The 241830-nt window shown below is 43.2% G+C and overlaps 3 protein-coding genes across 5 annotated transcripts; 1 reads left to right on the top strand and 2 right to left on the bottom strand.

The window, feature by feature from the left end:
- Positions 1-16675: 16675 nt before the first annotated feature.
- On the bottom strand, positions 16676-147854 carry cacna1ha (calcium channel, voltage-dependent, T type, alpha 1H subunit a). Its single transcript, XM_069675908.1, has 38 exons — positions 147573-147854; positions 146097-146536; positions 84784-84895; positions 84005-84138; positions 83611-83708; positions 77626-77785; positions 73402-73726; positions 70300-70392; positions 67809-68047; positions 66896-67443; positions 63798-63964; positions 63462-63656; positions 54902-55053; positions 52526-52711; positions 52298-52415; positions 51206-51361; positions 49397-49484; positions 48954-49228; positions 46345-46704; positions 43222-43325; positions 42878-43001; positions 41001-41069; positions 40721-40905; positions 40451-40577; positions 39875-40000; positions 39638-39727; positions 37671-37884; positions 34167-34318; positions 32738-32847; positions 32510-32643; positions 32306-32376; positions 30089-30167; positions 27224-27345; positions 25381-25539; positions 25052-25192; positions 24775-24943; positions 21338-21489; positions 16676-21255 (listed from the first exon to the last, which is right to left on the bottom strand). Exons 2-38 carry the CDS (start codon positions 146510-146512, stop codon positions 19891-19893), a joined length of 7515 nt encoding a protein of 2504 aa, XP_069532009.1. The 5' UTR covers positions 146513-146536; positions 147573-147854; the 3' UTR covers positions 16676-19890.
- A 55935-nt stretch (positions 147855-203789) lies between these two features.
- b9d1 (B9 protein domain 1) lies at positions 203790-207159 on the top strand. The gene is made up of 7 exons (XM_069675876.1): positions 203790-203957; positions 204108-204176; positions 204687-204798; positions 204885-204981; positions 205095-205157; positions 206298-206365; positions 206741-207159. Exons 1-7 carry the CDS (start codon positions 203895-203897, stop codon positions 206905-206907), a joined length of 639 nt encoding a protein of 212 aa, XP_069531977.1. The 5' UTR covers positions 203790-203894; the 3' UTR covers positions 206908-207159.
- A 59-nt stretch (positions 207160-207218) lies between these two features.
- On the bottom strand, positions 207219-230829 carry epn2 (epsin 2). Of its 3 annotated transcripts, none has more exons than XM_069675872.1 (10): positions 230683-230829; positions 223171-223879; positions 221570-221724; positions 216440-216552; positions 216186-216290; positions 215576-215732; positions 213722-213871; positions 213430-213522; positions 210721-210948; positions 207219-210630 (listed from the first exon to the last, which is right to left on the bottom strand). In XM_069675872.1, the coding sequence occupies exons 2-10, from the start codon at positions 223596-223598 to the stop codon at positions 210281-210283; spliced, it is 1779 nt and encodes a 592-aa protein (XP_069531973.1). In that variant the 5' UTR covers positions 223599-223879; positions 230683-230829; the 3' UTR covers positions 207219-210280. The 3 variants fall into 3 exon arrangements, with proteins under 3 accessions (XP_069531973.1, XP_069531975.1, XP_069531976.1); XM_069675874.1 differs by having other exon boundaries at positions 213493-213522; XM_069675875.1 differs by lacking the exon at positions 213430-213522.
- Positions 230830-241830: the final 11001 nt, after the last annotated feature.

Genomic DNA, 241830 nt, shown 5'->3' with positions numbered 1-241830 from the left:
ACTCGAAGTTGACGCGTTGGAAGCCGGAAAATGGGAAAGCGTAAGGATGTGAGCGACTTTGAGAAGGGCCAACTGGTGATGGCTAGATGACCGGGTCAGAGCATCTCCAAAAACACAGATCTTGTTGGGGTGTTCCCGGTCTGCAGTGGTCAGTACCTACCAAAAGTGGCAACAAGGAAGGAAAACCAGTGAACCGGCGACAGGTTCATGGCTCATTGATGTGTTTGGAGCGACGGCCCATGTGGTCCGATCCAACAGAAGAGCCACTGAAGCTCATATTGCTTAAACAGTTAAGTTGAACGTTCTGCTGGGAATCTTTGGGTCCTGCCATTCATGTGGATGTTACTTTGACACGTACCACCTACCTAAACATTGTTGCAGACCAAGTTCACCCCTTCATGGAAACAGTATTCCCTAATGGCCTTTTTCAGCAGGATAATGCGCCCGGCCACACTGCACAAATGCTCCAGGAATGGTTTGAGGAACATGACGAGTTCAAGGTGTTGACTTGGCCTTCAAATTCCTCGTGCATCTGTGGGATGTGCTGGAAAAACAAGTCCGATCCATGGAAGCCCCACCTTGGAACTAAACGTCTTGGCGCCAGATACCTCAGCACACCTTCAGAGATCTAGTGGAGTCCATGCCTCAACGGGCCAGGGCTGTTTTGGCGGCAAAAGGAGGTCGTACACAATATTAGGCAGGTGGTCATGATGTCATGGTTGATTGGTGTATATAGGAAGACTTTGAGGATATTGAAATGGGAGATTAGAAATACTGCAGGGAAGTTGCAATGCCTTTGAGCATTGACATGCAAATTGAATAGATTGAATAGAGAAGTAGAAGGAAATAAAAATGCATAAAGTACCATCAAGTCAACATAGTGCTACAACAGATATATTCCTTCTCCACATAGGAATATAATAACACACTTCCTGTGCCTTGACTTTTATTGTTTACAATACAGTATCATTGTAGCCTGTTGTGTAACCGTCCCACAGTGCATTGCAGTCGGACAATCTACTGTATCCTCTTTCATTATTGATTTGACACATAAATGGAGATGCAATAGCCTACATTTGACTAGTGACCTGTTTGTCATTTTCATTTAATAGACAGTAAGCTGGAGGGTATGCAGAACGCAGACTCTGTAGGTCCTTTAAAGGGTCACAGTGAGGCGTACAAGAAAGCACGCTGGACAGATCACCCGTCTAACGTGACCTCCAGCAGAACAGAAATGCAACACTCAGCAACGTCTTTGTGTTCTATTTACAGTGAATTAAATACACTGCTGTTTGAGTTGTATTGATTTAACGTGTTCTGTTTTTTATTTAGTGTGCCAATAAAAAGTTTTAAAGGCGATCGAGTCCATTGTTTACTCGAGTTTTATCGTCTTTAAAGATTATGTTAAAGCCATCTCTGTTTCAGGAGATAACAGGCTGAGTGACAGATAGTAAGCTAAGTGGCAAAGTCATGAGTCAGATTCTCATCTATAAAGACAGCAGCAGGTGTTACAGTATGACAGAGCAGAACAAAAGGTTAGCTTAAGTGTGGGAAATAGAATATTCAACCACAGATGGTATCGCAACTTCTTCGTTTTACATTGTGGTTATGGAGTCGCAGGAAATTACCTTTAAAACCCGCCAGAACTTTTCCCTAAGTGCAACTGGAGGATAAAAATCAGCATGTCTTGTGTCCGTACCTGATGTGAAGGTGCTTTCTCGCTCTGACTCATTCTCACTCTCACTCGCAAACTGCTTCTGTGCAAATCAGCAATCATGGTCCACTGAAGCCAGAAGGACAACGTCAGATGGCGCCCTAATGCCTTCATATTGGACTCTTTCCAGACAGTTTGGCTGCACCTTCTTGTTCGTATGAACCACTGACAGGAATCGGGGCAGGGCACATCCTTAGAGGCGAACATACAGTGAATGCATTAGACTAAATGCCAAGTAGCTCGAATAATTCCTTCAGGAAGTCCCTCTGGATTACACAGGTAGCATCGTTACAAGCTTTGCAGAAATCCCGGAAACTAGCATAGAGGATTGGCAAACTCCCACAAAACTCTAATTATCTGCAAAAGGATATATTAAGTAAATAATTAACTATTTTAGAAAGTTCTTTTACTTTGGTTTCATCCCCATAGCACTTCCCAGGAAGTGTAAAGGCGGCAATATACTCTATTAGAACTGCGTGTTGTTATAATAGCCCATACCTTTCTGATTTTTGGAACCCGCTGAGAGGTTGATAAAAAGCCAGGGTCTGAACTTCTCTCTCCTCTTCTTCAGAACTTCTGTCTTGTCTTTTTTCCAACCAAGCCCAAAAACTTTGAAAAACCTTCTTGGAGAGACTGTCTGATGTATGTAAATGTAAGCCCCATATCTAGACTAGCTTCTTAACCTAACTAGCTAGCTTTTCCATCTCTCTTTGATCGTGACACCTGTACACACATCAGCTGTTATTGATTGGACATCTTGAGGTACGAACCAGCCTTTATTGTCGAGTTTGTAGTGCTAGTGCTTTCAACAAGCCTTGATCATTTTGTGAGCGCCGCATTCATTGAGCGCATGTCGCTGTCGTGTACTCTCTTGTGTTGCGTGATGAACCAGGCACAAACAATCACTTTTTGGCCCCGACATGCTGTTTATTCTGAAACAACAAAAGCAGAGAGTCGTATGGTCTAGAAATTGCTAAAACACAGACAGAAATAAATCAGCTAACTGTCTGTCAAGATGAATGATGACGCTATCATCAAGCTAGCTAAAATAATGATGCGGTGAGCTTAAATTACTCTACAACAAACCATTATCATTATTTAAGTTTTTCATGTTAAATTTGGTGGTTCTATTAAACATACCACATGGTTTATTGAAACTTTTACCTACGAAAATGAACTAATTAAAGTGTATTAGCATAGCTTATTAGAAATCAACCTCCAACACAGACAGGATACAGCAGAAATGGCTAAAACACATAATTCAGCTAACTGTAAGTAAATCACTGAGAATAGTGATGACGCTACAATCAAGCTAGCTAGCATAATAACGCGGTGAGCTTAAATTACTCTACAACAAACCATTATCATTATTGTCAAGTTTTTCATGGTACATTTGGTGGTTCTATTAAACATACCACATGGTTTATTGAAACTTTTACCTACGAAAATGAACTAATTAAAGTGTATTAGCATAGCTTATTAGAAATCAACCTCCCACACAGACAGGATACAGCATTAATAGCTAAAACACGTAATTTAGCTAACTGTTAGTAAATCGCTGAGATTAACGATGACGCAACTATCAAGCTAGCTCGCATAATAATGCAGTGAGCTTAAATGACTCTACAACAAACCATCACAAAAGTGCTTCATGTTAAATTTAGAGGTTCTATAAAACATGCCACATGGTGTAATGATTATTTTACCCACAAAAACGAACTAATTAATGTGTGTTAGCATAGCTTATTAGAAATCATCCTACCACATGGACAGGATACAGCAGGCTGGTAGCAGTGCACCACACAGGTTTGCAGGGGCTCCAGTACATACTAAATACCAGTCCCAGTGGAAAACTGTAAAGAATACATTATAAACAACACAATTAAAAGAGAAAACCAATGTCAAACTCAACATGTTCACACTCCTATGGTTATGTAACACGTTCCGACATTTTGTTTTTAGCAATGGTACATGTCCTAGCGCTGTCTGCCTTTAACTATGTTTTATTTTGGCTGTATCCCTCTGAGTTATCAGTGTTGATCTGCAAATCTGTGGCCCTCAGTACAGCAGTCTCCATGCAAGATTCCTTTTCAAACATTTGTCCTCAAGAACCATCCAGGCAAAACTGTTCTATTTCTGGTGTCAAATGTCAAAAAGCTGTCAGTGACAAAGCTGGACAATCAGAGCGGTGAGTGGGTGGGATTGAAGGTGTCTGCATGTGATTGTGTTCGAGTGTATAGGAGTGTTATGGCTTGGGGATACCAGTGGTGGCAGACGTGCTGGGCTTCCATGTGTGTGGGAATGTGTGTGTACGTGTTGGTGACCTGCTGGGGGAGGGAAAGGAGGGGTGTTACCAGGTCACCAAACAGCTGTCTGGGAGACAGAATGGCCGCGAGGGGTGAGCAACGCACACACACACCCGCCCTCACATAAACACACAAAGGGAGGGAGAGAGGACAGACAGGCAGGGAAACAGATGCTACAGCATCTATCGCCCCCCGAACACACACTCGAACACACACCACGGCAACACAACACATGGAGATCAATTAGTTTCCTTTGCATTTCCTGATCTTTTTATTGAGAGTACAACTCAGCGCGTCCTGTGGTGTTTCAGATGCAGTAATCTGATCATAGAAATCAATTCTTCATTTCTCTCTCTCTCTATCTCTCCCTCTCTCGCTCACACACACACACACACACACACACACACACACACTCACAAATAGTGTACAGTAGTCATTGGTGCTTACAGTGCACATGATCAAAAGCTTTCATTTAGCAAACACAAACTTGCACACACATAAAAGTTCACACCCATACTGCATCCTAAAAGGGGACTCTCCGACATTAAGGGGACGATAACATTTTGAATGATTTTTCCTTTAAGTTTAATTTGTCTTTTATACAATGACATTCACCATTTAAAAAAATAAGCAATGCCTTGTTATGATGATAGACTTTAATAAAAAGTTAAAGTTTCTTTCGTGTTTAAAGTGAAGTCAATGTGGAGGTGCCTTAATGGCCAGCAGGGGGCGACTCCACTGGTTACAAAAGGAGTTAAATTACATAGATGTCTATGACAAAATGATGGTGCTTCTTGCGTGATTCATAACTATCCATTCATCCATTAATTATCGCAGGGGTGGGGGTGGGGGTGGAGCAAATCGCAGCTGTTATTAGGCAAGAGGCGGGGTTGCACCCTGGACTGATCGCCAGTCAATCACAGGGCTGACACATAGAGACAGACAACCACTCACGCTCACATTTACACCTACTGCCAATTATTTTGGAGTCACCAATTATCCCAACGAGCACGTCTTTGGACTGTGGGAGGAAGGAACCCATGCATGCACTGATTCATTACCCCGGTAATATTTCCCTTTGACCTAAATCTCTAGTTTCAAGTCTTCTTCAATGCAGAGTGATTCTGTAAATGATGGTCCCATCTAGGATTGGATAGATTTAAAATAAAAGCATGGTATGCTTCAGGGAGTAGCTACCTCGTCATCAACCCTATGCTTTCTGAATCAACCCTCTTATTCGAATATGGTCACTCCGGGCCATTTTGGTGCGCTTGGCGAGTTCAGGATTTGGCGCCTCATACCGCAAATGGTATATCAGTTTTTCTGCCACACAATATCTTTTTTAATTTTATGCCATTTTGCAATATCATTTGGCCATTCTGTCTCCAGAAGAGATCTGATTAGTAGATTTGATATTTTAATAAAGACTAAGGTTATGCGTTAGGATACGAGGACATTGTCGGGCCTTGGACCACAGTAGGTGGCTCTGGAGGATTCTCCCCCAGAATGTACAATGAACATCGAATCATATATGAATCAATCAAAATTATTGAGAAGGTACTACAGAGGCTAACTTCTTACCCCCCTCTCTATTAAAAGGTTGAGTTTTTTCACCTGGACCAGAACGTATCTCTCCTCTCCTCTCTTGTTGGAGAGGTTGTAACTTCCTAGGCGACCCTCTATATCGCCTATGTCTTGAGCCGGCCCTGCTTCCTGCTCCAAAAAGTCAAGATGGCAACGGCAAAAATACTAGAATTGAGATTTCCAAATGGTGGTACCCAACCACCAAAGTTATCAGTTTTCAACATCAATACATCCTGAACGTATATACACTCTATGGTTCACTTACAAAAAATGATTGAAGAAAAAAGGATATAGGCTAAATGAGGCACCACATTTCAAAGTGTTAAATTATCTTTATGTGCCCCTAAATTGATTTCCAGTACTTGAAAAATGGACCCCAGAAATGGACTCTGAAAATAATGAGTTTCAGCTACTCGTTAGGAATCTCATTGCAATGTAACCATTGGAGTGAAACAACTTCTCCTATTCTTATTTTGTGTTGCATTGGGTATTACAAGATGTCAGGTATTCTTCCACCCACACCCTCCTCGGAGCATTTCCAGACTAAGCACCTATAAGCCTCATTAGCTACCAATGCAATAATATGATGAGATCAGGAATTATTCCGCTTCCCCGAGCAGCATGACTTCATCCTTGATTGTTACTGCGCCACTGGTTGCATCACGAAATACCACAAGTCTTGACCTTTTTGTCCCTGCATCCCGGCATAGTTTATTCTGTGAACTTGAAGCATTTGCCTCTCCATGCCACCAAGCCCAAGGTTCAGTTGTATTTCATAAAAGCAATATAGCCGTACTTGCTGGAGAAGGTCCCAATAATTCCTGTAAAATCTAGAAGAGAATTTAAAATCCTGCGTCTCAGCTACAAAGCTCTTAGCGGTCAGGCAGCATCATATCTTAAAGAGCTCATAGTGCCCTCCAGAACATTGCGCCCTCAGAATGCAGGCCTGCTTGTGGTACCCTAAGTTTTTAAAGCCTCTTTCGCACATGCACTCCAGACAATTTCCAGTAATTTCAAGGCAGTCTGCCTGTGAAATTTTCTTGCCCTTTCACAAATGTTCCTCATAGCAGGACTCCTGAGGCACATGACGTAAAAAGTAGTCCCTGCAACTGGCAAACAATTTCGGCGTCGGCCCTCACAGCCAGAAGCTCCGGAATCGCGTCATCACCCTAATTTGCAGACGTCTTTGCTACTGTCATCTTGTAAACGATCCTTCTTCCTCAGCCTCGGATGTTTTTAATCATCCTGTTATGTGTCGTTCTTTTGGTTTTGCACCGATCACATTATATAAACGTCACCACTCCGTCCACTGGCTCATGGTGAATGGTCCTGACTATTACCTGCTGCGTTCACATTACGGCTCAAGGGGCTTAAGACTAGTATGAGAAGTAGAGCCTTCAATTATCAGGTCCCTCTACTGTGTAATCATCTACCAGTTTAGGTCCAGGAGGAAGACCTTGGGCCCTATTTAGATGGCGGAAGGCGCACAGTCTAAAGCACAAGGCGTTAAGTGATTTAGGGCTGTCTGACACACTTTTGCTAGTTAGACGGTGCACAATCTAGGCGCAAACCGAGGCGCAAGGCACAAAGAGGTTGGCTTCCTGGATTATTCATAGGCGTGTTTTCGGCATAACATGAATCAAACCAATCAGAGTGTCAGCTATTTACATGGCGGATTTCAGTCTTTCTTCTTATATTAACCGGACCCCGACTGGCATATTTAAATTATTTCTTTCCACTGGGCCTCTGCACACGCACGCACACGTGGGCACAATTGTGGGTGCCACAGGGAGTTATGTTTGAGTATGGTTATTCATTTACCTTTTAGTTGCGTGTGTGTGAGTGTGTCTCAGTTTCTGCTGTTTAAAGAGCGTGTGTCTGAATGAGCGTGCAGTATGGAGAGCTTTGTGTCGGTCTAAGTAGTTTTTGGCCTGTGCGCGGCTGGAGCAGGAATCTCCCTGAGGTGAAGCAGGTGTGTGTGGAGGCAGCAGTGAGCTTGTCCACGTCTTCCTGCACTTCTCAGCAGATCGTCAACAAACTGAAAACAGTGTCATGATTTAAGGAGACGGGGGAAACAAAAGCTTGCAGTCTGTCCCGTAGACAACGTTTTTTTCACTGTATCTGCAAACACACTGTTTTTTCCTTATGAGTAGAAGTGCTGCTGTGCGTCCCCATGTGAGTGTTAAGCAGGCTTGTGTTATAAACTCGCTGATGTATGTCCATAATGCGCCCTCTAAATAGCAATCACAGAGTGCGCCACAGACTTTAGACCAGGTCTTTGTTGGTCTAAGGCGCAGCCGCTTTCTGCGTCCGCTCACGGGTAATAGTGGTGCAATTACTAAAACGTGGGCGCTGGGCGTGAAAATGATTGCTGCGCTGGATGGAAGATAGAATGATGATAGGGCCCACTGTCTCCATTGGGCTGGATAGGCTTGCCTTGGACCAGCAACTACATAGTTACACTATGAACTCGCTACACCAAGCTTCTGTCTGCTCCCCCTCTCTTTCTCTATATGCATTCATGTTCCTTTAGTGGTTTGATCATTCATATAGAAAACCTGCCACATCTTGTCTTTCAGTTAGTGCAAAATGTCTTGGTAAGTGGTAAGGCGCACAGAAATGTACACACATAAGACATCGTCCCAGCGTCCTCAGTTTGACCACCAAAAGTATTAATCGACCAAATCTCACCTCCATATCTGATGTAGTGTTAAAGCTGGGACCTTATCCTCCGTGGGTAGAAGCAAGGTCTCACAGGTGTCATTTGTAGCCACTTCCCCTGTTCTGGCACAATCAGTATTCAAGCAGCTTTAATAGAAGCGAGGAGAGAAGCACTGGAGCTTTAAGAAAATAACCGTCAAGTTAAAGAGGGTGGGGGTGGGGGGGCGCTTATTTTGAGCGTCAGTAGGGTGAAGCAAAAGCCAAGGAGGGACGGCAAAGACTCCAAGCAATACAAGCGAAATTACTCATCTCACTGGTATAAGACGAGGATGACACTTTGCCCTCTGATACAGCAGCCACAACAGATGTGAGTTATCCTCGACCCCAGAGGAAACAGACAGTTACATTCACTGAGCCTCATGACCAGACAAGATACAGACTCCTGGATGTGCTCCCTCCCAAGTATATTGACTGATAGCTAATACCAGAAATACAAGCTTATTATCGCTTTATTGCTAGTTGTTCTCTATCAGCCCTGTATTGAATGAATGGTAGCAATAAATGACCGAATAACGATCACCAAGACAGTAGTAGATATTCATTCTGCATGTACAGCAACACTTTCTGCAGACAGAATCATGTCATCATAATCATAATGCAATTATTTTTATGACCATAACCCTGATTTCCCAAGGGAGCTTTAAGCTAAGTGTCCCTCTTGCAGGTAAGTAGCTGCTCACTTGTTTCTGTTGTTATGTGGGAGAGTGTCTGAAAATGGTCACTTGGGGCCGTGTGAAGACAATCCGCTCTAAAGGAGTCACTTTGAACAATGTCTCAGTGCCGGATTTTAACTTCTTTCACTTCATATTTGACTCTTTGATGGAGGTGGTTTGAGTTTGTTTTTGTCACAGAGGGTTAATTTGGAAAAGCACCGTTGTCTAAATCCCCAGGAACATTTGATTTTTTTGTTTCCCTGTTGTTCAAAACGATTCGTCACAGATTGAGTCCTCATTCAAAGCATCTCAGCGCCCAAGGCCTCAAATTGTCTGGATGGGCTATGGTTTTTCAGCTAAGGGAGGTGAGGATTGTTTCGATGGTGCAATATGAGTGATCAGTAGTCAGGTTAACAGTCCAACAAAATGTATTTGCTCTGGTATTAGAATCCAATGGTGGCGGGAGGGGGAAGCTAGCACAAAAAGCCTCCCACAATAACTTCTTGCTAATCAACTGGGCCCCATTACTTTTGTTATCGACAAGAAATGAGGGAGAGCAGATGATGTCTGTGGCAATAAGCACAGAATGCTTATTCCAGCACTTACGCTGATATTTGCCAACGAGTACACATCAAACGAAGGATAATGAGGACATTGAGACGGATAAAAGAGAGGACATTTTGACTTTGCTGCATTTAAACTGTAAGTTAGCATCATGAAAGTAAGCTAGTGCAGTGTGCCTTGGGCTAACATAAGCTACAAAAAGCAGTAAGCTGCAAGCTAGCATGAGACTCATGTTGGGTTGCTATTAACCATAAGAAAAGACAGGGTCTTGTTCAAACTATAAGTTCATGAGCTGAAAGTAAGGTCGTGCAGTGTGCTTTGGGCTAATGTTAGCTACAAAAAGCTGCCAGCTAGCATGACACATGTTGGGTTGCTACCATTAATCAAAAAAGACAGGGGCTGTTTAAAACTGTAAGTTAACATCATGAGCTGAAAGTAAGCTAGTGCAGTGTGCCTTGGGCCAACTTTAGCCACAAAAAGCAGGCAGCTGCTTGCTACCATGAAACACGTTTGGTTGCTACAATTAACATAAAGAAACAGCGGCTGGTTCACACTGAAAGCTCATGAGCTGAAAGTAAGCGAGTGCAGTGTGCCTTGGGCTAACATAAGCTACAAAAAGCAGTAAGTTGCAAGCTAGCATGAGACTCATGTTGGGTTGCTATTAACCATAAAAAAAGACAGGGTCTTGTTCAAACTATAAGTTCATGAGCTGAAAGTAAGCTTGTGCAGTGTGCTTTGGGCTAATGTTAGCTACAAAAAGCTGGCAGCTGCTAGCCAGCATGAGTCGGGTTTCAACCATTAACCAAAAATTGACAGGGACTGGTTCAAACCGTAAATTAGCATTATGTGCTGAAAATAAGCTAGTGCAGTGTGCCTTGGGCTTATGTTAGCTACAAAAAGCAGGCAGCTGCTAGCTGGGGCTGGGGCTGCTTAGGATTCTGTCTCGCTTGAGGACACTTGCAAAAAAGTTCCTCGCTGTAACAGAGATTTCCACCCTGGTTTTTCGAGCAGAGGCTTACTGCCCTGCTGCCAATCTGGATGCGAGGTTTATTTTGTCACTTTATAACTGCTCTCCCAGCGGGCAAATCTGCTACATAACCACCTGACAAAGCTGCTTCACAGAATCTAAACAGGTGCCGAAGGAGGAAACTTTTCCAAAGAGTGGTATGACTAATCTTATGTGGGTTTTTTTGCTGAACAGCCAAACCAGGAATGAAAAAGCTGATAATGGACGTTTTATGGCACCATGAAGATGGAAAACCTGGCTCAGAACTGACAGCAGACTGTTACCAGGTGAGTGACTTTTTTGAAGAGCAGATAAGTGAAGCGACATATGGAGATGCGCGTGTGTATCTGCAAGGCTGTCTTTTTAAACCTCGCTTCAGAGGGAGCATAAGCCCCGAAAAGAGAGATGTTTCTTTAATGGTCGCAGGCAAAGTCGGTCTTTGAATGCAGCTTTGACCGGCTCATTTCAGTCGTGTAGGCGCAGAGCTGCATGCGAACCCCGAATCTGTCTGTTAACACATCAAGGCACGGCTGTCTGAAACGAACCAAAAGCCTAAGACTGATTTTATTACAAGTAGGCGGTGAATTAAAATTGAAATTGCAATAGTAAATCCATCAACCCGTCAAAGGCTTAAATTAATATTGACATTTTAAAAGAAAAGCTATTAGCGGGAACTGGGGCTGGTGTCAGAGGAGGAGGGGACGGGGGCTGGTGGGAAGCGGAGGCTGCGTTTTTTCCCCCAGTGAATCTGTCATCTTGACCTTTACTTCTCCGAGGAACACATTACAACTGACATTGCTTCACTAACACACACACATGAATACTCTAGCAGGCACACACTCGAAGCCTGTTTAGCTCCAGAGGTTAGGCTCGCATATCATGTGGAGCAGCACCATCTAGTGGACGTTTTGGAGTCATGAATTCACAGTCTGGAGGGAACATGGTGCAGCAAAACCATGTGAGCTGAAGGGCTAAAAATACAACTTTAGGGCTGTGGTTGCTCCTTTCTGTCCAATCAGTTCTGGTTCAGATGAATTGTCTAAGAACAAATGACCAACTGATTGTGATGGTTTTGGCAAAGATTTAAGAGCTATAATTTATCAGAGGAAATAGGAGAAGTGAGCAAATATAATGTATATTAAAGAGGGACAGAACTGCTAATTCAGCTGCCCTTGGCCTAACATTTGATGATGAGAATCTTAAGTGTTTTATAATGATGTACTCTTAAGTCTACATTTGGCTTCAGTCAGCTTATTCACCTCTTATTTGACAATCAAACATCGCCATCTAGTGGTTCTGATGGCTCCCTACAGAGGCAAGTTTATTCCTGTAGCACCTTTTAACAATAAAGCAAAAACAGAATTAAAAGACACACAAGGTTACATAAAATTAAGATGAATTAGAAAAACCTCAGAGGCAAACAGAGAAGTATGAAGTCCTTGAAAGTGGACATTTTCTGAATGCTGCTTCTCCATGATTAGTTTTGACTGTAGACCAGTCACAGGTGATCCAACAAGTATTGTTCCATTTGTCTGAAATAAGAGGCGAAGTTGGTGAGGTCGGCCCTCAGGTGGCTGAGGGAGAAAGGCCCAATCCCAATCTCCACCCAAAAGCCTAAGCAATGAATCCTCATAAGGCTTTAATGACGTCAGGCTTGCAGCGCGTGAGTCTGTGAGGACTGTATGAAAATAAGGGTAAAAATAAATCGAACCTCCAGCAAGTAATTGTGTGACAGTGTTTACATATTTTAACAATCTATCAAATTCAGAAAGGCTTTAATGTTCATCCTTTTTAAATTTAACTGAAAAACACAAACATCTCTAAACTTGTGCTATAAATAGCCACATAAGTGATTAACTACATGTTGTTACTTGCGGTTCCCGTCACCGTTGTTTTAGTTCAAACTTTAGTGAGTACTACTTCAAACATTTGTTTACATTTAGTGGGGGGCTGGACAATCTCATTTGTATACCTCACCAAGTTCGCAATGAACACTGGGTAACGACCAAAGGAAAGTCTGCAATTTGGCATTGAAAAGTCTGCATCAGAGCCCTCACGCACTGGGACAGCACTAAGCACTCACACACTTACCGGGAACACGCCGTGGAGATTTGGGTTGTGCTTAAGTCAACAATGTGCGTGGGTTCCCTCTGGGTACTCCGGCTTCCTCCCACAGTCCAAACACATGCGGTCGTCTGTCTCTATGTGTCAGCCATGTGACTGTCAGCCGCCTCTCGACCAATGACAGCTGGGATAGGCTCCAGCCTCCGCAACCCTGAACATGATAAGCGGTATAGATAATGGATGGATGAAAAATAGTGCACATAGTTGCCATAAATGGGGAGAAAAAACTTTGTTGGTTTGGGCTAAGCCCCCAATTCTTACAACATCTGCCCTGCCTCTGGTTTACATTTGAGCATAACTATTAGTCTTTCTGGCAGGCATAGACACTTACGGATTTAAAGAAGGTTTTTTGGCATTAAGATGAAAGCCCAACGTTTGAAAGTTTTACTTAAAGGTATAATAAATATGATTTTCCTAGAAAAATAAAATATACACTTAAAACAAATATAATATAATATAAATCATCACTTATGGGCTTCTATACAAGTGTGTGTGAGTGTGTGCAGACCCTTGTGAGACCCTTCCCTCTGCATCTATTCTGTTGTTTTGCTTTACACGGGACGTTTTCAGGAGGGGCGCGGTTGTGTTTCCCTGAGCCAATCACAGCGTATAGGTGAGTGTGGGAGTGGTTCAAATTAGCAACTGGACCCCATTCAATGCAGAGTTGGCCTTCTTTCTGTTAGACAGGTAGGTGCCTCAAACCGGGTAGGACAAGCTAGCTGGCAGTTAGCATGCTAGCGCAACGTTAACTTCCAGTTAGCATGCTAGCACAACGTTAACCAGCAGTAACCGTGATGCTGTCTGTGTTAGCTCGGTGGGGTGGGCGTGTTCTTGCACGAGACAGTGAGAGTGAGCTTCTGGTGACGAAGAGCCCAGGAGGAGGGGTAGGACAAGCCAACTGGCGGTTAGCATGCTAGCGCAAAGGTAACCATGACGCTGTCGGTGTTAGATCGGCGGGGTGGGCGTGTTCTCGCACGACAGAGTAAGAGTGAGCTTCTGGTGACGAAAAGGCCAGGAGGAGGGGTCCAGTTTGAATGTGTTGTTGACAAAATGCAACTTATTATACCTTTAAAGAGGGTGTATTAAGCTGTTACACATTTTAAGACATATATATAATGTTACAATGTTGGATGTCCAGACGAAACGTGGGTTAAGTTTGACATCTGTAGGTTAAAGTATGTTGGAGTAATCCCGAGGCTTCTCAGCTCAGTCTGCAGGCTGCTGTGAACGACAGGTTTCACACAGTTTTTTCTACACGCTGCACTTTGTGACGTCTCAAAGTGCAGCCTCAGCAGGCTTCGGAAAGCTGGCCAATCAGAAGAAAGCAGGCTTGTAGGGGCAACAATAGGGCCTTAAAGGGTAAGAATGAATCATTAAAGGGTAAATTCATCAACATAAGAAATAAAGCAGACAACGTGTCAGGAATAAAAAAATCTTGTATTTTTAATTGACAGGGAAACATCCTTCAGGACAACGGTTGGTCATCACACAATAATCAGCAACGATACAATGTAGAGAGTCCGACTGTGTGTCGAGCCTTTAAACGCCTCCCCCGGAGGAGGGTTTATTATTGCAGACACGTTGGCTCTCCTGACAGACAGAACACACCTCCTCCCCTCCTTGTAAGGCTTGGGGGGGTTTGGGGGTGGGGGGGGGTTGGGGGTGCCCGGGTCAATCACTGAAGGGTTGTAATAAAAAAAAGAAAAAGAAAGAAAGAAAGAAAACACAAGGCGTCTGATTCATCAAAGTCATGTTCTATCACAGTTTGAACTCTCGGGAGTCTGCGGTTGTCAAACCAGAAAACACAACGTATTATTACGATCCTTATCTGTCAGTTACAGAGCATCAGGGCTGAGGCTACTCCTACATAAAATATACATCAGTTAATTAGTTTCACCATCACCAGAGTTCTATATGTTTAGAGTATCAGGAGGAAAAGAAGTGAAAAAAGGTTCACCTCGACATTAAATAACGTCAGTTCTGAACAAAATAGAACCGACTACGTTTCCATTTCTCTCTATAAAACTGTATAAAGAGGAGCTCTGTCCTCATACAGCAAATAACCACCCAATATTGCATTGGACAATAAAGAAAAGGGTCATTTAATCAGTATGTGTCAGATACCAATTAATCAGAGCCCAGTGCAATTAGGTAGTCAATCTACAAATGGAAACATCTGAAAATGCAAATATCAAAATCTCTAAAACATCCAGATGAGTCTTTCCCAAAAGTTTTTTTTTTCTTAAATCAGAACATGCAATAGTCAAAACTGTTTTTCCTCAAAAACAGGATTTAAATACTGAGATCCAAAGATCTGTAAGAACAATTATGCAGTCACTCTACCAAACTGTGTGGAGTAATATGGCAATATGCTGTAGATGGGGGGTTGTCTGCACTGTACGTCAAAAGAAGTGAGGCAGAAAGAGGCTGTCCTTCAGACAACTTAAAACCTCCCGTTGCTGACAATCTGTGCAGGAAGAGGAGATGGAACAAGGACAAAGCAGTTGCACAATAACTAGTGTGTTCGTGCCACAAACAGGAGGGAGGACGACATCTCAGAATCCCACATCAGCTGTGCTTCTGTGTGTCAGAGCTGGAAGAAGAGGACTATCGAGAGATGAACGAGCTGCGTTCATCGCCAGCAGCATTTTCAAACGGTCACGAGAGCTTTCCATTCTGTGTGTCAAACTTCGACAACCAATCATAGGCAAAGTGATGCAAGCATACAAGAGTGTCCTACTTTTCCTTACATTTTATCTCAAAATTCTCCCCCCCTACATGCAACCTGCTCGAGAGACTTAGAACTAATATGATGACATGATGATCTATGAGGATCTGGACCGTCTTTTCATGGCTGACATGTTAAAAGGGTTTCTGCAGGTACAAGTATTCTCTCACAGAGAAACCAGTCTAATGTTGTTTCAAATTTTTAGCAACCTCCAAAGAGTCTTCATCGGCCAGTTAAAGGGACAGGTCAGCTTTTTTGAATTGGGGTTGTATGAGGTACCGTAAAGTTTGGATGCACTTTTAATAATTTTTTTCCATCTAAAAAGTGGGCTGCATCTTATAAAACAGTGCGACCAATATACTAGTGTAAAATGCAGAGAGGTATCTTATTGTGTGACGTACTTTACCCAGACGATGGCGCTATAATCTAGCTAATGCTTCGTTACGGACATGCGCCGTCATGATCACCAGTGCAGCCGCCACAATCAGCGTTAACGTAGGCCGAGCTCTACTACAGCACCGGTAGCTAGCCGGACTGCAAACTTGACATGGCGAAAAAAAGAATTTGTGTGTTTTGAATGTGTTTCAATTGAAAACAAATTGAAATAGTGTTGAAATAGCTTCTATACATGTTATTATTATTATCTACAGAAAACCTTTTTACTCTCTGGAATCCCCCCCAAAACAGATTCCAGTGCGACTTATATTCCAGATTTTACGGTAATTCTTTGGGGCAATTACATCTAAATATGCAGCCATGACTTGTCTCCTCGCTGCAAGATTTCAAAGACTCACTCCTGAGCGGGAGTTTACTTTCCAGCTAAATACTGGAATACCTTTTCGTGAACCTGTCAGACACTATGAAAAACAATATGAGCCAGTCAGTTGCAAAAAAAAAACACTTTTAGTGGACTTAACCCGCTCACTTGTAATTGCCCCAAAGGATTGCATTGCAGACAGACAGACAGACTATAATTTGTATGTTTTCAAATGAAAATTAATTGAATAAGTGTTGAAATGACTTGTATACAAGTTTTTATTAATATAGAATTTATTAATAGAAAATATTTACCTCTGGAATATCACCTAAAACAGACGTTAGAAGATGTTGAAAGCTGCCAGAGTTCCTACACGGAAGCGAAGCACCGCTGCAGATGGGGCTACAAGTACCATGCACTTTAGCCACTTAAAAGAGTCTTACATTTAAAAAACCAGATAAGTTGTTTAAGCGTACGTTGTATTTTTTATTTTTGTCACCACTTCACCTTGGCCTTTCCCTCGGCACTATGTCTTACTCCACACAATGGCCCTGTATCCCTACGCATGCAGCGCATGGTATCACATCAGATGTTCGGTTCAGCGGGTTTGTAGAGGAGACAACAAATGAAAGAAAATACAATATGGTGGAAAGGATCAAGTGCCGCTCAAGGTGGAGAAAGTGTTCATGGTACTCGAGAACCCGTTTGCAGCGACGCTTAGCTTAGCTTAGCTTCCGTGTAGGAACGCCGGCCTGCTTCTCCTAACAGGGGCCGAACTTCCTGCCTGTGTTGACCCTGTCACATCCCTTCTGCTTCTACACTGCCCCTACTGTTCATGTGCACACTGCATTTAGTTTAGCGTTAATTTTTGAGGATGCGCACAACCGACACTCAACGCATGTCAGCAGTTAAAAGCAAGTTCATCTCCAGCTTAAAAGCGCTATTTAAGTACAGTCCATTTACAACCCCACTTCTAAAAATCCGAACTATCCCTTTAATTTATCACAAAAACTTTGAATTAGTTGGCCATATCTACAATTTTCCATTGCAAAAGTATGTGAAATCCTGGCTGAAAGCACTTCGGCTGTCAGATTACTGAGATGCTCATCAGCACATATAAAGACGCCGTCCCAGCCAGCGGCCTCTATAATACGAAGAGATGCTTTTTTGTGTGCCGAACAAGGCTGTGCACAACACACAATCAAACACACATTGTGCTGCGTTGGAGTAAAGGTATGGCTTGGTCAGAAAACATTCAGCCACTGGAAGGCTCTTCATTCTCTGTCATTCACACCTGGGGAGGTAACATGAGTCTATATATGTAAAGGATATGCAGGCAACAGATACAGTGTGAATCTCATGCTGATCGAAAAATAAAACCAACGTGTGATAAATGAGTCCTCAGCAGAGACGCAGGTCACTCTTCTTGGTGGGTGGGCCTGAGCTTTTAGAGAAATCTACACTACCTAGCACGGCTTCATCCGCACCCACGCTCAGGGGGCAAGTCGCTAAAGTAGCATGAACGCTAGAGATACTCTCAACCGTCGTATAAAAATGGGTTTATATCATATATAGTACTTCTACAGTATGTACGAACACAAGAATGTGGTTGTTTTATGTAGTGTGGATGTTACTATATTCTTCACAAGTATATATTATTATTGCACTCTGGCTACACATATTTAGTAAGTTAGTTAGTTTGGTTGTCTTTAGATGTACAGAACACAAAGTGGTGTCAGAGCATGAAAACAGGTAGAATGGGGCTCAGTGATGGCAGCTTTTTGTTCTTGTTGTACATGTTCTACGTTCCAACCCTCACCTTATGAGTCACACGGGGAGTGACCGAAAGAACGAGGTCGCTGAAACAAAAGAGTTTCCTCCGCAGGGTGTCCGGGCTCAGCCTAAGAGATCGGGTGAAGAGCTCGGACATCCGGAGGGAACTCGGGGTAGAGCCGCTACTCTTTCGCATCGAAAGGAGCCAGTTGAGGTGGTTCGGACCTCCCTTTGAAAGTTTTCCGCGCACGTCCAACTGGGAACATCCAACCCCAAGGTAGACCCATAGATTGCTGCAGGGATTATATATCCTGTCCGGCCTGGGAACGCCTTTCTTTCTGCATTGCATATATATTTAGCCTCGTGTATTTTAGTCCACGTCAAGGGCAATTTGATTCTTTTGTAATAATCGCCAAATTTGCATTTGCGAAGAGACCGCAAAGACATTGAGCCAGCAAAGTACCAAAACTGAACGCTCCATAAACAACTTCTCAAGGCCGGCCCGCAATGATGTTGAATATGTGAGAGAGCCCACACATGTCGACGACGAATAAAGATATAGCTAATGGATTTGTTACAGTCGTGTGTGGAGACTCTCACAACTGGAAATCTCGCAAATTCTCTCGCGGTCAAACGTGACTTTAGAGTAAACAAACATGGCGGATGATGGACTTCTTTACTCAGCTTGCGTCCCACTTAGCATTTGGTTCTGTGTGACAATCCACAGAGTGCGTGCTCGGCTGTCCTCGGGGTTCCCCCTAAAGCAACAGGATATTTTATAGTAAATATTGAACATGTTGAATATTTAGGATTTAAAATCGTTCTTCTGAGCAGATCACAGGAAATATCTTGCCAGAAGATCATCTTTAGAAGCGTCAAGAAATCAGGACTGTGCTCACTTTTGTCTGAAGGGGGGAATCAGGCTCACGCCTTCGAATGAATTTGGTGTGCATCACTGAGCCCACTTCTTAAGCCCGTTTCTTTTAGACATCAAATACATAGAAATCTGAGACAAAGCTACAGAAACACGTCACCCCTGCTCTCGTCCTTCTCTTTTTCAAAATAGAAAAATAAAAATCCCATTCCAGCCTGCCGAGAGGAGCGTCGAGCTCCTCCACCGCTCTCTCTGTTTTGAAAAGAAACATACATTCACAAGAGGACAACAGAGGAAAAACAAGCAACTTGAAATTCAAATTTGTGTGCAAAAACATTTTAGATCTCTATAAAAATATGTGCATATGGATAGAGCTATTTTTAATCTCACCAAATACAGTATTTTCCTTTATTTACACTGCACAGATACACAGAGAAACATACACTACAGCTCTGCCCTGCTCCCCCTCTCTGTCGTCACAGGCGTAATAAGAAGAACACGGCCCACTTCCATGACAACAGAATTTTGACGATATACTCGCACATAGGAAAACGCAGACACGCTCACTCACACGCACGCGTCTGCTCCGATCAATGTGATCGAGGAGCAGAGGAGGGGCAAGCAGAACTTCTGTAGAAAACCTGAAGTTGCATATCCCACAATTCCCCGACCCGCGCTTCGCATTTCACAAACCGCTTCCTGTAAAAGGTCAGAGGTCATCAGCCAGACGCTGCTTCCTGATTGGCTTGCGCGGGTGGGGTGTGTCAAAAAAACTTTGGCTACGGAGTTAGGTGGCTTTAGTCCTGGTGTGGTGTTCGCAGGAGTCCCAAACACACCATGTACAGTGGGTACAGCCTCTGTTGATCTGCTGTCCTTCACGCTGGGTTTGGTAAACGGATCCGTTGTCTTTTTTTTATAGGACGGGACTGTACCAGCGTCTCTGGAAAAAATGTCTTTTCAGTATTCATCCACGCAAAAAAAAATCCCTCTCCAAATAAACTTCTTTTCAGTTTTGCTCCCGAGTATTTTCACTCCAGCTTCGGAGATTTTGGACCGATTAATTCTCTTTTAGGCATCGCTCCACGTTCACTGCGCGGTCCTCCGATTCTTTGCACTGAATCCTGCACTGCTTCCCAGTCTGCTGTCAAAAGGGGAAGAGCACGTGGCGGTCTCAGCGTCTGATAGGCCGGCTGACAGCCCGCTCATGTATCTGGACTGTGGTTGGTCGAAGGTAAACTGGGGGAGGGGGATGTAGTCCCCTGCGAGAGGGGACCGCCTCGCAGCCGGGGAGAGGGAGCGCGTCTGAGTGAAAGGCATCGCGTTCGGGACGAGAGGAGCGTGAGGCTGGATGAAAATGTTGGGGCTGATGGGGATGTGCGGGTGCGTGGGTGTGGATGCATGCGGGGGTGTGTAAGTGTGAGTGTGTGTCGGCGAGTGTGCTTGCAGTGGTACGTGGATCGGTGTGAGCACCGTGTGCATCGGGGAATGCACTGGTGAGACGTCTTGTGTGTGCGTGTTTGACTGTGTGTGCGGGGTTAAGTCATAGGACGGCGTCCTGCGCCGCAGCATCATGCTGCAGTCCGCCAGTTTGGGGGGTGAGGCGACCTGTGGGTGCTCCCTCTCTGAGGGCGGGTGGATGGAGATACAAGGAGGGCTCATCTTCTTCTTTCTGTGGCCGCCCCCGACTGACTGCACCCTCACAGGAAACGCCTGACCTTTCTCCAAACGGTGCGCCTCGAGTGTAAAGTTGTCGTCACCGGGGATGAGAACCTGCGGGAGGCAGACCTCGATGGAGTGCCGCCTCTGGTCGTCAGGGAAACCAGCAGACAGTGATGACGGCTCGTCCAGGAAGCCCTGGTTGGTGGCACTCAATCCCTTCCTAAAGTCCCGGTCCTTCAATCCCACACCAAGCAGACTGAGCGCGCTCCTCGAGGAGGAAGGCGGTAGTGGGGGAGGAGGATGGGAGGAGGAAGCGAAGGAGTCAGGAGAGTACGTGGTGGTGTAGGGGGAGAGGGAGTGGCTGCGTCCGGCCTTCCCTCTGCTCTCCTGCCCTCCGCCCTCCTCGTCTCTCCACCTTTGGCGCGCCGAGCTGGTTATGTGATACACCTCCTCATCGGCGGGGTCGCAGAGGGAGGCGGCGGAGGGCGGCCTGGGCCTCCGAATGCTCGGAGGGCGCAGGGGGACCCGCGGGGAGGGAGGCGGAGGGAGAAGAAGGGAGGCAGAAGACGGCGGGGGAGGCAGAGGAGAGGGAGGAGGGAGGGGGAAGGCGGAAGGGGAACAGGGTGGGAAAGAGAAGACGGAGGGGGAGGATGGAGGAGGAGGAGGCAGGGGAGATGGGGTGGAGGTGTGAGGAGAGAGGGGAGAAGGGGAGTACGGTGGCAGGTGGATGGGGTTGGGCCTCTCCTGTTGCTCACAACCCTGGGACTCCATGGAATCCACTTTCACTGCCACCTGCAACAGAAAACACACCGCCATGACACCTTTGATCGATTAACAGGAACTAATGTGAGCGTTTAGCCGCAGGGTCTCTCACCTGTCTGTGCAGGGGGGAGGGGCTCGGCGTGGGCGGGGCGATGCGGGGCAGGCTGAGGGTGGGGGTTGAACGAGGGTGGACCGGGGAGACGTCGGGGACTTGCAGCAGCGCGCGGATCTCACATGGCTGGGAGCGGACGGAAGTCACTGAGCCTGAAGGGACAAAACACACGAACTTCGTACATGTAGGAACTCTTCATGGGAGCTCGTGCACACATGAAACACATGCACGTTCAGCATACAAACACACGTTTTTCCTTTTACTTCAGGGTCATTTAAAGAGATTAACACTTTATTTTGAAAGAATATTTGATACGAGCAACAACAAGAACCGTTGAATTAAGATTTAAATATATTTCAAATTGATTCAAATTCCCTTTCAAAATAAAGTGTTTTCGAGCACATGGAGCGGACAGCTCATCAGATGTTATCAGTAAAGTGGCAGCGTTGAGCAGATCGTCAGGACTTTATTTGCTGATGTAATACTCTGCATTAGATCCTGGTTACATTAACAGCTCCATGTTTAAATATTCTAATGATGATTAAGTCTTAAGTAGAAAACTCTTAAGGGGGGAATTCACTGAAGGATTTTGCAGCTTTTGCGCCCGCTAAACGCAGAGGGTGAAATGCACCCCAAAGTGCGCTGCAGAGCAAAGCGCGTCTCTTTGCTCTGGGGTTTACATGTATTTAAATGAGTCATTATGCAGACTTTCGAGGCAAATTTGCGCCCCTTTTTATGCAAATGAGCCCTGTTGCAAAAAGCGTCTAATTCACGAACAGCAGTGCCGACAGCAGCGCACAGTCAGAGTGAAAATAGTACCGTCTGCAGAGAGTGGGTGGCAACTGCAGCGCAGTCACGATCTGAGTTTCCACTGATCATGACGACAGTCGCACCTTTTGTGTGATCAAAAAATGTAGGCCTATTTGTGTTATCTACAAACTGTGCGTGCTTGTTTAAGTAAATGAAGCTGCGTTACAGACAGTTAAACTAGTAAACACCTGTCGAGTCTGGACTTTACAATAAAAAAGGCTGCACCCTCCTCCCCCTGCTCATCATCGACCTGTGCGTGGAGTTGAGATCCGTTAGTGTGCGCTCAACTAACGAGAGCGCAGCAGAGAGTGGAGGTGCAGACAGCTCCTCTTCACAATCAGACGCAAAACAAGAGCAAACTGCACGGGTCTGCCAAACTTTATGGGCGTGTTTGCGCTTCAATATCATCAGTGCAATTTGCTTTGTGAATCGGACCTTGAGACGGAGCAGATGATGCGCAATTGATGGTGCTATCAGCGGCTGCAATTCATTCTTAGTGAATCCCCCCGAAGTAGAGTATGATTGCAAAGAGATGAGGAATAAGCAGTTCGATCTGTGTTGGATAACTGCCACGAGCTGCGTGTAACCAGGCTCTGAGGCGTTCTGCACACACAGGTTTCACTGCGCCTGTGAGTTCAGATGTCATTAAAGTTAAAGAGGTTAAAAGGTTGCAGAAAGTTTGGTATTAAAAAGGTTCATTTTAGGTTTCAAGCCAAGCTGTAAAGCCATTTGATTATAAAGATAATTGTTTTTTTTCTGTGATGACATTTTTGTTTTGTTTAATCTTCTGACTTTGCAGCTTGTCCATGAAGTCATTCTCGTTGAGTATTCAGTCATTCCACAGCTGAGCAGATGAGCCTGTGTGAAGTTTGCAGAGGTTCACGTGATTCAGCTCATCCACTACAGTCAGTCAGTACCTTCGGACAGAGCTGGGCCTGTCCACAGCCTGGCCACAACATGCCATTAGAGTCTGACTGCAGATAAAACAGCGCTCGTCAGTGCCTTAAGAAGCATTCTCAGCATGTTTTAGGTACGTGAAAAGTGATTTAAGGATGTATAAATATGTGAACATAAGGTTAAGTCAATGTAATTCAATAAACTCTACATCATGAAGACAAAAGAACATTCTCAACTAATCAGAAATAAGGAACACTTTCTGTCGAACTGTCCTACTGTCGTTCTTCTTCCTCCCACTTGATTAGCACTCCTTCAGCTTCTCAGCAGCAGCGTGTTCAGCGAACCTGTCTCTCTGCCAGAGCCTGCACCTGTGCCTGCCTGCCTGTCTGTCTGAACAGCTTAAATCTACGTCTCTGCCATTTCTTTTGTAGGTTTATGTTTAATTTCTAAGCTACAATATAACATACTGTATATCATATATAAGGTAAACATAACAGGTATATTTTGTTAGCATTCAACAATTATAGCTCCCATGATCCTGTGCAAATAGCTAACGCCGGGGGCCACAATGCACACCGTTGCTTCTCATTTTGGCGGCCATGTTAGCAGGTTAGAGCACAGTCAGCATGATCAAGGCGTGCAGTGTGTTCCCAGTGTTAAGACTGGGAAATCAAAGACTCAATACAAACCACAACATACTTGAAACTTCAGTCCAATTACAATGAAACCATAGCATTAGCCTGTTTTGGCTTTACATGTTACATTATTTCATTTAGCAGACTCTTTAGTTTAATGCATTAGGAAACAATCTCAGTCCATGGGAGGTCTATTATACGGAAGCGGACATGCATCCATACATTTTATTTACTCCGTTTCCCCGTGATAACAAGTAATTTTCGTTTATTTTCTCGAGATCTCGACTTATTTATTTTTGAATCAAGCGCCACCGTAACGTCAGATGATCATAACTTGTGTCCCCAGAGCTGCAAAAGCACAAAACAAACATATAAACAGGCTTAACTTACCTCATTTTATACCAAGATAAAAAGATGAATAAGTCGAGATCTCGAGAACACAACCGGAAATTACTGGTTTTCACCGGAAAGAACTTTTCCCATCAATCTAATCCAGTACTCTTCAGCAGCGGCCCCACTTGGTTATGGGGTTCCGCAAGGCTCCATTCTAGGCCCAGCTCTTTTTTCCCTACACATGCTTCCCCTGGGCTCCATTTTTTTACTCTATCTGCCAAAACAAACAAACAATGATTCTATGCCAGCCTTGCTGAACTGTCTTAAAGACGTTAAATCATGGATGGAGTTAAACTTCTTGAATCACAACGAAGACAAAACTGAAATCATTATATTTGGAAAACCTGAACTTCTGGATGGTGTTGATAGTGTTCTTGGCCCTTTCGCCTCCTACAGACGCCCTTCTGTCAAAAATCTTAAATAATTCCAGTTGAGCAAGTATGTTTTCCTCGTATTTATTTTGTTTTTATTGTTCATTTTACTCTTTTTGGTTTTTTTATTTGATAATGTGTTTTAAGCCTGTACAGCACTTTTGTCAACCATGGTCGTTTAAAATGTGCAGTATAGATAAAGTTTGACTTTGGAAAACAGAGAAAATAAAATCAATGTATGCATGTCTGCTTAGGGCTTCCGTACAATCAAACATGATTAGCACCTGTGTCCGTTAGAGCTAAATTAGAGATGTCTAAATCCTGTACCGACCTGAATGCTGGTGCTGGGGACTGAGCTCTATCTCCTCCAATGGGTAGGGGGCGCTGGCGGGCCGCACAGGTCTGAACATGTAGCTGTCGTTAGGCAGAGAGTGCATCCTGGATACAGACATCTTCCTTGGTGATAGCAGGTCCTGGTCGCCGTACCGCACCTCTTCCTCCTGCGGGGGGAGACAGAGACCACAAAGCTCCAACACCGCTCCTCTGTATTATGCAGGGATGGAAGAATTAGACAGGTCTACTGACTGACTGACAAGTGTGTGTCCTACCTCTCCAGGTGAATTTGGACATGGCCCAACATACGTCCCTTCTGCTGAACTGTTGTTGGAGGTTGTGCTTAATTTGCGTTGCCTTTCCATGGCCATTTCCAAGGCGATCTCTGCATCCATCTCTGCATCCTCTTTAGCCTCCTGCAGAGTAGATAAAGTAATGATATCCATTAAAAAATATCCATTTGTTTCTACAGGGGTAAAACTACATGGAGACAGTTACTAACACATCAGATGTGTGTGTCCTTCGGCTGTTAAAACACAGTGTTTGTTCATGTACATTTACCAGATGTGTCCATCTTCCTGTATGTCTCATCTAGTTACTGTACCTTGTTGCTCTCCTCCAGGTGTTTCATCAAAACAGCCACCACCACGTTGACCAGCACAAACTGGGCCATGAGCACGAAGGTGACAAAGTAAATGGGAGACACCACGGGCAGGTAGGTGAGGCAGTGGCGGTCCTCTGGATGACAGTCCCTCAACGTGTCCTGGAAAGAAAACGGAAGAGGGACAGAAAGGAAAGAACGGGAACAAAGAAACAGACACACATCGTTGGTTATTACAGCTACTTGAGGCTATATTAAAAAAAGCTATGAAAGCATATTATACGGAGCAACATTGAGAACATTACAAAATTAGAAAGAACACCCAACTCCCAAAGACAGACAGAAATTACCCACCAAATTCCAGTAAAGAAGCAAATTTTAAGTTTAGTTTGATGCAAAATTTGTACATGAGCCAGAATGCAGAACAAAATGGAACTGAAAGCTGTTTAATTGAATGTACAATAAAAAAAAATGTTGTCCCTGAATTTTCATAAAATGCCCCTTTTTCTGTGAGTGCGCGCAGAGCCTGAAGCAGAAAGCCTGGGGTAATAGTGAAAGTTCACAACCACCTTCGTGACAGCCGTTACCTCTGACCGGGTTACTGAGTTACAGGGGAAATATTATGTATTTTGAATGTCCAACAGCCCACCACCAACATTTTAGTCCTGTTTTGTCTCGTTAATGAAACGATCAACAAAAAGATAGTTGTTGTAAACAAAATTAACACTGTGTCTCAAGTCTTTTTTTATCGTATGCTGCAAATTTTGTAATTTTAATGTCAATTTTGGGTAAAATCAACAATAAAGCAGGGTGGAACTGTGACCTGTCAACCGGGATAGAGTTGGACTATTTGTATCCACCCTGTTGTCCAAATGTGGCCACCAGTGTTGTGACCAAGTCATCTTTGCTCAAGTCCCAAGCAAGTCTCAAGTCATCTTTTCTTGGCTCAATTCAAGTCAAGTCGAGTCCTTAGTTAGGGCAAGTCAAGTCACTTTTTTTCCACCCAAGATCCAGCACTCTAACCTGTAGTATCCAGTTTTTATAAAGAGAAAAGACAAGGTATTAGTAGCCCGTCTAATAATGATATTATTGGCCAATTTATATAACCTGTTGAAAAAGTATGACAATGAATTGTATCTGTTTCATCTTGGCACAGACGCAGCCATGATGATGGTCTGGTCTGAGACCGTATTGAGTAGTAATGAGTACGACTGATGAGGCTTCTCTTTGGGGGCTGTGATGTTGCTTGTTGCCATAGCGAGGCGTTTGACTGACAGCCAGTCTTCCAATCATGTTGATCACATACCGGGGAGCTTTTTGAGTCGACCAATCATGATTCCCAGTTTGCGCTGCATACATACTTGATAGGTTTGAATTATATCATTTTATATTTAACAGCTAACATTCAATATTATGAACACACTCAAGTCATCCGAGTCATCATGCCTCAAGTCCAGGTCGAGTCTCAAGTCATTTATTTTTTGTCAAGTCGCAAGTCATCAAAACAGTGACTTGATGTCGAGTCCAAGTCACCAAGTCTCAAGTCCACATCTCTGGTGGCCACTCTGGATCACAAAAAAACAAGATGGCGACGGCCAAAATGCTGAACTCCGGGCTTCAAAAGGTGTGTTCCCAAACAAATGGGTTGCATCACGTTGGCTATGTCCATACTGGCCACCCCTGGGCCCCTGCAAGATTGCTGACATCCCCAAATGTTCTGAATTCATTTAAATGTAACGTTATTGCATGAAAAATGTTAGAGGTCATTGCTCTCTCTGCTATCATGGGATAACGGTGTTACATTTTATATGACTGTGTGTGTGTGTGTGTGTGTGTGTGTCCATACTTTCATAATCCCATTCCAGTTATCTCCAGTTGACACTCGAAACAGCGTGAGGAAGGCCATCCCAAAGTTCTCAAAGGTTGCGTGACGACTCAGCCCCTCACATGGGTTGTTGTCATTGCACACTAACAACACACAAACATAGACAGACATTATTTTACTCCACTGTATATGTACACGGTGGTTTAAAGCAAAAACATCAGGGATTAAAATGAGCATATCAGTGTCAGTGTAAAGCTGTGAGTCGTTAGTCGGATGCACGCAGTGCGCACTGAATGAACACACAAACAGCTGCTTAGCAGTGCGTCCCTGCAGACATGACAGAGAGGAGATAACTGCGTTCTGGAGGACAGGGTTAGGCTCGATCAGTCTCAGGGTCAATTTGACAGAAAGCCCTCAGGAGCCTGTTAACGAAATCATAACAGCCACCAGAAGAGATCTTCCTCCGCTTCGAAGCTCAGGTCACATTAGCAGGAAGCGAAAGAGGAAGGAGACCGTCCTTGGAGCATTATGTACCTAGTTTCTTATTCTGAAGATCAACCACCCGGAGAGAAATGAGACGCTGTAGCTCAGAGGAAATAACTTTCTATGATATTGAATGGAAGCAAACTTTTCATACTAGACTGAATTACAAAAACAGTGTCCATATCTTGGGCTGCGTTGGTTAGCGCTGTCGGCTTTCTGGGCCTTTCTGTGTGGAGTCTGCATGTTCTCCCCGTGCATGCGTGGGTTCTCTCCAGGTACTCCAGCTTCCTCCCACAGTCCAAAGACACGCTCAGTAGGTTAAATTATGACTCTAAAATTGCCATAGGTGAGTGTGGGCATGAAAGGCTGTCTGTCTCTATGTGTCAGCCCTGTGATTGACAGTCGATCAGTCCAGGGTGTGCCCCGCCTCACGCCCAATGACAGCTGGGATAGACTCCCGTCCCCCGTGCAACCCTGGTATAGACAATGGATGGATGGAGTATCCTTATCTTCATTAGACAAGACAATAATATCATATTTTTAACATATAAATAGTCTGAGTCATGGCCCAGCGCTAAGAGGATGGGGGTGGAAATACTCATTTTAATTTTATTTTGATTCAGATTTAACTTAAAACATCTTTTATGCTAAAAACAACAGATTTTGGCATAACAGCTTAAGAGCCTGTGTCCACTAACGGCATTTTTTGCGCCGGTAGTGCCCACGACCTCAATCTCAGAGCGCTTCTCAGCGCTGTTTACTGTTGCTAAGTTACGAAAGTTGTCTGGCAGCACTTGTGCTTCCCGTGGTGGTGACTGTTAAAGCTCCTGTGAAGAGTTTGTTGCTGGTTATGAAACAGACTGAAATTAATTCTGATGACTCTATGTGACCTACAAAAGCAAACCAGACCAAAAGCAAGAAGATTGATTATTTCTGTATAGTTATTTTTAATGCCTGAAACTGCTGGCGGGGGGGCGGGGGGGGGGGGGTAGGTGTCAGACGAAGCAATTAACTGCACGCTGCCTTTGTTTACATTTTCCAGGGCAGACATTTAAGCATGTACAGGACAAAATCAGCCAAGAGATAAGAGGTACGGCTTTGTCCACAGGGGGCGCCAAAATCAGTACAAACAGGAAGTTCCTTAGAGTTACTCTAACTCTGTTTTAAATCGCACTGTAGGCTTCATATTTGGCTTTATTCAAGGACATTTTACAAAGAAAACATAAAAAACAATGGAAAGGAATCGTATCCTGGAATTGTTGACAAAGTTGATATCGGAAGTTTCGGCCCTTCTTGATTTTGATTGTTTGCTGAGTGAGAAGTGACATTGCTGAGTGTGGCGGTATTTCAGTAGCTGAACTATTTTCAACAGAGAGCGCTGTGAAAAAACAGCAGACACAGAGGACGTTTTTGCGCTGAGGACGCTGCATTAGTTTTGTATAGAAAATAGGCGCTCCGGTTAGTGGACACAGGCCCTAAATCCAAAGCTGTAAGTTTTAACATTCCCTCTGTCCTTCCCCTTTTCTATTTCCCTTGTCTGTGACCTTTTCTTCCCTCGTCTCAGACTGTGGACGCCACGGTCACAGAGCTGAGCCGGACAGACAGTTTCACCCATGTTTTTGGCCTCCTGAAGAAATTTCAGATCTTTGTTCCTTTCTGAAGGTTGAAAGATTTCATGAGCCATTTATCAGTGGCCAGAAAAACATGTCCGTGCATGTAAGGTCATACAACTAGTTTCCAAATCCTGCTACATTTTCCATCATATTTCTCGACAAGCCTTCACCAAAATATGATTCACTCCTTCAGCTTTGTTAGCCCTAAAACAGTATTTAAATGTAGAACCACCAGGGAAAAGGAAGCGTTCAGACATCAAAAAGCTTTTGTCGGCAGCTTGGGGAAAAGCAAAAATCAGAGCAGAAATGGAGAGGGATTTTTACTTTACAAAACTGGAAAACAGACACCCCTTCGTTTTCCCAACGTGTCGGGCAGAAGCAAAATAATACTTGAGAGAATGCCACCTCTTCATCACGAGTTGTTTTTATTTTGTCCTCCCAGATGCCTTTTTGCTAATCCTTTTCCTTCACACATTGTTGCGCTCTCAGAGAAAATGAATTGGATGGAGCTAGCTTATTGAGGCAGCAGTATGTAAATAAACGTGATCATGCAAATGTGATCTCTTTGTGGAAACGGGCCCTGTGATGTGAGAGCGTTGCAGAGAAGGAGCGACGGGGAGACAGATGGAAGGAGAGAGAGAGGATTCGGCAGAGAGGGTTCAGGCGGGGAAATGTGCTGTAAGTCGTGACTGTGCTGGTAACGAGCGGATTCGAAAAACCTTTTTTCTGCTGAGGCTTCTAGACTGTGGTGCATGTGTGTTTGTGTGTTTCTGCCAGAAGTGTGACTGACCCAGTTTGCCAAAGAGCTCCACTCCCAGCGCTGCATAGATGAAGAAGAGCAGCATGAAGAGGAGGCCAAGATTCCCAACCTGGAAGTAATACGCATGTTAGATCCTCCTCTGCACACCAAACAGTACAGTGTGAATGTTGCTTGTATAAAGCTGCAGGGAATAAAAGACATTAAGATGCATTTCATTGCATTTATTCCATTAGACAGTTTCCTCACTATGCATTATACATAAGAATACATGAGGAAAATGTCTTGCACTGAAGTGAACTTTTTGCTCTTAAAAATAAACACACATTAGCATTTGTCTTTTTCAAGCTGCATTTGGTTACACACTTATGTGCTTGCTAGCAGGTGTATTCAAAGCCTTGAGCCTGGGCTCTAATTTTATATGTATATATATATATATATATATATATATTATTTTATATATATTATATTTATAGGTTAAACCCAGCAGTGACATGGCTGTGATGGCTACAATGTAAGCCTTTGGGGCAATTACGTCTGCAAATATACAGTCATCGCTTGTCTCCTCCCTGCGAGATTACAAAGACTTACCCCTGAGCAGGAGTTTACTTTCCAGCTAAATACTGTAGGGATCCTTTTTGTGAACTTGTCAGACACTTTAAATAACAATATAAGCATATCAGTTGTAAAAACAAGCACTTTTAATGGACTTAACTTGCTTGGCTGTAATTGCCCCAAAGGATTACATTGTAGACTTTAGAGCTGTGACGCAGCTGAAAAGTGGGCTGCGTCCTATAAACTGGTACAATCAATATACCAGTATAAAATGCAGAGAGAAGTATTTTATTGTGTTACGGTATTTTACCCAGACGATGGCTCGATAAGCTAGCTAAAGCTTTGATACGGACATGCGCCGTCATGATTGCCAGTGCAGCCGTCATCCTCAAAACAATTAATGCAACCGTAGGCTGAGCTCAACTGCCGCACCGGTAGCTAGCAGGACTACAACATCGACATGGTGAAAGCAGATCGTAGGCTGTAATTTGTGTGTTTGAATGTGTTGAAAGTGTTGAAATAACACTACACAATAATTTTTTTAATAAATAGCTATAGCTAAACCTTTTTTCCCTCTGGGATACGCCCCAAACAGACGGCGTCTTATATTCTAGATTTTACGGTAATTCTTTGGGGCAATTACATCTAAACATATAGCCGTGACTTGTCTCCTCCCTGCGAGATTTCTAAGATTACAGTTTTTACTTTCCAGCTAAATACTGTCGGGCTCCTTCTTGTGAACTTGTCAGACACTTTTAATAACAATATGAGCCAATCAGTTGCAAAAACAATTTCACTTTTAGTGGACTTAACCTGCTTACTTGTGATTGCCCCAAAGGATTACATTGCAGACATTAGATCTGTGATGCAGCTGAGGAAGAAATCTTATGAGGAAAAGACCAGACTGAAAAATATCAAAAATAAGGACCCAGGTTGAAAAATGGAGGAATTCCCCTTTAGGAAAGGAACTTTTAAACTTTCAGCTCAGTACATTTAGAGATCTGTGTGCTTTAAAAAACAGGGATTTTTGGGTGGACCCTGTGAGCTGACTGCATTTGCTTCATACAGCCTGTTGTCTTTTTTATCCAGGTCCTTAAAATCTGTTCCTGTGCTCTCTGTGCCCTGATGGTTATATCTGTACACTTGACATTTTGAAAATAGTAGAACAATGGAGTCTGTCACCGCACGTGCAGCACAGTCCCTGGTGCAGCTGCTCTTTGCCTAAAAGTGGCAGCAGAACAGAGGGACCTGAGATGCTCCCACAACGTCGTACTGTGGACGAACTTTAAAAGGAGAATATAGAAAATCCATGTCGGAGCTCAACGATCAAGGTTTTGAATCATGAATGTACCTTTGTTCATTGTTTTATTGCATCTTATCACATTGTACCCTGCTCAATAATGTTACTTCATGTCCTTGGAGTTATGTGATGTGTTAAGCATTTATTGTCCCGTACACGTGTGTAGCTGTAGAGCGGAAGGAGAGGGAGTGCACAAAAGGCCTTTTAGGGTCGGAAAAGTAACTCTGTAATGCAGACGGATAAGAGTTAAATATTCATCAACGAGCATTAAAATTTAAGAGAGCTGTCTACACTGCACAAAGCTTTCATAATGACATTACATTCATACAAAGAAAAAAATCATTAATAAAAGAAAAATCACTCGGTTTTTTTTACCCAGTGGTGTCTGGTTTTACCTGTGGCAGCGCTTGCATGACAGTATCCAGCAGAGCTCTCATCCCCGTGGCCATCTTCAGAAGTTTGAGCACTGCAGACACAGACAGGAGGAGGAGTCTAACACAGCTGGTTGTTGATGATTTTAGTTGGTTTATGTGCTGCAGGATTTACCATTTGCTTTGTGCATTTGTGTGTTGATGGTGTGTGTGTGTGTTTGTTTCTACCTCGTGCTATTCTGAGCACTCTCATGATCCTGATGATGGTGGGGTTTATGGGCAGGGCTGCGCTCATTTTGAGCTCCTCCAGGGTGATGCCCATTATGGAGAGCGCCACGATAGCTATATCCAGCTGATTCCACCTGAACACACAAAATAAACATCGTTCAGGTTATTCAAATAGAAACATCACACATTAAAATAAATAATAACTATCACATATCAGGTTTTTATTACCTGTCTTTGAAGAACCTGTGGATGCCGAATGCTGCAAGTTTAAGAAGGGCCTCGACAACGAAGATGCAGGTGAACACGTAGTTACAGTACTTCAGGACCTCCTCTAAATACTGAACACACACATACACACAGAGTTATTTCATAACATCTCTCACAGACTGGATATTTACATTGTCAGTGGCATAGCTCCTTTATAATACAGTAATAATATAAGTAAGGGAAAGCACTCAGCAAGGTGTTCTTTATCAGGATATATCCACACATATATTCCTGATAATGGACACCTTTAAGGGCGTTATTGTGCGTATACCATGGTCACTTGTTGGAGAAAGAAAATAAGACCATAACTTTATGTTTTCATGTTGTAGCAAATCAAAATATAATGTTTTTAACAAGCTGTTTACATCAGTAGGGTATGACTAATACCTGATTAAGTCATTACCAAACCATTAAGTTCTAATGCAACAGAAACAATGTTCACTATTCCAGTCAACAGGCCCCATCTTCGACACGACTTGGCAACAGGATATATTTCCAGTCAGCCGCACAATTCAAAGAGAGCTTTGGCTAAGCTACAAGCTAGTAAGCTAACGGTATGCTAGCTAGATTCAAAGTAGATAACATTACCTAAGTTTGACATTTAGAAAATATCATCTGACAGTGTATTTAAAAATATGGTTAGCTAGCTAACCAGCCATGTCTCCGTATCATCACCAAGACTTCCATGAACAAATATAATGCCATGTTTTGTGTGTGTTTCTACATCTTAGGTGTATCTTTAAAGGAGCAGTTCGCTCCTGGAAAAAGCAGCTGTCAGTCAAAGCTGGTGTTCTCTGTAATCAATAGAAGCAATAATATTTGAAATTGGCGCCACAGCTGTGGAGAAAGTTGTACAAACAGTTTGTGGTTTCGCCCATTCTACATTCCTACAACACCCAGCGTGCATTGTGCCCCTCCCTCTGAAAGGAACGGCCCAGCGAGAGACGCTTGAGTGAAATACTACAGTTTCACTGCAGGAAATGGCTCAGAGCGGTACAGAATCTGAAATACGACGAGAATATACCGGTGGATGGTCTAAAAAATCTTAAGTTACATTTCAAAGCTGACGATTTTGAACGAGACATGACATCGGAGGCGGGCGTCCTAGATTGAGGAAGTGTAGTTTAGCAAGCTCCCTGGCCTCCGCCAGATGACGTGTTTTACATAGTCAGGCGGAGGTTTTCCAGGGCCTGTTGGAGAAGCGGATAGCGTCCTCCAAAGGCACAGAGCCAGACCATAATAGCATTAGCTCCCCATAATAGCATGATAGGACTGAGGTTGAAAATCGGCGAACTGGCCCTTTAAGCTAAAACCAGAACAATCTAAGTCGTTATTCATCTATACATCCAGCTTACTTTAATGTTTGCGTCTGTATGTGCAGTAACATTACCTTGGGCTGATTGTAGTGCTCGATGCTCATGGTGAAGACGTTGATGCAGATGATGAAGGTGATGAAGAGGTCCAGGTAGTGGCTGGTGCACAGTGTGTGGATGGACAGACGGAGGGGAGAGTAGTCGGCGTAGTAAGGCCTCTGCTTGGCCTCTGGAGCACACACACACACACACACAAACACACGCGCAGACGACACAAGGAGAGACAAATAAAGACAGACAGACAGAATGCAAAATGAGTTACTCTGCTCTGAAATTTAAATACTGCATGTTCGCAGTGGTGCGCACAGGAAGGTGCCGGGGCTACAAGAGGGAACCACCAATTCTCTTTTTGCTCAGGCTGCAAACACTTTTATTCAAAGAGGATCTGCTCGTGCCTTAATGGCAGTCCAGAATGATTGCCTCATTGAGAAGCCAAGTTATCTCAAGTACGTTTCTACTATGAAAAAAGGAGCTGTAACTGTAACCCTGATCACTGCGGCGGGGTCCCTTCCTGCCCCTCAGACAGACTGTGCACACCACTGCTTTGGTGGTATGTTTAAATAAAACAGGACATGAGAGTCACAGGTAGGCTTATCTTATTCATAAGAGACGGTCCATTAGCCTAAATGTCTAATCCTCTGACACACATTAGATCTTCTCCTCAACCCCAGCCCCTGCAGGAGCGCCGCCATAGACGCTAAGCTATGCAGAGCTTTGAATGAGCTATCTCTTTAAGGTCAGCATGTTTTAGATGCTACATGCCGTCACTGCTACTAAACGCCTAAATCCACACGTTTTTTATCACTGGTTTGGTCGCACAGCGAGATAAGAAGTGGCGCACAGAGAGTCTGGGAGCTGTTGCAAGGCCTGTTTTAATGGATTCTCCCTTCTAACAGTGGGAACAGATCCCTGACCTAACCCAGTATTAAACACACAGGAGTGCATCTTAATGGGACTATTTTACAAGATTATAATAATAGTATTCTTGTCAGGTTTCTGCTGTGTATGCCGACCACAAAGGAAGGTTCAGTCCACTTAAAAACCCAGACTTCACTTTTTGATAGGTGTGTTGCTGCGATAAGCAGCTTTACTGCGTATGAATAATAAAGAGACTTTAAGTGGAGCTTTTATCCTAAACACAACTAACCACTGTACACCGATCAGACATAACATTATGACCACCGACAGGTGAAGTGAAACACATTGATTATCTCCTTATAATGGACCCTGTCAATGGGTGGGAAATGTTGACGTGTTGGAAGCCGGAAAAATAGGCAGGTGTAAAGATAAGAGCGACTTTGAGACGGGCCAAACTGTGATGGCGAGACGACTGGGTCAGAGCGTCTCCAAAACTGCAGCTCTTGTTCCCAGTCTGCAGCGGTCAGTACCCACCAAAAGTGGTCCAAGGAAGGAAGAGCAGTGAACCAGCGACAGTCATGGGCGGCCAAGGCTCACTGATGCGCGTGGGGAGCGACGGCTGGCCCGTGTGGCCTGATCCAACAGTAGAGCTTCTGTGGTGTCAGAACACGCAGAGCATCGTAGTTTGGTGCGTATGGAGCCGCGTAACCGCAGACCAGTCAGGGTGCCCATGCTGACCCCTGTCCACCGCTATAACTGCCTACAATTGGCACGTGAGCATCAGAACTGGACCACGCAGCAATGGAAGAAGGTGGTCTGATGAATCACGCTTTCTTTTACATCATGTGGATGGCCGGGTGCCTGTGTTTGGCTTGCCTGGGGAAGACATGGATGCACTATGGGAAGAAGACAAGCCGGCGGAGGCAGTGTGATGCTTTGGGCAATGTTCTGCTGGGAAACCATTGGTCCTGCCATTCATGTGGATGTCACTTTGGCGCGTACCACCTACCTAAACCTTGTTGCAGACCAAGTACATCCCTTCACTGTCAACGATAATGGCAGTGGCCTCTTTCAGCAGGATGATGTGAATGGTTTGACAGACACAACAACGCGTTCAAGGTGTTGACTTGGCCTCCAAATTCCCCAGATCTCATTCCAATGGAGCGTCTGTGGGATGTGCTGGACAAACAAGTCCGATCCATGGAGGCCCCACCGCGCAACTTACAGGACTTAAAGGATCTGCTGCTAACGTCTTGGTGCCAGATACCTCAGCACACCTTCAGAGGTCTAGTGGAGTCCGTGCCTCGACGGGTCAGGGCTGTTTTGGCGGCAAAAGGGGGACCTACACAATATTAGGCAGGTGGTCATAATGTTATGGCTGATCGGTGTATGTTTTCACAGACTGTGTACTCACATGTCCATATTAAATGGTTATGATTGCATTTGAGTGCGTGCATGTTTAATTCACCCCTTCCATGCCCTGTCTATCTACTGCATGCTTACATGCCTGTGATGTAAAATGCCTATGGCTGAGGAGGGGGCTGCACAGGGTGCGTTCAGCATCACAATTAGTCACAAACAGGGTAATTACATCGTGATTCTTGGTGAATGATCTTTGAATCCATTTTTTAACACATTGAAATCATCTATCCGTGTGCTGTGATGTTAAACACACACTGCAGCCTCTTTTCTCTTGAATGAAATCACTACAGTTACTACATGTCTTTATAGACCAGGAGGATGATGGCCAGCACTTTGGAGCACATTTGTGTCGTCATATACTAGCTTCTTGGGTTATTCTGAGTCTACCAATATTAAACCATGTTTAATATCTAAATATCTCTTTCCTTAAGCACAACATAAGAGAACACACTGCAAAGAACAAGCCCTTACAAGATACTTGATTCTAATGTGATTACTCAGACTTGTTTTTGCGATAGGTAGCGTGTTCTTCTTCTTACAGCTCTATTAGTGCAGGTATAGCAGCCAAAACGTCTGCTATGTTTCTGAGTATGCCCGTCAAAGCATGGTCACAGGAAATGTCCTTCTTTGCACACGTGTCGAGAGACGCCTCAGGCTCGGGGCTGGACATGCACTCGGAGGATGGGAGGGAGGGGGTGTGGGGGGGCTTTGGCATTTCAGCGATCAAAATGTTGCAGACAAAATTTCCCGAGACAGATGGAGGAGAGCATCAACCTCAGTCAGGTCACATGCAGAAAGATGCTGTATGACAAAATCTGTTTTATTGCAGGTTTTAGTCAAATCTGGCGCATCCAAAAGAGGAACTACTTTCTTATAGCAAAAGTCCTTTTTTGACAATATAGTTCTGCTGTTTAAAAAGTGGGCGTAAACATTTTTAAATCGGTTTTTCTTTACTAATATTAAGTGAAAAAGTTGGTTAGGTTGGCCCGGTTTCGTGCAGTGTTCGGGAAGGTTTGGGGGGAAGGGTTGCACTCATGCAGTTGCATGCATAGACTAGCATAGCCCACGCCTCCACTCAGTGATCAATCACTGTGTGTGTGAGCTAGCGAGTCTTTTAAACTCTCCCTCTATTTTTAATCATGAAGTCAGATTACATGTCCCTGTTTTCTCTCTCTGTCATTCTCTCTCTCTCTTTTTCAGGCTCTGAAAGCAGGCAGTGCTCAGAAAAATAGACTACCGACCAGCCCCTCCATTCTCCTTACTCCTGCGCTTTTTCTCTATCATTTTGAGCCTCTTCTCCTCCCGTAGGCGGGCCTCCTCCTCCTCCTGGTCCTGCCGGCACTTGTGGAAGTTCTCCACCACGACGCCGACGAACATGTTGAGGACGAAGAAGCTGACGATGAGCAGGAAGGAGATGAAGTAGAGCAGCATCCACGGGTTGTGGTTCCTTACGGGCTGAGGGGAAAAGAGCAGATGAAGCTGTTTTTTGGTTTGTGCGTACGGTTTAGGTGAGGCAGAATTAAAAGGCAGCAGCTATGTTCTGATGCTTGTACTTTTGACTTTGTAGGGAAGAGACACAAACGCCACACTGACAGTGCAAAGCCTCACAGTTTGTCATCACACGCTGTCATTGCGTACCCTTGGATAAACTGTCCAGAAGTCAAAAGGACTATTTCACCGTCTGAGTTTTCTCTGTGATGTCACAAACAGAAGTTTTGGTCCTTTGCTTTAAAATGTGACTCACTATTTCAGCACATTACACCACCCGCAGTCCTGGATCTGAAACAGCCTCATCAACTGAAGCTTTGAAGTGCAGGTTATAAACTCACCTTTTTGACCGTGTGTGAAGTCATTTACGTCACTGAACACTTTTGTTCAAATTATTATAATATAATATTCAACTATTCAAAATATGGATCCCCTGAGCTCTGCAATGTTGTATATACATTTTATACTGTATGAGAGTCATTGTACAGTAGGGTCACTCACAATACGATAGGATACAGTGCTATATGATACTATACGGTGTGATACGATACAGTGCGATACGGTGCAATATGGTGCAATACGGTGCGATATGGTGCAATACGGTGCAATACGATACGATACGATACGATACGATACACTAAAGTTGATGCGATACGTTAGATTATGATCAGTACAATGCAATACGACACGGCGCGATACGGTGCGATACGGTGCAATACGATACCATACAATACCATACAATACGATATAGTGCGATGCGATGCGATAGATTATGATCAGTACAATGCAATATGATACGGTGCAATACAGTGCGATATGGTGCGATACGATACAATACAATACAATACAATACAATACAATACGGTACGATACGATACGGTACGGTACGGTACGATACAGTGCGATACGATATGCAATACTTGACCCACGATAACAATTATATCACGATACAGTGATTCTGGGTTAATCAATATATTGTAAGACAATCATATAATGACACATCACGATATCTGATTAACTGAAGAATACAAAAAGCCCCTTAAAAGATAAAGTGCAGGATTAGTGTATTTATTCAGTGTAATTTGGTGTCAGTTTCACAGAATTTGACACAAATTGAGATTTAACAGCGACGAGGTGAAAAAAAATATGGATATTTGGTGCCAGCCTATCGCCAATTGCATCGCACGAGTCAGGATGAGGATATATTGCCATATTGATATTGGGTTTACCCCTATTGTAGAGTGAGATAGTAAGCCGAAATAATGAGTAGAGCGGCGTAAATGTCATAAATAATGTGTACATTCTCCCTTGCACATATGGATAGCATTAAATGTGCGCGTGCAGTGAGAAATGAACATTACATGGCTACTGACTTTAGTGTCATTCAATTTGTACACATTTAGAGTCTCGTCACGGAAAACGACCGGAAGTGATGTTAGAAGAGAAGCAGCTCGCTTAGCCAATAAATGGCTTTTTTTGAGTGTGTGTCCCGGTCGCTCACAGTGGATGTGTAATGTGTTAAACAGGGGAAAAAAAGCCTCAAAACGTCACAACTTTCACTGCAACTTTTTAAAAAAGCTGCCGCGACATCCTGTCGAATCCTGGAGGGCCTGATTAGTATTTTCTGAAACATATAACTGCAGGGTGCAGAAACTCATCCTTAATAAATAGTTTGAAACCAGCTCTATTGAAGAGCTCGCCACATGCCTATCATCCTTACCTGTTGGTCCACTCCCACAGCATCCAGGCCATCATACATGATATTGACCCAGCCGTCCTTACAGGACAGCACGAACAGAGACATCAGAGCCTGGATAGGAAACACAGAGATGTCAAAGCCCTTTAAAAAGCAAAGTACATTTGTTTTTGTAGATTGTGTTCCCCTCAACACTAATCGTGTTTCCAACTCCCTACATCCCTCTCCTCCACTTTCCCTCCGTCAGTCCATTCATCGCACCTGAATCAGGTTGTCAAAGTTGTATTTCCTGCGTATCCAGCGGTAGTTGGCCTGCAGACAGTCCGACTTGTTGGTGATGTTTTTGGTGTCCAGACCTTCACAGTGGTAAAACTTCCCTTTGAACAGCTGGAGAGACAGAGAGAGCCAGACAGACCGATCAGCATCCATTTACATATTATCTCAATTGCAGCGGAGCTTTCAGCGTTTTAAAGTCCGGCTATTAATTCCAGAAATAAAAGGACATTTCATGGAGCGCTTCCCATCGGAGGATTTTCCTCAGAGCTTGTCTAAAAGCTGCCCCGAGGTTCATGTTGTCCCTTTTCACACTTAACTTAATTGTCATTCAGGCGCAGGAGTTTATTGTCAATTGGATATTCAAGCCACATCCAGTCAACCCTCAAGCCACAAACGCAGCTGCTCAGCAAGACTGGCATTTTTCTGCTGCAAAGGGCAGAACACTTTGTCTTCAAGCTTAGGAAAAGCAAACAACAAAGCAGCATCCTCGGCGCGCTGGCGTTTTTATCTCTACATCGGTGATGTTTGTGTTCAGTTTGTATGCGTGTAAAAGCAAACTACCTGCACTCCCAAGATGCCGAAGACAATAAAGAAGGCGCAGCAGATAAGGACGATGTTCCCGATGGGTCGGAGAGAGGTGATGAGCGTCTCCACAACCAGCTTCAATCCAGGGGCTCGGCTGATCACCCTGGAAAACACACATAACAGCGCATGCATGCTAAGTGATAGAAATATTCACATGCTTCCTGTGTTTGTGATGCTGGCATGTAGACATAAACTACATATGCAATCCACACAAACCAACACCCACACACACAAACACACATGTACCTCAGTGGGCGTAGTGTTCGTAGCAAGCGTAGGACTCTGAGGATGCCCAGGATCCTGTTTCCGCCTGTATACGCCAGAGAGACCAGAATGTCGACGAGAGACACGAAGACCAACAAACCATCGAGGACGTTCCAGCTGGACTGGAGGTAAGTCTGCTTCCCGAAGCAGAAACCGAGAGCTAAAACCTGTTGAAACCATCGCAGATTCATGGAATTATAAAAAAACACCCTGCTGCTGTATGTTGTTAATATTAGTTGGATACTAAAGCTGTGATTTTTACCTTCATGGCCATCTCTGCCAGGAAGATCACAGTGAAAACGTAGTTGGACACACTCAGAAACACTCGCTCCTAAAGGACGACATTAATGTAAAGACACAAAGACATATAAACACAATGTTAATTAGGTATAAGGTATTTTAAATACAAAGAAACAGCTGCTGCTTTGTACAATTTGCTTGTCACTTCATGAGAGTGAGATGTTTTAGCTAACATTTAGCCCTGATGTTGCTAAAGTAGTGTCTACAGTTTGTCCCAAATACCTCCAGCCAGTCAGATTTAGAGTCAGACCGGAGATATAAGGCTTGTTCGAGATGACTGCTGGGTCGCCTCGACAACAGACAACAGTAGCCTGGACTCTCAAGCCTCGCACAATCAGGTTTTCAGAGCAAGTCGGACAACAACCTGTGTCTTGAATGTAATTGTTGACATACTTGTCTATGCACTGTGTCTGTTACTGGAGGATACCTCGCCAGGGCACACCAGAGAGCTCAGACCGCATGCAATAGAACTCGAGTTACTATGAGTCACTCACTGAAGAGAGTCGGGTTTTTGAGTCACTTGAGTCAGTTACCCAGAGCTCAATCTCGGATCCCGTCAGCTACAGTCTGAGATATAGATTCTGGGATCACCGGTGAACGTGCCGGGCGGTAAGCGATAATCGACTTCCCCTCAAGACTTCCTTTTCCGCGTGCTGCATCGTTACAGAAAGACAAACCGTTTTCTTTTGATTTACTTCTTATTATTATCTTGTTAGATTTGTAAGAAGTAAAAATTCAAACTTTGTCAGGTCTGTCCTCAAGAGGAGAAGAAAACTTAAAATGCTCGTTTATTGAACGATCTGATGCATTCGAAGAAGTCGGGAAATCTGAATGCTGAACGCCTTTCGTGACACAGCGTCAGGGGAATTCATCTCAACTTAAACTTTAGATGTAGAAGCTGAACTTGCTGCTGATGTCTGTTTGTAGAGATTAAGAAGAAGCTAAATCGTTGTCAGATAACGCTGATGGGAGCCGGGATGTCATTAGGGCAGATTACGTTCCGCCTGCTTTTGCTCTCCTCACGAACTGTTTTTCCTGCGTACGCCGCAGCCTGCTGATACGTGATTGGTCAATATTACTCGGACTACTATTATGTTCATTCTGAATCCTCAGGGGCCCAGCTCAGACGACTGATGACCAGAGGACAGAACACACCGTCGGCACCGTCCCCGCTCCGTGTCTTTCCTCCGTGCACGGATGTAACAGTTCCGGACTTGTTCCATTTAGTTTTTCAGGTTGCCACATCGACGTCTAAAATGGAACTTATCTGTCTCCAGCTGTTTTGACAGGCATGTTTGTCGCTGTGCAGCGGCAATGACACATTGCACTGATGTGTCTTCGGAACTTTCTGCCATTGTTGTCCCTGCTGTCACATCCCCTCGGCCTCTACGTACTGCATCTCGGGTAGCTCCAAACAGACGCGGGGCACGCAGGGCAGCCATCATGCGAACGTGCAGATAAAAGTAAGTACATCTTCAGCCTTAAGCTACAGTTTTCTATTGGCTCAGGTGACACATTTAAGGACCATGTTACCGGTGGGAATTGGTGAAAAGCTTCCCTAGATATTTGGACAGAATCATTTAAAGCTGCTGAAACATACAGTTTCAAATGTTGTTTGCTGGAAATACTGAACCCAAAAAAGACAACAATGTGCAGTTACTCAGGTAAAAGCTCTGGAGGCTTTAGCTTGTCATGTTGTCTGTCAAATATTAACATGTAAATAACCCAGTTTGGTTAACTGTAAACCGTGGGTAAAGCTTAATTCAACATTAAGATAGAGTTTCAGACTGTTCAGTAAGCGAGAGTGTGCGTGACGACGTGTTTGTCTGTGTGTCTTACCGGGCTGTTGGACTGTATATCAGGTCTCTCGAGAGCAATGGTGATGCAGTTGAGGAAGATGAAAACCAGCACCACATGGTCGAACAATCTGTGAGAGATCACACTTTGGCACCACACCCGGCATCTAAACACACATACACGCGCCCACACACACAGACATAAACACAGTTATCTATTAAGAGAAGACGGTTCGTTGACGCTATCGACCAAACAATTAGCAGTAAAAACAAGAAGAGAAATGAGAGCAGGTAACCGAGATGATTAAATAAAGAAGAGGAAAGAGGGGAAGGAACTGGAACCATACAGACAGGTTGATGTGTTGTGTATGTCTGTGTGAGACTCACAGGCTCTCCGGGGAGAACAGATACAGATTCCAGTCTTCGTGCTCTCTGCACCAGCGGGGCTTCAAGTTACGGAGCTCCTTTTTGATCCAGTAGCAAAAAGAACTCTGCACAGGTGAGAGGTCAAATGTCAAACTAAACAAGGAACAATTTCTTTGGAATTTATAGTTATATTTAGTACTTATAATATTACTTTCCCTCTAGCCACAACAGCTCCAAATAAATATTAGTTGTTGATTTTAAATATGTACACAGTATGAAACCCTCAGCGGTTGAGTAAGTGTGTCTCCACCTTGAAGAGGAACTCCTGCTGTTCACATAAATATGGGGGTATAATAATAATAAAATAAAATGCTTCAAATCTTATTAAAGTGCATGGTGTGTGTCAAAGAACACTGAGGGCCTTTTATTTGTAACAAGGCACATTGCAAAGCGCAAATCGTAAAAGGGTTCTATTAAGTCTCTTAATTATTCATAGGTGTGTTTAGCGCTAATCAGAAATCGAACCATCAGAGTGCCCTCTCCTTCCTTTAAAAGCCAGGCACATTGCTTTTTATACAGCCTCTTTCTATTAAATATACAGGGTGCTCATCTAACCTCTCTCCTTTCACTGTTCCCCTCTGCACGCAAAACACACGCAGGCCACTGCATGACGCATTGTAAAGATTGAAGCCATATCCACGATATGAGCATCTAACCATCAAGAGAGACACTTTACCCATACGGTTCAGTAGTAGAACTTCATTGATTACTTAAATATCAAGCTAACAGGTTGCTTCTGGAGTGCTGCTGTGCTTCCCTGAATGTGTAACAAGCAGAGCAATGTGAACTTATAAAGGGGAATCTTTCAACGGCAACCTTTAAATAGCAGGAAAATACTGCACCGTTAAGTTTAAACCATGTTTTTTTTTGCCAATGGTGCAAGTGCTTTCTGCTGCCTCAATGCACCACCAAGGTGCCTGACCACAACTCTGTTTCAAACCATAATGCATGTGGGCGCACAGACGGGCACAAGTAGCACTGGCATGAAAATGAGAACTGTGTCGGCTGGAAAATAGCACATTGCGCAACACATTGGGCCACCAATTGCGCTGCACACTGGCCCGCAAATTGGGCCCCACATTGCGGCCACACATTGGGCCACACTGGGCCATGCACTGGGATGCGCATTGGGCCGCACATTGGGCCACACATTGGGCCACACATTGGGCTGCGCGTTGGGCCGCGCATTGGGCCACGCATTGGGCCGCGCATTGGGCTGCGCATTGGCCCGTACATTGGGCTGCACATTGGGACACACGTTGGGCCATACATTGGGCCACATTGGGACGCACATTGGGCCGCACATTGGGCCACAACAGACTGAACTTAGCTTGTGCACAAGCTCAATAGAAAGTCTGGTGGAACTCATTAAATTTCCTAATAAAACAAACATTAGAAAGCTTAGGTGCGCAGCTTCTGTACTTCAGGATTCTAATTAAAAACAGCCCAAAGTCAACCTCTCACACTGCTCATTTGGCAAACTGCTGCTTGTGTGAGCGTACGTGCATATGTGCGTGTCCTCCTGCTGCATTGGGCTGCACATTGGGCCACACATTGGGCCACACATTGGGCTGCGCATTGGGCCGCGCATTGGCGCGTACATTGGGCCACGCATTGGGCTGCGCATTGGGACGCACATTGGGCCACACATTGGGACACTTGTTGGGCCATACATTGGGCCACATTGGGACGCACATTGGGCTGCACATTGGGACGCACATTGGGGCGCACATTGGGACGCACATTGGGCCGCGCGTTGGGTCACACATTGGGCCGCACGTTGGGCCATACATTGGGCCACATTGAGCTGCACATTGGGACGCACATTGGGCCACATTGAGCTGCACATTGGGCCACACATTGGGCCACATTGAGCTGCACATTGGGCCGTACATTGGGACGCACATTGGGCCACATTGAGCTGCACACTGGGCTGCACATTGGGACATGCACATTCCGTCGATTCCGGCAGGTGTACCACCGGGCCTCGAGTGTGTTTGACAACATGTCATGGGAAATTAACTTCCTTGATCAACAATAACAACAAACCACCACATAGTTAATTCTGGGTTTTCACAGTGCTGCTGATATTTGCCCTCCCAGATTTAAATCTATGGGGGCACGATAAACAAGTGTTTTCTTGCATAAATTGAGATCGGGATAATTGGACCACAACAGACTGAACTTAGCTTGTGCACAAGCTCAATAGAAAGTCTGGTGGAACTCATTAAATTTCCTAATAAAACAAACATTAGAAAGCTTAGGTGCGCAGCTTCTGTACTTCAGGATTCTAATTAAAAACAGCCCAAAGTCAACCTCTCACACTGCTCATTTGGCAAACTGCTGCTTGTGTGAGCGTACGTGCATGTGTGCGTGTCCTCCTGCTGCGCAGATATCCTTGAGCTGGATCCATAATCACAGACACATATGCACGCCTCAGCTGGCATGTCACACACACACACACACACACACACACACCCCTACATGCATGCACTCGTGGCAGGATCTGTTTTAACCCACCCGTATTCAGTGCGCCTTGGGAGATGCCTTTCATTTCAGTGGATTTCATGGCATTATAAACTCAATTTGGAGCCAATAAAACCATCAACACTGTCGCAAACAGAGGTCATCTGGATCCACCTGGGAATACATTCTTCTCTAGTCCACACACACACATGTACAACCATAACAGCTGTATGTACACACGCTGTTTTGTACCCACTGAGAAAACAATTGCTCCCCAAGCCAATCAATTACAGCCTGACTATTAGTGTCCCTCTGGGCCTCGCAGAGTGAACACAAAACAGGGACACATTATTATCTCATAGTAAGATGGAAAAAAGAAGGGCAGACGGAAAAAGAGATAAAATGTGTAAACAGTGTCAGAGAGGGCAGATTAAGCTATTAAGAGTGAGGTTAAAGAGTAGATTTATTTCTCAGGCTGGTGTACGTAATGGTGAAATATTTAACATCTGATGACACACGGCAGGATGAAATCATGCTAGAGACCTTTAAAAGCTGATCAAAGAGCCAGCCCCAGACACTCCAACTGTTTTTGCAAAGCTATGAGTCATGATAACTTACGTCATCATCTAGGTCGTCCTCAGGCGAGGAGTCTTCCTTTGACTCTGAGCTCATGTTGGGGTCATAGGTCATGGTCCTCCCATTACAGTCACCATATTCTGTTATTATGGAAGGGCAGAGAGTGGACGCCTGCAGAAGCTCCAAAGTCTCCGGCTGTAGTCTGTTATTCCCGCCGGCCTCCACTTTGTCCTCCCCGCCATCTTCCTCCTCTCCTCCCTCCCCAGACAGCAGGCTCTCCCTCTCTCCGCTGGTGTCTCGCCTTTTGAGGCTCGACGCCCTTCCCAGACTGTTCCAGCTCGAGCGTCGGCTCCCCCACGAGCGGGGAGGCAGAGGGGAGCGCCGGCCAGGACTTGAGAGGCTCTGGGAAAAGAGGAAATAAGGTTTCGCACGGTGTGTCGCTACGGAAATGTGTTTTTCTCTCCGAGAGTTACGGTAGACAAGGTATGAGTGAGAATTTCTGTGATCGATTGATGCGTTCTCCATATTTTCTTCTCCAACTGTCTCATGCTACTGGATCAACTTTTATGCCAATATGCTCAACTTAACTGAATATAAGTTCAAAGGATTTTCCCCAATTCCCCTGAGCTCACACCAAGCAATTACTGTCTCTCTGTATTTCCAGAGTAAGTTTCATGCATTCAAGATTTCCTTGTGGAATAAGGCCCTGTCTCCCTTCCCAGTCCTCCTTCTCCGCTACACAGGCTGCCGCCATACAGTACTAGGGTTTCATGATTATGCTGTATCAATGATTAACATGTAAAACATTCTTCCTGTAAAGAAAGGCCATGCAAGATGTCCTCCTTCTTAGTCCTCTGAGGAGAGTACAGGAAATTAAAACATTCTTTATTACAGTGAGGTTGATTGATTTCCGGGTGACTGGCGACGGAATCATTTAAAGCCTGTGATAAACGCTACTGTTCCCTCATGGCATATGAGTCATGGCTTCTCCCGGGCCTTTGTGGTTGTCCGTTTGGGACCATTCACCAAATTCCCACGGTGGCCATTTTCCTTCTCAGGGTGGGAAGCTAAGAGGCTGTTATAATGTTTAACTGCTGCGCAATGTTGTACATCATATCAAGGTTGAGAATCTGACAAGTCATCACCATTACGCTGTTTTTCGATTGATCATAAAGCAACAAGACAATGGATAGTAAAAAATCCTGAGGGACATCGGGGTATATTTCAAGTTAAAACAAATGATTGGATTAGCTACATTAGCAGCTGATGTTAGCATTCAACTGCTTCCTTACTAATGTTGCAATTTGATTGTCCTGCGAGATACAATAGGAAAGGCAATTCCTAGCTAACAGAGATGTTAGCTAGCTAATAGAAATGTTAGAATGGAATTGGTTGAACGCTAAATTAGTTGTCAGTAGCAAATGAGTAATCACATATAATGTTTTACACTGAAATAAGAGCAGTTGGTTTAGGTTAAGAAATAAATGTACTGTACTCTAATGTAATTAGATATACTAATTGTGCTAAGTCACAATAGCTGTTGATAGCATTCAACTAAGTCCTATTTAACGTTATTGCTAGCTTGCTTACTTAACTGTTTAATTTTTTTGGTTTAATAGTTTATTTGAAGAAAAGGGACGATGTACATTAATCAACATTCGAACAAAATGTAAATGCACCCGAGTTACCCGCTAGTTTTCATCGGCAGTCCCTTTTGCCAGATGTTATTGTCATCCTAAAGCAACAAAGTCAATCGGTACAATAGTTAGAAATATACTAGTTTGAGATTAAAAAAATACTGTTAGCTAGGAACTTACACTTATCCTATGTTATCATGCTACATTATTAAACAGCAATCTAAGCTAGGAAGTAGTCGCTGAGTGCTAATATTAGGTTTTGTCTAAAGTTAGTGAATTAGTTTTTAAATATGTTGCTCAACTAAAAGATGGCTTCATTCATTGAAATAAGAGCAGCCTGTTTAAGTTAAAAAATAAATAAATGACATGCTCAATGTGCTACGTCACAACAGCTGTTGATAGCATTCAACCAAGTCCTCTTTGAGATTACTGTAAGCTAGCTAACTTTTCCGTTAGCTAGGAATTTACGCCTTTTCTATGTTATCACGTTACACTATCAAACTGTAAAATTAGATCGGAGGTAGTAGTTCAATGCTAATATTAGCTGTTGTCTAAAGTTTCCTAATGACATTTTAAATATGTTGTGAGACTGAAATACGGCTTGATGTGGCTTGATACGTTGAAATAAGAGCAGCCTGTTTAGGTTAAAAAACAAATAAATGAGCTAGCTAACTTATGTTAGCTAGGAATTTACGCCTTTCCTATGTTATCACGTTACTATCAAACATTTATGTTAGCTAGGAAGTAGCGGTTTAATGCTAATGTAAGAGTTTCCAAATATGTTGTGCTAACTGAAATATGGCTTGATGTCCCTCCAGATTTCTTACATTTATACTTATACATTTTTAAAACCTTGAACACAGCATTACAATATCATAACAGCATTTCAGCCTGAGCTTGACATAAGTGGAAAATGGCAGCTATGGAATTGTATACCTTTTCTTTCAAAGCAACCTGCTTTGTGGACTGATAAACATTTGGAGGGTAAAGTATAAAGTATTTGATATAACTCACCAGAGAATGCTGGTCGTAGGCTAAGGGGTCAATGGAGGTGGAGCTTCCACGGCGGGACTCTGCATGACCGAGTCCTGCCTCGGAGAAGCCTAGTCCCACCTCGCCGTACTGAGGCACCCCCATGAGCTCATCTCCAAGAATAGACTCAGGTCCAAGAGATCCTTTAGGAGTGGGCATGGGTGTGGCTGCTGTGCGCATGATTATGGGAGGCGCCATCGTGCCTCGCGGGTCAACATGGCCGTTGGCTGTCATCATCAGAGAGTACATTTTCAGCTCTGTTGACGAGGTGGCGGAGGAGAAATAAAGACATTATTGTCAGCTACATTTATTTATTCAGTTATTTTGTGACAGTCTGTAATAAGTTAGTCATTATACAATCAGAGCAGGAAGAAAAACTGCATAAAATTGAATTTGATTGAATGTTTTTCAGTCATGTAACGTACCAGTGTCTCTGAGCTGTTCCACCTTCTCGTCCTCCTCAAAGTTGTCTGATTTCTTCTCATCGTCTGACTCTGATCGATTAGCATCTCCCTACAAAACACACACGCATCCAAGCAAATAATTAGCATTTTTTCCCCTATTTCATACGGACTGAAGGTGATAATTTAATCAAGCCACAAGGACATAGAACAGCGCTGATTTCAATGCTCAGAGGGTATTTTTTGTGGCTGAAGGCTCACTGTGCTCCTTGACACACATAATAATGGGTTTTAATGAGGAAGGATTGATGATTTGAAATCAGTGGGTGTGTTACAGACTGGTTGTAATCTAAAGTCTGAAGAAGCTGTGCCTCACTTGATGTGACAGTTTGGTTATTGAGCATTCAGATGACTCAGTTGGGAGTTAGTGAGCAGCAAGAGATGGCCCTCATGCTGCATTAATGGAGTTGGGGATGAGGGATGATAATGGATGGAGAATAGGGGTGGGAAGAAATATTGATGCGGCAATATATCGTCGTCCTGACTTGTGCAATATAATTATTATATATGCTGGTGCCAAATATTTTTCATAAACTCTGATTTTGACTCACAGCGTCACTACTTCATGATTCCTCACGATGGCGCTTATGACATTAATCCAAATTCAAAGTCCTAATTTGTTCTGTAGATTTACAGACTAAAACCACGTACACTGTTTCATCTCTGTCTCAAATTCAGTGAAACTGACATCAGATTGCAGCGAATAAATACATAAATCCTGCACTTTACCTTTTAAGGGCATTTTGTGTTCTTCAGTTAATCAGATATCGTGATGTATCATATTATTGTCTAGCAATATGTCACTTATCGCAGAATCGCTGTATCGTGATATTATTGATGTCGTAATGTGTATCGTAACGCGTCTCGTAACGCGTATCGTAACGGGTATCGTATCACATCATATCGCGGATCATATCATGGATCGTATTGCAGATCATATCATGGATTGTATCGCGGATCATATCGCAGATCATATCATGGATCGTATCGCAAATCATATCTCGGATCGTATCGCAGATCATAGCATGGATCGTATCGCGGATCGTATCGCGGATCATATCTCGGTTCGTATCGCGGATCATACCATGGATCGTATTGCAGATCATATCATGGATCGTATCGCGGATCGTATCGCAAATCATATCATGGATCGTATCGCAAATCATATCTCGGATCGTATCGCAGATCATAGCATGGATCGTATTGCAGATCATATCATGGATCGTATCGCGGATCGTATCGCAAATCATATCATGGATCATATCGCGGATCATATCACGGATCGTATCGCGGATCGTATCGCGGATCATATCGCGGATCATATCATGGATCGTATTGCAGATCATATCATGGATCGTATCGCGGATCATATCGCAAATCATATCATGGATCGTATCGCAAATCATATATCGGATCGTATCGCAGATCATAGCATGGATCGTATCGCGGTTCGTATCGCGGATCATATCATGGATTGTATCGCGTATCGTATCGCGTATCGTATCGCGTATCGTGAGTGACTATGTGATTCCCACCCCTATTGGAGAATACATAAAAAGAGGAAACAAACGTACTCATGATGAATTCTTCAGAGTTCTGTTATTCAACAAATATCTTGAGTGTGTGCCTTCTCCAAATCTGTGATGACACCAGCTCAGAAAATGAATGCAACATATGCAGTGACAACCAGATGCAAGCAAAGGGAGCACTGGAAGCAACAGACTGTCTGAAACTGGACAGCAGACACAGATACTTCATGTAAAGTGTTCTTACCTCAGCCTGGAAGCCCTCAACCAAGATGGCCACGAGTAAATTGAAGAGAACATAGTTGCCAAATGTCATGAGAGCGACAAAGTAAAGAGCGGCCCATGGAGAGGTGGAGGCCATGCCGTTATACAACACCACATTCCAGTCCTCCTGGGTAAGAATCTGCAGATTGAACGAAACACAAACAGAGTTGGGCATAAATAAGGAAGCGGTGGAGGGGAAGAGATGGATGGAGGCAAAAATAGACATGGACAGAGGAGATTTCAGGTTTAGAGATGTATTATTTGAAACAAGAAAAGAGATAAAGGATCCACCAGGATGAAACATGTTGTAAACGGAAGGAAAAAAGTCTGGAGATTAAAGGAAAGAAGTTAAAGAAAGAGAGGCAGGGCGATAAATCAAGCCTTATTATACACAATATTAGCTATACAGCTCTATTGGGTTCTATATGCTGTATAAAACCCAGTATTGAGCTACTTTTATTGCCATTCTGCCGCAATACTTCAGCTGCACATGGGATTACTATAAGTGTATGTGGGCGTGTGTGTGTGTGTGTGTGTGTTCGTGCTGGTGTTTAAATCAATGTGAATGATGAAAGCGTTTAAAAGTAGGACGCTGTTCATGATGCAGCATGAAAGCTCACTCCGTCTCTGCCCACTCAAAAAGCGCTGTGGTAGGAAGGCAATTCAGCCTGCTGTCTGTGTGTATGCAAGAATACACACACACACACACACACACACACGCAGACACACAACAAAGTGAGACATTAAACTGCCTTCTTCTCTGTTCTACCTTTCTGCTGACGCATCAGGTATAGAAAAAGGAGGACAATCTTTCTGGAGCGGATTGAACAGTGTCTCAACGCACGGAGAGAGAGACTAAAAACAGTTTCGGAGGATGGTGTGCATAAGCAGAATTTCTTGTTTCGCAGCATTTGACTTATGAGCACAAACCGTGGAAGCAGGGGCGTATCCATGGGGTGGCATGGGCCCCTCATGAAATCTGATTGGCCATCCCCAAGTGACAAACCATAATCCTATGATTGGCTCTCTTTAAGCTGTTTGCTTTTAAAAATGTACGTGTGAATACACAACTGACCTGGAACACAGTGACGATGGCCCAGAGCAGAGTGTCGAAGTTCTTGCGATCTTGGATGGTGTCCCCTGTTTCTGTCTGAATACTAAATTTACAGCCAAACAGATGCATCCCCAGAATACTGCAGAGGACAGGAACATTCAGTCATCATTTTATGTACACATTTCGGTGTAATAATATCAAGATTGGAAGGGATTTGCGTGCATGTGTTTGCAAACCATATTTGCATACCTGAAGGTGAAGATGAAAAGCATCAGCAGCATGCAGAATGTGGCCACATTGTCCATGGTCTTCATCAGCACCACCAGTTGTCTCCTCAGGGCAGGCAGGAAGCGAACCAGCTTCAGGACCCGCAGCAGACGAAACGTCCGCAGGACCGACAGCCCGCCGTCTGACTGACCGATTATCTCCCACACGCTGGGAACAACAAGGAAACACATTTGTGTTCAAAAATGATTTTACGACCTAAAAATCTAAGCTTTTATCTATATATATTTTTTTTTAATTAAATTGTGCAAGAGAGGAGCTTTAAAGGAACAATAAAAAAAAAAAGACAATGACAAAGATTTTTTTTAAGCTCCTGTGAGGAAGAAGATAAAAGACAAAAAACTGTTTGAATGGGGGCTGAGTATGACGAAGCTTTAGGGCCACATTACAGAAAATAAAACTCTGATTACGAGAATAATCTCGGGAATTTTGCGACAAAAAAGTCGAAATATTATGAGAGTAAAGTCATATATTAGGCTATGTTTAGCCTGCATGTTATATCACTGGAAGAACTACACAACTCCCGCTGCCTCAAAAAGGCGCACAACATTATTAAGGACAATTCACACCCTGGACACACTCTGTCTACACTCTGATACAGATCATTAAAAACAAGGACAACCAGATTTAAGAACAGTTTTTTCCCAACAGACATCACCACACTCAACACAGAAAAACACATTTGATGTGCAATATGTTTTACAAGGGATCAGTGCAATGACACAAGACAGAATGTATGCTCGACTGTGAGTGACGGGTGTATGCTTGGTGTTTTTTAAGTGTTTTGTATTGGATTTATTGTCTTATTTATGATGTACAGATTGGTTGACACTTTTAATTTCGTTGTACTTGTAACAATGACAAATAAAGATATTCTATTCTATTCTATATTGACAGGAATTTCAGAACTATGTATGTATGCTATGCGTCCATGCTACATGGTGTGTAGCTCCGGTTAAAGTTGAATTAAGTCTCCTTTGCAATAATTTACTAATTTAACTTCAAAAGATGCTCCATGTTCCTCATTTTAGCAGAGGAAGCGGGCTCCCCTTAATAATAACATTTAGGCTAAAAAATAGCCCAGAATTACATTTTTTTTCTTGAATTATTACGACTTTATTCTCACAAATTTACAATTTTATTCTCGTAATCTCATTTTTTTTTTTTTCATGTGGCCCTAAAGACTTTTATGTCTGTGCTGGACGATGGTGATGTTTCATACACGCATGCCTCTTCCCAAAGCTTACATGCTCTGCACACTGTGTGTCACGGAGCACTGAGGTTCATCACTAATTTCAACGCGCTCACTCATCACTGTTTGCTGTACGCACGTGTCAGATGGTCTGCTTTGTCCACACGTAGGTGTGCTTCCCTCGTACCTTCTAAGCTACATCAGTCAGAAGAGTGCAGGAGCTTACAGTCTTCGGTCCCAGGACCTTTTCTTACTGTCTGAACTGAAGTGGGGAAAAAGGTGTTGAAGTTTGCTGCTCCCTTTACTTGGAACAAATTACAAAAAGACCTGGAACTAAAGGATGCATTGGATGCTTTCTCTTGAATAACTTGGAGGCAGACACATGTTCTGTTTGAGATATTTATGATTGTGGTTGTTTTAGACAAAGTTTGACTGGTTTCACTTGTTATTTAATGTCTTTTATTGTATTAAAGTCACATATTCTGTGTTATGTTTGCATGTATTGCTGCTCATTGTTTTTCTGAAACTTTGTTAATGTGCTGCCGCCCGTCTTGGCCAGGAGACTCTTGAAAAAGAGCTTTTTTTCCTGGTTAAATAACAGTTAAGTAAATAAAAGAAACAGTTGTAGTTGAAGGCATATGTTGTGTAAAATGAGAGAGAAAGATCCTTTGTGATAAATACAAAGAAGGGGTTGGCTGGCTGAGGGGTATGCTTGAAGTTTTCAGGGGCCACCAGGCACCAGGGCCGTGGCAAACTTACTTAAAATCTAAATCCACCCTGTGTAAGCTTAAATCTAAAACCCATTTTCAGTTTTGCAATTCAATTTTCGTCAATCTGGGAAATTATGAAGATACTTCCTCTTCAGCAGCACAATCAGCATAACCAGGCATGATCCAATACGGTCTCTATCAAACTAAATGACAGCCACAGAGCAAATCTCCTCTCCCGACAGGATCGAGAATCTGCTGCTGCAGCAGGCGGAGCTGCTCCACCGTGATCCATCATGAGCGTGTCAATCTTAGCGATTGTGAAGATGAATGCTGCAACCTGACACTGGAAACTCAATGAGTGACAAGATGGAGAAGATATAAGAGCAGGGGGGGCGGCTCCTGGGAGTCTGAGCTTTATAGTTGGTGAAATAAAGATACCTTATTATAACAATGATGCTGTCGAATATGTTGTACGGGTTCCTGATGTATCCGAACAAGCCAAAGGCCAGCAGCATGAAGCCCATCTCCAGGACGAACATGCTGGTGAAGACGATGTTGCTGATCTCCAACACGTCCGTTAACTCCTCCGGCTGGAGGGAGAGAAGAAGAAAGAAAGAAGGAGTGAGTTAATATTTTCACTCTGTTACCCCCGGGGTCGTAAAACCCCCCTTTTTTTGCTCTTAGTACCCTGAGCCGAGACATTATAAATCAAGCTCAGAGCCGCAGTCAGGCCAAATCAATCAAAAAGGAACAACGGCGCCAATCCATCACTGCAGATCCCCTCCACTTACCTCCCAGTACAGTCAGTGATCCGGCACCATGTAACTCATAAAGAATGCAGCCGAGTCGTTTGTGGAGAGCGCAGCAGTTTTGCGCTCTGGCAGACGCATTATGGGGCCGCACGCTCGACTTTATTTTATAGATGCTAGAGGCTGAATTCAAGCACTCACAGTTTAGCATTTCAGCTTGTGAGCTGCATTTGTTTTCTCGCGTCACACACGGCAGCCACAGTGAAAGGAGCTGTGATTGTTTAATGTGAGACGAGGCCTTCGAGGCTGGACTGCTCCCCTACAGAAACATCCAGCGGTGGGCCTGTGTTTACTGTTAAATGACACAGAGCAGGTTCAGCATGTAAATATGTTTGATCCAGCTGGAAACCAGGATATAAAAGAGGATCATACAAGTAAATATAAAAGTTGCAAACATCCCTTCATTAATTATTCCTAATGAAAAATATTCAAGTACAGCTGAGGAGCCTGATGACAGATAGAGGGCGCCATACTACACGTCACTCCTCCCCTCATCTAACCTCAGTCCCAAAAGTCCCAAAAGGCCCAGACAAAAACAGAGAGGACGTGAGCTGCAGAGTTTTTACAGCCACCTTTCAGACTAGACGGGATGACAGATTTTTGAGGTTTTCACATCTATTTCAAGAAGATCTAAAGCAGTGCTTCTCAACTGGTGGGTTAGGGGCCCAAAAGTGGGTCGCGGAGCTGTTTTCAGCGGGTCGTGGATGTGTGCTTGAAAAATAAAAGTTGTGGCTAAAAGTCGATGCTGCGCTTTTATTTTGAAGGATGTGAGTTTCCTATGACGTGCATGCTGAAGAAGTGTAGTTCAGTCACACTCCATGTATCCACTGATCGGGTAACCCCAGCTGCAGTTACAGTTACATTCTTGAAACTTGTTGAGCCCCACAGTAGTTGCCATTATGTTGCACTATGCTGCTAATTGAATGAATTGAGGGAATATATAGAGACAAAGAAAAATGTCTGTCCAGCTGTCTGACAGTAAGTAAATCCGAGGTGTAGAAAGGCAGTCAACAGGCATCCTCTGGTGTGGAATACGAATCCTGTATTGTAACATGGATAGGTCAAGTCAACGCGCTTCGACTCAGCAGAGTCTTCATCAGGATTTTTTTCAGAAGTGACTAAACGGAAGAAATGAAAAGGCAAACTGACAAACTGTGAAATGAGAGAAAACACCACATGACAAAGAAAAGAAGGTATAAAACATGATCATCAGTGTAACCAAAAAATCTAATTTGGGTGAAAGTCAACCAAACTAGACAATTAAATGAACACACGAGTAAGTAGAGAGAATATGTTCTTCTGATGCAAACTGCACAGATTTTAATTAAATACATTTGACTGCTTAAAAAATGTGGGTCGCACTTTGTCTCTAAGGAGGTGGTGGTGGGTCCTGAGGCGAGACCAGTTGATGTGATAACCCACGCTGCATTTGTTGCAGCAGTTAAAAGTAGGACCAGTTTACATGCTAACCTCCCGTTTGTATATTTATAAAACACAAAGGGACACTTTTTTTATTTGAATGCTTTGAGTCAAAATTTTGCCGTGCAGATATTTTACTTCTGTTGGAGTGTTTTAATCTTTAATACTTCCTCCACCGCTTAAAGTAACTATCTTAATGATTTTCATGTGAATAAATGTCTGTTAAGTCTCTATCTATCGCCGAATCAGGTAACACAATGGTGATTGAGCCTATGGTTTTGCATTTGCAGCATTACAGACTGGGTGTCTGTGGTGACTTCTGTGGAAAAAATCACAAGCGGCGCCCAGTTAGTGACGCGTTTTCAATCAGCCAGGAGTGGTTGGTCTGTCAGAGAGGGTAGGCGGAGCTAAGCGGCTGCTGCAAAAGAACTGGTTTAGCATCCAGTCTTTGATTATTATTTTCATTTCAAGGATATGTGAACATTCCTTGTGAGCAAACAGTATGATTAGTTTTATTGATAGAGGTTTTAATTGAATGCAGTGATTGATAAAGACAAAACACAAACAGCCTCTTGGACACTGTGAACAGAGCCTGTCTGACGTCTGCTTCACTGACCTCATTAAAAGCAGGAAAAAAATGCGTCTGTGTCTCAGTGCCAACGTCCTGATCGATCAGTAACGATCAGTTAAAGCTGATGTAATCTTGACTTCACTGTCATTCAAATTATTCATTCAACCTATATTTACATCTTGAGGAATCATTGCGCGCACGTCCTCATTTTCTATAACAGTAGATTTAAACAGAATTATTACAAACATCAGAGCATGGTTAAAAATAAAACCGCAATCACGAGTGGAGGAGTTTGTTATCATGACAATAATGTTTATTTAAATTTGTGTTAAAGTTTGCGCAGCACAAAACTAAAAGATGATTTCCAAATTTTAGTGTTTGCCAATTATTTGAAAGAGTCACATAATGACACACGCGACTGAATTTTAGTACGGGAAGTGTTCTGACTTCCGTTTGTAGTCCATTTGTAGTCCAAGCAGCATTGACCTATCATGTATCAGCAGGCTTTGGTGTATGCAAGAAAAACAATCCTTGAAACAGGCGGAACGCGGCCCATCTTATTTCCATCGGGGCTCCCGTCAGCCATCTGACGACGATTCAGCTTTTTATTTTTCTCTATTTTTTTGAGGGGGTCTTTTATGCCTTTATTGGAGCAGAGAGCAGGGATGACACGCGGCAGGGGGCCCGAGGATGGGAGTCGACCCTGGAGCCGCCGCATCGAGGACTGCAGCCTCAGTGTACGGGACCCGCGATTGCCAGCCAATGGGATTCCGAGATTGGATAATAGCTAACGGACCAGTTTAATAAGGAGGTGACGTGTGATGGTGACTTGCCAGAAAGGGCTTTAAACAATCTATTCCAGTCACGTCTTACGGTTACTGACGCCTGACCAACCTTTTCATTCGAGATGATGAGTGGAATAGCTGCCACCAGTAATAAATCAATATGATCGATTAATCAATATGACATCAATATGTCAGTACGCACTAAGCTGCATGTGGAGGAGACCCACAGTGTGGTGCAGGGTTGTGTAATCTAAATTATAGCACAGCTTTCTTTTTGCCTCTGTTTCCTGCAGATGAGCTGTTGAGTTAATTGGGGCACTGATGAAGTTTAAAGAAGAAGCACGTTAGGGGACGTTTGGTGTCCTGCGCGGTGAGGAAAACTACAGCTGCAGAGGCAGCCGAGATCCGTGTGCAGACGTGGCGGCAGCTCATAAAAACTGTAAAGCGTTCAAAAACCTCTCGGCCATATTCAGTCTCGAGCAGTCACAGTGCTAGACTCACATACATTATCGTTTAACAGTGCACAAGTGGCTTTTTCATTACCTTTATGGCTCACTGTCTTCTCAGCAGAGGAATAAAAAGAGTGTTCTGCAGGTTTGCAAGGCAATTATTTCCAGTCGGTGCTACATACGCAGCAGATTTTTTGCTTCATAGTGTGTTAAGAGGAGAGAATGATATAAAACAATGCAAGAAGTCATGTTTGGGCTGCTAAACGCTCAATAAGCTTCATTGCACTCAATAATAACAACTTCATTCTAATATTTTCTTTGCTTGGATGTTTGATGTAAAACAGAATAAACTGCGCGCTGAGTTCTGGTTCCTGTTCGGGCTCATGGCCCTTTAAGACGACTAGTCAGGTGGACGGAAGCAAAAGCTAAAGTGGAAGCTGCTAAAGTTTAAAGGGGGGTTATTATGCTAATTTTTAAAGCTTCATATTTCACTCTGTGATAGCTGTGGAGTAGCTTAGCATAATTTACAGTTTAAAAAACTCATCAGTTTTCTCCCACTGGTGCTCTGTGCAGGCCCTCATACAGCCTCGGCCTGAAATGACTCAGTCAGCTCTGTCCCTTTAAGAAACCCCGCCCCCTACGAGCCTGCTTTCTTCTGATTGGTCAGTGTTTAGAAAAAACTGTGTGAAGCCTGGGGATTACTCCAACTTACTTTTACCTACAGATTTGAAACTTCACCCAGTCTGGGTGAGTCTGGACCTCCAACATTGTAACATTATACAGCATAATGCCCCCTCTTTAAGAGACAGAAAAGCCTGTTCTATTCAACTACTGCGGCCAGTGAGACAAAAATGTGTGTCTCACTCTTCCCTCTATTAATAAATCCCATCACGGTGCCCTTGAGTTGTCAGCTTCATCCCTCAGAGCACGTTCGTTTACAGCAGCAGTTGTAGATCGCCCTCATCATGAGTAACAGAGGACTTTCAGAATAATAAGAGGCTCTTAACCAAACGTCCATATGTTTTATTTAATCAACCATCCTCCGAAATGAGCATGCTTTAGATGTTGCTTCCCAATGCGTCATTATGCTAACAGTCAATCAGAATTAAAGACACTGCCAGTGCCTGTAAGAGGACGTTTAGGGGGGAATTCACTAAGAATGACTTGCACCATAAATTGCGCATCATCAGCTTCGTCTCAAGGTCCGATTCACAAAGCAAATTGCACTGATGATATTCAAGCGCCAACACGCCCACATAGTTGGTGCACTTTGCTCTTGTTTTGCGTCTGATTGTGTCTGCACCTCCACTCTCTGCTGCGCTCACATGCATTAACTGAGCTCCACGCTGACGGAGCTCCACTCCATCCACAGATGGATGATGAGCAGGGAGAGGAGAGGGCAGCTCTTTTAACTGTTTATTATAAAGTCCAGACTCGACAGCTGTTTGCTAGTTTCACTAGTTTAAGGCAGTTTCATTTTTTTAAACGAGCGCGCAACAGCAGCTCGTCTGTAGAATAATCCTCGTCATGCGTAACAGCGCAGACCGTCTCCACACGTGGAAGTGTGCCGGGGTTGAGCCTTAGACTGACTGATATCCTGATTACAATAATAATGACAAAATATTATGAACAGATTGCATATAACACACAGAGGCCTACATTTTTTGATCACAAAAACAGGGCGCTAGGGCGCCGCCCTCCCTAGTGAAGAGTGTGTTTTTATTTTTACTTATTTTATTTAAAAAAACTAATATTAACAAAATTACTTATTTAAATATGTAATATATATGTATGTATATATACAAAAAAATATATACAATAATTAATGTTCATTGGAAATGTGGGAAACAAGCGTTAGACTACTCGTCTCTGCTTTAGGGGTGCTTTTTCCAGCGCCCCTAAAGCAGAGACGGTGGTTGAAGTCTGATCAGTCTATGAGTGATGGAAATGACAATGATGGACGCTGACACCGCAAACAACTCTGTACGCTCTCTTCTTCAAAATCCGTTCAAGAGGAGAAGTTTAAGTGAAAAATTACGGATTAAAGAAACTTCTACGGATTAAAGAAATATCTGGCTGATCCGGATCAGCCAGATATTAAAATCAACCAACAAGCGAGTGAAAAAGGTAAAACCTACACCAGAGGATTTCCTCGCAACTGGTACACCAGAATGGCTTGGCTAGCTGGATGTAGCCATGTAAATGCACTATTTTGCTTCCCGTGTTTACTTTTTAAAACTGATGGGTATGGCACAGCACAGCCCCACCTGGAATATTATTCACCAGCCGCCACTGGCTGTGAGCGCTGCTGTTTGTGAATTAGCACCGGTCTTTTAGTCTTTTAGTCTTTTTGTCTCATTTGTACAGGTTAACGGGTGCAAGAGCCACGCAATCCTTTAGTGCATTAGACCCTTAGTATGTTTGGGTATCTGAATATCACTCTGCATATAACTTTGCCTTTAAAGTAATAATCTTGAAGATTTTCATGTCATTAAATGTCACTATCTATCGCCGAATGAGGTAACACCATGCTGATGAAAGCCTTTGCATTTGCAGTATTACGGACTGGGTGTCTGTAGCGGTAAAAATCACAAGCAGCGCCCAGTTAGTGACGCGTTTTCCATCTCCCAGCAGTGGTTGGTCTGTCAGAGAGGGTAGGCGGAGCTAAGCGTCTGCTTCTCCGGTCTCTGCGAGCGGTGCGAGTAAATTATTTTCACATAGAATGTTTCTGCTTATGTAACACAAATATGTTTGGAAATACTTCATCTTTCTGTCAAGTGTTGAGAAGAGTCCCTGAAGCTTTGGGTGGGCATCAGAAATTTCACTTCATCGGCAGATTCCAATAATAACAATCTATTTCCAATCTCAGTCTAAACACGGCCGAAACAAGCTTCAATCATCTCTTTGTCTCTTCCTCCCACTTTCTACACAAACAGGCTGTCTACAATACCCCTCTTCAGTCACACACCCCCTCACACACACACACACATACTCTTGTCATCTCATAAAGTTTGGCTAGGTGTCACATAAGCGAGGAGATGAGTTCTAACTAGAGGAGGAACTCTTACATAACACTTCAGTCTGTGTGTGTGTGTGTGTGTTTGTGTGTGTGTTATTGGCCCAATAAGGCCATGACTCTCCCAGTCGCTCCTTATGTTTATACCACAAAGATAGAAACACGCTCACACACACACACACTTACACACATCCCCGGGAGAGTGAATTAGAGATGGAGCAGGGAGAGAAGGGAAGGGCCCGTGTGCATGCACAAGAATCTTCTCTCTGGGTTTTTATCCATTTGCTGTTCTGGTGGCCAATGAAAAGGTTGTGTGCATGTGTGCGCATATATAAAAATCTTTTTCTTTGGTGCAAAAACTCTGTAAATGAATGTGTCTGTGCAACCACACGGATTTCACATTCAGAGTGTGTGACAGTGGAGCGAAGGAAGGGAGAGCTGAATCATCAGGGGGCTGCTTCTCTGATGTTGGACACACAGGGTAAAATAGAAACATAATCCTGTAGTGTGTGTGACAGTGCTTCCTAAATCAGTGTGTGAGAAAGAGCGTGGGCAATGAACCTCTATTCCTCCCCCTCTCTTCCGTCTTTCCTTTCCTAACCCCTATCCTCCCCATCAGACAGCCAAATGTCATTTTCATATATACAGTAAATGCCAAGTGTTCTCTTTGACAGGGGTGTGTCCAGGTGGTGGCCTGGGGTGGCACGGGCCCCCCTGAAATCTGGTGCCACCCAATAATCCTAAACTATGGTTCGCTACCTGGCCGGTTAGAGGTAGGACTTTGGGTTCAAACCAACTGCAGGTGCTTTTGTGTCATTTCGATGTTGCACATTTTTTTGGTGATACTTTTTACTGTGACTTTTGGACACCAAGTTATGATTCAGAAAATTCACGCAAAATTCAGCCCATGCCCGCAACTTTTTCGTGACCTTGCAATTTTGACCAATCAACCTATTTCCCCCCACCAGTGTCGATGTGCACATCCCCAAATATTTATCTTGATAGGTCTGCAATGTTGCGTAAACATCGGAAAGTATTGTTTACTGTGCCTAATATCTCCAGAACACTGCATGCTAGAGACTTACTTTTTATATGCTGTGAAGCGGACAGATGATCCGTTCTAACGAGAGCGATCGTCTCTCTTTCGTGAGCTGCCTGATCCGGCCTCAAACTACAGTGTCTATAAATAAACTCTAAGCCGTACACTTAGCCATCTCCTGGTGCCTTTCACTTTCCACGAACCGGAGACTTTGTTACTCAAAGTGTTTGTACAGTAAGATAGCAATCACCGTCTCTTTTCAGTTGTTTTATACAAGCGTAGCACCCGAAATAACAAGTAGAACAGCTTAAATGGAATAAATAATGTGCAGATTCTTCTTTGGGCAGATGGATAGCATTTAAATAGGCACGTTTTGTGCGACATTTCTATTCCGTGGTAATTTCATTCAGTTTTTACACATTTTATTTGGCATCTTGACACGGAAATTGACCGGAAGTGATGGCTTTATTGGAGCTCACAGTGGATGTGTCATGTGTTACACGTAAAAAAAAAAAAAGCCTGAAAAAACATTGCAACTTGCATTGTAACTTTTTTTAAAAACCTGCCCTGAAATCAGAAAGAGCCCACGAAATCCTGGAGGGACTGTCTGTTGTGTTATTTTATAAATCACAAATCTTATACACTCCAATGTAACATCTTCTGTCACACCTTAATGTTAGTTGAAGCAGATACGATAAGTGGAGACAGACAGTTGTTTGTTCACATGCATACGTCATGCCCCCCCCAGTCAGTGCTTGGGCTGGGCCACCCCAGTTCAAAAAGTCTGAACACACCCCTGCTCATCAAACCACTTGTTTCCTAATGGAGGTCAATCACAGCCCTTCTAGTTAAGCAACCATTCATGTAAGCTGCTCAGGGCTTTCATCTTCCTGTATCTGATTCTTCTTACCTGCTCGTGGTACTCGATCCCCATGCTGAGAGTATTGACGAGGATGGCGATCATGATCCCTCGGTTGAAGTATTTACTCTCCACGATCCTCTTTAGTTTGTCCCTGAATCCAACCCAGGCCCGAACGACTCCATTTTTGTACTCCACAACCCCCCGCCGTCTGCTACGACCTCGCCCGCCTCTCAGATCCCCACCCTAAAGACGAAAAGCAACAATAGCAGTTTGTATCACTTATAAGGCTCTTGTACTGAGATAGTACCCTTTTGACATTTATTTGATCACCCCTTCCACAACCTTCATCCTTATCACCATAAGAGCACCCTCGCACGCTCTGACCTGAGGGAAGTCGTGCAGTCCGTCAGCCTCTCCCCTGCCTCCCTCCAGGTCTCCCAGTTCCAGCTCCAAAGTCTCCAGGCTGCGAGCACACAGAGGGCAGCTTAGCAGCTCCAGGAGCAGAGGGCTGGGCACCACGCCTGCCAGCTGGTACAGCAGCCTCTGGCGTCCTGATGGAGGGAGATGAGTGGAGACAGTGAGACATTGCACAGCCTAGCTGACCTTGTCTGCTGCTGTTGTCTTTGTATCTTTGCTGTGTCGGACAGAAATGATAGAAGTCAATTCTTCATCAGCTTTTCATTATTTGCACGGTAATTTACTGACTTTCTTTGTTCTCTCATTTTAAACATGCATGCCAGACATTCAGACGACAACATTCAGAGAGATTTCAGCTCAAAACAACCTGAACCTATAAAAGTGAAAAATAAGGGCGACATCCTATTTAAATCAGTGTGGAGGAGCTGCAAAGCACCGCTGAACACTAACACAAGCAAACATGACTTCAAACAGCATCAGCTCTAACACAGCAGCTTCAGCAGCACACTGTGTTGTTTACGACCCTACCTAATACCTGGAGCTATAACAAAAAAAGGGTTGTGAGAGTTGGCATCATATTTCATCATCGTTTCTAATCTCTAATATATTTATGCCTCATATAAATTTCCTTGTCTATTTATTTAAGTGTTTTGACTCCAGCTACTTGACAGGTAGTTTGAATTCTCACAGATTCCTTTAAGGGGCGAAATATTGGTCTGGTATAAAGCTTGTTTATATTCATCCCAACGCCACATTACCTCATACTACATTAGGATGGATCGGATTAGATTCATACTGAAAGAGCCCCAGACTTTTAACATATTCCAAAGGACATTGGTGTTTGTGCAGTATAAAGGAACGCATAAAAGTAGCATTTAAGCTCTTAGTGCATTACATTCATACATCTGTGTTCCAGGTTATAAGTTGTATAATTACAGGGTATCTCATAGATTGATCAGCAGCTGCAAAGACAATTAAAAGTGTATAATCCAGAGGGAAATTGGTCAAATCTTAAAAGTTAAACAACATCAGACAACAACTAACGTTTGCATCCAGCCACTTGCTAGTTTACAGTGTATTACTGTTAGCTAGGAAGTGGCTGAAATTTAATATAACTATTTGGTAGTTTTACACAATATAATAAAGGCGTATATAAAGCTATCATTAGCATTCTTTTTTATTTGGCAGTTCTCGGTAATGTTAGCTAGGTAGTGGCTGATAACTAATATTACCATTTCGTAGTTTTAGATGTTACAATAAAGGCATATAAAGCTAACATTAGCATTCGTTTCTTATTTGGGAGTTTCTGGTAATGTTAGCTAGGAAGTGGCTGAAAGCTAATATAAGTATTTGGTAGTTTTACACGATACAATGAAGGCGTATATAAAGCTAACGTTAGCATTAATTTTGTATTTGGTAGTTCCTGGTAATGTTAGCCAGGTAGTGGCAGATAACTAATATTACCATTTCGTAGTTTTACACGATGCAATAAAGGCTAATATAAAGCTAACGTTAGCATTTGTTTTTTAAAATAAGTTGCTGATAATGTTAGCTAGGTAGTGGCTGAAAGCTAATATTATCATATGGTACTGTTACACAAATGCCTAGTTCTAGCTAACGTGATGTAGGCTAGGAAGTGGTTGGATGCTAACATAAGCTGGTGTCTAACTGTAGCTAATGGGTTTTCAAATGTGTTGTTTTACTTTGAAATATGGTTTCAATTGTCTTTTCAGTTGATTATTAATTGGGAAGCAGTGAAAAGATAAAGATATACAAGCTTCCCATCCTGAGACTGATGTCAGAGGAAAATGGCTGCCATGTGGATATGGTGAATTAAACCACTGATGATTAAGCCAATGGAGTAGAGTAGTAGTAGTAGTAGAGGTGAAGCGCCACATTAACTCTCCAAAGGAAACAGTGAGAAGATCAGAAATGTATTGAGTGTTGAACACAGCAGCGGTGCTTTTAAACCTTTTTCTCTTTCAGCACTGCCTTTTCCCTCCTCTTCCGGATTTTGATTTGTAGGTGAGGGAGAGGTATCAGTGATGCGCCTGGCGGTGTTCCAAAAGTTGAACTATTTTCACCTAAGAGCTCTGTGAGTGCAGCGACCAACTGATACAGAGAGTGTTTTTTGCACTTGGGATGATGAGCGCTGAAACGCTGAACTGCATTGGTTTTGTATAGATAATAGGTGCTGTTAGTGGACACTGGCCCTCATGTTGTTTTCTACCTCTGTCTCTATGCTCTGTGCTTTTCTCTTTTAGCCTTAGCTAACCCTCCTTTTTTTTCTCTTTTCTGCCTCCTCAAGCCTTTCCATCTGGGTCGAAATCTTTTACACTTCATGGCTCCCTTCTTAACTCCATCTTTTTCTTCACTGATCTTTCACCATATTCAGTATTCAACTGTGTACTTGTGTTTGCGGTTTTACTTTACACTGCCTGCTCTTTCCTTCTGTTGCTATCCCCCACACACCGTGTTGATCCCCTCAATCCTCCCCTTTATCCACCTCTCTGCACTGATGACTGCAACACTTGAGACATGGATTTCCTGTCAGGACTCTTTCTAAGTGCTGCTTTAGACAAACACACAAACAAACACACACACATTTAGCCAGGAGGCTACCTCAAGTCAAACTTGGGATGAGGGCAGAGGCATAAGGAAGTGTAGAAGAAAACAGGAGGTGAAAGTGAGTGTGATGAGAGTGTCAAGGAATTAAAAGTCTGTAAGATTCATTAAAAATCAGGAAAAAATGTCAAAAAATAAAAGTTTAAAAATGATTGTTCCACTAAGACGCTTAACAGGATTATTAAACTGTTAAGAAGTGGGTATGTTTGAGGGCTTTTTTTTAAGTTCTAATGTGACTCAGGCTGTCAGTCAGTTAAGGTGATTTTGCTTTTTAAAGCTGGCTCGGGCTCAACTCTGTAGCATCAGCTGGGATTTCTGGCTAGACGAAAAAGAGGTTGTCTACAAGTAAACTCAAACAAGGTCCCGTCAGAACCCAAAGGTGATGTAACAGCTTCTCAGTCCTCAGTGCGTATGTGCCTGCAGTGTGTGTGTCCTCTTACTGTGCTGTCCCATGAGCTGGTAGAGCTTGTTCAGCGTCTCCGTGTGTTCAGACGTCGGGTGGTTTAACGGGTGCTGCTCCGGACACGACCCGCACTGCTGAGAGTGGGGCGGCGGCGTCTTGCTGCTGTAGCTGCACACGAACGACGGCAGAATGGTCGGATAGTTCATCCCCCCGTTCAGTCGCCCGAGCAACGTCCCCATACCACGTGTGACAACCGACGGGTTGCCGCCGCCGCAGCCACCGCCGTCGCCACTGCTATTTCCATTAGTGCTTCCTCTCCGCACAGGAAGCGACTTCATCTCCAGCTCCTCCTCTCCTCCCTCCGTGTGCTCTGCGGTTTCCACGGTGATGCTGTGCTGCCCCCCGTTGCTGAGGCGGCAGTGCTGGTGCTGATGGTGCTGCAGGAGGTTATGGATCGGCCTCAGCCACAAAGCGCTACCCGGGCCGGAGCCCCCGCAGCCCCTGCTGGAGCCGTGCCCGTGTCCGTTCCCCCCGCCGTTACTCCCTCCACCGCTGCCGTTTGGATTCACCTTTTTACGCCTTTTACTGGTTGAAGGAGAGGAGACATTTATTATAAACAACTTAGCATGGAAAGAGGTTTTTATAAAGTTGTAAAATTTATTCTTCATGCGTTTGTATCTCTGGAGATTTGGCACACTGACACATTTATTAAATGCTAATAACAAAACCCATTTTAGTTGCCGCTAGTGACTCATGAAGCGATGCAAGTAGACACAGAAGCAGCAGCAAAGATTAAGAAGTGCTGGAAACCATGATTAATTTAACCTGGAGAAAAAAGTGTGATTACAAATTCTATGTCTGATCCTTTATGTTGAAACATTGGCTAAATCCCATGTCATCTAATTTTAACTGCACCTTCTTTGACAATGACAACACAGCCCACATCTGACCTGTGCCACCCGGAGTATATCCTCTGCAGCCTGCGCGTGAACTTGCGATAAAGGTGACTGATGTAGCGTAGCATCTCCTCGTAGCACGAGCCCGGCTCGCTGTAGCTGGCGAGCGTGGAGTCGTTGGACATGTAGCGAGCACGCTGCTCCCTCATCAGGGCGTTCTCCCTTTGCTTCGTCTCGGAGAACTGGGTGGCGATGACCACGAGGCACAAGTTGATCATGAAGAAAGAGCCCACCTGGTTGGGGAGAAAACAAAATATATAATGATATAGGAGTAGCTGTGTTGACTTGTGCCCTGTTGTTGACATTAAGAGTCTAGTTTCTCATCAGTATTCTATTTAAGGAAGTTTGACTTCCCTCCCCAAGGTGTTAAAAGCGTAATAAACCACAGTTTAAGCCATATTAAGGCTAATATTTTATAAAAAAAATGCAGCATTTTTTGCTCAGATCTTGGCACTGATTTTGTTCTGAAACATAAATCTTGCTCTGATGAGGTGGCCTTGACACAAAATCCGAAATATCTATAATGAAGTGTCTATTTAACATGCTATTACATCAGCTGAAAGGGCGATAGGAAATCAGATGAGCACTTTCTCCATCTTTTTAAAGCTCTTCTCTGATATTCTTCTTAATTTCTGTCTCATCCACTCTCTCTACAAAATTATTTTTCTTGTAGCCGCTCATCCACTCCCATCTCCCATCTCCCTCTCCCTGCATGCATAATAAGCATTTTTACATCAAACGACAGGCAGGCGAGGGAGCTCATACTGCCTTTTAGGATAAAGCCAAAGCTAGGATCCTTAAAAAACCCCACACAACAGCATGATAAGAGTGGAATTATACAAGATATGAAGTCTGCGAGCATGCACAGAGGAGAGTCGCTCTGAGCAGAGTTTAGTGGTTCACGTTAGAAAGGTTATTCTGGGTTTTCCAAAGCAGGACTGAAATACAAGCACACAGTAATATCTATCAGGTTCAGCATGTTTAACAATCTGTAGAGCTGTATGAAGAGGAGCAGGGTTAAGGATGTGTGTATTCCAGATAATGTTACGACATTCTGTAGCTAAATTCTTTCTAAATGTATCTGTCTTTCAATTTTTCAAATCAGAGTCTGTAAAATGATGTGTTATGTTACACAATGGAGGAGTTTATTCAAATCTAATGGCATGCTTAGCTACACACTCTGAGTCAGTCCAACTTTAATTCATGTGCAAACTAGACTCTACAGAATTTACAGCTATTTCTGCCAAAAATTTGCTATTTTAAAAACTATAGTATGATGCAGTATTAGGGCCAAATTAAACAAAAAGAAAATACAGAATAAAGTTGTAACTTTACGAGAAAAATGTTGTAAGAGAATAAAAGTCGTAATATTCTGAAAATAAAGTCATAAGAGAAGAAAGTTGTAATATCAGAATCTGAATCAGAAATACTTAATTAATCCCCTGGGGGAAGTGGGATATGATATAACAATAATCGTAATATTACGATAATCGCAATATTACGATAATCACAATATTACGAGAATAAAGTCATTATAATACAAAAAAAGGTCATAAGAGAAGAAAGTCATAATATTATGAGAAAAAATACGTAATTTTACGAGAAAAAAGTTGTAAGAGAGGAAAGTCGTAATATTACGTCAAAAAAATAATATGAGAAAAAAGTCGTAAGAGAATGAAGTCATGATATAACGAGAATAAAGTCGTAATAATACGAGAAAAAAGTCGTAAGATTAAAAAGTAATGATATAACGAGTATAAAGTCATAATTTTATGAGAATAAAGTCATAATTGTATTCATTATTTTATCAATTTGATTCAATTATGACAGGAAATATCAGAAGAGCAGCCAGCCGCCTGCTTTAAAATGAGGAACACTTAAGTAACTTCACAGTGAACATCTTGTGAAGTTAAGTTTGTGATTGCACAGGAGGCTTTATACAACTTTAGCCAGAGCTATATTAATTCAACACACGCGGTAGCATGGATGGCACACATGTACCTCGCGATAACATGCGAGATCTACGTAGTAATGCACGAGAACATTACACAGCTTTACATGACAATACTTTAGTATGACTTTCACAAACCATACTTAAATTTTTGGCACATCAGCACCACTTTGTCATAAGTATCAAGACTCAGGGTGGCTAGCTGCTCTTCTGCATAAAGTCACAACTTTATTCTTGTAAAATTACGAATTTTTTCTCATAGTCTCTTTTTTTTTTTTTATTTAACTTAGCTTAATATCCGTTGTACTGTGGAAAGTCAATATTTTTAAAAATGAGCTTTGTTGGGTTGGTGCTAATTAGATGCTGGAATGGTTTTTGCTTTGGACAGTTTCAAATGAGACCCAGGTAGATCTGTGCCAGATATTTTGGACCCAATTTTGAAGTCAATTTTGGAGCTAGCTTTTTGTGTTCTAGCATCACATTCAAATATTAGAACAGTTTGGCAGCTAACATGAAAATAAATAAGATACTTACAATAATGAGCAGTATAAAATATATAAAATTGTAGAAGGAGTGAGCATCCATGACATAGTACATGATATCCACCCATCCTTCCAGTGTGATGACCTGGCGGCAGAGACAGAAGCACACAGAAACACAGAGAGGGAGACATTGTAATATGATTAAATTCAGAGTTTCCCATCACAATTCCTTTAAAAATAAATGACAAACACATCCAAGCAAACACACTAAAAACTGTGCACCCAGAGGCACGCAAACACTCAAGGTACACCGCAGTCAGATGCAGAACATTTTCAATTTTAATGGCTGATCCTCAGCCCGTGGTGGTGTCCCTCCAACTTCTTATACATGTGTTTGTGTGTGTGTTTGTGCGTGCCAGGGGACTGACGCAGCTCTTTCATGTAGCCACTGTGCTAATGAGCAGTTGATATGCTGAGACCTGAAAGCGGAGGCTCAGCTCAGCCAAAACGATAATCCACTCACACCTCAACATTTACACCTCAGCTAGCATAACACATTACAGCTTAAAGTGCCAGCGCACTGGCAACAATGGCACGGGTAAACATACACGAAACAAATGTCTAAACACAGATTGGGCCAACAGAAATGTGCATGAGTATATTCTACCATAAACATGCACGAAAAAATTCATGTCACACTCACACACACACACAAACCCACAGACAGAGAGGCGACTAATCCGCTCTCTGCTGGAATGCCCTCCTTGCACCAGATTAACACAAGAGGAGAGGATTCTCATTTCTAAGCCTTTAAAATGTAATCATTGACCATATTCACACGGTGGCCATTTTGCCCTAATGTCTCGCTCAGGGTGGGAAGCTAAAATGCTGTCATGATGTCAAACTTCTTCCAAGCTGTCTTCCAAGTTGAAAGACGTATAAATGTATGGATCCGACAAACCACCATCATTTAACAGTTTCGGGATTGATCAAAAACTGAAAAGACTAAGAAAAAAACTGAGAAGAAATAATTCATTAGCTACTCTGAGACAACAGCTATTGTTAGCATACAGCCCCATTCTAGCAAATATTACTGTTAGCTAGGGAGTGGCTGAATGCTAGCATCACCAAATGATAGTGTGACACCACATGATAAGTAAGACAAAGATAGCTAACGGTTAATGCTAGGAAGTGGTTCAAGCTAACATTAGCTGTTGTTTAAAGGTAGCTAATAGGTACTCAAATATGTTGTTTTACCTTCAAATATTGCTCAGCTTCCCTCCTGATTTTTACTATCACTTATCAGTTGTTATCCAATAGGTAAGCGCTGAAATGAAAACGATTAATTTCGACTTACGAACAGCAACTCAAAAATTATAAAAATATTCAAGCTTCCCACTTAAGGCTAACGTCAGAGGCAAATGGCCGCAGTGTGAATATGGAGAATTGTGCATCTATTTATTCAAAAGAAACAGACAGAGTACATAAATAACCATCCAAACCAAACATACCTTCAGTCAGCCAAACAATGCTGTTGAAATGCTGAGACCTAAGAGCTCTGCCTCATTTAGGCTAACAACCTCACTAGGCTATATAAGCTGATTTGCTGACAGGCCTCATAATACAGATTTAAACACACTCTACCTCCATTATAAACTTCATCAAGAGTTTACATTTTGGTTTATAAAGTAGGAAGCAGGAATATCTTCCTTATTAAAATGGAAGACAGACAAATGTTACCGTAAAGCCTGACAAATTTTAAAACACAGAGAACACAAGAACCATATGACACACCACCTGTGCGTGCCTGATAGCAGCACCTCCTGCCAGCAGAAACAGAGCAATACCTGGAGACTAAACCCATGACTAATGTGGACAAGTATTTCAATCCTCATTTACATCTAACTCTTACTTAAACACTAGCTACACACTCAAATATTACTGCATATACACGGCAAAAGAAAATCTCATCTTAGACTCAAAGTGATGCTTGCTTAATCACCACAAAAGAAAAAAACAGCAAAATTTAATCTCTAAAGCCCCTGAGTTTGAGCTAAGATGTCACACACAAACTTAAAAGTGTGTATGTGTGTTGTGTATGTGCATGTTTTCAGTATTTTTGCTGTTTGACGTCATTTGAAAGTAAGACTTTCTTTGAGTCATGTTGTGCAAGTCAAAGTCTCTCAGACGCAGAGACAGATCTATTAGCGGCTCCTGGACAGATCTATTAAAACGGCTGGGCTTCATATCACAACAGCACAGACAGTGTTAGAACAAGGACTGAGATAGGAAAAAGCCTGTCACGGCTCCTGGGGGAGCTCAAATCAGCGAGAGTGAAAGAGAAAAATACATTTTCACAAGCAGTGATGGCGAGGAAATGGCTTTTGGGCCATGATGCGGGCCCTCTGAGGAGGAATTTCTTACAGGATGAGATATCAACAATACTGAAAGAAAATGTTTGTTCTGTGTAGTCTTTGATTGACTGACTTTATATTTGCAGGAAAACATGCATTTTTGCCACAAAAACCTTCAATTTATAACATTTTCCTGAATACTGTAGTATGCGTTAGCAGCTAGCTAAACCAATCTATTTAGCTTTAGCTTTTAGAAGCTAATCTCTCCTCCCACTATACTTCAATTCAAAAGGGGCCTCTATTTAAGCAACCATAAGCCCATAGTCAGACATATTTTGGTCAGCTAAAATTGAGGGTAGCATAGCATGCTGTCAGTAAGAGTTAGCTTATTTTGCACATCAATCTCCACCAGTGTTACCAAATGGGGTTCACTGAAAAAGTCAGTAATCGTCAGTGATATTGTGAGCTTCCTGTTTTCTCAGTAAGATGACAGTACATGACATTAAGGGAAGATAAATAACATTCCAATTAGGAAAAAACATGTTTGAATTAGTTAACTAGCAAAAGCAATATCAGTCTGCTAATTAGCTTAAGGCTAGCTAAAAGCAGTTACCCAAGCTACATTGCCTTTGCTGATGAACAAATAACTTAAAAGCCTGTTACAAAAACAAAATTGGTCTCTTAAAAGTAACTCCTATCCTTAGAATCTTGTTTTTTTGCTAACAGGTTTAGCACATTTTTTACCACACCAGACTCGACTCAACTTTTACAGCTAACAAAGCTTAATAATCCCCTCTTACCTGGAATATGGCTATCCAGGCGTAGCCGATATTGTCAAAGTTGACAGCTCCCTTGTGAGGGTTGTGCTCCCCGGGGCGGCACACATTATAGTACAGGTTCCAGTTAATGCATCCGTTGTTACTGTCCCCGCCCATTGCAGAGGCTGATCCAATCAGAGCTGAACTTTGGTAGGACGGGGCCAATGTGCAATCTTCGCCGCCTTTGCTATAGGCTGGCACATTTTTGCAGCGCAGCATCCCGTTCTCGCGGGGACCCGAGCAGATAAAGGGGCTGTCTTCACCTTCCTCGGACATGTAGTAAGGATGCATGGACAAGTTGTACATTCTGGATGGAAGAAAATAACAAAAACAAAGGGCAATTTAGTAATACAAATGTATTGTTTACGAATACATTTACTTTAAAGATATTTCAAGCAAATGTATTGTTTATGAATACATTTACTTTAAAGATATTTCAAGCTTTTTTGTCAGTTGTTTTGATTTGTATTTACTTTGTGATATTGTAGTCTAAACCACAGCTTGACATTTAGCAGGAACTTGAGCTTTTGCAGATTGCAATTCCTTAAAACGTCCATAAAATGTAATCAATGTAATGTAATCTTTCTCTTTAAACTGTCCTTGTCTGGGCTGGGAAACAGACAAATCAGCAAGCTCATGTTTTATTTGCTCTGGCAAATGCTGGTCCCCCTCCCGTTCAGACAGGTTTCCATTTAGCTTAATTCAGGTTGTGATTGCACCCATTTATGTAATATGGGACAGGTTAAGAAAGGGTCAATCAAGTAAATAACCAAGATGGCTGCCGCCGATGTGGAACGTTCTGACTCTTTAACACCAAGCAAGCTAGGCGGTAGTTCCGGTTATGTACAAATGCTCAGTGCTAGCTGCTATTCTTGTTTAAAGCTGTTTCACATTTTAAGACTTATATATAATGTTACAATGTTGGATGTCCAGACTAAACGAGGGTGAAGTTTCAAATATGTAGGTAAAAGCATGTTGGAGTAATCCCCAGGCTTCTCAGCTCAGTCTGCAGGCTGCTGTGAACGCCAGGTTTCACAGTTTTTTTCTACACGCTGCACTTTGTGATGTCACAAAGTTTAGCCTTAACAAGCTTCTGAGAGCTGGCCAATCAGAAGAGAGCGGGCATGTAGGGGTGGGGTTTCTTAAAGGGACAGCGCTGACTGAGTCAGGCAGAGGCTGAATGAGGGCCTGCACAGAGTTTTTTTTTTACAGTAAATTATGCTAAGCTACTCCACAGGTATTACAGAGTGAAATATAAAGCTTGAAATTAGCATAATACCCCACCTTTAATGTTGAATTAGATGCAAAAATAATTGGATTTTGGACTAGCTTGCTACCTTAGCAGCCTACCGTTGCATAACACTTTGTGTTGCTCTGACTGTTTGTAGTTTGAAGATGCTTTCTGGTCCGCCTCTGTTGTCAATGGCCACTGGGAAATTGAACTAAGAACTTCCAGAGTTTTCACATTTGGGAATTTATTGGGCGATGTGAAGAAAGTCACTACCCAATTAGTTTTACTTAAGAAAGGGGAGTACATAGTCAGGCTCAGTCTCATTTTGGCCACTACATCCTTGTCTTATCCATTCAAATCTCTAGCTACTCAGTCAAATATCACTGTGTTCCTTCTGCAATCCAGCCTCATACCTCTTCACGGTGGGTTCAGATAAATATCGATGAATGCTGAAACGACTTGGTGCCTACATTTATCACTTGTACCATCAGTTTTTGTGCTTCAAATAAAAAAGGGAATATATAATCTCCTCGGTTATCACTTTGAGGCTGTTTTGCATTGAAAGTGAAATATCACATAATACATCAAGAGCTGACTGAGCAAGGCATCTTTCAGTAGTATCCATGGTTACAGCTGATTTCCTACTCCACTATGCAAGATAGAAAGCTATGAGTGCATCCCACAGTTTACCTGCCTATTTATTCCCTCCCCTTTAGAGTGAAGAGCCCTTCACAACAATGAGTGTGCCTTTCTGCGGAGTGACATTCACTCTTGAAATACTAGTGTAGAGGGACCAGTTTCCTAGACTGTGGACCGACTGGCTCACTTTATGCTCCAGCCATTCCTGTTATGTTTTGCTCTCACCTATTTGCCTTATATGAATATAAACATAACGGGATGATTAAAAGCATCCGAGGTTGAAGGATCATTTACAAGACGACCGAAGCAAAGATGCTGGAAATTGGAGAGATGAAAAGATTCAGGAGCTTCTGGCTGTGAGGGCCGACGCCGACATTGCTCACCAGTTGCGGCAACAAGGGCCTCGTCGTGTATGACCGAATGACTATACCACTTCGTATTTCTGCAGCGCACACTTTATGTCATCTCCTGCCTCATCGAACCCCACCCCCTCTGGATGAAATTTCAGGGGCAGACTGTCTTGATATGTTCTGGAAATGTTCAGGAGTGCCTGTGTGAAAGGGGCTTAAGGGTGTGCACAAGCTTTAGTGCAGAATATATTTGGGCTTCAGATTCTACTGGAAGTCAGACAACGATTTGTTCTGTGAGAGAAAACACAGCAGCCTTGGCTATGAAATATTAAGCGGCTGTTCTCTCTCTCTCTCTCTTACACACAAGGAGGCTTCAGCTGTATTAACTTGGATACAATTTGTACCATTACATCAAAAACAGAATTAGCTCAAGGATGTCTAAGGGACATTATTTTGCTTCCTGAGGTTGTAAACACTGACAACCTTCTCTTTTGTAGATTTTCAATCCCCATGGCTAATTTGATGACTGTGATCTTTTCTCTGTCTGAATATGTGCCTGTGTGAGTTTTTGTCTTCTTTGGGAGATAGTGGTTGTTTATATACTGTGCTTTAAGCATCACAAGATGATGGGAAGATGTCTGCTAAAGTTTGATTTAATATTCTTAGCATGTGTCAGCCTGTGTCATGTTTCCAAGTCGGCACCTTGGCAACTTGTTTTCCTCGTGCCTTCCTGTAATCACAGACGTGAGGATATTCAGTACATCGCGCCCTCTCATGTGATATTGCATAAATTTTAGCTGGGACATGGGTCTTTCTGGAATTTTATACATTAGTTTTCTTATGGTTAACCAGGGGCCGCGTAGTGGTTTAGTGGTTAGCCATGGGGCCTTACAGCTAGAAGGTTCCTGGGTTGAATCCCGGCCTCTCCGGGTACTCTGGCTTCCAACAGTCCAAAGACATGCTCGTTAGGTTCATTGGCGACTCTAAAATAGCCTGTAGGTGTGAATGTGAGTATGAAAGGTTGTCTGTCTCTGTGTGTCAGCCCTGTGATTGACTGGCCATCAGTCCAGGGTTTACCCCCCGCCTCTCGCCCAATGACAGCTGGAGTAGGCTCCAGCCACCCACCCCTGTGACCCTTAGCAGGAAAAGCGGTATAGATGATGGATGGATGGATGGGTTAACAGTCATCCCCAATAAGCCTGGTTCTGACAGAAATTTGGTAAAATGTTCAAGCTTGAATTAAAACCACCATCAGATACAAAATCACATCATCTGCATAGAAACGGTGGTTTATTTCATATTTAGTGGTTTTAAAATTGATTCATTGGATTGTTCTCATAAAATAACTACAGCTATCAAACAACATGCGGATACATTTCTCTGTCTTTATCTTTCTGTCCTTGCCTCTCCCTGCATGTGTGTGAGGCCATACGGTAGTTTCCACGCCGTTGGCGCTATGTGGTTTGCGTACTCTAACAAGTAACAATTTCAGAATTTTTTTGCTACAGGCTACAGCTGAGTGTTACACCCTCTGACAACAGAAAACTCTAACAAGAGAGGGCAAACGATAGAAGCAGAGAGAGACGAAGGAAGATTTAGAGCCTGAAAAGGCTGGAAAGAAAGAAAGATCGTGTTCAAGTTAAGTGAGCCGAGGATGGCTGAAGATTTCATGTGTGCATGCTTGAGGCACCGAAGCCGGTTGGATGTTAGGCTGTTCTGTTTGGTGGGAATTAAAAATTAATTGCATCTTCTAAGTCTCTGAGTAGAGTTTGTATTCTTCACTCATCTCTGGTTTGTCTAAGCTCTGAAACAGATCCTCTTCTCACCAAAGTGCTTCATCTCTCAAATCTAATATAGAACTGAGATCTAATATAGATTTGACCAAAGTCTTGAAGAAGCAATTTCCTGGGGGAGTTTTTGCTTCTTCCAGCCTAGAAGGAGAGGAAATGCAAATGCTTGTCTTTATCGTAAGACCAAATTCCTTACGATGTGATGTCCTCTCCAAGGAAGCAGCGGTTGCGCAGAAGCCCCGCCCACAGCTGGACTCCCACGATGCCGAAGATGAAGAAGACAAAGAAGCAGAGGAGGAGGACGTTTCCCAGCATGGGTAGGGTGTCCAACAGCAGCGTCACCAAGATCCGCATACCTACAAAGCGGGATAGATAGAGTAAAGATGCCGTCAAAGATTATTACTTTCACTCACATGCACTGACAATGACAAGCACATTTAAAGCTCACATGCATGATAGTCAGAATTTGCATGAGGCGGAGACACTAGCATTTTACCGGCCCTCTGGTTACCATCCAACCTGACAACCTCTATTGATCTTGTCAGCTTATTGGAACCCACAACTTCATCCCCACAGCCAATAGAATTACAAGTGATGAAAAATACAGAAAGTGACAGTTTGACGTTATTTCATCCTCCGGGATTTGGATTCACAGCCTCCCCGTGGCGAGTATTATCTAACCACATGCATTCAGCATCCATCTCCAGTTGTCAGATGTGTTTAGCCTCAGCAGAGAAAGGGGATCTTGTCCCTCAGGTCCTCACATTGTGCCCTGTACCCTTTCACATATACATAACAGACTTGTCACATGGACCACATTCAGAGAATTCTACAGAGCTAATTTTGACAGTGTCAATTTAATTTAAACCTAAACACCCTCAAGTCTTCCTAAATCCATCATGATTTGGTAGCAGGTGAAGGAAACAAACACTCTTGTTTGTGAGTTTTAACGTTATCAAGTAAGCAAGTTGGCAAACGTTTTAATTAAATTTTGTGCCAGAAGCTTAATATTATCAAAGTCCATTTCCAATAAATCAGGATGAAATTAAACTCAAACGGTCCAGAAGATTATCATTAATTATTCATGCTTGTTTGGAAGCAGGGGTAAGCAAAATGTGGACATAATTATTTCCTTTTAATACAGAAGTTAGGATCATAACTATTGATTGTATTTTATCTTAACTAACTTCAGAGGTTATACTGTTTTCATTTTGTATCAACCTTATTTCCCAACAGTTATTTTTATGCTTTTGATAAATGAAGCTCTAGCCTAAGTTCAGTCACGAAGACTACATTTACAATCACAGTCGTAGACTCTTAATCATCCGTCTGACGCATGCTGACTCACATTTCCTGCTGTCATTGTCTGGGGCTGTCATTGGGCCTCATCAGCAGTGTTGGGTAATGTTACATTTCAAAGTAACTCGTTACGTTACTGCGTACCAGCGGAAGGTAAACCGACAGTTGTGTCAGCGCGCATTTGTAGCTAACTAATTCAGCTAGCGAGATGGCAGAGAGGACAGCATTTACTTTGTGGAAATATTCCCATTATTTGTAATTTTTGGAGAAAAGGACAAGAGCAACATCGCGCTGAAATGTAAGTTGTGCCTGGAGGATAAGTGCTCGTTAGCTGTGAAGAGCTGTACTTCGAATTTGAAGTAGCTAAGCTAGCTAAACACAGCTCTGCTAAACTGGTGGTGTCGCATTACTTTTTACCTACTGAGAAACGTAATGCATTAGATTACTTTTGCGTTACCAAAATTTGCGTCTCTTGGTCATTTGCAAATGTTGGTTATATTGTCCGGGCGGCGTGTAACCTACTGTAAGTCTACCTTTGAATGTATTGACTCTACCGTCATTGCCTAGCCTAGCATACAGCCCATAATCTGTAACTCTGCAGCCTAATAACAGGAATGACAGACAGCTCTTTATTATGCCAACAATCTGACAGTGAACTGGGCAGAGGCATACAGCTGTTTCTATGAAAACAGTACAACACAGGCTCTTCGTCGCCACCAGTGTAGCTTAGCTGTGTTTAGCTAGCTTAGCTACTTCAAATTTGAAGTAGAGCTCTCTGCAGCTGACAAGCAGTTATCCTCCAGGCACAACTTGCATTTCACCATCATGTTGTCATTGTCCCTTTCGCCCAAAAATTCTAAATAATGGGAACATTTCCACAAAGAAAATGCTATCCCCTCTGCCATCTTGCTAGTTGATTTAGCTAGCTACACATGCGCACTGACACATTAAATAGTGTCGACAGGCGACGTTACAGTGTATTTGGAAAAAAACAAGGACCTGTAGAGAAAATGAGGCCAACAAAAGATGAGATTTGAATATCTTTGTTGTGTTTACAAGTGCAAAGTGTCCAGCGGTGGATTTTTGATGTCTGTACCCTGTGAAGTTTCCCCACTCAGAGGGAATGACTCATCCTAGTTCAGTATGCATCATCTGATTCCTGTTTATCTGTTTGTGCTTCTGTGTGCACTCATTAGACACAAAGTTGCCGTCCAGAAAATATTGTCACTTATAAAACACCTTCTTTTCTAAATCTGTTAACTGTCTTTCTCTTCTGCTGTTTCCTGTTTCTCATGAAATACAGGCCAAATGAGAAAAGCTATCACACACTCTGATGATACATGGCATCACGGAACTAATAAAGGAGTCTACCTCCAGCTGCAGGCTTGAGGACGACAACACATGGAAATGTACACATGCACACACTGAGTAAACAGTACACAGATGCCTCACTATAGCAGAATTCTGTAAACACAACCATTCACAGCATTTAAGCAGATACTAATATTTTCTTAAGACGCCATATTGGGTACAGAGACGTGGTTGAAATAGTTAGCTCATGTTAGTACTTAGTGTAGATACATCAGAAACAGATGTAGTTCAGAGATATCAATTCTCAGCATGTCTGAGACCCAACCAGCATTGTGCTGTCTCATCTGAATTAACCATCCACCTGTTTGCACCTCTCTTGCCACCCTGAACCCTGCACCTGAGACACAGTATGAAAAAAATGAGAGGAGCAAATAACAAGGTCAGGAGGACAGTCTGAAAACTGTGTGCGCTGGTTGTTGCACCAGCACGAAAATAGGGCCCAGAGAGTGCGGCTCACTGTATCTTGGCTACAGTACAAGAACAAATGTTCATCTGTCTACTTCCCGACCATTTAGGCACAAAGACAAACAGCGAGACAGAGAGAGCAGAATGGTTAGAGACAAATAGAGACGGTGAGAAGGGAGGGAAAAACTGAAGTCTGGCTGGATTGCGCCCACAGGCACTCCATTTATGATCAGAAAAGAATGAAAAAGAAAACACAAGATCAAATCAAATCAAATCAAATCAAATCAAATCAAATTTCATTTGTATAGCGCCAAATCATAACCAGGGTTATCTCGAGACACTTTACAAAAAGAGCAGGTCTAGACCGACTCTTTGTTATGTTATTTAAAGAGAGGCCCAACATGAATCACCATGAGTAGCACTTAGCAATTCGGCACATTGGCAGAAAAACTTCCTTTTAACAGGCAGAAACCTCGAGCAGAACCAGACTCATGTTGAACAGCCATCTGCCTCGACTGGATGGGCCGAAAAAGGGATAGAAGGAGATGCAGGATAGAGACAGGCAAAGAGAGCAACAACAACATATGTTCTTGTTACCACAACAACATATGTCCTTGTTACATGAACAACAACAGACACATACTTATGGTTACAATGCCAATAATAGTGGTAGACTAGGGTGAAGATTAGCAAAATAAATAAATAAATAAATAAATTAGCGAGAGAAGCAGAGTAATGATAAAGGCTGAGGTAATCGTAATTGTAACAGTTGAAGTCAACAGGTCTACTATTAGCATTAGCAGCAACAATAATGATATTATGGGGAAGACTGATGTTAGTAGTTGTTGCAGTCGAGCACGTCCACAGCAGCAGGTGGTCTGCAGCAACGATGAGTCCAAAAGATGAGTCCAAAAGAAATGAAAGGGAAGAAAGCTGGTGATAAATGTCCTCAGGGTTACGGTTGTGACGGCAACCGCGTGACCATGGTGATGTGATGCCAACCGTGTGTGGACCCAGTCCCGAAACTGTAAGTAGTGTTCTGAAAGCATTTTTTACTTTCTAACACAGATTCCGATACCCGTGTTTGGAAATCGAGATACAGATCTGACACCAGTGCGAGACTTTAAAAATAACAGATGTATTCTATTAACCCAGGCTCAGAGAATGTGTGACAGAGAACTTCTGTTTATTTGGTGGTTGAACAATCAGACATAGCTACGAAAGAACAAAAATATGTAAACCTAGGAATAGATTTCTGCTAAAGAGTGTAAATGGCGTCCAGAGACATTGATTTTTAACTTAAAATATATAACATTAATGCGTTTTGTTTTTTTTATCACAAATAAGCTTGTTTTAGAGAGGAGGAGACCAATAACTTTCCCAGCTCCTGATAAAGACCCCTAAAAGATCAAACTACAGAGGTATGCTAACCTAAAAACAAGCTGAGCTAACGTAACAAGCTAACGGAGGAACACAGATATTTTACGTAACACTGATTCATTCAGTGTAGCTCTGATTAACGTTACAGTCTCTGCTAGCGCTACACTGTTGTGGTTTGCTATCCTTATGTAATAAATGACCAGATATCGGTTCTTCTTTGCTGCTACAACAGTAGTTAACGGTGCGTGCTGCGTAAGCTAGCTAGCTGCTTTTGAAACAGTGAAGAAGAAAAAATGTCTGGTGAATCAGTTCTAAAGTATTGGAGGCATTTCAGATACTGGCATCAGTTTGGGAACAACCCTAACTGTGAGCTCATGAGTCTGTGGGCTTTGGGGTGCATTCGCGTCTGTCTCTGTCTGCACACCGACCTTGAGTTTCCATCCCCAATTCAAACCACTCATTGTCACTCTCACTGCAATTTTCTCTTTCCATCTACCTCCACGGTTTAGACCCTTAAGGGTGCAGCTGAAACACTGTTACAGTCATACAAGTTTTACTTCAGCTTGTCCAACGCTGTAAACATTGTTTCTCTGGGCTGCTGTTAAGCAAGAGGGCTAATGCTAAAGGTAGAACAATGCAGTGCGTGTGTGAGAGACTATTGGTGATGATAGCTTGAGAGAACAGACAACCTTCAATGCTGTTTTTTGGGTTAGCTAATCTGCCCACACACACACACACACATACACACTTCTACAAACACGTGACGTCATCATCTACGTGGGAGAGTCTTAGGTCAACCTGTGTCACATGCCAACAACTGGCTTATTCTGGGAAAGTCATTCAAACACACACACACAAACTGCCTGCTGCAGCCAGAAAGCACAAAGTCATCCATTACCAAGACAACACACTTAGTCAATGTAGTACAAATACCTCCCACAATACTCCCAGAGGTTTTCCAATTTTGTAACAATTGATTTTTCTTTTATAAATCTTGTGTTACGAACAATAAAATCTGTTAAACCAGTAAAAATAAACATGTTGACATCAGACAGCACTGAGGAAGAAACAGTTTAAATCCCAGTCTGAGAACCTGAGAGGTGTATTGATCGAAACCGCTTCCGTACTGGCAGCCCGTACCTTAAAGACAGCTTGGCCGCCTGCCTAATGTATGCAGGTTATTACTCCTGTATGTTGTTATGACACCATTGTCTAGCGACCTCTTTAGCTGTAGATTCATGGCTACTCCTGTCACAGAGCTTTTAGGAACATGACAAACAATGTGCGAGCTCGCGCTGGCCCCAGACAACCCCTGGGAGTGAGATTAAAGCAAAACATCGACTTCTGGATCATTGGTCAACTTGTCGTGTAATAGAGAGCATACAGGCAGCAAAATATGACATTTTTATAATGTAGTTTGGTGTAAATTACACAAGGAAGTATTGCAGTAATCTAAGGTCAAAATCATATACCTCAGGTGAAAAATATAATGTAAACAGTGCTGGCAAATGCTTCTAATATTTGGACGGCTGTGGCTAAGTCTTTTAACTGTAAGGTTGCCGGTTCAATTCCCGGCTGCTGCGTGTCATTGGTCAAAACACTGAACCGCTTCTGTGTGTGAATGTGGTGTAGAAGTGCTTTGAGTGGTCCCAATGCACTACATTTACATCATGCTAATCATTACTAATCCAGAAAGTCAAACCCTCTGTTTGAAACGTGGACTTACTTGGCACTCTGTTGATGGCCCGCAGTGGCCGGAGCACTCGGACTGTACGGATGGCTGACAGACTGGCATTATGGCCGTCCAGGGAATACTCCAGCACCCTGAGGACACAGTCGGAGAAGGACAGAAAAGGAGTTTTACTTTTTTGTATATTTGTGCACACATGGATAGACTACTGTTAAAATATACCCTGGCATATATTCCTCCAGCCGCCAACATGTCGAAAGGCTTCCATTTCTCGCTTCTTGTCACCCTGAGATGGCATTAGTGCTTGTCTTGTTGATAACTTTGCGTTCAATAAAGTTATTGCAAGCTGACTGCATTTGTCAAGTTGCAGATGACAGAAAGAATGAGCAATGTCTTGGCACAAGCAAAAAAAGCAACATGGGATACTAACCCGGCCATGACGATGACGAAGTCAAGCTGGTTCCACTTGTCTCCAAGGTAACAATTGGGGCCAAAAATTCCCAACGCCACCATCTTGATGACCATTTCCACAGCAAAGAAAGCAAAGATACAGTCGTCCAGTACCTGAAGAAACACGATGAAATGAACAAACACACAGACAGTGTTAATGTGTGACAGTGACGACAACAACAACAAGAGGACATTGACAAAAAAGGTCAGGTCCTTGTTAAGTTTCCTCGTCAATATGGGGTCACATTTTGAAAGGAGCGGCGGCGGTGCCGGCGGAGGGTGTCTGAGAGGAAACTCTTGTCTCCATTAGTTAGTTTCATCCCAGCAGTGAACAGCTCTGGCTTAGCATGGGTATGGCTGTGTCTCAATTAATTAGACGTCTACCACAGCAAAGAGAACGTCGGCGTTTTAATATAATGAGCACATCTCAGCCTCACTCTACAGGAAGAAATATAAAGAATGAGAAAAGAATGAAAGGATGTTTTATTATTGTGGTTCTTGTTCTTCTAGACAGGCTACAGAGGGGTGCTTAAGTGGAGGAATCACCAAAATAAACACCACCTTTTCCAGCGCCATTTCTACCATGAGGAAACATGCTTAGCGCCCATATTGCACATGTCCTGGCATGGTTATCTACCTGCATTTGATTCTGCTGTTAGAGCCAATGTTGTGTGAATATTAGGTCTGTGTTTTCATAGAGAGAGAAGCACACACAATGTGCTGTTGGCCCAGTTATAAGGGTGTGGGTGTTTCACTGACCTGTAGGATGCGGCACCACTCCGACTGGCAGCTGACGTCTTCGCAGGGCTGGAACATCCCCAGAGTGACGCAGTTTAGCAGGATCACCAACATGGAAAAGTGCTCGAACCACGTGCGGGGAGAAGGTTAAGGCCAAAACACATGGGCTTTCATTTTAAATAATTAACAACACAGGGTGTAAAATGACATACATGTTACAGAGTATGAAAATCTTTTATAAACTGATGTCATCCAGCTTCTTCTGGAACACCGCCTCCAGTGCCGACCACAGCTGGATGCAGGGCAGATATGATCAGCTGCCATCCACATGCAGGGATGTGACGCGGGGAATAAAATGTTCCCTTTTCCTCACATCCACATTGTGTCCAACGAGAAGAGAAAGAGACCCTTGTCTTACTTTTTACTGCTGCTGCCTAAAATATGTTTCCACGATGTCCCAAACGGTTCCTTTAAATGAGCTACACCACACAGAAGACGGGCACTTGTAAAGGGAGGCAACAAGACAGAGATCACACACGACACAACACTAAAATCTTAGACTTGACGCTATATACCAGTCTTCGCTGTGGCGCAGTCCCTGGGCGATAAGGCAAGACAGCCCATTGGAAAATTACGACGCAGGTATGGCGTCTCCAGCTACAACTATAAAGCTTCCAGGGGTTGATGATAATAAAAAAGATCAGCGCTCTAGTCCATAAAAGAGAAAGATTGTAGGCTATATAAGCATCAATATACGCCACCACAATCATAAGAGGCCGTGAGTACAATCACCCCCGCCAACACGCTGCAACTGGACGCCAACAAGAAGTTTTGGGTGAGCCTAATGCACTTAAAGGGGATAATAATGACACAGCGGGCCTGGCTGTTTGGCTGTTAATCTCCTTACAAGCCTGTCCAGAATGTCACCTGTACATCCTGTTGCATCAGTAGCTTAAATTACAAGAAGTTTGTCCCTAAAAAAGACATTAACCTTTTGCAGCTCGGGATGATGATTCTGAAAGTTCTACACGTGGGACATTTTCAATGTCTAAAAAGAGACGAGTAAAACACTAAGTGTTAATATGAATCACAAGGAGGAAACACGATGTCATGGCAGTCGTCATTTCTCTTTGCTTGTGTTATTCTTTTTTAATAAAGGTGACATTATCTAATTAGGACAAAGCAGTAAAAGGGCCTCTATTTTAGTGGTTCACATTTGAAGCTCAAAATATAATCAGTCTCTACGACAGTGTTGCCACATTGAAATAAAGGAATTCTTTGACTGCTAAAAGTGCACCTGTGTTTCTGTCGACTAAATGGCGAATGACACATAGACACACAACCTACATTCACACCTAAACGGGCAATTTTAGAGTCACCAATTAACCTAGCGTGCATGTCTTTGGACTGTGGGAGGAAGCCGGAGTACCCGGAGGCAAACTCCCACAAGGCCCCCGATGGTCAAACCAGGATTCAAACCAGGAATAGAGTCAGAGGATCTATGAGAGACTGAACAATTGAAGGAGGGAAATATCTAATATCATGTTTTTCTAACCAGAACAAAAGTCACAGATGCTGCCTGTAGGAGCCTTGCATTGTTCGAGTTTCAATGGACACAAAAAAAAGAGAAAATAAACTGACAAGTGTTCAGTGGAAAAGTTTGCCTATCGGACGTTAATTCAACGGACGTGCTACTGACCCGGTAAGGTGTGTCAATCAGTTTACCCGTGGTGTTGCACCTCGGTGGCTAAAAGCGTTGGCTTAGCCTCTACACTGCCATTATGTCTATTTCAGTTCAAGACACACATGTGTACACACACACTAAGCTGTGGTACTGTAGTATTCCCAGGGTAAAGTACTGTTCTAGTAAGAACAGGGTTACAGCAGAAAACAAATGTTGACCACTGTAATCACTAAAACACACTGCTAACATTAGCATCCAGCAACTTACTTACTAACTTACTTACTAATACAACTGTTAGCTTGGAAGTGGCTGAAAGCTAATATTATCATTGAGTAGTTTTACACAATACAATAGGAAAGGCTTAAATACCTTGCTAGCTAGTTAGCATACTTACTAGCTAACGTAACGTTAACATCATATTAACTAGTAAGTGCTTGATAGCTGGCATTATCAGCTGTCTAAAGGTAGCTAACTGGTAATGAAATCGGTGGTTTTACTTTGAAATATATTGCTGTTATACAGTAACAGCATTTGAGCTTCCCACTCTGAGCGTAACGTTAGAGGAACATGGCTGCCGTGTGAATATGGTGAGTTTACACATGTAAAAAGAGGATCTCCTGATCCCTGGCTGCCACCACGCAGCCGCTTCAGGCCATTTAATTAACCAAACCTGACAAGTGTGCAGTTTGCTCTGCCAAAAGGCCTTGTCTTTACACTCCCCGATAGGCACGACTTTCCTCCACTATGAGGGAGTTAAATATATCGATCTTCATATGGGATCAATTAAAGCGTAACTGTCCCATATGTGTGTCCATCCAAGGCTTCAAACTTATGAAAGCATTTTTATTGTGACACTGAGGGAAATTAAACCGTCTGCTATATTTCTGGGAAAAAAATGGGTCTCTGTTAATTTGCCAAGCTCCCATGGCAGTGGTATGCAGCAGCTGGATGTTCAAGTTAACAGAAGCAGTCGGCTACCACTGTGGGAGGCAGGAAGAATGCAAATCCAGCCTATTATCCTCTTGAGACACATTTTTTAAAGAATTGGACGGAGAAATTACCCGCGGAACTGTATGTAAAACATGAGGATTTTTAGAAAGCAGCGTGAGAAATGAGTGGTATGTTGAAGGGCCACTCCAGTTCGTAGGTCACACAGTGTCACACAGGGAGATTTACAATTTATTCAGTAGCCTTGGATCAACTCTGTGGCATGTTATGTATTCACAAAGCAGCCATTTTCCTCTGACGTCACACTAAGGGTTGGAAGCTCATATAAAGTCATAATGTTGTTCAGTAGTTAAAACTTCACTGCGTTTTGATTCATTACTGCAAAAAGACGATGCGATGCGAAATCCGAACATAAATTTAAAGTTAAAACAAAATATTTGATAAGCTAACCCTTCAGCTAATGTTAGCATTCAAGTACTTTCTAGCTAGCATTATAGTTTGGTTGTGTTGCAATAAACGATAGGTGAGGCATACATTTGTAGCTTACAGTGACGCTAGCAAGCAAACAGTAATGTAAGCTAGGCATTGGTTGAATAGGGGTATGGTGAAGAAATTAGCTACTAAATTTCTAAGTCACAACTGAATTGAACCAAATCCTTCCTTACATTACCGTTAGCTAGCTAACTTTAGCATTAACTCTAAATATACTCCTTTCTATTGCATTGTGTGACACTATCAAACTATAATGTTAGCTAGGAAGGTTGATTCCTAACGTTAGCTGTTGTACAACCTTAGCTAATGAGTTCTTAAAATGTTGTTTTATCTTAAAATATGGCCTTAACCTTTCAGTTGCTAATAAATGAGAATTTTAGCTTCCCGTTTTAAGCATGACATCAAAGAAAAATGGCTGCCATGTAAACATGGTGACTTATGGCAGTTGCTTCTGCTGTCACCCTGTCTACAAATGACTTCTACATGTATTTAGCCATTACATCAGTGTAAAACACGTATTGAAGCGCCCTCAGGGGAGTCTCAAGAAAACATTGCCGTTCACATTGTATTCAGTTCCAATGTGACTGCTGTGAGCATTAATACCAAGAGGGAAAACACAATTTCAATCACTTGGAAAATGCCTTGGGCCAGTCTGTCACTTTACATCCTTTAAAGAGACGCACATGCACAGTAAGTCGAGCAACGTAAGGTCGATTCTTCCTTCAGAGATCAAAGATTCAGTAATCTGCAGCAGAATGAAAATGAGAGATTTGAATATTCAGAGATTCTCTCTCTCTCTCTCGGTCTCCAGTGTTGCTCATTGCCTCCCCGCGCTCTGCTCTCTCTAATTCCTCTTTAATCTCCACAGTCAACACCTCCTGAGCCCCCTTCTGTCTCCGGCTCTCCCACACACAAACACACACACACAGATGTATGTATGCAAAGACACACACAAGCATTAATGTCCTCAAAGTCAAGCGAGGCTGTGGTTGCAAAGCGAGCTCAGCGTACGCAATGCTGTGCAGAGACCAGAAAGGAACAAAGACGCTGGTGCTCAAGGCAAAAGCTCAAATTCAGATAAATATAGTTATATGCTTTCCCGATGTTGCTGTGATCTGGGTCAAATATAATGTACATTGGTGAGCCTGCACAAACTGCTCCTGGTCTGACTTGCTAAGGTCGATTTATGCCTCAGCACTGTGAGCAAATCAAATGATGTCAGCGCTGCGTCACACTGGGCGTGGGGCATTGTTGGTATTCATGTGAAACCAGTTGATCATTGCCTTTGGTAGATGAACGTTGAGTCTCTGTAAATAATATAACAAAGAGACCTAGACCTGCTCTTTATGTGAAGTAAGATAGCTTTTTTGATGATTTGGCGCAATATAAATATTGACTGATTGATTGAGTTTTACATTTTTAACCCTGTCTATATAACTGGGCTGTATACAATTATGTATCGTTGTATTTAACTACTGGAAGAGTTGTGTTCCATCTGTCACAGACTTAAGTGAATAGAACCACACTTTTTGTGAGATGGACAATTAATTTATCCAAACCTTTGACTGTATATAAAGAAGCACGACGCATCTCCATCTACTCTCATTGTACAAAAGTGAAGCCGAAATACCCCCGAGGCGGGCGCTGCCATCTTGCGTTAGGGTAATGTTTTATTGGGCATTATCTGGTGGCGCTGCGGTAACGATGTCGCGCCCTTTCCGCTAACCAAAACACACATTTAGATCCTGCACGCCAGCGTATTTAACAGCAGAACAGCTTTTTGTGTTGGTCTGCAGCAGTTAGTTACGTCTCCTCTCACCGTTCCTCCGGAATATGGAACAGATCAGCTGCAGGAGCTGTCAATCATCCTTTTTACAGCATCAAATAACTAATTAAAAATAAACTTGGAAAAATGAACACTTGGGCGTAAATCAGCATGATAAGAACTAACTATAATGACAGAAACCATGTTTGAGAAACATTTATTTGCCATGTATTTTGATTTTATAGTTTGACTCATGTCCCATCTGTTAACATGGAGGAGGCGGGCTTTATGAGCTATACTGCAGACAGTCAGCAGGGGGCGATAGAGATGGTTTGGCTTCACTTTTAGGGAGCTGTCATGTCGTCCATTCTTTTTATACAGCCTGTGATCTAAACTACATTGGGAAAGTAAAACTAGTGTTTGTTATTATTAGAAGAGACGCAAAGGTAGACACGGACTCCTTTTATGGATAAAGGAGAAACAAAGTGATATATAGATATATATAGAACATCATTACTTCATCCCTCACTGTGCAATGAGCACTGAATGACTCACTGATTATCTTCAGCCTCTGCTGAGCTAATATGTGACAATACAAGCCGTCCAAGGTAAACAAAACACATGTATCACAATGCAATATTAAGCATTTGTAAGAGCCTGTTAAATTTGCGCCACACTCTGTCATCGCAAAGTCTCACACCCACAGTGACTGTGATAACACTTACCCACATTTACTAACTACACACACACACACACACACACACACAAATGCATAGCACTTGTATGCATGGTTTGAAGGTTCTTTTCTTGCTGTTTTGTTCTTTCCAACCGGACATGAAAAGCACAGTAGCGCTGCACCTTTACAAGATCAAAACATCTACACACACACGCACACACACAGAAATATTTCGACACGAGCGGCTGCTGATGCAAGACAACAACAATTCCCCTACACAACCGCTTAGGCATACATGGATGCACACGGCCGTGAACACACTGGAGAGGTCTCACAGCGCGCACACAATGTCGAGCCCCACTCCAGCTGAGCTGTCAGGTTGGTGCCGGCGCGTTCAGACGGAGCGGAGGGCACGGTAAACACTCGCTGAAGCTCTGAAGATGAATCGTCCAGTTGTCTCCGATCGCAGCAGTTCATCCACAGTTTGTGCACTGCTAACTATGAGGAACAACTCACTGAGGTTTTGTTAAATGTTAACCACATAATCAGCTGTTTTGTCTCTTTCCTCCCGCCTTGTTTCTCCCAGGTTTTCTCTCTCCTTTCACTCCAAGAAAAAGGAACTACAGTGAGTCTCTGCTCGAGCATCCCGATCTGCTCTACGGCTTTTCGCCCTTTGTATCACAATAAACTACAAATTTAGCCTGTCGCTATTGGTTAGCAGCTTTCAAACTTCCTGTTGCTTCTGCAGGAGGAAAAGTTTTGTGTCCAACAACATGTTCTCACACCGTCGCAGGTCTAAATACATGTCATTTCTAATCCAAGCTGATGGATTTAAACCTATTTTGTCCCATTTTGGGCGAAAATGAAGGCAAACAGTCTAAAAAAGAAAGCGACCGTCAGCGAGGAAAATCAAGAGTTACAACCGGAGCCAACCGTGGACGTCACACATGCAGCACTGTCTGGATATCTTGGAAGTGTGCTCCCGCTATTACCGTTTATCGCCACAGGTGCCGCCGAAGAGAACAAAACTGAAATCTTTGAGGTCATCACTTTAAAGGCCAACATACGTTCGCAACAGTAGACGGCACCACTTATTTGTAAAGCGAGTGTTCCCCTCATGACTGAGGCCAGCCGTCACTCACAACTACAGTGCCGGGGGGATAAAAGATGGAGAGATACAGTGATCGTCAGGAACAAATGGCTTAAAATTTATTGATTTATTGGCATTTTGAAAGGCATTTTGTTTCATTTAAATGCGACAATTTAATCATGATTTGCTCTTCATGAAGTCTTTTTTAAATTAGTCTTGAAAGGGGGTCGTCTTATGATCAGGGTCGTCTTATATTCAGACCAATCCGCTAGATGGAGATGTGTGTCTCAAGTTCAAAAATGATGCAGGACTTTTAATCTTAATAAAGTAATGGAATAATAACCTCCACCTGACTGAAAACAGCATTAACTCCCCCCTTTGTTCTCCCTCCCTCTTCACTTCCTTGACTCTTACCTTCACCCCTCCTCTCTATCTCTTCCCCTGCCTCCGTAATTTCTCCACATAATCCACCCTACTATCTCCCCTCCTAGCCTTTGACCTCCATCTCTTTATCTCAGCCGTCCTCCTCCGTGTACGTTTTCTTCCATCCTCTTTTGCAATTCATTTCTCTGAACACCCCCCACCCCCTCCCGTCGTTTTTCATGCTCCAGTCCATCCCTCTTTCATTAGAGGAGAGCAAACTCAATCCCATCAGATGTAATAACCTAATCACGCTCCCTGCTCAGGTCGATCAGCAGGGCAGCAGCATGAGCGTGTCTGCAGTCAGGATGAAAACAAGTGTATACGTGTATGTATTTGTGTTGCCGGTTATGATAAGCATACCAAATTATGTTGCCGTGTCCTTTGTCCTTTAATAGCATCCGGTAATATAGAACCTGCCTGAGGATGTAATATAGCAGGCCAAAGGATCAAATAAACTCACACGGGATGTAAAAATTGTACAAAAACACTTCTGCTGGAACTTAAGATGGGATAAATATGCTTTGGTGGACTAGAAATAAATGCATCTAAATTTATTATCATTTGCAGAATGAGTTAACACAATGGTGGTTGAGCCAATGGCGCACTGATGAAAGCCCTTGCATTTAACAGTGTTCTTTGGTATGACAGACTAAGGGCCCTATCAATACACGGATCCGGGAAATTAGTTGCATCTGTGCGTTTGAATGTAAGCTGTCTCAAGTAGGGAACAATTTCCTGCCGTTACTTTCTATGTAACTTTACTTTTGCGATGTAAAGGACATGAGGAAGAACATGTAGAGTTAATCAGCTGCTCTAACAGTCGAGACAAACTTTAACTTTTTAAAATTAGTGCATAACACACAAGCCTTTCATGAAGAGTCCCCCTGTATGACACCAGAAACTTTACATGAGCTTTGTCTCAATTCAGGGACTGCACCCTTTTAACTGAAATGAGACGGTCTGGTCTACGGAGGATTTCCTGTTTGTGACACAAGCGTAAGGGCGGGAAAACTGGTTGCCTAGCAACAGGTAGCTAGCTGGCTTCCTAGCTAACATAACGTAGGTCACGTAACCTAACCTAACCTAATTATTTTAAAGATAAAAATTCAATTCAAGGTCTGTTTTGTTTTTTTGAACATTTGTATCGGTAGCTATTCGATTGAGTGACCCTTGCGCCTCAAAGCACCACTCCCGTTGCCTAGCAACAGGTAGCTAGCTGGTTAACTAGCATAACTAATGTCACATAAGTTTCGATGCCCCTTTCGTTTTTTGAACATTTTTATCGCTAGCTATTCGATTGAGTTGAAACCAAAAACGTTTACATTTAAAAGTGTATTCCTCGGTCTCTTAAGAGTCCTCCATCTTGTTTGGATTGGCTCGCAATGAATCTCAGAATAAGTTGGGCCACGAAGGATGCACCCGGCAGATCCTTTGTGGCGCATTTGAGGGCCGCATCTGAAGGAGCCTTCAAATAGCCTTTGACGCGTTCATCTACTAGCTAGTAACCAAGTAAGAGCTGCATGTCATCATTACAGAGAAGTTGCATTAGTAAACATTTAGAAAATACGTGCTTATTGAATATTATTGAATAAAAAACAGCGTATGTGCCAATGTAACTAGTCTGTGATGATTAAATGCAGCTATTCGTTGATGAAGCTAACTAGCTAGTAGAATAACGATATATTACACAGCACTTCATCACAGATAAGGGCTACACAAGATGGCGGAAACACATATTGGTCACCGGATTAGTCTACAGCGTGTGGTCTAAAGTGCATGGTGCAAGCTCATTCCCTTTAAGAGGCAGGTGCACACACAGGCAGGCGTGTTGCTATTTACATGGCGTCTCTCAGCTTTTATCCTTAAATAGACTGGGCTCGGGCCGGCTCATGAAACTTCTCTCCTCCCAATGTGCCCCCACGCAGAACACGTGTTGGAGTTACCCCACCCCAGTCAAAACAGTCTGGCCGCAGCCGTGTTGGACGCATCATGTATGACTGATTTAAACACCTTTCACTGAGTTGTTGGCGAGAACATCTCAAAGGATTTTATTTCTGCTTGAACCAGTCCTCCGCTGCTGGGTTTAGAGCTTCTCCAACTGCTGGCATCATCGCCCCGCAGACCAAAAACAGGCTGTTTGTCCTCCTTCCTTCATCACTCCATTCACCGTTAATGAGCTCTGTTTCCCCTCTGCTGTCCTCTCTTTCTTTCTACCCTCTATCGCTCATCTCAAAACCCTTTGTTGTGAATCCCAGCTCCAACCGAATACAGCTCAGCTTCACCCCGTCATGTTTGTCTTCTCCTCCCTGTTCCTCTCATCTCTCTCCTGACTTTGCTTCTCCTCCTCTCTGCCTCCAAGAGCCTCTCTCTCACTCTCTGACGACATGTTGATGGGAGCGCTTCCAATCCAGATTCGGAGCGTGTGTTTGATTGGGATGATTGTTCGTTTATTTCACCATCTGTCAGAGAAAACGCACACACTTCCTACCATTACTTCAAACATAAAAAACACTCCCGCCTCCCTGCTGTGATCACTACTGAAAGAATGTTGCCAACAGAACGACTGGTTGCAGAGTCGCATGTGTCTCGTGTGTCTCCTGCGTGAGCGTGTTGTGCGAGTGTGTGTGTGTGATCTCCAGATCGGCTCATCTGAGAGAAGTCCCTGAAGGCGGCACGGTTCCGAAACAGAAACTCATAAATCAGCTTGTCCCTGAACTGGCTCGTCTCTCCCTGGTCTCCTCGTTCCCTCTTTCATCCCTCCATCCCTCCTCCTTCTCCAGCACCCCCCCCGAGAGGAGGCAGTGACGCAGTTACACCAGGATTCCCTCCGTCTTTCTGTTATCCTCTCTGTGCTGCACACTCTTTCATCGCCCACTTATTCCTTTTATGCCTTTCTAATCTTCGATGCAGGTGGCACTTTTTCCCAATGAGAAATCTATTCTGATCTATTTTCTTTCTTCTCGGTTTAAAGCCAAGGGAAACACGTGTAGGCAATGGGAAAGATCGGATCTTCCTCTGTCCAGTGCAACAAAACATTCCTGACACAACAGGCTTGAACTAAAGGCATTCCAAGGTGAGATCATCTATCCTCTGGCCATCCACGCCGTCATGTGCAGGTACAGTGTTGGGGCAGGTGTGTGTTACAGTGTCAAAGAAGGAGAGGAAAAATAGAGGGAGAGATACAGAGAGCCTTAAATGGAGCAGCTGCATCTGGTGGGGCCTGGCCTTAAACCTTGATTCACACACACACACGGGCATACAACCACACACACACCTGGGGCCAACATGACTGAAATGGTTCAACCATTGAGTCGACCTTGAGGATTTGGCTCCTCTACATGTACTAGGACAGTACCACACACAGACACTGGCAGGTTGATATTACATCTTGGTTAAAAGAGAATGCTGGTGATGTCCTACAATTTTCTAAAACTAACACATTTTGGTCCATAAAGTGTAAAATACATCCAGGAACAGCATCTTTGTGAGTGAATACAGCATCCACCAATGCAAATTAATCCGCAGCTGAAAATAGTCCCCAACAAATGGACTATTTACTTCAATTCAGGTAACATTTGCATAAACGTAAAGTGCCAAGCTCTTTAAGGAAATGACATAAAGACACACTCCCGCTATTTTATTATTGTTCTTCAATAAAATTGGTAGACAAATTCAAAAGGACTTCATGGTCAAACTTGAAGCAGTGGACGCTGAGATATCTTGACAAATAGTCTCTAAAATAGGATTAAGCTCCAAAAACACTGGATCCTACATTTCCCATAATGCAACGTGATGGCAGCTTTATTTGGAATCTCAATGCCTGGTAAAACTCCTAACCTTTAAATCGTAATGACAACACCTTTTCTACATTTGAATTCACCATGTTCACACATCAGCCATTATAACGTCACGCTGATGGTGAGAAGCTCAAATGCTGTTAGGCTTCTGCACCTCTTCCAATTGATCAGAAACTGGAAAGAAAATGGATGGAGAAAATCTACAGGGGCGTATTGCAAGTTATAACAACATAATGAATAGCATTACAGTTAGAAAACAGCTAACGTTAGTGTTGAAATACTTCCTAGCTAACATTACCCTTTGATAGCGTTACACGATACAACAGGCAAGGCCAAAATTCCTAGCTAAAAGTAATGCTAGCTAACTCACGGTAATGTTGGATAGCTTACAGTACTGTTAGCTAGGAATAGTTTGAACACTGCAATAGACAACAGCTAACATTTATATTCAACCACTTTAGTATTATAAGTTGCGTAAATTCCTAGCTAACAGTAATGTTGGCTAGCTAACAGTAATGTTGGCTAGCTTACAGTACTGTTAGCTAGGAATGGTTTCAATGCTGAAGTAGACAACAGCTAACATTAGAATTCAACCACTTTATAGTCTTATACAGTATTATGAAAGGTCCTAGCTAAATGTAATGTTGGCTAGGAATTGTTTGAATGTTGCAATAGACAACTAACTAGCTAACATTTGAATTCAACCACTTCTTAGCTAACATTTCTGTTATTTAGTGTTTCAGAATATAACAGGAAAGAAGTAAATTCCTAGCTAACAGTAATGTATGCAAGCTAACACTATTGTTAGCTAGTAATTGCTTTAATGCTTAACTCAGCTGTTGAGTCTTAGCAGTTAGGACTTAATAAGATATTAAATATGTTGTTTTAACACCCAATATGGTCCAATGTCCCTTCAGATTTACGCTATCCATTGTCTTCTCAGTTGCTGATCAATCGAGAGGCACAGGAAGAAGTAAGTCCCTATTATATGATGCAAACCTGGAGCACAGCAATACAGCATTTTTACACCATCTGAGCTTCCCACCCTGAGCGTGACGTCAGACAAAAATGGTATAGTGGTTTCTCAAGCCCAAGCCTAAGAACACCTGATGAAATCACTATGACATGAGGATGTGTAAGTCAGAAGGTACTCCATGACATCTTTTTAAGTCTTTTCATGGACCTTTTAACAATAAGAAAACTACAGAGGCCCCATCCTGTTATATAAGGATCCCTGCAGGCCTGTGTAAATAATAACGTTGGTGTATCTTAATGCACTACGACTATCAGACATAAACATCCTGACTGATTACAGCGATTAGCGGGGCCACTTTTATCATACATGCTTTTCTCTCTCCGTCTCTCTGACACAGTTTCAACAGGAATCCGGTTGCTTAGTAACCGACCGCAGTCCGAGGATTCCTGAGAAGCGTCCGCGGAGAGAACGAGAGAGGAGAGTTAAGGACAGGAAGCTGGAGTGTTATGTGTCTTTGTCTGCGTTTTTGGGGCACTGTGTTTACATTTTTCTCTGATTGTTTCCTCTGTTTTTTCACATTCTTCCTCCCGCCCTCTCTCGTCCTCCTCCTCGTCTTCATAAACGAGTCTCACGCTCCATATTGTCAAGGGAGAGGGGGAGAAAAATAAGACCACCTCCCTCTCATTTCCCTTCTCTTTTTCTCCCTTCTGTCCCCGCCTCTGCATGTCAAACACATACCAACAATACATGCCATATAATCCAACTGTAATCCACGACACAGTGTATGTACATCTCCTCACATACGCACACAGGAAACATTGTGAGCCTCTCTGCTAATGTATTCCTCCGTTTAATCCTGTTTAACTGTTATGTTAAACTTTCCGAGGATCATTTATCACAAACACACCGACTCTGTTAAGTGGAAATCTGTCTCATTACAGCTGCCACAAAGGCCGGACGGTTGTTAATGTATCTAAAATGAGCTCCTGCTATTATCGGCTGTGTTTTAGTTCTAAGGGTCGAGTGTTTGTTTGGGGGCTTCATGGCTCCTCAGAGGACCATACTGCTGACCCCACAGTATCGCTTTTGTTGTTTTACTGCTTTAGTGTGTTTTATAGATCCGTCACGCTGACTGCTTTAATGTTTGCAAGGTTTCACTGGCAAATATGTAGTAGAGACACTGCAAGTACACCAAGAGCACAACTGTATCTGCAGATTGTGGTAAGGATTGGATATTAAACTCCACAGCAGACCTATTTCATCTGCGGCCAACATCAGGCCCTGTAACGACCTAAATCTGCCCTTGGCTTGGCCCCTGAAAGGTGCGCCTGCTCTCTCAACATGCTCTCTACAATATAAACACATATGTGTAAGACTTACTCTGTGACTGGGGCTATAAAGGCACGGGTACAGGCATTACATCGTTACGATCCACAGAAGTTGCTGTGGGTTACATTAAGAAAGTCTTCACTTTCATCTATGATCCTTCTTCTCATAGGCGTGCAGTGGCGCTAGCTATCTTCTGGTTAGTTACCCATAATGTTAGGCTAATCTTGGCTGTTTCTTGTCTCTTCAGTCTGACTCAAGCTGATTAAAAAAATCCAAGCACCAATTTTGTGATTGGGTCAAAAGATTGGTCCTCGCCACCTTCCTCGTATTCCTCAAAATGCCTTGAATGGTGTGATGCGTTTACTTCAACATAGCGAGCCAAGTTAAGGTCACATGTGGCTCGCCTAGCGTCCTGAGGTTTTGACGTTATTTAAAAAAATTAAGGAATGACTCGGATGCACGGTGTTGCAGTGCTTAGTGCTGTTGCCTCACAGCTAGAAGGTTCCTGGTTCATTTGCATGTTCTCCCTGTGAATGCGTGGCTCCCCTCTGTGTACTCCGGCTTCCTCCCACAGTCCAAAGACATGCTCGTTAGGTTCATTGGTGACTCTAAATCGTGTGAAAGTGATCCTAAAAGGTTGTCTGTGATCGTCAGCCCCGGCGATCAGTCCAGGGTGTACGCCGCCTCTCGCCCAATGACAGCTGGGATAGGCTCCAGACCCCTCCCCTGCAACCCTGAACAGGATAAGATATTGGATGAATGTCCTGAAGCCAATGTGAAGGTAGTTTAACCCGCACTTTTTCTGATGGCCAGCAGGGGGGCAACTCCACTGGATGCAAAAAGCAGTCAGATTGCATAGAAGTCTATGGGAGAATGAGGGAACTTCTCACTTGATGTATGACCTCAGTAAACATTTGTCTTTTTGAATACAGCATGATGTTCACTTCCTGAATTATGGTGCAAATTACAGTAAATTTGCCTCTGTGATTAACACCAATGGCTACCTGTCAACCAGGATAGAGTTGTAACAATGCGTATCAACACACGTCCAAATATGGTCACTTCTGGCTCCAAAGAAACAAGACGTTTAACCCCCAATCAATGGCTGACGTCACGGTGGCTACGCCCACTTCTTTCTTGGCTTTGTAACATGGCTTGAGTACACATCTCCCATCATGCATCTGTGCTGGATTACTACTTCATTTTAATTTTTCAAGAGACAGCGATGGGAGGACACCCAGAAGACAAAGAGGCAATAACATCTTCATCCGCTCCACTGCAACAATAGGAAGCCTGATGAGCGTTACACACACAGGCCCCATTACAGCATCTAAAGCAAAAGGTCAAAGCCTATTGGTTGTATTTCTCTCTTCCACCAGATGGCCGTATGCCCCTGCCCTGCATGGCAGCATATGGACAACTGGACCAGAACCAAGGCATGAGCTGCCCGACACACACGCTAACACACACACACATTTTCATCCAAGAGTACATTTAAATCAACATAGGCAAATATTCAACATCCATACTTTTAATGCTGCATCTCTCACAAACAAATGCACAACATATGGCGCCCAATGTGTCCAAGCACACACACCTTTACACAACATCCAAATACGTCCCGAAAACCTGTGTGGAAAATGTGTTTAAATCCAGCATCTGAATGTGCGTACATCCTGTGTGCATCAAAGCGACCCCTCAAAATGAACCAGTGTCCACCAGCGCGTGTGTGTGTGTGTGTGTGGCCATGCATACGAGTGTGTAGCCATGTGTGAGCGCAGAATCTTGGCAGCTGTCTCTATGAGCTCACCTGATTTACTAGCAGGCTTCAGCCTCCTAATGGCCGGGCACATTACCTTCACCGGTTGCCGTTATATAAACCCTCCCTTCAGGTTTTTTTTCTCACTTCTATGCTGCCTTAGAGCCGAGGATTATCGCTGTGGAACATTATACAGCAAAAGCTAATTAGTATTAGCGACATGTTGGGCATAATTGAGCCAAGCCTTTATGCAAAATGAGTCAGAAAGCATGAAGAAGACCAGGAACGTGTAACTCAAGGACGGCATCGCTGTAGGCGCTTACAGTTGGGCGCTCAAGCTATATTCCATATATATTAACCATTTCTAGCAAAATAGGGCCACTTGACTAACTACAGTGGAGTATTGCAGCCATGCAGAGTCATTGGAAATGACATTAAAGCCTTTATTTTGAAAAATGGACATTAACTGATTAACGTTATCATCTTTTTCCAACAGAGGAAGAATGCGACCTCATTTACTCCTCATTAGAGACACCACAGTGTGGAGAAAGGCATGGTTTTAATGGGGTAAATATTTGTGTCCTTAGTCACCTAATTAATTTGAGAGACTTTGGTCAACAGGAATTTGATTGACAGTCAAAGAAACCACAGTAAGGGCAGAATGCCAGTGTGGGAATCAATCATGCAAACTTCAGGCCGCAGAGTTCCACTTCAAAGACCAGCGCTCAAAGAGTTTTAAAGTCCTCAGTTGTTTCTCCAAGTAAATGTGTTTATTATTAAGTACTGTGACCTTCTAATGAGTGGAGAACAGCTCGCCACAGTTGTCATGTGAAGAGGCGAAAAAGCCGGTGAGGTTTGGTATGTTTGTCAAAGACAAAGAACACGATTTAGCAATCAAGGTTATTGCTTGTAAAATTCCTTTTACACAAGAATAGATCGCTCAGAACACAAGCAAATGTCCGTGTCTTCATAAAGAGTCACTGCCTCATGTTGCCGTGCTGAAATCAATGGAAAAGAACAAAGCTGTGAAACTTCATAGAGGAGTATAAACTAATAAAATAAGGGCTAGACGCTGGTGCAGTGGTTACAGCTAGAAGGTTCCTGGTTCGAATCCCGGGGCCAGCTAGCTACCTGCTACTAGGCGACAGGAGTGGCGCTTTGTGGTGCAAGGGTAAGGGGCGGGAACAGCTGGTGACGCAATCAGGAAATCCTCCAAAGATCAGACTGTCTCATTTCAGTTCGGCCTTAGCGATCTACGCAGACTATGAATGACTCATCCTCCATAGCCTGTGATGCAGCCCCTGAATTGAGACTCTGCTATTCTGTTTTATAAATACCCTGACTGTGTAAAGGTTTTAATAATTTGTGCACATAAACTATTAGTGATCCTAAAAGTAAATATTTAAACAGAATTTGTGCCTCTAACTGCTGCAGGTGCAACACTGGCTACTGGTTTCCAGGCGTAGCACCTCCTCTAAACCAGTTCAAGCTCTGCTTACAATGCAGAGTGTTCCATCCCTGATGCATTTCCACCGTAGTTCAGCAGGTATGCGGTAAAACCTCTGCAGCGCTGACTCATGTTTTTGGAACTGTAAAATCACACAAATAAGCAAAACCCAAAGAACAGTGCAGAAACAAACACAGCTGATGGCGCAAAAAAAACAAACCAAATTCCAGGCAGATATTTGGCTGAAATTCAATTAAGAACACAAATTTAGTTAAAGAAAGAAACACTACATTTCGTACAAAGTCGCTGCGTAGCCATTACAGCGAAGACGCTGAGCACGACAATAAACACTCACTGGCTCCATTAAAAGCACAACTCTCTCTCAGACTGTATATTCGGTTCTGATCGTCATTGTTTGTTTCTCTGCACTGAAGCTGAGTCATGATTTAAAATAACCACCACCAGTTTGACAAGACAAGTGTGTCACAGCAGTGAAACCGAACAATATGTGTGTGTCCCGTGAAGAAGAAACAAGTCCTCCGGCTAAATGAATTCTCTTTTATATCAAAAGCACATTGAAAGGATTATTCTAGAGGAAGAAAAACTCGGGGCGACTTAAAGATGACATTTGTCTTCCCGTCACAAAAACTTCTCTGTCAGGTTACTTGTGTTTTCATTCGGGAACAGAGAGGATCCCTCCTGCAGAGGCGCTGGAGGAGCGTAACGCGGACAAAGCAAAGAGAAGGACAATAAAAGGTGGATGAAAAGAAACACTGACAGGAGGAGAAAGATGTTCAGAAAAAACAACGCGGTTTGGCGCGTTCCGCTACATCTTCTGCCTATTTCCTCCGAGCAGCAAAATAACTCCTCTTCACTGCACACAGCCAACCGCGCACAAACATAAACAAACACATAAAGAAAGCCAAAATCTGACAAGCGGACAGATTGGCGAATGTGTCGTTCCCCTCATTCCTTTCATTTAAAGCCTCAATTTCCAGCACTTAGGCGCGACACCTCCCTTCCTCCAAACTACCTCTATTAGCGAGTGCCAGACAGAGAGCGGTGGACTGAGGCGACAGACACAAAATGGAGATCAGAGACAACGTTCGGGCAAAAATCGAGAGAGATGGGGTAATTGAATTTGTTGCCATATTTTCAGGTCCCTTTTTTGCACATCATTTTGTTTGTCCTGCACAGGCCAGGCTTTAGCTCCCCGGATCCAGAGGGGGGTGTTGATCACAGTCTGCAGGGAGCGAATAAGAAACTGGAGCACGCATCTTGTCATGTAATTGTTATTTATTAGGTGCAATTAATGCAATTAAATAACGACTGTGCTCCAGTTTCTCTCCCATGGCTCCACTAGTTGGTGATTTTAATCTGCAATGGCCCGTCCTCTGAGAGCACTAGTAGTCTACAGTGCAAGATGTAGCGCTGTATGATTACTGTGCCTTCATTTATTTACTGTTTAAAACAAATGTTGAGGGAAGTTTTAACCATAGATTTTATTTTCCTTTTTTTTCCTTGGGAGAAAAGCAGAAACAGACTGAAATGTACAATGTCTTAGTAGAAGGAAGCAGCAGCGTTTTATATTTCTCATTATTACACAGTTGTGTTAAATACCTGATTCTGACTGGTTAATTACAGAAGTGAACAAGAGGGCTGTTTTAAAGCTTGAGTTTGAGGCTAGCGTGTGGGGCTAATTTTGTGACATCACATCTTGCACAAGTTGTACAAGTGGTGTGAAGCACGCCTCGTGCTAGTGCAGCATGAATTCTTATTTTAATGCAACATTTCTTGCCCCAGTTGGATAAAAAAAAGGGGCAAATTTTGTAAAACATTTTAATCAAGAGTACATTTGACAATGACAAGCATTAATATTAAGTACTTATTTAAAACACTGATTAAGCGTATGGGTGGACCATTTATTACATTTATTATAATACTGAGACAAAAGTCTTCAATTCAACAACAACAAAGTGTACATATGTGAGTGTACATATTCTACTTGCCCTACTGGAGTTTAGAGCAAAAGAGAAAAAAGAGCTGAAAATTTGTTGGACTATTTATATTTATACACTGTGTGCGCCCTGACCTCTGACCTATCTGGGTGACCTCTAACACTCTGCTCTGCTCGACTCTGTTAAACAGAGAGAGCAATGAATGGACACCTGGTTAGAGGTCCTGAACCTTTTCACAGCTAAGGTAGAGTGCAGGATAGTTCAATGTGTTTTATCAGCTGAAAAGCAGTTTGGTGGGCTTTGGCACAAAAACAAAGAGGCATCCAAAATCAAGAAATAAAAATCAGGAAATACAAACAGAGAAGGGAAATAATATCTTAATCTGTTTTTACTCCAAAAGTATTTGATCAAAATAATAGGTATCAGCTAATTTTTCACCATGACATGTTTAGTTGAAACAACTTGAATAAATACAAGGTTGCATTAAGTAAGGGCCTGTGTCCACTAACAGCGTTTTTTGCAGCGCCCACGACCTCAAGTGTTTCTCACAGCGCTTTTCTGTTGCTACGTTACGAAAATTGTCCGGCGGCACTTCTGCTTCCCTTGGTAGTGACCATTAAGTCTGTTTTAAATTGCTCTGTTTGCTTAATATTTGCTTTTATTCAGGGACATTTTAAAAACAATGGAAAGGAACCGTGTCCTGCAAACCCTCGAAAAAACTTAAGGATTAACTTCTCCTACTCCATTGTTGCTGACAAAGTTGATATCATAAGTCTTCTTGGTTTTGATTGGTCAGTGGGGAAGAAGTGACATTGATGAGCACTGAAATGTTCTGCAAGTTTAACTATTTTCAACTGAGAGCGCTGTGAGTGCAGCGGTTTTGTGTACAAAATCGGTACTGCCAGTGCAAAAAAGAATGCAGTTAGTGGACACAGGCCCTTATGATGTTTTTTATTTGTCTCTATACTCTGTGCTTTTCTCTGTGTTCATCCCAAACCAAGGAAAATTTGATTCTTTTGCCCACAATTATGCGAAAGATTTATCTTTGCATGTTCATTTAGGAAGCAAACTTGCACTAAACATTTCAAGTTTATTCCAATCAAATTTTCAGGTTGCAGACTTAATTACGCACTAACCCTTTCAGCAAAACACAATTTCAGCCTTTGTCACTGTAATTGCTTCTGTAGGAACGTAATCTGGATGTTTTATGACGGGAGCAGTGAGTGAAAGCTGCTCCTGCAGTCCTGGGCTTTAAAATCAACCAGGACAGCAGAATAAAGAGCAAAGTCATGCCCCTGATCTGCCACTGTGAAAAATTAATGTACCATCGAAGCTTTAAAATGATTAACGGCCATTGGACGTAAAGTATTTTATATTTCACCTTCTCTGAAGGGCCCACAGTTACAAGTTAACAAAAGGAAAGCTGTATTTGCTGTAACCATGGCAGGGACCCTCCTTAGTAACATGAATTGCTGTAGCAACCACTCCCTACCGTCACAGGAAGTCCAGGGGTTAATATTAACTAGTGTCAATACGATACATGTGGCGCCTTGTTAGAGCATAGACTGTAGCTAAAGACAGACGATCTTCTCTTCTTTCAGTCTCTTAGCTCCATGCATCTCCTCTCCTCTTCTCTTTCTTCCACACTTCATAAATCTTTCTCCATCTCCTCACCCTGCGCTCGCTCCTTCTTCTTTCTTCCACTCCGACATTAGAGCTAAATGAGGTAGGTTGTGTTTTCCTCCCGCGGGAGACGAGTGCAGTGACGCTTTAGTACGGCAAATAGAAAGTGACAATACATTCATTACTTATGCCCACATTCTTCCTTCCTCTCACTCCCACACACACATAATCATGGTTACACACACACGGCCTCGCACTCGTCTCCCTAAGGTGCATACAGTGAGGAGGCTCTTTCATCAAGGGCAACAGGGAAATGTGGACCATTAAACCGTGTCTCCAAAACACTTTACAGCAATCCTCTGCAATGCAAAAGTGCAGATGCATACAATCTCTGTAACAAACGCACAGAGCGTTCTACTCTGCAACCAATCAGACACAGATTGGTCACTAAATGTGCAGAGCTAAATCAATATTAGCCTGTGTGCTAATGGTTCGAGCTAACGGGTCTTAAGCATAAGCTGTATAAAAAGATGGACGACATGAGAGCTCCGTAAAAGTGAAGGATGATTGACATTGACAAATACGGCTCCTGCAGCCGATCTTTTCCGGATTAGCAGAGTAAAGGAGGAACGGCGAGAGGGAGCGTAGCTAATGCTAACGCTAACGCTTCAGCTGTTGAAGTTTCCATATCTGTGAACGTCTGCTTCAGACCATTAAGAGGTGTTTGTCAGCATTCGTGCCTTGTTTAGCTAGCTGTGTCTTTATGCTAAGCTAACTGGCTGCTAGCAAAAGTTTTCATAACTAATGCAGTGATGGGAGGACACATATGAAGCTGTTCGGCAGCGCCCACCTCTGGGGTACTTTGGCTATATGTTTGTACAATGAAAGTAGATGGAGACACGTTGTCTATCTTTATATACAGTCATTGGTTTTGAGGTTTCAAATACACTTTAGCATACACCCAATGCAGTCTGTAACGATTGCTAACGACTCTTTACTTTATACTGCAGCATTTAATTGATTAGAAGGACTCTTTATTCACTCCCGTGTTATGTAACCACAGATTCTCGCTTTGCTTAAGTGCTATTGAGTAATTTGCTTACAACATATGCAAATAAATAAAAGCAAAGCAGTTTTCTCTCTATTCAAAAGCAGAAGAAATGACTTTGGTTCAGCAGTCAGTAGGAAATGACCTTGTGAGCGACTAAAAGAAATGACTTGTTGTTTCGTGCATTCTTTTAAACCAATCAAAATCATGTCTGAAATGTGAAGCAGGATGCAAAAATATCACTCACAATCTCCCTAGCATTCAGTAGAAGTAAATGCACACACATATCAACTTCCTGTTTCATCTACAGAGAAGAAAGATTGACTATGTGGAAGGTAAATGTCAGTGATTTCGTAGCTGATTGCGTCTTAAGTTGCCGTTGCCATAGAAACAGACAAAGTATATACAGTAGCCTCTCTTATCTGTGTGAATGAGCCATACCATAATACTCCAAACGGGTGTGGGTGGACAGGCGCCAACAGCAGCACAGAGCTCTGTCTGCATACTGCTGGAAACAGCTTACAGACGTGTTCTGTATTTGGTTCAGACATAATAGGAATGCGTGTACCCAAAATATGCTTGTGCCGGAGCTGCAGATAGACAACATTCACTCGACGCTCAGTATGTTTATGTATTCCAAGATTAGAAACAGAAGTATTCAATGCTTTTTTCTTCAACTGGTGGAATAGATACTGAAATAAAAACCTTAAGACAATTTTTGGGCCCAAGCTATGTAAGCTATAGTGATGGGGTTTACGTGTTAGCTTGTGTATCTTCTAATGTAATCTAATTTCTGTTTCAAACGGTTCGACTAACACAGACAGATTAAATATGAATTCAAAAGGCGCAATCAATCAATGGAAATCACTTAGCCATGCCTAAAACCATTACCTTCCATATAAACACTGACTTCAGATGGTCTATAAGTGTCCATTAATTATTCATTAGAGATTCACTTAATATATAAATTAAACAATTGTGCAAAGCACTCAAGGGAAGTGCAAAACTCTCACTGACTTTAGAGAGTTTATTTGTATCCCCACTAACTCTTAAAAAGGTCTTGCACATAGACTGTATAAATAATGGACGTAGCCGCCGTGTCTTCAACTGGTTTCCCGACTGCGTAAATGAAGCTAAAGTATGGCCGCCGCCATGTTGGTGTTCTGGAGCCAGAAGTGACCAAATTTGGATGAGAGGGCCGAGGGGTTGGCAAACACCAAGTTATCAAGGCTGAACAGTCTGTGGCTAATCCGTTAGCTCGTGAATAAGCTAGTTTTACTTTCCCACAGAGGAGATTCTGTTTGACTGACTGCTGGTGTTAATTTGTCAGACTAAAGAAAGAGCAGATTCCTAGCTCGCCTCGTGAGAAAGCGGGGGGTGAACGACAACTCTCATCACTACCGTCCACCGTTATCTCTCCAGGGAAAAGCCAACAACTACTTACTCCTATTTACTGACTGACGTATTAATAAATGTTTGACACTGAACAGGCAACCAAGCCAGGTATGGCGGGCCCAGTATACCTGCTGCTTAGTGCTTAAATATATCAATACAATAATACCAGAATTTAACACACCAAAAAAACAAATTCACCCCCCGTACAGTTATCTTGAACAATAAAATTAGCTATTTATAACAAAATCGTTTTTTGTACAAGGCTGTAAACGTGTTTATTTCTGCTGTAAAAATTTGAATTTTCCCATCTGCTGTAATGTTATTTCTTGTTTCTGGAGCTAGCCTCGAGTGGACACTCAAGGAACTGCAGTTTTTTTGCACTTTCGCATTGGCTGCTTGATCTTGCAATGCTCTTGGGTGGTAAAAAAAAACCCGAAACAATTCTGGATTATTCTGTCTACATCAAGTCTTAATTCTGTTCTTAAGAAACTTTTTTCTCAGAACATAAAGCATGAGGAAAAAGAATCTGACTTCTTGATTTCATCGTACTCGTCTATGAATTACGACTCACTTTAAATCCCACCTGTGCTCTCTCAGGCTGTGATGAACGTTGTCCAGAGAACTATCCACTTGTGAGTCCATGTGACTTCTGTTTAGAAGCCTGCTTTGCTTGCCGCTTGGCAGTGCAGACCTAAATAAACCGGCAATAAAATGCTAATTTTTCTGGCCAAAGAAAACACAAGATTGGTGTGAAGAGCCGAAACCTTTAAGGCACCATTTAGCTGGCCAAAATTCAAACCCATCTACCCGTACAGTGTTATTACATTGGTGTCAACATTGAGATTTATGCGGCCCAGTGCAGCGCAGGATATTCCAGCCCTCGGGGAAGCTAATTGACCATAAAAGCTCCCCTTGACTGAGGTTGCGTTGACCGGAGGACATGGATGAGTCTTGGACCAGCGCGCTGCAATGAGCTCAGCAGGGAATATGTGGGAAGACGTGATGCTCCAAACTCTGAATCACTTTTCTGTTATACTGATGCAAACAGGCACGTATACCCTCTGTATATCTTGGCATTCTTGTGACAGCAGCCCATCACTCTTCATACCTGCATGGTCGAGCAACTTCTCACAACATGCCTGACCTTGACCGTTTTACTTGTGTTGCCAATATTTCAAACGCAGTCTTTATAACCAACTATTAAACCAACGATAGAACCATTTTTGTGCCTTTATTAAAGGAGAGAGGACAATGGATAGTGTTGGAAACGGGGGAAGAGCGAGCAAGGATGACGCGGCAAAGGGCCAAGAGTGGGAGTCTAACCAGGGGCTTGCCGCCGCATCGAGGACTGTCACCTCTATGGAGTGTGAAATTTAACCGCTGAGCTAAACCGGTGCCCCAGAATAATTTTAACAATAAAATACTTCATGTTTCTTGTTACTGTTCAGCTAAGCTAAGCTACGCTAAACTAAACTACTCCACTAATTGAATACCAATCCCATAATATCCCTCTAACTATGTAATTTAGAGTGTTCTGTCCAATATAGTAAGCATCTCACAGACAGCTATTTGGCTAGTTTCCCCTAGCGTTAGCTTCAACCGTGGACAAAGTATACAAAGTATTGATGTCTGCTGATGTTCAGTGTTAGCTGCGGTTGTCTATTTTCAGCAGCAGGAGCCGTTGCTGATTTAATTTGGTTGGCAGCTTTGGAGCGTGGATGGAGGGAGTTTTACCGTCGTAATGATATGACACTAGCTAACAGTTCAAAGCCGGAATTTAGCATTATTCATAAGTCTGTGAACAAATAGGGGCTAACATTGTATGCTAACTGCTAGCTTTGGATAGCAAAAGCATTTTGTAACTCATCTTAAACTGACATAATCAGACGTCGAGTGTTCTGCTTCCTCCTCTGATTCTCAACCAGGTACGTCTCAAACTAACTCTATAGGGCTGCGCTAGCTACCATTGCGTTAGCGAGTATGTTAACTCCTAGCTTACATCACGTTAGCTAGAAATGTATGCCTTTTCTATTATATCATGTAACGAAACCAAATGGTAAAACAGTTTTCAGCTACTTCCTGGCTAATAGTAATATAAGCTAGCAAGTGGTTATACTAATGTTCGCTATTGTCTGGCAGTAGCTAATGGGCTATGAAATATGTTGTTTAAACTGTTTGCAGCTGTACGTTTTCAATTTTTTTGAGGATGCTTAATGACACTCTTTCAATCGTGTATGCTTTTTTACCTTTTTAAGCCAAATGTCCAGAGGCTTTAAAGATCTCGTCTGGAGCGGTATAGCTTAGCGATTAAAGCTGCTGCAGCGACGCAGCTGGCCCCAAGGTTCGGCTCCAACCCTCGGCCCTTTGCTGCATGTCATCCCCACTCTCCCTGCCCACATTTCGGACTCTATCTACCATTTTCCTGCCACATTCACTTTTAGTTCAGGGACTGTAAGGGATGTAAAAAATCATTCACTGTGTACCCAATACAATCCCAACCTTTAACCCCATGGTAATTGTTTGTTTCAACACAACATATGTATCTCTGAACGGTTATCCTCTAACTCTTCCTCTTTTCCTTTAACCTCCTTTCAGTCTTTCTCTTCCACGACGCTCTCAGGCAGCTTTTCTCTCCATCCAACAGCGCTCCACCTTCTCCTATCCATCCTTATCTCTCTCCTCCTGTCGAGGAGCTGTCACACGCTTCAGGGAACTGAACAGAATATTACAGCCCTACTTGACAGCCTCCTGCTGAACACCTGTGTGTGTGCATAAGTGTGTGCGTGTTCGACGTGTGTATAAAGACAGAGATTATTAGTGGTTGTGTCAAGTGGAGCATGTCCGTACACAGCAGGCACCCCACTCCGACCACAGGCGGCGTGATTCCCTTTTGTGATTTTACACACACGTAAATAGTGTGTTAAGATGTAAACACAAACATTCAGATGAGGTGTGTGTATCCAGAGTATGTGTGGAGACATTAGTCCATTAGCTGGATCACACTTTGTACAACTAGAGCTTAAAAGCCAACTTTGATCCAGTGGAATACAACAGGATTAGCCTAAAGCCTTTACACACACAGACACATTGTTTCTCTCTCTCACACACACACACACACACACACACACACGTAGCGGAAATACAGAAACACTCATCACCCACATAATTAGTTTTTTTTTTCACGTTAAACTACTGAGCTAGTCAGATTAGCCGACGAAGAAGCATTTTGCCTTCCTGTGGTGCAGCTGTTTTTCGCTCTAGTTCTTTGGGGAAAACAACATGGTTTGCACACACTGGGTACTTTAATTGGAGGAGATATCCTCATGCTGACCTCTAAATATGTGCGCCTTTTTGTACATTAGAACACATATAAGACCATGCAATTTTTATGGGATGAGATCAACCTCATCCTTGCAGATTTCCAATAAAAACACATATTGTGCAGCTAATTTTCTGCCCAAAATACGCCTGGAGATTCATTTAGTCCCATTTCCAATTCCAAGAATTAATGCAGCATAACTTGTTACATGACTAATCAAAATTAAATGGTTTGATTTGGCCTCCCATCAGGCCTGATTAACCCGAACAGACACGCTACAATCAGACTCGCACAAACTCTATCAAGCTTGCTAACGTTAAGGCTACAAACAACCCGCCATGTTTTATTTTGTAGGAGTAGAGGTCACAGTATGCTTTCAAAAACAAAACAAACATATGTCGTTATGAGTAGATGTTTTTCTGTTCTTCAAATATAACACAACTCACACTTTTTCATTAATTTCCTGGGGTAAAAAAAAAAAAAAGTATAAACCAGGACGACAGGGTGCACAAATTAAAATGATTCTTTCCACATTCTGTCATTGACAACTTCGGCTTGCCTTCACTCTCCGCTGGCTAACTCCCTTCACTGCCGTCTGAAGGTGGCAGGTAAGTGCTCAATTTGTAGGATCCAATTTGAGTGTCAAACAATGTCAAAGAGTGATCACGCATTAACAGATCCACCAGCCTGAATCCTGCAGTAGCAGCACAAGGCTGCAACACCATGCACGAACACCTGACATCATTCAGGATATATTTGCTGCTTATGTGCTCTCCAGAAACCAATCTAAATATTTTTTATTAATGTATCTGATTGACTGTTCATTTTTGCCACAAATGTCCACAAATCCATCCATCCATTATCCATCCAGCCTGTCCTGTTCAGGGTCGCGGGGGGGGCTGCAGCCTGTCCCAGCTGTCATTGGGCGAGAGACGGGGTTACAACCTGGAGTGATCGGCAGTCAATCACAGGGCTGACTCATAGAGACTCACACCTATAACGAGCATGTCTTTGAACTGTGGGAAGAAGGTACCCGGAGGGAACCCACGCATGCACGGGGAGAACGTGAAAACTCCGCCCCCCTACGTCCGAACCAGGATTGGAACTAGGAACCTTCTAGCTGTGAGGCGAAAGTGCCACTGCACCAATGTGCCCATAATATATTGTAATATAGTTTAAAACGGTGACATTTTCATATTTAAATTAAATGTACATTAGGTACATTAGGTAGTCTTCATGAGCAGCAATTTACATCATAAGTGACAGTACAAAAAAAGAAAGAGTTGACCTGTTGTCGATACTTGTATCGGTATTGGTATCGCTATCAGTATCGGCCTCCAATACATACCTAGCATGCAGTATTGGGTATGGCAAGTATACCAGTCAATGCAATCCGATACTGTAATTAATGTGCTCTTATTAATGTGATGTGAGGTGCTAGTGGAGAGTGTAATGTTCGTCAAAGCTGACGCAGATTTTACTCCGTACTCGGTATCGGCCGACGCTCAAGTCTCGGTATCGGTAGTGAGAAGGATAAAATGGAACTATCGGAACATCTCTACTTCCTTTCCCCCCTCCATCAACTCTATCTCTCCACACTCCTTCCTGGTCCCCTCCATCCTTTTCCCTCCCCACAGTTCCCCTCCCCTTTCCTCTCCTCACAGTGAAGTTAAAGGTCAGACCTGTCTCTGCCTTTGAGATAAACCAGCTCCCATCACATCACTGTGTGTACGTCTAGAAAACACACACACACACACACACACATACAGACCCCCTGACCGGAGTGGCATTAACTGTAGAGTAGCATTAAAACAAGAAACATTGCGCTGAACATGATAAAGGGAGACGTTTCCTATAGTCCTCCTGGCACAGAAACTATAGGTACACACACAAACATAAACACACATACATGCACCACTGCTTGATTAGAGCTGTAGCAGTACAAAGAATCTTAACGTCACATTTATCTTCTCTGTCACAGGCACTTATTGCTGAATAAACTGGATTGCTTTCTCTCTCTGTGTCCTCTCTCCACCTCTCTCTCTACGTCTCTCGCTCTCTCTCCCTGTAGAGTGAATAAAGGACACGGTGCGTTTTATGGCGCCAAAGATTATGGCCGTGCCCATTACTTTAAAAGTTAGAGTGTTGCAGCAAGTACTTGGCATCGACTTGGCCCTGTAGTGCCGCGGTGATATACGGCCTTTAACATAAAGAAAGGAAAACATGAGAAAGGGTTCAAATGACGTAGGAAGGTGGGGAAGATTTGTGTAGAGACAGACAGAGAGATGTGCGCATGGGGCGGTTTAATGTGCTTTTGATTGAATAATGGAAGGCAGCATGTCCTCCTCTCTGGGTTGGTGCGCACTAGTAGAACCAGATATGGCCTGCTGCTTCCACACTACATTACCGGCAGAGCGTGTGTGTGTGCATGTGTGTGCAGGCCCAAGGCGTGTATTTTATGGTCAGAAGGAGATGAGGCACAGATTGATACTCTCTCTCCTGACGGTGCTCATTCACCCTTCCAAACCCATTACTTCTCTTCTCTCTCTCCGTCTCCTTCCCCACAGTGTCTCTCCCACCTCCTCCTCACCCAACCTCAACTCATTCTTAATGTAATTAACCTGACTTCACTCCGTCTGCTCTATTTATCCAGACTGCACTGCTGCTTCCTATCCATTTCTTTTTTTTTTTCTTTTCAAATTAAATTTCCCCTTCCCTTTCTCTCCTCACTTGACATGTAAGTAGATTTATTCCAATACATATCAATCCCCCAATGGAAAATTATTAAAGGGCCATAACGCTGCTATCGAACGATGCTATTCATTTCCCAAAGCATACTGGTGATTTCAGTGGTAATACTTCATTTTACGGGTCCTTTCCTCTGTCTCACAGAGGCTAAAATGGGGTAAAAAGACAATGTACTATTACAGTACTATTACCAATTGCACTTTAAACGCATATGTTGTTTACCGTAACCGTATTGTTACCGGGGGATGTATTTTAAAATGATGAAATATAATAAAGATGATGATAATAAATATAATAAAACTGAATAAAGGGGCAGCATGGGCTCAGAGGTAGAGCTGGTCGTCTTCCAATCAGAAGGTTGGCAGTTCGATTCATACCTCCCTCCAGTCTTCATGCTGGAATATGAACCCAAAATTGCTCACGAAGGCATAGCCATTGGGTACGCAGCCTACAATGTGATCCCATACAATACAGTGCGATACGGTGGAATATGATACTATATGATGTGATACAATGCGATAGGATACGATACGGTGCGATACAATATGATGCGATACCATACGACACGATGCAACACAATGCGATACAGTGCAGTGTGATGAGATATGATACTATATGATATTATACACTACGATGCGATGTGATACAGTGCGATATGGTGCAATATGATACGGTATAATACAATGCAATGCAATATGATATGATACGGTATGATATGATACGATACGGTGCGATACAGTGCAATATGATGTGATAGAATGCGATATGGTGCAATATGATGCGATGCGATATGATACAGTGCGATACAGTGTAATGTGATGCGATAGGATGCGATACGATACGGTGCGATACAGTGTAATGTGATGCAATAGGATGCGATACGATACAACACAATATGATACAATGTGATGCAATACGATAGTATACGATAAATAAAAAACAATAAAAATAAACACTTGATGTGTAAACATGCTGAGCCATCTCGACCTGCTGAGCATCTGCAGCCAGCCTTTCACCTCAACAACAAATGTATTAAAACATAAAAACAACAGATGGTGTCATTATAACAAATAGCTTTAGTGCTGCAATGCCATTGGGTACAATTATACATGTAAATGCTAGCCAATTAGTAGCCTTGCATGGCACTCAATTAGTACATACATGTGCGTGTAAAAGGGTGAATGTTGACATGTAGTGTAAAAGCGTCTTGAGTGTCTACAACCGAGGCCGCCAATTGAGTCCATTCATTTCTGTATGATATAAAAATACACTTACATATGGACTTGAAACTCATCTATGCTAAGCTGCACCGTTGAACATTATTTCTGCATTTGTTTTTTTACACTGGATAAAAATCTGTCTCCTCTATGCAGCCTGAGGCGGCGGAGAAACCACATGATGTTTTTCATAAGACTAACAGGAGCAGGGATCAATGAGTTGGTAAATCTATTGGTCCTGTACCTTGGAAGCAACTTGAACTCACTGTACAAACAGTGTCAAACTAATCAAAATGAAAAAGGGCAGCAAGAACAAATGCTGCAGCTTGTCGCCCCTGGCCCAGCACTATTTTCCCTCATGTACTTATAATCACACTGAAACATCTAAAGTAGGCTTTGGGAAAGGGTCAGCAGTGATAAAAAAAAGTGTGAGTGTGATATAACTGACAACCATGTGCTGTACACTTCTGCTGGATAAGTTTGTGTTATGTGTTACTTTAATTGACCCCAGGAGAGACACACTTTATCCGCTCTCTTCTGGTACTGAAGCTGGAGGGAAATCTGTGACGCGTTCAAGGATACTTCTGAAGGGTGAACCAAGTAAAGACAAAAACATTTCGGCTGCCAACAGATGCCAGATTCAATATTAAAAAAAAAAAAAACATTTGGCGTTTTTACAATTCTGCCTTGTAAAGGTCTGAAATAAGCCAGTGCACTATAAAAGAAACTAAAACAGTGTGAAGTCACAATCAGAGTGAAGACAAACACTAATGCACTCCTATTGACTCCAGTGCATTATAATTAGTTCTTATAAAGACTTTCCATAAACACACCATGTAAATTGATCCGTAGTACAATAAATATACAATTAAACAAAGTATAGCTTAACTTTTATGTCCAGGGTGGATGACTTGGCTGGAAAGAATTCAATTTTTATTAAAAGGCCAATTATCAGCCAAGATAATATGCCAGTAGCAGCAGCACAGAGAGCCAAATTTACAGCCTTTGCTGACAGTATTTCAGCTGGAAGTGACAGATTTAAAGGCCAACCAGAGCTCTTAAATTAGCCTACAAATATTGGCTCATTCCAGACTCTTCATACAACTCTCTGTCTTTACATCTTTCTCTCCAACAATATTTCTAAATCCTTATTTCTGCTCGTACTCCTCCTTCTAAAAGTGGTCCTCATCTTAATCAAATGTCATCAAATCCAACTCTCTGCCCCGCCCTCTTCCCCTTTCCCGTCGTGTGTGTGTATTTAAGGAGCCACTTCCAGAGGCCCTCCATTACTCCTAATGACAAGAGCTCCAAGAGGCCCGTCATTCCATTAACCTCATCAGCATCCGTTCCTCCCTGGAACACACAAACACGCACACCGTTGCTCGCATGCATGAGCAAATCTGCTTGCATTTACAGAAATAATGATCTGCAGTGCAGTCGCCGGTGATTGATGACGTTGAACTAATGACAAGGGGTCACATGGCTGAGGAAGACACTGCACACACATCACAAGATCCAAGAAAAGACACTTCAGATTCCCTAACTTCCTTTTTTATTTCCTCTCAAGTAGCTTTAAACTAGGAGAAATCATCTTGTTTCACACTGTCTGACATGATAATATATTCTGTATCAACTTATTCCAGCTCTGCATTTGAAGCTGTGTGATGCTTGTACTGAGAGAAATATTCAAACTCAATCCTTCAAATTTTTCACAGCTGCCCCACTCCATCAAACAGAAATATTGTAACAAAATGTCTCACGGATCATTTTATACACATTTCCCCACAATTCTGTGTGACACATTTGGTATCTACAGAAACTTGTGACTCTCAGCTTGAATTTAAATAAAGTTCTGTGGGTTTGAATGCTGCCTGTGATCCACCTGCAGATCACTGAGAGTTAATATGCTGTTTAAAAAAAAGGAGCTAAAAGTTTCTTCCTCTTCTCACATCTTTGATGACACTTGATGATGACTCAACACACAGAAATCTCTTGCAAAGGAAGCAGATAAGAGCTGTCAGTGGACCCAAGAGACCAGAATGCATTTCAACTGCATGACAAGTGTCCTCAATTAAAAACTGTCCTGAAGGGGAATCATCAAAACTCAAAGAAATTCGTGGAAGTGTAGACATCAATGCCTGCAAAGACACGATACGGTGCGATACAGTGCAATGTGACGCAATACCATACTATATGATATGATATATCATGGTGCGATACAGTGTGATACGATACTATATAATATGATACAATATGATGTGATGCGATACGATACAATACAGTGCAATATAATTTGGTGCAATATGATACTTTATGATATGATACATTGCGATATAGTGCAATGTGATATGATGCAATATGATGTGATACAGTCTAATGTGATATGATACAATACGATGCGATACGGTGCGATACAGTGCAATGTGATCCGATATGATGCGATACAGTGTAATGTGATGTGATACAATACTATATGATACAATACAATATGGTGCAATACGGTGCAATATGGTGCAATACAATACTATATGATATGATGCAATGTGATACAATGTGATACAATGCGATACAATACGGTGCAACACAATATGGTGCAATATGATACTTTATGATATGATACAATACGATGAGATACGGTGCGATACAGTGCAATGTGATATGATACGGTACGATACAGTGCAATGTGATGCAATATGATGCGAAACAGTGCAATGTGATGCGATACGATACTATATGATATGAAACAATATGATGCAATGTGATACGATACTATAAAATGCAATATGGTCCGTAACATTACTATATGATATGATACAATACTATGCAATATGGTGCGATACCATACTATATGATATGATACAATATGATGCAATGTGATACGATGCGATACTATAATATGCAATATGGTGCGTTACAATACTATATGATATGATACAATACGATGCAATGTGATATGATACGGTGCGATACGCTGCAATGTGATGCAATGATGCGATACGGTGCAATACAATATGATACTATACTATATGATGTGATGCAATACAATACTATACAATTAATACAAAACGATAAAAACAAACAATTGACATGTAAACATGCTGAGCCATCTTTACCTGCTGAGCATCTGCTGCTACTCAAAATGCAGCCTTTCACCTCAACAACAAATGTATTCAAACATAAAAACTACAGATGGTGTTTGTCATTATAACAAATAGCTTTAGTGCTGCAGTGCTGAGTCGAGACCCCACAGGATAAAAGCAAGGAACTATTTTTAATTATTCCACATTCCTCTGTAGTGTGACCCACTCCTGGGCCTTTATTGTTTTTATATTCTGCGTTGTAATCTAATTCTTCATCAAGCAGAGCTTCAAGGAGCTATTAGCCTGGAGTTTTCCATCTTTTATTGTTTCTCATGTCCTCTACTGCTTTCATTCCCAGCCTGGCCCTGCCCCTTTTTGTCTCTCTATCTGTCCCCTTATCTTGTGTGTGTGTTGTCTGTGTCTGTGTTGCATTAGCCCTTGGCATTTTTATGTTTCTGCATGCCTGGGCGCTTTTGTATATCTATGTTTATGCGTGTGAGTGTGTGCGTGCCCCCCAAAGGCAGGGCTCCAGATGGCCTTAAAACAATGAACAATCTCGCTCTGACCCTCTCATTACTCAATTAGCAGCTGATCAAACCAGGTGGGAGAAGAAGATGTTCACTTCTAGAGGCTTTTACAAATCACATCAGTGACCCAAAACACACACAAACAAGACACACGTAGGTAGAATCCCTGCAGGTGTTCACACTCCATGCAAAAATGTCCTGATGTGGGTTGGTGCAACACAGCTGAGACACGGGCACACACAAAAAAAGTTGTTTTTTTTAGTGTGTTCTAGTATTTCTCATAGCTTTGTGCAGAGCCACCGAGTGAAACATCTCTTGGCTTTGTGCTCTACTGCAGTCTGTCTCTACTGCAACCATCCTCTAACCCTCTCCTCCTCCTCCTCCTGCTGCCCTCTTCCTCTTTACATTTTTATGTCTTTTTCAGACTTCTTTCAATGCTCTTTACTTTCATTGATTCACTCCCTCTGTGTCTCCATCTTCTTCCTGTCTCCATTCTTCCTCTCTTTTCTGTTACCGCTTTTGTGTTACGTCTTTCCTTAGTCACTTGCGTTGCTCTCTTTGTTCGCCCTCCTGCATCTCCCTCAGTGTCGGTGCTGTTTGAAGTACTTTCCTCTCCTCCTTGTTTTCCCATCCTCTTCCTACCAACAGTTCTCACTCCGCCCTCTCCGGTGCATCATCTTCTGCTGTGCCCTTTGTAGTTATGTTTACTTTTCGTTCCATTAACAAACAGAATTACAGCCCAATCAGAATTAGAAGGCGTCATTTAGCAGCTCTATCAAAATAAAATGTCCATTGGTGTGAACTTCATGAACCGTTTGACAGTTTGTTCCCGTTCTATTTTCACTTGGCGGTCACTTGAGTGAACTCAAAGAGCTTTCTTTGAGAGGGCACACGACTTTGTTGAACTGTTGCATTATTTACAAGCACTCTTCACCACTCCCGGTCTTTCCAAACTCTTCCCAGAGGAATAATTTGTGGTTTAGTCATGTTAACCAATTTCCCCCTCTGCTTAGTACAAAGCACAGCAATAAATTGATGGAGCCGAGCACTCAGCACGAGTTCATCATTTACTTCAATTTGTCCAGGCAGAGCGTACATGTCATTAAAGCCCCTTTTACACCGCCAGTTCAAGGCGTCCCATCTTGTTACACCTCTGTTATGCCTCGTCTTTAATGTAAAATGCACAGAGGCGGAATGGTAGGCCGAAGCCGCTTCACTGCTGAGCCGGCATCAGAGGTAGTAACATAGGCGTAACAGCATCGGTGTAAACAGTGGAGCCGACGTTGCTTGGTTTGATGTAAAATGGCAAAGGCGTAACGGTGGAGCTTTGTTACAGTGCTGTGGTGGAATTGCAACGTAGAAAGCCAAGGAGCAAGTGGACAACAAAGATAAATGGACTGTACTTATATAGCACTTTTCTAGTCGTCCGACTACTCACGACATGTCACATTCACCCAAAGGCCTAGGTACCAATCTCCAATCAGTGTCTATGCACATTTATACCAATGGAAATGCCTGTGGGAGCAATTTGGGGTTCAGCATCTTGCCCAAGGTCACTGACAGGCAACCCTAGCAGTCAGGGATCGAACCCCAACCTAACAATTGAGAGACGACCGACTCTACCACTGAGCCACAGCCGCCCCAAGATCTTGTGGCTCCTGCTATCCATCCATCAATCCATCCTTTAGCACCATATCTGAAACTGAACAATATGAAACTGTTGCCAGTACTAATAATAACTATAATTCCAAGATGGCGCCATTTGATGGTTCAAATGAGACACAAGAAACTGTCTCATTCTCAAAGCACACTCACAGGGTGAAATGCACCCAGAACTGCAGAGCGACTCGTTTTTCCAGTGCTGTTTGCACACGTTAAAATCAGCCATTATGTTTAGATTCAGGGTCGATTTAGTGTCTTTCTATGCAGTTGAGACTCATTGGGAAATATGGCCGATTCAAAAACTTCACTTGGACACTTAGACCCTACATACAAGGGGAGTCACGCCCAAACGTTCTAGTGGTCACGACTTCAACTCCACCTTTGTTTGACTAAAGAAACAGCATTGTCTGTAAATATAGTATGTAAGCAATCATTTGTTGTTCAATCAATGTATTTATCATTTAAAGCCAAGGTAAAATTCCTTCCAGGGTTATCAGCCGCTAAACCCCCGGCACATACAGGCCCACTTTGAAAAGTCTGAAGCTGTTACTTTTATCTGGATGAGCTGCTCTTGCTGCCTCGATCTATAAAGGAAGCTGCTTTAAAGGTGAAGAAAATGGTATCATATCAGTCGAGCCTAGGCTTTATGGTAAACTGGGAAAAGAGCTGTCCCTTCTCCTCCCAGCTCATCATCTATATGTGGACAGAATTGAGCTCTGTCAGCATTTGAGGGAGTCTCTCGTAGCAGAGAGTGGAGGTGCTGACAGCTCCAATGTCATTAGAGAAATATCCCTTGTCAATTGGAGCTTGACGGGGGGAGAAAACAGCGGTAGAAAGTGATGAGAACTTCAATGTGCTACAAGTGCAAACCAACCTTGGGATCACCAGCGTACGGGGATTCATCATCAAGGGTTTAGATCCATTATCTATACCTCTGATCCTGTTCAGGGTCCCTCACATTCACACCTATGGGCAATTTTAGAGTCACCAATGAATCTACTGAGCATGTCTTTGGACTGTGGGAAGAAACCGGAGCACCCAGAGGGAACCCGGGCATGCACATACAAACTCCACACAGAAAGGCCCCTTACGTTGGAACCGGGATTGGAACCAGGAACCATTTCTAGCTATGAGGCTACAGCGCTAACCAATGCACCACCGTGCAGCCGCTCCAAAGGAGTCACTTTTTCATACCGCTGAAAGAAAGAAGAACAATGCCTTAAAACTCTGTGGGCCCTATTTACACGGTGCATGGCCCGCCATTGTCCAAACTGGGATTCACTGGGACTAGGAACCCTCTAGCTGTGAGGCGACAGCACTAACCACTGCACCACCGTGCCGCCCAGGATCATAAATGTACAAATGCAAAGATATTTAAATCTAGACCAAAGTTACGGACCAATGGACCAACACAGGGATCCATAGAGCCACGCTGCAACCATGGCTGAAAGCACTGATTTTATGTTGTTGCATGTACATCAAAACAGAATCACTGTACAACATTCAGAGCTTTGTACAAGCATCAAGGGTTACACAAGACAGTCCCTTTACATATTAAACGTTGGCAGATGTAGGGCATGTCAAGTGCAGACTCTGTTATTTTTGCTCCATGTACGAGCGATACATCATTGGGAATTATAACATGCTATGAGAATGAGTGATCATGCTAGAAAAAGAAACATAAACTCTACCAACATTTTTAGATGCTTATTTGCGTAAAAGTACCATCTGTCCCTGCAGGCATCCGTATGAGTCCACCCATCCCTCCTTCCTGTCCGAGCCCTGGATAGGCAGCTTCCTCTTCAGATAAGTGTGCACTTCAAACGAGTACAGACACGACGCTAGGTAGGCTAGGATGAGTGTAAAATTAGCAGCTATCCACGCTGGGCTGTTAATGCCACATCCCTCCACCCACGGGTAACGTTGTTTTATCCATCTCAATGGCTTAGTATCAAATGCTTGAACAAAGGCAGACACATTTTAAAGGTGGAGGTCATCTTTTACTAGCATAAAAATCCCAGCGCGCTGAAGTTATATCACCACTCTTTGTACACAGCGTGGTGTTAAGAGAAATATTTATATGGTGTGACTCGTTTCTCTCTCCTCCCTGCTGATATCTTTATGGCCGAATGTTTTCTCCCACTCTCCAGTGGCTTTATGCTTTCTTGGAGCCTCACCTCTCTCCCTCTGCTGTAACACAGGAAACTGGAATGCCTCTAAACAATAACACTCTCAAACGTGTTAGCACACACACATTCACGGGATCTATTGCACCTGATAGTAATCATTCAGAAAAACATTAGATTCTTGTGAGCGTACACACTCTCTCTTTCTCACACACACATGCACAGCATAGCTCAGCATGTCAGTTACCAAATTAGGAAAAAATATGCAAGGTCGCACAAACATCATGTTCTGCTCAGTTGGGGAAAACGCACACACATATTAAGGTGTTGTTGTAAACGGTCAGTCCTGATATATTTATCTGTCTGAAGATCGAGGATAGCACTAATACTGATGTACCAGTATCAGAAGAAAAAGCTGAAACTATGAAACTAGATAGAGCTAAGGGAAAATGTCGACCTATTTTAGATGCCATCCTGAGATTTCATCCGGTGTTTACAGCAGGTGTTATTGCAGACGAATGCATCAGTAAGGATTGGGTGCAACTGCATTTCCTTCGATCCAAGTACAGTATCAAATTCACTTATTAAATCCAAATCCTTTCATATCCCTCAATTAATCTGATTATGTTAAGCTTTCAACTTGTAAGAAGCAGCACTTGTATTCTATAAGGGCACTCAGAGAGCGCAGACATCCGCCAAGGCCAATAGCCCATTCTTCTATGATCAGGAAATCTGCGAGTGCAACCGCCATATATCATATATGTAATCATTATAGCTTGTTTGTTAACAAAAAAGAAATGGGTTCTTCCAAGGCCCGTGCTACACCCTTCTGCCAAAGTTCATGGAAATTGGGCCAGTTGTTTTTCCACAGTCCTTTTGACAAGTAGACAAATGGCATCAAAAACATTAAATTCTTTGCAGAGGTCACAGATTAAGTTGAGCTCTGTAATCACCAACACCAAAAATGGACAGCGGAAAATGTGAACATTTGAATGTATGTTCACATAGTTCCAATGTTCCAATGTACATGGATAAACCAAATGTAGCCTTCTTATCAGGGAAGGTGCTCAGTCATCCAGGTCATGGTAATTCAAATTTGAATCCAAAAAGCAACTGGACTCAGTTGAAGTAGTTGAAGACGTGTCGCCTCTTACCCGGAAGGCTTCTCCAGTTGTAAACTGACTGGTGGGCCGAGCTAGAAATATGCTTTGAAAAAATATGTATAAACATTTGATTGGGGCGATTCTACTGGTATTGACATGATGGAATCACCTTTATCATTTTACTAGAGAGGAGTTGAAACTCTGTTGCTGTGGTGTTCCAGTGTGATGTGTTTCTCTGTAACTAACGTAATTTGCCGTTTGGTTACGAAGCACAATGACAGATTCATGCAGTGTATTTACAATAGAGCTAGTTGGCTAACCTTAGCATGCTCGCTAACATTATGACTATCTAAATATCATCTGAGTGTGTATGTCAGCTGTCTACCTTGACAATTAACTTCGCCAGCTAACATAACAAACGGTGTTGCTTTTGGCCAATGGTAAATTATGTAGCAGAACAAAACAAATGTGTATAACTACTGATTGTTTTCTATAGCTTATATATTTGCATTATCTGCCTCGGCTAAGGTTAGCCAGCTAGCTGTAAGCTGGCAACAAGCTTGACGATTTGCAAGTTAGCCAATGCAGCAAAATACAGTCGCGTGGAAAACATCAGCGCATGCAAGGTTGACTGCAGTTCACTCAATGGCCAACTGTGTCACTAACAATGAGGATTTTTTACAATGCACCTTCAACCTGACAACTAAAGAAAGTTTTATTTCAGCTCTTTCAGAATTTGCGTTAGCTAGCTACAGCAGATCTATATGGAGTGTGTGATTGTAACCAGCAAAAGCAACACTAAGAACAGATTAAAAATGAAAGGCCTACATTTCCCTTGCGCCATTAAAAAAAGGGACACAGACAGAAGGTTCGAAAAGAGATGTGTATTATGCCACCAAGGAATCACACCCAAATGGAACAGGCTATTTGTTGCAGGAGCATGGGGACTAAAGTTAGTATATTTCAGTAAAAAATTACGAACAATATCATGAAAATCTGAAATATGTACTGAATATTGATGATAACAAGGAGCCACGGCAGGCAAAAGAGGTAGTTTGAGTGTGAAACCTTACAAAACAGAACTGTGAAGTGCCACTGAAAAAGTCTCTGAGACCTCTTAATAGTGGACACAGATCAAACACATACTCCACTGTGAATTTATGGTAAACCCAAATCCAATTGTCTCTGTGCGATGATAAAGCCGAGCAGTGAGCGGAGATTCCATTACACTTGAGTGAAAACCCTTCACTGTCCTATAAAATACGCTTTCCTCTAGTAGCAAAAAACTCTTTGAGCAATTAATACGTCATGAGAAACTTTTGATATTCAGACACCGTGTCTCGCCTCATGCTGCAAACTGTTTTCCTCTGATTGATTTCCCTGCCCTTAATGCTCCTGACGGGAACATCACAAGTTTTTTCATAGCAATGGGTATGTTTTTCAGGACACGGAGTATGAGAAATTCTGCTGGGTCTACATTCTGTTTACTTTTCAATTAAAGATCGGGCTTTTAAAGATTTTCCTCTGCATCAGCAGCTGATGTAGTGGCGGATAACAGGCCAATATGGACTTCAGTCTCGCTGCCCTGAGCTGGGCTGACAGATGACGCTCCTATCAGACACACATACCAGCACCAGCACTCATCCTCCCTCTCTCTCTCTCACACATACACACACACGTTGCTCTCTGATCCCTTCGTTAGCACAGCATCTTGTTAAGTCTCTGCGCTCAGCCAGCCAAAGGAGAGCCTGTCCAGCGTCCATCGCCATGCAGACTCAAGGCCGCCAACCGGAACAAACCAGATCAGAGCTGGGTGCGTGGGAGGTCTGTCACACACACTCATGTTAGCGCTCGTCTGCCTGCAGTGCGCTACGGCAGACGCACACACACAGACACACAAAACTAGCAGAGAGCCATTAGACACACACACAGACACACATTAACACACACGGAGACACAAGCCGCATGAGCTCATGACAACTGTCCTCCTGCTGTATAATGCACAAACACCCACAGACGTACACTACACATGCATAAACACACACCAACAACCACACACACACCGTGGCACGATAAGCGAACGACTGATGCTTCTTAATCACATCTTTATTTGGTGTTTTTTTTAGGTGAAATGCTGAACCGTTATCCCTGCTGGGTTAATTGCGGGTTAAACTGTCTGAACAATGTTGTTCCAGAAAGTTTGGCATTTCAGTTTGTCTCTAAATGGCTGCTGGGAAATAGATGAGGCTGTTCCCCAATTAACTGTCTGCAAGCTGAAGACACTCACGACGGCGGGAACACTGTTACCTGTATTTCTCATCCTGCCTCACACTGAGACCGATTAAACTTGGGAAATACAAAGATCACGGATGCAGAAAACAAGTCACACCGCATTAATCTTTTTCCTCTGACGTCATGCTCAGAATGGGAGGGTAAAATGCTGTCATAATGTCTGTGTTCCAGGTTGCACTGCTTCCAAATTGATAAGCAACTGAAAAGATGATCAAAAAACAATATATCAGATCAGCTTTGATTAGCTTAAACCATTAGCTAACTTTAAAGAAGTTACTGTACTCAAGAAGCCTTTTGGAGGGAGGCTAAACGTCTTCAAGAACTTCATCCGAGTGACGTTGCCTTTTGGATTCAACTTCAAAGTAAAAAAGCTAAAATAAGCATCCAACCCCTTCCTAGCTAACATTACCATTCGATAGTGTTACATGATATGAGAGGAAAGGTCTTGATTTCTTGCTAACGGTAAGGTTAGCTAGGCATTTATTCCACTTCTATTGTCTAGTTCTTTTGAAAGCTTACATGTTAGCATAGCCTACCTAGTTAGCAAACTAACATGCTAACCCTGCCGGAGTTTACAGTGATGTTAGCTATTAAATTTACACCTTTCCCACTGTATTGTGAAACACTATCAAATGGTAATGTTTTCTAGGAAATGTCTGAATGAAGCTGTTATTCTAAAATATGTAGTTTTAACTTGTTTTAAAACCACATATTTTATCATTTATGCTGTCAGATAAAAGCTGTGATTGTGATAGATTGATAGTGTTACACAAGGCGTACATTTCTAGCTAACATCACTGTAAACTCTGGCAGGGTTAGCACGTTTGTTTGCTAACTAGGCTGGCTAGGCTAACATGTATGACCCCTTGTCCCTCCAGATTTTTTACAACCCAATGTCTTCTCAGCTGCTGGTCCCTCAGGAGTGAAAGACAATAATTCGTCAGATTCCCTAAGTACAAATTTATAACAGCATTTGAGCCTGCCGCCTGGAGCATGACATCCAAAGAAAATGGCCACCGATGGTGAATTCCTTCTCTTAGCTCCAACAGCCTTACAGGAGGCACACTTACATCAACATGCTTGTAGCACCATTTCTGATGGTTACCAACTTATAATTAATTAATGGACAAATGAGCAAAGGAATGAATTAATAAATAGGATGTGAGTGAGTCACTTTCTGGATACATGTGGTGCCTGACTGTCTGTTCTGAATTCGCTCACATCAGAGAACACCCAGCATACAGGGAGAGATAACTTTGATATCTGCACCTGCATGAGATGATTTTTAACCTCACTGTAGTAATAAATTGTTACAATAAGCTTAAATTAATTTCTCCCGAACAAGGGATGAAGTCATTACACCATCAGAAAGAGAGAGGTGTACTTAATACATCGAGTAAATGGTACTAAAACGTATAACAGAGCATGGCAGTTCTTTGTCTCAGACTAATTTCACATTGGCTTCCAACTGTGCTTTTATGGCTGATTCTCTTCCCAAATATTTAATGCAAGTGACTTCTGGCCACATTTATAACAGAGCAGAGTGGTAGCATGGCGTATAAAAGTGATCAAACTGCTGCAGGAGCTGTGAATCTAAACAGATTTCGAGCACTGTGCTTTCTGTTGCAGAGAATCCTCCCCGACTCTCAGGTCTACCTTTGATCACCCTGCATGTAATTTAATTTAGAAAGCATGTTTCCTTGATTGGATTTTTGTGTCTGCGCAATTCAAGTGTCGCCAAGTGTAACAATTGTATTAATAGGTATTCTGCGGTCCAACTGTGTAATACAGATGGGATATGTAAATTCTTTTACAGAGAACTGACACATTTCTTTGCAAAAACAGTGTTTGTGTTGTTTTATTAGAGGCTGTTTGCTTGTGAAAAATTAGATGTATTTATTAACCACTTTTATATTTCCCATTAAAGTACACAGTTAAACTAGGGGTGAGAATCACAGGGTAACTCACAGTACGATACGCGATACGATACACGATCCGTGATGCAATCTGCGAAGCAATACACAATACGATGTGGGATGTAATACGCGATACGATGGGCAAAACATTGCGGGATACGATGCGCTATACGATGCGCGATACGATACGCGATACGATACGCGATACAATACGCAAGTCAATACGCGATATGATACACAATATGGTGCCCGATACAATGCGCGATACGATGCGTGATACGATGCGCGATACGATGCGCGATACGATGCGTGATACGATACGCAATACAATACTTGATACATGATGCGATACGTGATACGTGGCCCATGATAACGATGATATCACTATACAGCAACTGCGATAATTGATTGCAAGACAATCATATAATGATACATCACGACATCTGATTAATTAGAATACAAAATTGCATTGACAAGAAAGCAGGATTACAAGGTCACGGCTTGATACGACAGTATTCTCCGTGCCATGTGGCTATCTCCTCTCCAGACAAGTATATAACAGCACCATTACGTCGCCACTTCAGCTAAAATCAGGCAGTTTAACACACAACAGGCCTCCTGCACTTCAGCTGCCCTGTGATGCCCTTTCATCACACACAAAGGCAGTGTGTGTCTCTGCACTGGTGTGTGCATGTGATTGAGTGTCAAGGGAAATGCGGTATGTGTGTGTATGTGATACAGTCTCCATGTGTGTGTTTGAACTGTGATAATGGAGGTCTATTAAGAAGCAGACAGGATGCCACTGAGAGCAACGTTCCTTCATTAAAGCCTAATGGACATTAAACAGCTATCTCCAACACACACACACACACACGCATGGAAGCAAATAAAGAAATCCTCTTGATAAGACCACCTTTCCTCCAAGAGACAACTAATGATCATCCAAACTGTCTGAGGAAGATTAAGTGATCCTCATCGACCCATTGTCGGTGTATGTGTGTGTATGAGTTCAGACAAACAATGCCAGGTTTGATCTGGAGAATAATAGATCAATTACATAGAGGATAGTTCAATGGCTTCTCGTTTAATTATACCAATCTGGAGAAGTCTGGTTCCTGGTTTACAACAGATCCAACTTTCACACCACTGTGAACATTGGCTGTGTCTCAAATCAGGGGTCGCATCCTTCAAAGGAAGCGGCCTACAAAGGATGCGTCCTTCGTAGAACGCTAAGGCTGAACTGAAATGAGCTGGTCTGTTCTACGGAGGATTTCCTGTTTGGGTCACCAGCTGTTCCCATCCTAACCGTTGTGTCACAAAGCGCCGCTCCTGTCGTCTAGCAAAGGGTAGCTAGCTGGCTGACTAGCTAACATAACTAACGTCACATAACTTAACCTAAAGATAATTGGAAGTTTCCTTAACCTTGGAGTTGAAACCAAAACCTTTTACATTTAAAAGAAGAATTCCTTGCTCGCTTGAGAGTCCGCCATCTTGTTTGAATTGTGGGATGCGTTGGGCCACGAAGGACGCACCCGATGGATCCTTCGTGGCCCGGGAAAAGGAGCCTTCAAAATAGGACAGCCTTTGACGCGCCGCTGTGACGCAATCGTCCTTTAAATACGCCCTTCGAAAGATACGGCCCCTGAATTAGGTCACAGCTATAGTCTGAATAAAAGAAGAGGACATGGACACGGAGACAACACCCATTGATTTGTGAAATCAATAAGTTAGATATTGTGGTCGTTGCCATCTTGGTTTTCTGAAACCAGGAAGTGACCATATTTGGGCAAGACGGGGGATACACATTACTACGTTTCTATCCTGGTTGAAAGGCCGCTGTCGTAGCCACTTGTCACTTACAGGCAGCCACGCCCTAAAGCATACCCTGCTTTATAGTCTCATATACTCTTAATGGGACCATTATCAACTAAATTAAAATCATACTGTGTTTAGGAAGACTTGAAACTAGCGATTGACACTAAAAACTCATTAGGTTAAGATTGTCTAAAGCAGTACATCGACTGAAAAGTAGCCTCATTTTCCCATCTGGTTTCATGAGGAGGGGACTACTTTTTGCAACCATTGGAGCCCCCTCCTGGTGGCTATAAAAAGAATACAGTTTTAAGGCACTTCCACATTGGCTTCACTTTCAAATCCAGAGGTGATGTTCACTTCTTATATACGCTTTGGAATACCTGTACCTAAGCCCCGCCTCTTCCATCTCAATATTTCAATGACACAGTAGCAGCATGTTTGAGCCTTAAAGCTCATTTGTACTTTTGAATAGATTCATATGCATCTAGTTTTAGTCATAACATTTTTTTTCCAGAATAATTTAGACTCTTTTTTTTGGGCCTTTTATGCCTTTAGTGACAGTGAAAGAACAGTGTGGGAAACAGGGGAAGAGAGAGTGGGGAGGACACCTGGATGACATCGTCCTGCTGAATATGAAACAGATGTGGGCGTGAGCTGTGACAACAGCAGTATGTATCTCCTTTTTGTATTTGGCCTGATTATTATTCGAGTCGGTGTGTAGAAGTTTAACACCGAAGGTAGTGAGCTGCAACTGAAGCAGTGACTAAAGGAAATATTATAAATTGACACGTTTTAATTTGATACTCTCTCTCTCTCTCTCTCTCTGTCTCCTTCGCTGAGTCACGCTGCGGCTGCAAAGTGTCCCAGTTCGGATTGTTTCTGTGCGAATGTGCAGCGAGAAACGGTTCCTAATGCAGAAACAATACTGCACTTTGCATTCAAAGATGTGACTTAAATGATTTCTTGATAGCTATTTCAAGACAAGAAAACTTGACATGCATTTGCTCAGGTGCCTCTGCAAGAAAGCCAGCAGATATGACGTCTCCTCCTCTGACTCCTCCACGTCTGCGAGTTCACTGTCAGTTCAATCTGGCGCGGGTTACATCCTCCAACGGATATGAAGTCACCCAAAAGAAATCAGATATGAGCAGCCTGAATGCTGGGTCAACATAGTCTCCCCCCCCCCCCCCCCCCCCTGCTCTCTCTCTATCTCTCCCTCTTTGTTTTATGTAGTCAGGCAGGTGCTGCATCGCTCCGCCGCCACCTCCGACAGCGACTATTTCAGAGTTCAGCGGCAGATTTGGGAGCTCAGTGAAGTCTCAACATCCCCCCTCTCATGCGAGAAACATCTCATTGCGTTCATAGCTACTTTGAAATGTGTGACACCAAAGTAAAACACGCACACACGTTTTCTGCACTCACACACACACATATTGCAAGACACACAGAGCCTTAATTTACCCTTTATTCCCCTCCCCCTCTTTCTGTCTCTCACTAAAATAGTCATAAATAATATAGCTATTGACTCAGCAGTCAAACACACACACACACACACACACAGCCCCCTCCCCAATGCTCCAATGTGCAGCAGTGCTGTTCTGTTGCCTAGAAACCAGGTAGAGTTTCTAGTAAGAGCCTATTCGCTGAGAGAATCCCACTGTCCTACACTTCTCCCTCAACGTCTTTTGCGCACACACGCACACACACACGCACACACACACGCACACACACGGGGCTAAAACTGCAAAACACGGCGGTTTGAAGTTGCTTTCATTAAATCCAGCACATGCACTTTTCTGCAACCGTCAACCTTCAATCATCACTCCGCCGTAAAAAACTAGGTTGCTGTAACTCTTTTTTTCCCCCCTCTCACACTACACTTTTCTGCACACCTTTGCACGCTCTGTCTTTCTCTGTTTCACACACACACACACACGTTTACTCCGCTGCGTACGGGCCCATTTTGTAGACAAAGCAGGGACACGTGCCGCAGAGCAGCGAGAGGAAGAGAAGCAGAGCGAAGAGGCTGCAGTTTCTCACATCCCTACGGAGACTCGGTTAAGTATCAGGCTGTATCCATTAAACGCGAGTGCTGTAAAGGCATCTCTTTTACTACATATGGAACACGCAGACGCGCACTCGCACAAAGGCGGGTGAGCCGAGAAGTTTGGAGCTGCACATTTGAGACAATAGGCGGCCGTAAAACACACATTTCACCGCTTTAACGCTTTAAATTTAACGAAAAAAATCAAGAAAACTTCCTAAAAAAATAACCCCCCAAGTCTGCCTCCACTCAGTATGTTTCCTCAGGAGTGCATTACGGCGACATCAAATAAGCTGGAAGAAAAATGGCCGCTCTTTGTTAGCATCAAACGAGGCCTTGGCTGCACAAACTTACACACAGATGCTAAAACATTGCAGCGATCTGATCTCTCTCTCTCTCTCTCTCTCTCTTTTTTGCACTCACACACTGTACTGTGGCTGGCTGCATTGCCATGACAACCTAGTGCAAGATGCTGATGGGTTTCCCAGATCTTTTATTTATTCATCCATCTCTGCATTACTGTTTCATACTACGACGCGCACGCAGATGTGCACCTAGCATGTGTGCATCCATGCATGCATTCCTACCAACATGCTAACGCCCCTTGTGCACAAGCCGGTTTGATCATCAGAGGAGGATTCTGTGTCTGTGAAGTGTCCGTCTGCGGGGAAGAATGTGTGTGTGTTAGTTTCTGTCATTCCAGCCATCTTTCAGACAGTAATGTGATCAGCAGCAGCGTCAGGGCGTCTGTGTTATTCATGTGGAGCTTGACTGAAAGGAAACAGCTCAGAACGGCAGGGAGCACACACACACACACACACACACACACACACACACACACACACACACACACACAAATGCAGCACAAACGCACGCACCGACAACAACAACAAAAAAAGCTAATTAGGAGTAGCAGCGCAGCTACTTAACAGCAAACGCAACACGGCATTATGACCTAAAAACATAACTGAATACTAAACACCCTCGTTGAGGAGACGGAGCTCCAGCCGCCAGGGAGGGTCCACTGACGAGCTCAACCCAGGCGCGATGCGCCATCCCTGGGGAGCCCTGAGCCGCTGACCCCACTCCCCCACCCCTTCCTTCCAGCTCCTCCTCCGGCGAAAGAAATGCATTATCGCCTTTTTCACGTTATTTCTCACTTCTTAAGGATCCTAGCGGGCGTGTGTGTGTGTGTGAGCGTGTGTGCGATTACACCTGCTGACTCTCTGTCTACAGTCTGGATAAATCCACTCTCTCTGAACTCTCCTCCCCCTACAGCTCGACCCCTTGACCACCGAAACATCACGCTCCAACACACGCTCGTGCCTATAAATCAATACAGCCTGGGAGTCCGTCCGAATCAAACGCTAAGATGTCGAGAGCAGCGGTGGGAGACGGGAAGAAATATCATGTTTTCATTTGCAAAAACAGGTCCTGTGTGCAGCCAATGCATTTTTCACACTGCAGTACACATAAGTGATCCCTGCCGCCAACAGAGCCACATAAAAAGACACTAAAATAGAAGGAATTTTACAAGGGCTTTGGTGCATTAGCAGTCAGGGCTCGTGCATCTTTTAGCGGCAGGAGAAGGCAAAGAAATGAGAGGAGAAACAAAGAACGAGCGCACGTTACTCAGCTGCAGCTTTTTTTGGAGAGAGAGAGAGAGAGAGAGCGGGGACAGAGGTGGGGGAGGATGGGGTTCTGGTTGAGAGAGAGTAGTTGTGTCTTGAGGACAAGGGGAAAGCTGCTGCATCTTCACTGCAGAGCGGATAAAGATAATAAAAAAGCACAATAGAGCCGGAGAGAGCCGAGAGGTACACACTCGTCACTCATGCTTTTTGATTGGACGAACACCGTGTCCAATTGTCGGACAGGAGCGCCGTGGTGAAGTACACACAGGATAGATTGGATTTAAATGACCAATTTCTTGCTTTTCACTTCACACTGTGTTCCATGACCCCCTCTCTCTTCGTACTGATCCTCCTTTTTCTTCCTTTCCTTCTGTTTGTTCTTGCTTTGACTTTTAAGTCCGACTTCCTGCTCTCCTTCCACCTCCTGTCTGCTCTCTTTGTCTGTTTTCTATCCCGGACTTCCTTCATCTTTGTCTGAATTTTCTCGCCTTTTTTTTTTTTCCTTTTAGTGTCATCCATCCATCCTTGTCTCTCCCTTGCTTCCTCTGTCCTTTTCCAGCCTACCTACCACCTGCTGCATGCACCAGCTCTCCCAGCATTACAATGTGAATTCTGACCGAGAGGAAACTCTGTCGCCTTTTTCTGTGTCGATTCCGACGACGAGAGTGACAAAGCGGGTTTATGATGGTGGGCTGATTCTTGGAAAAGCAGAATTCACTTCTAGACCAGCATCAACACGATGCGTCGCCATGGCAACAGCCACCGAAAAAGCCCTCCCTTTGGTTAGGGAGGGCCAATCAGGGTTGCACTTCCACTCCAGGGAAAGTTGAGCGACAGCTCCCACATACACAGATATATGTCTATCCCTTCTTTATTTACTAGCTTTACTTTTTAATGTTCTTTAATTGTATTTTAAAATAATTTTTGCCTGAACTATATTCTACTATTTTCTTTTAAAACCTGCTGATTTTTCAGACCTTTTTGAAGCACTTTAATTTTGCTCTATCAATTCTATCTGTCACATCAGGCAATTTTTTTTATTCTAACTTCTTTCCTGTATTTTTTATTGGTCAAACACTGAAGTCAGATGTCAGAAAGGCCGAATTAAAGCAGCAAACCACAGTGAACACGAGCATCTGATAGGAGCAGGATGCTGGTATGTCTAGCCATGCTCATCGCTGGCAGGTGAAAACAGGCGTCTGGCAGCACCATGTGTCACAGAGGTGGCGCATGTCTGTCTGCAGCTCCCCCCCCAGGGTCAAATGTGCTGTTAGCGGTGACAAGGACTGTAGTAAATAAAGCCAAAGGAATAAACCCAGGACAGAAAGGATCTGTGCGACAGTTCAGACAGCAGAGGGATGTTCAGGAACTCAATATTCTGCTCCTTAAACAGATCAACCCTCTGACCCTGAACACCAGCAGCCACCAGCATCTCTCAGATTGACCTTTGACACAACAGAGAGATCAGTATGCTCTGATGAATAGCGACCTGGCTGGCAGAATGCTCTATGAATAAAAAAGAAGCCAACACAATAAGACGATTCTCAAGTGAGTTTGGTTTGTACAGCACAGCAGCCGGTTAGCTTAGCATGCCAAAAGATCAATTAGGGGTTAGCTAGCCTGGTTCTGCCAAGCACATTATTCCTTGTTGAATCAACCATAACGTAATGGGGTTGCTAGGTTAAAAACCTCACTGTAAATACTTAAAATATGCTTCTCTTAGCAAAGAAAAAGTCAAAAACATCCTAATTTGGCTATTGTGTTAATCAGGGACCTTTAGCGACAAGCAAAGCTAGGCTAAAAAGCTGCTAATGTAGTCTAATGTTCAGCATACATGTACTAGCAAATGAGCACCAAAACCCATATCATTTTTCAAATCTGTTTGGCTTTAACAAACAAAGTATATTGTCCAAATCAGGGAGCTTAAGCGACAGGCTAAGCTAGGCTAAAAAGTTGCTAAAGTAGCCAAATGTTTAGCATGCATAATAAATGACCCCCAAAACCCATATTATTTTTCAAATCTGTTTGGCTTTAACAAAGCATATTGTGTTAATCAGAGTTAAAGAAGTGAGCTAAGCTAGGCTAAGAAGCTGCTAATGTAGCTTAATGTTTCGCGTACATATACTAACAAATGACCCCCACAAACCTTATTATTTTTTATATTTGTTTGACTTTAACAAAGTACATTGTGTTAATCAGGGAGCTTAAGACACAAGCTAAGCTAGGCTTAAAAGCTGCTAATGTAACCTAATGTTTAGTGTACATATACTAGCAAATGACCCCCACAAACCATATTATTTTTCAAATTTGTTTGGCTTTAACAAGGTATATTGTTTCAATCGGGGAGCTTAAGAGGCAAGCTAAGCTAGCTAAAAAGCTTCTAATGTAGCTAAATGCTTAGCGAACATACTGTGGTATCAATCTTCTCATTTAACTGAAATGCTTTAGCACATTGAGGAAGATGTTGAACTATAGATTTAATCATAACACACCAAAACATGACCTATAACCTTTTGTATGTCACAGTGTAAATATACAAAAACAAATGTAATGTAACCCGGACCCAACCATGGCCCGCCAGTCACAGTATTTCTGCCAATACTGCTGGTGGGTTCCACAGCTTCACAGCCATCATCTGGCCGACACAAACATAAACACACCAAATTAAGACACACACACACGCACGCACACACGCGCACACACACACACATATTCTGATGTGCTTTGTGGAGTGAGACACTCGGGGCTTGAGGCATGAGAGGGTCACTGCCTAAACACATGGCGCCCGTGTGAATGCACACAAACACACACATATTGCTTAGTATACACACACACACACACTCTGCGTTTACACACATAAAAGTCAGCGCTATTAGTTCCAGATCATTTTGCGAAGCACTCTGTAAACAGTGAGCCTGGGGATAAACAGAGATCCTACTGTACTGGAAGTAATCCCAGGACACACACACCTTAACACCCAGTGCACACGAACGCCTGACCAGCCCACACAAACACATGTATACAAATGCACAAATAGGCTTGCATGCAGCTTTCGAAGATACCTGGAGGGCCAACAAACAGTATTACACCTAAATGCCATTTGTTCAATAAAAAATATAAGAATAATACAATATTATCCTTATTCAATATCCAGTAACTTTGTTTGATCTCCGAAATTAAGCAACAGTCAATAGTCAATAACAACAGTCCAAAATATGCAAAACTTTTGCTCTAAAAATAAAAGTATGACTCCAAAGAATTGTGCAAAGTGAAGAACAACCATCATAAATTACAATAAAATTTATACTTTCATTTTGAAAGTTACTCCCCAATGTTTCAGAAGCAATGTGAGATGTGTGTGGCATGTTTTGTCTTAACAGGAAGTCCATCCATCCATTTTTTTCCGCTTACCCGGGGTCAGGTCGCAGAAAGTAAGGCCAGGCGTCCCTCTCCTTAGCAACATTTTCCAGCTCCTCCTTGGGGATCCCGAGGTGTTCCCAGGCCAGGTGGGATATATAACCCCCCAGCGGGCTCTGGGTCTACCCCGGAGAACCATCTCAACTGGCCCCTTTCGATGCCAAGGAGTAGCGGCTGTAGTCCGAGTTCCCTCTTGATGTCTGCGCTCTTCACCTGATCTCTAATGCTGCGTTCCAGACAACTCGAAAGTCGAGTTTTTCCGACCTCCGACTAGAAAAATTGCTATGGAACGCCATTCACAGTCGGAGTTCCTACTTGTGAACTCAGGGCAGATTCATCTACCCAGACTTCACAGTTCGGAAGTTGGAAATTTCTACTGGGAAGTTCTCGAGTTCCCAGTTGTCTGGAATGCAGCATAAGGCTGAGCCTAACTTCCCTGCGGAGGAAACTCATTTCGGCCGCTTGTATGCGCGATCTCATTCACTCTGTCACCACCAAAAGCTCATGACCACAGGTGAGGGTTGGAACGTAAGATCAACTGTTAAATTGAGAGCTTCCCCTTACGGGTCAGCTCCTTCTTTACCATGACGGTCCGGTACAACGCATACATCTGTCAATCTCACGATCCATTTTACCCTCACTCGTGAACAAGACCCCGGGATACTGGAACTCCCTCATTGGCCAATCCCACTGGGAACCATGGCCTCGGACAAGGCGGTGCTGACATTCATCCCAACTGCTTCGCACTCAGCTGCCAACCGCCCCATTGACTGCTGGAGGTTTAACAGGAAGTAGGGTACTTATTTTATTTAACGACCTTAACTGTGATTGATGCGTGACTGAGCGAGCTTTGCTTCCTCTTTCCTCGAGGGAAATAAGACTTATATGAGAGATCCTCTGAATGCCTTCTTCTTCTACAATTGCAGACATTTGTGTTTATGCATGCATGTTTTTTGCAGACATACTGTATGGAAATTATAGGAGCGGCAGCTTGTAATAAAATTCCCTGGAAGAGTGCTCCTTTTCCTTTAAAGAACACGAAGCAGAATAAGACTCACACCGCATAAACTGCACACATACACACAAACACACAGGCATGACTGTGCAGGGTGTGCCAGGGATGGCTACGTCAGAGAGACAGGATCCCTCTTTCTCTGCAGCGATGGACACCTCATGACCCCCCAATCTGCTGCTATCATGAGCACAGGCCAAATATAATAACTCACAAAACACACAAACACACACACACTGACTGCTCGGTATAAATACAGTGAGACGAGCTCTGAAACTGGCAGAGATAGAGATCCTTCGAAGCCTGTCTGCGTCTGATAAAAAAACACACACACACACACACACCTCAGGATGCTGTCTGAGTGGCAGTAGGAGAAGGACAACCTGCTGACATCAAGGCTAACTCTCTTTATCCGTCGCACAGCAGCGATAAAGTCACATAAACACACACACACACACACACACACACACACACACACACACGACGGAGACAGAGAATGAGAAATGACATCACTGTGGGAGCCGGAGGAAGTGGACGTTTTAAACTTCCTGCCCTTAAGACGGAGATTTTTAGGGGTCACTATCACTGCTAGAAAATAGAGGTAGGGGGGAAAACGATCGTAGTATCGAAGTATCGTGTTTGCTCCCTTTTGAATACATTTTTTGTACACTGATTTTGAGATTTTGAGATTTTAGATTATTTTTAGAAACAGCCGAACGGAGCGTTTCTGTGTCAACTGGTGCAGCTCTTCCAGACTTTACGCCACTGTTTCAGCAGACACGGAAACATATTATTTTTCCTTGTTTAACATCACTTGCCCTTAACCCAAAATGCCTCCCAACATCCGATGACGAGCCATTTCTGGGGGGCCAGCTCTTCGTCTCTGTTCAGACGTTTGACCTTTGTTTCTCTCGACCGGTCTCTGTTTCACTCCAAACTGCCGCTGCAAGGTCGGCGCTCATGACAGGACATGCCAGCTCCCCTAAAAGTGAACCCAAAACCTCACGATCGCCCCCTGGTGGAGTGGCTGTTAGTTTAGGGAACGCTTGATTTAATATGCAGCAGAGCGGAAGGAGCATTTTATACGGCAATAATGCCGTCAATCATGTTTAATCAATTGTGGGAGGCCAAAATTGTGATCGGGATTAATATTCGACTAATGCAGCCCGAGTATAAAGTCCCTGAAATTTTATGCTTGGAAGTTTTCCCCTGGTTTAGAGTTAAAAAACAACCAAAAATGAATAAATCTAGATATCTTGTCGCAAGACTTATAGAAAACTAAAACCGTAAGAACACTTAAAACTACTATGAGGGACTATTTTGTGTCAATTTCGGTGACCCCTGAAGACGACGCTGTACACGCGTTGATCTTATCCTTCACATGCATCAGCAGTATACTCTCATAGAAAATACTCCTGCTGTCTTTTACAGTGAAATATATCACTCACTGTGAGTCTTTTCCATGGAATGTGTAAACAAAGGCACTTCCTGTCTAAATCCCTTCGTTGGAATCCAACCAGATGGCAGCAGTTACAGCTAAAACATAGATATACCTACGATAAATATATTGTTTGCTCTTGAAGCTCATATGGGGGCATCAGTGTTAATTTTAGCCGGTATCATCACCAGTTTTAAATTGCGATACGTATCGAATCTTCACCCACATATCGTGGTAATATCGTTTCGAGCATATCGTCCCGGCCCTTTAAGAAGCCCCTTTAAGCAGCGATGCCTCTTTTTATCTTAAAATCAACACTTATTCAGGCTACATTTTAATGACATTCTTCATGCTAGAGATATTCACTTTGATTATCTTTAACAGCTTCCAGTCTGTCTCCAATTTCACACAACTTGTTGATAGTCTGAATCATGTGGCTTGAAAAATCCCTGACATTTAATATATTTTTAATCACTTGAATAGGCTTAGAATAAAAAAATCCAACACGGCAGGTTGACTGGTCTGACTAACGGAGACAGATAGCATGATGAACCCACTTATCTGTAATTGATTAACCTTGTCTGGAGCATGAATCTGATCGAATCAGTTTGTTATCTTGTGACCGTTTTACGGGAGGTGCCAGCGCTGAAAGACATGATTCAGGTGAAATGTATTGCTCTACATTATCTGGTGGATTGAGTTATTGAGATATTCTTAAAGGATCGCACGCACAGGTGGTTTCGTGTGTGTTAGCCTGTGAACTAGCAGTTGAGTTAAAGTCATTGCCGCTGATTTTATTGCTTTAAAAAAACAAACCAAAGCTTAAAAAAAAATCAATTTTATAATATTTTTGCTTAAAAACACACATTACACAATCAATACTATCAAACTATCAAAACTTTCAACTCGCCACTAAATTAGACTTTGAAAGAATATAAAGTGCTTGAGATTTGTAACTTTCACAAGAAACAAGTCTATTTTTGCCCCTGTAAGGTTTTTGACACTCAATCTACCTCTTTCTGTGGTTTGTTTAATTATATTTGACAGCAACAGGCACAAAAAACTTCTTAACTATGATTTATGAGACACACAAAGATGTCTCTAGTGCTATCAAAGGCATGAACAAAAACATCCTTACCAAGAAGCATGGTTTTCACCTCAAAGTGCTCCTTGTTTAAAACAACAGCCAATAAAAAAATCCATGCCTGCTTCAGCTTTTCTTTGTACCATAAGGCTGGAGGGTGAAGAGCAAAGCAGTAAAGAAAATAGATAACTACACTAGCCCGCGGCTGCAGCTCGAACAGATGCGTGTATTTCTCTGGGCTTCCTGAGATGTTTATGGGAGGACAAGAGAGCAGGGCGGCTGATCAATAATGAGCATAATAAACATGATGGATGAGAAACGCTGCACGCTGAAATGTCAGACTGGTAATTGTGAGCAACTGTTGACCTGTTTTTATTGTCACATGTGGTTACAGCAGTAGCTCCTAAAATACAGAGGATATCTTTTAATGCACGTGGACCTGGACACACAGGGATCGGGATTTAATACAAATGCTGTTCAGCGATCAAGACGGCCCGGGTGTTGAAAAAATGTTTTGGTTTTTTTTAACTTTTTTTTTTCTTTTTAATTTTTTTTACTTTTGTCCTTTTTTTTTAGACTTTTTTTCTTTTTAATTCTTTTTACTTTTGTTCTTATTTAAATTCTTTTTCTATTCAATTTTTTTTAACTTTTGTTCTTTTCCCCATTTTTAATCTTTTAAGATTTGTAACTTTTGCCCTTTTTAAAAAAAAAATTGACTTTTTTTCTTTTTCTTTTTTGTCCTTTTTTGGGAGGACAGTGAGAGGTAGACATGCACCAAAGGGCCCCGAGTTGGAGTCGAACCAGCCGATGCTCGTTGTCTGTACATGGGACGTCTGCTCTACCAACTGAGCTAAATCGGCGCGCCCCTGTTTGGGGATTTGATAAACTTGATTTAGATGCAAACTTTTCAACATAACTTTATCCGGACTACCAGTTCTCTAAATGGGAGTACATCACCCCATGAAAAACAGATTGAAAAGCAAGATTGGACAAAACTAAACTTCAATGTTCAGTTTCTTTTAAAACATCAGATTTTCTTCAGACCAACAACCAATAAATAAAAACACACAAAAAAGTTAAAGTGATATAACAAACAAACCCGGGACGCTCAGTAACACAATGGTACCCCATCCAAAACCAATTAACTTTTTACTAACTTACTTTTATTAACGACGGGGCCGGCCACTTCACTCGAGGAAAGGTAAAGCTGTTAAAAGTAAAAGTCTGCAACTATTTATCTTTATCTATCCGTCTCTCCTTTCCAGGCACACACTTCGGCCATTGTGTGCATGCCTTTGTGTGCTTGAGTGGCAGAGCATTTACGCTGCGAATAATATTTACATAGTCCACTGTGGACCACCAACCCTGCAATGCTTACACAGTGTATCCCTGCACACACACCCACACACTCACTCAGACACATGAAACAAAGAGCTGTCCAGAGAGATCTGCTCTTATGACATAACCTGGCTCCACTCTTGAACAAGCAGTTACAGTGCGATGCTCGGCATGTGACAGCGTGTGTGTCTTATTCATTAGCCATGCTCTCTTAGTACAAACAGTCCTCCTGTCGCCAGACAGTAACACGTTTTATAAAGAGAACTCAGCTGGAAGTGAGAGATGTTATGAGGACACAAGTGGGGAAAAGCACATGTACTGGCCAGAGGTGCATCTGCTTCATACTTCAGTAGTAAACCTCTGCAGTATTATCCCTGCTACAGTGCTGTGAACAAAACAGACATAATGTAATGCAACAGTAACATCTGTCAAGCCATATGTGTTTAAGTCTACGTGTCCAACTGGATCATTTTTAGAACTTATCCCTCTCCTGCCCTCGTCTGACTGCTATAATTTAGGGTTTTACACCAGAGCCGTACTAGCATTGGAAATGCCTACAGTACAGCCGAAAAATGCTGAATCTGGTGGTCTGTGTTAGCGATAGTGTAATTTGTTAGCCCCAAGTAAAACTGTCTTGATTCCACTGAAAACGTTTCTTCTTTGCTGCTCAAAAACAGCACACACAAAAACACAGCTAGCTGCGCTCTACTGCCACCATGGAGGTATTATGGCTGCCACCAGAACAGCTACTGTTTTAGAGTAGCAAAGAAGAACTGTAGCACACAACGACAATGTTGCGCTAGCAGAGAATGTAATGGTAGTCAGAGCAATGAATTAAGCACTTTCATGTCAAAAACCAGTGCTTTATAGACACTTTGGTGGACACAGCGGGTCGGACAGGCTGTAAGCCAAGCTGCCGCTAATGCTAGCTTACGTTAGCCAATGTTAAAGTTGCTTAGCTTGTTTGTAGGCGCTCTGCTTGTATTTTAGGTTAGCATTCCTCTATAGTTTGTCATTCCAGAGATGTTTAAGGAGCAGAATTATACGCAGACATTTCCTTCTCTTCAAAACAAATTAACCTGGAAATTAAAACCAGAAAGAAGACTAAATTAAGCAGCTTCGCGCTAAAAATCAGGGTCTCTCCAACACTCTTAAGCAGACACAAGTAAGAAAGATGCTCATCTGGCGTAAAAAAAATCTTCTCCAGATGGAGTTGTTATCAATTCCTGGATCAATTTATGTTTGTTGTTTCTCACTTACTTACAACTAGTCCACCAAATCAAATCAAATTCTCTGTCATACCTTCTCTGAGCCAGGTGAAACAATAATGATGGCATCACATCCATACAGGGTTAACAGTATACAGCTTTAACTCTTGAACCAGTAACAAATCAGTATTCAGAACTCAAGTTCAAAAAGACAATTCAAAATTTTGTATCTAAACTTTGAAACATTTAAACACCTTCAGTTCTTGTATGTGAGCTCCAGCATGTGAGAGAAGAAGCCTGGCGAGAGTCCCTGCCACTTCATGCTGTGTTCATTGTAAAACAGCCAACAAGATGTGCATTTGTATTATTTCCAAAGTGCCTGCGCAGGTCTGCCAATTCAATCCCCTCTCAATTATTCTCAACTTGGATGCAACTGCTCATACTGCCTCCCTGAATTGTGTAATATACTTACTTCACCAAGTCCACCTGTTCTGTAAGAGAGCAGCACATGACGCTCATTCTAATGGCTGGGTTTAATGGCTATATTGAGCTGTATGGAGATAACACTGTGATCCCCAAAGGGAAATTCCCTTTTGAAAACAGAAACCTTGAAGCTGGTTCAGATGCTTTGTTCTGCTCAGGGACATTCGATGGAGAAGATAATGGCTGACGTGGCAGTTTTAGTCCCCGACCAGTAGTTTTATGACGGTGTTTGTGACCACAAGGCCTTTTCTTCGAGACAACAATACTTTCAAACTCGAATTACAGACTGGGAGAATTCAGTGTGAAAGATGAGGGCGTTAAACAGAAAGGTCAGAAAAAAATAGCTGATATATCCATAACAGATATTTTTAAACTGCTTACATATCAATGTCTGTACTGGCCTCAAAAATCTAATATCAGCCGGGCTACCATCTGTAGGATGCAGCTCCTTTGAAGCTTGACCCATATTAGGGATTTAAAGTCTGGGTATCTTGGTCTCTGCTGCACCGATATGACCATATCATCGGGGATTGCAGAGGGCGTGACAGAGCATGTCTTAAAAGAAGTTTCTTCCCTGACAGAAGCAGTTTAGCAAAGCCAGGTAGCATCAGAGCCACCTTCAACCATTTTTTTAAGGGAGGGTCAGGAGGAAGACGCTCAGACAGACAATCATCCAACTTGTAACTGCATCACTGTGACGGTTTGAATGTGTTATGAATCATCAAATTGCCTTCCTAGAGCTGACAATCTTTGTGAGAAGAGAGAAGTAAATACATCTTCTACACAGCATGTGGAAACAGCTGAATGTGTGTTGAATTTGAGTCCGGGAGAAATGTCCCTACGGGGACAATATCGTATCATATCGTATCGCATCGTACCGTATCATACCGTACCGTATCATACCGTGCCGCATCGTATCGTACCACATCATACCGTATCGTATCGTACCGTATCGTACCGTACCGTATCGTATCTTACCGTATTGTACTGTAACGTACCGTATCGTACTGTGTTGTACCATACCTTATCGTAACGTGTCGTACTGTATCGTATTGTACTGTATCGTACTGTATTGTGCCATATCGTATCGTACCATATCGTATCATACTGTATCGCATCATATCATACCGTATTGTACTGCATCATACAATATCGTATCATACTGTATCGTATCGTACTGTGTCATATCATATCGTACTGTATCGCATCTTACCCTGTCGTATCATACTGTATCGCATCGTACTGTGTCATATCGTATCATACATTAAACAAGCTGTATTTACCTGTCTAGAATATATATTTCCTCCCAAACTTTATCAGATTCACTTCCAAAGGATTCCATTACCTTAAGCCAGTAAAAACACACACAAACTCCCACTCACACACAAGATACCAAAACATAATTCAGCCCACGGCAGAAGAAATCCAGGGGGTATGAGGAGAGAGGATAAGTTTTCATAATTTCGGTTGTATTTTTATTCTCTCGGCACACTGCTTATTAGATTCCAGGTACACAGGAATGCACTTATCAAATAAATATGACTCAGGTCCGGATTTTGTTTTAACACCGCCCACCTTCACGCATCAGAAAAGAAAAATATTGCAGTGGTTCATCTTCAAGTTCTTTTCATAGGGCTTAGATTTGGATGCACATAATGTTCTTTTTCATCTCTGCTCCAGTGTGTTAAAACATCCCACAGATGAAAATTATCCAGGCAGGATGTTCGGCTCAGGGGTAATAATAGATACTAAGACAGACATGAGCAGCTAAAAATGCATTTCACTTGGACTATTTGGCATCTTTGCATAGAATTAAAATGAATGATTTTAAGCACAAAATGGCTGCCAGAAGAAGAGGCTGTAACCCCAAAGATAGAACTGAACCTGCATAGGTAAAAGTGATTAATGACGGGAATCTGTAAACAAAGAGGGCAGGTACCTCTGAATCATCTGACAGCAGATTCATTTAAGACAAACACAGGTATAGTAAAGTACCAAGTCAACAAATCAAAGCACAGTTCTCCCTGCTGAATACTAAAACACATTCAGTGGAAAGATGTTCCCAAATGAAACCAGGAAGAAGCATGATTCCCCGCAGAATTAAAAGGTCAAACTTGACATAAAGCTTGGTTTGCTTTTTTACGTATATTAATGATGACAATGTCTCAATGCAAACATGTGTACAACTAATATTCTTACACCAACAGCCGGTCTACACTTGGGTAACTAGTCGCAAACAGTTTGCCCAGGAACACGAATGCTGTTTTAATGTGTTGTTATCTGAGTGGACATTCTTTCAGCAGCCTAAAAGCTCTGTCTGTTCACATGGCGGCCACGTCCCTTTGATATCACTCTCAGGGTGGAAAGCTCAAATAGTGTTATAAAAGTTGACTGCTCCTATTTCAGGTCGTAAGTCTTGCCAACATCAGGAATTGGACCATCGTTATTATTTCGCCACCTCCTGATTGATAAACAGCTGACATGAAAATGGATTATAAAAGTCAAGCAGCCATATTTCAAGTAAAAACAACATGTTTGATAACCCTACCGTCAGACAACAGCTAACGCTAGCATTTAATGACTTCCTAGCTAACATTACCGTTAGCTAAATATTCACATCCTCCTATCATATCGTGCTCATATCATATTACAACCCTTTCAAATGTTAGCAATAAGCTATCTAACGTTAATACTAGCTAGGAAGGGCTGTTTGCTAACTTTAGCTGTTGTCTGAGGCTAGCTAATGCGGTATGAAATATGTTGTTTAGACTTGAAATATGGCCAATGTCCCTTCAGATTTTCACATGATGACATGATGTAAGGTTTATATGATTTACAACCTGCAGTATGACATCAGCATTTAAGCTTCCCACCCTGAGAGTAGCATCAGAGGAAAATAGCTGTCGTTTGAATCCTTAGAGGCCACACTGCTGTTTCACCGAAGACGCACCAATGGGAGTTGGCTTTACCAACAAAATGACCATTCCACTGGGATTTTTTTGTAAGCAAAGACCAGTACGCATCATTAAAATCCAAAAATATCAAGCTAGTGTAAGAGAGAAACTCAGTAAACCAAGCTCAAGACAGCTGCAGCAAGACCTACATGTTATTCCTACAGCTTCAGAGTTCATTAGTAATTTGACATGCATAAACAATGGCATAAGCACCAGTGTGGAGCCTGGTAATGGTGCTTGTTTAGTCTGAAGGAATTAGGAATTACGACTGCTAGCATTACACGGCTAATGCAAAGCTTTTAAAAAGCTACAACAATCAACTGGCAAACTATGAAACAGCTGGCTACATCAGGTGTAGGCAAGTTTTTGGACTTCAAAGCATTTGACTCACATACCTTTAAATCAAGGGATACATGTGAGCTTAGCATCGCTTACACATACAGGAAGTAAGGACATGTTAAGTCTTACCAGGAGTCCGTCGGTTAGATTTCCAGTGTATGAAAAGGATATGGGTTACAGACGACTCGTAGACACCAGTTGCGAGGCCTTGTTGTTTGCTTTAAGCAGAAGAAGGCCACCGGGGCCAGAGCCGGGTACGGCTGCTGCTCGTCCTCCTCCGAGACACAATCTGGATCCCGAATGGGAGCAATGATTCGAACTCCCAATTGCGGTCGAACTTCCAGCTCAGGCTCCTGGTCTTCATGCTCCTCAACCTCAGGACTCCAGTCTCCTCCACTGCTGCTCCTTGTCTTCCTCTCCATCTCCTCCTCTTCCTCATCACTGCCTCCTCCAGGGCCGAAATCCTGGCCCGGGGCGTCCGTCCTGTAGGGCGTCTGTATGGCGAGCCTCACCTCCTCGTGCACCTCCTCCTGCTCCTGCCCCTCCGGCGGGTACTCAAAGCGCGCTCTCCCCTCGCCATCAGTCATGATAGAGCATCAGGCAGAGCCACTCTGGATGGGAGGTCAGAGGGAGAGAGGTTAGGGAGAGGTTGGAGGTGGGAGGGGTCGACAGTGCGATGGGAGGGGCAGAGACAGAGGTGGAGGAGAGAATATTTTGTAAAGATGCAGAGAAACATTTGCAGGAGAAGGAGCGGTGAAGAGGTGAAAGTCAACTCAGCGAAGAGCGGTTGGAGACAGATCGCACAATGAGCCAAACAATCATCTCTCAGCGGCAAAAGCGCTCGCTTGCATCAATTTTGACGATTTGTAATGTCTGTTTAGTAACCTGACAGCTGAAACACTTCCTCTTTATGACCCTAATTTCCTAAATTAACCATCCCTGTGATAGAGATCACTGAGAATCTGTGCTGGAACATCAAATAAATATTGAGCGAACATGATATGAGAGAGGAATTAGAAATGTATCCATTATGATGGTTTCAGAAGCTTTGTGAGAGGTGCAGAATTATATTGTGATATTATGGGAACAGTTTTTTTTCACTCTGTCTCCTCGCTCTTCCTGTTGCTATGTGATTGAACAGATGGACTGCTCTGTCTCTGGTCTACTGGAGGTTTTTTAGCCCACACCACGCAATGGTGGGCAGGGAATGCGCAAAAAAAGAGAAGAAAAAAAAACACAAACAATAAATGCCACACTAATCCTGATTATTTAAAAAAGTCGACTAACATCGAGAACGAAACATTAGTCATCATAATCCAGCTAACAGACTTTTCTCTTTTTAAGGGCTTTTTGTAATGGGCTTTGTTGACCATCGCTCTGCGTTGTGCGAGACGAGCGCTTCTCTCCGTTGTGAGCCTGACAAAGGGGGAGAAATGTTGAACATGCTCGCAGCAGAATAAAGGTTGAAAAGTACTTAAGGATTTCAAACAGTGCCAAAGGCGATAAAAAGAAACGCCTGAGGGAATAATGGAGCGCGCGCCACCTGTGTTTTGTCTTCTCCGGCTGTAAAAAGTGGACTCAATCCTGCACTCGGTAGATATTTGAACATTACAGGAAAACAGAGAAACTTTATTCTTTTTAAATTACCTTATCGAGACGGAATCGGAAGTTCCCATGAGCATGATCCGTGACTTTCCGTGTTTTTAGCGCACCCAGCCTTTCTCAGCAACCCGGAGCTTTCCTTTCCTCTCTTCTCGCTCCTTAAAAAAAATCTCCTCACTTCTTCTGTTTCCCACACATCAAAGGTATTCCGTTGGAAAAATCACTGGAAGAAGTAATCAAAGAATCGCTCAAAAGTGGTCTTGATTTGCGCGTTCGGTTACATCTATCCACATCCATGCATCCATCCATCCGTCCATCCTCGCTGAGGTGTTGGTTACGCAGCGTGGAGCGGAGATGCGCGCGGGAGGGTCGGGCCGTGTGTGTGTGTGTGTATGTGTGTTTGTGTGAGGCTCCGTGGATGATCTGACACGGAAAAACTTGGCAGAGGACCCGGGAGCCCTGACACGTGACGTGATGCCGGGCTACAGGGACGCACAGTGGGAGACACACAAACGCGCGCGCACGCCCCACGATATTTCATGCATCACCATGCAGTCAGCAGATAATGGAAATGGTATGAATCATATATTAGCCCGTGTTTTCCGTGGGCACGAGCACAGAAACTCGAGGAGCCATTTTTATTATCATTCATATCATAAGTGGCCTATAAATAATAGTCTATTGTTGTTGTTATTCTATGATATTCTGTTATATAAAGCCTGTGATATAATGCGCTTACATATAAACTCTATAAAAAGGTACAGTAAGGGAGGTTAATTATGTTTTCAGTTACAAATAATGTTAATAGTTAATATCTGTTGGGCTGAGTTGTCAAAGATAGAAAAAAAAAGGGGGAGTTTGAACATTGGCCACTGTTTTAACTGCAGGATGCGCACTGACCTTAACAAGACTCTGCCCCATATCCAAATAAACAAGTGATGAAGAATTCAGTTTGGTGTCAAACACTCAAAATAACTCTTAAAACGATAGATTCAGTCAAATAAAAAGTCTCAAAGTCTTTGCTAAAGTAACGTGACTGTAAGTAAGGGCCTGTGTCCACTAACTTTCCTTGAATTAAAGCAAATATTAAAGATACAGAGCAAAAACAGACTTAACAGTCACTACCGAGGGAAGCGGGAGTGCCGTGAGAAAACTTTCATAACCTAGCAACAGTAAGCGTCGGTGAGAAGCGCTCTGAAATTGAGGTTGTGGGTTCCGGCGCAAAAAACGCTGTTAGTGGACACAGGCCCTAATCGGCACTGCTAAGTATAGCTGCTGTTAGCTCGTTAACTCAGTTAGCCGTGCAGCTAGCAGTACTTATAGTGCACTCTGGCCGTTGTGGAAGCTCTGAGAATTGGCAGAGTTTCGCTGTGGACAACTCTAACAAACGAAGGAGCTTCAGACCGCAGGGAGGTCACACCTTTTTTAAGCATTAAAGCTCATATTGTGTTCAGCATATTTGTGATGCTTCGGTAGTAATATTCAATCAAGCGGCTGCTGCGTCTGTGCTGATTCTACGTCTTTAAAGGCCATTTGATTTGATGATCAATTTAAAGTCCAGTGCTGGCTCGGTGATCGATCACAAATACATACACTATACTTAATGAAGAGGGTTTAAGTGTGATAAAGCGAGAGAAAGAAAGAGACAGGGTGCTGGGTTAAGTTTACAGCTGTGCTTTTGGATCCTAAGCTGCCGTACAGTAAAGGCTGACCCGGCTGACATCAACAGCATCAGAGGAACCTGCCAGAAACTTGACAGTAATTGACATCAGGATGGGGAGAATAAAAGCGGTTCAAAGCTTTACCCCAGGGAGTGGAATCCCTCACAGTTCATTCAGATCTCTGCTGATCGGGTGTGAATCCCATCAGTCAAACATTGGTCACAGAAAAAAGTTGCGTGTCATTCAGACAAACCATGTTTACAGCCCGGAAAGTCACCCATGTGTTCCTGGTGGATCGCTCACTCTGGCCCTCCATAAAAAACCAATAAAAACTAGCGCTGCTGCTTTTGTTCCCACTGGAAACTCAGCCCAGTTAAACCCAGATAAAAGTCACGACACAGAAGAAATATGAGACAACAAAGTTACTCATTAAAAAAGTGAATTCACTGGTGAGTCTGAGCTTTTGAGGAAACAACTTGAGAGGCTGTTTTTTACTTTAGATTCTGAACAGATTTACATTTTCTGTGAGTCACAGCTCAAATTTTGAAGGTTAGTTGAAAACCCATTCGTGTACATCCTGCGAGCCTACATTGTTGGGTTTGGTCTGGTTGGTTTAAACATACATGCTTCATACTCATATCTCATAATGGACCAGTACACCAGCAGGTCAATCTCCTTACAAGCTGATGTAATTCTGTAATCTTTGTGTGCATACAGACGGATGTGAAAGCTATAATCTACACACTTCCTGATCCTGTTGTTTGTCCTGCTGCATTGTGTAACCTCGGAATAACTTAGTTTTGTTTTATGCCAAGTAAATGTATATGTATGTAATGCTATGGCAATTTATTGTGGTTCTGGCACAGCGCTGTAACAAAGCTCCACTGTCACGCAGGTGTAAAGATGCCCCAGTGTGTGTTTTTACATAGCGTTACGGTGTTGCCGAGGCAAAACGTGGGCAAGGTGTAAAAAAACAGTGCGTGCTTTACATCCATGCGTTTTACATAGAAGGCGAAACGTAACAGATGTGTAATAATCCCGCCTTAAAGGAGTAGTTCTCCCCTGGAAGAAGCCACTGTCAGTCAAAGCTGGTGTTCTCTGTAATCCATAGAGGCAATAATATTTGAAATTGGCGCCATAGCTGTGGAGAAAGTTGTACAAACAGGTCGTGGTTTCGCCCATTCTACATTCCTACAACACCCAGCGTGCATTGCGCCCCTCCCTCTGAAAGGAACGGCCAAGCGAGAGACGCTGGAGTGAAATACTACCGTTTTCCAGTCAAGGACATTGATCGCTGCAGACTCAGAGCGGTACAGAATCCGAAACACGTCGAGAATATACCGGTGGATCGTCTAAAAAATCTTCAGGTCTGCAGGTCTACATTTGAAACCTGACGATTTTGAACGAGACATGACATCGGAGGCGGGCGTCCTAGAGTGATGAAGTGTAGTTTAGCGAGCTCCTTAAGGCCCATTGGAGAAGCGGATAGCGTCGTACAAAGGCAGAGAGTGAAACTGCACATTTTTCTACCATAATGGCATTAGCTCCCAATAACAGCATGATAGGACCGAGGTTGAAAACTGAACGAACTGGCCCTTTAAATTGGTCCTATAAAAAGGGCCAGTTATGCCTCGTCTTCTAAAACGCACTGCGGCGGAACGGTGGGGCGAAGTCATTCTGCCTCTGAGCCGTCATCGAAGGTAGTAACAGAGGATGTAAGTTCAATCGGGGCGGAACAGCGTAGTGTGTGTATGTGAAGTATGCGCTGTTTGATTACACCTGGCAAATGCGGCGGAGCTTCATTTCGGTGCTGTCGCGGGATTGCAACATAAAAAGGGAATTTGATTTGATTTAATGCAGAATTTTAATAACGTTTTGAGGTAAAAAAATAATGTAAGATTGACGTGGACTGGTCTTGCATTGTACTCCTTCACTTGGGGATCAGAAACCTCTGAATTATCAACCAAAGGAAACACCCTTTCCCATGCAGTTCAGTAGTAAGGGTAGCAGAAATAGACCCGATATGAAACTTCAGGTCCTCCTAAACATTTAAAATGCCAGAGAACACCTCATGACACAAAATTCCTCAAAACATTAAGAATCCCTTTAAAATCCTGATAACCAAAGTCGACCCTTACGAGGCCGGACTCTCAGCTGAGCAGGAAAATGTTAAAAGACGGATCCTGGCAGCTGTGCTCATTGATTAATGCAACATGCTCCAATAGGATTTGTTGTGGCCACACTGCCAGTAATTCAGTCTTTTATTGAACGGCGTTGCCCTGCAGCGCTCTTGTGCAGTTCACAGATCACTCTGAAGCATCGGCCGCGTAGGAACAAACTGAATAAATGCTGGGCACGCGGACACCGAGGCCGCTGCCAACCTTTTTCCGTCACACAAGGCTAAACGGATCACAAAAAATAATTTGCCAAAAGGTCCGTGCTCTCCTTCGAGACCCTTGGCAGAGGAGCCGTGTCCCGGAAAGCCAATTAAGGAGGCGTTTGAAGTGGTGAAACTGCAGGGACAATGGAAGCGCTCGCAGGTCCGATTACAAAATGAGAAATTAAGTTCAATCTGGATGAGGATAATTTGTCGTGAGATCCATCAGGAAGGTTTGTTGGAATTAAATCTTCCGTCCATTCATTCTCAGCTGTGAGCAGCATGCTGAGAGATCCTCCGACACCTGTCTTTCTCTCCCCCACCTGTCTGTCTCCTCCCCCCCTCCTCCTGCCTTGCCATCATGTACGCAGTTGGAGGAGCTCATATCCTCGTCACTGCGGGCCTGGCCCCAAACTGGCTCCCATGAGACTTTTGCTAATGTTGGCTCTGGTTTCAGACCATCAGCTGTGTGTACAAAGCCTGAAAGCCTGGTTTGTATTTGCTGAAGGCATCTCGTACAAAATCTTTGTCTTAATATCAGAATTTCTCTGCTTCTGTTTTATTTCACCACAAAGTCCCTCCTGAGCTTTAACTAACCACTCTTTTTAAACGCGTTTACACAACACGGATCGCCACTCGTCTGAATCAATAGGAATGTGCTTCCCACAGATAATCATTACTCTTCCTTCAGCCTGTATACTCACTGCCTTCCATACCCTGGCTTTTCCCGACCACCTCCCTCCCCCCTACCCCCATCCCATCATCCCCCATCCTCTGCCTCCTCGGTGACTCCCACGCTTTCATCATCCAGCCTTTTCTTCCTGCTTTTCTCATCTCCTTCTCATCAGCGACCATCACTTGATCCTACAGTGGAAGGAAGAGCAAAGCCGTCGGACACACACAAAGGGACGGGGTTTTCATTTCAGATTATATCAATCTAAAAAAAAATGGGACATCCAATCAGACGGACATCGACAGAATCAGTTTGGAATTAAATCAACTTTTCGTAAATGTAGCGCACCAAGTTTGATTTTCGGCCATTGGTTGCAGCTTATTATAAGTAAATGTACAGTGCATTATATAATGATAAAGACTGCTAAGTGCAGCAAGAGCAAAAATGCCTGGAAAACACAACAAGAACTGCAAGGCATGCGTACGTTGCGCCCGCACAGTTTGATTGACAGGTGCTCTCCTGAGATAAGCAGAGCAGAAACACAACAAAGACATCAAAGATGGCTCCAAAGTAATGAAGAAAAACAACAAGAACAAGGAATAGTTCTTAAAGATTTCAGCATTATCTCTTCGCTTTGTCTCACCGTGTCCTCTGATCTATCTGAGCTCGATACATCTCCCCTGTCTCCAGGGGGCCGGAGCATTCTCATTAGGCCTGCTGACGTAGAACAGGGAGACCCTGCATGTCATCTTCCACAGGGCTTCCCCCTGCAGGAGGACACTTCTATCTATACTGTACATGTGCAGGCAAGAGTGCATCACGAGTGTATTGCGCAAAGCCGCTGAAATATGCATGTTGTCGATATATTATTGAAATCAAGCTAAGAAAAGTACAGGGCAGAGTGAAAGAGAGACCAGCGTGGTTAGAAAAACAAGAGGAAGGGATGAAAGAGCTGGTGTTTTTTTCAGCCCTGTTTCTCGCTGCATGCCAAAGTGATCATTCTAATTAGGGTATGGGCCAGGAATAAATATCAGTGCATTTATAATCACAACAGGGAGAGAGGAAACAGTTACATAATGACACACAAATACCAGAAGGCCTTTTGCACACACACACACACACTACAGGCCAGTATGGAGCAGCATGACGGACAGCTTTGAGGGAGATCTGTCATGCTACAGAGTGCACTCAACCATGAAGCCTAGTCACACATGTTGACATGTGAAAGACACCTGTGTATGTGTGTGTGTGTGAGTGTGTGTGTGTGAGAGACATAAAAGCATTAAATCACGATGATGTCATCTGCTGTGTACATGCAGTCTGTTTTATCTGCATTCACTCGCATGTAAATATGACTCATCTGTTAGCACGTGTATGCGTGTCATTGGTGTCAACGCTAAGTCCTAATTTATGCTAATGTTAAATCCTAATATGTCTGGATGATTGTAGAAGCTTCTGAAGTTTAATGATATTGCAGCGCTGCAGGATACGAGGGCTGGAGGAAGAGGCGATATGCGTCGCTTGCTCAACAGAGACCGCAGCAACAGCTAACCCGAGGTTGAGGTGTCCCCGGAAAAACAACAAACAAAAACGGTTGGCTAACTGCTTTTCTCACTTAGCTCTCGCTCGCTCAACATGCGTCTTCTTCTCCCCAGAACCCGAACTTCTGCTTAAAAGTAGCTTCATAAGAATAACTTCCTCTTCCCTCCCCTGCTTCTACTTCTCAGCCAATTATCCACTATGATGGACGCCTCCCTCTATAAACAACTGCAAAACAACCTAAACAGGAACTTAAACCCAGCGTTACAATATAATGGCTGCTGGAAGTGTCGCTTTAGCTGAAGAGCTATTGTAGCTAGGAAGCTAAGTGCTGACATGTCAGCTAACTAGGAGCACGCTTGTGCTAGCTAGCCATAACACCATAAGCCTCAAGCTAGTTTCGTTGCTAACTCGATAAACTTAAAGTCGAGCTGAAACAGCGTTTCGAGAGTATCTAGCTTCTGTATCGTGACGTATTTTCGAGTGAAACAGGACGTGCAGGCGGGACATATCATTAGAGGGATTTGATTTGATCGTTGAGAAGTGGGCGTAGACAGACGTTCTCCACAGCGCAGTAGCTAGCTAACTGACTGACTGTTCTTGGTGCTCTGCGGCTAAATGGTGCAGATTGATTGGTTGAAATTGTTTGGTGCTAACTTACGTAAGCGAACGTGAAATTTAGTTTTACCGGAAGAAAAAATGATTGGATTTTGATATAAGAATATGAAGAAATTGATTTTCTGTATTTTTTTTGGCCTATATTGTCAAATAGATGCACAATATTACCGGGGATGTGATCTAAAAGGATTAAAATGACATTTTTCATTTCACCTCGACTTTAAGCACAGTAAAAATTAATGCTATTTTAAAGCTAATATGATAACTTCCAATGTTGTACAAAATACTGAAAGACATTTACTTTTCCCTTGTCAGTGTTGTACAAGTCCACACTTAAGAAGAGCTAGCTCAAAGTTCAGTTCACACAGATTAAAGCGAACTAGTTCAACTTCATTCATTCTGGGGTTTTTTTAGCTGCACCGAGCTAATATTTTTCATCATTCACTGTCGTATCAAATTTGTTGCTGACGTGACTTTCGGACGTAGTTTTTTTATACCCGGCGGGCACAATTAGCATAAAAATTTGCCGTTAGAATCTGTACTGATTTGTTCCAAAAACTCCTTCAAATGTTGATAAGAACTGGCTTCAGCAGTAGCGTTAGCTACTTAGTCTGAATTTGCTAACAGCATTAGCCATGCTGTAAATCTGACTTCAGCTGCCGTAAAACACAGTGCCCGGCAACTCTCAGTACCTCTCTGAACGTGAGCGGTTGTTCACTGTCTCCAGAGTGAACTTCCCTCACTTTCTCATTCATTAGCAAATTAATTTGTTCAGTTGACTGTTCACCAAAAATATGAGAGCGCATTTTAGCGCGTTCAGGCACAACACTTGCCTCTGGAGTGACTCAAGATAGTCATGTCCTTGTCCATTCATTTCTACATGGACACACTGTTGCATGCAAACACATACAGAAACATGTACAGTATACACACTGGAACAGTACAGACATAGTAACATAAACAAAGTGTGTTCTTTCTATCCTTAATCTTTTATAGGCCCATCCATTTATTTGTTACGCCTAACCAGGAACAGAGGCACTATTATACAATCCATTACAACGTTGATCGGTGTTGTTCTAGTTAAATGAATACCTAAGTATATAAATAAGGGGAATGAATCTCTCTTATGCAATCCCGCCGGGCTTAGTGCAACTTTTTCATCGATAAATAATTTAGGTTGTTTATTGGAACACCAAACAGCACACTAAATAATGTGAGTCCAGGCTTTAAATAGCAAAAAAACTGTTGAGTCTCATGTGCGAATGTCCTACATGTGGATCTAAACCATGTCTGCTGTATCTTCTGTACTGTGATTGTGTTGTGTCTGCAACCTGTGCTTTCATCTATTGGAAATAAAAGGAATAGCCTATACACACACAGACAAACAACACAGGCGCTGGCCGCCTGCTGGCCTCTTCAAAAATATATAACTCATTTTCAATACAAAGACCTGCAGGTTGCAGGGCGTCCTCACCCACACACACCCCTACTGGTTAACTTCAAACTGGCTCAGAGAGAGACAGAGAGGCTGAGACCAAAACAGGGGAGAGAGAGAATAGAGACAAAGGTAAACAAAGAGAACATGAGATGGAGGGAGGGAGAGGTAAAGAGAGAGAGTACTGAACACAGACAGTAGTTTCTATAGTGTCTTTTCAGAGTTTACAATAGTGCAAGTTTCAAGACAGCTGTTTTAGGTCACTTACTTCTCAAGGGTTTATTAAGTTCTCAATCTTTTATAATTTAAGTGGTAAAAATATCAGGTATTGTTTCATGCCTTTTTGACCCGGATATGGATCAGATATGTCATCAGTTTAAGGGCCTTTTTCCTAGTTTCAATACAAAACCAATGCAGTTCAGTGTTTTCAGCGCAAAAACGCCCTCATCGGTCTCAGTCGAAAATACTTCAACTTTTGGAACACTGCCGCGCTCGTCAATGTCACTTCTCCCTCAACGACCAATCAAAATCCAGAGGGGGCGGGACCTACGATATCAACTTTGTCAACAACAATGGCAGAGTAGAAGCTAATCCTTTCGTATTTTGGAAAGGACAATTTCCTTGTCTAGAGCTGCTGCTAACGCCAGGACACGATTCCTTTCCATTGTTTTTATGTTTTCTTTGAAAAATTGAAATGAATAAAAGCAAATACTAAGCACACAGAGCAATTTAAAACACACAACACAGGCCCTAATACGATGACTATGGATTGTTCTGAATCCGCTAATGTGTCAACTGAAAGGTAGTTCAGAAACCTACATGGTAAGTCTCAGCAACTATTACCATGTAATGCCAAAAATCTACGTATTATGTTTAATTACAAGCCATGTGAGTAACTAGGAACCTAGCCTGGCAGCCTACTTCTACATCTCAAATGGTGTTGCTCTGATTTGTTGTAGTGTACAGAGGCATTTTGCTCTGCGCCAAATGATAACAACCCTTGTAAAAAGAAATTAAAGGAAGGCTGGACTCTGTCTACAGTCTGTCACATCAAGAGCTTGCACAGAGAGATCAACATAAAGGGCCCTAAACAAAGCACGTGGTCTAAAGTGCATAACACAAGGACATTTAGGGTGACTACAGGCCCCTTTTCCTGGTAGTACGTCGCAAGCCGGTGGAGGCGGTGTGATGCTTTGGCTAATGTTCTGCTGGGAAACCTTGGGTCCTGCCTAAAACACCTACATAGACATTGTTGCAGACCAAGTGCACCCCTTCATGGAAACGGTATTCCCTAATAGCAGTGGCCCCTTTCAGCAGGACAATGCACCCTGCCACATGGCAAAAATGGTTCAGGAATGGTTTGAGGAACATGACAACAAGTTCAAGGTGTTGACGTGGCCTCCAAATTCCCCAGATCTCAATCCAATCGAGCATCTGTGGGATGTGCTGGACAAACAAGTTCGATCCATGGAGGCCCCACCTCACAACTTAAAGGACTTAAAGGATCTGCTGCTAACGTCTTGGTACCAGATACCTCAGCACACCTTCAGAGGTCTAGTGGAGTCCATGCCTTGATGGGTCAGGGTGGTTTTGGGGGTAAAAGAGGGACTTACACAATATTAGGCAGGTGGTCATAATGCTATGGCTGGTACGTGTATGTTTATGGTGTAAGCAGAAGAGGGATGAGGTAGCAGGTTCCTTGGGTTTAGGCATACCCAGAATGTCCGGACAATGCTGAAAACGGTATAATGATGACTGCCTGCATTTGACTATATCAGAACTGCACTGACATTTATCTGAGGGGTAAGAGATGCTCTGCATCCATGTGTGTCGAAGTGTACTCGCCAGTGTATGTGTATCTTACTATCTTAATAATTTGCCCTTTAAAAGGCAGGAGAATACTGTGCCTTTGGCTTTGGGCAAGGTTTTTGTTGGTCAATGGGGCAATCGTTTTCTGCTGCCTCAAGAAAGCAATGCGCCTGACCACATATCCTTTAAAGATCATCATGCCCATTGGCGCACTAATAGGTGCAAGTACATTTGCTACTTACTCAACGCGGGTGTTGGACCTGAAAATGATAACTGCATCTGTTTCAATGACCCTTGCGCGGCACCGAGGACCGCCTTGGGCCAGGTGTAAGACAGGAACCAAAGAGAAATGGTAAATAAGACAGTGAGTGTTGACAGCGAGTGCGAGCTAAGCAGAGATGCACTAATAAAGTCGAGAAGAGAGAGTGAGCTGGATGTGACACAGAGAACTAAAAAGAGGAGCAGACGGACAGGAGGAAGCAGACGTTCGCTGCTGACTCACACAGCTATGTGAAGTCTCACTACGCTTACAGAAACTTCTGTGCAGTCCTCGCATACTCAGCTGTGTAACGGTATGCGTGTGCATTTGTGCGTGTATGTGTACGTGTGTGCGCTGGTGCAGCTGTGCATTCCAATCAGTGAGATTTAACCCTCTCGCCCCCGCTGAGGGCCCCACCCCCTACGAGCCATCTCCCTCACATTATCCACTAATACCCTCTGCTCTGCAACCATCTGGACCAGTCTCTGCTACCAGTCAGTACATACAGTATGTGTGTGTGCCTGTCTGCCTCGGTCTCATGTCTCACATTCACAGAAAGAAAAATTAGCTGGTTTATGCTACCCTCTGCTCTTCTAACATAAACCAGAATTACAAAGAATAAAACAGGCTTTACAAACAGTGAAACAGCGTTTAATCGTCTAAATCTGCTCCTCACGACTGCAGCTGACATTTAGCCGATAAGATGACTGTTGTGTCTGTGTTTTTCCTTCACATTTTAAGATACAGGCTTAGAGGGAGATGTCAATTTACAACATCACTTTTTCAAAATAAAACTTGAAAGGTATATTTTGTCCATCCATTATCTATACCGCTTACCCTGTCCAGGGTCTTGGGAGGGGCTAAAGCCAATCCCAGCTGTCATTGAGCGAGAGGTACATCCAGGACTGATCGTCAGTCAATCACAAGGCTGACAACCTTTCACACTCATACTCCCACATACGGGCAGTCTAAAGTCACCAATTAACCTCACGAGCATGTCTTTGGACTGTGGGAGAAAGTACCCAGAGGGAACCCACAGGGAGAACATGCCAACTCCACACAAGAAGGCCCCTTTACGTCTGAACCGGGGATTCTATGAAGAAACGTTCTAGTTGTGAGGCAATTTTGCGCAATCTTGTGAGGGTCAAAATTGTCCACCAGCTGCAGGAACCAAAGCGCACTTTTTACATCACATCCTGCCTTACGAGACCCTCCAACCGACAAGGAAAATCTCCCACTCTAAGGGATAGGCGTGAAAGGGCAACTCTGGAAAATTCCAGAGGCAGACTGTCTTGAAATGTTCTAGAAGTTGTCCGGAGTGCATTGGCCCTATTTACATGGCGCTCGGTTTTAGCGTTGAAGTCTTCAGGCATCACCAGATCTGCACCAAACTGAAAGCAGTATCATGGTGTCAGGAGACGAGGGAAACTAAAGCTTGCTGTTTCACAGTCCTCTGAACGTCCCTGTGTGAGTGACGAGCTGAGACTCGCGTGATGAATGAACTCGTTGATGTATGCCCATAATGCGCCCTCAAATGAGACTGCGCCATAGACTTTAGACCAGGCACAGTCGCTTTCCACGTCCTCAAGATAGCAACGCGCCTCCCGTTTGCCTGACCACACCTCATTTTAAGACCAATGGGCGCAATGTCACTTGCAATTTACACAAAGTGGGAACTGTGCGTGAAAATGACAACTGCGCCTGGTGGGGAAAAAACAATGACACTTTGCGCCAGGTGTACGAGACGTAAGAGGACGTCTCTGATTTCTTCTTACAGTGAGAGAGAGATTGTGCTGCAAAGAACCACCAAATACCACTTTTTTAATCTTGTTGGTATGCATCTAAAGACAATTATAAAGTCAATACTGAGCTAAAAGTTGGAAATGTCTGTGTACTAACAGGAAGTGAACCGTCTCATTTTTGTGGATCGATCTTTACTCCACTTTCAGCGCAGTTTCATCATCCGCTTTCCTGTTCACAAAGCAGGCCACACAAACACACACAAGTACACACACCAAACACAGAAGGTACTAAAACACAGTAAATGTAGCTTGTACGATCTGACAGTCAAATATCACCCAGTAAGAACGTATAGCTTTTTGGTGTGTTGTCGTTTATGTGAGTGTGTACTCCAAGATCTCAAGGTTGGGGGAGAGGATTCCTAACGAGGCCTGTGGAGCTAGCTTGACTGCTCCCGCTAATGAGACACACACACACACACACACACACAGAGGCAGCCCTCTAAAACTCTCAGAAAAGACACAGTGAATCACCGTTGCAACCGATCTGCCTCCAAACATCCCACACACTTATCCATTTCCTAGTCTGTAAGTGTGTGTGTTAGAGAGAGAGAGTGTGTGAGGCCAAAAGGTCGTTGTCCTGGCAGCTTCTCATGGCTAATCCCCTCTTATCTCGCTGTCCCTGTCGCACCTCACACTCTTTATCCATTTCTCTCTCTGTGCTTCCCTCTTCCTCTCCATCAATTAAGATCTTTTTTTTCCCCTTTGCATTTGGTTATTTTCGGAGCGCTACATTTTGGCCCATGTGGTATACAGTGAGCGTGTGTGCGCGCTTTTGTGTGTGTGTGTCTGTGAGTGGAAATGTGGGTTGGTGTGGGATTAAAACATATGTTCATCAAAGAGGGATTACTGTCCAGTGGTGTGATCTAATCGTAGAAGGACCTGCTGATACTGATCTTACACACACACACACACATACAAACAGTCCTGACCTACAGAGGTTGTGAGGTTGGCCGTGCTGGGTCACTGGACCGTCATCTGCACTTCCAGCTAACCAATCAGAGCCCAGCTTCTCAGAACAGATGGCCACAACTAATCTGGACTTTCTTGCCTTCCTTCGGGAATATTTACGTCAATCATCTGAGCTGCCTTTCATTGTTGTGTAGCTTTAGCAGAAAATGTAGCTGATATATGGACTGAACAGGACTAATCTTGAACTCTTGTGTCACTGACTGTTCGCTAAGCCCCGCCTTCCTTGGCTACAGTTGCCATGCCTAAGCGTTCCACTCTCACATGCTGTTTACAGTGATAACGGGTTGAATTTATCATTTGAATATTCTTATTCGCCTTTGAAATAATGGGGTTATATTTGGGTGAAAGTGGGGTTCTAATTTTAGCCACAGACTGTTACTCTTTGTTGCTAGCATTGTATTGTCATTAGCGCGTTAGCCAAGTATTGTTAGCTCCTTCAGATGGTTGGCAACTCAGAGTCAGAGTGCAGTAATTGTAGTATTACGGCAGTACTGATTAGCACCACAAGTTGGTGTATCCTTTTGTGTTGGTTTTATGCTAGTGAAAGTGTGTTATACTCACAGAGCCCACATTGCACGCTCTGACCGAGTGAGGACTCTCATTAGTAACGAATTGGTGCAGGTTATGTGTCGACTTCTTCTGCTCATGGATGATTAGTGAAAGTAGCGCCGCAGAGACCAGACATTGTATGTTCCATGTTAAGTACTGCAGAATAAAATGCTGTGTGGAAATCCCCACTCGGTTGTCTGTTAACCAGCTATCTCAGGGCTTCTGCTAGCAGCTGTTAGCCCTCTCCACCTACACCAGCAGCGTTACAAGTGTCCAGCTGACTTGTTTGAATAGAAAAGGTAATTGTGCACCTGATGGCTACATACATTATATAATGCCAAAGACTGAGGCTAAAGCTTTGTGTCCCAGGCCAAAAGTCAAGTGTCCGTCTTATGTATAATGGCGTGAGACTGCATGGCTTTATAGGCACTGGTAGAAAGACTGGTCAAAATTCCTAGCCTATAGGAACCAGTGAACATGCAAACCAAGTCCACAAGAGTCCAGAGCGGTGAAGTCTGGACATTTGGATTCAGCTAGATAATAAGTAGGATTTTCCTAGAAAGATATAACATAGACTTTTAGAAATATAATATAAATCATCACTTTGGCCTTTATACATGTGTGTTGGTGAGTGCGTGTGCAGACCCCTGTGAGACCCTTCCCTCTGCATCTATTCTGTTTTGCTTTGCACAGGACATTTTCAGGACGGGCGCTGTTGTGGTTCCCTGAGCCAATCACAGCGTATAGGTGAGTGTGGGAGTGGTTCAAATTAGCAACTGGGCCCCATTCAGACCAGCAAACATGGCGACAGAGCGATGCAGAGTTGGCCTTCTTTCTGTTGGACAGGTAGGTGCCTCAAACCGGGTAGGATAAGCTAACTGGCAGTTAGGATGCTAGCGCAAAGGTAACCGGTAGTTAGCATACTAGCGCAACAGTTACTGGCAGTTAGCATGCTAGTGCAAAGGTAACTGGTGGTTAGCATGCTAGCGCAAAGGTAACCGGGGGTTAGCATGCTAATACAAAGGTAACCGTGATGCTGTCGGTGTTAGCTCGGCGGGGTGGGTGTGTTCTCGCACGAGAGAGTGATAGTGAGCTTCTGGTGACGAAGAGCCCAGGAGGAGGAGGGGCCCAGTTTGAATGTGTTGTTGACAAAATGCAAAGAAAATTCCTACTTATTATACCTTTCAGGACAGCAGAGGGGTCATTATACTGGCTTTGATTGGACAATCGCAGTAACGGAAGAGGATCTGTATTTTGTCTTTATCTGCATTTGATGCTAGCATGGACTGCACTCACACGGTACTTTTAGCATGAGTGCAGAACAAAGCCCTCCTGAGGTTCAGCATCTTGCTCAAGGACACTTCAAACAACCAACCCAACTATTTATGGATGACCCGGTCTACTATCTGAACAACACCCACCCCAAGCATAGAAGAGTGGTTTCAGGATGATATGGGCAACAGGAAACTGGTGATCAATCTCACTGACATCGCTGCGTTGGAAAGTTATGTAAATTCAAGTTTGTGCGAAGCTTTCCATTTAGTTTGAATGCAGTTGTATTGTTATTTATGTCCTTAGTGCTTCAGTGTAAACTGACCCACTGGGCAGCTCTTCCTTAAACTTGGAGTATCTGTTTGTCATCTGTAGCCAATGTGTCTTTGTGTGTGAGCAGTGTGATAGAAGGAGCACTTGTCAGTTGTTTTATGGGCTTCTGGGAAGCTGCACAGTGCAGCTGCTGTCATTTCAAAGATCAGAGGGGATTCCTAGACAGGCTGGAGGGAGGGGAGGGGAGGGGAGGTGATGGGATGGGGATGGGGAGAGTTGGGGGTTGGGGCATGTTGGTTGGAGGAGTGGAGAGGTTGGGAACCTAATGAAACTTGCTCCACTCGTGTCAGCTGGTTTGAATCTCAGAGGATGCTCCTGCGAGAGTGATGAGGTTAGACCCGTCAAAGCCACAAGTCAGAGACCCACGGCAGCTCGGCATTAAAGCAACACTTACAGGGTTAAGGTTACCACACATGTAATCAATACAAAGGAGAATACTCTAATGTACAACGCACTTGGAGTAATGCACAGTTCTTTGGATGGAGGTAAACGGCAAATTAGAATAATGGACGACCTCCAGAGCAGCTACGTTGCTGACTATAATTTAGTAAATGGCACTGTGGCCAGCAACTATTTATAGACTACGTTGGAATTGGCAGAGGAAGTCGATAATTAAGATAAAAGTTGTGGGACTCTCTCCCAAGCACTTCTGTCTCTTTGTAATGTCAGATACAATAAACTACAATCTTCTGCCGCTGTTTCTCATTTGTGTCTACAATCTACTGCCTGTTTATGCTCATCTTGAACCCACTTGGCAGTTATGAAGGTAAAACTATTGACACTTTTATGAGGGTTAATTTGTTTATTGTGTCCACACGGTGCAAAACTGAGTGCAATTCCATTTGTGTGTCCGTTTACTGTGCATTCCAGATAGATATCCTCCATCCTGAATTGTATTGTTTGCTGCAACAGCGCATTGTTATCATGCAAACATGAATCATCATATCTAATCGACAGAGAGATTCTGCTCTATCCGACTGCTGGTTATGTAGCTTTGTAATCCAATCACTGCGTCAGTCGCTAATTCAGTGAAACAGCAGACGTCAATCCAGATGGCTTCGCAAAATTACCCCAGAACGCCATCATTTCTGCTGGGTCATTCAGCGCAGTACACATAACTCTTCTTGCTGCTGAGATTTATTTCATAATGAGATAAAAAAAAAAATAACATCAAATTACTGGTAATTAAATTAATTATGTAACATAATTGACTTATGTTCATTACAAGACAATAAGCTCAGAATTCAGTTTGATTCAATACGATGTGCTAAACGCTGCATTTCAGTCGTGAAGGTGTAGAGGTCACATTAATAACTACAAATTTGAAGTGTTAAGAGAGTCAAACTGAAGCAGGACGAGCCTCTGTTTGAGTTGAAGCAGCTTGAATAGTTAATTCAAGTTATATGAAAGCGCAGATGACAAACAGGCAACCGGTCTGAAATACGGTGATGTGTGGATTGCAGTTACATCCACTGCAGCAAATACGATAAGAAAGACGCTATGCATCTTCTCACACAAGGCACGGTAGAATGAAAACGGGCTCGAGATAATGCCCATCATTGATTTATATCTTTTGTTTTAAAATGTCTTTTGCAATTGCGCAGATATTGTCGCAAGTTTATTTATTGAATGGTAAATTTCCTCCAGCGGAAGCTTTACTTTAAGTTTACTACCATGATTGTCCATGAGGCTCAAGAAATATGATATTTATAAAGCAAATCTTTAAGCAGTAACGCCTGATTAGGACCAACTGTCTATGTTTGCCTTTACAGAAAAACCACATGAATTTTACATGTAAAAAAACAAAAGTAATCATGTGAAATACGTTGTGAAATGTGTACTTTAACCTTGGGAGACATGTGGTATTAGCCTTGCGTTTGTGTACACACCCCAGGGGCAGATCCAAAAGGGTGGTCACCCCTGGGCCCCCCTTGAAATCTCAATCCACCCCAAGTGCCACCTACACTAGGATTGGCTATTTGCCTTGTCAAAGGCGGGACTTGTGTTAAAATCAACTATTTGGGCTGTGTTGCAACAGGCTGCTCGTAGCTTTCTTTCCATTTCAATGTGGCGCATTTCCTTTTGGCTTTCAATTGTTACTGACCACACATCTTCTGTTTGAGTCCTTAAGGAATTAAGCTTTGAAGGAAGGGTTAATTAAATGCTATTCATTTGCGTGTGCGTGTGTGTGTGTGTGTGTGTGTGTGTGGACACATACTTCATGCCGCACCAGCATAAGTCAGTGCCCCAGTTGGGCCACCCCAGTCAAAAAAGGCTGGACGCACCCGGCGGCGTCATGAACGTAATTGTTCACATGCTTGTCTCTGCATTACGTGTCTTACTGGAGGATACCTCTAGAGGGCACACCAGAGATGCAACTACCATATGTGCGGGACGTAAACAACAGACACGGCGACACTCGAGGAGGTTACTATGGTGATTCTGAATTCTTAGACTAAAAAATGGAACTTAAATGTCGCCAGCTAATTTGACAGGCATGTTTGTGCAGACTTGGTCTATCAGCTTGTCTACAGAACTTTCTGCCATTGTCGTCCCTGCTGCGGTGTTGACCCGGCCACATCCCCTCTGCCTCTACACTGCCCCTACTGATCATGTACATACTGCATCTTGCGTTAATTTTTGAGGACGTGCACAGCCGACACCCCAAACAGACGCAGGGAACGCAAGACAGCCATCGTGCGCACGCGAACGCCAAGTTCAAAGCGAGTATATCTCTAGCTTAAGGGTGTGATGAAGCACTTGTGTCCACGTTTGCTAAAGATAGGATGGAAACAGCAGAGAAAAGAAGAAATTAAGCAGATAAGACTCAAAGAGTGATGATCCATGAAGAGGAGGAGGAGGAGACGAAGGAGCGACAGGCGGGTGGCAAGTGTGAGGAAGGCTGTCGAGACAAAAGCGAGACAGTGAGTTCACTCGCGGTCGGCAGAAAGCAGATGAGTCAGAGGAGGAGGGAGTCAGGAGAAGTGCGGGGTTACGGAAGGGTTGACAGACAAGCCTGCGTGAGAAACTGAAACTGGCACTCATTTACTACTTGGAGTCAGACAGGTGAGATTTACAGCTTCGGGTATTTTAGATTATGCAATTTAATGATCACAGAGTAAGAGACTCAGATGTATCACTTCCAATTTATCCACGCTACGGTCCTTTAGATGTTAAATTATGGGAAAACAAGTGTTTTAATGCGCCTCTAAAAAAAGTCCCAAGACGTTAAAGGCAAAACATACTTCATCAAATAGGATGAATCTACTTTAATAACCAGCACATCATCAACTGAGTGTGAGTCATATGATGTGTGAGGCGACAACCAAACGCCGGAAACAGAAACTGTCACGGGCAGCTACAGAGGAGGAGGCAGGACTGCGGGACAACTGATGGTCAGGTCCAATTACCAGGAAAAATAGTCCTTTAGGCAGATGACGCTGTGGGTAAACACAACTCTCTGACAGGTGTGTGTGCGTGTGTGCCAGAGAAGGAGAGAGAGTTAAAGAAAGACTGGGAGGGTATGGCTTGTGCATGTGGGTGGGTGGTGTCATTAAGAGAGCAGGGACTGTGCTTTCCTATATTGCTCGCGATTCAAATTTATTGCTCATGTTCTTTCGTCTGGCACCAAACTGTTAGCACAATTTCCTCCGACGTTAAATGAAGCGATTGTTATTCAGAGCACATTGAGGAGAGAAGTATAACAGCACTTTAAAACACACAGCTTCAAACGAGTCTATGAAGTATTGTGTTCGTTTGCTTTTAGCCGACGTGAAGCGTCAGGGTTCACATCTTAATGCCCAGAGGTGCAAAAATGTTTAATAAGAACGTCATTTGTCTTATTGCTGCTTTTGTTTTGCTAATTGCTAGCCTGTGGGGTGTTTACTAAATGAACAATTGTTCTATAATTACAATATTGTGCCATTACAGCCTCACACCCTTGTGTGCATACGGTATAGTTGTAGTTCTATGCTTGTATCAATATTAAGCTCCTTTATGTGGCATCTGGAAGGATGGAGCAGACTAGCTGTTAAAAATGGCCTGTTAAAGGGGGGGTATTATGCTAATTTTTAAACTTCATATTTCACTCTGTGATACCTGTGGAGTAGCTTAGCATAATTTAGAGTTAAAAAAAACTCCTCATTTTTCTCACACTGGTGCTCTGTAGGCCCTCACACAGCCTCTGCCTGAAACGCCTCAGTAAGCTCCGTCCCTTTAAGAAACCCGATCCTACAAGCCCGATTTCTTCTGATTTCTTCTGATTCTGATCGTCAGTATCTCAGTGATTTTACAACGAAAGGTAGGTTCCTCGTTTGAAAGTTGGCCGGTCAACGCAAACACGAAGTGTTAGCTTGCTAGCATCCAAATGGAAGACCACCGGATCAATTTCTTAGAGCCAAACAGCCAAACTGTTTGACACAAGATAATTGGTCGGATATGTAAGTTGCTGTTTGTGAATGATTGTTGGATGGCAGTTACGTCCAAAAGCAACACACGTCTGGACGACCCTCTGGGAAGGTGAGCACGCTTCATCTTGCCTCTCGGGCCTTTCTGCAGAAAGCAGACACGGTCTCCTCTCGCTGCATTGGTTAGAGAAAGTTGTAGACCAGCGCATTGCAAGTTGTAGCAAGTTTTAACCTTTCTAGTTGTGAATCTTTGACTGAACTGAACCTTAAAGCTCAGATCTTTGGACAGAGTCAACGCTAGCTGTTTCCCCCTAGTTGAGATCTTTGTGCTAAGCTAAGCTAACTGACTGTGGCACGTATAATAACCTTACAAACATGAGAGTGGAGTCAATCTTTTTCTCCACTCATGTCAAACTCCAATATTCCCTTAACTAAGATGTGTCATAAAGTCAAGAAAACATAAAAGACCCTTCATTTACCTCTTAAATTATTGGGTGTCTACGTTTACATTTGACACGAGAATACCAAAGACATGTTTTGCCCACAGAGCTACAGTTTCTCGTTTGTCCTCCAAGACATGATACTGAAGTCCTCAGAGTCTCCCTCCGGCCCTCTATCCCACCAAACTCCAACACTGGACAGAAATCACTGGTGCAGGGAACGGGATAATGATCGCGTGTCTTCCATCAACCATCTACAGTATACCGCCAGCTGAGTTCAGCGAGACCTCCATCCAGGCCATCCAGGCCTGAAGGCACTGCTGCTGGGAGCTGAATCTTGTCTCCAGCTTTGGTTTGTGAGCCTTCATAGCCTTAAATTCAACTCAAATGCTTAAAGACCATAAAATAAAGACAAAGAGTGAAAGTATTAACAGCGAGCGAGGTTTTTTTCTCCGTCTGGAAAGGAGTGTATCATTGTTCCCCATCTCCAAATCGTATTAACGACACATTAGTACTTCAAAGGGACTTATGTTCTCAGCTAATGCTAAAGTGACCCCGCTACAGCCTAATGATGTCATACTTCTTGAAACCTACACCCTCAAATTTGTAGGCACTTTTCTTGACTTGAGACAGTAACGTTGGTGAACATAGCACCATGGGAAAAGAGGTTGTAGCCATTAATCTGCCCTGACCCAACGCTCCTTGAAAGACACGCACTCACTACCAAAAAGAAAACACACCATTCACACACAAAAATGCACAATCATTTGTGATAGTACTCACAAGTAAACCCAGCGCCCCAGACTGTTTCTCCTTCCATCGAGTGTGTTTATACATCCCATTGTACAGTCAAGATGTACTCTGTGTGTAAGTGCCCACCCTGTCACAATGGAGGAGAGTGATTGGCGGTAACACTCGACTGCACACGCACTGCACAGGGCCACAATGGAAAACAAATCTCTGCCATTCAGACGCCCCACTGCTGGGACGCTGTGCTGTGAAGAGGTCCGCTGAGCAGGACTCAGAAAGTGATGTATGCCTGTCCTGACACCGTCGGCGGTGATGTGGAAAAAAATAATTGATCATCAGCGCTGATGTCAGGATGTTGGCAGCGTTTATGCGATCAGTTTCAGACAGTGATAGTCGCTGTTTGTGAGTCCAGATTTAGTGGTCAAGGCTGACTTTAAATAAGGGCACATGGTCCAGGTCCAGTTAATCAGCTACATTTATGCTGGGTGTAAACTGTCGAATGCCGTTTGACTAAAATTTATAAACAGAAGTCATTTTGGAATTTTAAAACGATAATCCCGTTTCTTTGCATTTTATCAATGAAGGATGACACGGGCGTGCATCGCCATGAACTTTGTAGCGTATGTTTAGTTCTGTATTAAAATGGGTATGCTGTAAGTGTGTATTTCAGATCTCTGAGGGTGCGTTCAGACCTGACAGCTTTGGTCCGGACAGGTGAGAACACGCATTCGAACTCCGGACCATGGTCCATCAGAAAAGACAGGACTCCCCGGTCTGGTTCGATTCAGGTGAGAGTATAAACAGGCTTTTAGTGGGACCTAATATAGGAAGCAAACCAAAAAACTGTGCATTGTGGGTTGCTGACAGACATTGATACTTGCAGAGACAGCCAACACAGCCAGGCAGCAAGATGAGTAGAGGACAAACGTGGGGAGTGATGAGGCAGGGGCGTTAATAGAGACATGGGCTGACTAAACAATTTCACAAATGCTTGTAAACTTACAATAATACAGAGGTATTCAAATGGTCCACTACAAAAAAAACTAAAAGGAGAAAAAACTCTGACAATACATTAAAGCGATTCTCTCTCTTTGTGTACTTTCAGGGAGTTTTTGAACGTGGAAATTCTGACCAACCAGAGCAGCTTCCTCACACATCAAAACCTTTTGGTCCGCTGGTAAAAGCTGCCGTGTGAACACAAACCGAACTCGAGGCAAAATCAAACATTGTAACAATCTGGTCTTTGATTCAGATTAAGTAACTGACTAAAGTTGTGAAAGCCTTACTCTTTTCAAAGTCTCCGAAACAGACAACGTTTGTACATGATCTCATGTGTCACTGAGATAGCGATTTCTATGACTAATTGGTGGTCAGCAGTTCCGACAGGACATTTTGGGATCAGCTCAACTTGGAGAAACAACCAAAAAGTAGCAGGTATTACCAACTAGAGATGTTCCAATACCAATTTTTCCTCTCACAATTCCTACATGAGTATCGGCTGATTGCAAGTAACCCTCTGACACTAGTGCGATTACAAGAATACACTGGATGCTGACATGTTTCTAGCTTTAACTGACATTACACTCTTGGCTAGAAGTGCACTGATGTTGTTTGTTATTGTCACGAAATCATTTACCAGAAACATTTAGATTTTTTTGGCATAATTGGTTATAGTGTCGGATCCGTGGATTGATTGAGATTCTTGCTGGCACCCAATATCACATTTTAGGCAGTATCATTAGTCGATACGGGAATTGGTATCTGTACAACTGTACTACCCACAACTTTTGCCACCAATTCAACAAAAATTCAAGCGAGTTGAGCTGAGTCGAGAAGTACCATCCATCCAACCATCCATTGTCTATACCACTTTTCCTGTTCAGGGTTACAGGGGGCTGGAGCTGAACCCAGCTGTCATTGGGCGAGAGGCTGCCAGTCAATCACAGGGCTGACACATAGAGACAAACGACCTTTCACACCCACATTCACACCTACGGGTAATTTTAGAGCGACCAATCTCTTGACTGGGAGAGGGAACACGCATGCACTGGGAGAACATGCAAACTCTACAAAGAAAAGGCCCAATACGTCCAAAAATGGGATTTTGAACTACTGCACCACCTGCAGCCCCGTTGAGAGAAACCATTCAGTGGAAAGGTTACTTGTAGATTTGTGATGCAACCGCTAAAAATGCTATACACTCTGAGCGGATTAATCCTTGTGCTGAAACCAAATCTATTTATAAAACAAGCGTTGTTGCAGGTTTATTACTAAGTGCGCACTTCCATCACTGAGTTTTCATTGAATTAACGCCATGACGCCACTGAGAGACTCAGCAGTAAATCAAAGCTTAAAAGTTTTGCATTGTGAGTCCGGATTTAAAGGATTTAAAGAGGTGACTACGAAGTCACCAGAGTTCTGACAGCTATCCCTGCGCTCACTGACAGGCCCCCTCGCCTGCCGTCTTTATATTTATGTCTCTAACGCTGCGTCAGATAAAATCAATCACTCACAGATCACACTTTCCTCCTCCTCCCTCTCTCACTCACACCAATATGCCAAGACACCTAAAAGCATGAAAGCAAATGCACTGACACTCCCGCACACACACTGAAGAAACAGAGGTGTGTGATGTCATCGGGGTTTCTAGGCGACCTGTCATTGAACCCTGGGGCCTCTGGTTACAGTAGAGCTGGAAAGATGTGGTCACTCAGCTGTCAATAATGAATGAAGTGTAACTAATGGTGTGTGCGGTGTGTAAACATACAGTTAAGTGCACAACAGGAAGAGGAATATACTTTGTGTGCACAGTATGTGTGATTGCAAATGTGTGAGTGTGTGTGTGTGAGAGTTTTAAAGGCTGGGGGTAATTAAAGCGAGAGGTTTACGGTGTGTGTGTAAAACTCCTCAGCGCAGCGGGGAAGTAAAATCAGTCAGACACCGTTTACCCTACGTTGACACATCGCTCCCCAGATTACTTAAATCTCTTTAATGGATGAGTGTGTAAGTGTGTGTGTGTGTGTGGTGTGTGCCTGGGAATACATTGGGGTTTGATCACACACACTGTGTGACACTCACAGAAAGCTAAAGAAGCAGTTAGTGTTAGTACTCAGTAGAAGTGATTTTGGTTCTTAAAGGGCCGGGAAGTTTTTACAGTCCAATATTATAAAATGATGTTTTTAGGGATGGTGATCAACGCGATTGAGAAAATAGGTAGGGTCAGAATATCTGAACCTAAATATGGTCATAGGTATAATAAATATCATTATATTATCATTAATTCAAAAGGTATTTTTATATAAATGGGAAGAGTGCAACATTTTGGAAATGGTTTGGTTTCTTTTCTTGCAAAGAGTATGATAAGAAGAAGATGTAGCTGCAGCTAGCTAGCTTAGCTAAGCACCAAGTCTTGAAATGGGGAAACAGCATGGAAGTTACTGCACCTAGCTAAGAAATTGTTCGGCAGTTAAACCCTCTTAACAGCGCTTAGTGTTGTTCTTTAATTTTGGTTTTTGTACGGATAAAGAAAATGGAATAAAATGTGCTAACTGTAGCTGGTAAGCTAATTTTCCTACCTTTGGACAGGGCCAGGCTACCATTATGTACGTGCTTCCAGTGTTTCTACCAAGCCAAGCTAGTCAACTAGCAATAGCTTCGTGCTTGTAGTATAGACACAACAGTGGTATTTATCTTCCAATGAAACTCTAAGCAATAAAGGAAATAAACAACATGTCCCAAAAATTGTTCCTTTTCAAAGACCAATTAAAATCCTGCTGTTTGGGAGAGCTTACCAGTCGCACTTGGTCTCAGGTTGTTTGTAATTTTTGCAACCACTATTACGTAAATAAACCGTTCTGTTTCCATTTGTCCAAGAGAGGTGTAATTTCAAAGGGAACCTCATTCAAAAAATATGTCCAAGGAACAGATTATTGAAGTCCATAATGATAACTTCATCAGACAATGAGATGTCTGCCTTTAAAAACTCACTTTTGCCATCACCTGTTCACACTATAGGCAGAAGGACAATGTCCCAAGCACATGACGGCTGGCTGAAACTACCAAGGCTAACAATGTGTTTGTATGTGCACATGCCGGGGTCACAGGGACAGGTCAGGTGGGGATATAGATAAGTGATGAAGTGATCAGTCAGGAGCTTGGAAGAGGGGGCCTCTTCACAATCCATTAAGCCTCACTGGTGCATGACCACAGGACGAAAAAAGAGAGAATCCTCTAAATGCACAGTGCTGACATCACCTTGTTGTGCTCTGCAGATGTAATGCTCATAGACCTTATTCACAGGGCGGCCATTTTTCTGTGATGATATGCAAGTTTGTGAAGCTCAAATGTAGTAAGAATCTAACGGATCACTGTGATTTCCAGCTTTTAATCAACAACTGAAAAGAAATTGGATAGTGAAACTACACTGGGCTGTATTTCAAGTTAAATAACATACTTGCTAACCCATTAGCAACCATTCACAACAGCTAATTATTAGCTTTCAGCCACTTCCTTTCTAATATTATGCTACCGTTACCTAACAAGTGTTTGAATGCTAACATTACCATATGATAGTGTTATGACATCAGGGAAAGGTGTAAATCCCGAGATGATGGTATTCTTAGCTAGCTTATGGTTTATGCTAACGTTAGCTGTATTCTAACGTTAGCTAATAAGTTAGCAAATTAGTTGTTTTACATTGAAATATGGCCCGATGTCCCTTTAGATTTTTAATATCTTTTATATTTTCAGTTACAGATGAATTAGGAAGCAGTGAAATGATGATGATCACAGCAGTACAGCCGCATTTTAGCTTCCCAGCCTAGCATGACGTCAGTAGAAAATGGCTGCCTTTTAAACATGGTAAACAGTAAACACACAAAGCGAGCTACTTTTAGTCCAACCAGTGATCCTGTAATTCTGCATGATGTTTAAATTTCTAAGCTGAGCAGCTGTACATTTGAGCTGCTAATCTGCCTTCAGTCCTATACATAGCAGCTCCATGACATTACCCTTCTATATTTAACTGTCTGATGCAAGATTAGGAGCAAACACAGGAGACCAGGAAATCTGTTCTTTGTTCTTCCTGCTGTCTGTGACAGCGATTACATAACCCTGCCCCCTCCCTTACATAAGTGTCATTAGTCAGCGGTTAATTTCAAACTGTTAAAAATGTTTTGGGAAGCATTCAGTCTGCACTCCTGGTGGCCTTGATTCAAAGTTATAATGTGAAAACTTTTATTTTGACGTGGTAAACTGTAATCCCAGGGAACTTATTTGCACAGCGTGGAAGTGTTGACTGAATGTTTGTTGACAGAGCGTCCTATATAATGTGAAAAAGAAACTTTTATGTGACTCGGGATGACACAGCAGGAGGCTTGAAAACTGTTCATGCACGGATGTGTCAAGAAAAGTTGCATGAAGTAAGCAGCCCTGCCTCATAGAAACGATGTCGTAGGTAGTTGTGAGCTCATATTTTAGCAAATCAAACCGGTCAGTGTATTCAGTATGTAATGCAACAAATTTATGTAATGAACTCCCTGCGTAATGTCCGGTTTCTTAAGTTGCATTAGCGCGGTCTAGTTCCCAGGGGTGAAACGGGAAAAAGCATCTGTCACTGTTGCCCCAATAATCTGCTTTCTGCTCTCATTTTGTTCAGGTTTGGGAGTTCTTAGACTCAATTCTCTGACTCAAATCCCCTCTGAGGGGCTGTCGCTGTGGGGATTTGTGAATTTGTGCCTCTTTCTCACGCTGCCAATCTCTTCCTCCATATATCTTACTGAAAAAAACCTCCTCTTATTTTCTATATGCAGCCTCTTCGTCATTCTTGCACGACCATGGATCGCATTCCTCCTATCGGGCCACTCGGTCACTGAAGCGTCCTTCCTCTGTGGACAGTCTTAACCACTGGAAGCAGAGGGTTTTTAAAAGTTAAATATAAATGTGTTTACTGTAGCAGTAAAGCCTCATGAGATGGGACAAAGTTTCAGTTTGTAGCCCTCTCATGGACGCTAACTCCAGAGGGAAACAGATGGAGAGGGAGAATATGTCTGTGTAGGCCGAACCAGTGGCTTAAAACTCTTTCTTTATCCTGGAGCTTGACAGGGAGTTCATGCGTTAAGCAGAAAAAAGAACATCTGCGTCTTCCATTCTGGGTTTAGTCATTTTTCTTTCTTTCTGTCACACTGACCTCTCCTGATCCCTGGCTCTGCTGGGTACAAATTGTCTAAAAAATTAAGCAAATCAAGCATAAACGAAACCTTGTGGGCTGTGTTTGAAGGAGAGGATTGGATATTTTCAAGTTGCTTGCTAGCAAAGCTAACTAAATAGCGCCAAAGGAAAAGTTGAAGGGACTCCGGTGGGTATCAGGTCGATACTTTAATTGACAAATATGTGGAGCTCTAAACAGATTTCCCCATTTTGACCGCGTCACTACTTCATGAATCCTTGCGGTATCATAAGGACTTGAAGGACGCTAACGTGAACAGAAATTAATTGTCCAAAGAAGTGCAACAATTACGCTGCGTTCCAGACAAACGGGAACTCGAGAACTTCCCAGTAGAAATTTCCAGGTGCACAACGCCAAACCTAAATACTCTCCATGGGAGCGGCCATTGTTGTGTGACGTTAGACATCTGATTCTCGTGAAGTCGATGTCGATGAATCTGCTCCAAGTTCACAAGTAGGAACTCCGACTTTTGAATGCCATTCCAGAGCAATTTTTCTAGAGGTTAGAAAAACTCAACTTACGAGAAAATGACAAAAGTAGTTGCCAAAGAATTTGCGTCATCGCGTCAAACATCGTTTTCCATCGCTGAGTTTGCTGAGGGGTGAGCCATCTCGCATCCTTACTATCTCTGCTGAGAGTTGTGCACGCAAAACAGCGACCGTGAAGCGACAGGTAAACAGAACATGGCAAAATGGCAGCGGGCGATGCAGCACTGTGGCCTCCTAAAACTTCTGAAGTCTGGGAGCATTTCACTGTCAACGCTGCAAAGAAAAGGATGTTGGTAATGCGCGAGATGATGCAGACTTGCATTGATAAGATAATTAGATTCTCAGGTAGTAAACGTTAGCTATCTATAGACTGTGTAGTGCTATGGAAAGAACCTGACGCATCTCTCCTGTAAACATTCAACTTAATAGTCCAAAGTTAGTCGCTCACCTTAAAACCTTTCTTCCTCCTTTTGTTGATCCTATGTTTCAGTCGGAGCCAAATCAGCAGCAAAGTTTATGAAAAGACACATTTATTGTATTTATTGGTAGTTTGCACATGCTTAAAGATTGATATGATGTTTTGGAAAATGATCGCAGAATTGCTATACCGTTATCGTGGGCCACGTATGGCAAGTTACCCCGCAATTTCCACCCCGATGGCAGCAGGAGGGGCAAAGATGTAGCAGTGATGGGAATGCTTCGGAGAGAGAGGAGAAAAAAACATGCTGGTGTAAAGTGGAAGCAAAGAACAGAACATGTCTTTGATGTGAAGCGACAGCATGCACAGTAGAGGGAAAATAAAGTCTGTCTCTATGCATGTGCGTCTGTTTATTCCTGCCATCATGCACCACTCCCTGTTGCAATATGGGACAGCACACCCCTCCATATGAACCCAGCAGTGTGTGACGGTGTATTAAATTTCACGCTTGACTTGGGAAAGAGAGCCACATGATTGAATGTGTTTAGCCGCTTCATAAAAGTGACCAAGGAAGCGCTAAACATTCATCATTATTTGTCTTATGACACCGGACACGTCACACCTGAAGGAAATGGTAATTTAATATGTCTGTTGACTGTCAGGCCAGAAACCTATTAACTCCTGTCGCCCTGTGTGTATCATGAGCTCTGCTGAACATATGTTTGCTGACACAAAAAGGATGATGTCTCTAAAGCAAATAACCAGCTGCTTTATCAAGTTTATACTGCATTCAATAGTCATTTTGAGGGTGGGGGGAAATGTACACAAGGGAAGAGAAAGGGAAATACAGAGTCGTGCTGTTGGTGCAGGGGCGTGTCCACACTTTTCTGGGACGGGGGTGGCCCAACTGAAGCAACTGGGGTGGCATGAAGTAAACAGCATTCCACACTCCACAAACCACTAGCATTAAGATATCATACTGATGCTTTATTTCTTTAAAATATACAGTAAAACAAAATGGATTGACGATATCTTCCATGCTAAAAAAGGACTCAAAAAGAAGTTCTATCTCGAAAAGTCACGATATAAAGTACCAACAAAATAAAACCTACTGGCAGCCGGTTGTAACACAGCCCAATAAGTTGGTTTAAAGATAAGTCCCGCCTCTGCCTTTGGAATGGCATCTTAGGGGGCCAATCAGAATTCAAGGAGGCTCATACCACCTCAGTCCACCCTCTGGACACGCCCCTTTGAAGGATACAAAACCAGTCTCTCTTTATATTTTGTCTTCTTATTTCTGCAGCTGGCTAGCGCTGTCACCTCACAGCTAGAAGGTTCCTGGTTCAAATCCCGGTTCAGACAAAGTGGGCCTTTGTGGAGTTTGCAAATTCTCCCCGTGCATTCGTTGGTTCCCTCCAGGTATTCCAGATTCCTCCCACAGTCCAAAGACATGCTCGTTAGGTTAATTGGTGACTATAAAATTGCCCGTATATGTGAATGTGAGCGTGAAAGGTTGTCAGCCCTGTGAGTCACTAGCGACCAATCCAGGTTCTACCCCACCTCTCGCCCAGTGACAGCTGGGTCAGGCACCTGGGAGGTATCCTGAGGTGTACCAATATCATTTTGAAGCTCCGAATCAGCCAACGAGCAAGAACAAAAAAGAGAACTTTGACACGTCCCTGGTTGAATGTGCACTAATTGTTGCGATGGCGACATTGCGACCTCCTGGAGGGACTGATATGTGTGGTGTTGTGGTGAAACTGCCTGGCTTCTCACAGTAATGGACACTCACTCACCCCCACATCCATTCTTCTGTCCTCGGACCAGTCCTGAATTCTTCCGTCTGACAGCTGCAAATGCTATGATCCCTTATCCAGCACACACGCTGAGACTTATAGTCACAGTATACCCACACAAGGGTCATGATTTTTACCTCTGCCAATCTCAGAGCAGGTTTACTCTAAAGTCTCTTTGTAGAACATATGTCCTGAATGGAATCAATTATAGTAACTGTTACATCAATAAAGAGTGAAACACGGTGGCAATGAATAATTTGGGGACTTGAACACACACACACACACACACACACACACACACACACACATTAGATTCGGACTGAATGATTGCAGGTGTCAGCCCCAACAAGTAGCTGCAGGGCAACAAGGATCAATACAACAGGTCTTGTAATTAACCCATTACCAGCTAAGTGGAAGATTCTCAAGTTCCCATGATGCAGTGCTGTAATGCAGAATTTAAACGGTGACTGTCTGTCCCACTTTCTCCTGGGAAATTTAATTCTTTTTCTATTATTCATCTGTACTTATACTAGGTTACACTATGCTACTTCATTACTCAACAAGAAAATAAGCCTGTCAAAGAAATACAATCTGATATATTAGCAAGAACATTTTGTTGTTTGTGTTTTAAAAACATTGTCACTATAAGGCATTACTCATTACTTGTTAGGAAGGGCCTGACATTACTTTGTCTACGTCTGCTATGTTAAACTAGGAATTAGACCTGTTAACAATGCATTCTTTTTATACAAGGAATTAAGTAGGTCATTGTTTTAATAAATATAATTTGGCATTTAAAATATGTTTCATTTAGTTCAGCTCATAAATCCCTCTGCTGCAACAGCCCGGCTAAAACATATTCAATATAATAAGCACTTCCTTGCTTTGCAACAGAATTAACTAATTAATGGACGAATTAGAAACTTATGATCTTATAAAAATGAAATAATGTAAGAAACAAAGAAAGAAAGTTTTTGTATTCTTTTAACTGAAAATTTAGAGAGAATAAAGAAAAAACTGTGGTTGAAGTGGTGGAGTTGTTGTGCTTCCTCCTTCAGTCAGCCTGCTTCCCAATTAGCTGTCGTTTCGTTCCACATGACAATCCGCAGAGTGCGTGCTCGGCTGTCCTCGGGGTTCCCTCCACAACACAACAGGATATCAGATCCTAATTACTGGATCTGATATCTAACAGTGCGGCCATGACGTTCTTCCGAGCAGTCAGGGGAAGTAAAATCGCTCTTAACAGACCTCACACCACAAGAATATCTGGCAAGATCATCTTAAGAACCGTAAAAATCGGGACTTTGCTCACTTTTGTCTGAGGGGGGAATCAGACCCAAACTTGGCTTGATTATCTCGTAGTGTGCGCCCCGCCCTAAGACTCTTTCTTCATGTTTAAGATCCATGACATTAGTGTCAGGGAAATGTTTTTTTAAAGATATTTTCTAAAGAGGGGGTTTTACGATGTTTCACATTTTAAGACATATAAAAGGTTTCTTAAAGGGACAGAGCTGAATGAGTCGTTTCAGGCAGAGGCTGTGTGAGGCTCTGCACAGAGCACCAGTGTGAGAAAACGGAGCAGTTTTTTTCATTGTAAATAATGCTAAGCTACTTAACAGGTATCACAGAGTGAAATATGAGTGAGTGAAATTAGCATAATACCCCCCCTTTAATGTTTTTTTGTTTTTCATTTTGACATTTTTTCACTATTTTAACGAATGGCTAGACCAAGGTTGTTAAAGGCCAACGGGTCGGCAGCTGATGAGGTCTTCCGAGCTGTTCCTCTCTCTCTCTCTCTGGCTGACGACTGATGGCGGATCGATTCCTCCTTTTCTCCTACTCAGATCTGACAGTGTCATCTGACACATCAATAAAGTTGAGTCAAACATTGTTAACATTCATCGTGCAGTCTCGGCCTCTTTGTATCCTGCAGCGTTATCTTAGCTAGCACGTCGGCTAACACTTAGCTGTTCTGAAGGAACCAGAGTTGTGTTAGATCATTGGTTTTGTTTAATGCAACAGTGTGTCTGGATGAGACCAGGGGTTATAAAGGATCCAGGCACCTCAACACACACACACACACACACACACACACACACACACACACACACACACACACACACACACACACGAAGCACTACTTAAAACTAAAGGTAATTAAAACTTCCCTGACACTAACTGCCCCATTAAGAGACTTTTCAAGACTGCATCTTTTTTTTTTTTTTCAGTGAAAAACTGATATCACAGGTAATGAGACCGTTTGCATTTCCAGCAACAACAACCAGCCCAGAGTCTGACTCTTTTTTTGTGCCGGAGGCGAGACACAAACGCTGCCCTCAATAGACTTATTACCCGTCATCTCAACCTGCGATCCACCTCGACTTTTTTTTCCTGCTCCTTTTGCTTTTATCTTCAAATAATCTGCTCATCTATATTCTACTTTTAATAAAGTGTCAGCTCAGTGTAATAATGCGAGAGTCTGGCGGCTCTCTCTATCAGCATAAGTCCCTACTTGATGCCTTCACCCACGTTCAGGACGACGGCTGATCGTTTTGTTTGTTGTTTTCTGCTTTGATAACGTCCGATGATTTTGACTCATTTTCTCATCCAACCCTGTTGTGCGAGTTGTTTTTCTATTGGCTAGCTCTTAAACTGTTATCACATTTTCACACAATAAAAAGAAATTCTCTCAAATTCTTCAAACATCAAAGCATGTCAATACAAATTGGAACTTGAGTAACTAAAGCTGTTTGGGGCCTGATTCCCTCCTTCTGACTAAAGTAAACAAAGTCCTGATTTTGCGATGGTTCTTAAGATGATCTCTCCAGATGTTCCTGTGGTGTGAGGGATGTTAAGAGTGATTTTACTTCCCCCGATCTGCTCGGAAGAACGTCGTGGGTGCTCCGATGTACTGTAGGGACCACCTGTGGTGATTATTTGTTATGTTTCACTCCTTTTATGGGTTCATAATTATTTCTGGTAATTCGCACTTGGGCGGGGTTTCTCATTATTTGTATCTGTTCAGCTGGGTGGCGGGAAAATGTGAGAAAGCCCACACATGACGACAGATAATGATAGATGTAACAGTTCTGTTCCTGTAGTGTGTTGAGAGCAACGATAGGACCCAAACAGCACACCACACACTGACAGATTCATTCACCAACAACTAGACTCCCAACACTGGAAATCTTGCAAAATCTCTCGCAGTCAAACGCAACTTTACACCCGGATCCCACAGGATCCGTCAGACGGCGCGAGCCCTCACCCACAGGAAGCGTGTCTGATCTGCAGCGCAGCGCAGCGGAGCACTAGCCCAAGCAAGGATTCGCAAGATCACAAGATCACGCAAGAATTGCGAAATCACGCGATAACATCAATGTTAAACAGAGCAACAAACAACAGTTCAGTTTGCACCTCCGAGGTTGATTATCTGCTCATTTGGAAATCTTTTTTCAAGATTTCAGTGTGTTGTTGTTGTGAAAACGGAAATAAGGGGAGTCTGTACCGGTCTGTACATGGTGTTTTATTTTGAAATGACCGGATGCTGTGTGCTGTTTTCGTGTGTGACTTCCTGTTTGGAACACTCTGCTCTGTTCAGCTTGACGCGTGCTTGAAGCGGCCTCCGTCAAAAATAGACTCGGCGCGTCTCTTTAGCGGAGCAGAGCGGAGAGACGCTTCTGGGACAACAAGCATGAAGAATGGCGATGATTTTGTTTTTGGACTTTTTTACAGACATTTCAAGTCATGGAGATGGCGCGAACATGGGCTGTACATGTTACAGTGGCAGGAAGCACATAAAGAGGTTAGGTATTTTTTGTTGACCGTCATCGTCATGGTTTAGTTATTTTTGCCTTTTTTTCAGTACTCTTGATCATCTTGTTTAATAAAAGGTTCACATTTATCTGGACTTGGAACTTTGTTTTGGAACGATACACGTCACAGTTATAGCCCACTTACGCTCTAAGCGGCATTTTACCATCTTAGTCGCTAAATTTACGATCCGATATCCTGTCGTGCAGGGGGAAATCCGATCTGTTTTTATTTGTGTAATCTAAAGTCACGTTTGAATGTGAGAGATTTTGCGAGACTTCCAGTGCTGAGAGTCAGGACTCTGGTTGTTGGTGAATGAATCTGTTAGTGTGTGGTGTGCTGGTTTGGTCATATCATTGCTCTCCACACAATAAAAACACAACAAACTGTTATATAAATATGTCGTCATGTGTGGGGTCGCTCACAATTTCATCATCTGTTAAGATTTTTTAAATCTTGTTGTGTGGGCCAGGCCTGAATTGTAAAGGTATAGTCACAGCCTTTTTTGAAAGAAATTGAGAAATTGCACAGTTAGCTAAAATAAAAAGTGTAATAGTAGCATTAGCAGCCCTAGGCGCTAAAACTTGACAGCCAAGACAGATGAGATTGCCACCTCCAGATTTTCCAGTCACAATGCCGGACGTTATTTGACAAACGATCTCTGCAAAGTGTGGCACAAAAAACTCTCCAACCCCAAAACTGTCTTTAGTTTTCAGTGCAGGTTGCTCGCAAGGTGTCCCCTTGTGACAGCTCGGAGGCTGCGGACAAAGACAGGACACAGAGAGACCGCCTGTCCTGTCAGCTAGGGCCAAAAACGTTTAAGAGAGATGCTGAAGTGACCCATCCTCCTCCTCTTGTTGCATCATGCTCGCCTCCTTTTCCGCTGCCCTCCTTTTCAGTACCTTCTCTCCTTCACCTGCCTCAGAGCAGAGACGCTCTGTGTGGTGTAAGGACTGACTTTAAATCACCTTTAGGAGTGAAGGGGATAAAACTCAAAATACAACACAAAGCCTTAACAGACATCTTAATCCAGCCCAGATTTACAGCTACGATCAAAAAGAAGCGACAGAGGCCAAATGATGCGTGTTTATGCTAATGGTGGTTCTTTCCTCGCAACATCAGATATGTTGTGAAGAGCATCATTAACCTAGCGAGGATGGTACCTGCTCACCTTCCTCTTCTAACCAAGCTGTGATGCTGTTATGAATCTGTGGATTTGATATCTGATCCGCCTTCTGCAAACAGCTTCTTCAAACAAGGCCTGGACAATGTTAGCCTCAGCTAGCCAACAGCTCCTCGTGCTTAAAAAGCCTGGCATAACAAACTGTAGTGTGGTGGAACTGCCACCTGGACTGATTCTTATTTACTTTTTCTGCTGGAAAGAACAGCAGGCGTTACTCGTGCGCTCCTAAAACAGTGGTGCTACCAAAACAGTTAGCTTAATGATGCTAAATGCTCCACTGTGTTCACCAACTAACTGCTGATTTAGCTGTCTGAATTGGAGGAAGTCATTAAAAGGTGGTTTTTAGAGCTTTTTAGCTGGTGCAACTCGACAGAGGTGTTTCCAGGGGGTGGCCTGGGGTGGCACGGCCCCCTTGACATTAGAGGCCGGACTTCAAACCAACTTACAGGGTTTTGTTACATCAGGCCACGAGCAGCTTTTGTTGCATTTCAATGCAGCTGATTTTCTTTTGCTGGTGGCTTTTACTGTGACTTTTTGAGATACATTGTTTGATTCATTAAAGAATCAAGCATGGAAGATCATGACCACCTGCCTTAAATTGTATAGGTCCTCCTTTTACCACCAAATCAGCCCCATACGCAACAAACTGTGCTGCTCTGTGTTCAGACACCTTTCTATCAGAACCAGCATTAACTTATTCAGCATTTTGAGCTACTCACTCTTCAGTTGAATCAGACCCATAGACTGTATAAAAAGATGGACGCCACAACAGCTCCCTAAAAGTGAAGCCAAACCCTCTCTATCGCCCCCTGCTGACTTGCTGCAGTATAGGTTATAAAGCCCGCCTCCTCCATGTTAACAGATGGGACATGAGTCAAACTATAAAATCAAAATACATGCCCAATACATTTTTCTCAAACATGGTTTCTGTCATTATAGTTAGTTCTTATCATGCTGATTTACGACCAAGTGTTCATTTTTCTGACAAGTTTTAATTAGTTATTTGATGCTGTCAAAATGATGATTGACAGCTCTGTTGATCAATGCGGCTCCTGCAGCCGATCTGTTCCAGATTAGCAGAGTAGAGGAGGAACAGTGAGAGGAGACGTAACTAAAACAATCACTACAGTCACTGAAGTTTCCATACCTGTGAACGTTAACCTCAGACCAACACAAGAAGCTGTTCTGCTGTTAAACACGCCAACGTGCGGGATCTTTGCTGTTTTGTTCGGTTAAGTTAAGTGTTCGTTTTGGTTAGCGGATGTGGCTATGGCCGCTGCACAGACTCCAAATGACGTCACCATCACAAGATGGCAGCGCCTATCACGGCGGCTATCTTGGCATCAATTCCGTACAATGAGACCAGATTGAGACGCGTTATATAGTCATTGATCGGACTACACGGGCCAGTCTTCACTCCCCATGACCCTGTCTTTGGTCCAATGGTTCTCCTTTCTTGGACCACTTTTGATAGGTACTGACCACAGCAGACCGGGAAAACCCCACAAGAGCTGGAGTCATGTAGCCATCACATTGGCTTCTGGCCCTTGTCAAACTTGCTCACATCCTTTCGCTTGCCCATTTTTCCTGCTTCTAACATGTCAACTTTGAGGACAAAATGTTTACTTGCTGCCTAACATATCCTAACCACTGTATCAACATAATCAATGTTATTCCCTTAACCTATGGTGGTCATAATCTTATGGCTGATCGTTGTTTGTTGGCACTCTGTTGAGTTTTAAATAAAAAAACCTTTACACTCATGCCACCCCTGCATTAGGGCCCGATCAGACAGAACGCGTTTTAGCAGCTGGGGGCAGCGTTTTGTCATTGTTTTCAATGAGAGGCTTTTTGCGCGCTGCTTTTGCGTTGCAGAGCACCTCACAATTTTGCGCTCTGTGCGCCTCGCGATTTTCAGGAAACGCTCTGAGCGCCTCGCGTTGAAAAAACTTCAACTCAAAGCAGAAATGCGCCCGACGTCATTGGTGTTTTTTCTCATTGTCCAATCGGATGAAAGGAGAGGTTCTTCTGACAGTTCACAATATAACGGTTAGGTTAATGACAGCTAATGATTCGGTGGTTGCCTTGACAACATTAAAAAAAATGGCGCAGTGAGCTGCTCTTTCTTTAACTGTAGGCTTCAACAAAAAAGGCACTACGTAAGTTCCCCAGTTTGGCACGCCCCTGCAACTACGACGAATTTAAGGAGGGCAGTGACAGCGGACTGAGAGAGTTAAGTGTGGGCAAGAAGACAAGGACACTGCAGAGTCCGCTGGGTCTTACAAGTGATGTAAATAAATGTTAGACTACTTACTGAGTTTCATATCTGCATTAAGTGGGGCTGTTTGGTTTGTCTGACAGACAAGGCAGGGACATTCAGATGGGCATTTGTCATCATGTAATGAAGTCAGTATGATTTCCATGTTGGGAAGGCAGGATATGATAAACATATAAACATAACCCGAGATCTTCGGAACAACAGGCGATGTGTTGAGTCATTAAAACAACATTCATTTTATTATGACGGATGTTACGGAGCGCCTTTTATCTGACAGCATTTCACCAATCCTCTGTTTTGCTTTCCTCTGGCAGGATTCAACTTTGTTATTAATGTTTGGATTACTGGGTCATAACAAGCTTTGTGCTGGCTGCACACTGAGATACCACATCGCTATCGTGTTTATCCGAATCACATCTCCTCATACTGTTGCATGCATAAAACCGCAGCCAGCGCCGGGCGTCCCCTCGCCAAAAGCCCACCAAGCGGACAGCGCGCAGCGCCACATCTGTAAACGCACAATTACACCGCAGCTCCGTCTCATCCGGAGCTGGAGCTGTTCTGAACCGGGTCCATGATTACATCCCGTGTCATGATTACTGCTCAATATGGAGATGGTGCCTTGAGGCAGCGTGTGTCACACACGTCAATACATCACAGAGGCATCTTATCCGGAGACGGCGGCAACAGCGCAACATAACGAGGGTGTTACAGCACTCCGGTGGATGATAACGCTCAGTGTTAGCTGCTTGTGTTAGTGCTGTGAGTTATCTAGTGTACTACTTTAGCTGCAGGGGTAAATGAAGGAGTTTTGCATATTTTTCTATCTAGGCCACAGGGAAGGTGGAGGGGGGGTGGGGGGGTGGGGGTAATGTGATTGTCAAGACAGGCAGAATTTGCTGTGGAAGAAGTGGCTGTGAGAGAGAGAGAGAGAGAGAGAGAGAGGGGCCGTAAAAGAAAGGATGAAGGAAGAGAAATGAAATCACTGATATCAATATTCAACCTCAGTATGAAGCTGATCTGCAGGCGTGATTTCATCTCTCTCTCTCTCTGTCGGAGATACTGCAGCGCGGGGAGGAGGACTTCTTCCCCTCTCTTCCTCTTTCATGTGTTCAGCTCTGTGGAATCCATAGATAACACAACACACACAAACTAAGAGAGACACACACACATGCGCGCGTGCTGTGTCGTTACTGCGGCACACCGAGAGGCGAACGTGTGACAACGTTAAGTATATTTTCAGGTTTAGTTCAAATGCTTGCACAGAGGAAGGAGAAGAAGAAGAAGAGGGGATGGAGGGGAGTTTGTTGCTATGCAACCAGACTGGTGTGCTGTTTTTGAGAGCATAACCATCCACTCTGCATTGAGTTAATGCATGCCTGCACACACACTCATACACACAGACGCATGCATGCACCCACGCATGACACAAACACTCCCATCGCTTCCCATAAAGTGTCAGACACATTCAAATGTTTGAGCGAGCTCGCGTCACGACAGAATCCCTCTCTTTTAAGCACATGTTGCGTTCAATGACTGCTCCTCTGATTGGTTATCAGCGTTGAAGGCAGTCAGAATAATGCCCCCTTTCGTCAGTGTGATAGAATCTAGAGCTGAAAAATGACCTCAAGCAGATAAACGCAGGAAAAAAAGAGTCACTCTGCTCTCATGCGACCAACCAGGGCGAATCGTTCAGACGCCTGAATAGCTCTTATTATTCGTTTCTATATCACCCTCACGTCCCGCGGTGTGATCTTCCCAAGCAGAGCAATATTTGTGTGTTTCAAAGAGTCTCATTGTGGAGAGATCATGTCAACATCCCCTCATCACACATCTGCTCGTAACTCCACACTGGTCCCCTGGAGGGGTGTTCTCAGCTGAGCTAACTCGCCGTCATGGCAGGATGAATCGAAGGACGTTTTCAAAGGCCGATTGCGTCACAGCGGTGCGTTGAAGGCTGTCCCATTTCGAAGGCTCCTTCAGATGCGGCCGACAAATGCGTCCTCCCTCTCCCAGGCCTCGGAGGAGCCATCGGGTGCATCCTTCGTGGCTCGACGTACCCTGAAATTTATTGCGCGCCAATTCACTCGAGATTGTGGATTCTCAAGTGGCCGAGGAATACACTTTTAAATGTAAACGTGTTTGGTGTCAATTCAGTCAAATAGCTAGCGAAATAAATGTTAAAAAAAGATATTCAGCATTGAAATAAATTATCTTTAAAATAAAAGGTTAAGTTGCGCGATGTTAGTTAGCTACCTGTTGTTAGGCATTTGGTGATGCAAGGGTTAAAGGCGGGAACAGCTGGCGACGCAAACAGGAACTCCTCTGTAGACCCGACCGTCTTATTTCAGTTCAGCCTTGGCGGTCAACGCAACCACGAACGACTCATCCTTCGTAGACCGCGTCCTTCAGAGGATGCAGCCCCCGAATTGAGACACAGCTGCTAGCCATGTTTTAGCACTTCCTGTTGTTATCTACGGAAGTGGACATGCATCCATACATTTTAGTTAATCTGTTTCACGTGATAACGAGTAATTTCTGGTTGTTTTCTCGAGATCTCGACTTTTTTGTCTCGAGATAACACCACCGTCAGATGATCGTATCCTCAGAGTTGCAAAAGCCCAAAACAAACAGGCTTCACTTACCTCATTAGTGTGGGCAATGGCAGCATGGCATGTCCTGGTCTGTAATAACCAGGCTGTTGTTTGGTTTTCTAGATCGCCAGAAAATTATAATGAGAAAACAAGCTTTGTTATCCCGAAATAACAAGATAAATAAGTAAAAAAAACAACCAGAAATGACTGGTAAAACTGAGTACATAAAATGTACGGATGCATGTCCGATCAGGGCTTCCGTAGTTATCAAATTTCCGCACATAAAAAAGATCAAAGACAAAATGAACACTGTGATGCTTCCTTATTTACTTATAAGTCTGTTCCACCTCTACCTCTACCCACACCGCTAATAGGTGTAGTACGAAGTTAGTGGGGGATGACATGCAGCAAAGGGGCGGGTCGAACCTGCGGCCACTGCGGCCAGGACTGTAGCCTCTCTATGAGGGGCGCAGACTCTACTGACTACCCTACCAAGCTAATCCATCCATCCATTATCTATACCGCTTATCCTGTTCAAGGTCGCGGGGGGGCTGGAGCCTACCCCAGTTGTCCTTGGGCAAGAGGTCAGAGGGCTGACCTTTCACGCTCACACTCACACCTACGGGCGATTTATGAGCCTACCAAAGACCAAAGTGATCTAAAAGTATATTCATAATAATGTCGACACAGTCACGGTATCAGTTTAATACGATCTGAAGCTCAGAGCACGACTAGCTGATTATAAAACAATATTAATGGTGTTTTAGGGCCTGAGAAAGGTTAGGTCAACATCTTAATGACTGACTGGAGTCAACGCTTGGCTTCCAACATCAGCACTGATATTTCAAACACTTTCTTAACTGACAAGTTGCATACAATTTCCTTTCTCAGTGCTGATTTGAACCCACTGCAGTGGATACTCTGCGGTGTTGGACGTGTATTTTAATGAGTAAGGCAGGAGGCATTAGGCTAACCATGAAAAGGAATGAATTAGCTGTCATAACACCACATCAAAGCACATTAGCGGGATATTCAGCTGATTCTCATGACCTCAAAAGCTCCTGTTTGATTATTTGCGCTGCTTGGAATGAGTCATGTGGTGTATAAGACTTTAAAAGTTTTGTAGCACTTTGTTCAACATATTATAGACTAAGTGACGTGGATATACTGTTATCTATCGCATATCCTGTCTGTTATCCGTGCCCTAACTGAAAAAGAAGGAGCAGTAGATAAATGAGTCGTAATTTCCATTTAATCTTTTGTCTAATCTGCCGAGCAGCACCGTCTGATGCCAGCTATCATGTGAAGCTTCACTTTCCAGCGTAGGATCTGGCACCATTTCCTCACCAGCGTTTGTTCTCGCTGATTGAATCTGATGATGTGATTTTTTTCCCTGCCTACTCTCCCATCCTTCTCAGCGTGTCACATTCCCCACGGTTCTTCCCCTTCCATCCAGTCCTTGGCCTTTACATCCAACCCTCCTCCTCCCCCTCAACCGCCACCACGCTACCCTCACCCCCCGTCCTCCACCCCCTCCCCTCAAGTATCGGTCTTCAAAGCAGCAGGCAGAAGTCTCCAGCAGCTCTGCAGCTCTTGAAATATAGATTTTATTGCCTGTGGGACCCTGCCTGCTGCTCTGTACATTTCTAACGCAAAAACACACACACGCACACGGATCCAGCTGTATGTATTGCTCTGCACATGGTTTCACTCACACAAACACACACACACACACACACACACACACACCTCACACGCAGACACAGAACATCTTTCATTCCTTTATATGTTCTTTTGTAATAAAGTTTGTACTCTTGCAGTGGTTTGATGTTATTAGGAGATCAGTGAGGAATGAACCGAAGCCTTTGCTAATATCTTCGTCTATGATTGTGAGTCTTGGTACAGTGAGCTAAATGCTAACAGCATGCTAGCGCAGTTACAATTTCATCAATAAATGATGTTAGTTTCACATTTAGTCTTCAGCTAAAAAGAAAAATGTGCTAAATGCTAACATCAGCATGCTTACATGCTCACAATAACAATATTAACACAGAGAAATTTTGCCAGTAGGAAATTTCCCTTTTTTGCCATGTTAGCAAAGCCTGCTAGCATGCTTACAATTTAGCATAAAAAAATCTGGCAAATACTAATGTTGTACGTTTCACAGGTATTTGGTGTTACGCAAAATTATGGGACAAATTTGCTAAATGCTAACATGCTCACAACAACAACGGTAACACTCCGAAGTTTTGCCGGTACAAAGTTTACAAGTTTTGCCATCTTAGCATAGCAGGCTAGTGTGCTTACAATTAAGCATCCATAAATCTTGCTAGTACCAATATTATACGTTTCACAGGAATTTGGTGTTACGCAAAATGATTGCCTAGCGTGCTTAACATTTCCTTCTTCAGAGAGCAAACATGCTCTAAATTCAGCATCTTAAAAGGGCATAGTTAACTAGGCTAATGTTACTTGGTGTGGGGAATCGAAAGTTAGCTAGCTTACGCTGTTTTTAAATTAACATTGGCGTCAGCTAGTCAAAAGAGACACTTTTTTGTGTGTTTGGTTTTTAAATATTACAGCAAAGGCAAAGTGATTTAAGTTGATGCTGGTAATGCTTAAGTACTGAAGATTGTGTAAAGGCTAGTTTGAGTAGTGGGGGGATGACCCTTGTTGGGTAGATTTAGCTCGTCAAAGACAATAGCAAAGCAACACAGTATATTTAAGAAGAAATGTCAGAAAGGTTGATATATGGCATATCTAAGAAGGCTGAGCCCCCCTAGCCTACATACACGTACACCAACACAATAAAGTGATTAATTCCTAATATTTCTTGGCAAAAAATAACACCAATCAGCTTCTTTGTTGTTTTAGTTTATCAAACGTATCTTTAGTTATTATAATAAACACCCCTTTGAGTTAAATTTAAATATGTGGATGTAGGATTTTCTGCATGTATGAGCGTATGTCAAAAAATATATCTGTGTGCATACATGTGTTTATGTATGGATGAATATATTTGTTTCATAGTTGAACAGACTTTTGATTATTAAGTGATTTTATTTAACATGTGCAAATCTAATCTAGACGATCTCAGTGCAGACAAAGCCTCGCGCACCCCCAGAGATCTGGGCCCCGGACCCCAGGTTGGGAACCACTGATATATGCTTTAAACAACAACAGAAATAAGCATGTTTGACAACTTAACATAGCATCAACTTTTCCACAGTTATCTACCGGGAAGTGACTGTTGTGACTGACGGCTAACAAAAGCCAGAAAAGCATAAGTAAATATAATTGATGTTGTCAAAAGACTACACTGACCTTTTAACTGGTGAAATAAGAACATATGTTTCCCTGTTTGAGTGAAAACATGAATAAAGTCAAAGACAGCAAATGGAGCATGAGGGATCCAACGTCTCCTTAAAAGAGGTTTTCAAACAGAGGAAGGCTCAGTTTTCTTCTTATTACCCAAACATGATTCGGAAATGCTCTAATTTTTAAACCACAGAGGGGAAAAACACAGAAAATGGTTTGCGGCACAAATAATTAGGTGAAAATATTTCACCCAGTCCTAGTTTTTTTTTTTTTTTTTTAAGATTATTTTTTGGGGCTTTTTGCCTTTAATTGATAGGACAGCTGAAGATAGACAGGAAATGTAAGGAGGAGAGAGTGGGGGACGACATGCACCAAATGATCGGCAGACTGGGAGTCGAGCCTGCGATCAGTGCAACGAGGACTGTAGCCTCTGTATATGGGGCGCCTGCTCTACCAACCGAGCTAAACCAGCGCCCCACCCAGTCCTAGTTTTTGATCGTACAAAGAGGAGAGTGTGTTAATGTTGTCTACCTAGATGTTTATCAGTCTGGAACAGCTGCATCCAAACAGAGCATTCAGTGTCCTTACACTCGTTCTTCCTCTCTTTAGTTCAGTCGCTTTTCCTCTTTTTACTGTCTCTCTCCCTGCACTTCTTTACCACCTTGTTCCTGTGTTTGCAGAATCCAATTGATCTTCTTTACAGTAAATTTGAGGCGGATAACAAAAACATGTTGGGCACTTTTCAGTCCATTGGTTTATAATGGAACTGAAAATGTAACCACTGAGATGCGTTTGGGTGAAATGGGCCCGTCTGACTCCATCGTATCTGCGCCCGTATTGGACACAAAGCTCAGGGGACGCCTCTCCATCTCGCTCATTTTCAGCCGCTAGCTTTTTCCCTACAATCTCACTCACTCATTCGAGCTCTTTCCCTCATTTCCCATCATCCCATCTTTCATTATTGATTAGTTCAAAAACCTCTCAAATCCAGAAGAGTTGCCCTTCCCATGCTGAGTGTGTGTGTGTGCTCCAGCCATGTGGGACTCTGGGACCCACTTTACTACATTGACATCAGCAGCTGCCGGTTGTGTTCATAACTACGGTGACCCTGTTGTCTGTGCGACGGCCATTATGTTGTCAAGGAAGCACTCAGGCTAATGGAGGAGCCACATAAATGATGATGCGCCGTCCCTCCGCCTTTTTTCCTCCCTTTCCTCTTCCTCACACGCTTACAGATATGCACACATCACTAATGGGCTTCCATAATAAATGCAATCTTCCGTCCTCAGACGCCAGCCATAAATCGATGACACTTTTACCTGACCTCCTTTCTTTTGCTCGTTTGCTGACACGCACTCGCAGCGACTCTGTTTACCTGAGTCATTTCTTCTTTTGATTAAATTCTTACTGAAGACATTTGTTCACTGCAGACAAAAAAAGAGACAGACGTTTTAATAGACGTGATCCGTGACACGCACGCTCTTCCACATGCTGCACACGGAGCAAATCATTATCAGTCATATCAGGATTTATCCTCTCCGTCAGGGAAATGCTGCAAGGGATGCATGCTAAGAAGCTATCAGCTGACAGGAGAGAGTAGCACTTGTCAGCTGGTCTTAGCGATAACCTATGTAAGACATGTCAGTCAAAAGAAATGTTATTTGGAGGTGGATAGATGGATGATGAATAGATGACGGGTAAATGGATTCAGGTAGTTAGCGAGAAGAGTCCCATTGACGGTGTATAAAGATGGACGACGCATCTCGTCCCTCTTGTTGTAATAAATTGAAGCCAAATTCCAGATGTTTGGGCTTCACTTTCAGGGAGCTGCCACGTCGTACATCTTTTTATACGGTCTATGATAAGCTCATGTGTATCAGTAATATATCCATCCATCTCCAAATTAATACAAGACTCTTACACAACTGACTCAGACATAAGAAAGACTAGGGACCCTGAACAGCAGTCTAGAAAATGGAGCAATGATATATGGACAAAATACAGCGCATGGCTGCTTGTGCTATATTCTGGCTCATGTACAAACTCTGCATCAACTTTACCTGCATCGTTACATTGATGCATCATGTGTAATTTCAGTGTGTCTTTGTGAGATGGGCGGCCTGGGTGTCGCGCCGCACTGCGCCGTTGGTGTCTGGTTTGACGCTGGAGGACGGGGAGTAGCAACGTTCTTCCACTTGGCCTTCGTGAACACACTGCGCTGCACTTTGTGGTGGTTTTTTTCAGGTGGTTGAAGAAGTTAGTTTGGGGCGCAGACACGGGTTTCATGCACTCTTTGCATGTTATTTTTTCTTAATTAAAGTCGAGCTGAAACGGCATTTCGATAGCTTCCGTTTCGTGATGTATTTCCGAGTGAAACAGGACGTGCAGGCGGGACATATCATTAGAGGGATTTGATTTGATCGTTGAGAAGTGGGCGTAGACAGATGTTCTCCACAGCGCAGTAGCTAGCTAACTGACCGAGCGCTCTTGGTGCTCTGCGGCTAAATGTTGCAGATTGATTGGTTGAAATTGTTTTGGTGCTAACTTATGTAAGCACACGTGAAATGTAGTTTTACCGGAAGAAAAAAATGCTCAGATTTTGATATATGAATATGAAGAAATTGATTGTCTGGGGTTTTTGGCCTATATTGTCAAATAGATGCACATTATTACCGGGGATGTGATCTAAAAGGATTAAAATGACATTTTTCATTTCACCTCGACTTTAAAGCTCCTATGAGGAACTTTCTGTTTATGTTGATTTTGGCAACACCTGTGGACAAATTGGTACCTCTTATCTCTTTGCTGATCTTGTCCTGCACATGTGTAAGAAGATTTTTTAACAACACTCATCGTGAATCTTTGTCGAGGAAAATTTTAAAAAATGGCTGATTTGGCAGCGTGGAGTTTATCGCCTCGTCTGCCAACTACCCCTCAGCAGTGATTACAGGCGATGAAAGATATAGGCCGAATAAATCGGGTCGCTGATGGTCTGCTTTCATACCTCATATTGAGGAGTCAATAGATTTTCAGTCCATTTCATAACGTGTAACTCCTCACAGGAACTTTACCATCTCTTGCCCAAACCCCGAAACAACTCAAAACAACGGATGACGAGCCGTTTGAGGGGACCAACTCTTCTGTTCCAGACATTTGACTTTTCTCTGTTGTTTACTCTTCCACAATAAAATGCTGCTGCACGGTAGACGCTTGTGACATGACATGCCAGCACCCAAAACTCTGGGGGAGCGAGTGTTCCTCTAGAGAGCGCTTGATTTGACATTTTTAACGTCAATATTGAAGTCAATAATGTTTATTTATCCCGTGATCGGGATTAATATTCGACTAATTGTGCAGCCCTAATCGACATGTTTTTTGTTGTAAGTCACACTGTTCTTTTGGTTGTTGGGGATGGGGGCGTCCAGCAATCTTTGAAGTAGGGATAGACCAATTATCGGCCGGGCTGATTATAGGCGCCGATATTCGGCATTTTGACGCATATCGACATTGGCCTTTTTTTTTTATCCAACGGCCGATAAGAGATCCATTTAAAACTGGGTTATTTTGGCGCTGATGCAGCCGCGCCTCTCTGTCTGCAGTCACAACTCTGTCTCCAGCATTGTCCCACCCACAGCACTGATTGGTTACACGCAGAGCCATGGCACGGGTAACAGCCAATCAGCAGTGAAAGCTGTGCATGCAGAGTGCTCACACACACGGCGGAGAGGAAAACAAGTTCATTTATTTGCATATTTTTGTTTTATTTACTTAATAAAACTTCAGGAAGTTATTTATTTATTTATTTAAATTTTCAGTGAACTTTATAAGAGATGCTGCTGACCCTGGGAACTCCCTGCGCTTTTTGTTTGTTTGTTTAATAAACACATGCTTAAAGGCATTTAAACAAAGTTAAGTGTTAGTTTGTATTATTCAAAATTTTGAAGCCAATATTTTCACGTTTACTGCAAAATAAAATATCGGCTCCAAATATCGGTTATCGGCCTCCTTGACTACTAATAATCGGTATCGGTATCGGCCCTGAAAAAACCATATCGGTCTATCTCTACTCTGAAGTGTACAGAAAAAGAAGATAAGAAAGCCTGATTTAAACTCTCCTTTCTTTCTTTCTTCGTGCTTCTTCAACATGTGTCATTTGTTCAAACGCGTTCACCAAGTGCTAAGAAGTACATTTACTTCTTTTTTTGACAAGGAACAACTGCCCCCGAGTGTACCTAATCATCCTCATTTAACCATTATATCATTATATCATGTCTTTTCAGCTGTCTTCTGTTTGAAGCGGCTCTGAACAGACGTACCCTTTGTACAGACCACGCTGTTTCAAGCATATACATCATCAACCTCGAGGATCACATATTCGAGTCAGAGTCGAGCAATACGCCAAAGTCAAATTATCAAACAAGCCTTTCACAAGACCCCTGTAGCTTCAGACAAAGCTTGCTGAACCCCTAACTGTGAAAGTGTTGTAACACTTAGCTGCTTACTGATGAGTGTTTGAATGTGTGTAACCCGCCCTCCCTCGAAAACTACTTCCCCCCCAGGCTGTTACTGTAAATAAGAATGGGTCTTTAAGCAGCTTGCCGGGTTAAATGAAGGTTACAAGTCTTCATAGGCGTCCAAGCTGGCACTCAGGGCTCAATCGTTTCCCAGTAAATTCCAATGATGTTCAGATCAGGAGACTGGGGGAGCGTGTGAAGTTATTTGTATTGTGTTAAGCAGTTTATTATCAAGATTTTCAAAAGACGACACCAAAACCCGCGACTGCAAACAGCTGGAAACACTCGCTTGAAGGTATTCTTTGTCACCCTCTATCCACCCAGATATAGGAAAAAGGTGAGGGCCAATCATTCATGCCATCATATCACGCCATCGATTTTCTGACCATGCTTGTGTTCAGGGTCAGAGGGGCGCAGGGGCAAACATATTTTCATGTCACCAAGGCATTCAATTTTGTTATCCTCAAACTGCTGGCTTCTCACTGACACTTCAAGGTCTGCAATTTGTGGTTTACCAATTTTCTTGTTATATGACGTTCTGTTATTGTCCGCTAGATTATCAGCTAGAGTAGAGAGTAATTGAAAGAGTAACCTAATATTTAGATGAGGAGGAGTAAAAAGCGCCTTTTATTACATGTTATACAATGGTCTGGGTGAATACTCGAATTTGATTTGCTGAACAGTGTCAGTTAATTCCTAATAATGGCCACCTTTTAAGTAGTTACGGTGAAACTGTCTATTCACTGTTATAAAATAATACGCTGGCTACGTATCAGCCTGTATCTGAAACTAAAAGGACACCTCTGAACAGCAAAAGATGGCACCTGTAACACACAAGCTGCATGAAGTCCACTGCCCCTCTGGACTTACTGATACTTTGGATACACCCGCTAACACCCGGCTTTTTTGCTTAATAGGAAAGGTTACAATCGGCATTCCGACCCGGGTCAAATGACTCTGCAGTAGACCCGGGTAACTATCGCCTCGGCTCCGATCGGCATTGATGGGAACACAAAACCTACACACTAATCTCTGCCCCTTTCCGGCGCGATGCTATGCTCCGTCGTTAACTTCTGCGACTACACAGACTGAATGAGTAACAGATACAAAAAAGACCTAACCACCGTAACATCTTCACTGTTTACTAACGCTGTTTCGGGTGCGTTTGTGACGTCAGACGGTGACGCAGCAGAAAAGAGACCGACAGGCGTATACTTCAATGGCAATGGGAAACGAGACAATTATAAGCAGGTTTTCCCGGGTCTGAAAAACCTGCATCAGCGTGCTAATTTCGATGATCACATTGTCGCACCTTCAGGCTGTCGACAACGGTGATTTGGGGACAGTGACCTGGCTGGTTAGCTAGCTAGTCGTGCTGTCACACACACAGTCAAATTATATTTACTTTATATCGACTGTAGCAACAGACTTTTAATCATGCTAGCATACTGCTAGTTTCCTGGCTCTTAGCTTAGCCAAAGCGCCGTATGAGCTGAGCTAACTAGAAATATTTCTTGTTGCCTTGTACAAGCTAAGAGAACAGCATTTCCATTGCATAAGAACCTTATGGGATGATTTCTTTCAGGTATTACTCAACCCAGTGATGTTACAGTCCACAGAAGTACTCTTCACTGTAGAATTGAACCACTGGGGGCAACAAATGCAAGATTTAGTGTTAAATCTGTTATTTAATTTTTCCAGATTAATGTACTCCCTCCGGTTTATTCTTCATTTTGACCACACTCTAACAGGTGCACCTCTGTTCAATTAGCAATTCAGATGTGTTCCAGAAATGCCAGGTGTTGGAGCAGATGTGGGAGATTAGCAGGTGGTTATGTACAAGTTGATCACAGCACCCCTTTGGCCTTCCTGCTCTCCTTCCTATTGCAAATAATCAACCGGAATCAGTGTAGCGAGGCTGGGTGTTGGAGCTCTATGCATTGCTCTGGTCTGCTGCGCTGTTTTGAAGTAATGGATGCAAACGTGTACCTTTAACTGCATGGCTTTACGCTAAAGTTGACAGAGCTATAAATGCTAAATTAAAGCTAATGGTGACTCAAATGAGGGGTGTTTTATCTTGGAAATACATCATCGAAATTTGTAAATGATGAAATTATACACAAATATAATACTTTTACATATTGGGTTGCCAATGGTAACAGTTTTGTGACTCTCACACACACACACACACACACACACACATTTGATGCCTACTGTACACTTCATATTGCAGGCCTTAAGCTAATTCTCTCATTTACACACCAAGCTAAACGTTTATAGGAAAAAGCTTCATTCCTAGGTCAACCACTTTACGAGAAATCAATCGTGCAGCACAGAAGACTGAAGCATAACTTGACAGTATATGTAAGTAGCAGTGCTGATTAACCACTGATGTATATGTACATTAAACAAACCTGACGTATTGGAAACCTGCTCTTATCCGCCAGGCTGGAATACATAAAAAGCTCTCTCAATGGCTCCTAACAGCATCGTGACTTATTAGTCCAAGACTCGAGAGCCAGGCTGACCTTAAAGACTCAGTCCAGCGATGAATATCTAAACAACCTCCTCTCTGAGCTCCTAAAACCCATCTCTCCCTTTCCTACTTACCTACTTTAAAACAGCAGCCTTTTAAGCTCATCGCTTCCTCATTTTCTGCCCTCTAACTCTCCCTTCGTACCACCTTGTTCACTCCCCCTCCTCTTGCTCCCTTCGTCTCCTCCCCAGTGAAGGACGGTAGAGGTTGCAGAGCGATGTGGTTGCCCGCGGGCAGAACAGAAACTCAGAGGAAGGGAGACAAGGTTGATGCTGTCTGGTGCCTCTTTCACCAGTAGTGGAGCGACTGCTCCCTTGATAGCTGATTTTCCTCTCCACTAAATGCATATTGAGTTTTTGTGGCAAAGAAGGGCAGCTGTATGGTTGGTAAGAGGCTTTATCCAGCCACAAAGCAATGATGAGTGTAGATGGGTTTGCTGTTTACAAATAAAGGATGTCTCCTCACTTAGAGACCTTAGAAAACTCTTGTAAATGGACTTTCAGTAGCCCATTAAGAAATTAATCAAGTTACGGAAAGTAGTAAACTTTTTACAAGCTTACACTGCACTCTGAGAAGTCTGCTGTTCCAAGCTAGCAGACATGCCAGCTATAAGCTAACTAAGACAGACACAAAGGTATTGAAAATAAGTGTTGTTTTTGCAGTTAGTTGAAATATAAAGTGGAAGCTTTGAAGGTGATGAAAGAACCTGTACCCTCTCACAGAGCCAAGCTAGCTGTTTGCGGTCTTTAGCCTATAGGCTACTTCGCCTAAACAGCACATTTGTTAACATATTTGCTACCGTCAGAAAACAGTTAATTCGCCACTTACTAGCTAATCCATCACTAACTAAAATAAATCAAGTAACTGGAAAGTAGTAAACTTTTTACACGTTTTTCACACTGCACTCTGAGGAGTCTGCTGTTCCTGGCTAGCCGACATGCCAGCTAGAAGCTAACTGTAAGACAGACTACACACAGATAGTGTCACAAGTAGTGACAAAAAAGTTTTTTGCACTTAGTCTTTTTGTACAAATTAGATATAACGTGAAAGCTTTGAAGGTGGTGAAATAACTTGTACCCTCTCACAAAGCCATTTGCGATCTTTAGTCTATACTTCGCCTAAACAGCACATTTGTTAACATATTTGCTACCGTCAGAAAATAGCTAATCCGCCATTTACTACCTAACCACCACTAAATCAAGCTACTGGAAAGTAGTAGCTTTTCACGTTGCACTCTGAGGAATCCGCTGTTCCTGGCTAGCCGACATGCCAGATAGAAGCTAACTATAAGACAGACTACACACAGGTAGTTTCAAAAGAAGTGAAAGTTAGATATAACGTGAAAGCTTTGAACGTGGTGAAAGAACTTGTACCCTCTCACAGAGCCAAGCTAGCTTTCTGCTGTCTTCATACTTAGCCTAGTATGTAACTGCATACTTATATTAGCTAGTGTCCGAAATCAGCTAATTTTAGCATTCTGCCACTTACTAGCTACGATTTAGTAGGACGGTCTAAATGCTAAACATCCAATAGTGTCACACATTTTGTTTGGAAAGGTGTAAATTCCTAGCTAACAGTAATGTTAGCTTCACAGTGGCTGAATGCTAGAATTAGCTGTCTGATTTATGGCTAATGAGTTAGCTGTCTTGTCAGTTTCTACTCAATCAAGAAGCAGTAAAATGATCTGAAATGATAGAATTAGACAGTCCAACTATCATAGCACTACTTGAGCTTCCTAGCTTCCAATTCCCCACATACAGCGTACATTTTGGTTTTCTGTTGCATGACTAGTTAATGCCGTTGTAGGGTAGTGGCCATGATGATTGTGCAGGTAAAATATTTAAAGGAACATGGATTACAACCTCCTTGCTAACCTGTAGATACACCTCAGAGCGTAAGCGTTTATCCTCTGATGACCACATTTATGTAACTCGAAATCTCACGCACTAGACGCAGATGTATAAATTGGGCTTTTGACGACTTAAACACCAAACTTCTGCAGACAGTTTAGCAACAAACCGAGGGAGAGTAAGAGACAGAGTGGCTGGACTGATGGATTCAGCCAGAGGAACAGCTCATTAGACTGAATGTGAAGGGCTGCGACAGACAGTTTGGGTTTTTTCTGTAAGACAGGCTGAATGTATCGACTGCCACATATATCATTACACAGGTAGCTCCTTTACTAAAGCCACTGTAGACGGCTGGTTTGGATTTAATGGACAGCTTTACCAAAGGAACAGTGCAGGGCTCTCTGCCTTGTTAGTTAGATAGATGGTTACTCAAGGTATGAAGATAGTTTGGTGATATCATTTCTCACAAATAAGATATGTCTGTGGCTGTGGGGACTTTAGACCAGCATAGAGCACTTCCTCAAGTTCCCTTGTTCGTTCTAGAAGGCTCCAAAAGGAGACCTAATACGCAACAGAAGTGAAAACACCTGCGTGGGTGGACAATGGGTGTTCAGTGTCTTTAATAACTATCAAAATCTCAGTCAGTTTCTGTCTGTTAACTGACTAATAGTCTATTCCTCTTCCACCTTTCTTTGTCCTTAATGTCATTTCTTATTAGTTATATGACAAGCTTTGTTCCGTTTTCCTCTCGACCTCCTTGCACACATTTGTATTCTCTGCTCCTGTAGCGCCCGGGCAGCAGGTTAAGTGTCGGGGCTTTCTCTCAGGAGCAAAATCTATGAACCGGTGGTCACGGACCATTACTCACGCACAGTTTGAGACATTAACCTCCATCAGCATGTCTCACTTCTGGGAGCCTTTTCTGTGTGTGCACCCAGTTGAAAATAAGATAAACATGACTCACTGGATTATGCCTGTCATACATAATATTTTGTGACAGTTTGTTAGGAAGCCAAGACTGTATCGTGAGTGTTTAAGCTAAAATAGGAAAGTGATCATTCTCTGTATCCCCCTCTGAATGAATCACTCACCTGGTGGATACTTGTGAAGGGCGAGACATTTTCTCAAAGATGCTGCTGCAGCTTTCCGGTATGAGATCATCATGTGCTCTGTGACATAAAAAAAATAAGGCCCATAAGGCATACATAGAGGACACATATGTCACCTAGAGATGCTCCAGTAGGGCCTACCATTTTGTAGTTTCTGGCAAATTCCAATACCTGAATTTGCAAATCAGGTATCTGCTTTATTCAGTGTTTTTACTGGTTTTAATGACCAGGCTTTTTAAATTTTATTTCATAAATTAATTTATTATATAACATTTATTTTATTCAGGCTTGACAAACTATCGAGGGAAGCTAACCTAAAAACAAGCAGCGCAACTACAAACGAGCAAAGCTAACGTAAGCGGCAGCTCGGCTTGCTTTAAGAGCTTTAGAGAAACAGTGATTGTTAATGTGAAGCTGCTGTATTCTTCGTTTACTGGTTTTAATGACCAGGTCTATGTTTTGGAGAGAGAACTTTCATTTTATTCAGCTCCTGTTAAAAACCGCAGGATTGACGAGATATAGAGGGAAGCTAGCCTAAAAACAAGCAGAGCAAGCTCGGCTTGCTTCAGAGCTTTAGAGAAAGATTGATTTTTATTCAGCTCCTGTTAAAACTCTAAGGATTTACAAACTATAGAGGGAAGCTAGCCTAAAAACAAGCACAGCAACTACAAACGAGCTAAGCTAACGTAAGCTGCAGCTTGGCTTGCTTAAAGAGCTTTACACCTGGATCCAACAGGATCCCTGTCCGGCACGTTCCCTCTGTATTCTTTGTTGACTGGCTTTAATGACTATGTCAGTTTGTTTTGGAGAGGACGATACCTTTATTTTATTCCGCTCCTGTTAAAAACCTCAGGATTAACAAGATATAGAGGGCAGCTAGCCTAAAACAAGCAGCGCAGCTACAAACAAGATAAGCTAACGTAAGAGGCAGCTTGGCGAGCTTTAGAGAAATGTTGATTTTTTTTTAAATTTAGATTTGGGCTTTTTTGCCTTTATTAGGATAGGAGGACAGTGGATAGCGTTGGAAACAGGGAAAGAGAGAATGGAGGACAACACGCGGCAAAGGGCCGAGGGCACACCGGGTGTCGCCGCACCGAGGACTGCAGCCCCCACACACAGGCTGATGATTCAACCGCAGAGCCAGACCACCGCCAGAAACATAGATTTTTAATGTGAAGGTGCTTTATTCTTTGTTTTTACAGATTTTAATGACCAGGTCAGTTGGTTTTAGAGAGGAAGAAACCTTCATTTTATTCGACTGTTTTAGAATTTAGAATTAACAAGCTATAGAGGGAAGTAGAGCACCTACAAACGAGCTAAGCTAACGTAAGCGGCAGCTTGGTTTGCAGCTTTTCGTCATGAAACTGCTTTATTCAGTTCATCTTTCACTGCTGTTACATTCTCTGCTAGCACTGCATTGTTGTTGCTATTGTAACATAATAAATAAATGACCTACATAAGTTCTTCTTTGTGGCTCTAAAACAGCAGTGACCGGCAGCAGACATAATTCCTCCATGGTGGAAGAACAGCCGAGTTAGCTGGGCAGGTTACTGTTTTGGAGCGGCGAAGAAGAAATTATTTCAGGTGAAACAAGTTTATTATATCCTGGATTTAAAATGATGGTATTGTATCAGAGCATGGACTGGCAAACACACCAATACCCAATTGTGCATTTTAGGCAGTATTGGAGGCCTTTGCAACACTTATATCAGTATTGGAACAACACAAGTGTCTCTTTCATTAACTAGTGAAGGGCCCTAAGGGGCAAATAAAGTGTTTTTGGTCTCATGTTCAGAGAAGCAGTCCTATAAGGTGTAATGCCTCACATAGCGTCTTGATAAAAAAATACATCTAATAGTGCAATGGTTTGAGGCCTGATTTGTGGGCTTATGTGGGAAATTGCAGCATATGCAAGTTGTGTAAAACTGCTTACATAATTTGCAAAGAGTTTTCTGGAAAAAGGTCCAGACACAAATGAGATCCCATATGGCCAGATAGGCCCATTGTACTGGCCACTGTACAGCAACTTTAAACAGGTCGCCAATTGTGAGGCTGTCTGACTCTAAATTAGGAATTTGGCAGGAAGAAGGATGTATGAAGAGATTGAGGAAAAAACAAGGAGGTCAGAAAGGAGAGGAAGAGGTACGGGACGGCAGGACGGGTAAATGAGGAGACAAGCTTGAGGAGGAAAATGGAGGATAAGGAAGGGAAAATTGGGAGGACATTGGGGAGAGAGGGCAGCAGATGCTGGCAAGAGGAGAACAAGCAGTATGGAGATGATTGAAGATGAAATCAGGACAGAGGGATTGCAGGAGGTGGGGAAACAAACAGAGACAAATAAATTGGCAGGGGGAGAAGAAGGAGGGCCAATAAAGTGGGAGGATGAAGAGAGGGAGGGATAGGGAGATGCTAGAAGTGATGAAGTTGCAGTTGGAGGGTTATGGGGAAGTAGAAAAATATGCAGCCATGACAAAAGAAGAAGAATGGGAGAAAAAGGAGGGATACAAGTGGAGAAGGGGGAAAGGATACTAAAGGGAGGATACTGAAATTTGAGAGTTAGCCTAAATGAAACCACATTTGGCATGGACTGTTTACTTCTGAAAAGTTAATGCTTTCTTTCCTTGGTTATGGAAGGAGACAAACACACAGAAAGAAAAAGAGGTGGGGATAGCAGCAAGACTAAGAGCCAGACAAACAGAGGGGGAAATTGTTGGTGTGTGTGACAGACCTGATAACAGTTGATTTTCCACACTGTAACTACAGCGTAGCTAATTATGTGAACAAAGGCAGCAAATGGAGATGTGGCCTAATAATTGTTACAGGCTAAATTATATGCCAATTTGAGCCGAAAGTCCTGTACAATGGGCCACAGAGTTTATGTAGATAAGAGCTCATTGTTGACACACAGTAAGCATTTGACTCATACAACAGTGAATTATTTCCTCTCCATATCAGTAAATTGCCAACTGGAAAACCAAAATTAGTTTGATGCATGAAGTGCCCTTTCTAACTGGGACCAAGTTTGCTTTGACTTAAAGCAACCGTGTAATAATAACTATGTATATGATGCAGAACTTACCTTCCGGCGCAGGTGGCTGCAGCCTTTGCTTCGGGTACACTTGAGTCGAGTGGATTTGCGTTTGATACACTGCCGTCATCTTGTGGACATATTTGGCACTGCTTAAGCGCTTTCGTTCAGTGTGAACCTTGCCGGTAGCCGTTAGGAGGAGCAAACGTTGCCTTAGCAACGCGAGTAGCAGAGAGCAGGAGTAGCAACGGGATTTTTCTAAACTGGGTTTGAATTACTCGTGAAGCAAAGAGTCCTTAAATTTCAAGTTTTCAGACTGTGGCCGTCATGGCTGCAAGCAACCCGACTGTATTTCTTCTCACAGTTAACGGACAAATTGAGGGAGCAAACGTGAGTGGAGCTTCTGAGCTTTAGCCCAACGTTAGCATAGCAGCTAGAGTTAGCAACACTCGCGTTAGACACACCTGGCTCGAATTTGTCTCAGTTCCAAGTTTGTGTTTTTCTTCCAGGTGTAAATGTTATATTTTTTTTGTTTTTCAGTTTCCAGAGTTTGACAACTTGTACTGCAAATATTGTTTCGTCTACGGCCACGACTGGGCTCCCACTTCGGTGAGTAGTAACAGTTAGCTGGCTATGCATACGATGCATTCACCTGCTGCTCGGACCTCCTTTGGTGTGTTCACGAGCTTTAAGTTGTAATTTGGAAAAACATGGACGCTACAAATAAAATGTAATGTATTGTATTGCTCTGAACGAATTCAGGTCACTCTATTTGGATAGCAAATAACAGTTACAGCCTAATACAATTCTGAGCCAAACATGGATATGCAAAACGTGAATTAATACAAACTTTTTCACCATTAAGCATTAGATTTACCTTTGCCTGCCATGTTTCTGCAGAATATGACGTCAAACCTGGCAACTCGAGTATCGATAATTTCTCCAATTATTCCCAAAGAATTGAAAAACGCATGTTTCATAATGTCCACACAGACAATTTATAATTTATTTCGCATGCATTGAAACTTTTAAAAATTATTGTTAAGTATTGAACAGTAAAAATTATGTCATGTTGTCATTGTACTCCTAAATCTGTATTGTTTATCTGTTTCTCTGCAGGGGTTAGAGGAGGGTATCACTCAAATAACCTGTAAAGGTACTCAATCGTCACACAAGTTAATCTGGAACTTTCCACTGGAGACGACATTTAAGAGCACAAACCCTTCTGGATGTAAGCGTGACACACACACACACACACCACACGATATTGAAAATAAAATATCACTATTATGAAACAAAGACTTTTTCATTCCCCAGGGCCTCAGCTTGTTGTGAGTGTGTACGGTCCAGATGTGTTTGGCAACGATGTGGTCAGAGGCTACGGAGCAACACACATCCCCTTCACAGCTGGACAGTCAGTATTACCTTCATATACATCCTCTTCTTATTTTCAGGAACACCTATCTGATTAGTGCTTACATTTCAGTGATATTGCTTTATAAACTGCTATGCATTTTCATTTCTCAGACATACACGAACCATCCCCATGTTTGTCCCCGAGCCCACATGGAGGCTTCAGAAATTCACGAGGTGAGAAGTGTGAACAGTCGTGTGTTTGTATGTTTAGTTTTCTGTCTCAGCAGCTGTAGTGCTGAGGCTGAAGAGCTGTGCCTGCTGGGGGGAAGTAAAGCAGCCCATGTCTGAGCGTTATCAAATATTTACTGCTCTGCTGTGTGTGTGTGTGTTTGAGAGTTCCACTAAGGATAGAGTCTTAGGCATCTGGGGTGAGTATACTCCACATCAGTATGCATTGTTTGACAGACGCTGTTATCAGTGAAAGACACAAACACAGATCAATTTAACTGCTACAAACACTGAAAGATATTAGACATGCAGAGGTGCACATGTGGATATTTGCACTTTAAACATTAAGATTGGCAGCTGTTTCTGTTTGTTCCATTTAATCCTGGAAAGTGTTGACAGAGGTGGTGCTTTCTTTTTCATGCACTAAGTCTAGTTGTGCTTTCATTAAACGTACAATAATAAAACCCATCCGCTGTGCCAAAGAGGACTTTTTGTGGGGGTGATTTTTTATAGCAGCTGCATAGCATTTTATGATTGGTTGAGTAGAATATCAGTTTAGTAGCAAAATGATTATATTTCCATTTTCTGTTTAAAAATAGTCCGTAACACTCACAGTGAGAGCTGCGTCCATAGCAACGTTTAACTCTGGCCTTCTTAAAATGAGTTAACCGAGCTAATATGACTCACATTAAATGGAAACATTTCCACTGATGGTGACATTGTCACTCTTTTCGCTCTCAGAGTCTGTTGACATTTTCTTTTCCATGCACTGTCTTTAAACACCGCCGTATCCCCGTACTGTGTTCTGTTTAATGTTAACTTCATGTGTCTATTGCTTTCTCTCCTCTGTTTTGTCTCTTTTCTTTTTTCCCGCTGTTAACAAACTAACGTCATATTGACCGCACTTCTTTCGACAGATTGATGTTTAAAGTTTGTCCTCTGGATTGTGTGATTAAAGCCGCATCCCTAGCAACAGTCTGTTCTTCATAGCAACAGTCAGTTATCGACAAATAACAGACCTCTGAATGCGTAATCAGAATCTAGTATTTAACACAGCCGTGTAATAATGCTTTATATCAGCAGCTCTATTCACTTGCTCTCTCCCTTTCTGTAGTGTTTAACCTTTGTTTTTCCTGTCTTGGTTAGCTGGCTGTTGGGACGACGGCCCGAGTACACAGACCCTAAAGTAGTGGCCCAGGGTGAAGGCAGAGAAGGTTTGCTTTCCTTCTGTCTTTTAACATTTTTTTCATTGCGGTTCTCACTTATTCTTTACAAAATGGTTTGTTTACAGTTAAACCAACTACTTTAACCACATATTTTTTTAGATGAGCTAATCTGGACCAGCAGAACCAAATACCTTAATCAGTAGTCATCTGTATTTCGGTACATGCTGTTCTCTCCAGTAGATCTGGATGGGTGGAACTTTGAGTATATTGCTAATAATATAATTTACACTGTCTAAATAAGTCAACAGTATTTTAACATGTTCACTCTCTTCTTTTTGGAGGCACATGACTTAGTTACATTATTTATCCTTTATGCTTATACAAGTGATGTACAGTCACAAATCAATGATTTGGTTGTTGCAGTGACCCGAGTTCGTTCCCAAGGCTTCGTCACCGTCTCCTTTCACATCATGACTAAAGACATGAAGAAACTTGGCTATGACACAGGACCAACAAGCCCGGCAAACACAATCTGCAACATCAGGCTGGTCGACATAGGATCAAGCATAGAAAATGTAGGACTGTTTTAGAGACAACAAGGCGGGGTTTCTCTTGTTTTGTCCCCTCGGGGACAGTTGGATTCCACCAAAACAAGAGCAAAACACCCATTTTAGATGTCAGAATAACTTGTTTACTTCCTGTGTTCGTATGGAAATGGAGGATAGAAAGTGGGACAGAACACACACCCTCTCTTAACAAGTGTTTTTAGTAAAAATGTATTTGTATGGTCTTTAATATGTGTATCTTATACTTTTTTTTAAATAAATGGACCTCCCTCTGAATTGTTGGTGGTTAAATGTACTGAGCACATAAAAGAATACAAGCACACACACGCTGGAGCTACAGAGCTGAAGTGATACACATTTTATTTTGAACCAATGCAGCTACAGTTGTCCTCCTCCAACAGGGTCGGCCTGCTGCGCTCGTTTGTTTAGATGCCGTTAAAATACCACGGTGACTTTTCCTACAAAAACCCATTACACAGAATAATAAGGTATACAGAGGAACAGTATGTTACAATAGTACAAATGATAAATTATATTATACAGTTATAATGCCAACAGGTTGAGCACGTATCCAATAAAAAAGCAGCCTGCTCCCAGTACTATGAGAAGGGTAAATAGACAGACATGGAAAAGATTAAAGGAGGCTGTTTATGCATATAAAGACAGTCCATAAGGTCAGTTAGTCCTCTTGATAAAAGCATAGTGAATACATAGTAACACGCAGAGGAGCTCGCTACACACAGGCCACATTTTCACTGCACCATAGCCACTACTGTGAAAAAAAAAACTGTTCAACTGCAGTGTCATCTGACTGGTTAGGAGTGCTGAATTTGTTCAAGACAGTAGAAAGTTCGGCTTATTTTTCGATGCATCGCTAACTCGGCCTTCTTCCACAATCGCTGGAGTGAAGTTAAAGGTCAGGCCGCAGTGAAATCAAGGCCAGTGAGAGTATCTTAGCTAGAGTATCGTAGTAGCATGTCAATAAACACGACTTTAATAGCAAATCTAACTTTGCAAAAAACACATCAAGCGTAAGTCTTCTTATCTTTTTCCAAACTCCAATTTTTGCATATATTTAGTTAAGATAAAAATGTATGCTGGTCTGCAAGTCAGTGTCACGTCCATTCATCCCCCCCCCCACCCCAAGCATAAAAATCATCACTACCTTCAGCATCATCAAAATCATACACACAGTTGGAGCTGCCCCTCCTTTTGCCTGAGAGAAATGAAGGTCTGCGTTTAGTGGAAATATCAAGGGTCCCATGATGTAGCTATCATACCACAGTAGACCAGGAGAGGGCGCCACCTCACACCAAAAGAGAAAAAAAAAAACAACCCTCCACAGTAATAACATTGGCAGTGATAGACAGAGCTGAAGAGAGGGGGTTACAGTGACCTAGAGTGAGGAAGGGTCTATACACACTGCTGTGTTTCATCAACCAATAGAAGAGACAGAGACGCTCAGCTTGTTGTCAGTACATGTGCTGATTATTCAGCCAAAAGTAACTTTCCTCCACAAATAGCTCTGAAATATAAAAAAAAACAATGGAGTCAGGAAAATTCATAAACAAAAACTGTTCAAACTACTCCAAGCACGACGTCCTCGGGAATCACAGTCGTTATGACTTTTTTAACAGTTGTGCTTCTACGAGAAGAGAATGACAAACCTACCCGGGGTGAGAAAACATCATGACAAAATGAAAAGAGAGATGATACACGGCTTCGCTAGTACACAGCTCCAAAACACTAAAAGGCTTGGATTTACATCTAACGTGTAAATAAGAAAAACAAAACAAACCGCTTGTTTACATGACATGTTCAGCTGCAGGAGTCCCTGTGCTATCAATAGACCCATCCTGGAACAACCGTGTGGAGTGTATGTGTGTCTGCCAGGTAATGTTCTTGCAGGTAGATTAGCCCCCGTAAATCCACTCAGAGGTAAACTCTCTTTGTAGCTCAGAGCGGCTAACATGCTCTTTAAACCCTAACAGAGCTTCCTTCGCACACCCCTGTCGCACACACACATGCACACACACACACACACAGTTAAGGCTGCAGATGTCTACATTACGCCTGACGCACTTCAGAAACTAACTCGCTAAAGTCACTTTTCTTTTACTGAGTGAGAAATGGAAACACTTGCTTATTAAAGTACACTTGGAAGCTACACGTATCTCTCATGCACGCACACACACGACCCACCCTCTTTCCCTTTGACCCTATTAACAAACTAAAAAAAAAAAAAAAATCCCATGATGCCTCTCTGCATCCTTATGTTCAGCTGGCAAAAATACTGATGCCATCACAGTCTTTTTCTCTTAGCGTACACTGGGGGGAGACTCGCTGACAAATACATCAACATGTGGCTGTTAGTATCTGAGCATTAACAGTACATCTGCGCGTGATTACACACACACACACACATAGACATTTGCTTTTAAACCCCTCGGACAAGGGGTCCACCTCCTCTGATGAGTGTTCATTGTCTATCCCGCGACCCATGCCGGGGTCAAAGTTCACATGGAGGGACGGGGGGTGGAGGGGGGAAGGTCCAAGTTGACAGGAATTGACCGGACGAGAGTTGTGACTGAGTGGTACCGAGAGCCGAGGCGGTGTGTGTCGTCTCCCTCCCTTAGCTAAGGTGTAACGGTGAGCCCAACAGTCGCAGAAGGAAGGAAAACAAAAGGAGAAAAAAAAAATTGTGCAAAATCCCTGCTTAGTAACACATTCACACACAACAAGAGTAAAAACACATCTGTCCATCTCTCATCCTTACTCCAGTGTGTGTACGCACTGGAATATACACAGTGTAAAAGTACTGAGATGTGCACTCGCTTGTTTCGCTCGCACAGGCACGCACGCACGCACACATACATACCAGCTGACAGGGCTTATAAAAGATTAGCTCTAGTGAAGAGATAAAGATCCTGGCGTTAGTACAGTCACAATCTCCTGTCCCTCCACCGTAGAAGAGAAAAGGAGCAATCCTAAAAGGAAGCAGTGAGTGAATGAGAGCAGGACAGGGATGAGAGGCCGTGCCCTTTCTCGCCTCTGTGGAAAATCTGTAAACACCACTGTGTCTCTGTAAGTCTGTGGACAGATGCAAACTGTTTGTGGTCATCAACGTCATCGTCAGATCGGTATGGAACACACAGGACTAGGCAGCTTGTAGCACTGAGAGGAGGAGACGGAGGGGGAAGGAGTGAAGACGTGTGTTAGGGTCGGAGGAGGCCCGGCTGGGACTGTGACCTGGTGAGGTTATAAAAGGAATAAATGGGATAAGACATCTCCTTGTTTATTCTGAAGCTTCTTAAGGAGCCAAAGTGGAAGAGAGGGAAAGACAGAGAGGGAAAAGGGTGGGGGGTACTCTGGCGCAAGTCATCCCCCAGACACTCCCTCACAAAAGGAAGGGGTTGGTGGTTCCGGCGGGCTGCGTCCCGGCCTGGGGCGGCATGCTCATCAGGGGCTGCGGCATGGACATGGAGGCCGGGATCCCCGCGTTCATCCCGGCGTTCGCTCCGACGGCACCGACGCCCATCCCCGGCATGGCGCGGCCCATGGGGGCCATGCCTGCCAGGGGGACCATGGTGATGGGCTGGGCGGGCAAAGAGGAGACGGACATGGGCTCGGGCATGCCACCGAAGCCGGCGGGCATGGGGCTGACCCGCATCTGGTTGAGGGTGGGGGGCGCTGGCTGGCTCACTTGGAATGGGTTGGCGTGGGCTGCTGGGGCTGGAGCAGAGCCACCTGGGGAAAGACGGGTAAGCAAAGAAGGGAAGTGTTAGAGTGTAGGGCATACCAAAAGTGGTAGGATTGCCAATATATCATCTCCCTCACCTGTTGAACCTAAGAACGGATTGATGACTGGTGCGGGCTGGGCCGGTTTGGTCACCAGAGAGTCCAGATTGACCAGGGCAGCGTTAGGACCCAGGAAGGACTCTGGGGTCTTCCTGGTCGGGTTTGAGGATCCAGACAAGGAGGTGGGCAGAGGGTCGAAGAGGTCCAAGCTGCCGCTGCTGGCGAGACTGGCTTGGGAGGGGACAGAGGATGCTACGGCCCCGTCACCTGGAGACAAAGAGCGGTTGTATTTCGATGAACAGCTGTAAATGAACTTTTCTTTGAGGGAACAGAAATGATAAAACAGAGATGTAATGCAGACAGAAAGACGGGCTTGCTAACATAGCTTTCATCTGCAAAAGGTCATAAATACTCAGCTACAAAAACAGAGGTACAGCTAACAGCAAACCTGACTTTACATGTACGTGAGCACCCGCATCTACCGGGGACATAAAACAGATCTGATGCAATGAAATGATCAGAGGATGCTTTTATGAGAGCGCATCAGAGGCAGACTGTCTGGCCTTTTTTTTGTGGCAGCAGTTAGGCAGCGGTGGAGACCTTCATTAATGCACCCGCACAGGGACACTCACGAACCCGGCGTGCCAGCTGCTACACACACACACACACACACACAGAACTGAAGATGTCAAGGAAGGGAACTGTCCTCCCAGAAGAGATATGTGATGTAACAGAGCCCAAAAATAATAAGATCAGACAGGTCCAGTGTGGATGAACTGATTCTAAAAGTCACATTCCTGAGAAGCTTAAACGGATGCCTTCTCTTCGGCCGCCGCTGTTTTGCCATGTTTTGTTTACCTGTCGCTTCACGGTCGCTGTTTTGCATGCGCAACTCTCAGCAGAGGCAGTGAGGATGCAAGATGGCTCACCCCTCAGCAAACTCAGCTCCGGAAAATGGTATTATGTTCGCGCACAGCATTAAAAAACGATGACGAAGAAGCGATGACGTCACAAACTATTATCAACAAATTTGGCAACTAATTTTGTCATCAATATTTCTAGACTAATTGTTGCTGTGTACGGTTCAACATTATTCCGCTGCCTCCTTCTTCTATCCTACTAGTGTAGTGACGTTTGATAACGATCCGATTCTTTTGAACGGCTCTTCTGTGCGAACGACGAGTCGTAGGCGAGAGCCGTTCTTTTTATAGTTGTGCCCGAATTTCACTGCCTGCTCTAGATCCACTCCCCTTAATGCCCGATAACCACAGGAAGCTTTTTTTAACTGCAATTCCTCTATATTAGACTATAACCCTCCGCCAAGTTTGTTGTTTTTTTTCGTTGACATCTCTGTAGTCATACAGAGTTAAATCATAAATTATCGGCAAATCATTGAGGTTGATTAATTGTTCCTAAATTATTTTGCTGTTTCCTTTTAAATTTTAAAAGCGCAGAGTGTTGTGACCTTTGAACGGCTCTCGGAAAGGAACAGAGCCGTAAGATCCGGCTCCCTTCGAAGAGCCGTAATTCTCAACACTATTGCTGTGTTGGAAATGCCATACTGTACTCGCAGTGCGTACTGATTTGGCCAAAATGTAGTCTGCAGTATGCAAACAAAAGCAAAATGTGCAGTATGCCAAAAATGCTGTACTGATTCAGAGAAAATCTCCAGTATGCATCGCCTACCGTATCCCACAATGCAAAGCGCTGGAATGTCACAGCGGCAGTTGAAATGATGGACAGCAGCAGTATTCCAGCAGAAGGGCGCTATCGCTAAAGAAGCGGCGGTTATCGTTTACTTCCGCCTGACGTAGCATACTGCAAAATTAATTTGAAAAGCTCCTCCATACTACAGACTATTGCCGAACGCAGTATATAGCATGTAGCATGTAGTATGTAGTATACAGTACGGCATTTCGAACACAGCCTATATCCTGTCGTCTACGCTGAATTCATTTCCGTTCACGTTACCTCCTTCATGTCATAAGCGCCACCGCGAGGAGTCATGACGTAGTGATGCAGTGAGTCAAAATCGCAGGGAGATCTATTTATAGCACCATATATTTGTATATTAAAATATCGATTTTGGCGCCAGCCTATTAGTAATTGTATTACACCAGTCAGAAAGACAATATATTGCCGTATCGATATCTTGTCCCGCCCCTGTTCCTTAACATCACTCATGTTCTTGTCCTCCTTTCTGGGAAGAGTAACTTTGCACATGTGTGTTTGTGTTCCCCGTCACCTTGTCCTTGACGGTATCAGAAGTGTTTGTGTTGAGCTCAAGGGAAAAGTCAGACACCACCCTCCCACACAGAGAAACCAAACCAAACATGAGAAAAACACTTTAGATCGGTGCCAAACAGTTCACACAAACCCTCTCACACAACATCCTGAATTTGGCTTCAGTTCAAACTTCAGTTCACCTTTTAAAAGTATCTCAGCTCATCTTTAAGCGGTTCCAAGAAACAGGATGGCACAGCTCTAATAGCGTATTTAGAAATAAACATAACAGCAACATTTCACCACACGGATATGGGACCAGACGAGAGCAAACAGCTACTTTACATCATCATGACTCTTTGCTCAAGTCTGGTGACATCTACATAAAAAGACAAGACATGTGTCGGGTGTCTGCGGCCCTGCAGGGATACTGCATCTGCAGATGGGCACCGTTACAGACACCAGAGGGAAGAACAAACACAGACTCCGTGTCATTATTAGAGAGACGAAGACAAGGGTGAGTACCAGTGGGGACAGAGGAGGAGGAGCGCAGGCTGTCAAACTCAGAGAAGTCCTCTTTGGACGTACCGTTGGATGCATTGAACAGGTCAAAGCTACCTGAAAGGGGACAACGCATACACACAGACAAAAATCAAATAAACACACTTAGACGGATGGAAACAGACAACACAAGCATGAATGAGCATGGATACTTTGGTAAACTCAAAAAGGGAGACATGAATACAAAAAAGGCAATGAAAGCATGCAACATCTGACGCCTGTGAACAACACTGGACAAAAGCTCCCTGGTGGTCACCTGCGTTGGAAGCCTTAGGGCGAGCGGCGGAGCTCCAGGGGTCAGAAGCGGGAGTGGCGTTTGATGCCCAGGGATCACTGCTCTTCATGGGTGGGACAGAAGGAGGAGCGCCCCATGGGTCCACGGGGGCGGCTGACTTAGGGGCAGACCCTGGGGGAAGCAGGAGAGGTTCATTGTGGGGGAGGTTGTGGGTTGGGCGAAGCGTGCGGATGGACAGGAGGTGAAATAGCAGGCATGAATTCTCTGTGACCAACTCTGAAACTTCCTCTTTATTTCCTCTTAAACATTTCCGTATCTCGCTCCCCACAGCCTCCCTCTTTCTCTGCACTCTTCACGGTATCTTCCTCTAACATCCTCCCCACCCCCCCCCACCCCACCCCGCCGCTCCTCTCTGTGCAGTAATGCTGCCGGGCGAGTGGAGCAGCATTCCTACTTAACAAAGAGTCACAGTCCTACGAGCTGCAGGTGGAGAGCCGAGACAACACACACACACACACACGCACACAGAAAAACTGACTCCTGACACAAATACTTCTCAGCAAGCAGAGGGAGTGTGGGAAGGGTTGTCATGATACCAGAATTTTTGATGTGATACGAGTAAAAATGAAACCTCTTGACACCAGAGCAACAAAAAAGAAGGTGCCCGTCACTCATTAGGCAGTGACATCGCTGCCTCTCTCTCCTCTGCTCTCCGTCTGTCTGCAAAAGCCACGAGGGAACCTTGTCTGTCGGTATTTAATGCCAAAGGGATTTGAGGAAATGTCAGTATTTGCGGTCCTGTGAATGAGAAAGGTCTGCTGTGACGAGGCTGCATGAGAGCTGCAGGTGTGACGGGGGGCAGAGCAGAGAGGCGCACAGCAGGCGGAATGAACTCCAGCTTCTAATCTCTATTTAAAGGGGCGCGGATGTTTTAGTACGGGAAGTGTCCTGCTTTCCGTTTGTAGTCCGAGAAGTATTGACCAATCACGTGTGAGCAGGCAGCGGCATAAGCAGGAAAAACAATGATTTAGCTTCTTATTAACCTCTATAAACAGACATCTGCATGCTAACAGCTAACAAACCGCTCTAGATCGAAAATTCAACTTTAGACTAATTCCCTTGATGCTGTGGAACGAAAGCTGTTCAGCGGTTAGATTTCCCAACTTCCTCGAATGCATCAGAAATGATCCATCCGACCTCCGTTCAACAAACGAGCATTTTTAAAGGAGTTTTCTTCTCCTCTTTAATTAAAGTCAGTCACAGGTTCATACCGCTGAAGTTAGCCAGAGTGCAGCCTTTGTGTAACTTTACCATTTATAGTGAAACTGAGGCTAGCCACAAACAGATGAACGGGCGCTCCTGTGGGGGATTTAATAAACCAAGAAATGACAGCATTTATTCTGTTGACGTATCAGGAAGGGCGAAATTCTCTTCACGTTTGATCTGAACACACGATCGCTTCTCAAGTTGCTAACTGGACTGTAAACAATGCAGCGCACTGAAAAGGAAGTTGGCTAAACGCTGGCTAAAGCTGACACGCCCGACATGTTCAACGTTGTCCCCGGAGGCTGTATCGGCGTCTGAGACTGTGGCCGACGGGTTCCAAGATTGCATGCGAACAAATCAGGCATCTTCCTGAGGGGATGTGCAGAGTTGTGAGCGTGTTAAGTTCTTTAAGCTTGCAAGAAAATAACTTTATTTTTCGGAATAATCGTTTTGTTTTCAATAACGGCGCAAACTCTTCATGCAAAGTCTCGGTCGTTCGACCACTGCTGCTCTCTCTCTTTCGCTCGTGGAAGTATCAATAGTTTTGACAACCCTTGTTTGACCTTTCCCAGTGAGAATATATACAGTATACTGTGTGCATGTGTTTACCATAAGGCTGCCAGGGGTCCTCTGAGGCAGCGGCTGCTGCAGCCCCAGCTCCAGCTCCAGCTCCAGCCCCAGCCCCAGCTCCGGCCCCTGCACCCCAGGGATCAGCACTGGCACCGGGTTCTGGAACATCCATCAGATCCATCAAAGATGAAGTCGGCTACAAGACAGAGGAAATCGGTTAGAAAGACCAAGAGACTTCCAGAGAGTTCAAAGGAGGAAAGCAACAGAGAAAAGGATGAGAATGGGACAGAGAGGAAAGTCATGGGGTGGGACCATCTGCTGGTTAGCCGTTATTATCCGCAGCACAGAAATTGCTCAGACATGCTGACAGTGGTCTTGTCATTATGCAAAAAAAACCCAAACATGAGGCATCGTCATGCAGCTGTAACTCTAAATCACTCTAGCTCTGCATGCCCTCAAACTGCAGTCAGCCGGTTATTCAGGCAGAATAATGATGAGCAAACTCAGCTGTCTGCTGCCAGTTAGAGATTTCATCTCTGCTCCTGGAGCAGCAGACGCAGACGGGGACGGGGAGACATGAGACTATTTCAGGAGCACGGGCATGATAATGGAATAACCGAGTCACTCTCTGTGCTTCTGTTTGTGTTACCTCTTTCTTCTTCTTGGGTAGTTTCGCCGAGTCTGGGCCTCCTTTCTTACTCTCCTCCAGGGCCATCTGTAGCCTCAGGTCGTCCCCTCGGCGGATGCGCTCCTCCTGAAAAGTGCACGGTTACATGAAGCGAATCAAAGATCCTTTCTGCATCACGTTATTTTCAGTGCTTATTTGGTTTGAACAGATGTCATGTATGCGTTCTGCCACTCTCACACAAAGACATCTGTGTCTCCTTCTGTGTGTGTGTGTACCTGCTCTGCGGCCTCTCTGCTCATCGCCAGCGCCAGTTGCAGCTGCAGCTCTTCCTCGCCGCTCGTCTGAGGTCTGGCCTGCTCCAGTTCTGAGCCCGTGTTGGGAGATGTGGCTAACGCAGACACAATCAGAGCGTATGTTAACATCACAGACATACAGAGGTCACAAAATGCTGGCTTGTCACATTTGTATTACATTTCTATTGTAGCGAGGATACAGTGTGCGTTTGTGTGTGAACAGAGGCCCTCAGTGAGCCTGTTAGGGATGACAGGTTCATTCAGCTTATTGGATTAGGTCAGGCCATGTGGCGGCAAGAGAAACACAGAGACACTGCACGTGGCACACACACACATCTGACCTGGAGAAAGAAGACACAACGCCTTCAGATGTTCATTGAGGTAGCTGAGAGTGTAATTCAAAGTGTCGCTGTGCGTCCGCTTGTGGGAACCAGGGCACGGTAAGTGATGACAAGGCACAGTGACATCACCACATCCTCTTTATGCGATGTCACTTTTTCTGCATCATCATTTCTCAGCAGTCCGTCCCTGTGCAGTTTCGTGCATGACTGAATGTTCGGGGCACAGAATTTGTTTTCTCAGGCTTAATTTGAGATATTGAAATCCAAACGTGTGTATTTATATTCTTATTTTAAATCTTATCGAAGGTTTTTTCTTCTCTTCCCTTTTTCTCTCTGTCTTCGCACCACACAGCAAACACCAGTCATGACACGCTGCCGCTGATGTGGACACACCCAAACACACACACACACACGCACACACACACTAATAACTTTGCATTTAAGTTGCTCTGCTCTAAGCCGCCTCACTGCTTTGTTTCCTCCTTGTCAAACCCCTGTCTCGCTAACCAGCAGTGACCGAGGTGAGTTTGGTAAGCAGGTGGGACTTGAGCCGTGGCCTCAGCATCATCTACACGTCTGCTGCAAATAGACAGCACGCCCCGCCTGACCCGGCACGAGCCGCAGCAGTGCAGCGAGCCAGCCGTTACATACTGCTACAGCATGCTGCGTGTAAGAGCCATAAGCAGAGACTATCTATCTCCCATACAGCCACAGAATGTTTATCTCTTTGTTAATAATATCCATTAGATGAGTTATGATCTTCTATTAAAAAGTCTCAACTACAAAGAGACTTAAACTACTTTTTATAAGCATGAAGCCTCAAGAGAGACTCAACTGTCAACCCAGTGACACACAGTCCACAATGTGACAGGAGCAAGTCAGGAAGACAAATAAGCAAAACTCGATGCCAACTCAAACACACTCGTTCTCAGCGACCACCGTGGGAATGAACCATATAAGGATAATCATGATTCCTTGGTATTATCCAAGCGCAGCGTCGTCTGCAAGCAGAAAAATGCCTCTCAAATGTGTCACTTTTTGCCGCTATCGCTTCCACTCAGTTCTTATCTGGTCGTCTTTCCGTGATGTGATTAATGACTGAGCAAATAAACACTCTTAAAAACTTCAGCTTGTAAAAACCCTCCAACAAAGTCGAGCCTTTAAGAGAGACCAGAGATTTTGAAATAAGTGGAATTGTGTAATGCGTCATCTGTCGTAGATTTATGCAGCAGATAATAGCACGCAGCGGAGCTTATGATATGAATCAAAATCTTAAGTCCTCATTTGTTTTTACAGTTGTTCTACTGTCTTCCAATATTTAAATTATCCATCCATCGTTATCGAGGGTCTTGTATCGCGTTTCATATCGTGTATCGTGAGTTACCCGGTGATATCCAACCCCGTTTTCGAGAGGAAGAATTAAGTAGCTGTGAGAAACTTTGTGGGTGAATCTGCTACTTAAAGGGGCCGTGTCTTTTGAATGGATATTCTTATATTCTGCATGGGTTTCATATTTTTTAGGGATGCACGATATTGGATTTTTTGCCGATATCCGATATGCCGATATTTTACAGATAGATCAATTGCAGAGATCATCAACTCTCTTCTGTATTGGACATAGCGTTCAGTATAATGGTGATACTCTTATCACATTTGTTACAACGGTCGGAGTGACGGGTCTTGAGATGGTTAATCAACTTTGTTGTGTTCAAATAGCAAATATCTATTTCGGACACTTTGAGAAACTTCCACACCACGGACATTTTGGCTTCTAACTCTCTCATGCTGCAGGTAGACATACGTGACGTCATCACGCTGCGCCGCGCAGGTCTTCTTCACGCCGGGGACATTGCGCCGAGGTCGGGCATTTTATCAAGTATGCAGCAGCCCATTATTTTATCGGTTAATTATATCGGCGGATATCGGCGTGTTGGTCGATATCTGATAGTTCATTTTTAAGCCAATATCGGCCAATACCGATAACGTGCCGATAATATCGTGCATCCCTGATATTTTTGGGTGTTTATTGTTCACAGTGAAAAAGTGAAAACTGCATAATTTCACATTTTTCCCAGAACGATATTTTTTAAAAAGGTCGCCTCTGAAAGTGGCCGTTCAGAACAGCTGCAGGTTCCGATCGTCATTCACTGTCATTCACCTCAGGCTGCCTTCTTGCACTAGCTTGTAGTCAAGTCGTTGTCAAGACGCGACTCGTACATATAAGGCCGAATAACCGATCCTAGAGCAGCCATGTTTTCTACACTGGAGTGACAGTGCAGTGCGGCGCTGTCCAAATACTGTCAGCCAATCGTGGCTCAGGTCTGACCTTTGAACGGCAAAACAGCTTGTTGGTTTCAGGAGGAAACTTGTATAGAATTTTTTATAGAACAGGAAACAAAGTGTGATTCAAAAACACTTGCAACACAGACTTTGCTGAAATAGGATCCCATTGCTTAATCTGAGCTTTGTAAAAACTGAACTAGTTCAACGTTTTTATTCAACTAGAAACAAAAACTATTTGCTTGTAGACCTCGGGGGGGAACTACCGCTGAAGAGAACATTTGGGGTATTTCACACGCACACACACACACACACACAGACACACACCCACAGACACCCACAGACTGACACGTTAAGGAAACAAATACAAAAACACAGGTGTGTGTGTGGAAGAATGGAAGTTTCATTTAGCTAACAGTAATCACATGGTAGGAAATGTTAAAGACAAAAGCTACTAAAATCAATCTATGAAAAGTAGACACACTTTCCTGCGCTGAATGCAGCACATTTCAGACATTTTCAGACTCTCTGGGGTCTGAGGGGAATGTAGGAGGTTAACACCAAGAGAAACACTTTCATGGTCATTCATTCACACCCCGTCTGGACAACAATGCTCAAAAAGTTACACAGGAATCCCAAAAATCCTGCCTGGCAACGCCCACAGCGACAGCCCAAGCCTCGCTCCTATAGGCCGCTCGCTTCTTATGTTTTCCCAACTGATGACTCAGCAGCGGGAGCTTCCGCCTCCCAGCCGCACACACTTAAACATAACGTACATGAGAGAATTTGGAGACACTCGGTCAACCCACGTTCTATGCTGCGCACACACACACACACACACACACACACACACACACACACACACACACACACACACACACACACACACACACACACACACACACACACACACACACACACACACACACACAGAGAGCCACCCTGCTGTGTACAAAGGAGCGGGGGTCAGGCGATGAAAAGGAAAAGAGGCCAAGGTTCACTCTTTCAGTCCAGCTTCTCCATTCTTCCCCTCTGTCCCTCTCTGCGTTACCCCATTTCCTGACTGGGATTCCTGCTTCTTTCAACCGCTCTCTCACTCCGCCTTTCTTTCAATCCATCCAAAACCAGCAGCAGTGACGACTTATCACCAGATATGTCAACTCCTTAAACTGTTAACTTAAAAGCTTTGGACAAAGCAAAACTTCTCTTTCATTAACTTAAAGGGATGGGTATCAATAACTGGTATTTTTTGGTACATGTTCATGATTGGTCTATACTGAAAGTACCAATAAGCTCATGGACAAGTGGCGCTCCTAGCGGTATTTAACGTCTTATTTAAGGTCATTTTCATTCAATCGTTTCATCCTAACGTAGCTGGCATGCATCACCTAGTGATGATGAAGACGCCGGCGTCAGGCAATGATGTTTCATTGTTTGGTCTCATGCTGGAGGAAGTCATGCTGGCTCACTTTACCAAATTTAACTCTGGTGCATCTCAGTGCAGCATGTTTTTACTGCTTTAGCAAAGCGCCTAATGCTAACGCTGTTGCTAGCGTTCCTGATAGCACGTCCTCAGTGCAGCCTCCGAGTCCCGGTGGCTCCGACAGCAATGCTGCAGTTTGACTTAGCCAATCTAAAAATGCAGTTAAAACGCATGGCTCTCATAAAGAAGCCTGTAGCTATTCAGTCACTGTTGTTAGCTAGCGTCGGCCGTTAGCGCTTCTAATTTATGTTCCAATTTAATCCATAGGCAGCGTCAGTCGAGCAGCAGCCCCGGCTTCGCCTGCAGAGGGTCACGTTAGCAGAAAGTTAAACCAATCCTCCATCGCTGAACGAGAAGGACTGACGCAGAATGTCACAGAGCTGTCGCTAAGTTTATTGGAGAAGATGTACTTCACTACAGTAGAGAGACGCAGATTCCCTATATAGAAATAGTGCATGGTCGCTTTTGTAGGTCATATGGAAGCATCAGTATTCATTTCAGTCTGTTTCATAACCAGTTAAAACTCCTCACAGCTCACTTAAAGAGGAATATATGATGTTATCCCAGCTCAGAAGGCAGCAGATATGAGCATCTGCGGAACCTCAACAAGTGTCATCGTGTATGTCTGAGTGACATCATCATCTAACCGTATCTCTGTTGTTGCACCGTCTGTCACTGTGTGCTTCTGATAGTCTCCCGCGCTGCGTCTCTGGAGGAGTGAGTGTATCAGTGCAAAGAGGAGCAGATTCCTCTGTCATGCGGATGATAGAGGCTGGGGGGGGGGGGACTCTGCTTCCTCTTCTCTGTGTGTGTGTGTGTCTGCTGAGGAATGCAGCCCTACTGCGGGGACTGTGAGCCAGAGACAGAACAGGGGGGGGAGGGGCGGGTTTCAGGATGTAGGCCAAAGTTACACCAACTGGGACAAACTGCTCTTTAATGGGATATTCTGCTCTGCATGTGTATGTCATTTGTGTACAGCCTGTGTGGTAACTGTCAGCTCGTACTCACAGCCGTGGTAGGAGGCGGGCGAACCCTCCGACCTGCCGTACTCCTCGCTGTATGAAGTGGAGAGGTTGGGCTGTGATGAGCCTCGGCCAAAGCCCATCTGACTGCTCCCCGTGGACACCTGGGCCATGCGCTCTTTGGTCTTCAAAGCCTGAGACCTGGCAGGACGGGAAAAAGGCACAGGAGACGATGATATTTATGGATCAAGACAGGGTTATTGTAGTGTGGTGTCAGAAAGGACAGAATCTGTTTGCACTTTGTAGCAGGAGCACACATTTCTAGGGCAACAGGTGCTTAACCGCAATGAGCAGAAGCACCCCAGCTCCCCCGGGGGGATAACCACAATACACTAAGGGAATAACCCCCGGTGTAAGAGCTCAGTGATTTGATTACAGAGAATGTTGATGCCCGTCAGCTAGATACCAGACATTCTCCGATACAATGCTTTTCCTTCCTGATACCCGTTTCTGTACAGAGACTTGAGTACCGAGTAACCCTCAGGTACTGGTGCTATAAAGAACACATTTATAATATAGGTGGAAAAACACTGATAGCTGACATCTTGCTAGCTTTGACTACAGGGGTGCAACGATATTGTTGACAAAAATCGCTGACAAAATGAGTTGCCAATGATTTTAATTGACAATGTTTTTAACGCTGTGCACGGACGTAACGTCGTTTTCCCGGAGCTGAGTTTGTTGAGGGGTGAGACATCTCGCATCCTCACTGTCCCTGCTGAGAGTGGCGCGTGCAAAACAGCGACCGGGAAGCGACAGGTAAACAAAACACCAAGTCTGAAGTCTGGGAGCATGTCTCCCTCAACGCTGCAAAGAAAAGGTTGTGAAGTGGACCCTTGCTTATCACGAGAGCACGGCGGTTATGCGCAAGCATTTAAAGAGAAGCCACGGTGGACTTGTTGACGCAGACTCGCCCAGATAAGATACTTCAGCTAGTTAGCATTGGCTTTCTTGTATTTGTATGGGCTTTTAACATTAATATAACACTGTAGTGCTATAGAAAGAACCTGACACATCTCTTTTTCTTTTGTATCAGAAGAAGCCAAATCAGCAGCCAAGTGTATTGAAAGATATTTTTGATTGGAGAACTCACCTCCAACTTAATTTAAAAGCTGCTCGCTAAATAGCCATTAAGTAGTTGCGCAATTTATTATCCAATTAGTGGATTGTTTTAATAATCGATGACTATTCGTCTATCAAAGTAGTCGTTAGTTGCATCCCTATTGACTCACATTACACTCTCTGCAACACCACACTGTTTGGCTAATTTGCAATGCCTGGCAAGCTCGCTGATACCCAATGCCGTATTTTAGGGTGCATTGTAGGTCGATGCCGATAACGTCCTGCAATTTAAACCGCTCGCTTCTCAGGCAAGGATTCAAAACATTGGCTTTAAGCAGGCGCCTATGAAGGATGAGGAGACATGCAAAGTCCCTTGTGGGAGGATTCGCTCACTGCCAAATTCCCCACCCTGCAGAGTCAAGCTTCACTTGTTCAATTTTGGTACAGAATATCAGACACAAGGACTGACTATCTCTACTTCTGCATAAGTTGACTCCTTAGACTTTGAACCTGTGAATCTCTCACCTCTCTCCTTTGAGGCGGTCCTCGTCTTTCAGTAGGACCACCAGCTGCTTGCTCTTCTCCCTGACGTTGATGCCCTGGTCTTTGCCGTCTCTGTCGATGTACTGGAAGTCTTTCAGGGTCTGGATGGCGAAGATGTTCTCCTTGCATTGCAGCGCCACCCGCTCGGAGCCCGTCTTGATCAGGTAGTCGAGCAGGGTGAGCGCCTTGTAGACGTGCCTCCAGTTCTTGCCGTGGTCGTTGAGCCGCTTCCAGATCATGCTCATGATCTCGCTGAAGGCCACCACGTTGTAGGTGAGGTCGGCGATCTCGGACATGAGCGACGACGACGGGCCCCAGGGGTCGTTCGAGGTGGCCTCTCTGACTTTCTTCTCGGCGTCAGAGTAGTTGTTCACCATGTTTTTCATCTGCCGTCGTATTCCGCTCGGCATGGTGGCGGTGGAGATGGGACAGACAGGAAGGGATAAAACTTACGCTCTCACACAGGAGAGGACAAATATGTTATATGTCTATGTGCTTCAGCTGAAGCTGTCAGGTGTCTGTGTCCTTTCTCAAGGCACGGTGGCGTGTGTGTAAATGTTCTTCTGTACAGGTGTGTTTGTTTATGAGGCTTCTCCAGGCCAGTGCAGTGTTCCTGAGTCCTCCAATACAGCGTCTGTTAAAACCATCTCCACACACACAGCCCTGGTTGCACGCATGACCACGCCATCACCTACGGCAGACACACAGACAGACAAATAACAGGTTAGAGGAAGGAGGAGAGAAAAGCTTTTAAGGAAAGCTAACAGAATAAGAAAGGAAGAAAGTTTTGCATGATGCTAAAGGAGCTGCAGGACAACACTTCCTCGTGCTTATTTGTTTGAGGAACAAATCTGAATATGTCAACAGCTTCGTGTTTGTTTTATCACACTGACAACTTCCCTCAAAACTAAAACATCATGTTCATGGCAACAACATCAGCAAATGTACTCCAAAAAAGTAGTTCCGCCTTCCGCTGCTACCTCACTCCGCTAAGCCCCTCCCACCAAATGACGCACCAAACAAGCGCACGTATTTTACTAGGCTTGAGCCGGAAAGTAAAGGTTGCCAACCGCTTCTACAGGAGCAAAACATTAGCATCCAGAATGAGGTAGCTAGCTACGTACTAGCTCGGTTCCAGGGCATTAGCTTGCGCGGCTAACTGACGTCCACAGCAAGAAAGAGAACTATAAATGGTGTTTTTAAAAAGTCACATAGAAGCTTGATGATGCTAGTTTGTACAAAGTCGCTGTGATTGGCTCGTTAGGTGTTAGCTAACCCTGATTGGTTGTTTGATACGGCCAGGATGAGCTATTAAAAAAATAACGCAATACAAAAGGGGCGGGTGTATGGAGTCAAATTACTGTCAAAAAGATTTTGAGCTTGTAAAAAAATTTCACACGCAGTTGTATTTTATGTTTGGTGTGCATTTAAAAAAAAATGTCATCTATCTAAATGTAATCTAAATTTGTGAATGTGTAAAAAAATTGTCCTTGCACAAGTGTGTGAATGTTTGTGTAAATAAGTGGAAATATTTTCGCAGATAAGATTTTGTAAATGTGTAAAAAGTTTTTGTAGCTGTAGAAACTAGTTGTGTTTGTGTAGTTCGAATTTGTGCCACAATATTTTCCATTTTAAGATTTTACAAAGTCCATTTCCGAACCTGCAGTTACAAGTTACGAGCTGCGAGTTACAAGTACGAATTTGTAACGTTTCTTGACGCCTCAGCCAATCTGCTCGCCTCCACGTTGTCCTCTTACCATCCAGCCAGAGGAAGCTAAACTGTCCAAACTCTTTTGAAACAATGTTACCTACTGTCGCTTTAAATCCAACCAACCGTTTATTAGAGAAACATTTAAAAACAACAGAAGAAAATAAACATTTCTTCCACAACAACTTGACACTGTTTTGATTCAGGCCTTAATTGTAAGGCTTCTGGGAAAGTCACAATTCAACACCTTGACAATTAGTGTGAAGATCACATTGTGTAGGTGACTGTGATAATAATGGAGCAGCTGTAGTGCCTTCCTTTACGAAACCAGACAAAACAATGTGTTTCATACTTTCACACTTAGATAAGCAGTTTCCATGCACAGTTCTGCATATTATTCAAGGCCAGGCTGTTGTGAACATGAACCGTGTTTCCACTCCTCTTATCTCACCCCAGTTTACAGTAATCCGACTCACTGCATTGCAAGGTAGTGGGTTTAGAGACGAATAATTTGAGGGCAGGGCAGGCAGGTCTGCGTGGTGGTGGAGGTGCTCGTTGGGTGGGCTTGCAGGACAAGAAATGTGAGCAGGAAACACGAGACATTCGAAGGTTACTAACCAATTGACAGATCTGTGTGATGAAAGATAATTATAATCAGATATGCACCAACAACTTTTAGACGTCCTACAACTTAATAACCAGAGAGAGAGGAAATTAGGAAGACAATGTGACTGAATACAGGCACAGAAGCAAGTGCTTAAATTCAAGTATCATTTAAAAAAAAAAAAAATCACCACAGATTTAACATTCAGTATATTTATGAGAGACGACAGAGCGATGAGTGAGTAACAATGTGTTTCCAGCCTTTGGTGGGTGGCAGGGGAGATAAAGCATTTCCAGTCTGATGATGACGGACCGATGACTCCTCTGTCCTGATTCAAACAGATCAGCAACCCCGGCTTCTAATCACTTCCTGACTGACACACACAAGTTTGGAAAATGTGTGTGTGTGTGTGTGGAGGCTCACAGCTGGTCGACTCACACCGCTACAGCTCTCTCTCGAGTATGAATGAAGTCATTTTCGCATGAAACCTGAAGTAATGACTCTGTTTCTTCTGTTTACCGAGCAGTGTTGCATTATTATTGTCAGCTTGGAAATAATCTGTGATGTTCCCCGTGCCCACTGTTCCTCTGAATGCAATCTAAAGAGTCCCACGATAACTTAACCTATTGAGTAATCTGCTTCCTGCACCGTGCATGCACAGACAAGCCCCACAGCCAAGTGTTTTCATGAACAGAGAGGTGTTAAACGTGATTAGCTGTCCGGAGTTAAATGCAACTTTTTATTCAATCTCCAAAGTTGCTATGTATGAACATGTACGCGCTTCTGGGGCCTTCCTGCCTGGCAGCGCCCCGCAAAGACAGCTGGGGAGGACGACGAGGGTGAAACGAGGGAGGACTGTGCTTCGGGGGGTACGAAAACAAGTTGGCACATCCCGTAAATTCACTAGTGAAATGTGATTCCTGTGCAGGGTGCCCCCCCCCTTCACCCTCCACCTCCTCCCTCACCCTGCATCCGCATGAATACGGCTCAGGACTAATGACACATCTGCTCCTATAATCAACTATTCACCCATGGCAGACAGGAGGAAGAGAGGAGAGTCTGTCTCGTCCATCCCGTCCCCTCCACACCTCCTCAACACCCCGGAAACATCCCCCACCATGAGACGCTGTGGGCCTGCCTTCCTTCAGCCCCTCTGTGCTTAGATCACTGAGGCCCTGAGAGCCAGAGGAGAGAAATGCAGGTTCATTATGTGTGAATGACTGAGCCTGTCATTCTCGTCACACTGCCATTATGCCTTGTTGCTATGAGAGTTTAGGGTCTACTTCTTGCAGCTCTAGATAATGGTTTGCACTATATGATAACCCTGTTTCTGCGGTATGCCCCTTTTTTGTCATAAACTACAAGTTATATTTTTGTAAATTAAATAAATCTTAAACCTTCTTGTTTAAGAGATATTGTGACTTATTTTACAAGCACTAAAAATGTAGATTTGGCATGAACAAATTCATGATCATTATGGGATTGACAGTTGCATTAAAAAGTTGCCCTTAATCCAAAGTCAACCACAGAGTGACAACAGGGAAACTACCTGGGTTGACGTGAGTTTTTCAGACCCGGGAAGACCCGCTTATACATGCTGATTGCCTCTTTTCCCATTGCCAGTGAAGTGTGCTTCATCAGTCTCTTTTCTGCTGCGTCACTGTCTGACGTCTGACGGGGTTAGTAAAGAGTGAAGATGTTACGGTGGTTAGGTCTTTATTCTATCTATTACTCATTCAGTCTGTTTGTCAAACTCGGCGCCGACATATATGGAACGATGATCGAGCGCTGCTCGGACGGAGACGGGCAGAATTTGTAGCCGAGATGACGAGGAGTCGCAGAAGTTACTGACGGTGCATAGCATCGCACCGGAAAGGGGGCGGAGATTAACGAGCTGACACAGGTTTTGTGTTCCTATCAATGGAAATCAGAGCTAATTACCCGGGTCGACTGCAGAGTCATTTGACCCGGGTCTGGATGCCGATTGTAGCCTTTCCCATTAAGCAAAAAAGACGGATATTAGCAGGTGTTAGTGGGTTTTTTGACCAGTGGACGACCATATATTGCTATATCAATATTTTGGCCCACCTCTAATACCAAGTATGTATGAATGCACCTAGTGTTTTAATGGTGTTGATCAACAGGTGAAGTCCCCTTGCTGAACTGTTAGTCATTTCCTCGACAGACAGAGAGAGAGAGAGAGAGAGAGAGGAATTGACAACTGGGAACAAGACCAGATATGCAGAATCTCGGAGGATGATCTGTGCGTATTTGAAGGATTGCAACATCAATTCTACACATATTGTTCGCAACCTGTAGAGCAGCTACCAACAGGGCCCTAACGTACAGGTTTTAAACACCGGAGCCTCAGAGCGTGATGAAAGAATGACCCAAGTGTGTGAACTGCAAACGGTTCACAGCATGCATTGCTAGCATTGCACTGATTCCAGTATAGATATTATTTTAACAGAGGCCGATAACGCAAAATTATGTTTTAATGCTATGACCTACATGAATCTGCTTCAGTCTACAAAAATCCAATATGAAGTCGAACACATCAAGAAGAAAGTAAAAAGTGGACACAACTGCAAGACAGCAACAAGCCGAACCTATCCTGTGTGTGCGTGCGCCGGTGTCTGGGTGTGTCTTGGCAGGACCTAGGTAAACTGTGATTAGCTTAAGGCTTGAGAAGCAGCACACTGAGAACAGGTCTACCTTGCCAGGCCCACACAGAGGGAGTAAAGCTGATCTGGAGATAGACGGATTGCACAAACCGGTGCCTGTGTGTGACAGTTAGTGAGTGTGACAGTTTATTGATGTGTATCAAAAAGAGAAGGAAGGGCATCAGTGTGACATCAAGTTATCCAGCTGGTTCCTTCAACATTCGTTTACGTCTGTTCAGCTACATTGGAGTGCAACCACAAGCAGCATACACCAGGAATTAAGGCTCAGCTAAAGGATTAGGAATGCATTCTTTGTCGGAATAATAGGGAAAATTTGTTTCTCACTTGGAAAATTCAGGTAAAGGCTCCCTAAAAATTGGAAAAACAACTGGAAAAGTTGGGGGAAATTTGGGTACCAGGCTTGCCAAGTATTTGACCTCAAATTACAAGATCAAGGCAGACCAAAGTAAACATGGGCTGTGTTCCAAATTAACTGTTTTGGCCCATTTGTCAATTGTGATATTGTTTAAGGTTGTAACTGTTAGTTGATGTCCACATAATGATCCCTATTTAGTTCTAAGGATTACAATATAATACATCTTTTTATTCCTTCCACGTTGTTTACGACTAGTACTCTCGAACACATCAGGGCAGGAAGAACGACTTCCCAACTTTGGGATTGGTACCATCCAAGGAACAAACTTATCAAGACTAACCAAATCTACAGCAAATAAAATGTGTTCCCAAAGCCATAACCTGACTCTCTAGAGATAAGGTATCATGAGCATCAAGCCTGAAGCAGTGAGGGAGACAGGAAGAGAAGACACCTTCTTCACCACATGTCACCCCAATTCTTTTGTGCTCCCTGACCGGTAGAGACAAAACCAAGTCAGGAAAGGGAGAGGGCGGGTGATGGTGCATCTGTCGTTCACTGTGACTGACTGATTATTGATGTGTCGATCATGAACGAGTTAGCTACAAGTAAAGAAGGGGATTTCTTTGCCTTTCTTTTTTGGTAAATTATTGCAAGGTATAATAAAAGGGCGACCCCTTAAAGTATTTGTTAAATATCCTGCAAGGAGCACTTTTTAAAAAAAAATATGTTTGAAATTTTAAGTTTATATTTTATACTTTAAGGCTTAGTATAATTATATTAATTTAATTTAAATATGTGACACAAACATATCATAAGTCAAAAAATAGCTAGATAAGACTGAAATATAATATTCAGAAGTTGTTTTAAGTCAAGAGAATAGGGATAGGGAAATCAAAGTGCCGGCTCTTATAGCTGAGCCGAATGATGTGGCTCACTGAAAAGAGCCGTATTTCCAACCACTATGACTGATCATCCTGACAATAGACAAAGCCCTGCCCCTCTCTCAGGCCACGTTTAGGTAGGCTTAATGTGACTGTGGATAAAAGGCTCACATCGCAACACTAACATCTACATCTATTCCTATTAAAAAAATAAGTAAACCCTGCTTTTGCTCAGCGTATTTGACTATAATATTGTACTCTTACCACCTACCAACAGGGTTAGCTGGTTGGAAAATCAATGAGTAAACAGAAATCACAAAAATCTAAGTAAGTGTAAGTCAAGTCATTTATTTTGACGACTCATTGTAGTACAATCTAACATAGCAGCCCTCTTTGTTAAAACATGGAGCACCGCTAAAGGACATAAAGAGAAGCAAACAGCTCTAAAGACAAAATAAATCACGGCGTTTCCTTGAACAGATGTGATTGATAGCATCGAAGCTAAAGCAGCTTTGGCTAACGTTAGTTTCTTTGCTACACTATATTTCAATTCTGCAATTCAAACGACTTGTTCATGTTCGGTGTTACGTTAGCAGAGATTTACCGTTGTTGCAACATATAGAACAACTAACATTAGCCAATCTGCGGTTGCCGCTGTCGTTAGCGAGTGCAGCGCAAACTTGCGACAAGTAGTTGTTCAGCTAGCTAAACATGCTAACGAGCAATGTTCACCTGGAAACGGTTATTCGTTAAGTGAACTCGAAAAAGTTTATAACCCAAGCACATTTTGTTCAATCAAATATTCTATACCACGCAGTTTTGTCATTGAATTAAATGTTTGAGCTCGGAGGTCTAACGTTGATTATTATTATAAGCGATCAAAACTTGTCTTTGAAGAAAAGTTGGATCAAAGCTAGCGACGCTTCTGTCGGGTTGGCCAGCCGCAGATCTCCCCTCTCGCGCAGTTGGGGTAAAAATTCAACTGTTGATCCCTCTGCATCTAAAAGTTACACGAAGCCTTTAATTAGTGGATTCACAGTCACTCCTGTACATAACATTTAGCTACAGAACCATTCCCGTCAGCTTCCACTCGGTATTTTCTGTGCTATAACAGCCAAATAGCATGCTACGCTAGTTAGCATTCCTTCAAGCTAGCAGTGAAGACGGGTGCTCGGTGGAGACATCACCAGAGCGAACTGGATTACAGGACACCCTGGAAAAACAAAACAACTCGACTGTCTTGAAAGCCGACGTTAACTTACCATATCTTTTGGGCTCTGTCAGGCTCTACTGTTAGTCCACAAATATAGACCCATAAACAAGTTTCGCCAAATCCAAGGAAGAAATCAATAAAGAGCACTTATTTCGGCGTTCTGAGTGCTTGTTGCGCCTCCGCCAAGCTATGTGTTGCTAATGCTAATCCAGCTAAAGCCAAGCTACACGTATCTCCTCCTCCAGAACATGGCGGGCAGAGCGGGAGGGTGGAAAGCGAGATAAGGGTGTGACCGAGGCGACTTGACTAACAGGGACACAGACAGCCCCTTAACTTCTGTGATGAAAACTATACACATGTCACCCAGCAGGTTACTAATGTAACATTACAGCAACAGGGCAGGCCTGTTTTAGACTGCCATATAGAGGCAAATAATATATTTCTTCCAGGTTTTCAGAATCAGCTTTATTGGCCAGGTATGTACACATAAAGGGAATTTGACACCGGTTTGCTCTCTGTGTACACTTAAATGTAACATTTTAAACTAATAAGTCTACATTAAATATTAAACTAATATCTACAAGCCTAGAAAGACAATAGTGCAAATATAATGAGTGCAACAATGCTGAAATATATAATATGATATATGAAAAATATTTAATTATGTAACAGATGGGTTAATTTACATGAGGTAGATTTGTAGTTTCCAGTATTAACAGTAAAAAAAAAACTGTTCATAGATTCATGCCAGGTGATGGGGTTTTTACATGAATAAAACATGTATCCATATGATGAGAGGAACAATAAACTGATTTACAGGTGACAGAGTTTTTCCACACTGATTGTTTTGATACTCTGTGACTGTTAAGAGTTCATCAGAGTGACAGCCTGTGGGAAGAAACTGTTTTTGTGTCATGATTTGGCGTACAGCGTTCTGTAACGCCTACCGGAGGGGAGAAGTTTGAACAGTTTGTGTCCCGGGGTGTAAGGGGTCTCTGCAGTGATGTTACCGGTACAGTGGATGGAGGGCAGGTCGGCCCCGATGATTTTTATAACTTTCTTAGCCAGAAGTGCTAACTTTCAGGTGGCTAAAAGGGTTCTAGCTCATTCTTGTCTATGGTGTAAAAACCCATGAAGATTAGGCAAATGAGTGTGCTGATGTCTGAAAAGCCACACCTGTTTTACAGAGGTTACACCCTTGCCATTTTTCATTATTGAAAATGTCCTAAACTGCATAACTCTTTGTTATTCACTTAATATCACATCACATGTTAGCATTAAGACATTCTCTTATTTTAGCCTGTATAGCCTATTTTCACTCTCCCCTGTTTTAAATACTGAGCCTATTTACTGGTGTATTTGGTGAAATTGACAGATGCTACTTCCTCAGAGGGTTGTATATTTAAGCATTGTTATGGCAACACATTCAGACAGTGTTGCTAATCAGAAATACTTAGCCCCAAAGATTCCTGTGATTTCAGACAGTTCCACCCCTGGAGCAAGGAGTGTTCAAGGGTAAAATAAAGGACTTTATTTAGACCCTGGAAACACACTGTACCTCCAAAAGTTCCTTGTCCCTGGAGAAACACAGCTTATGTCTGCTTAAATTGTAAACACCAAGGATAATCCCATTTTAAAACATCGTCCCTGTCTCTTTTTTAAGCTGTTTAGCGACCGAACAGACCTAAATCAGGTTCTTCTAAGAAAACAACTCGAGTCATTTTCTTCCTTTTAAGAAAACTTGGACTGAAATGGTGAAACACAAGCAAGCGCATGTCATGATTTGTCAGTGCAAAGGAGCACAGCCCGGTGTGTATTACAGGTGTGTCAGTACAAGTCAAAAAAACATTGCAGGACGGCATTCCATTGCCTTTCCACTGTGAATGTCTAACCGTCACATCATCAGCAGGGTTTAAAAACAGGGAGGGACACAGGACACACACAGTCATTTATTCAAATCAGGTGCTATGAATAGACATGAGAGATGTACACTGAGCTATGAATAGTATGAACATGTGTGCATGGAAAGCATTGTGCTTAAAAATAGAAGTCTGGATGTCACAGTTTCACTGCCAACACATACGCTACAGTATGATAGCAGATAGCAGATAGCAAATGTCTGTGAAATGTATTTTAGGCTTACTATTAATGAGCTCTACCTCCTGGCCAGCAGTGACATTTTATTTTGGTCTTTGTCTCAGCAGAGCTTCAGTCACTCGGCGTTGTTTCGGAGCCCAGGATAAGCCCCAAGCCAAGCTGATTTAGGTGTGTCTGTCAGTCCTTGTGAGAAAGAGAGGCAGACTTGGAGGTCGGGTTGCGAGCAGGCGGTTTCAACAATACCATTTACTATCTTTTTATACTTTAAACTAGGGATGCACGATATTGGATTTTTTGCCGATATCCAATATGCCGATGTTTTCCAACCCTTTTTGCCGATTTCGATACCGATATATTAGGCACATGTTTTTTTTCCACCTAATTGCAGAGAAGTCTCCCCTGTAGTGGAATTGATATCATATGTACTCTTATTGTAATTTTCTTTCAAATAAAACTGTAATATTCGTACAACTTAGACTTTCTTGGATGAAGCTCACCCTGAGACCATCCGGATAGTAGCCACAACTAGGGCAAATTGTACCTATTGTACAGAACAAATACATAAAATGAAATCAACCTTGCTGTCTGTTTCGGAAACCTTGGAAAAACTGCCATACCGCAGACATCTTAAACTCTTCTTCATGCTTGACGGAAGAGGCGTGGTGTAGAGTTAATGTCGTAGCATTACGTCAAGCTTTTTTAGTGAATCATCGAGCATTTAGGCAGAATTAAAGCCTTGATTTATCGGTGGAAAATATCAGCAATGTCGACCTGTCATTTACAAGCTATAATCTGCAGATACCGATAACGTGCACATAATATTGTGCATCCCTACTTCAGACATTTTGCAGGTCGGGATGCATGCAAAATAATTAGATTATTTTACTTCCTGTGTTGCATTAGGAAAAGATTTGATGAGATCATTTAATTAGCCTCCTTTGATTGTGAAATTCTTCTTCTTAATACTGATATTAACCCAAACCTGGCAACGTTCATGAATCATCTTCTTCCTCAGGTAAATTCAGTTGACTGTGTGTCTGATCTTTGCTGCTGACTCACCACACTAGACCTACAGTCAGAGCATCCACATTAAAAGCTTAACTCCTGCGACACGGAACAGTAAATATTTAGCTCTGATATGATCCCTTCCACAAGAGGATTATGTACACAAGCTGCTTATTCAACAACACCGCAGGTGAGCGCAGGAATGTGTAATGTCGTTGTGCATTTACTTTCATAAATATATGTTTTCCTCAAGAGTACAGCTGGAGAGCACAAAACAAAAACAACTGTAATCTGACCTGGGAACTGACAGGTACTTTCTTTCTTTGCAGATGAGATCGAAGATAATGTGAAGGGCAAAGGTAGGTCAGAGGGAAGAATGTATTTTTGCAAACGCGGAACATTCCAAACATTCCTGGTTTGAATCCCTGTTCGGACGAAGAGGGCCTTTCTGTGTGGAGCTTGCATGTTCTCCCCGTGCACGTGTTGGTTCCCTCCAGGTACTCCGGCTTCCTCGCACAGTCCAAAGACATGCTGGTTAATTGGTGACTCTAAATTACCCGTAGGTGTGAATGTGAGCGGTTGTCTGTGTGTCAGCCCTGTGATTGACCGGGGGTCAGTCCAGGGTGTATCCCACCTCCCGCCCAATGACAGCTGGGATAGACAAGCAGTATGGATAATTGATGGATGAATAAAAGATCGCCTTGTGGCATAGTTATCACGTTGGCCTCGCTGCATTATCAAACCCAATCAAGTTTGTGCAAACCTGGACTGTGCTTTTCAATCAAAGGCAAATATATTTCCAATTTTCAGTGAATGCATCAAAACACGAGGACAGTTAACAATTCACTGACGCCTGCCGCAGAGCAAATCACATCTTTCCTCTGCAGTTCCACTTTCCACCACGAGAGGTCAGGAGTGCTCTACTTTTTATTACCTGTGATCAGATCGAGTCATTCTAACCGAGGCCCTGCAGCCACGTGTGCCCTTTAATATGTGATTAGTGCTGGTGACCCTTGATTTAAAGAGTCGTTAGAGTTAATTAACATTAAACACCTAACTCCTTTATATAATAGACCCCATTAACAATGCCAATACTCCTTTAGAAACAATTAAATTGTGTTAAAAGTTGGTGTGTTTTCGTGTCAGTGTGTATGTTTTCAGTTTGTGTACATGTGTTTCCTTCAGGTTCCACTGGCTGTCCGTTGGTCACTGCTAGCGGTGATACATTTCGCTGCTATAAACTCACATTTTGGCTTTCCGCCTTTTAAATGTAACAGTTTCTCCATGTTTGATGTTTTCAATTGTTTTCTTTTCGAGACTCACAGGTGTACTTCACTTACCTGGGTTATTCCTGGTCACACTCGAGTGTATCCGGTGAGCTGAGGAGCATAGAACACCATTTGCATTAAAAACTAGCCTACATCCTCCAACTTTTACATTTATGTTTGAGTTAATTACGATATGTATTATCAGAATTATTATTTTAAAGAATTTTTTCGGGGCCTTTTATGGCTTTATATGAGAGAGTAGATAGTTTCGGAAACAAGAGAGAGAGTGGGGCAAAGGGCCGAGGATGGTAGTCGAGCCCGCGGCCGCTGCATCGAGGACTGGGCCTCTGTACGTGGGAGGTGCGATTTTACCACAGAGCTGCGTATTATTATAAGTACAAACAGGACTCTTATAGACACTTCATTGTCTTAGTCCGTCTGGTTTTGTCTTTTGACTTCTGATTCGGCATGTCGCTTCTTTTTAACCACCGGACCGGAAGTTTTAACGGCAGCACGGTTCGCTCTGGTTGAATTCAAAAGAGACACAGAAGACCAGTTTGACTACACAATTCCAAACATCTGATAAAATTCAGGTGGGTGTAAACTACATCCTGGATGTCTCAGACTAACAGACTGACAGTGTGACTGTATCACATAAGCTTCCCAACCAGTGTGTCCCCTGACGTCGTCACACAATCGCTCCTCACACTACACGTTAAGTGTAAAGAAGTGTTTGGCTGTGATTTGAGGTGGTCCAGGCATTTGTACCTTTTACTTTGTCATTCATTCCTTGGCATCTTTGAATTTGCATTTGTTGCACCGCTAAATAAATAGTTCATTTCAACACGTTGATGTGCAAAACATGCATGGCTTCGATACTACGGGACACTTTCAGTTCATCCTCTCTCTCTTCACACGTTACAGTAAAAAACAACATGGTCCAAATAACAGAAATATTTCGGAATACACCAGCCCTAAAAAATACCATTCTGTTGGTGCTCATAATGTGCCGGCTCCGTCACAAGTTTGTATCCATGTTATATAATCATTTGTCACCCCAGCAAATCAGGCGCCTACTGCATTGAATCACAGTCACAAAGGCAGCGACACATGTGACTCATTGTAACTTGAATATATTCACGCAGGACGTGTGAACATGGGGGTTCACACAAGGAAAATTACACATGTGTTTAGAGTGGCTTCATAAATAACTGGTGCATCACAAAGTTACGTAATGTGGAAAAAAAGAGGGAAAGAATGGCAGGATTCAGTTTCTGGCCTGCGGACGAACATGTGGCTGCAGACGAGCTGAGATCAGCAGAAGACAGAAAGCGTGAAACAGGATCATGTTTAATACAGATTCTAAAACAAATCTTGTCATACGTTCAAATGGGATTATGCTCACCAGGGGGCTGATGGAAAGCACCTTTAAAAGTTGACATTCATGTTTCTTTTTTTACCAAACTAAACCTTTAAATTTCACCGGCTATTTCCAGTGTCCTATTCTTGTAAGTGATCACGGAAAACAGACAAAATTGCATCTCAAAAATCTATTATTAAAGCACACTCAGGGAAATAAGTTGCTTTTCTGTTTGCACACAACACTAACTGACACGATGAGAGCCAACGGTTATGTCTGAAACATTAATAATACAGTGTGTGTACAGTGAGTGTTTATTTTACTCTGCTAAAATGAGCCATATTTGTTCAAACGTAGCCAGCCTTTTCTGCAAACTTAATGCACAATTTTTTTCTCCACTGGTATTGCACCCACCAACAACTTTAAAATGAATGATCCCTGCTTTTATACTCCTTGTTGCGTTTAATCAATGAAATTAAAACGCAGGGACGAACACTGGAGTGTACGGCGGCTGACGAGGGCAATCGCGCTGCAACGGCCCAAACGGTTTCCATTAGAAGAAACAGGCTGCAAATTCAAAAAACCACGCCGAAACAAATAAAGAAACAATGCAAAGTCAAAAACACACAAACCCAGAAAAGACCTGCTAAAGAAAAACACTGCAAATCCAGGCAATGCAACAGAAGTGCTCCAGGGACATGAGACGGTGTAATTTATAAATGATCTGATTTTGTAATGTTAGACGCTGCTGCAAAAACACATGAGTAAAGAAATCACACAATTTCTGTTGGCTCCAGATTGACCAAAAGCTTTGCTGAAGTAATCGCTGCTGAGTGTAGCTTCTGTTGGCTAACTGGCATTAGCAGCTAGCGGTAGGCTCCTTTTAGATGACCGTTGTTGAGCTTTGAGCACAGTGAAGTGATGGCATTAACTCCTCTAACTAGCACAGGAGTTCGCAGGAGTTTGAGGAGTGAACATTTTCACATATTTACACTAGCTGCACGACTAACTTATGGAAAGCAACACTTAGGTCGTGTTCTTAGCTGTCAGGTCTGGAGCCCTTCCATTGTGTCGGCTGGATTTGCAGCATTTTTCTTTTGCATGCGAGTACTGGGATGTATGTTTTTGACTATGCATCGTTTCTGTATTTGCAGCACGTTTGATGTTAATGCATTTATTTCGGGTTTTTGCAGCACATTTATTTCATTTGCAGCCGATTCCATTGTTGCATTTGTTTTCGGCTTTTGCATGCTTTTGAACTGGTATCGTTTCTGTATTTGCAGCCCGTTTCTTCTGATGGAAACTGATGGAATCTGTCGTTGCAGGGCGATTGCCCTTGTCGGCCACCGTAGGAGTGAGCCTGGGCAACAGCAATGTCAATTTGTCTGACAAGTAAGGACACACAAAAGTTTATTAAAAGTCTTTCATGGCAAGCTTTGTGATAAGGAAGGACATAAGGAAATCACTGAGTAATATCTCACCCTATTGCCTATTAACAATTGATTGCCTATTGTGCAGTATGTGCATGAGAGTTGAGAGGAAGAGTTGTGGATGATTTAAATCTGAATTTCTTGCAAGACAAGAGAAAAGGGGTAGAGAAAAGGAAAAGACAGAGAGGGAGAAAAAGGAAAATTAAGGATCATATTGAGAGAGGACAGACGTTCTTCAGAGAAGAAGAAAAGACGGTGTGAGAACAGACTAATGAGAAACTGGGCCTTCAGAGGAAACAGATGGAGAAAGGCAGCGTTGTCATTTTCTCTGAGAGGAAGTTGAGACTTTGTGCCCACCTGCTTTTCCACTGTTGCCCACTTGCTTCCGTTGACACACAACCACACACACACACACACACACACACACACACACACACACACACACACACACACAAACCTGCTCACCTACTATTTCATGCCCTCTGCATCAGTGGCTCTGACAGGATGAAATGTTGGCTTCACTCAGGCAGAAAAGCTTGCATACCTGATGTGCATGTGTGTTGTGTGTGACATACATGCACCACAACTTTAGGCCATTTAATATTTAAACGAAGAAAATGGCTGTAAAAATGTACAAAATGTGAAGTAAAAACTCCTTAGCATGATAAAAAAATGCCTCACTGTGTATATACAGGCATTAATATTTGTGGTTTGAAACATTCAGCGCTGTCCTTCGCCAAAATTGGAAACAGGAAGTGATGTAACCGCATCAGCTGGCTGAGTTCAACAGAAGAAAAGGGTATGAAAAGTGTGGCTGTGCAGACAAAGAAAAGAACCACCTACAGAAAAGTCGACTTAACAAAAAGAAAACCAAAAGAAATAAGTTGAAGAAAGTATCGCCCACACTGTGCAAGCAAAAGACAGGGATGTACCGCACAGAAACACAACCGATTAGCTCAAATCTACATATGGAAATGAAGTTAGCTTCACAGGTTAGGTGCATGGCTATCTGAAGAGATTGTATTGATCCTTTCATGCTGCAATGAAATCTATATTTGCATTTATTTACATTCGTAAATCCTGTTAACATTTCTCAGAAAAATAAAGGACATAATGTGTTTGGCCCTCGTGCTGAAAGGCAGTTCCACTTCCTCTCGTCCTCTTCCTCTTCTATTCTTCCATGGCCCTGCTCTCTTCCTCCTGCAGGCCTCTCTCGCCTCTCGTGGCTGAGTCAAGTGACCAGCTGACTGGGGATTTCCTGGACAGGTTATGCTGTTGAAACCACAGTCTGTGCATGTTTTCCTGCTGTTCTGCAACACATTCCCTTGTATTCTTACGTATGTTCGCGAGCACAGTTTAAAATGAATAGAAATTAAAGGGAATTCTGAACATGTTTTAAAGTCTCTGCAGGATAATTTCAAGAGGAATACATAAAAACACATAACTCAGGATTCCAGACAGCTGCAGCATTTCTCACGACATATTCTGACAAGGCAACAGGCCGAGTGCTTTTTCATTCTGTGACAGCTTGTTGCCTCAATGAGCAGTTGGGAAAATTCAGACCTCATAAATTAGAGCTGAAGTGCCGTATGTATGTGTCTGAATTTGATGAACTGATCTGATTTATGGTTGACGAAATAGGTAGACAGGAGTCCCACTGTACGGAGTATCTTTGATTTATAGTTTTACTTTAGAATCTAAAGCTGCTTTCCCACTGGTCACCCGCTAACACCCGGCTTTTTTGCTTAATGGGAAAGGGTACAGTCGGCATTCAGACCTGGGTCAGATGACTCTGCAGTAGAGCCAGGTAATTATCGCCTCGCCTCCGATCGGCATTGATAGGAACACAAAACCTGTGTCGACACGCTAATCTCCGCCCCCTTTCCGGCGCGATTCTATGCTCCGTCGGTAACTTCTGCGACTCCTTGTCATCTCAGCTACAAATTCCACCCGTCTCCGTCCAAGCAGCGCTCGAACATCGTTCTAAATTTGATAAAAAGACTGAATGAGTAATAGATACAATAAAGACCTAACCACCGTAACATCTTCACTGTTTACTAACCCTGTCTACGGCGCGTTTCTGACGTCAGGCGGTGACGCAGCAGAAAAGAGACGGTATACTCCACTGCCAATGGGAAGAGAGACAATCAGCATTTATAAGTGGGTCTTCCCGGGTCTGAAAAACCCGCATCAACACGCTAAGTTTAGGTGGGAAAGGGGAATAAGACTGTGGTTGGGCCATGCCTTTATATGCGTTGTTTCATGAGGCATGGTTGCAGCAAGCAGAAGGTTTGCATCGGAAATGGCTTTGCTAGATATGCGTTTGTAAAAACTTGCAGGTGACCAACAGGGAAAAAGGCCTGCAGCGACCCAAAAGGTAGCCATAAGGAAAATGGGTTTAGGAACTTAGGAGTAGCAGTGAGAGTGAAGCAAGTCGATGGGAGGAGGCGGTCCGCAACAAAGACTCACAGGAAACCGTGACACAAGGGAGCACAAAAACTCCTGGGAAGATATAAAGTTAGAAACATGCGTGGTTGCACTAAGAACAAAGAAAGAGAAGAAGGGTCTAGAAATCACTACAAAGCTAATTCTCTCTGTTTAATCTGCTGATGCAAAACGTTCCCTGTAGCTAAGTTGGAGATAGTGAGCATGTACAAAGTTTCCAGTAGGAAGAGCTTTTCATTTCAATGCTTTTTCCTGACTTCCTGTGATTTTCAACAAAAACAGAAATTCATGTTCAAAATTCTGTCTGTTTGAGAGACAGTGAGGGTCATTAATGATTAACTGATCAGCCACACCATTATCACCACCTGCCTAATATTGTAAAGGACCCCTTTTGCCACCAAAACAGCCCTGACCTGATAAGGTATGGACTCCACTAGACCTCTGAAGGTGTGCTGAGGTATCTGGCACCAAGACATTAGCAGCAGATCCTTTAAGTCCTGTAAGTTCCGAGGTGGGGCCTCCAAGGATCAGACTTGTTTGTCCAGCACATCCCACAGATGCTCGAATGGATTGAGGGGAATTTGGAGGCCGAGTCATCACCTTGAACTTGTTGTTGTGTCCCTCAAACAATTCCTGAAGTATTTTTTCAGTGGCAGGGCGCATTATCCTGCTAAAAGAGGTCACTGACATTAGGGAATACCGTGTCCATGAAGGGGTGAACTTGGTCTGCAGCAATGTTTAGGTAGGTGGTACGAGTCAAAGTCCACATGAATGGCAGGACCAAAGGTTTCCCAGCAGAACATTACCCAAAGCATCACACTGCCTCCTCCGGTTTGCTTTCTTCCCATAGTGCATCCTGGTGCCATGTCTTAACCAGGTAAGCGACGCACACGCACCTGGCCATCCACCGCTTTACCGCTTTCCTTCCTTGGACCTCTTTTGGTAGGTACTGACCACTGCAGATCGGGAACACCCTACAAGAGCTGCAGTTCTGGAGGTGCTCTCGTCTAGCCATCACAATTTTGGCCCTTTTCAAAGTCGCTCACATCCTTACGCTTGCCCATTTTACCTGCTTCAGTCGCAGCAGATGGTTGTCCACCACTGAGTCTGGTTCTTCTTGAGGTATTTGCTTGCTAAAAGGACGTTTTTTACTTGCCACTGTTGCCAAGTACTTGCTCATTGGTGGGTTGATGTTTGGTCCCTGTTTCAAGTCTTTTGCAACCAAAGCTTCCACTAAATTGTAATGTAACTATGCTTATGACTAGGGGGGTGGGAAGAGCACATGGTAGTTTAACTAAGGGGAATTCAAGCTCTTGTCGTAGCAGCTGGCCTAAAAACTACAGACTGAAACTGATATTGAAATATATGATCTTTAGTTCTTCAGACTAACTGCTTCTCACTGGTATCAATAAATAATAAGGCTGTTCAAGTGGCCGAATCATCCCTTTACTTCTCACCTTGTCCTGAAGCTTTATAATTCTTAAAGGTGATGAAAGACGGACAGTAAACGTGTGTTCACTTTAGACACGGAAGGTGAAGTTCGAACAATGGCAGAAGTGTTAACCGCACAGTCAAAACATATGCATAGACAC

The sequence above is a fragment of the Semicossyphus pulcher genome, unplaced genomic scaffold (genome assembly GCF_022749685.1).
Source record: "Semicossyphus pulcher isolate SPU_LCO1_2020_fin unplaced genomic scaffold, fSemPul1.0.p SCAF_25, whole genome shotgun sequence".
In the NCBI taxonomy this organism is placed as follows: domain Eukaryota; kingdom Metazoa; phylum Chordata; class Actinopteri; order Labriformes; family Labridae; genus Semicossyphus; species Semicossyphus pulcher.
This window is presented reverse-complemented; position numbering and strand designations above follow the sequence as displayed.

Bases quoted from the DNA above. Each gene is read 5' to 3' on its own strand.
- epn2 (XM_069675872.1), bottom strand. From the start codon at position 223,598: ATGCCGAGCGGAATACGACGGCAGATGAAAAACATGGTGAACAACTAC. The intron at 216,553-221,569 runs GTGAGTACGAGC...TGTCTGCGTTAG, and splicing joins GCCCGCCTCCTACCACGGCT to CCACATCTCCCAACACGGGC. The intron at 215,733-216,185 runs GTAACACAAACA...TCTGTCTTGTAG, and splicing joins TACCCAAGAAGAAGAAAGAG to CCGACTTCATCTTTGATGGA.
- cacna1ha (XM_069675908.1), bottom strand. From the start codon at position 146,512: ATGACTGATGGCGAGGGGAGAGCGCGCTTTGAGTACCCGCCGGAGGGG. The intron at 67,444-67,808 runs GTCAGATGTGGG...TCCTTCAACCAG, and splicing joins ATATACTCCGGGTGGCACAG to TAAAAGGCGTAAAAAGGTGA. The intron at 25,193-25,380 runs GTACAGTAACTA...TCTACTCTGCAG, and splicing joins ACCTGGAGGAGAGCAACAAG to GAGGCTAAAGAGGATGCAGA.
- b9d1 (XM_069675876.1), top strand. From the start codon at position 203,895: ATGGCTGCAAGCAACCCGACTGTATTTCTTCTCACAGTTAACGGACAA. The intron at 204,799-204,884 runs GTAAGCGTGACA...TTCATTCCCCAG, and splicing joins GAGCACAAACCCTTCTGGAT to GGCCTCAGCTTGTTGTGAGT. The intron at 205,158-206,297 runs GTGAGAAGTGTG...TGTCTTGGTTAG, and splicing joins AGGCTTCAGAAATTCACGAG to CTGGCTGTTGGGACGACGGC.